A 283935-nucleotide genomic window follows, 5' to 3' on the forward strand; every position below is an offset into this window, starting at 1 on the left:
CCTGGAGAAGGAAATGGCAGCCCACTCCAGTACTATTGCCTGGAAGATCCCATGGATGGAGGAGCCTGGTAGTCTACAGTCCATGGGATCGCAAAGAGTCAGACACGACTGAGAAACTTCAGTTTATATATAAAATAGGTCAGAAAATCATGAAACAAATCATGTACGTGTGTTTAGACACCTCATTTGCAAGCAAGTTGTACGTACATGGAGCCATCACCCAGGGCCTCAGGCCCCTTCCTCCTGACATGGAGGTACATTCCTGCCTTTTCCCAGACCCTACACAGCCCTCAGCCGTCATCCAGAGAACAAACCAGCTGTTCCGACGTGAAGCTACTGCTGGCGTGCCCCAAGAAGACTGACCTTACACCCCCACAGCTGCTCGGGGAGGCTGCTGTGCAGTCCATCCCACCCCCCCCTCCCCCCGCCGTCCTTACCCACTGACCCCTCTCCCCCTCCCTCCCCTCCCCAACCTCCATTAACTCCTATCACCTACCTGTAGTCAATTTCCATGCCAGGCAAATTCTCACACATCCATGGAGTTTCTTTTCTCCCTTTTTCACTTAAGGAATCAAACTGGCCAAGGGTCAGTTATCTAAATCCTTAGGGAGCTTTATCAAATTACCACTTCCACCTTCTACTCACCCAGGAAGAACAGGAAGCAAGCATACAAAATTCCAAAGTCCCAGCTTCTCCAGCGCTCTCTGAGAAACAGTGGGCAGATGAGAGGATACATCTCCAGCTTGAGCTTATAAAAAAGAATATTTTTGGGAAACCTACTCTAAGTGCTTTCAATAAGCTTCAGTTTCGCTGGAAAACCCTGGCATTTGAGGGTGTCTTAAAAGTTACATTCAATTTATGCTTTCAAACAGTACTGTCTTCTTCCTCTTAATCTCTTCTTTCTTTTGTTCGTGTTATTTTTTTTTTAAACTGGGACAACTGAAAAAAGCTTGTAACAATGATCAGGGAAACCCAAAGTCACATATGTTTAAGTGAAATTTCAGCAATAGAGAGAAATCTTCAAAATACTTGAAAAGGCCAAGAATCTCATTTAGTTCTTCCATGAATTTTATCTATCTTCCCACCCTCTTTCTATTGGCCTATTCCTTCCCAAATAGTAGCATTCAAAAGAAATTACAAAATGGTTTCTTCTTTAATGTTCCTACTTGCTGGTTTAAAAAATATATCTCACATAAATTACAGGGCCTAAAAATCCAGTATCTATCGGATCCCATAATACTTATTTTGGAAGGAAACTAAGCACCCACTAGATTTCATATCTCCCCTACCTCTCTCAGATAAATAGACAGAGATAAACAGATAAATATAAATCTAGCAGCCTTAAGGTGAGATTTTCAGGTTAGATACATCCTGCTTCAGACATCATTTTGAATACTTTTTTCTTGTCCTAGAATATAAAGCTTTATAATTGGACATTATTCTACTCGGGTCACTATGTCTTCTACTCATCTTGTGATACAGGGGAAAAATAATTGGATTTTAGAATCAGAAGATGAATTGGAGCCTTGGGTCTACCCTCTCCTAGTTTTACTGTTATGAGTCATTTACTTTATCTGTTTGTACCTCAATTTTCTCAGTCACATAATGGGCATAATGATACCTACACTACCAAAGAAATCGTGAGGAACCAATAAAATAGCACGTGAAAATGTACCCCAGAGAATATTTGGACTTGTAGCAGTTAAAAGCTAAGTAACAAATCCCCCAGTTATAGCTACCACAGTGAATATTTCATGATGTTATACAGACATTGTCCTGGTGCCTGCCATTCATTTCAGAAAGTGACTCTTCTCAAGAAAGAGCTTGAAGAAAGAATCTCAAGTTGAAGGAAGGTTCGAGACTTTCTTCAAATAGCAAAACCTAATTTTAAAAATTCCTAATACAAAACCAATACCTCTAGTCCAAATAGGAAATAAATGAATACACTATAAGACAATCAAGAAATGAATTAGCAAAACTTTGTCAATATTAGAAAAAGAATCCAGATAAACCCAAAGAATATTATTCATGCAGCCTTTCTTAGTGAGGAAAAATAGAATTTTGACATCAGAAGACCCCACAGCTCCTTTAGACAGACAGAGATAATTTCTTACTGTTTATATTTTAAATTATGTAGTTTGTTCTGATTACCAAAGAAATATATGTTCATCATAGAAAACTTGGAAATTTTGGGGGGGGGGGGTGGAATTACTCAAAACTTTCTGAAAGTGTTGATCACTCAGTCGTGTCCAACTTTTCACAACCCCATGGACTATAGCCACCAGGATCCTCTGTCCATGGAATTCTCCAGGCAAGAATACTGGAGTGGACGGCCATTCCCTTCTCTGGGGGATCTTCGTGACCCAGGGATCGAACCTGGGTCTCCTGCATTGCAGGTAGATTCTTTACCATCTGAGCCACCAGGGAAGCAAAACTCAAAACTTTCTACCTAAAAATAATTGTTGTTTTCAATTTTTTTGCATATGCATTATTTTATTTTTATTTCACTTAGTAGTATAAGTATTTTATCAGATCACATAAAAATGTTCCTTGACTATAAAGTGGCAAATAGCTACACATTACTTCATCATAAAGATGTATGCTGTTGTACATACTTACGGTATAGCATGTTATTTCAGTAAGGCAACAGAAACATCAAACTACAGAGCTGAACAAAATAGAGATGTTTATTTTTCATAAACAGTCCTGGAGTTAAGGTAAGGCAGTTCCACAGTGTTAGAACCATACAGCCAAGTCTAGGATGAAAATCTGCTCCACTATCCCCACGCCATCACCTCATCTGTGGTGCAAGGTAGCCAATCCCTGTATCAGCATTCCAGCCCACAGAAAGAGGACAAGGGAAAAGAGGAAGGCAAGGCATCTATTAACACCTGTTCTGGGGACACCACCTAGAAATCATATATACAGCTTCTGCTCATACTGTATTGGCAGAACTCAATCATGTGGAAAGACCTAATTACAAGAGAAAGCTACCAGAATTCTAAGTATCTAAAAATTCTGTAACTATGAATTTATGGGGGAAAAGAAAAGATGTTGTGGTCCATTGGGTTTCTGCTGTTCCTTTAGAGTTCTGATGTCATAGTGTAGCCTAATCACTCTCAGCAATCCTTTTATCTCTTAACCTTCAGATTCTAATCTAACAGATACCTCCAGGTTTTGGAGTATAAAATATTGGTTTGGGTAATCTTACTGAATAGTCTAGTCAAGATTCTGGTGGCTGGGATGAGAAATATCAGGTAGACTATAAAATCTGGAGATTTCTCAGGATACTTTTTAACAAGGAGAATGTTATTTTAATAAGATTATTTTGAAATGTGTAAACATTACATATCCTGTAAACACACAAAAAACTACATAAATTATTATTTCCCAATTCCCATTTCAAAACATCAGTATTTCAACTTCAGATTTCTGTTCCTATGTAGCCACAGTCCTGCTCTTCCAAACAAACAAGCAGAAGGCACAACATTCTGGAGAATCATGCAGTGCCCATAAAACTCAGTGCATAAATTCACACAGAGGTGACAGAAGTCCACCAAAGGGCAGGTATTTCTACCACCAGTCCAGTGACTCCTCTCAGCTTTCTACTGACTTCTGTATCATATGGTAGGGTCAAATCTTTTGTAAAGTGGCACTCAGAATGTGTTGATTTCACTCTTTGGCACAACTTTTGAACTTGGCTTCCCAGATTTGAAGATCCTTAAAGCCATCCTGGATTGGGCTTCTTTAATCCTGGTCACTTCCTTCCACCCATCAATTCTGGCCCTTCCCTTTTTTCCAGAACAAAAGAAGAAATTCAGTCCTGAGCTTCCTGGCAGTTACTGTTCCTCAGCAAGTTGAGGACCCTTTTTCTCTACATCAGACATAATGTATACCTATCTCCTTTAATGTTTCTCTTTCCTCTCTTTTCTCTCTGAAACTTTCCCTTCCTCTTTTTCTTGCTGCACTCTCTTGTTATACCTAAGCCAGTTGAGTGGCTCCTGATGACCATTTACCCATTGCTGATCCCTTACCCAGGGCTCCTCAGCTAAACTTCAAAAATTTAACTAATGAAGTGACCTCTAATATATTGCTTAATTTGGGGGAACTACCCATTACACTTCAGTAGCCAGTGGAACAGTGTGGTGATTTCCATGATCCAGGGATGCAATGCCCATGCAAAACACACGATAAGCAATGCCTCCAAGTTCCTTATAGAAAATGCCTGATTTTAAAATATTACTAAACAATATATTGTAGAATGAACTGAAATATGGGCACTTAAAGGCTTATAGAGTCAGATCAGTAATTACAAAAACCAATTTCTCAGATTACTGGGAAAACTACCAACAAAGAAAATCTTGCTCCCCCTGAGGTGACTTTAGCACCTTTTATTATTGAAATTCCACTATTTATTGAAACAAAGAATATTCTTTGCTTTTGTTTTCAGTTTAGGATGTGTGAGAATAATAATAAGAGAATGTCCTGGAGGGTAAATGGTGGACATAATAACGTAAATAGACTTGGTTCTCAAATCCATCCCTATAGAAGAAGGGAGATAATGGAGCAGGGTAGCAACTGAGTATGGAATGTAGAGTATGAGGAAATAGATCATCAGCTTCATAGCACCCACATGAGCTTCAGTCTGGGGATTCCAAAGAACAGTGGCACTTCTCTGCATCTTCTGTATATGTCTCTTCAAGGAATTGATTAACAAAGAAGCAGAAGTCACATTAATGATGAATTGGAGAAATGAGCTCAAGACCAAAGGAGTCACCAAAGACAAGAGTCCCTCATTGATGTCAAATACTGTGCCATTTCTCACAGTCACAAATTCAAGAGAGGGTGCCAACTGTCTGAGCATAACATACAGGAGAGTGGTGAAGACAGAAAGGAGCATACAGACCAGCAGCAGCCGGAGCATCCTGGTGGACAGATTTCGTTTCAGCAGGAGAAACATTGAGTGTTGGTAGTTAGCAATCTTCACACAATACAAGACGTTGAGCAAGGTTACAAACCAAAGACTACTAGAGTCCAAAAACATCCAACATGACAGGAGAAAACAGGATAAGGAGACTGACCTTTCCACATTTGGAGAGACGATGACGACAACATTCAGTAGCAGTATAAAAAATCTGGTGATGCCCAAACTGAACAGGAGTGTGTCAGAAGAAGAGATCCTGTGGCTTTTGATGCAAGTCTTGTAACTGACCACTACAATGAAGAGATTCACAATGAGTCCTACAAAAGTTAAAATTTCAGAGACAACAATAGAAGAAAAAAAGACTATCCGAAGCATCTTTACTCATTGAGGACTCAGGAGATGCGGTGCTGATGCTGGGAGCAGGGAAAATATTGTAATGTACAAATAGGCACCAGTACCAAGCCAGGAAAGATATTTCCTATTTTAATTTATCCACTGTGGCAAATGAACCATCAGTGGTCTAACAGCCAGCTGCTTTTACTGAGATGCAAATCTTCCAAGGATTGCATTACTATTTCTTCATTCATATCCTGTTTTCCTTAGAAATGCCTAATTAAAACCACCAAAGTGAACCTGGGAGTCCACTTCTCCAAGAGAGGGAATGCTAGAGGGAAGAATTACAGCAGACTCCAAGGTTATCAAAATCAAATGATTGAATTCTGGTCCAGCATGTCTGGACTTCTCTTCATAGCAACCCCAGAATATGATGGGAATTCCCATGCCTCGCTCCTACACACACACACACACACACACACACACACACACACACACACAAAACCACGGGTGGCCACATCAAACAGGCAACACAGTGAGCAAGCAAGGAAACAATTAAAGGAAAGGTTGTATCAGAGCACACATTTCCACTTAGCTATCTACAAAATTGATTACTACATTGAAGTAATTACGTTGAAATAGTATACCTACCACATTTAAACAGAATAAACAATATAGTATAAGATACAAGAATTGCATCTTAATTATATCACCAGCTCCGGGAGTTGGTGATGCACAGGGAAGCCTGGCGTGCTACAGCCCATGGAGTCACAAAGAGTCAGACACAACTGAGCAACTGAGCTGAACTGATAAGAATTAACATTCTATACTTGAAAAGCAAGGTTTGTAGTTATAAATCAAAAACATACAATGTATTCACAAACACAAAAAACAAGAGAACTCAAGCATGATACAAAGAAAACCTTCAAACCACAAAAGGAAAAATAAAAAAGGAAAAGAAAGGAACAAAAAGAAATACATAATCAACTGGAAAACAAGGTTCAAAGCAGCAATGAATACACATTCATCAATTGTTTTTGTTCAGTCACTCAGGCATTTCAGACTCTTTGCCATCCTGTGGACTGCAGCACACCAAGCTTCCCTGTCCTTCACTATCTCTTGGAGTTTGCTCAAACTCATGTCCATTGAGTCAGTGATGCCATCCAACCATCTCATCCTCTGTTGCCCCCTTCTCCTCCTCCCCTTAATCTTTCATAGCATCAGGATCTTTTCCAATGAGTTGGCTCTGCACATCAGGTGGCTAAAGTATTGGAGTTTCAGCATCAGTCCCTCCAATGAATATTCAGGGTTGATTTCCTTTAGGATTGACTGGCTTGATCTCCTTGCTGTCCAAAGGATGCTCAAGAGTGTTCTCCAGTACCACAGTTCAAAAGCATCAATTCTTCAGCATTCAGCTTTCTTTACTGTCCAACTCTCACATCTATACATGACTACTAGAAAAATCATAGCTTTGACTATATGACCTCTGTCAGCAAAATGATGTCTCTGCTTTTGAAAACACTGTCTAGGTTTGTCACAGCTTTTCTTCCAAGGAGCAAGCATCTTTTTGTTTCCTCGCTGCAGTCGCCATCCCCGGTGATTTTGGAGCCCAAGGAAAAAAGTCTGTGACAGTTTTCATTTCCTCCCCATTTATTTGTCATGAAGTGATGGGACCAGATGCCCTGATCTTCATTTTTGAATGTTGATTTTTAAGACAGTTTTTTCACTCTCCTCTTTCACCTTCATCAAAAGGCTCTTTAGTTCCTCTTCACTTTTTGCCATTAAGGTGGTGTCATCAGCACATCTGAGGCTATTGATATTTCCCCCAGCAACCATGATTCCCACTTGAGCTTCATCCAGCCCAGCATTTCGCGTGATGTACTCTGCAATAAGTCAAATAAGCAGGGTGATAATATACAGCCTTGACATACTGCTTTCCCAATTTTGAACCAGTTTGTTATTCCATGTCCAGTTCTGATGTTTCTTGACCTGCATACAGGTTTCTCAGGAGGCAGGTGAGGTGATCTGGTATTCCCATCTCTTTAAGAATTTTCCATAATTGTCATGATCCACACAGTCAAAGGTTTTAGCATAGTCAGTGAAGCAGAAATAGATGTTTTTCTGAATTCCCTTGTTTTCTCTATGATCCAATGAATGCTTGCAACTTATCTCTAGTTCCTCTGCCTTTACTAAATCCAGCTTGTAAATCTGGATTTCTCAGTTCACATACTGCTGAAGCCTAGCTTAAAAGATTTTGAGCACAACCTAGCTAGCATGTGAAATGAGTGCAATTGTATGGTAGTTTGAACATTCTTTGGCATTGCCCTTCTTTGGGATTGGAATGAAAACTGATCTTTTCCAGTTATGTGGCCAATGCTGAGTTTCCAAATTTCCTAACATATTAAGTACAGCACTTTAACAGCATCCTCTTTTAGGACTGTAAATAGCTCATCTGGAATTCCATCACCTCCACTAGCATTGTTCATAGTAATGCCTCCTAAGGCCCACTTGACTTCCACTCCAGGATGTCTGGCTCCAGATGAGTGACCACACCATTGTGGTTATCCAGGTAATTAAGATCTTATTTGCATAGTTCTTCTTAATCTCTTCTGCTTCTGTTAGGTCCTTGCCGTTTCTGACCTTTATCATATCCACCCTTGCATGAAATGTTCCCTTGATATCTCCAATTTTCTTGAAGAGATGTCAGGTCTTTCCCATTCTATTGCTTTCCTCTATTTCATTTGCATTTCACCTAAGAAGTCTTTCTTATCTCTCCTTGATATTCTTTGGAACTCTGCATTTGGTTGGGTATATCCTTCTCTTTCTCCCTTGCCTTTTGCCTCTCTTCTTTTCTCAGCTAATTGTAAAGCTTCCTCAGACAATCACTTTGCCTTCTTGCATTTCTTTTTCTTTGGGATGGTTTTAGTCCCCATGTCCTGTACAGTGTTATGAACCTCCATCCATAGTTCTTCAGGCACTCTGTCTGCCTGATCTGATATCTTGAATCTATTCATCACCTCTATTGTGTAATCATAAGGTATTTGATTTAGGTCATACCTGAATGGCCTAGTAGTTTTCCCTACTTTGTTCAATTTAAGCCTGAATTTTGTAATAAGGAGCTCATGATCTGAGCCACACTCAGTTCCAGGTCTTATTTTTGCTTACTCTATAGAGCTTTCCCACCTTTGACTGCAAAGAATATAATCGATCTGATTTCAGTATTGACCAGCTGGCGATGTCCATGTGTAGAGTCACCTCTTGTGTTGTGGGAAGAGGGTATTTCCATGACCAGTGTGTTCTCTTGACAAAACTTTGTTAGCTTTTGCAAGGATCATACACCATGATCAAGCTGAATTCATCCCCGGGTCACAAGGATGATTAAACATATGGAAATCATTCAATGTGATACACCACATCAACAAAAGAAAACAAAAACTACACGACCACCTCAATAGATACAGAAAAGGTATTTGATAAAATTTAACATCCATTCATGATATAAAAACTCTTACCAAAGTGGATATCAAGGGAACTTATCTTAACATAATAAGAACTATTTATGACAAATACATAACCAACATAACACTCAAAAGTGAAAAGCTAAAAACCTTCCCACTAAATCCAGAACAAGAAAAGGATGCCCTCCCCTCACCACTTCTATTCAACATATTATTGGAAGTCCTAGTCACAGCAATCCAACAAGAAAAAGAAACAAAGGGTATCCAAATTGGAAGGGAAGAGGTAGATGTAGATGACATGATACTATATATAGAAAACCCTAAGGACTCCACACAGAAACTACTAGAATTGATCAACAAATTCAGAAAGGTAGCAGTATAGAAGATTAGTATACAGAAATCAATTGCATTTCTTTATACCAACAATGAAATATCAGAAAGGGAAAGTGAAAAAAATCCCTTTTAAAATCATATCTAAAAAACTACTTAATAAAACTAACAAATGAGGTGAAAGACTTATATGCTGTGAACTATAAAACACCAATAAAGGAAACTGAAGATGATACAAACACATGGAAAGTTACCCCACACTCTTGGATTGAAAGAATTAATAGTGTTAAAATGGCCACCCTACCCAAAGCAATCTACAGATTTAATGCAGTCCCTATCAAATTACCCATGATATTTTTTCATAGAACTAAAACAAATATTAAGATTTATACGTAACCACAGAAGACCCGGAGCTGCCAAAGCAACCCTGAGGGAAAAGGTAAAGGAGGGATAAATTAGTAGTTTGGGATTATCAGATGCACACTACTATGCATAAAATAAATAACAAGGACCTACTGTATAGCACAGGGAACTATATTCAATATCTTGTAATATAGTGGAAAAATCTGAAAGGAATATATATATATATATTTATGTGTATATCTTAACCACTTTCTATATACTGATAACTAACACAACATTGTAAATCAACTATACTTTAATTAAAAGAAAAAAGTAGTAAATGTTCCAAAAAAGAAGAGGAAACCCAGTGTCATGCAGTAATAGGCCACATTCAGAGGTTGATACACGAAGTGGTTGGGTTCTCAGTAGCAGGAGGCACGGAATTAAGATGCGATCATGTCCATTAGCAAGAGCAATGAGTAAGCTGGTTCTATCTGAAGTCATTTCTAAAAGGGTCACTATAGGCAATCTGTTAACAAAATCCCTTCTCCCCCTGCATAGAATTTGACCTTCAGTTAAATATGTTATGGAGGCCTCTTGCTTCCTTGAATGTGAGGGATAACTCCTAGGTATGTATCCCATGGCTCAACCTGGAAACTAAGGCTATGAAATTATTACAAGAGAAACTGATTCTTCGAGACATGAGGCTTTTATTTTAGGGCAGCTTCTATCCTTACCTAAATGTGGATCTCTTCTCCTTGTACCTGAACCGTATAACTGGCAGCAAGGACACTGCAAAAGAAGGTCTGACATTTCCCTGCTGCTGAACTGGATCGCTGAACTATACCCATCTGAGTACACTGGTGCCAGAGTGTCCTAGAACAGTCTTGTGAGTCTGATCATTTGTTTGTTTATTAGAGCCCAAGAAGACCCAGGGTGGATACAGTGCAGTCCTGAGTCCATACTTTGCTACTCAGTAGATCTGGAGGAAAAGTCTTGGGGCAAACAGTCAAAGCAAAAGGATGACTTGGTTTATTTGATGAAGACTGAAGAATGAGATCAGGCACAGATAAACAGGAATTAAAAACTTTGAATTATTTTCAAAAGAGTACCAGTGTTGCTTAGAAGAAATGTCTATTAATATTTCTTAGACTTTTCTGAGTGCTTATTATGTTCCTAGGCATTATAAATCTCAGTTCATCTTTAAAACAGTTCTAGGAGAGAAATCTGGTTACTCCTACTTCCAGATGAGGAAAATTTAGGTCAAAGGGAGTAAGTGACTGCCAAATGTCACAGAAAATCAGTGGCTAATTTGGAAGGTCTTCTGAGACTGAGCTCTGTCCAATATACTAGGCAGCCCCTCATTGGTTCATTCATTCAGTAAATTGTTATTATCAGCCAGTCACTTATACATTATGTGCTAAGGAAACAGGGAAGAATCACCCACAGCACGCCCTGCCTTCAAAGAGCATACAGAATAGTGGGAGAGACAGACAAATAGACAATTAGATCATGTATTAGGTGCTATAACAAGAAAAAACAAAGGGTACACTGGGAGTGCTCCAGAGGGGCCTTTACACAGCTTCGAGGATTCACAAAAGGCATTCTTAAGGAGACATATAAAGTAACTACTGAAGATGCAAAGGGGTTATCCAAGCAAAAGACTGGGATGAGCAATGGAGAGTCACTGCAGGACTTTAAGAGAAGAGCACTGTGATTGTGCATTCACTGTATGAAGCCCACAACCCAGTAATGCGGAAATGCTTTGCTGGAAGAGGATGAAACTGGAAAAGGAAACTAGTTAAATCATGCTGCAGGGGCTTCCCTGGTGGTCCAGTGGCTAAGACTCTGAGCTCCCAATGCAGCGGGCCTGGGCTCGATACCTGGTCAGGGAACTAGATCCCACACACTGTAACTAGGACCCAGTGAAGCTAAATAAATAAATAGATATTAAAATAAGTAAATAAATAAATAAATAAATCCTGCTGCAGTCACTCTTAAGGAATGAAAAGAATACAAACAGAGACTAGCAGGTATTTGAGAGAAAAATTTTTAGAGTACAACCAAACAGATTTAATAACCAAATGAATATCAAAACTGAAGGAAAAGGAAGAATCTGGGGTGATTTTCAAAATTCTAGTTCACTTGAAAAAACACAACACTTGTATCTTTTACACAAGAAACACAGGCAGAAATAGGATTAGACATGTAAGAGATTTTAGGTGGCAGGAAGCAAAGGAAGGTGAATATTCAGATAGCAATGGAGGTCTGATACCTATAAAGAGAGAGAGAAGAAAGAATTGGGTAAGAAGAGCTCTAGACTGCAGCACAGTTCCAAAAAAGGGTCACCCAAGCTGATAGAGAGTCCTTGGGCCAAAACTGCCTGCTGGAAGAGTCTCATGTCAGTGGAGCAGACCTACCTTAGTACTCTGGTCTCCATCACTGGCTGGGAGCAGTCTGCAGAAGTGTGGCCTCAGCAGCTGGAGACCTCAGTCAACTTTGCTCCCCAGGGCAAGAGGAGCGAGCAGCACTTTTTTTTTTTTTTTTAATTGGAGGCTAATCACTTTACAATACTGTAGCAGTACATTTTAATAGCTGTCAGAAAGAGAGAGCTAAAGATCACCTGGGCCAGAACCCTCTGGTAATGACAGGATCCCTTCATCATACCTGAAGCATCTGTTTCAGTGATGGAGAGATGGAATACTCATTTCTGCATCTTTATTGCCCACTACATGCAATGCTTCTGAGAATAATGATTGATCTAGTACACTGTTAAGTGCAGACAGAATGTTAAATAAATGTCTGTAGTATGAAAGAATGAAGTAGAAACAAGATAAGCCAGAGAGGTCAGAGAGTATCAAAAATGAGAAGTAGTTCCCTGAGACACAGGATATATAGGAGGCCCTGGTGGAAACCTGGTGGAAGGTTTCGTGAGGTACTGTTCATAAGTTACTGTTGACTCATGTGTTAAGGCCCCTCCACCATACACCAAAGAACAGATGTGCTTGGTGGAGACACGTGGCCTCAGGAACAAGCTCTAGCCTGTAACTGGACTCCAAATGCAAGGACAATTCTCGTTCTCATACTTTGACCCTAAGAACCTGGTCACAGTGGGGAAAAGATCTGCTCTGGTCCTTTGTGCATGAAACGGCCAGATGTAAGAGTCTTAGGGATCTAGCAACGGAAGTTAGCTTAATGAAAACAAGACAAACAAGATGGCCACTTCCAGGGTTTCTCAAAAATGGGAGTGAGGTGTTAGGTAATTCCCCCCTATGGCCTTGGACTGTCAGGAACTGGCAGATTAAGTATTTTCCCTGGTGGGTTCAGAAGACCATATCCTCTCCAAAAGAGCTAAACTTCCCTTCAGGGTGCCTCTAGCCACAAGTAAGACTCCTTTCCTCAGCAAATCACCCACTACTCAGACTCACGTCCCCACTCCCACCCCAGTCTTTGATTAAGGGCAGCCAATATATTGTTGAAGTCACATAACAAAGTCTGAGCTTTCCCAGGAGTCACCTCCAGATTTCTCTGAAAAAGGAAACGGGGGAGGGGTTGGGAATGCCACACCTAAGAATCTGATTTCATTCACTCTCAGGGAGGGAAACTCTGCACTCAGCCAACTGGACTACGACAACAGATTCCCTATTGGGGAATTCTACAGTTTCCATCCATACTCCAGGTTCCAGTGGAATGAACATGAGTAGTAGCCTGAGCAAGTTGACTGGACCCACACATCTGAATCTGTTAGATCGGGGTAGGATTTAACGAAACCTCAGTAGAAAAAGGAGGAGGAAACATCCCGGAGTTAGCCAAAGGCACCAAGAAACAACAGCCAAGACAAAATCTCTAATAAAATGTTATGTCCAATTAAAAGAGTAGAAAATCCCCACACCCAAGGCAGAAGGCAGGATCAGGAATTCCGGTAAGGGCTAAAGAACCAGAAAGTCAGGGCTAGGTGGAGAAGCTGTCAAAATGACAAGAAATAAGGACAAGTGTTCAAGAGTCGGAGAGGATAAACCCGAGTAGGGCTCAAGGTGAACAAAGCACATAGCAATTGAGACCGCAGTTTTTCCACAGTTAAACCTCCCTGTGCTGAAAAGAAGCACAGATTTTTTAATTACAGAAGTTCTCCTTTAAGAATCCTTCTATGTTAGTGAATTATGCATGAATATTAAATCATTATTTCCACTGACAATTTTTCTCTATATATTTTTAGCTTTTTTTTTCCCATTTGTTTCTCTCTGTTTGTCTACACCGTCTTGGAAAATCCCTTCTTCCTCCAAATTAAATTTTTATTAAGAAAAAAATCATTATTTCAAGTTTCCATAGATACCTTTTTGAAAGAGTACTTTATGTCAGAATTAGGAATTTTCCTAGCACCTCCAAGAGGCAAATATCAATTTGAAAGCAAACAATACAGACCAAAAGACATTTTATTTCTATAATTTTGAAAATGAATGTATAAATCAGAACAACCTGAAAACTCACTTTGGGCTACGTATGACAAAAGTGCTAAGAAATGTGTTAATTCTTCATGCTATGTCAGAATGTAACCTCTTTCATAAAACAAGACCAAAAACAATAATAATAGCAGTATTTATTGACTTACTCCATGTGTGGCTCTAGTTTTCATATGTTGATTCACTCATTCCTTTCAACAATCTATCAAGAAAATACTATTACTATTTCTATTTTATAAATTATTGTTTTTCAGTTGCTAAGTCATGTCCAACTCTTCACAACCTCAGGGACTGCAGCACGCCAGGCTTCCCTGTTCTTCACTGTCTTTCAGAATTTGCTCATACTCATCCATTGAGTCAGTGATGCCACTCAAACATCTTATCCTGTCACCCCCTTCTCTTCCTGCCCTCAATATTTCCCAGCATCAGGATCTTCTCCAATGAGTCAGCTCTTCAAATCAGGTGGGTCAAAGTACTGAAGCTTCAGCTTCAGCATCAGTCCTTCCAATGAATATTCAAGGTTGATTTCCTTTAGGATTGACTGGTTTGATCTTCTTGCAGTCCAAGGGACTCTCAAGAGTCTTCTCCAGCACCACAATTCACAGTTCGAAAGCATCAATTTTTCAGCGTTCAGCCTTCTTTACGGTTCAATTCTCACATCTGTACATGACTACTGGAAAAACCATAGCTTTGACTATACGAGGAAAGTGAAATAGAGAGAGGTTAAGAAACATCCCCAAGGTCACTCAGTTTGTTAAGGTCTGAGTCAGGATTTGAGCTCAGGCTATCTGGTCTACGTTTTTAGCCAAAAAACTTTATACCTGAGAGCCCTGTTAGTGATAGAAATCCAGATTTAGAGTTGCCATGTGTCCTAAATATGTTTACAAGTTTGAGATCTCAAGCAATAATATTCTCACTGACTTGTCAGCACTGCTCAGTGACAGGAAGGAAATCAAAGCCTATATAATTTTATTAAAATAAAAGTGATTACATTTAGAAAAACCGCTTATTTTTCACAAAACTCTGACATTTTAAAAACAGATGTACATCTTAGATAATTAAAAAAAAAAAAAAACTGCTTGGATATTTTGCCCAATCTAAAAAATTACAAATTACTTGAAAATTTGCTTTAGCAAAATGATAAAAGAAAGCAAAGGACTACTGAAATTAAAATGACTTAACCAGCAGACAGGATTGGAACCTAGTATCCAAGGGTCTTGACTTGCATTTCTCTGCTTGTCAGTACATAATGGATTTTTGGAAACAGGTCTCCTTTGGTAACTGCTGCTGCGGCACACTTCACTGTTACAGTAACAGCTTCCCCTCCTGCAGATTTCCTTCTTGTTCAGTCACTCAGTCATGTCTGACTCTTTGTGACCCCATGGACTGCAGCACGCCAGGCTTCTTTGTCCATCACCATCTCCCTGAGTTTTCTCAAACTCATGTCCATTGAGTCAGTGATGCCATCCAACTACCCCCTTCTCCTCTAATTCTGATATAATCCTGACACAATAAGCTGTGCTGAAATGACAGCACACATTGTCTTCTGAATCTCTAAAACCCTGTGAAGTCAGTATCACAGTCTGCATTTTAAAATGGGGAAAGACAGAATCAAACAGGTAATTAAAGTAACTCCCCTAAGGCCAAAAAAAGTTGGAAAACAGACTGAACCAGAATTCAAACCCGAGCCTGTGGGACTACAATGCTTTTGCTCTCTCCCCTCTAGTTCACTACATCACTGTCATATAAACTTGAAGTTAAAGCTAGTAATAAGCTCATGATGTTGAGTTGATACCTATTAAAATACAACCCCATGTCTACATATTCCAGACTATTTCCGCCTCTTCAAAGCAACCATACATGGAGAGGCCGTGAGACGTGTCCCCGAGAGGGACAGGATGAAGCAGTAATTACAGAACTGGTGCCACAGGAGGGTGAGGAAGAGCCCTGTGATCCTGGCTAAGGATTCCTAGGTCTAAGGACTCCTAGGTTCCCTCCCGCACCCCAAGGTGCTCTATCGATAAACAGATCCCTTGGATCCAGGCTTCAGACAACCAGGCTCACATCGGAGCATTGCCACAAACATCTGCTTCAGCTTGCTATTTCCCAGAATGAGAACATAGGAGTGACCAACAGGATATAACATTGCAATTTCTTCTCCAATCATCGAAATCATCTTAGTTGCTGGTAGGAAATAACTGGATGTTAAAACTGAAAAGGAAAGATAGTAGAGTAGGAAGAGAAAGAGGAAGGAGAGGATGACTCTGATGGCCCTCCTGTGGGCCTCGGTACTGGGATCTTTGGGGCTGGCACAATTTTTATGCATCTGCCTCATGTGCCTCCCAAGGGAGAGAATGAGCAGAAAGTAGGAGGTTAGAGATATGACTAGGGGAGGGAGGTTCCACAGAGTCCCAAGAACATGGATCAGTTTATATTCTTTTTCTTTCTTTCTAAAGAGCTCAGTCATATTCCCAGTTTCGTCAATTCCACCGAGAACAGAATACATCTTAAATTCCCGGATCAGAGAGATGGCGCTGCAACATGATAAGAGCAGGGAACTCAATAGCATCCATACTACTACCCTGGAAACTCTCCACTTGAGCCAAAGGAACGTAGGATGGGAGAAACTGGCCACTTTCAGGCAGTAGAAGACATTGAGACAGGTGGCAAGCCAAATGCTCAGATGGTTTGTAAATGTCCAGAAGACATCAATAATTTGCATGAGTATCCCTTCATCATGTAGTTTGGAAGAGAACACCAGTAAAACACTATCAATCAAGAGAATCCACAGCAAAACAATCCTGGAGACAGCCAGGTTAGTGATGATGAAATCAGACAAAGAGATCCTCTTGCTCTTGAACCAGCTGCTGCCATTGACCCACCCTATGAAACCATTCCCCAGCATTCCCAGCATGAACTGAACAGTGGTCAGAACCAGAAACCCCCACTTGCGGAGTCTCAGCATGTTAGCTGTTCAGCAGACCTGGCCTTTGTTCTTTCCATTGACAAACATTCTCCTGCTGATTTGAAATTCCTCTTGTTAATCACTTCTACCTGCTGCTTCTCTTATCTCTGCCCAGTTTGGTCTGTTGTAGACACAACACAGCAAACCTTCTGGCTCTTTCAGGTTAGTCTGTCCTCTTCAGAGGACGACTTGGTTTGTCACATTCCATCTATGATCTAAACTCAGAAGCTATTTGCCAAAATGCAAATAGAGTAGTGTCCAGTGTCACGCAGAGAAGGAAGAGATGAGTCACCAAGAAGATGGAGGATTTGGACTCCATTTCAAAGGTAGTAGGGCTCTGAGTGCAAAGTGGAGTGGAAACTCAGAGTGGAAAGGTGGGTCACCAGAAGGGTCACACAGAATCACTCACGAGGAACGACTCAGGGACACATACAAAAGGGGGAAATATCAGAATTTCACCATACGGCACTATCACAATCATCCTGGAGGGAGGTTTACATTCATAAAATAGGAAAAATTCAGAGTCAGTGGTCCTGGATCAGAATTAAACGGAGTGCCTCCTACTGCCTCTTTCCTTCTTTTCTTAGAGTATGCCTCACATGAAGGGGCTACAAGCTCATCTCTAGGGAGTCATGGCATCAGAAATTCTTAAGTACCTGAATATTTAAATGATAACAATAATGAATACAAGCTGCTCAAAGGATGGATTTTTTTCAGAGGGCCTGACCACTGTATTGACATGTCAGTAATAATTCAGGCTGACCAAAAAAACATACAGACACTCTCTGTGAACCAAAACAGTGCCTTACAAATTTCCCAGGACAGTGTGCTTCCATGTATATCTCATTAGCTGGTGACCAGAGTTCAATTTCTCAAATGACTTTGTTGAATATCATCATTATCACTGCCATCATTCCATCAGGTACCAGTGATATGAATTACGAGCCCACAGTTATAACTATTCTCATTTCTTAACATAAATAGTAGAACCATCATACTATAACTAAAACCACATCATTAGTAAAGGCTGCTTCCAAAATGTACATTGACCATGGTCTACCAAGTAACCACATGTATTTCCATTCTATTAAGCCTGAAGTTTGTTGGAGAAATCAATACTAGAGCTGTGATATTGTGGCAACCCAGGCTGCAGATACCTAGAAAGAATACTGAGATCACACACTTGCTCTCAACCATTCTTTTCAATAAAAGACCAAAGTAAGTAAGGTAAGTCAGGGCACTGGCAAAAATAATTTGCACAGACTAGGTCATTCCAGAAGAGTTTTAAAAAGGGATTATTTTTTAAATGAAGACAGAGTATTAGGGAAACTATAAACAGATAGTTTAGGACCCCAGGGCAGGAACAGAGGGCACTAGAATATGATACCACTCCCAGAGAGAGAGCTGTGTGTAGAGGGTACCTCCAGACCATTACCTGAGATTTTTTCAGCTGGGAGACCCTGAAGAGAATCAGCTGAGAGAATACAGGTCAGCAGACCAACAAGGCATTCTCAGATCATCTTCCACCCCTTCATTATTCTTGGCACTTTCTCCCCAAGGACTAAGACATCATGGTCCAAGTCTCTGCAATCATTCCTACTTCTGATACTACTCTGCATGACAACTGTGTGGATAAATGATAGCAGTACACTCAGACTGACATCAAGACAAATCTTAGACAATATCCATTTATACCAAAGTTCACTAATCTGAAGAACACAAAAGGAAATCAGCAGAGTTGAGTGTACACAGCAGAGAGATCAGCAATACATATAAAATGATAAGTGGTCTGCACTTATCTGCAGCCTTGCAGGGCTTTAAAGTCCTGACCTGTAGAATGCAGTGTCCAGTAATAAGTCTACTTCAGTTCAGTCGCTCAGTTGTGTCTGACTCTTTGCGACCCCATGGACTGCAGCATGCCAGGATTCCCTGTCCATCACCAACTGCCAGGGCTTACTCAAACTCACGTCCATCGAGTTGGTGATGCCATCCAACCATCTCATCCTCTGTCGTCCCCTTCTCCTCCCGCTTCAATCTTTCCCCCCATCAGGGTCTTTTCAGATGAGTCAGTTCTTCTCATCAGGTGGCCAAAGTATTGGAGTTTCAGCTTCAGTGTCAGTCCTTCCAATGAATATTCAGGACTGATTTCCTTTAGGATTGGCTGGTTGGATCTCCCTGCAGTCCAAGGGACTCTCAAGAGTCTTCTCCAACACCACAGTTCAAAAACATCAATTCTTCAGTGCTCAGCTTTCTTTACAGTCCAACTCTCACATCCATACATGATTACTGGAAAATCCACAGCTTTGACTAGCTTTGTTGCCAAAGTAATGTCTCTGCTTCTTAATATGCTGTCTAGGTTGGTCATAACTTTTCTTTCAAGGAGCAAGTGTTAAAAGATTTTATGGCTGCAGTCATTATCTGCAGTGATTTTGGAGCCCCCAAAAATAAAGTCTCTCACTGTTTCCATTGTTTCCCCATCTATTAGCCAGGAAGTGATGGGACCAGATGACATGAACTTAATTTTCTGAATGTTGAGTTTTAAGCCAACTTTTTCACTCTCCTCTTTCCCTTGCATCAAGAGGCTCTTTACTTCTTCTTTGCTTTCTGCCAAAAGCGTGGTATCATCTGCATATCTGAGGTTATTGATATTTCTCCCATCAATCTTGATTTCAGCTTGTACTTCGTACAGCCTGGCATTTCACATGATGTACTCTGCATATAAGTTAAACAAGCAGGGTGACAGCATACAGCCTTGACATACTCCTTTCCCAACTTGGAATCAGTCTTGTTCCATGTCCAGTTCTAACTGTTGCTTCCTGGCCTACATACAGATTTCTCAGGAGGCAGGTCAGGTGGTGTGGTATTCCCATCTCTTGATGAATTTTCTAGTTTGTTGTGATCCACACAAGGCTTTGGCATAGTCAATAAAGCAGTAGAAGATATTTTTCTGGAACTCTCTTGCTTTTTTGATGATCCAACAGATGTTGGCAATTTGATCTCTGGATCCTCTGCCTTTTTCAAAATCTAGCATGAACATCTGAAAGTTCACATACTGTTGAAGCCTGGCTTGGAGAATTTTGAGCATTACTTTAGTAGCATGTGAGATGAGTGCAATTGTACAGTAGTTTGAGCATTATTTGGAATTGCCTTTCTTTGGGATTGGAATGAAAACTGACCTTTTCCAGTCCTGTGGCCACTGCTGAGTTTTCCAAATTTGCTTGCATATTGAGTGCAGCACTTTCACAGCATCACCTTTTAGGATTTGAAATAGCTCAACTGGAATTCCATCACTTCCACTAGCTTTGTTCAGAGATGCTTTGTAAGGTCCACTTGACTTCACATTCCAGGATGTCTGGCTCTAAGTGAGTGACCACGCCATTGTGGTAATCTGGGTTATGAAGATTTTTTATATAGTTCTTCTGTGTATTCTTGCCACCTCTTAATATCTTCTGCTTCTCTTAGGTTCATACCATTTCTGTCCTTTATTGTGCCCTTCTCTGCATGAAACATTCCTTTGATATCTCTAATTTTCTTGGAGGTCTCTAGTCTTTCTGAGGGAACTGAGCTTGTGTGAAATACAGAAGTGCTTCATGTAAGTGCAAGAAACTCTCTTTTCCCAGATAACGGGTTGTCCAGGCAACCTAGATTGAACTCCGAGGGTTATTTCTGGACAACCTTCCTCTTTACAGTATACATTTCCTATAATAAGAGTGATCATATATCCCACTTGTTTAGGGCAATCATGATTATGTAACTGTCACTCCAAGTAACTATTAATAATGCCCCCTTTTGAAGTTTTACTCACTGAACATTCGGGCCCTAAGCTCAGTGCTCAGAACACAGTAGAACCTCAATAAATACATATTGAATAAATAAATTTCCCAGAAGCTTGATTACTGTCTTTATCTCAAGCTTCAGATTCATTTTCTAATACTGTTGGATTTCAGGAAAAATAATGGAAAATAGATGAACTAGAAGTTAAATCTTATTTCTGTACTGCCATTCACTCATCTGACATTTCTTGAGCATCTACTAATGAGACAGGCAGTGTACTAGGTACAGGAATTCATGGAATAGTAAGCAAGAGTGACATCTACAAAAAAATAATGTAACGATGTGACCAATGCTGTAAGAGATAGATACAAAATATACATGTTTGCACAGACACGGGAACAAATTTTCTCTGGAATAGTCACAGGCTTGAAAGAAGAGATGACATTTGAGATACATCTCTTAAAACAAATGGGAGTTCACCTGGCAGGCAAGGTAAAGAAAAGAAAATTCCATGCACTACAAAAATAGAAGTGATAATGGTGGTGATGATTTATTTGCCAACATATCCACAGACTAATATATAATACATATCAAATAATAATGGGCTTCCTCAATGGTTCAGTGGGTAAAGAATTTGCCTGCAATGCAGGAGACGTGGGTTCAATCCCTGGGTCAGGAAGACCCCTTGGAGGAGGAAATGGCAACCCACTCTAGTATTCTTGCCTGGAAAATCCCATGGACAGAGGAGCCTGGTTAGGCTACAGTCCAAACGGTCTCAAAGAGCTGGGCACAACTGAGCAACTATGCATGCACTCGTAAAATAATATACATAGCACTTAATTACATGCTACAAATTGTTTTAAGGTAACTGGAGTAAGTCATTTAATTTTCAACACATGAGGTGAGTTCTATTATTATCCTCATTTTTAAAGAGGAAAAAACTTAAGGCTGAGATTCTCATAGAGCTAGTAAGCAGGACAGCAAGGATTCTGACCCAGGCAGTCTGGCTTCAGAATCTATTGCCTTAACTAAAGACCTCAAAGACCACCTGTTGGTGACACCTCAATAAATATGAGAAAAAATAGGGCCTGGAGCAGTAATGTTAGTCAGGGACAAGATCTTCAAGCCCCTTTTTTTTACCTCACACTGCTTCATCTGCTCTGGTTCCTAATGATCCCTATAAACTCCCAAATCATGGGATGTATCTTAAACCAACAGGTGTTTCATTGAGAAACATCTGGGTCCCATTCTCTGCCTTTAATATTCCTCCTCATTTACCTGTATAACACATTTTATCAATTGATGATCTGATAATTGGAAAAATCCCAGAAGACAGCAACCTACAATACCTGCACCCTTGCCATAGAAATGCTTTAAGCTAATTGTGTGTGTGGTATCTGGCAAACTTCTTGATCTCTCTTTGATCCTCGGGTTGGAAATAAAGTGAGGAGGTAGCAGACAGTCAATATGAATGATTCATTTAAGGGCCTGGGTTCTGGAGTCAGGCCTAGATCTGAAATCTGAGAGCCACTGCTCTGCTCATGTTATATAATCTTAGGCAAATGAATCTTCGTAAACTTCAATGCGCTCATCTCTAGAACAGGGAGGCCTGTTCCATGGGGTCGCAAAGAGTCAGGTGTCCGACTTCATCACCAACTCCCGGAGTTTACTCAAAGTTATGCCCATCGAGTCGGTGATGCCATCCTGCCATCTAATCCTCTGTCGTCCCCTTCTCCTCCTGTCCCAAACCCCCCCCAGCAGCAGGGTGTTTTCCAGTGAGTCAACTCTTTGCATGAGGTGGCCAAAGTATTGGAGTTTCAGCTTCAGCATCAGTCCTTCCAATGAACACCCGCATACTAGTACCTAATTACTGTCTAATTACAGTAATTAGACAGTGAGTATAAAAATGTAAAATGCAGGCGTGTTTTTTTTAAAAACATTGAAATTTTTTTTGGGGGGGGGGGACCACACCACATGGCATGTGGGATCTTAGTTCCCCAACCAGGGATTTAACCCAGGCCCCATGCATTGGAAACACAGTCTTAACCTCTGAATGGCCAGGGAAATCCCTAGGAGTGTTTTTTAAACATTAGCTATTAACAGGGTCACTGTCCTATACACTAACCACACTTGGGCTTTCTTTCTGAAAACTGCTATTTGTTTAATGTAATATTTAATACATATAAAAATACATGAAACATATATGTAAGCTATAAAGCAAACAAAGCAAGTACCCATAATCCCACCATCCAACTCAAGCATCCACAGAGAGCCCTGCCACGGCACGTGTGAGCTGCTTCTGTCCGACCCGAGCCTTGCCCCAGTCTCCTGTGGAAACTCACCTCAAATTCTGTATTTATCACTCCTTCCCTTTTTGAATAGTTTTATCACATAGGTCCCTGTCTATTAAAAATACTGTATACTTGCTTGATTTTAACCTGTAAAAAAACATGCTATACAAATATCCTCTGCAACCTGATATGAATGCAGCATATGTTTATAAAATTATTCTTGTTACAAGATAACTGTACTTACCCAGGTGTATAATGATCCACTGTGGGGGCATTTATTTATCCATTCTGTGTGGATGAACCTTGGATTGTTCCCAGTTTTGTACTCTTACATGTTGTTGCTATGAGCACCTCTGGACTTGTTTCTTGGTCTACATGGCAAGACTTTTCTACAGAGTCTATCTTAAAGGTAGAATAACTAGGTGAAATTTCAACATTACAAGTTAATGTCAAAACGTTTTCTCAAAAAAGGCAAGTTATGTCCCTCAAAAGGTGTCAACTTACATTCCCCCACTAGTTTCCATGGTCTACAAGATCCTCCTTCACACTTCATTCTGTCAAATGTGTTGAAACTTGCTAGCACGGAGGTCTTAAAATGAAAGTTTATTGAAATTTCTGGTTTTGCATTTCCTTGATTATTAACGAGATTGACCAGTTTTTCATACATTAGGTGGATAATTTATATTTCCTGTTAAGTGCTTCTGTCTTTGACCATTTTTCTACTAAGCTCTCATTTTCTTGCTTTGTAGTTTTTCATATATTCCGGCTCATATTTTTTGCTCTCTAGGCCTTTCTATATTCCAGACTATTTCAGTTATATTATTTCAAATATCTTCTCTGCCAGTTTGTGACTTGTCCTTTTGCTTTCTTTGTGGTGACTTCTGATTTAAAAAGGTTATTTTTAAGTTAAATTTATCGCTTGTTTCTATGTTCAAGATTTATTTTAAAAAACCTAGCCATTGTCCTGTACTTTCTTCCAAAATCTTGTGTTTCCTTTCACTCTTTAAATAACCAAGAATTGACTTTTGTATAAGATGTAGAGATTAAATTTCATTTTTCTCCTATATGGATGATAAATTTTCCTAGCAACATTTATTGATACTTAATCTAGTGATCTATAATGTCACTTTCACCCTATCATTTCCCTATATGCATGGCCTGTTTCTGAGTTCTCTATTCTATACCACTGTTTATTTGCTTATTTCTGCATCCATGGTATACTTATTACTAAAAAACAAAAATAAAAAACAAAAACCTGTCTTAGCAACTGGCAGAGCAAGCCCCCATCTCACCCTTCCTCTTCTGGAGCATGCTGCCTGGTCTCAGACTTCTGCTCAAGAATACATCTTTACAATCAGCTCGTCCAGTTGCCCCCAGAACACTTCTGGGAATTTTTTGATCTGTAAAACATCAACTTGGGGACGATTGATATCTTTACATTTTGATGTGTCCAAAAAACATGGCATACCAGTTTGTCTTCTTTTCATGCATTTCAAAAGTTTTAGAACATCCTCCAAAGGGACCACACACTTGAGGACACCTTCCATCTTCTGATGCTCTTGTGTATAGGATCTTTTTGAAATTACATTTTCTTTGCTGTTTGCAATTGACTTTCATACACTGATCTTATTTCCAGCAACTCTTAATTACTCATCTATTGATTCCCTTGTACCTTCTATGGAATCCCAGCATTTGCAACTTTCTTTGCTATCTTAATACTTTTTTCATTTTCTCACTGCGCCGATACAACAGGATTAGTTCCTCATGAGAGCTCTCTTTACCAGCACTCACAAACAAGAGGTCATGTGAGCACACAGTAAGACGGCAGCCACCCCGAAGCCAGGAGCACAGGCCGCACAGGAAACCATGCTGGCACCCTGATCTTAGGACTCCCTGCCTCCGTAATGGTGAGAAGATAAACCTCTGTTGTTTATGTCACTTTGTCTATACTACTTTGTTATAGCAGCCTCAATTAAGACATTCAATGATGCAATAAAAACTATGTTAAACTCAGGATTCAGTTACTTTTCCTCTGGGAAATCTCACTCCAGATTATCTGGTCTGCTATACTGCGGGGGAAGTATGAGGGTAGTATTTCTGTTCTTAAGTGCTCCTTTATTTAACAGGGAGCTGTTAAACTAAGGGTCCTCATTAGGGACTTCAAGCAAAATTGCACAGTATTTATTTGAGGAGGGTGCTCAGATTGACTCTTTTAAACACTAACTGTTAAGGTTCTGTGTAGGTCTTATGTCCCAATCTCCTCCTCGAATTCAGAATGAGACGTTAAGTGAAAAGCCTGGAGGACTGTGTGAGCAGAAGTAAGATTTCACTTCTACTCACAGTGGAGAGTCATGCAAGAGAAAGGTGAGAGTAACGAGCTGATCACGTGTATGGAGATAAAAGGTTAAAAATGCGTGAATTCGTTAAGGGATAGGTTTAACTGCAAAGCACAAACAAGTAGCTACAAGGCAGATTTATTTGTGTCGCCAAAAGAAGTCCAGAGGTAGGCTGTCCGGGACGGGCATGGTGGCTCCACGGTCATCATGGATCCCAGCTTCCTCTGTCTTCCAGCTTGAAGACCACCTCACGCTCCAAGATGGCTACTGGAGACTCAGCCACCACGGCCACATTTTAGGCAAGAGTCAGATGACGGTGAAGAGAAGCACACAGGATGAGCCTCCCAGCAGACTTAGGTCACTGAAGGAACTTTCCTGGAAATGCCAACAAATGACTTCTGCTTACACACACCTCCCCTCCCGCCCCCCCAGCCCTGAGCAATTCTTAACTGCAAAGGAGAATAGGAGTGCAGTACTTTTGCTGTTCACACTGTCACCCCCCAAAAATATGGGTTCCATAAATGTAGAAGGAATAACAGATACTGGGCAGCAAATGCATGCTTCTTTTTTAAACAATGCGTCTTATTTTCTGTATTTTACGATGCTTTGATATCTTGGGGCCTGGCAGATCATGGGAGCCACTGCCCCCACCCCACCCCCAAAGGGTAGCTGATTCCTAGAAATAGCAGAGGAGTTGCCCACAAGCATGCCTTTGATATGCACATCAAGCAGCCCCGAGTTCACAGCCCTCACCAGGACACTCTTCCTCTACCTGAAATCCCCCCACGGCCAGGCAGGCACCTGACACCGAGGGACCACTGCCTACTGAAATGTATTTGAGCTGACTAACTCTAAACTTGTTTGGCTCCCCTATCCTGTCTCACCCGCTTTCCCCCAGGAAACCCCTGCCTCCCCCTTGCTCCTGCTGCCTCCTGACTTACCCTGGCACCTCCCCATGTGTACATGGTGTGGCCCATGTCCTCCCCTGAGAACTGCAAGGAAGGAACCCTTCTCTCAAAGACAGCTGCCTCTGTGTCTGTCATCACACCCTTCCCTGATTACAACCAACCCCGTATCGTAAAAACAAGGAGACAACTGGAAATCTTTCCCACAACATGGCTTTCCACAACAGAAAGCTGGAATCCTGGCCACATTTGAAGGGTACCTCACAAAAATCTGTTTACAATGTGTTTGGCAAGAAGAAAAAAATGTCACTCTTGCCTCAGTGTCGCTTCTGAGCACCAGACTCATTAACCTTCACCCTCCCAAATAAAAGCTAGAAAGTCTACAACTAAATAAAACTAAACTATCTTTCCTCTTCTCAAATCTGCTCCCACATCCATGTTCCTTGCTGTTGTTGTTCAGTAGCTAAGTCATGTCCAACTGTTTGTGACCCCATGGACTGCAGCATGTTAGGCTCCCTGCGTTTGCTCAAACTCATGCCCATGGAGTCAGTGATGCCATCCAACCATCTCATCCTCTGTCGCACTCCCCCGCCCCACAGCATGTTGGACACCTGATGACCTGGGGGCCTCATCTTCCAGTGTCTTGTGTTTTTTGCCTTTTCATACTGTCAGTGGGGTTCTCACGGCACAAATACTGGAGTGGCTAGCCATTCCCTCCTCCAGTGGACCACACTTTGTCAGAACTTTCCGCCATGATCTGTCCATCTTGGATGGCCCTACACAGCATGGCTCATAGCTTCAGTGAGTTATGCAAGCCCCTTCGCCACAACAAGGCTGTGATCCATGAAGGGGGATCTTCAAGGCCCCAGTGCCCACGTTCCTTAGTCTCAAATAAAAATGTCACCATCTCCACAGCTGCCCAAGCAGAAGCTTCAAAATTACCTTCTGACGTTTCTCATACCACCAACACATGTGTTCTGTCACTAGATCCTGGGTAGGAGTTGCGTGCTCTCTGTGTCCCCAGCTCAGGGCCTAGCACAGGATCTGGCACACAGTAGACACAAAGATGAATGAGTCCACGTGAATCCCATACAGCCGTCATGTCACCTCTCATCCCCACTCTACTAACCCTTCCCAGGCTTATTCAGTAGCTTCCTACTGACCTCTCCACTTTCCTCCTTCTAACCCTTCACCTGTCTCCACAGTTCTTGAAGGACAATTCTGATGAGATGTCCGTTGTAAAACCTTCTAGGGCTCCTACTGCCAAAGTTCTCTCCAAGCTTCCAACGCGCTGTGCAGTCTACCCTCAAAGCACTTTTCACATTTTACTTTTCAATGTTTCACAGACCTTTAAGTCTCTGGACCCCTGTTGGTGATGTTTCCTGACTATTCTCTTCTGGGCCCCGCAGGACTGTCTCTACTGGGACGAGTATCACACTCGACTACACAGCCTCCTGCTTTTGTCCTCCCCAACAATCCCCACCATCCTGCACCCTGAGTCCCTTCAACGCAGGAGCCCTGTTATATTCAGCCTTATGTCCTGGCTGCATGGATGCATGCATGTGACAGATGCCCACATGGCTTCTGAGTTTAAAAAGATACCCAGGTTAATGGAAAACAGCATAGAAGATTAACAACAAAGCAAAGAAAAAAGAATGACCAAAGTGGAACATGTGCTCAGTAATCCATGGGTGTTGATACTACAACCACAAAAAGGTCAAGTACAATACACTGAAACGCCCTCTAAGGATCCCATGAGACTCAGTGAGATGGACACGGTGATTGGAAGATAAATACACCTTATTTAAAATAACTGCAACAACAGTAATAACATCCAGTATGTACTGAGCACTTGATGCAGTTACTATGTGCATCAAGTAATAAGTTACATGTATTATTATTACATCATGTAATACATCATGTAATAAAAATATAATTATACCATGTAATAATAATATATCATACATATTAATAAGTTACACATATTAATAATATGTATATTAATAAATAAGTTAACATTTATAATAGTTAACTTAATAAATTATGTTAATTTATTAACCTAATAGGTTAATATTAATAAATAATGTTATTATTAATAATAAATGAGTTATACATGTTATTATTACATCATGTAAATAAGTTACACATATTATTTACTATGTTCTTCACAGCAGGGCCATAAAAGTAGGACTACTATTACCCCTGGTTTATTCATAGGAAAACAAAACAACAAAAATCATGGCATGGAAAGTTAAGAAACTCACCAGAGTTCACTCATCTGCTCTGACCAAAGCAGAGATTCAAATGCAGGCTCTCTGATTGCACAGCCTTCAGTGAACTATATGACAGACCAGTTTTTTCCCCAAATGACAGGTAGAGGAGAAAAACAAGAAAGTGTCAAGATGTACACCAATATGGACAAGCAGGACTCTGAGGTTCAAAGGATGGCAGAGAGCTAATGGATGAACAGTAAAGAGAGAATGAGAGGGGACATCAGTGATACTGGTGCCGGCCAAAAGTCTCACTCTCTAAAAAGTAAGCCTGACAAATTCTTGAACAATCTTCCAGACAATCTCAACACTCAGAAGGAAGGAAACAACTGGAGGAAACAATAAAAGGAGCAGACACCCTGAACTTACTTTAACCAGTAAGGAGACACTACTTGATAAAAAAGAAGAGGAATATGTAAAGATAACCTGGTAGGAAATTAACTGTGATTTATTTTCCTGTGGGAATCATTAAACTGAAAACGAGAACGAATACTGAAGAGGTGGCGGTATTTCTCCATTGCATAATTCTTCCCCCACCAAAGCCTAGAAGGTATGGGATCCTGGTGTGATTCAAACGCACCATGCACAAGGCTCCAGGCAGAAGTCAGCAGCGGGGTTCTGGTTACTCAAGGTCAACAGGAGTGGGAAAGAAGCGGTGCTGTGCTGTGCCTAGTTACTGTCATTTCTGACTCTTTGTGACCCCACGGACTGCAGTCCACCAGGCTCCTCTGTCCCTGGGATTCTCCAGGCAAGAATACCAGAGGGGTTGCCATGCCTTCCTCCAGGGGAATCTTCCCAACCCAGGGATCAAACCCAGGTCTTCTGCACTACAGATGGATTCTTTACCAACTGCACCACCAGGGAAGCCCAGGAATACTGGAGAGGGTAGCCTATCCCTTCTCCAGCGGATCTTCCCAACCTAGGAATCGAACCGGGGTCTCCTGCATTGCAGGTGGATTCTTTACCAGCTGAGCTACAGGGAAGCCCCGAAGGAGGCTGTGAGCAGAAAGCAAACTGCAAACCTCATGTATCCAAGTTCAAACCCCTGATGTGCCTCTTAGGAGCTGCACCACTTTGACGTGTGTCTTAAATCTCTCAATTTCAAGTTTCCTCACCTGTAAAATGGGGTTATACGACCTACTTCTTAGCGTCATAGTTAAATGAGTCAATAGTAAAAAGTACTTAGCCCAGGGCCTGGTGTGCAGCCACTAATGTGATTACTGTTACCTTGTAAGATATTTCTCTGTAACTCACTAACCTTGTGACGATCTCTTGTTTTCTATGATGATTTGCTTGCTGTTATTCCCGCCAATCTTCAGGGCATATAATGCAAACCCTGACAGCAAAACAAGTAAGGTGATCCTGCCCTCATTTGCATGTCAATGTCTCAGTGCAGTCTGAAGGAACAACACGAATTTACAAAGCCCTAAACCATCACTGCGCTGGGCTGGGCTGGACAAGGGTAAAAGGGCAGTCTGAGTAAAAGACAACCCTGCCCTCAAGAACTGCACATTATCTTTTAGGAACAATGAGAAATTACCATTAATTTCCCCAGCTACAAAGGTTAGGCTGAAACCCAGTTGGCAATGACAGGTAATCCCCAAAAGCCACGGAAACATGTCTTTGATGATTCTGGATGTCTTTGGACAAGTAAGCACCCAGCGATTTTTAAGAAAAGGATGACTCTCTGAGAACTGCACCTCGCAGCAAATAGTGGATCTCATATGTGATAGTCTTTAAAGTCAGCCCTTCCAGGCTATATATACTTAAAGAGGGGAATACAAGAAAAAAAAGATAACATGTCTAAGCATGAGATGGTACTAGCTTAATGTGAATGAGAGCAAGCCTGGCTTGGAAATAATGGAAAAGCTTTTTTGTCCCCAAAAAATGTAAACAGCTTTATTTCTTATTATAAAAGTAATACATACTCAATGCTTAAAAAAAGAATATACAAAAGTGTAAACTAAATCATATACAATCTTCCCATTCAGAAATCATCAGAACATTTTGTTTTTTCTCCTTCTAGACTTCTTGAGGTATGCATCTATTATCAATTACTTCTTTTTCAAATACGGGATATAGTTTCAAACCACACATGCTGTCTGACACTTTTTCTCCCACACTTCCATGTATCATACTCATCATTAAACTAACACAGAATCCCAAAATCAAAGTCACAGAGCAGTCTTCTATAGGTACATTCCCTGACATTGTAAGACCATGAAATAAGGAAAGGCAAGACACAAAACTAGAAGACCCCTATGGTCTGTGACTGCTATCGGATTCTCCGTCTCCTCTGAGACCAGCCTGGGGACAGAAGGAAGTTTCTCAGCAGCTGGGGCTGCCTGCAGGGGAGGGCAGAGTTGATGCTCCTGCAGCCCAGCAGCTTGTGGACCCCAGGTCTGTAGCACCACGTGCACGCTGAGGCCTCTGCCCTGAACACCTGACTCTGAAAGCCCCGCTGCCCACCTCAGAACCTCTCGAGTGAACTCCAGTGGGAGTCTGCAGAAGAGCCCCTCAGCTCACAGGATCCTGGCGGACACTGTCTCTGGCCCCTGCACCCAGACTCAGAATCACTTGGCAATTAAGCTGTTTTGTTCACCATGTCACTTTCCCAAAGCACAGATTCATCACCCAGTTTAAACAGGAATACTTCTATGCATGACCTCTTATAACTTTGAAGGAGCATAAAAGTAGCTTCGCTGAGGACAATAAAAAGTTGCCCCAAAAACAAATTTTATGTACTTTACAATTTTGCTTTAAGGAATGTGGGGTCAAGGAGTGGGTAGGTACTGCAACACCAGAGTGTTAATGTGGGAACCAAGAGGGCAGATGCAACATGCTGATTAATGGTCCCAGTTACAGGAAAAAAGAAAAGAAAAAGGTGGCTGAAAAAAAAATTAAATTTAAAGATGGTTGATACGAGGAAACAGTAATTTTCTCCCATATCTTGGCATGGAAAGGATAAACTAAGGAACTCCAATTTTCCCTAGCCAAACTGTGGTGTGAGTACAAAAAGCTGCTGAAGTGTGTAGAAGTTGCCTTAAAACAGCCAAGGGCCCATAAAATCACGTGTGAATGCGGTTCTTGTTTAAGTCCAGCAGGATGTACGCTACAGTGAGCACCACACTCAGAGGCGGGGGAGAGGACACACAGCCTGGGACACAAATAACCAGGCTGGGCTAGAGGCAGAGCTGGAGCCTGAGAACAGGGACGTCTACCGTGTGACCCGACAACCTGCCCAGCAGCGGCCAGCCTCTGTAACACAGCAGCGAACGAGCACACACTCCTGGGAGGGACTGATGCCAACTTCAACACGTACAGGACGCATTTAAAACAGAGTTTATTTCATTTAATCATTACTAGTAAATTGTTAGTGCTCTGTGTTAGAATCTTATAATGAAAGTGACTGTGTGTACACAAGTGTACACAGTATGGACAGCAGGAAACCATGTAGAAAAACTAAAGGGAAATGTCATACCTGGGGCGCTAACCTAGAGATGCATTGCCAGAGGGGGCTCCCTAAAAAGAGAGAGCTCCGGATGAGACTAAAAGGACAGAGAATAGGGACTTAGAAAGAAAGAAAATAGTGTGAAACCAGAACCCCTGTATCACCTCCTGGAGATGAACAATTTCATCCCCAGTAGCACTTTAGGTCTTTACTGCTGGTAAACTGTTTCATAAATGCTACTAGTGAAATTGTCCAAAAACGAAAGATGGGACTGAGGTAGCTTAGTCTTGAAGCTATTTAGGTTAGATACTGACTGCTGCTCAGCAAACCCCTTCACTTTGGGCTAAAAGCTCATTATCCTATTGGGATCATTCACATGTCAACATTTATTGCCTACTCTGTGCAAAGCACTGGTTAAACACATAAGTACACAAAGAAGATACAGCCCTTGCCTTCTGGTCTATAAACCAGATAAGGAAATCAGTTATCTGCAACCATGGGCTAAATGTCTGACATACAGCAATGCTCAAAAACACTGTGGTGGTTGACTCAATGCTATAATAGAAGTATGCACAAAAAAGGGGGGGTGGGGGTCAGGGGGCCTTCCCAAAGGACATTCATCCCTTTGCCATAACATGGATGAACCTAAAAGTTCACAATTTTGTACACAGAAACCTTCTCTTAAAGAATAAACAATCAGTGAATACCATTAACAGGCAGGAGCTATCAGAGTTCATGACACAAAAAGGGGAAGGGGAGTGAGAGTCAGGAAAATGTTATCACTCATTTTATAATGAAGAGTATTTTAATTCTTGTCCTTAGGAACTATAAACACTAGCATGATTTGGAAATGAGACTGTACCAAACACCGGCCAGAGAAGAATCGTCCAGTCTACGGCTTCTCTTTCATCTGGTCACTCAGAAATATAATATTATCTGTAAAGAAGCCAAAGCACAAATGTTATTTTCAGAACTCTTTCTCCACCTCACTTAATCATTCCCTTCTACCACATACATATTTTAGTGCTATTCACCAAAGAGACTTTAGACAATTCTCAAAACACTAGGTTCCTGCTGAGAAGGGGGCAACAGAGGATGAGATGGTTGGATGGTATCACCAACCCGACAGATATGCATTTGAGCAAGCTCCGGGAATCGGTGATGGACGGGAAAGCCTGGTGTGCTGCAGTTCATGGGGTCACAGAGTTGAATACAGCTGAGTGACTGAACTAACTGATGTTCTTGACAGGTATTTATGATGGGCATAATGGAGGTAACAGCTGGGCTTTGACGGTTTATCAGTAATTCAGACCTTGTGAGAAAAGGTGGGATACTTCTTGTCTTCCCTGAAGGTAGCAAAGGTCTTCTCAGTAGTAACTTTCTACAAAAGAGCTAGTCACACACTTTGATGCTTGCAACACTCAGACAGATGCCAGTAAACCAAGGAGCACATCCTCACACAGAAGAGGATCATGGCATCACATACCACATGCTGGAGGGAAGAGGGAAGGACGGGGTTCAATATGGCCCCATCAGGACAGAGATCTATTTGTGTTTTTTAAGTCTGAACACTCATACAGAACACACGGTATTTCTAAATTTCAAAACAAAATTAGTTTTACACATTTATTCTTGGGAAATTTTCTAGTAATCAATATTTCAGAGGGAGCATTTTTATCCAAAAACATCAGACACTGCTCCTAAAAGGTTGTCCAGAAACAATTAGTTGAGGACAAGCAAAGGAAAAGCAGTACCTTCTACAAAATACCAAAACACTGACATTCTTAAAACTTTAGAATTATCCCAAAAATGGTTACTATACAATAACTGAGTATTTCTTCATGACTATAGTCTTCTAAAACTAGAGTATTTTGGTATAGAATAGTTATTTCAGAAGAGATTATCCAAGTTGACATCACTATGTAAAAAGACGAGACTGCCACCTGCTGGTGGCTATTTTTAAATTACATTGATTTCTAGGAGAAAAAAATATATAGCCCATAAAACAGATGAGCCAAATTATACTCTATTCCCTTCCATCCTAAAGGCACTAAAGACCTATTCATTTTACTATTAGCCATAAACCTATGTTAATTGCTTAATCATCCATGCTGGTGAATAATAGTGACAAGAAAAAAATGGCAGATAATTTGAAATGTTTCTCTTTGACCTGGTTTATAAAACTTCACACAATTTAAATTTGAAATTTGTCCACACAAAAGGTTTACAGTAGAAGATCAAAGTATTAAATGCTTCATAAATATGTCAACTATTTTATTAGACAGCCTGATTTTCCATTGCTGAAATCACAGGCATAGTTTTATACCATACACAGATTTGGAAAAAAATTTTTGAACAGGTAGATACCTCTGCAAGAATAAGCCAAGGAAGAGGGCAGGCAGGAAGTGATTTACTCAAGACACTCAGGAAATATGAAAGCAAACTGGTCAGAAAGAACCTTAAGTTTAATAATGAGGGGAGGAAGATACCTATATTGGTTCTCAAGGTCAATATACTTTCAAGAAAGCAGTAAGAAAATATATGCTTATTATTTATAACAAATTATAATTTATCAATAACACATAGTAGTTAAGACATGAACTCTGGAACAAGTAAAAAGAGAAAAAGGAAAATCTGTCAGAAGACTTAAGTTGTCAGACTTTTAGCCTCCCAAATCTAAATTCTTTTTTTTTTTTAATGAGACTTAAGATATACATAAACCATGTAATATAACATATAGATTGCTGTTCATGAAGCAAGCAAAAAAATTTCAATACTATGACATCTAGTAAAAGGTAATTTAACAATGAGTTCTTAATACTAGCTCTGATAATAGCACTATAAAGAGGAATCCATACATTTCAAAGACACCTACTGAAATATTTATGGATGATACAATGTCTCAAGATTCACTCAAAATGATCCAGGTGGGGGAAAAGTGAGCTGGGGCATAGATGAAATAATATTTGCTATCTGCTGATAACTGTTGAAGCTGCATGATGGGAGTTTTTGTTTTTCACTCCTCTCTCCTTTTGTGTATGTTTAACATTTTCCATAATAAAAAATTAACTTTTAAATATCTAATTTTGGCATATCTCTGAAGTTCATAAATAGCTTTCACTCTCATCAACTTATTTAAGAAAATAGTTTCTTGAGTTTTATATCCATAAAAAACAAGAAAACAGAATGAATGTTTAATAACTTTTATTTTAGCAATTAATCCAAAAGACAAAAAATGCATCATCTATCTCATTAAGACACATTTTCAATAAAATGTTATAGCTTTGGTACTTACATATTACAATTGTTTTGGTCAATTATATTCTAAAAACAACTGTAATGATAACCTATTCAAGGAGAAGCCTAACATTTAGAGCCTCACTATCGCAAAGATTTTAAAATATTCTAAAATTTCTATTTATGCATGTACTTTTGTTACATTTAACAGAATAAAATAATAAAATATTTTTGACTATACATTATATTAAGATACACTTCTAGGGAGAAAATGGAATTGAAAAACAAATTCAGAGAAAAGGGAATCATAAACTTTCCAAATGTTGTAGAGCTTGTATCTTTTTAATGATGATGGATATCAAATTGTTATGGTATTTAGATCCCTTAATACCTTTAACAGCAACATAGTTTTATATTGAAAAAAACTCTTATTAATGTCAACCTAGACGTGTCCAAAGGGGTATATTGGTTTCAAAATTCTCGCAAAATTTTCAGAAAAGCTTAAACACTCTTCGTCTAGTGGATATCTTCTTAACCTCCTTTAAGCTCTGTGCATCCATTTTTCCATGTTGTTTTGTATTTTGTTTAATGAGAACAGGAGTTTAAAACAAAATCATCACGTTAAGTACCAAACAGGCTCTGAATGAATCTGTACAAATGTCTGGTGCCAATATTAGTGTAACTCTTCTTGGTACATGCTTTTCCATTTAGGTCGTGTCCTTCAAAGAGGCATCAACAGTGCAACAGATAATTCTAAAGTTACTTGTGAACTAAAACTGTGAGTACAGAGATCACTTTCTGAAAGAAGACATATATATATATATAGAAACTTGGAGCAGGCCCACAAACTCCACTCAGGATTCTCCTGGTGGGGTGCCTTACAATCTCATAAGCATCAGTACTAATAGCCTCAGGTAAGGCTGTAACATAGCCAAGCTTTCAAAGGGAAAAAAAAAAAAAAGAATAGCTATTATCACAAGAGCCTTACCTGCTATAATTGTTGTTGCTTGTCGTCTCACATTATTTTTATCCGTATATTCACCATAGTCTACTTTCCCTTCCACAAAAATTCGAGACCTGATACAAATAAAATTTACCAGTTTTAGTCTGGAGATTTCAATATGCTTTACAGCAGAGTCAGGTCAGAGAAGAGTTATACTCTTCAAGGATGAAATAGATAATCACACATACCACTTCTCAAAATTCAGAATTAAGAGTGCTAAAATAGTTTCCTGATGGTTAGGACTCTGCGCCTTCACTGCCTGATTCAGGAACTGAGATCCTGCAAGCCATGAGGCACAGCCAAAGAACAAGAGTACTGAAACATAAAGTACACGTGGACTTGCCTTGCCACACTGTAGAAAAAATGATGTTTTTGTCTTTTAGCTGCCTGTGGCCTTTATGAAGTTTAAGGAAAAAAGTTCCAAATTTTAAGTCAAAATTTTTTTAAAAAGCAACCTTAAGACAGTGAAAATGAAGAGCATCCTTTAAATCTCTATGACTGATTTCCAACATGTGATTTTTCTATCCCCTCTGACCCTGAATTATCTAACAGATTTGTCGGGTTTTTTTTCACTTATTTTTCAGTTCCTTTCTATAGTGAGGTTCATGAACTTACTCTCAAATGACTTTAGATTATTAAAATTCAAAACAAGTTTTCAGCTTAGTATTTCACCCAGAGTTAATTATTAAGACTACTCTGCACTCTCTAGAAGGCTGAACTAGAAGACAAATGTAATGCCGACTTTAAAGGGTAGAAAATGGCCACAGCGGCACCAATCTCAGAATCTAACAGCACTGATACTGTACAATATAGAAAGCAGACTAGTACAATGACTGGGTGCCAAAGGGAACAGTCACACAGACTCATCAACCAGTAAGTGAAATTGATACCTTTTCCTTGAAATGTCCCCTACGTGTTTTATGTGAGTATATATATATATATATATATATATATATATTTACATACTATACACACACAACAATGGAGGTACATATGAAGAAAAGGTATGCAGTTACTGAAAAAAATTGAAATTTTAATTATTGCTAAACTTATGTTTCATGAAATGTTTTATTTCTATAATAGTTAAACTATGACTATAGCTGCTGCTAAACACAAACAATCTTTTGTCCTTCTGTGGGTTTGGAAAAGATACTTCTTATACATAATCCAAACATTTCAAATCAGAATTGCTAAGCTCATATAAAATTATCAAATATGAATTAACTGCTCTGAATATCCCCAGAATACCTCACCACGTCAGGCTCCCAACCTCCTAGACCCTCTGTCAAGCCACCACGTGGATGCCAAGAGGAAGACACCCACCATCGGGGTCCCTGGCCATGGCGGCCTGGGAACTCCCACGAGCACTGCTGCACCTGCTCACAGGCACACAGTACCCTCTGCCTTCTCTCTCACCTCATCAGTGCTGTTCAAGTTCGCATCCTATTGTCCTGAGTTCTTAAAACGCTAAACCATGTTAAAACCTTTAAACTAGTCACATATGACTCTATGCATACAGTATTAAGCACTGATAAATACCTCTTGGGCTAACCCAAAGTAATGAGTGGTACTTTATAAACAGAAGAGCTACAGAGTCCATGAAAACACATTCCCAGTTTGTTTGTTTTTTTAAACATTCAACCTGTAAGATCCCTCCTTCTTCAACTTACCCCTTTTTCACATACTGATACGCCACATCTCTGAGGCCCGGTCGGAACACTGAAATTCTATGCCATGTTGTCTTTTGACTGACATCACCTAAGTCACAAGAATCACAAGGACAGGGAATGTGGTTACAAATGCAAAAGACAACTGCCAAAGGGCATCACGTCCAGCTCAGCCACGCCACCGTTTCTAAGAGACAGGACAGAGTTAGGGAAGATCCTTTCTGAAAGTATTCTTAAAGTATCTAATTAGACAAGTCACACTAAATAATGTCTATTTACTGCGGATAAAAGTAAAACCCAGTCTTTTATACTCACCCATTTGGTAGGTTTCATTTTCCCCTGATCGCCACATCTCATTTGTTGCTAGGGAAAATATTGTGACTGGGTTTTTTCCTTCTACCTGTCTCATGACAGGGTCCTGACCTACTCGACCAAGCAACTGCACACGATTCAGAGCTGAAAAGCAATTTGTAGATAACATAAGACTGACAGAAATGTCCAGAAGAGGAACAACTACAAACACTACTCCAACTTCAATCTCAGCATTAAACAAAACCCAAACACTAGAAGGTCAGAAAACAAGTGTGAGGAGCAAATAAAAAGAGGATCGAAGGGAAAAAAAGAGGACGGACAAGAAAGGAGAAAATATCTATAGAACCCCACAAAACAAGCATTAAGCTCTTTATCTAAATTCTTCTTTTCAATTCAGTCAGTTCAGTCACTCAGTCATGTCCAACTCTTTACGACCCCATGACTGCAGCACACCAGGCCTCCCTGTCCATCACCAACTCCCGAAGCTTGCTCAAATTCAAGTCCATCAAGTCGGTGATGCCATCCAACCATCTCATCCTCTGTCGTCCCCTTTGCCTTCTGCCTTCAATCTTTCCCAGCACCAGGGTCTTTTCAAATGAGTCAGTTCTTTGCATCAGGTAGCCAAAGTATTGGAGTTCAGCTTCAGCATCAGTCCTTCCAATGAACACTCAGGACTGATTTCCTTTAGGATGGACTGGTTGGATCTCCTTGCAGTCCAAGGAGACTCTCAAGAGCTTCTCCAACACCACAGTTCAAAAGCATCGCTTCATCTTTTAAGCACCTTTAAAAAACTTTTTTTAAACTGTTGTATGGTTAAAAGAATAAAACTGAGATCTGAAAATCTTTATAAATACAGGGACTATTTCTGTGAAACAACCATTTTTCACAAACATTCACTGCTTCAGCTAACTAGCACACAGCCTTGGATGTCTTAGGTAACCAAAAAGGACCCAAGGAATTTCTTTGGCAGGAAAGTGACGATAAGAGTGGGTAAAAAGTGATTGATAAGGAAAGAAGGACCAGGTTTACAGAAGGCCCCTGCAGCCTGATAGGAAGGCCAAGATCAGAGAGGCAGATATGAGCCAAAAGCATGATGGTTAACAGAGTATAACCCGATGAATGCACCTCTTCTGCAACATATCTGAGAACATGAGCAAATTGCTATGAAAACTGAAAATCAGCTACTACTTACACCTTTCGAGAACCAAACTGCTAGCTACTTCAGACTCATGTCTTACAAACTGCCGAAGCACCTAAAGTGGAACAAATGAGTAAAACAGCTTTAGTACAGGGGGAAGGCAAATGCAAACAGAAGACCAGTTCACACCTGGTCACCACCCAGTCAGCAGCCCCCAAGGCACACACCCACACACGAGAGGTGCACCCGTCACAGTGCCAGGCACGCGGGCACGCTCAGTGGCTTCGGCGGTGTCCAACTCTGTGCAAACCTGTGGACTGTAGCCCACCAGGCTCCTCTGTGCAGGGGATTCTCCAGGCAAGAATACTAGAGTGGGTTTCCACGCCCTCCTGCAGGGGATCTTTCCAACCCAGGGACTGAACCCACATCTCCTGCATCTCCTGCATTGCAGGGAGCTTCTTTACCACTGCACCACTGGGGAAGCCCCACAGAGCCAGGAGGACCACACACACACTTAGGAGCAGCCTCTGGCAGAAGCCCACAGGCAAGGAGAAGGCCCGAGGGAGCACACAGAGTCCGTTACAGGCCCCTCCTGCTGCTTCGGCGGCAACCTTCTGACACGGTGCTTCTGCGCTTGCACACAAAAAGGTAAACAACACGTGCTGGAAAAATCTGTGCTTCTGACAGCCCCCCCAAAAATCTAAGATAAGCAAATATGGTTCTTTGATTAAATACAAAAAGTAGGACTGTTCGAATCAGTCTGTCAGAGAAAGACAGTCACTGCCGTGTAACAGCAGCACTGTGATAACCAGAGCCATCGTTACTGAAAGGGCTTCTCGGGGGGCGCGGTGGTAAACACTCCGCCTGCCAATGCAAGAGACGAAGGTTCGACTCCTGGGTCGAGAAGATCCCTTGGAGAAGGAAATGGCAATACACTCCAGTGTCTTGCCTGGAAAATTCCATGGACAGAGGAGCTTGGCAAGCTATAGTCCACAGGAGTCCATCATTAGTGAATACTAGGTAAGTGCTTTGCCTCTTATCAATTAATCCTCAGAATAAACCTATAAACTATGTAAAATTACCACCACTTTACAGATGACAAAAATGAAGTTCAGAGATAGAGTAACTTGCCCAAAATCCTACAGGAAAGAAGTGGCAGTCACAACTAGAACCCAGGGCTCCCTGCCCCAAGGCTGCTGGCTTTCCCACTGCCCTTTGCTGCCTTTCCCACTGCCCTTTGCTGCCTCTGTTTAAGGGTTACTGCCAAGATTTGAGTACACATTACTGAGAACACCACTGGGTTCAGAGAGCTAACCACTGTATCAGAGAAACATGTGTCCAGAACTGGCACTGTTAACATACAGTAGGCATCTACCAATTGAAACAACAACCATTCCAGGGTACTTTTGGCTGTGGAATGCCAGCACTATGCTTGGGGGCAGAGGATGGGTAGAAAAATAAAAATATGAGTTACCACATGGTAAAGAATCAACCTAACTGGTTCTTGTGTCATGATTCTAGAAATGTACTGACCTGATGCTCAGATGAGCCAGAGCTCACATGATTTATGGAATAATAATCTGTCCCATTGGGGGCACACAAAAATCAAGACCTACCGGAGAAGCAAATATAGGGAATGAATTATTTAACTGGGATAATTTTTTAAAACTAAACTTTTAACTCTTTTATATATGGTATTAAATTTACCTTAATACTGTAGAATTGTGTATTAAGACACGAGTAACTTTTCCAGGTTTCACATTTCAACACATTAAAAAGTATATATTTTAAAAGTATGTGTAAGTTAAAATAGGGATCCGAGAATATAGAGCCAATTCTACAGCAGAGTGGAGGAGACCTGAACATGCTTCACACAGGAAATGATTCTTCCTTAACAAGATGGACGTTATGAGAAAAGTGTTACAAAGGAGAATCTATACAACTTGGTGCCCAAACGAGGTAAGTAAGGAAGAGTGTCTAGGCTGACTCAAGGCTGGATAGACTGACTGAAGAGATTAGGTGAGGAGTCTGACTGGGTGAAATGAGGAGTTCTGAACATAGTTCATCTGTAGAGTTGCTGAAACTTTACCTGCTCTCCTCAGCTGGGAGATGGCTTGTGGTGGGGAACCCAGACTGACAACAAAAGAAGCAGGTGGTCAGAAAACAAACCACGCGATTAAAAAAAAAAAAAAAGCTGAAACAATTCTCACTGATTTTAGATCAATAAGGACTTTAAATGCTCTCTAACTGATCTACATGCAAGTAACACTTTTTAAAAAGTAATTACTCTCATCACATATGTGAATAAACTAGAAACGTGGTGGTTTTGTGTTTTTTTTTTTTTTTTTTGCTTTAGTGAACATGATTTATTCAAGTGGTAAAGAATCTGCATGCCAATGCAGAAGATGCCAGAGACGCAGGTTCGATCCCTGGGTTGGGAAGATCCCCTGGAGCAGCAAATGGCCATCCACTCCAGTATTTTGCCTAGAGAAGCCCATAGACAGAGGAGCCTGGTGGGCTACAGTCTATGGGGTAGCAAAGAGTCAGACACGACTGAGCTGGCACCTACCACCAAAATCTGTCTCCAACCCTCATATCAGCTAAGTACACATAAGATAGGTGGGCTCAAAGGACTTGTGCCTCTGCAGGCAAAACCCTAAAGAAATGTGATCACTGTGGTTTATAGTAACACATCTCAACATTAACGTGAAGTGATTACCTGTACTACAGGTCTTCGAAACATGGCTTCTACTCTCTTTTCTTCCAATCTAATCTTTAGTCTTTTCCTGAAGAAAAAGAGATTATATCCTATAGCAAGAACACGAGTTCACTAAGTCCAAAATTCCTAAAGGCATTCAGGGCTTTTATGCAACCAACCTTGCGACCATAACATATCACGCCCCTGCACATTAGACAAGGATTCCCTCCCGCTCCCCAAAATCTCTCGTACCTCTTTTTTTGGTCCCTCTTAACTTCCTCTTCTTTTAACCCATACAAAAATTCTGATTCTACCCTCATTTCTATTCCACTGTTTTCTCAAATTCAATTAAAACGCAAGTTCCCTTCTGGCAGGAATTCCTGCCTCATTTCTTCACGGTTATACCCAATACTTCTAAAACAGCTCCTAAGACAAAGTAAGAGCTCAGCAAATACTAAAATGTTATCATGCGGCTGCAATCTGGAACATGCTGCCGCAAAAATTACTGCCTCCAATCTCGTTTGCAAAGAACAAGGCGATCCCTGGGCTTCCCCTCTCACCACTGAAATGTGCGGGCGCCCTTGCTCAAAGCTGACGCTCCCAAGCAACAACGTAAAGAGCCTAGGAGGTGCGACGAAAGCAGAGTCCTCCGCGCGAAAAGAGGAGGTCTACACGCCGACAAAGCAACTCCTCCCGGGCCGAGAACAGCCGTACGCACACCTAACGCAAGACTCTGGCCTTCCGCCCTTTCTCCCGCCCTCACCTGAGGCTCTGGCCCGCACAGCCTCCAGGCAGGGAATCGCTTCCGGGTGCTGCCAGGACTCAAGGCTCGCGAGAAGGAAGAACCGGAAAGTCCTCTGTGTGCATCGTGAAAATGTAGCCGGCCGGTGCTACGGGAAACACGCCCCCTTAACTCGGTAGTTCCGGGAGCCTCTTTCCAGACGGGAGCAATATATCAACACTGCCTATCGGCGAGCTAACCTGATTTTAACTTTTTAATGAAATGAAATTATTGTATTTGAAGAGTTTCCGGGGTCCGCCCAGGACTCGGCAAGGTGAGCGAAACAAAGGGTAGCTGCGCCTCTGGAAAAAACTAGAAAGGTTCAAGCCTCCAAAAGCAAGAAGAAAAAAACAGTAGCAACAAATAAAACTAAACAGAAAAAGGAATGGGGAAAGAGCCGAAAGTGCAAAATTTAAGGGTCACCAAAAAAAACGGGGGGGGGGGGTATCAAAATAAATATTAGTGCAATATTTTTAAGTCAGAATTAAGGAACAAATCCGTGAATAACATATAATTTGTATTAAATACAGTATATGAGCCAAGTAGATTCCTAAAGCACCAGGAAAAACGTGCGCGCCTATGTACAAGTTGTTATGTATTTGAACATTTTTTCCCCAGAACATTACAATACTTGAAGAAATACTGAATATTTAAAATTTCGGTGTATTAAAACTCACAGCACTGTTTTAACATAAGTATTTTTTAATACCAAAAACAGAATTATAATTTTACCTTCCTACCTTGAATGGAAGTAAAACAATCGATAATATTTTCAAAAGCCTTTGATTACCTTATTTTCAATTGCAAGAATTTCCATCTCTGATAATTTTTCTCGAGGAAGTGGCATTTTTAATTAACTTAAGCTTACTGATCTTGACTTTATTTAGAATTCATTGTGGATTTCATTAATTTTAATAATTTTAAAATGAGGCATTAGTCTTGAGTGCTGGGTTTCCCAGCCATCCCTTAAATTTTGTCTCACGCCCGCTAATCCTGGCCTTGGTGAGAGAAGGGAAAGGTCAACAGATTGTAGAATACAGGCTGGGGGGCCCCTCCCCAGGCCTCTCCATCATCTGGTCCTGTCACTGTCCAACTTCTAGAAAACGTACACCCATGTCATCCTAATCAGCAAATCTCCTCAGAACCCTACTTAAAACTCTTCAATAGCCCATTTTTGCCCTAAGAGGAAAAAATATCAACTATTTCATGTGATTTCCAACACATACCTTAACCCATTGTTAACAGTATGACTTCCTAGTTGGTATTTTCATGATGCTTACCTGTTTTATTTCCACCTTCAACATGTTTTGTCCTGGAAATATACCATGTTAATTGCCTTCAGGCCTTGCTCAGACATTAATCATCCTACATGCCTCCGTTTACTAGTGTAACTTGCTCTCTGATGATTTCATATTTAAAAATCCTACTTTTACTTGAGCTGTTGAGTCAAGTGAAAAAACAGATTCATCCTTTTCTTCAAAGCCAGTTTCCCTCTTTTAAGTGCCTTGTGTGTTTTAATGGTGCCACGATTCTGCCAGACCTGAATTTCAAATCACCTTTGAAACTTCTCCCTGATCACCCATATCTGCTAATCCACATCCAGTCACTTGGCCTTGAAAGTTCTTTATTAGGCCACAAATCACTCCCTCTTTCTTTCTGTTCACAAACACTTTGGAGAAAAATATGCAAAAGTTTATTTAAAAAAAAAAAGCAGAAAGCACCATGCAAATTGAAAGTCACATGCAAAACTTTATGAATAATATCTTAGTGGAGAATCTGGGCTAATCTGAATTCTCTCTCAGACAGGAATTCCCAATTCACATTCTCCTTTGTTGGCTGGAGAAAGTTGCAAGTGCTGTCTACTTTGACAAAATCATATTAAGATGTATGATATCATGGCAGAATGGAGTTAAAACATCTTCTGTTATCAAATAGATCCTCCTTCCCAACATGGCAGATACTTCAGCATTGTTTTGCTGTGTCTTCATCATCAGAAGTGTCCTTTCCTGTAATTTCAAAATTCTTTATGCAAATCATCCTTTCTTTGTTCTCCCAGTTCCCTTTCTTTACACCCTAAATCTTATCTTGAATTAAAATTTAAATGCCCATGAAGGTGCCTCCTCTTCCCCGTCGACTGTGAGCTCTTAGAGAACAGGGACCTTCTTGTGAATATCCAGTCAGCAGTTAGTCTTCAAACAAGAACAGACCACAGGCAAGAACAAATGAATAGAACACAGAAGGATACTCAAATAGGCCTGAAATTAGAAAACTTTAAAAAAATAATAATCTGGAAGAGTAGCTGAAAAAAATTTATTAAACACACTGCTTTTGCAAGAAATCTACAGTTTGCATTTTGACAAGGAATTCCTGAAACCTCTTCATGATGTACATAGACCTGCACCCACTCTTTAACATAATCGTAAGCTTTTTCTGTAGTTCATCCATGGACCCAGAAAGGAAGGACCTTCCCAATACTGAGAAGTAGTGAAAGCATCATGCCTTTAGTTAGCTACCATTACCACTGGTCTTAGTGGAATAATTCAGGGCTTTCATCCTTTGCAAAGCTAGCTGAGAAAGAGACAAGTCTACAGTATATGCCCAAGGCCACAAAGCTATCTTGTGGCCTTGCCTTTTTCTCTCCCCTAAATTAAAAGACAGTCTCAGCTGTAGGCATCAACTGGTAGAAACCATGGTTGGTAATGCTTTCTCACAGACAGGAAGCTTTGGACAATTCCAATGATGTACAAGAACACTTTTTATATGTTGTAATTGAGTTTTCGCTTTGCTTTTAAATCAGTTTTTCCTGGAGCCTCATAACTTAGAAAAAAAATTAAAGCACTTATTACCTAACCTGATCACTAGCATCTATTTTACAGTGATTCAAATCTACTTTAGCAATACCCTATAATTAACCATGGCTACTTTTTGTTAAATTTTAAAAACATCAACCTAACAATTTTTACGCAATTCAAGATTGACATAATGGTTCATACAGAAATTTTTTAAACCTAATTGTTCAGGCCAAAATATTGACATTTATCTTTCAGTGTTCATCTTTCTACAGCTTTTAGATAAACAGCTTCTATGAATTGGTAAGACACATTGGTGGTTTAGTCACTCAGTCGTGTCAATTCTTTGCAATGCTATGGGCTGTTGCCTGCAAGGCTCCCCTCTCCATGGGGTTTTCCAGGCAAGAATACTGAAGTGGGTTGCCATTTCATTCTCCAGAGGAACTTCCCAACCCAGGGATCGAACTCTGGACTCCTGTATTGCAGGCAGTCTCCTGCATTGCAGGCGGATTCTTTACTGACTGAGCCACCAGGGAAGCCTCAGGAAAGGCCAGTAGTATTTCTTTAGAAGGTTTCTTTAATTCAAGATGTTCTGTTGGTACCTGATTGTCAGTGTTCATGTTTAAGAAACAGAACTTCATGACAAGATGGAGCTTCTCACTGAGGCCAGGGGTCAACTTCCAACTGAAATGGAAGAGATTAAACCCTGAGCCCAGAGAAGACCCAGTCCGTGTCACGTTCAGTGTCTATGCAGCTGCTTGATCTTCTGGTGACTTCTGCTACTGTGGAGCACAGCAGAGAGAGAGAGGGAGGGAAACCAACAGTCTAGCATCAGATCCATTCAGGTGCTAGAGGAGGCTCTGAGGAACAACATAGAGAAGGGGTCACAGGCCCTAACAATAGTTGTCGGTGCCTTCCCTGGTGGCTTAGCTGGTAAAGAACCCGCCTGCAATGCAGGAACCCTGGGTTCAATCCCTGGGTTGGGAAGATCCCCTGGAGAAGAGAAAGGCTACCCACTCCAGTATTCTGGCCTGGAGAATTCCAAGGACTGTATAGTCCATGGGGTCACAGAGAGTTGGACACAACTGAGCGACTTTCACTTCACTTGAAGAAGACAGACGTAGCCACAGAACTCGCGGCTATATATTGCTTGTGCTAAGTCACTCAGTCGTGTCCAACTCTTTGCAACCCCTTGGACTTCAGCTCACCTGACTCCTCTGTCCATGGAATTTTCCAGGCAAGAATACTGGAGTGGGTCGCCATTTCCTCCTCCAGGGCTCAAACATCCCAACCCAGGGATCAAACACTGGTCTCCTGTGTCTCCTGCATTGGCAGGTGGATTATTTACCACTGTGCCACCTGGGAAGTCCAATACATTGCATACTCTTAATAATATACCTGTTTATAAATCACAAAGTGTGGTTGACCTTGCACTATTCTGCAAGGGACATGGCTGTTGTCCAGGAGGCAAGACATAAATTCAGTTTGAAAACCTAAATCAACTATATTCCAATGTTTTTAAAAAATAAATAAAAATAAAATACACAGTGTATACAGAAAAAAAAACCTGAATAAAGACTTAATTTTTTAAAATGTCGATGGGCAGTACAGAGCACTATATGTCATTTAATTGCAGGGAGGAAATTGCTACTCCAAAACACAAGAATGATGTGATGATTTGTTCACTGATTTATTCCATTTTTAAAACTTAACTTGCTTTTAAAAATTAAGGGAAAAGAAGAAAATAAGGCAGCCAAAAAGCCTACAAGCCACAAACCACTACTACAAGGAGTAACGTCATTAAAAGACACAACTAGGCGTTCTCAAATGCCTTTGTGACCAACATGATTTTGTGTCATAACCTGGCCATTATTAGCTGTGAAGGCTATGAAACCGAGCCTTAAAATCAAGACCTGTTAGCCCTAGCCTACTGTGGTTTCCAACATGAATTTCTCATTCTTTGTCAGTTACATATTTACAAAGAAGAGTGCTTTACTCCTATTTGGCTTTGGACAAGTTTAAAAAAAGAACTTTATTTACAAACGTTCTATTCCTTTACATATATATACAGAGCAAAGCATTTGGATAAAATAGGATAAAATCACAGGAAACAAAGCCAACTTTTGATAAAATCCAGTAGAAATTAGTAACACTCAGAAAAATCAAAACCAGTTTTAACAGTTACAAGAAAGTCAAAGCAAATAGGTTGAGGAACAACAAACCACATCAGATTTCCCTCAAACCCTCTAGCCAGTATTTTTGTTACATAAGTTAATGGCCAGTTCATAAATTTCAAGTCACATAGTGAAGCCACTTACTTTGTAAAAACAGTATCAGAGAAAGGGATTGTCTCCATTCAGAGAATACAGTAGGAAAACCACTCGCTCAAAGCGACTGAGAATTTTTTGAGGAATAAAATCATCTAGCCTGCAAAGTGTTGTTGAAATCCAAGCATACTTTCTTATAAAATACTACCTCAACTCAAAATTGACTTTCTTTCTGTGTGCCAGGAGAGTCCCTGGGACCCTTGGTTGGTAGGCAGGTGGGTAGGCAGCCTTGCAGTCCACAGGCTGCAGGGGCTGGGGGGCGTGGGGGGTGGCTGCTCCCAGTTCAGAGGCCCATGCTTTCCCACTGCGCATCAGCAAACCTGAGAAGTCAGAGCTGTTGACAGGCAGTGTTAGGAACGTAACGGGAGGAGACATGGCTGCTAATGGTAGCACCAGCCACCAGTACTGCTAGGAAGCCTTGGCGGCTGTAGGATATCGGCTGAAAATGCTAAACTAGGCTGGCTCTTGAAATCTTCAGCCTCCTGAGCCTGTTAGTTCCTCCCTTTATGAGAAAAGGTTGGCACAGCCGGTATCTATTTTGGGGATAAAGGGTAAGTTGATGGGAGAGACGTTCTTATGGGGAAGACTGCCTCGAGGTGAAGCTTCAAGACTTGGCACTCTTTCCTCCTACCAGACGTTTGGTGCTACTTGACCCGGTGGGGGTCTCAGAGACCCCGGGGACACTGTGGCCATCCTTGGGGGACTGGGCCTGCTGGGCTTCTTTCAGTTCCCTGACAATGAAAAAGGAAAAGTGTACATTCCTTGGTCCTAAATTAGAGATGATATTTATGATCAAAACCAGCAGAGATTTTTCTTTTTATTTCAGTATTTATAGAAACAAGCATGAATGAGGCACAGAATAGAAAATTAACTCTTGTGATTATCTTTAGAAATGGCCAGTACACACGTGCCTCAACATATTACAAGTTTGCCTTCCTGAATTCTACTCATTGGGGCATAAATAATCTTTAAAATTAAAGAGAAATAAGGAGACAACTCTACAGGGGTCAGCAAAGGACGGCCCATGGGTCAAATCTGGCCTGCCACCTGTTTTTGTAAATAAAGTCTTACGGGAATTCAGCCAGTGCCATTCATTTTTGTATGGTCTCTGATCACTTTCACATCACTCCAGCAGAGTTGAGTCATTGCAGCTAAGACCATATGGCCCACAAAGGATAAAATACTACCCTGGTCTTACAGAAGGGTGTGCCAGCCCCTGGTCTAGACAATTTCAAGAAGACGTCGGCCTCATCTCCATGATGAGTGCTCACTACTGGTAATGACCGATGACACACACCTGTGTGTCGACAACTGGCTTCACAGATATACACACCACACCTTAAGGATACTTATAGTCCTGTGACAGCATATATATTTGTATTTTATGTTAGCAGAAATAGAGCAAAAAAAAATTAGGATTATTAGGAAGTTGCTTACAAGGAAGGATTACTTGGCTAATGTCTTCATAGAGTTTACACAACTCATTGCCGAGAAATTATTTGGGGGGACTTTTCAAGCTAATCATTCTAAGATGGACTGTGTATCCAAAAGAAATTGGACTTAAGTATATTTTAGATAGTGGAAGTGACAGAGTCAAGGGATTAGATCTGATAGTGCCTGAAGAACTATGGATGGAGGTTCCTGACATTGTGCAGGAGGCAGTGATCAAGACCATCCCCAGAAAAAGAAATGCAAAAAGGCAAAATGGTTGTCTAAGGGGGCCTTACAAATAGCTATGAAAAGAAGAGAAGCTAAAGGCAAAGGAGAAAAGGAAAGATCTAGCCACTTGAATACAGAGTTCCAAAGAATAGCAAGGAGAAATAAGAAAGCCTTCCTCGGTGATCAATGCAAAGAAATAGAGGAAAACAATAGAATGATAAAGACTAGAGACAACTTCAAGAAAATTAGAGATACCAAGGGAACATTTCACGCAAAGATGGGTTTGATAAAGGACAGAAATGGTATGGTCCTAACTGAAGCAGAAGATATTAAGAAGAGGTGGCAAGAATATACAGACAAACTGTACAAAAAAGATCTTCATGGCCTAGATAATCAGAATCATGTGATCACTCACCTAGAGCCAGACATCCTAGGATGCAAACTCAAGTGGGCCTTAGAAAGCATCATTATGAGCAAAACTGGTAGAGATGATGGAATTCCAGTTGAGTTATTTCAAATCCTAAAAGATGATGCTGTGAAAGTCCTGCACTCAGTATGCCAGCAAATTTGGAAAACTCAGCAGTGGCCACAGGACTGGAAAAGGTCAGTTTTCACTCCAATCCCAAAGAAAGGCAATGCCAAAGAATGCTCAAACTATAGCACAATTGCACTCATCTCACACGCTAGCAAAGTAATGCTCACAATTCTCCAAGCCAGCTTCAATAGTACATGAACTGTGAACTTCCAGATGTTCAAGCTGAATTAGGAACCAGAGATCAAATTGCCAACATCCGTTGGATTATCAAAAAAGCAAGAGAGTTCCAGAAAAATATCTACTTCTGCTTTATTGACTATGCCAACACCTTTGACTGTGTGGCTCACAATAAACTGTGGAAAATTCTTCAAGAGATGGGAATACCAGACCATCTGACCTGCCTCCTGAGAAATCTGTATGCTGGTCAGGAAGCAGCAGTTAGAACTGGACATGGAACAACAGACTGGTTCCAAATCAGGAAAGAAGTACATCAAGGCTATATATTGTCACCCTGCTTATTTAACTTATATGCAGAGTACATCATGTGAAATGCTGGACTGGATGAAGCACAAGCTGGAATCAAGATTGCTGGGAGAAATACCAATAACCTCAGATATGCAGATGACACCACACTTATGGCAGAAAGCAAAGAAGAACTAAAGAGCCTCTTGATGAAAGTGAAAGAGGAGAGTGAAAAAGTTGGCTTAAAGATCCACATTCAGAAAACTAAGATCATGGCATCCAGTCCCATCACTTCATGGCAAATAGATGGGGAAAGAGTGGAAACAGTGGCAGACTTTATTTTGGGGGGCTCCAAAATCACTCCTGATCGTGAGTGCAGCCATGAAATTAAAAGACACTTGCTCCTAGAAAGAAAAGTTATGACCAACCTAGACAGCATACTAAAAAGCAGAGACGTTACTTTTCCAACAAAGGTCCATCTAATCAAAGCTATAGTTTTTCCAGTAGTCATGTGTGGATGTGAGAGTTGGACTATAAAGAAAGCTAAGCCCTGAAGAATTGATGCTTTTGAACTGTGGGGTTTGAGGAGACTCTTGAGAGTCCCTTGGATTGCAAGGAGATCCAACCTGTCCATCCCAAAGGAAATCAGTCCCGAATAGTCATTGTAAGGACCTATGCTAAAGCCGAAACTGCAATACTTTGGCCACATGATGCGAAGAACTGACTCATTGGAAAAGACCCTGATGCTGGGTCTTTTCATCTCCTTTTATATTTTCAACAATTCACTGGATGTAAAAATTACTTTAAAATGCCTTCAGTATCCTGCTCAACCATCACTGCCTGACCTTTATAATACCAGGTCCATGCTAATTAATTCCTACTTGTTAAGTGAAGGAATAGATTAATAAATGCATGCATGAATACAAGCTTACATGCATAAGAAATAGGATTGCTTCCTTGGGCTTAGAAAAATACCTCTTTCTTAAACATGGGCCAAAACAGAATTTTTTTTCTGTTTTTTTAATTTATTTATTTTTACTTGAAGGATAATTGCTCCACAATATTGCATTGGCTTCTGCCATACATTAACATGAATCAGCCATAGGCTCTGTAACAATCAAGACAGAATATCTGCCTGCCCCATGATTTAATGGACTTCTAATAGGTCTCTTCGCACCTTAGTTATGGTTATCTTACTTTGGATAGTCATTCACCAGTTACTTGAATACTGTTGTCACTTAGAATCCTAATTTTTCTTTACCAGTTGTATTTCCTTGCATTCATTTGCATTAACTGGAATTGTCTGTCTCAAGCTGTCTACTCACAGAGCATCCAGCCCCTTGTTACACAGGACCACTCTTTGTGGGCAGGAGCGTCACAGTCATAATGTTGGATTCCACTTGAATCCATAAAGAAGACACACCAGACCAGTTGTGTCACTGTGAGTACCACAGAAATAGGTTCTTCCTCAACTCCAGCATCCAAAAATCTACCTTTCCAGCGTGGCTGTCTTGAACTTTTCCAAGTTCAACTGGTGCTGAAGCTCTTCTGTTTTCCCCAGGGAGGGACAGAGGACTCGACTCTTGGCCAGAGCTGCTGCAGACGGTCTCTCTGCTGGATCAGGGTGGATCATACTCTGATGAGGTGGGTCCAAAAGGGAGGAAACAGAAGCTTCACTCTTGGGAAAATCTCCCCACCCAACCAACTCCAGCCCAGCTTCTGCTGGTGGGTTTTTTGAAACTCAATTCTCCTTTGTGCAAAGGGAAGAAATAAATGAAAACTTAGCTCCACCCAGGACAGAAATATCATCCTTACGTGATAGCATCCATCATCCATACCTTTGACTTTCTCAAGTATCATCTTTTAAAGCTGATTGAATGATGAACTAGTCTAATGCCTTAATTTTCAACAGAGGAAACTGAGGTCCTGAGATAAAGTGGCTTGTTCAAGTTATTGACAGGACCAAGACTAAAACCTGGGTCACCGAACTGCTAGTTCAGCTCACTACAACCTTCATGTGTCCATTTTTCACTTAAAACTAATTAAGGATATCCCACCATGACAGTACTCCTACAGCCTTTGTCTTCAGAGGAGATCTGTAGCCTAAGATGACTGGAATACAGTAGAAAATACCTAATTATATACAGCCATTCATGTCAAATAATGAAGAAAACACTGACCCTTCCATTTGAGGAGCAATGTTCAGAGTCTGCTCCACTACTTAGCATGTAGCCCTGAGCAGGTCACAAAACTTTGCTGAAACTGTCTTCCTTTACTGGCATTTGGAATAGCAATAGTCACCTTCTGGACTGTTGTGAGAATTAAATGAATTAGCATATACTTAGTCGTGTCCGACTCTGTGCGACCCCATAGACGGCAGCCCACCAGGCTCCCCCGTCCCTGGGATTCTCCAGGCAAGAACACTGGAATGGGTTGCCATTTCCTTCTCCAATGCACTTGAAAGTGAAAAGTGAAAGTGAAGTCGCTCAGTCATGTCTGACCCTTAGCGACCCCATGGACTGCAGCCTACCAGGCTCCTCCGTCCATGGGATTTTCCAGACAAGAGGACTGGAGTGGGGTGCCATTGCCTTTTCCCGCCTCAGTAAGTATAAGTATCAACTAACTCTAAGAACGATTTACACATAGAAATAGGTGGACATCTGTTTGCCATTACATTAAAAAAAAAAAGAGACATTTCCATCTTCTCTTCAGTTCACAAGAGACAGCACCTTGAGTAGTTGGTGGAATTCCTTGGAGAGCTCCTGAGGAAGATCTGGAAGGTTCCCCTCACGAATGTGATGCCACTTGGTGCCGTTGGCGGGCAACGACTCTGCTCCCGCAGCCACTGCGATGGTCAACCCCAAGGCAAATATGTCTGCTTTGGGGAGGTGCTGATAATTCTTCAGAACAGAAGACAGGAAGGCTGGTTAGTTTGCCAAGAGAAGCAAGTCTAGACCAAAACACAACTGGCAAGAGAGAGTTGCTTGAACGCACATGTGGGGACACAGTGGGGAGGTCGCATCTGCTGTGATTAGTAGTCTCTCTGGGGAAGACAGAGGACGGGCATCAATCCACCTGAGTAACACTGCCCTGGTAAAGGAACCCAAAGCTGATGCTCTGTGCTGACCTAGATGGGTGGGATGGAGAAGGAGGTGGGAGGACATATGTATACCCATGGCCGATTCATGTTGATGATGGCGGAAACCATCACAATATTGTACAGTAATTATCCTCCAATTAAAAATTAAATAAAATTTAAATATATATATATATACTGCCCTGAAGAGTCAGAGGCAGAATCTTAGTACTCTTTTGCTCTCTCAGGCTCAAAGAGGCTTGAAACTTAGATTGACTGATCATAGAGAGGAAAGACTCTTCTTTTCTTCCCCCGACTAGTGGCATTATAAATGTTGGGTTGGACCAATAAAGGCTTCCTTCCTGCTAGGAAATTCATAATGCTAAGAATTCTAAAAAATATTAGAAATAGCAAAGGACCTTTACAAAAAAACAGTAAAAATGTTGATTAGTCCATTGATTGAGCCACCCTCTTTGCAAACATTTCAATGGACTATTAAAAACCCTTTGTTCCCCAAATCTATACCTCTTGCAAAATCTCATTAGCCAGGAAGCGACTGTCCCCCTCTTCCACTTTGGGATTGCTTATTGATGCTACATGACCCAAGTCACCTAAGAAAAGAAAAAGGAAGTTGACTTCTTTCAAAGCAGGTTTTTCTTAAAACTGGAATAAATGGATTAGAGTCATCAGCATACATTTTGTAGGATTAGAGTATACCAATCAAGTTACAAAACAGACTCACCAATTTTATACATCACATCAGCAGAGAGAAACCAATCAGCTTCATTTTCAACCTCTTCCAGGACCACAGGAGAGTCACTTTGCATCTTATGACAAATGAAGATGTTACCTGAAAAGAAATACAGAACTGTCGTAAGGAATGATACCTAGACCTTTTCACCTCCGAGATTCTTTTCTATAAATGACATTTCAGTCACCCTCCTCTTCTGTATGCAGGTAACAAGACTACCAAGGTTTCTTTTCTTCCATGGAATCTCTCACACTACTTCCAAACAGCTCAGTGATTGACAATACCTATTTCAGTGGAACTTAAACCTCAAACCTCTTTGAAGAGGCTGGCGACCTCAATACAAAGAAATAATCAACAACACAGGATAGTAACAACATTTCCTTGCATTTCACATGAATGAATGCTTTAACTAGGCATTTCTGCTCAGTTTGATCTGTGCCAAGTTAGAAAGATTACCACTAGTTGTAAATCGTCAGGATGCAGCCAGGATGCAGTCTCTTATCTATGCGGTAAAATCAATACTTATTTTCATAGTTGGGCTTCACTATCTGGGGTCTTTTCTTTCCATCCTCTAGGCCCAATGGGAAAGCAGTTGAAGCTGTTTAACTGGAATGTGGGCCTGGGGAGAGGGACATGGAACCAATGAAAAGGATTCTGCCAGCTAACAGCATCTTTGACAGTCAAGCAGGTACAGATTCTGACAACAAAGGGGAAGGAATTAAACACGGCCAGAGGAGCAGACAGCTGTACTGACTGGGCTTCATGTCCAGGTGCACCATGCCGGAGTTGTGGATGTATCTGAGCCCAAGGGAAATCTGCAGAAGGATGTCCTTGAGTCTGGGCTCTGGGAAATGATTGCCAGACTTTGCGTTTTCAGTTATTGCAGCCTGCAAGCTCCCACCTAGGAAAAAACAACAGAATAGCCCCACCGAATGAGAGGAAAAGGTGTGACTCTTATATGTGAAAGCCTAGTATGTATTCAATACATTGCTCATGAATGAACTCAGTCAAACAAGTCTAAACTGCTTCAGTGTCGGCGTGAAACATAGTATCAGCTCCCTGTCTATACCACAATCATACTGGAAAGAATAATTAAGGGCCTTTAAAGAGGAAAAGAAAATGCCGTATCCTAGGTAGCCAATATGTGGCTCCATTGCCTTGAGTATGCCCCCAACTAACATTTAAAAAGCTTCACCTTGTTATCAACAGAAGATCAGTCAGGCCTAGTCAGTCAGCTACTGTGGTGTCGATGAATAATTCCATGTTGGTGTCAAGCTAGTGATTATAGGCCATTAGTAACTTTAATGTAATTGATTTCAAGTTTCCTTCCATTAAAATATATATCTCAAAATAAGAACATTTAATGATGGCTGACCCAAAGAAAATATAAAACCTCCATGTACACCTAAACCCTCTTTGAGCCAATGTGTTTGTATATCAACTCTATCACTGTTGTCAATAAAAAGATAAGCCCTGAGCTCATCTGACTACCTGACCTCAGATGCCCTGCCCTAGGTATTAGAATGCTTCTGAACCTTTTGATTCATTAATGAGCATTTGTCTGTAGCCTCCACAGTCAAGTTAGAGAATTCTGGGACCCCTGTCAGTTACAAGGCCTGTAAATCCCCACTTCAGGTGTGTATCAGAACAGTAGGGTCTGAGATGGTAACTGTACTTTTAAAGAAATCCATATTTAAAACTCTCTTATGTAAAACTGAATGTAAAGGTTGAACTTTCACATTCAAATAAATTCAGAAAGGAGAATTCAGCCCCTTTCAGAGACAAAAAAACAAAAACAAAAAAAAGGGCTAAAGGAGACGGGTTTTGTTTTTCCCTGGGAAACTTCTTAGGAAAGAATTTATGAACTGTAGATGACATTAGAAAGGAAAAATAAGTAAAGAGTGCATTGGGGTTATTATAAACAAAGCCACGTTGAGGCTAAGTTTGCAGGTGAGTTTATGAGATGTGACGGAGGAAAAGGGAGGTTGCATCAAGGCTCCTGGGTCTCCACTAGCCTGGCTATTCTTTTAGGATGGGCCCGCAGCTCTTTCATCCTTCCTGTCCCATGGTCTGGCATGTAATCATTATTTTCTGAACCGAATGTCTATCCTGGCAACAGAGGGAAAAGACTGAGTGAATGCCCCTATGCAATGTATGGAAAGAAATAAGCATCCTAGGTTACTTAGCATTCCTTTAATATGTTCCTTTAGATTAGAAGCAGAGAGATCTCTAATCCCCTGAGGAACGATGGGTATTTAGTAAGGGGAACTAGACTAGTGATAGCAACACTTTCAGTTACTTAGAATCTCTAGAGGTAGTGTTAAAGTTAGCCAAGTGATAAAACAGTAGAAGAGAAGTTACTGAAAAATACTTTCATATGACGGTATTAGAATATCCTTATTTTGCTAGAGCTAAAACTGATTGTCCACACACTCTTATAGAACAGCATAATGAACTGTTCTTTACTAAAGAATATTAACAAGAAGTATCCATTGACAGGGGGCTTCCCCAGTGACTCAGATGGTAAAGAATCTGCCTGCCATACAGAAGACCCGGGTTAGATCCCTGGATCAGGAAGATCCTCTGGAGAAAGGAATGGCTACCCACCCCAGTATTCTTGCCTGGAGAATTCCATGTACAGAGGAACCTGGCGGGCTACAGTCTATGGGGTCGCAAAGAGTCAGACATGACTGAGTGACTAACACGTTTCACTTCACTTTCATGCATTTACAGACAGCAATCCTGAGTGAACTGTAAACTTCATCCCTCCTAGTCTCACCTGGGTGCACTGAAGCCTTAGTTCCATAACCCGAGGTAGCCCCTGGCATTGGCTCCGTGCCTTAGGAGGTGCCCTAGGAGCAATACGGCCAGCTCCCGGGCAGTTCTTTTCAAACCATCTTTGTGAGATGGGTTGCTGAATTCTTTCCCTTAAATAAATGTACTTGCCCAACTTGGTAGGAGAAAAGATACTTCAGAAAATATATCCTTGTTTTCCTGTCTGCTCATAAGACCTAACAGATGCCAAAACAAAGAAATAGCAAATACCTTCTGACAGTGAAATGCAAAAAGCAGGCCAACAGTTCAACAGCACATCTTATTTATATATTTGCATTCTCACTATGTTACTTTGCTGCCAATGACACAAGCCTACTTTTCTGCTGGTAAAATTGTCCCTTATCTGGTAGGAAAATATAACCTGTATTCATGGTGTTCCAACTTCTGGAAGTCACATCACTTGAGCAAATGTGAGAACCAGTATTCTAGGGGATCATGTTCTGTAAAACTTCTATTCCAGAAGACGTCACAAGAAAACACTGCGTTTAGGGAGAGATTGGGCTTCCCAGGTGGTACTAGTGGTAAAGAACCTGCCTGCCAAAGCAGGAGATGTAAGACACATGGGTTTGATCCCTGAATCAGGAAGATCCCCTGGAGGAAGGCATGGCAACCCACTCCAGTGTTCTTGCCTGGAGAATCCCATGGACAGAGGAGCCTCTGGGACTACAGTCTACAGGGTCACAAGGAGTCGGGGATGACTGAAGCAACTGAGCACCCACATGCAGGGAGAGAGTAATTATCCAGCCCTGAGCCAGTCAGAATCCTGGTTGTTGCAGAATCAGCCAGCTACTGGAGACCTCTGATTTCTGAGGCTGGCCCAGAGGTGACCTTCTCAGGGACCTTGGCTAGGGTGGCAGAGAGGGCAGAAACTTGTGATGGTTCAGGGTTTACAGGGGACAGGAGGGAAATCAGATGACTGTTAGTCTCTCATAGTTAAAATCTACGTTATCTACATCATCTGATTTATAATTGAAGTTAAAACCGTAACCATGCATGTTCCAGCCTGACTGCTATGAGAGGCTGGGTAGAGGGGTTTGGGCAGATATGGGTGGCAAAGGGTGGGTATGGGGAAACAGGGCATAGGATGAGAGGTGAGACAGAGGGGGAGAGGGAGGATGTAGGAGCAGAAGGAAAGAAGCACCGGCTACCTAACACATACTCTGGATTTCTTGTCCTTTACTTAGACCCACTCCAATATTCCTGCCTGGAGAATCCCACGAACAGAGGAGCCTAGCAGTCCATGGGGTCGCAAGAGTGCGACACCATTTAGCAACTAAACAACCACCACCACCACCACCAGGAAAAGTCTCAACATGGATTATCCTCAACAACAAACAAGATTTGCATGCATTCGAAGTCACTCCGGTCGTGTCCAACTCTGTGCGACCCTATGCACTGCAGCCGGCCAGGCTTCTCTGTCCATGGGATTCTCCAGGCAAGACTACTGGAGTGGGTTGCTGAGCCTTCCTTCAGAGGGCCTTCCCAACCTAGGGATCAAACTTGAGTCTCTTACATCTACCTTCATTGGCCTGCGGGTCCTTTACCACTAGCACCACCAGGGAAGCCCCACGAAAGGGCATGCTTTATTTTCCATCATCAGTTCACATTTGAAAGGTTCAATGTATGTGAATTACATCTTGCTAAATCACAGTTACATTTGAGTTGGCAAGTATTGAATAAAGTTAGTTGAAGCACCACGATGAACAAATACTAATTTCCCATAATATCTTATATCTAGTCCACACTCACTGCCTGGCTTTCAACGCCCACTACAGGCTTCCCACACTTCACCCTGCTGGTCTGATTTCCTCCTACAGGGGTCACCTTAGTCCTGTTTAGTCTCCTTTGTATTTACTAGACAAGACACATGCCCAGTACCATGCTTCTAGCCTGTAGGCTGGGCTTCCCTCTGCTTCCATAAACTCAAGGAATCCTTCTGCAAGGTCCCGTTCAAGTCTTAGCTCCTTCGTGAGACTTTCTCAGGCTATGCTAATAACAAGTATTACCATGTTCTTACTATGTATTGGGACTTAATGATGTGCTAGCATTTGACATACACTGCTGCTAATTCTCAAATGACTCCTAAGTAAATATTAGTCTCTTTACTCAGTGAGATTAAATGATGTCTCAGTGATCCTGAGAGAAGTGAAGTGAAGTGAAAGTCACTCAGTCATGTCTGACTCTTTGCGACCCCATGGACTGCATAGTGCATAGAATTCTCCAGGCCAGAATACTGAAGTGGGTAGCCTTTCCCTTCTCCAGGGGATCTTCCCAACCCAGGGATTGAACCCAGGTCTCCCGCATTGCAGGCAGATTCTTTACCAGCTAAGCCACAAGGGAAGCCCAAAAATACTGGGGTAGGTAGCCTACCCCTTCTCCAGGAGATCTTCCCCACCCAGGAATCAAACTGGGGTCTCCTGCATTACAGGCCAACATTACCAACTGAGCTATGTGACAGAGCTGGGTTTTGAAGTCCAGTCTGCCGACTTTAAAGCCCAGGCCCATCCCACCACACCCAGCTACCTTTGCTCACATTCACCCTCTCTGGCCATTTTGTGTGCTCACTATAAGAGAGCAAATGGAATAAAGCTTCTGGAAGGTAAGGACTTACCTCACTCTACAGGATTTTGTACCCAAGAGCTTAATACAGTGTCAAGCCCGTAGAAGACATTCAAATGTTGAAAAGAATGAGATGATTTTGTAATAGATTGCTTCATCTTATTCTTTTTGAAAATTTGCGACTTTTACATTGCCCCAGTTAAAATTTTACATTGCCCACAGGTTAAAATTAGTTTTGCTTTATTGACTGATTTTTAAATTTGATATTATCTTTGTTAATAGGTAAATGTTATGGAAATAAAATCAATCTTATCTATAGAGAGAGGGAAGAAAAAAAGAATAGGGACTCTCAGGTTATGATAAGAGGAAATTAAGAGAAGATGATTTAAAAAAAAGGTCTCAACTACTCAATCACAAGTATAAGGAAAGGGTCCATTTTGTTTCAACCCAAAGAAACTATTAGAAAAAGGGATTTGGGGTGAGCTTATTAAAAAAAAAAAAAACTCATGAAGTTTACACGTAAGGCTATGAGAAAAGCAGGCTATAAGGAAATAACAAGGAAGATGCCAAGTTATTATTTCGTAGAATATGTGTACCACTGTCTATGCTTCTAGCATCTCATAATTCTATTTACTTACCTACATGTCAAAGTAAGCATGTATACAGTGTTGAAGCTTTATCACTGATCACTATCCTCAAAAGCCAGGCTATCTGGTGGTAACTAAACTTACCCAAAGATAGACTGCACCATTAAAACAAAAACTCAGGGTAGGTGTATATGTTGGGGGGATGCCATTATCCATTATTACTGGGGCTAAAATATGGATTGCAAAATGTGGCTGCATCCTAAAATGATGACAAGCTTCTATCCAATTGGTAGCACTTTCCTACTATACCACTAAACATTTTAATGAAAATGTATTTCCAAGAATAACAACACATAACTGCTATTATGTAACCCCTTAATCATAGACAAGAACTATTAAATCATGGATTAGAAATATGTTAATCCAAAGGACCACTCTTTGTGATTTAAGTAGTCCAGAAAAAAGTTTTATTGGTCACTGTGTATACATAGTCCCGAAGGACATAGGAGGATGTATCTGAAGTCACTAGATTTCAGTCCCAGCACTCCACCCCCATGCCCCTACTCTTGTGAGAACACTTAAAGCTCAAAGGTAAGAAGCAGCTAGAAACATGAACAATCCCCAAACACAGGAATCCACTTCAAAATTAATCAAAAGTTAGCTATATAAGTCTACCACTTCCTCCTCCAAAATAGTAGAGACTATGGTTTACATCTTTTAAAGCACTTAGTAAATGGTAAAAAGATGGTTTACCATTCAAACCACTAGTGTAAAAGTTTTCTAAGTAATTAAAGTGAGAAGGATGTGATAGCTCCTATGTACCAACTACACATCAGCTTTGAAAGAAACACCTAATGGCATAAGCCTGAAGTTCCTTTCCAGCTCAACTCATTTCCTCCAGCTCTCTTGCTTCCAAGCAGAACAGCAGTACAGACTTTTAGGTATGATTTGCTATACCTGCTATCAAGTACAAGAAGGAAGCAAAGATTTTTTTCCAAAGACTTAAAAGCTAATCCTCCCTCTCCATAGATATGAGCCCACATACCTACCATTGCAGTATTCATTTTGAATGATCATGTAGTCGTCTTCTGCCCACGCAGAGTAGTAACGAACCACATGGGGGTGGTGTCCCAGCACTGCATGGGCATAAACTTCATGCATAGCCAGATTCCTAAGAGATGGAAAAGCATTCAGGAAACTGAAAATAATACACATACAAATTTTTTAAAGACGAGATATGAGGCATTATTCACAATGGCAGAACATTTATTGAATGCTCACTGCTTGTTTACTTACTATCTTATCACATTTAATGTTTGTAACTCCTCTATATGATACAGTGACAAGGATGAAGCCTTTAAAAAGTTAAGTGGTTGGCCCAAAGTCGAGCTGGTGATCATGTATCTAAGACCAGAACCTTGGCTGTCCTGGGCCCAAGTCCATGGCTTTTTGATTGAACAGGATATATGTAGAGAGGAATCTTAGGTGTCCATTACCTCAGAAGCAGGCTTGTTTAGATTCTAATTTTCACAATCTAAAAACCCTGATTGGCTTAACAAGAAATGGACTTGATTGTGGATACTATGATGGGCCCACTACCATCCCTATGAAAGCTAAACAGTTGCTATGTGTGTGGTCAGTCGCTCGGTCGTGTACGACTCTGCAGCCCCGCCAGGCTCCTGTGTCCATGGTATTTTCCAGGCAAGATTACTGGAGTGGGTTGCCATTTCCTACTCCAGGGGATCTGCCAGACCCAGGGATGGAACCCGGGTCTCCCGCTTCTCCTGAATTGCAGGCAGATTCTTTACCCACTGAGCCGACAGAGAAGCCTTTACAGTCAATGCTAAACTCTGCTGGTATGATGTAGTCACAGGGACAGTCCCGAGGACAGATATCCATCATGGAATAGGAAAATCCAACACACAAAAAAAGATGCAAAATATGGTGCTTGATTGATTTCAGTATATAAATGAAGAATTCCAAAGACTAATTTCAGATTCAGCATTTTAGTGTTATATTTCCCAGCATTCACAAAAAGCAATGGCTAAATCTGAAAATATTTGTTTTCCTTGTGAAAAGGAAGAACTTTTGAACAATTAGTTCTAGGAATGAAATTTAAATTTTTGTCCGTGTTTCCTGGCTTAGAGTTTTTCAAACTTGACTATTGAATTTATTATTAATACAAAGTAGAGATAACCAGTGAGTTAACAATAACTTGGTAGTATTTCTGATGAACTAAACAGATGCCAGAAGATCCTTTCCTAAATCAATTCACTGAAAAAAAAAAAAAAAAAGTAGTAAGACCAGTAGTAAAAGCCATGAGAAATTTTTAAAAAAAAATCCAAACACGCAACACAATTCCAAATGCTCATGGTATGTTTCAGGAAATAACTTATCTCTGATCTTGAAAATTCAGAAAGGTTACAAATGTGAGACAGCTTTCAGTGGTAAGGTTGACTTTTAAAAGTAGCAAACGACATCAGCGCTCTTATTTAAAATGTTTTGACAAATCCAAGTCTATATTTCTAGTACATTTTAAAGGTACTCACTCATCTGATAATCCTCCCAAAGGTTTCGTGGAGCGTTTTATTGCATAAACGCATCCATCCAGCCTCTTAATGCACTTGTAGACTGTACCAAAGTCTCCAACACCAATTTTTTCTACCTCCAAGAATTCTTTTTCATAGCGGGAAGCCATGTTGGTTTCTCGTAAAACACATCTCTGAAATATTTTAGCAAAAAAAGTGAAATATTTTAGAATAAAATTTAGGCATATTATATCCCTCAATTTCCCTAAGTTTCCAAAAAGACTTTTGAGGCAAATCCATTGGATTCTGTCTGTGTCGATGTTCATGGTGGCAAGACCCAGCCCTCTCCCACCGCCCTGCCACAGTTGCCGACTACCTCCTCTGCGCTCCTTAGAGCCTTCCATACAGCTCTGCACCAACATTTCTCTTGGCTCACTTCTTGAATCTAACTCTGTATTATTTCCTCTGTCTGGGCATACTCTTCTTCCCTGTGTTTGTCCCTAGAGGCAAGAGTGCACGCATAGCCAGAGCCACTGTCCTCAGCGGAAAGGGGTGGTGGGCTCTTGGAGGAGGATGCCAGACAAACAGAAGCTCTCTTTGACTCTTGTTTACTTGTCTCACACTCTGGCTGCTAATGTTTCATCTTAAGCGCAATAAACATACTTTTTAGTTTGCTTCCCACAAAACCTTAGTCAAGAGAACAAAACTGTCGAATTGATTTATTTCAGAATGTGTGCTGAGTTACGGCAACCGCTCCCCCTACTGGCCAACCGTGACATCACTCATTGCTCTGCTAAGTAAGGAACTGGGCAAGTCACTCAACTCCTGTATCCGTTTTCTCATTTATCAGATGAGGATCAGAGCAACTATGCCTCGGGGTCCTTTCAAATACTGCGTGAGAATTACATATATTACAAATACATATAAATTCTCAATACACAGTAGCTCTGATGACAGAAATATCCATAGATTTATAAGAATCTCAGTCCAAACTGATTCATCTCTGTGAAATCACCTTTTCCCAGTATCTCCATTAGCAAGAACTTTTTCCCTCTAACTTTAAATGTTTAAAAAATCTTAACTCTTACCAGCTCTTCATTTTCAACATCCAGGCCCAATCAGTCTTCATAACAAGATCTATAATTTCCCTTGCCCTTACCAGTCTCACGGAGAAGGCAATGGTACTTCAGTGACAATCCCACTCCAGTACTCTTGCCTGGAGAATTCCATGGATGGAGGAGCCTGGTAGGCTGCGGTCCATGGGGTCCCTGAGTCGGACATGACTGAGCGACTTCACTTTCACTTTTCACTTTCATGCCTTGGAGAAGGAAATGGCAACCCACTCCAGTGTTCTTGCCTGGAGAATCCCAGGGACAGGGGAGCCTGGTGGGCTGCCATCTATGGGGTCTCATGGAGTCAGACACGGCTGAAGCTACTTGGCGGCAGCAGCAGCAATACCAGTCTTAAGCTCATGCAAGAGCTTGCTCCACCTCTGGACTTGCTCCAGCTGCCAGCCCTTTCTCTGTCTCCTCTATCAGTAAAATTATTTTTGTGAAATGATGCCATAGAATGAGACAGACCTAATTGTTTCCCATGAGGAATCCTCACCTCTGATCAGAGGCCTGGAGGCTCTGCTAGTGCTTACCTGCTCCCTTATATCCTCCATCTCAGACACCAAGTAGCAGCTTACTATCCATATCACCCTTCCCCATCCTCCCCCCTGCCCTGTACAGACACTGAACATTATACTGTCATGAAAACTTGCCTACGTCCAACATGCCATCTTGATGGCAATTTAATATTCTACTGATTTTATGCTCTAATTTAATTGACCATTCTTCTATTATTGGATATTTGGTACTCCCCCTATTTTTTTTTCTTTTTCTGCTCTTATAATTAAGGCTGCAACAAACATCTCTGGTGGTAATATTTACAGCATTATTTTCTTAGTTTTGATTATTAAATGAGGGATAATAGATCAAAGATTGCGAACATTATAAAATCAATAGATACTGACACATTTAAGAACTAAAATTTTTACACATAAACCTCTGGCTTCATGCTATTTTTCTGCTTTTTTTTTCTTTTTGGACCTTAAATATCTTGATGTTCCCTTTACTTCTGCTCCCCAGGAATACAGAACTTTTCCCCAGATCAAAGACAGAAGCAGTAGCCTTGAATTTAAGAATAGTCCAAGGTAATGATTCAGCAGTATAGATGTCAGACACTGTCTGATAAAGTAACAACTAGCTAAGAATATAGACCTTGATTACAGTCCAGATAAATTCAGCTGCAAAACATATTTACTACAAGTGTCAAGGATTGGGAAGGGAGGGAGGAAGGGGGAAAGACAAGGTATTCGAATGAAATGGCTGTGTTACAACAGCTGGGCCAAGGAGCAGCGCTCACCTTAGCAGGCAGCCCTTGTTCTCCCTTGCCTCCTCCTGGACTGGATTCCTCACTTGGGGGGAAAAAAAAAGATTATCAATGTATGATTAACACTTATGGACCGTGGTACTGTGCTAGGTTTGGGCACAATACAAGTAAATAAGACAATTATTTTCCCTCTTCATCTATATTTAGAAGCAGGAATCAACAGAAGTTTTTAATACAAGAACCTAGGACAGTATTAAAAACAAGATATGAAGGATACTCTAGACAGTACTATACACTCTATTTTGAAAGTAAAAGCCTTTCCGCAAAAAAAGAGGATATATAAGCTAAGATTCCAAGAATGAGGAGGAACCAGCTAAGAGAAAAGAAAAAGGGTTTCAGACAAATAGACAAGGTATGCTGAGATGTGGAGTCAAGAGAGCTTACAGAATATGTGAGAAACTCTAAGGGCTGTTCACGCCTGCAATATAATGTGTCCTGGGCAAAGCTTGCCTTCCCCAGAGCCTGGCCTGTCTTAGGTTCACAAGCTGACTGTAGGCATAGCAAAATGCACTCTAATCCTAGCTAAGATGTTTTCAATTACTTTTCAATAAGCTGAAGTCTCTGATGGATATTCTCTTTTGGCATGAGCAGATGAATTCTGGAATCTTTAAGCAAAATTTCAGATTCTAGATCAATTAGGTTTCTTTTCTGGACAAGTACAGGGTCAAAATGGCAAATGGAGGACATTATACTCACACAAAGAAATTGATGCAGGCAAACTTGTGACTTAAATTTAATACTACATTCTAATCTTTACAATAAAATAACAACAACACAATGAAAAAGAAGGGAAAATACCCCCTCAGAATTACTAAGTGATTTTACTAAAGTGTCATCACTTTCAGAGCCAGGAATTCAAATTAGCAGTCTTCCTGCTAGCTTCAGTGACAGATGAATCCATTCACTCTGCAGGTTTACAAAGCATCCTGAAGAGCTAAAAACCAGTGGAATACTCAATAACAAGAAGAGATCCAGGGTACTTGTGCTCGAGTCCTATTTACTTAAGATCCAAGAAACAGTATTGAGAAAAACCTGTTCTGGCTACAAGGTTGATTAATATGGCGTCACTGATTCCAAAATAACACAACACATTAAATGCTCTATAGACTTTAAGATTGTTAGCTCTACCTTTATTTTGCCGAGTACATCTGAGCACAAAAGACTGGCCTGTTTTAGAGGTGCTTCCATTCTATTAAAAAAAAAAAAAGGCAGCACTGAAGATAAGAAATGTCCTTGAGGGCTTCCCTGATGGTCTTGTGGTTATTATTCCTCACTTCATTAAAGGGAGCACAGGTTCTCCCATCCCTGGTCAGGGAACTAAGATCCCACATGCTGCCAAAGATGAATAAGTAAAAATAAAAACAAGTACCCGCTTCCCTCCCTCACATATGGCTAGGGTCACTTAAAGGGAAAAAAAAGCCCCTGAGTAATCTGCAAACTCCTTATTTAGGCAATTTCTGCCATTGAGTGACCTTTGTAGAATAGTGCAGTCAGCTCTCCATCTATTAGCACCTCCAAAAGCAACACTCTTTTTCTCTTCAGCCAATCTTTCATCACCCGCAGAGGAGTTCAAATTCTGGCTCTGTAGCTGTCATCGCCAGTCATGCCACTGAATTCAAAACAGCACTGTACTCTCTGAAATGAGAATGACACCTTCCCCAACTGCTAGCCTCATAGTAACCAGAGGGGACCCCTCGAGAGCAATTCCACGCCCGTTCGGCTTCCTAATAGAAGTCAGACTTCCTAATAGAAGTCTTCACTTACTCTGCTCTGTTATTTCAAAGAGAAGGCATTTTACTGTGCACTTTGTTAGGGAAAGGTGTTAGGATCTCTGTGATGAAGAAGGTTATAGCCAACACTGACATTTAGGAAGGAGGAGATATATAAACATGATGTTTATCATTTAAACATACATTGTTTATTGCTAGTCTTTAACACTCTCCTTTCCTTTCGACAATAGTTAAGACCAGTTCTCAAGAGTCATAGCAACAGGACACTTACAGATCGCCTCGGGTTTTCCTCTTGCCATTGGATATAAGGAATTGTTTTCTATAGGACTCCGGAGTGAAGGGATTAATGTTGACCAGAGCCAGTGAGGTCATCTCATCGATGAACGGGCCGGGTGTGAGCTTCAGATGCTTAGAGCTTCTGGGGAGAGGCTTCCCTGCTGAAGAAATCATTGACTGGCTCACCTGACCCTGAATGAGGATGACAAAAGACAAATCAGAATGAAGTTAATTTAAAAAAAAAATGGTTCTGTATCAGTTAGGTAGTTAACAATTCAACCAAAAAAAAAGTTATTGCTGAAAGGGATCTTCAAGGGTACCTGGTACAGTGCAAATTATTTGCATGGTAACTAGTCCTCTTGTGAAACATACAGATCCCCAGACTACCTCTAGATATTTTGATTCATGGGATCCACAAAGCAATCTGTACTTTTATTTTAATGTTTTTTTTATTGTGGTAAAAGTCACAGAATATAAAAAATACTATTTTAACCATACTTAACTGTATGTTACATTCAGTATGTTCAGTGGCAGTAAGTACATTCACATTGTTGAACAACTCTCAAGCAATCCGTTCTTGTGTCAACTTCCACTCCCTTCCCCTGGGCGATTCTGTTAGCCAGCTGTGAAACCACCAGTTGGAGTCCTACCTCCAGCTTTTTAAAGGTGACATTGAAGCTTAGACAAACGACGCCAAAACCCCCGGCACTTTGGTTCCCAGAGTGTGTACTTTAATTTCCCCTCAGTTTTTCATCCCAATATTTGTTTGTTGACTGCTAAGTAGCAGGTGAGCTTCCCTGCTCAACCGGTAAAGGATTTGCCTCTAATTCTGGAGACCTGGGTTCTTGCTGGGCTCGGTGCTGAAGGGTGAATTCCAGCTTTTAAAGAACACGAAGTCCACTAGTCCGCAGCTTAAAATCACTTTATAAGGGAAAGATTTCATAGACTAAGCATGGAAGAAGTTCCCAGTTCCACTTAAAATGTAGCACCAGCTGAGAGGAGCTCCATGAGATGGGGTAGAGAGGTTGAAAAGGAATAGTCTAAGCCCTTCAGATGCAAGGCTCTGCAGGGCTGTAACTAGCATACTAATCCACAGGAAAATGTGCAGGACTTACCACTCCAAGTGGGGTACAGTGAAAGAGCACCAGCCCAAAACACAACCAGAATTAAATCAAACCACAGAGGTTAAGAAATCAAAGAATTCTGATGAGACAGCAGAATGCTATTATGACCTAAGCACCAGGGGCCAGAGGAATGGCTATGTTATAGATTCAAGAGGACACTAGTAGACTCCAGGGCCAAGATATTACCTCACAGTATAATTACTGTGGGCTTCCCCGGTGGCTCAAATGGTAAAGAGTCTGCCTGCAGTGCAGGAGACCCGGGTTCAATCTCTGGTCAGGAAAATCCCCTGGAGAAGGGAGTGGCTACCCACCTCAGTATTCTTCCCTGGAGAATTCCATGGACAGAGGAGCCTGGCGGACTATGGTCCATGAGGTCACAAAGAGTAAGACACAACTGAGTGACTAACTATAACCATTGTATTGTGAGGCTCTTTCAGAAAGAATTCTACCATTTTGATTGTCTCTGCCCATGACTTTTGAGTGTAGAAGCTGAAGCTACATTACAACATGACTCACTACATAATGTAATTAAAGACGTGAGTCTACAAAGAATGTATCCTGAACTTATTAATAAATACTCATTAAATGATTGATAGAAGCAGAAATGAAGGAAGCAACATAGTAACCTAATGTTTTAAATGAAGAAAAAATTGACCCTCAATGAAGAGTTTTGATAAGGGTTTACATAGGTCTTAGAATTCAGAGGGTCAACAAACCTTGGGGCTATCATTATTCAAAGCCATCAATGACAAACAATTTTCCCATAAGTTTACTGTAAGGGTTGAGTATTGGTTCAAAAGAAATAAAACTATACAATATGATATTTCTCAATGGTCAATGTGATTCAGGAAGTGAATTTCGAATTATAGTAAATCATTTTCTGAAACAGTTTTTTTTTTAATGCTGATTAGCACAGAAAATAAAATATACCTGTCACATATGAAACAGTAGGGCACCAACTCCTGAAACAGTTCACATAATTCCAGTTGCTACAATTCAAGGACAACAAAAAGGGCCTAGAAACTTTTCAGCTAAAAGTAATGAAAAGTGTTCATATCAAGGCAGACAGTACCAGAATTCCTAGTCCGGAAATATGAAGGCTGATATATTTTGTGAACTCCACTTAAAATATAGAGAAAGACATTAATACACATTTTATTGCCAGAGTGATAGAATTATGAGTAATCCTTTTGAAATCTAAAAGAACACAGTTTGCAAGAAGATTTATGATGAAAATGAGTTCTGCCTGGAAATAAAACAGACTGAAAATATGGAAAGATGACCAGGTGCAAAGTAAAAGTGTGTCCCAGAGAGTGTAGCTAGTTCTATGTAAGTAGCAGCTCTTATAACAGGCGATTAAGAGAAAGAAAGGATATTTGGGGAATAGCTCCTTGACTTCTGAAGACGGTGAGAGAAGGTGGCAGCCTCCCATGAGGCACAACATCACAGGGAAAGACTTTGAAGGCCCAATACCAACTGTTAGCTTCCTGATGCTCGACTCCCTGCTACAGCATTCCTACACTAGTCAACTAGTGTTCCATGCATTTAGCCACAGGGAACTTACTACCTCCTAAGGAAACTCTTCTATATCTAGATAATTCTGCTAGGAAGTCCTTATGATGACCTGGCCATTTCACATAATTTCTGGTCCTATCCCTGTAGCAAGGCTGAATTAAGCCAATCCTACCTTGCTCTGCATTCCTGTCTTTAGTGCTGTGTGCTCAGTGATGTCCAACTCTGTGCGATCCCATGAACTGTAGCCCACAAGGCTCCTCTGTCCATATTTTCCAGGCAAGAACACTGGAGTGGGTTACCTTTCCCCTCTCCAGGGGATCTTCCCGACCGAGGGATCAAACCCACATCTGCTATATCTCCTGCACTGGCATGTGGATTCTTGACCACTGAGCCACCTGGGAAGCCCATCTTTAATACAACATCACCAATTACCATCACCCTGGCCTCTCTCCTCTGATCTTGATCCCAACTATATTTTTCATAAAGTGTGTACTTTTTCAGTTGCTTCCCAGTTTCCCTGCCAAGCTCTGTTCTCTTTCTGTCCCTTAAATCTTGGTATTTCTAGAGTTCCTAACTTGTACCACTCTTCTTAGTCTGGCAGACAGGTTACATAAACTTAAACACACCCATGGCTTCAACAGCTTCCTAAATGCCGGTGACATCCAAGTATAGCTCTCCAACTGAGGTTGTTTTCCTGCAGTGCAGAGCCATGTATCCAACAACTTACACCATCTCTTTCTCCAAACCTGTACCTCCTCTAATGTCAGCTACCCAATTCAAAGTACCATCTACTCAATCAGACAAGCAGGAAGCCTCACAGCCCCTGAGACCACTCCTTTCCCAGCAACCCCTCCATCAAGTCAGTTATCAATTCCTAAACATCTCTCAGCTTACCACAGTCCACCACTGTCCTAGTTCAGGCCTTTTTTGAGAAAAGGCCCTTCTCTTTTCTCAACAGATCTATTGTGAACACTGCCCTGCCTCATTGGTCTCTCCCACTCCATTCCATCCTTCACATGAAAGTCATGATTTCTCAAAAACGGCCTCTGGCCAAAACCACTTGATGGCTCTCTCAACACTTTCAGGGTAAAATCTTGATCTAGCTCCTACCTACCTACCTACTCTGGCCCCACTACCTGCCCTCTCACACACCCAGACCCCTGCTGCTCTGAATAACATGTAGTTTTCCAGGTGTGGCATGATCTTTTCCCTCCAGGACTTGGTAGATATTTTTCCCTTGGCCTTGGGTTCTCAATCCTTCTCTTCCTAGCAAACTCCAACTCATTCTGTAAGATTGCTCTCAAATATTGCTTTCTTTGGAAAGGTTTCCTGGCTATCTTGAGACTTAATGTCTCATTAGTTTTCACCACACTCTACCACTCTTTATGTTCACCTGCTCTGAACTTATTATTGCTTACTTTTGTATATTTTTCAATCTGTCTCCAAAAATGATGGAAATAAAAACAAAAATAAACAAATGGGGCCTAATTAAACTTAAAAGCCTTTGCACAGCAAAGGAAACCATAAACAAAACCAAAAGACAGCCCTCAGATACGGAGAAAACATTTGCAAATGACGCGGTCGACAAGGGATTTAGCCTCCAAAATTGACAGACAGCTCGTGAGGCTTAATATCACTAAAACAAACAATCCAATCAAAAACTGGGCAGAAGACCTGAATAGACATTTGTCAAAAAAAGACAAGCAGATGGCCAAGAGGCACATGAAAAGATGTTCAACATCACTAATTACTAGAGAAATGCAAGTCAAAACTACAATGAGCTATTGCCTCACACCATTTTGCAGGCACTTGTTGAGGCAGTGAAAGGCTTATCAGCAGAAGGTCTGCTAACATATCAAGGTGTTCAAAGTTTTCAGTGAATGGAAGAAAATATACATACCATGTCATTTCCTTGCCTGTGCACTCTTGCTCAGAACCATATGCTCTCAATCCACTCTCCCCCAATTGCCATGTGTTAAAACAATACCAACTATCATTAACCTTCTTGTACTTGCTTTAAGTTCATTTCTTTTCTGACCAGCCACTGAGAAACAATCTACCCAGAGAACTCTGATCACACTTGAATCACCTACCATGTGGTATCTGCAGACACATCTCCCCTCTTGGAGATTGCCATATGCTCCCAGACCACAGTGGGTTCTCAAAAAATAAATGGATGATTGATTGGTTATAGGGACCATTGAAAAACCCACAGATGGATGCATGAAGGTATGAAAGTAGTTTGTCTACCACTCAGACAAGAAGCCTGGTATTTCCTGGTAGATGTGGCGACCACCCTCGGCAGGTACAAAGGAGACCTGCTGACAGTGACTGCGCTGCCAGCAGAAGCAGAGATGTTATTACCATGATCTTAAGTGCCTCAAGCCGAGCCAGCAGAAAGCAGAGCTAATTCCAGGCCTAAGGCTCTTATGCCATGTCACCAGTCTAGACAGAGGTACCCCTGCCCAATCCTAGCTTTAATAGTATGAACGATGTAATAGGAGACCAAGCACAGCAAAAAAGAAAGGAAGATGCTTTCTCGGGACTTTTGCTTGTTTGCCATCCTCAGCTTATAAAGTAGTATCAACGTTACCTCTTGTTTACCTATAAGAGCCTGTTCATCACTAGACCAAGAAAGGGTGAGGACTTCTTTCTGAAAAGAGCATCAGCAAAGATATATATATATATATATATATATATATATATATATATATATATATGTTCAAACAGTGAAGTACACATATTAGGCAATAATAGTAAATAATCACAGAAAAATAGAGCCAGTTGGCGTAATGTAAAGAACAATAGAATAAGCTCCAAAGATTGTGTATCCAGTCCTTTTGCTGCCATTGGCTGAGTAACAGGCCAGTTTCTCTCCTAAGACCTTGGTTTTCTCATAGGTAGAATATAGACTGGGCTTCCCTGGTAGCTCAGTGGTAAAGAATCTACCTGCCAATGCAGGGGACATGGGTTCGATCCCTGGGTTGGGAAGATCCCCTGGAAAAACAAATGCAACCCACTCCATTATTCTTATCTGGAAACCCCATGGACAGAGGAGCCTCGTGGGGATCACAAGGGTTGGACATGCCTTAGCGACTAAACAATAACAGAGTACAGTCTGGCCTATAGACCTCTATTTTTTCCAGCTCCAGTATTCTTTCACTAGAAACGTTTTCCCCATCCGAGATTTATCTGGGGCCTACAGCAATGGTTTTGAGTAGACAGCTGGAAAGACACTTAATTCTGTTTTCTGGTAGCTTTCAACTCTTCTTCATTTTCACCAGCAAATACATAATTGAAGATATATACAGAGCATGAAGCACATCCGTGACACACCCAGACTGCACCCTCATTCTCTATCAGCTGAACTGAAGGAGCACAGGCCCAGGTGGCCTGGCTTCCGCTCCCCCCATAGCGGACTTACTTTGGGAGTGAAGGGGCTCCCACAGTGTGACGGCCTGCTCTTGTCTGGTGGGGCTGGTGGTGTTTCAGGGCATGCAAGAGAGTGTGACGCTGGAGTCCCGAGACCCTGGCCTGGACTTGCTTGGTCTCTTGCGTGAAATGCGCTGAGGTCACGTTTGTTACTAAGGGGCGTCCTGGGAGGTGTGAGCTTCGCCTCTGGATCCTGACCTCTAGGCCTCTCTGGGGTTTGACTCTGGGCCTCCTCGCCCTCCTGGGCTTGCTTCTGCACCCCGTTCTCATGCTCCTCTTCACAACAGGAGAAGCTTAACTTCTGCTTCAGTCCTTTATTCTCATCGTTGTCACCCATCTCAGCTGAAGAGCTTTACCACCTGGGCAAGAAGGCCTAGCAGAAGGAAACACAGCTACTGAAACAGGAGGAGAAAGAACGAAAGCTGACACATTCCCCAGTCCCAGCCCTGCTTTCCTTCGGCCAACTAACAGCTACACGGAGACACGCCATTGGTTTTCTCACTTAAGTACCATGCACCCATAAGATCTCAGCTTCTCCCTATTTCCATTCTGATTAAAGAAGGCTGCGGTAACTTTTTGAGCAATTAAATCCAATTTATGTATAAAACTCCCGCAGTCTCCCTGAACCCACGTGCTACCATCTACTAGAGAGACACCTGAATTCTTTGCTCTGGCATGGCTTTAAACATACACATCGGATCTGTAATTTTACTTAACAATAAAATGTTACAACAAATTTTTTAAAAATACATATTTGCTAATTAGGAACAAGCTCATTATTGGAAAGACATCATTTTTCACTCTTTTCTACCTACCAGCTAGAAATATGGCCCTCTTCTCTCCCCTACTCACCACCCACCCACTGGCTAATAGCAGTTCCTTAGAATTCAGTATCACCTGGATAGCATAATGATCATCAAACAGCAGCTAACATACCTTGGCTAGAGTTCATCTCTCTAATAGATACACACCTGAGATCTCTACCATATACACCTGTCCTAATTCAGGCATCTCCACACCCTCCTCTCACCCCTAGGTATGAGCAGTTAAAGCATTTAGAGAACCGGACACATTTTTATATTAAAAAAAAAAAAGGGAAGGTAGAAAGGCCAGCAACACAGAGACAGATAAATGTATTACTAGAAAATGGTGACTACTTGGGCCCCAAATGCCTTCCTTATTTTGTAAAATGTATTTCCTTACCGTTTAGATATCTTTTACATACATTATTCAATTTCTTTCTCAGAGTGGTCCCTATGGGGAGGGTAAAAGTAAAAAATGCTTTGAGGAGCAAAATAAGGCCACCAATATCATTTTATAGGAGAAACCATGTGAAAGGCAATCTGTGAAAAAGGAAAATGATGTAATGAGACCCTGGTGCCCTCAGGGGAGACTCTGGAGGGACTGGACATGAGGAGTTATTTGCATGATAGATGTGGACCCAAAGCGAGAGCTGGTGGGGATGATTTTGCTGTTAGTTTTTTTAATTTAGCTGTGCTGGTTCTCAGTCGTGGCAGCGAACTCTCAGCTGCAGCAAGTGGGATCTAGCCCCCTGACCAGGGATCAAACCCACGTCCCCTGCATTGACAGTGGCGATTTTTTAGCCACTGGACCCCCAGGGAAGTTCTGGGTTTGGTCTTGAATGAAACAAACTCACTGTCCCATCTCTTGATAGCCTTTGGTCACCCATTACTTGGCATCCACCTTCCACCTTCTCTCTCTTTACCAATCCCTCCACTCCTTTCTCCCCTCTCACTCCCTTCCCATTCCCCACCTGAACTCATGAGGAAGTTAATCCAAGAGAAGAGTAACTGGGGGCATATGAAAGTGTCTTTTTAGCTAAACGCCTTCTCATGTCCCAGCTTTTTAGGTGTGCACACCACCCAAGCCTTCATTTGTCCTTCCCAGTCCCTCCTGCCAAGCCGACTTTCCAGATCACTCAACAGGGTAGCTCCCTGCTCACCTTGGTCAGAGATTTGGCATCCCACACTTCCCTGGTGGCTCAGATGGTAAAGAATCTGCGTGCAATGCAGGAGACCTGGGTCCGATCCCTGGGTCTTCAGGAAGATCCCCTGGAGAAGGAAATAGCAACCTACTCCAGGGCTCTAGCCTGGGGAATCCCACGGACAGGAGAGCCCAGTGGGGTGCATGGGGTCACAAGGAGATGGACATGACTGAGCAACTAATGCTTTCACTTTTTCACAAAGAAGTTCCTGTTAACTGAGATTCTGGGCTTTGGAGTTGGGTTCTTGTTTACAAACCAGGAGGCCATATGATATAATTCCTTCACTACAGCCTTGGTGCTGATCAGTTTTCCCCTCTTGAGGTCATAACTAGTCATTCTCACCTCTTCAGGCCAGCTGGAGACTGCCTCTGCTCTTGGTGGGTTGAGACTAACCTGAAACAGTCTGGATCACAGGCCTGCAGGCAGAGCACAAGGCTGGGGTCTTTGTTTTCACCATCACCCTTGCCTTTCCTCTCTGCCTTGCTAGAATTCTCAATTACCTTTCTTTAGGACTGCACTGTTTGCCTAGGGCAGCAACTATGCCATCGTGATGACTTAGATCTTACATTATCAGCAGTAATTCTATCAGAAACTTGTGCCATTCACCTTCTGTGTATTAGCACTCTGCAGATGAATTTGCACTCAATATGCCAGCAAATTTGGAAAATTCAGCAGTGGCCACAGGACTGGAAAAGATCAGTGCATTCCAACCCCAAAGAAAGGCAATGCCAAAGAATGCTCACCCTACCACACAATTGTACTCATCTCACACATTAGTAAAGTAATGCTCAAAATTCTCCAAGCCAGGCTTCAACAGTATATAACCATGGAAATTCCAGATGGAATTTCCAAATGTGGAACTGTGAAATTCCAGATGTTCAAGCTGGTTTTAGAAAAGGCCGAGGAACCAGAGATCAAATTGCCAACATCTGTTGGACTATCGAAAAAGCAAGAAGGGTTCTAGAAAAACATCTATTTCTGCCTAATTGACTATACCAAAGCCTTTGACTGTGTGGATCACCACAAACTGTGGAAAATTCTGAAAGAGATGGGAATACCAGACCACCTGACCTGCCTCCTGAGAAATCTGTATGCAGGTCAGGAAGCAACAGTTAGAAATGGACATGGAACAACGGACTGGTTCCAAATAGGAAAATGAGTACGTCAAGGCTGTATATTGTCACCCTGCTTATTTAACTTATATGCAGAGTACATAATGAGAAACCCTGGGCTGGAGGAAGCACAAGCTGGGACCAAGATTGCTGGGAGAAATGTCAATAACCTCAGATAGGCAGATGACACCAACCTTATGGCAGAAAGTGAAGAGGAACTAAAAAGTCTCTTGATGAAAGTGAAAGAGGAGAGTGAAAAAGTTGGTTTAAAGCTCAACATTCAGAAAACTAAGATCATGGCATCTGGTCCCATCACTTCATGGCAAATAGATGGGGAAACAGTGGAAGCAGTGACAGACTTTATTTTGGGGGGCTCCAAAATCACTGCAGATGATGACTGCAGCCATGAAAAAGATACTTGCTCCTTGGAAGAAAAGTAATGACCAACCTAGAAAGCATATTAAAAAACAGAGACATTACTTTGCCAACAAAGGTCCGTCTAGTCACGGCTATGGTTTTTCCAGTAGTCATGTATGGATGTGAGAGTTGGGCTATAAAGAAAGCTGAGCGCCAAAGAATTGATGCTTTTGAACTGTGGTGTTGGAGAAGACTCTTGAGAGTCCCTTGGACTGCAAGGAGATCCAACCAGTCCATCCTAAAGGAAATCAGTCTTGAATATTCATTGAAAGGACTGATGCTGAAGCTGAAACTCCAATATTTTGGCCACCTGACGCAAAGAACTGACTCATTTGAAAAGACCCTGATGTTGGGAAAGATTGAAGGCGGGAAGAAAAGGGGACGACAGAGGATGAAATGGTTGGATGGCATCACCGACTCAATGGACATGAGTTTGAGTAGGCTCTGGGAGTTGGTGATGGACAGGGAGGCCTGGTGTGCTGCAGTCCATAGGACTGCAAAGAGTCGGACACGACTGAGTGACTCAATTGAACTGATGATTTTTGCTAAGGCTTCAGATATAACTAGTTATAATGCATGCATGCATGCATATTTGCTAAGTCACTTCAGTTGTGTCCGACTCTGTGGCCCTATGGACTGTGGCCCTCCAGGCTCCTCTGTCCATGGAATTTTCCAGGCAAGAATACAGGAGTAGGTTTCCACTTCCTTCTCCAGGAGCTCTTCCCAACTCAGGGATCAAACCCATGTCTGTTGCATCTCTTATATTGGCAGGCAGGTTCTTTACCACAAGTGCCGCCTGGAAAGCTCAACTAGTTATAATCCAAAAAAAAAATATTCCCAATCTGGAAAATAGAACAGTCAGGATTGGGCATTTGCTGACCTTGATGGCCCAAGGGTCCCTGGAGATGCACATCTTCTGTCTGGTCCACAGCCCTGCTGTTTTTGGTGTCATGCTTTACTCTTTTCTTTGTCCTTATCCTCTTTACATTGTGCAAGATTGCATCTTTGCTTAAGTTCGTGTTAATAGGCGCCCATCCCAGGCACAAAGCTTCCCATCACAGTTGAGATGAGATGTCAGAAGGGGAACCCAAGTAATCTGTAGCAATAAGAGGAAAAGGGTGGGGAAGGATTTTTCTCTTAAAGTGGAACACATTATGGGTGTTCCATAAGCTGTTTTTGAATGGACTTGGGAAAATAAAATTAATGTATCTCAGTTTTTGTTAAAAGTACTCAGTATTGGACTTTTTTTTTTTTTTAATTCAAACATTTCTCATATCGTTACAAGGATTTCTGCAGAGCAGGAAAGTCATGTCCCCAGGAGTGAGATGTACAAGGAGGAAGTCAACTTTGAATCTCAGGGCTGGGTTCCCCAAAACGTGTGCCTGGGGAAAGCTCTCCTTCTGCTGATGCTGCTGAGTGATTAGAAACCTCCCAGACTCAGAGCCCTGGCCAAACTTCAGTTCTGACATCTTTGAAGCAGTGATGGGAAGAACAGAAGCAGGAAAATCCAGCTAATTCCAGTCGGATTTGCAAGAGGTAGAAATTTACATTTACATTGAAAAGGCACAGCATTCCTTTTCAAAAGCAAAACTAAGGCCATGGAAAATATTTGAGAGTCTATTGCTCCAAGAAAGGACATGCAGACCTGATCTTCTCCTCAGTCAGGAGAGAGAAATGTAAAAAATGTTTGAACAAGCTAAAGTGAAGCTCCGCTGTATTATTTACTGAAGACTGAATTAAGATTGAGTCATTCCAGACTCTGAAAAAATACCAATGTTGAATCATGGTATATTTGATAGGACTGCCCCCACTGGGAACCACTGGGAGGTCTGGTTTACCAGGTAAGAATTGGGCGTTTTTACCGCCAGACTTTCTGGAAAGAGGAGAAAGCCGACCTTTATCCCTAGCATGTGCCCTATAGAGGCAACAGGGAGATGGTGAAGGACAGGGAAGCCTGGCATGCTGCAGTCCACCGGATCACAAAGAGTCAGACACGACGGAACGACTCAACAACAACAGAGGGAACAGTGCAGCAGTCCAGGTTTTCAGGAAAGGGACTCGTTACCAGGCAGAGGCATCACCGCCAGCTCACTGAGGAAATAGGAAGTCTAGGCAGTGATTATCTCGAAGGTCCCTCAGGCTTCAACCCCATTGTCTTCCTTGTCCTTATCTTGCTCAGTCTCTCATCACAACCGGAAATCTGAAATCCGGAAAAGTTGCTTCAACTCTGGTGGGGGTGGGGGAGGGGTGTTGGAGGCGGAAATTTGCAATAACTTAGAGAAAAGCAGAACACATTCATTACCGACATGTATTACTTAGCAATCTGGACAGTTCCTCTGCGACTGTGACCGAGAGCAGGTCCAAAGATGGTCCAAAGATGGGTGCACTTGTCCTGGTCCCGGACCCATCCCTGCAGGGGTCCCAGGTGTTCCTGCTTCTAAGAGTCCTCTTCCCAAGTGAAAAAGAAACTGAAAGTCAGACATATGCAACTCTTTGCAACCCCATGGACTATACAGTCCATGGAATTCTCCAGGCCAGAATACTGGAGTGGGTAGCCTTTCCCTTCTCCAGGGGATCTTCCCAACCCAGGGATCGAGCCCAGGTCTCCTGCACAGCAGGTGGATTCTTTACCAGCTGAACCACTAGGGAAGCCCAAGAAAACTGGAGTGGGTAGTCTATCCCTTCGCCAGGGGATCTTCCCGACTCAGGAACTGAACCAGGGTCATCCTTCATTGCAGGCGGATTCTTTACCAGCTGAGCTACCAGGGAAGCTCTCCCGTGACAAGGGTGGTCCGCAAAGCCAAGAGCCATGACGGGGACTTTATCCTGAGCTCCTCCCTCAACTAAGAGAGAGGGCACAGAGACAGCAGCTGTCAACCCCAGTCAATCTACTGATAATCACATCAATCATTAACAATACTTATATTTGGCCTCCACGTTTCGCCTTTGGAAGTGCTTGTACGTCTATGTCTAAAGAATAGCATTTGCAGCAGGACAGAATTCTAAGGAAAGGTTGTGGGCCAGTTAAGATAAAGCCTGGAAGTCATTTTAAAGCTGATGAGTCTATCGTGAATACTTTTCTTGTTCTGTTTTTTCTTGTGGGAATGTTTAAACACACCAAAAGTAGAGGAAATACTGTATAACGGGTCCTGCTGGACCAATAATCTAGGTTCAAAAAATTGGTGCAAATTTACCATCTTTGCAAGATGGCAATTTTACCATCTTGTTTCACTTACATTTGCACCTTTCTTAGGGGCGGGTGCTAGAATATTTTACAGCACGTCATGGATAACATGTCCTTTAACCCATGAATACTTTGGTGTCATTAGTAAAAATTCTTAGATTAATCTATTTATTTGAAATCTACTATAAAACTATGTAACAAATCAGATTCTAGTGAATTGCTCCTCTTGCCAGAGGTGCCTGTTTGCTAGAACTAGAGGATATTCATCAAAATGGCTATTAGAACAGAGATAAGCTACTTGTCTGCTCACAAGACAGTATTCTTCTTAGAACAGGAACAAAATTCTAACCTGAAATCCCAGTAATTTAGAGATGCTTGGTATACTGCCCATACTTTAAGGAGCAGAGAGTTTAAAGTGATACAGATTCATTAGACTGATCTTTACTCTATGGGCCACAGTTGGCAGAATTTATGTGGCATTTGACCATCCCCAGGATCTCTACAATTACAGCAGTATTGCCTAGGTGACCAAGTCCAAGGCCAGCCCTGCAGCCACAGAGATGAGGCGCTCTGTGGCTGTGTCTCTTTCTCACATACACGAACGCATATACAGTCACTGCTTTAAAGGGAAGAAATTATTAGGGATGAAAGACTCATTCTAACAAAGGTCCATCTAGTCAAAGCTATGGTTTTTCCAGTAGTCATGTATGGATGTGAGAGTTGGACTATAAAGAAAGCTGAGCACCGAAGAACTGATGCTTTTGAACATCAGTTGGAGAAGACTCTTGAGAGTTCCTTGGACTGCAAGGAGATCCAACCAGTCCATCCTAAGGGAGATCAGTCCTGAATATTCATTGGAAGGACTGATGCTGAAGCTGAAACTGCAATACTGTGGCCACCTGATGCAAAGAACTGACTCATTGGAAAAGACCCTGATGCTGGGAAAGATTGAAGGCAGGAGGAGAAGAGGATGACAGAGGATGAGATGGTTGGATGGCATCACCGACTCGATGGACATGAGTTTGAATAAGCTCCGGGAGTTGGTGATGGACAGGGAAGCCTGGCATGCCGCAGTCCATGGGGTCACAAAGAGTCGGACACGACTGAGCGGCTGAGCTGACTGAAGTTCTCTCTCTGTTGTGCCTCATTCTTGACTCATTCTCTCTCTCTACTCCAAGGGGTGGGCTCAGGAAGTCCCAAGAAATTTGCCCAAACATTCTCAGTCATTTCTTCATACTTCTGATCCAATGACAAGATCCCACTGAAGCTTTGCCTTCATAGAATGAGGCAAAGTGAACTTTTAATGATTTTTTTGAAGTGTGATTAAGAATTTAAGCTCTTCCACAGGAGGTAGCCAGCAGAAACTCTAAAGACAGAAACTTAAAAGTATTAGTTTCTCAGAAGAGAGCATGGGGAAGGGGGAATTGGAGGGGAAGGAAATTGCTGCTCATTATGCATCCTCCATGCAATTTAATTATTTAATCTTTGCCATAGATATCACTGCAGATGAAAGTAAAAGGCGCTTACTCCTTGGAAGGAAAGTTATGACCAACCTAGACAGCATATTAAAAAGCAGAGGCATTACTTTGTCCACAAATGTCTGTCTAGTCAAGGCTATGGTTTTTCCAGTGGTCATGTATGGATGTGAGAGTTGGACTATAAAGAAAGCTGAGCATTGAAGAATTGATGCTTTTGAACTGTGGTGTTGGAGAAGACTCTTGAGAGTCCCTTGGACTGCAAGGAGATCCAACCAGCCCACCCTAAAGGAAATCAGTCCTGGGTGTTCATTGGAAGGACTGATGTTGAAGCTGAAACTGCAATACTTTGGCCACCTGATGTGAAGAACTGACTCATTTGAAAAGACCCTGATGCTGGAAAAGATTGAAGGCAGGAGGAGAAGGGGATGACAGAGGATGAGATGGCTGGATGGCATCACTGACTCAATGGACATGAGTTTGGGTAAACTCCCAGAGCTGTTGATGGACAGGGAGGCCTGGCGTGCTGCGGTTCATGGGGTCGCAGAGTCGGACATGACTGAGCAACTGAACTGAACTGAACTGACAGATATCTACTTATGAAAATGTTTAAAATAATACCTAACAATTTCAGCAAGTAAATGAATATACATGTATACATAGGCATATATATATGTATATAGATAGATGAATTAAACCTGTCCAGAACATGCTTGAATCAGTTTGCCCACTCCTTTTCACCTCCTGACCTCTGAACTCTGGGGGTCCCTGAGCTCACTCCCCCACACTTTTCTGTGTCCACTCTCTTCCTTGGAATATCATTCTCAGCCCATAACTTTAAACCCTCTTGGTTAGCAGGTGACCTTGAAATTTATCTCTGCATCCCAGACCTCTCTGTTGAACATCAGACTTGCAGTTAGTTCATCAGATCTCTCTCTGATGGTCTAACAGGCATCCCAGTCTCAATGTGTCCAAAGCCAAATTAATAATCTTTCCAATTATACCCATTCCTCCCACATTTCTTCATTTCTTGGTAAATGGAACATCAGAAATCTGTGAGTGATCACTGAGTACTCTCTTTCTCTGCAACCATGCACCCAGTCTCTGAAAATTTCTTGCAGTTCTCTCAGCCTCCTCCTACTGAAGTAGCATCTTCTGCATCCCCCTGCCCCCTCTCCACGCAGCAGCCAAAGAGGGCTTTTTAAGAAGATCCTGCATTCAGATCCTCCAGGGCCACCCATTTCACTTAGAACATAGAGCCAGCCCCTGTATGAGGCCCCCAGAGCCGTAGGGTCCACCCCACAACGTCTGATTCCTGCCACCCGCCCCCACCTCCACATACGCTCTGGTCTCCTCACTGTCCCTCCACACACCAAAACCTTCCCCACATGTGTCACTCACCCCATCGCTTCCTCCAGGTGTCTGCTTACAGGTCACTTACCACTGAGGTCTTTCCCAACAACCCCATCACCCACTCTCTGGTCCCCTACCCTGTTTCATGTTTCTTCACAGCACTTACCACTGCATCATATATTATATATTCAACAGTTCATTAAAAAAGTTGTCTCCCCCATCCCATCCCTAATAGAATCTAAATTCCACAAGGACAGGACTTAACTCTTGCCTGATGCTGTTTTTCCATTACCTGGAATAAGGCTTGGCACACAGCACCCACGGTGACTCAAGGCCCACACTATGTGTTCTGAGTATCCATGTGATGGACAGTACTGTAGAATGAGTACCTTTTATGAGGTTTCAGATGTTTTATTTCCAATTCCATTGCAAATGTGAGAGGGCTAAAAAGGAGGGATGTGTTGATTTTAAACAATGTAGTAATTTTGAACATATATTCTATACTAATCCTTACACTGTTTTTGACTCAATTGGAACTCAGCCTCTGTAGTATGAGATTTACTGTGCTTTCACCTTGGGTCATGCCAAGGGCCTGCTGCACAGGTGATTCAGTGCAGACAGGGCTAACTTTTCCGCTGTGTGAGCTAACGTGTAACATAAACGGTCTCCTCCATTCACATTCTAAATCTCAGCCCATTACACCTCAGCTTGTCCCATGATCTGGACTCCTCTCTGAACCAGTAGCATTTGCCCCAGACAACTAATTATTCAGACCGAGGATGGCCTTCACCAATCTCTCTAATGTCAGAATAAAGTGGCTTAGTTATAGAAAGATGTTGACCCTTCTCCAGTATATATGTCCAGCTTGCCCTTGAACAGTGCAAGGGCTGGGGCTCCCCACTCTGCCAAGGTGAAAATCTGCTTGTAACTTAGACTCGGCTCTCTGTGCCTGAGATGACTCTGTATCCACCGTTCTCCACCGGCGCTTTCAACCAACCATTGATAGTATTTACTGTGAAAAAAGTCCACATATATGTGGACTCATGTGGTTCAAACCTGCATTATTTAGGGGTCAATTCTCATGCAGTTTGACCTGAAAACAATTCGTAGATTTTTGGAAACTAGATAAAACGATTTTGAATTTCACATGGAAAAAATGATTGTCAAAGAAATAGCTGATGACTTTTTTAAAAAAATGAGTAAAGAAAGAAGACTACCTCTCCTAGAAATAGAAATTTATATGTGAATTTATATATATGGTTTCCCAGATGGTTCGGTGGTAAAGGACCTGACTGCCAATTCAGGAGACACAAGAAATGCAGGTTTGATCCCTTGGTTGGGAAAATCCCCTGGAATAGGAAATGGCAAGCCACTCCAGTATTCTTGCCTGGAGAAGCCCATGGACAGAGGAGCCTGGCAGGCTACAGTCCACGGGGTCGCAAAGAGATGGACACAACTGAGGGACTGAGTACACAGCACATGCACATACATATACATATATTAATATTCTACATTAATAACATACATACAAGATTAATATTCTTGTTGCACAAAGAACCCATGCCAGTTGATAACAATTCTTCAGACAGTGTCTTCTGACACTACTCTGAAGAGGAACCACAAGTCACCAACATTTATTTCAAAACCATGATTAGATTCAGTCACAAAAGATTAACTTAAAATATGATGGCCATCTGACAACTGGCAAAAAAAAGAAAAGATTTTAAATGGCACTATCTAATTGGGATGAGAGGGAAGTGAGATTGAGGCCCTTGTACACTTGTGACTCAACAATTTGGCAGTACAATCAAAACATGGATGCACCTTAACCCGGTATTGCCACCTCTGGCAATCTGTCATAAGTCAGCAGCCTGAGTGACCGATTGTTCTTGCCCTGTTTGTCATCCCTCATTCCAGATTTCATTTTTTTCCTGATAGCTGCCTTGCCTGCTAGGCTGAAAGCGTGCTGGGAAGGGATGTCTGTTTTCTTCACAGCAGGACTTGGCATAGAATAGGTACCTAGTGTGAGTTCAGAGTGAAATTCAGCCACGGTAAAAAAGGGAAAAGCTTGATTGTCCAACAATGAGAATGGGTAAATAAATTTTCAGAAAGCATACAAGGGGAACCATTAAAATGATGTGCATAAAGTTTCTAATAGAATGGCAAATTGTTCACAGTTTGATAATAAGGGGAAAAAAAGAATACAAAATTAATATACAGTATGATTTCAACATGTAAACACTCAGCAAGAAAAAATCTAAATCTATCATTTATTTTAAGATATACCATTATTATACTGTTATTTTCACATATCACTGAGAATAAAGAAATGCCCACGATGCTGAGTCTAATATGATATTGTCTACATGGCTTTGACAAATAAACCTCCCATGTAGAGACGCCTGGGCAAGGGAGCTTGCTTGTCTCAACTTTGTCACTGGGTGCAGAGAAGAAAAAAAAAAAAAAATCTCACCTAAGAATTATAAGGTAGGGCTTGCATTAGCTTGCATTTTGAATTCACACTACCAGCGTGGTCCAAACCTCCAGCAGAGAATTTAACTCAGAGCAATTTAACTCAGAGCATCAACTCAGGTCGATGTTGCCTCAGATGGCTGCAAAAACAGACACACATCTCCCCTGTGAGACTTAGACCTCAGCAGGGCTGGCAGCATTTATAAGCCACCATAGCAATCCTTACAAGTGAAAAATTTTGCACCCTACAATTGATGAGATAAGACTAAACAAAATCTTAACAGGGGCCAACTCAGTGGTAAGATGATAGAGCAAAAATACTTTAATATATCTTATAGACATTGTATTTTTATATATTATAGATACATAATAAAGATATGTTTTATGTAATGTGTTTTACATAATGTAGACGTATTGGTATTGGGAAAAGTAAAATAATTTCATTTAAAATTTGAGATATGTGGGATTCTAGGGGAACTCATTAAAAAATTTAACATTGGGACTTCCCTGGTGGTCTAGTGACTAAGACTCCATGTTTCCACTGCAGAGGGTGTGGCTTCAGTCCCTGGTTAGGGAATGAAGATTTTGTATGCTGTGTGGCTGACTGCCAAAGAATTGATGCTTTCAAACTGTGGTGCTAGAGAAGACTCTTAAGAGTCCCTTGGACAGCAGGAGATCAAACCAGTCAATCCTAAAGGAAATTAACCCTGAATATTCATTGGAAGGACTGATGCTGAAGCTGAAGCTCCAATACTTGGCTACCTGATGTGGGAAGTCAACTTATTAGAGAAGATCCTGATGTTGGGAAAGATTAAGGGCAAAAGGAGAAGGATATGACAGAAGATAAAATGGGTGAATGGCATCACTGACTCAATGGACATGAGCTTGAGCAAACTCCAGGAGATAGTGAAGGACAAGGAAGACTGCTGTAATCCATGGAGTCATAAAGAGTCGGACATGACTTAGAGTCTGAACAATGACAACAATGCTACGTGGCGTCACCAGAAAATAAAATAAATTTAACATTATCCTCAGGTCTGTGAATGTGACAGATCTTTATTTCTTCTTGTCTTTAACACTAGTTTCTCAGCAGTTCTATTCCAATAGCTAAGTTCAATTAGTTCCCTTCCTATCATCTTGTGAAATTCAGTAGACACAGAAAAGATAAATCTGATGGTCAGGTACAGAGCCTCTTTCATACTGTGAATGTATTAAGCAGGGTGTCATCAGCATCATTAAGATTTTTGAGCTCTATGTGCAAGATATTAGATTAAGCCTGGTGGGAGGGGCAAGTTGTACAGAGGCTTAAGTCTCTATTTTCATTCATTTACTTAGTTGACAAATATTTGTTGAGCACCCATTATGCAGGGCTTCCCCGGTGGCTCAGTGGTAAAGAACCAATGCAGGAGATGCAGGTTGGATCCCTGGGTGGGGAAGATCCCCTGGAGAAGGAAATGGCAACCCACTCCAGTATTCTTGCCTGGGAAATCCCATGGACAGAGGAGCCTGGCAGACTACAGCCCATGGGGTCGCAAAAAGTCAGACGTGACTGAGCACTCACAGGTCTTAAGAAGGACATGATGGCTGGTGAGCTAGACCTCCTGCTTAAATGAAGATTGGAAAAGCTGCTAGATTTAGGGTGTGAACATTTTGGTCTTCTGTTTATACAGAAAATCAATTGGGATGGAGATTATGAGTTTATTTCCTAGTATATATACACAACTTGAGGGTATTAAAACTAGGGGATTCTGGGTGGGGTGAGTCCACACAAAATAACAGAATAAGGAAGTCCCTCCGGGGGAGAAAAGAAAGTCAGACTAAAACTGATGGCTTTGGGAATGGATTAAAGATATTCTATGAACCCCCATTTTCTATTTAGAAGTAACATTTTGAATGCCTCAACCCTTGGGGTAAATCTGGTGGTTATGTCATCAGAGGAGGTGGGAAAAATAGGAATAGTCATTAATATAATGAGAAAGAATGAGATGAGGAGAGAGACTTGTTCAGACACCCAGTTTCTCCACGCTTCAGGACAGCCTGGGGTTTTTGCTTGCCCTCAGGACCCAGTGGATTTGTTTACTAGTTGTTACCCAGGGGGTGTTGATGAAGGGTCATATTTATGAGCCAGAAGGGCAGTGATAACACGATCTAAACCCTCTTCCCAAGGAGATCATCAGTGATAACCCAAGGCTGCTGCTTTCAGCCCAAAATTCAGAACAAGACAGAATCCAGGCAGTATTCTACCCTGAAGAATAGGGACTGCTTTCTTCATGGCCATTATTTAGTTCAACCTCTCCGCCGCCCCCCGCACCTCCCCCTTTCCAAGGGCAAGTAAGGGACCATTCATCACTCTCTGTAGAGACTAAATCACTGCAATGGATGGCGCCCCAAGCAGGGTCCAGGAAGACCAGCGTCAGGCACTCTCCAGCCTATTCAAGGGCACACCGACAGGGTGATACACACACAACTGCTCCAGGCCGGACACCAAAGCCCACAGCTTCAGGGGATCAGGCCACATCCCAGGTGCAAACAACGCGGACAGCCGCGGCTCCCCTCTTCGGCTTCACTCGCAGCACGGCGGGAGCTCTGGCCGCACATCGGGGGTTATGTAACACCTATCTCTCACGGTCTGCATGTCCAGGGGACTTTCAAAATAATGGTGGAGAGTAGCAATTCACGGCGGTACGGTCATCCCACGGAATCCTAGGTGAGAAGACACAGGTAGACAGATGCAAGTGGCTGCGCGTCCCGGTCACCGCACTTTTCCCCATCTCGGAGCGCGCAGATGCATCCGTGAAATCTCAAACCCGGCACGCAATTCCGCGAAGCCGGGTAGAGAGGACCTCCTCGGGCGGGATCCGCACTCAGCCGAGCGGGGTGGGAGGGCGCTGGGCGCGGGGCGGGGCGGGGCGGCCGCGGCAGGTGCGGGCCTGGGGCGGCGGCAGCGCGGCGGGTGCGCGGAGGCCCGGGCGGCGGCGGCGACGGCGGCGGCCCGCAGCCCGCCCGGCGAGGGGAGTTCCCGCAGCCCGCCCCTGCGCCCGCCCCTCGCCGCCCGCGGCTCCTCCTCGCCGCCGCGCCGCGCCTCGCCTCGCCATGGTGGAGCGCGGAGACGCGGCGCCGCTACTGCGCTGGGCCGAGGGCCCCGCCGTCTCCCCGCCGCGGGCCCCGGTCCCGCAGGCTGGAGGCCGGGGCTGGGGCGGCGGTGGGGGCGGCTGGGCGGCCGCGGAGCCGCCGAGGAGGCGGGAGCCCGAGGAGCTGCGGCAACCGGGGCGCCTCGAGCTGGGCGACGTGGAGGAGGACCAGGTGGTGGCCGTGTTCGTGGTCACCTTCGATCCCCGCTCGGGTGAGAGCCGCCCCGGAACCGGGGCGAGGGTCGCCCCCCAACCGGGCCTCGGGGACGGCGGGGGAGGGGCTCGCTGCGCGCGCACCCGCACACCTGCACCCCTCTCCCCGCCGGCCGGGGGCCCCTCGGGGAGGGCAGGGGTGCCTCAGCGGGGTGGGGGCGTGGGGCTTTGTTCCCTGCGCCCCCGGGCCCCCTCTCCCGTTCCGTCCCGCCGCCTCCCGGCGGGTCCCCAGCTGGCGCCCCAGTCCCCACAGTCCTGCTTGCACTTCTCGGGTGATAGAGGATCCTGTTCGTGGCCACGGGCACGCTAGCTTTTGTTTTCTTTTCGGGCTCGGCTAATCGGTTTCTCCCGTGAAGAGGAGGAACGCCCCTCCACCCCTCCAGGTGAATTCCTTCGGAAACAGATCGTCCTAAGCCTCCACGTTCTCTGCTTCCCGCCCTCGCTCCCCATCCCTCTCCGCCTGGTAACTTTGTGAGCGCCCAAGTTCAGTCTCTCTGACGGCATGATTTTGAGGAATTAACGCCTGGAGCATTAAGGGATGGCACGGAGGGATTAAGCTGGAGACGGATTAAAAGAGAAACCTCCTCGGTAGGCTCTTTGCGGGTGTGTTCGGAGAGTTTAAGGGTGATCTCGCCTAATCCTTAGCCTAACCATCCGGTAAGGAAGTGTGCGTTTTACTGGTGAGCGAATTCCTGGGGTTCAAAAGTGAAGGCGTTAGCTTGTTCAGTCGCTAATACCTCCCTCGGAGAGCCTCAGGTGGTCGGGGAAGGGCTCTGCCCTCAGGAGTGGAGGGAGGAGAGCTCATGGGTCTGAAAAGTGTTAGCCGCTCAGTGGTGTAGGACTGTTCGCAACCCCACGGACCTGAGCCTGCCAGGCTCCTCTGCCCATGGAACTGGGGTTAAGAAAACCCAGATGTGCCTTTCTGTTCTCAGTCCACTGAAGTTGCTGGAATGTGGAGTGCCTAATTATGTGGACTGTCAGCTTTTTTCTCGAGTTCCCTAACTGGTCCTCCAAGGATGAGCTGTAGAAACCTTTCTGAAAAACTTGATAGGGTGCGATGGAGTGAAAGGAAAAGGAAAAGGGGTGAGGATCTTGGGAAGTCAGAAGATGGGCAGGCCCGGAAAGAAATAGGAACAGCTGTGGGAAGACTAGACCTTTCTGACTCCTGGCGATTCCTTGGCCCCTTCCCTGTGGTTTTCAAACTTTTTTGACTGTGACCCAACATATGAAATTCATTGTACATACCAATCAGTTTGCTCCATACATACATATGTAACTGAAATTAAAGTTTCATCAAATAGAACTAATCCCTTTTACATGTAGTACATACTGTCATTTTCTGTTTTTTGTTTTTTAATGCTCATCACATAGGCTGCTTAACTGACATATGGTTGGGACTCCCAGACAGGAAAACTGTTCTTTTTTGACCGAAGTAACCTTTATCGCTAGAGAAAAACATGCTATTTTGTAACTCATATTCCTGCAGTAAATAGATGTGCGCCTCAGATTCTTTCTGAAAAGCGTTTAAGAGTAACTAGAAGAAATGGAGAGGGAGCATTCACAGGGTCTGACTTAGCAGTGGTCACACTGGTGGTAGAGATGAGAGGGGAAGATGAGGAAAAAAAAGAAATTTCTGGGCTAACCACAGGTGGAGTTAATAATACTGAAAAGCACCTCAGCTGGGCCCCACCCCCTGCCTCGTTAGTCACAGCTGGTGAGCATGGTTTTGTGGGTATGTGTAAGTATTTGTGTGTGCAGACACACGTACATGAGTGTGTATTTGTAATGGCTTTCAGATTAAGATTAGTGTGGAAAGAAGGGATTTAACAGGCATTTGGACACTTGCTTTGTGTAGGCGTTTTACGATAATGGTGTTTCATTTAATTCTCACCACCATTCTAATTGGATGATCATTTATACCCCATTTATACATGAGCAAACAGAACAAAGATGATTACTTTGGAAATATTAACTAGCTGATAAATAGGTGGCTGTGACTCTGGTTGTCTTTAAAGTATATACAACATGACCTGAACATCTGCCCTGGTAACTTTTTGTCTTAACTGTGAGCAAAGAGGGGAAAGGATGGGAAGGAGCTGGGTGGGCAGGAGACAGAGTGTGTTTTTAATTATGATTGATGGTTTTGGTTTTGTTTTTTTGGAAAGCTGCTGTTTCTTGCCGATAATTCTCTTTCCTCATCTTCCTAGTTCCAAATTGCACTTTACTTTCTTTAAAAAGAAAAAAAAGAAGAAGAAAATCCTGATAGTATCTGTATTGAGTAAAAATTGTGTGATGAAGCACCTAGAAGTAAAAGATGGGATGAATGAATGCTCCTGGGGTTCCCGGGACCACAAAGGTCAACACTGGGGTGAGGGCCTCAGAGAGCCTGTGGTGTGTCCCTTGTGTGAGGGTTGGGGGAGTCTCGGTCTGAAGAGGTGACGCTTGGGCCCTCGGATGCCCGGGGAGTGGCAGACGTCACTGGGGCCAGGCTTCTGTCTCCCAGTTTTAGTTGAGTGTCTCAACCTTTATCCTGCTATGGAGGCAGGTCTGCTCTGTGTTGCGGTTTAGTCTTGGTCCACCAAGACTTTTGCCTTCCTAAACCTATGATACCCAAAGTAGTCAAGTGAATACTGGCTTCTTTACCCAAATCAGAACACATCACAGAAGTCCTTACATAGGAGGAACTGTCGTCTCTATGACTGCCCATCTGCGCCCCATGTCTCCCACTGTGTCCTCAGCGTCCTCCCCTCGGAGCTTCCTCCCTTGTCCCCAGACTTCCCCAGGCGCTTACTGCCCAGGCCGTGGGTATTTCATTCATCTTCCCTCCTGCTGCAGGTAACAGCACGTTGGTGGGTGTGCCTGCGAGAGTACGAGAGGGATGGGCAGGAGAGAATCCACCCCTGTGGGTCATCTGTCAGGGCCTGAGTGGTCTGTGTGCTGAAAGGGAATGAGAGGGAGGAGCGGACCCTGGTTACACGCGCGCGAACACACATACACACACACACTTGGACGGATGAGAGGGAGGAGGGGACTCTGGTTACACACACACTCTCTCTCTCTCTTGGACAGAGGATGCTCAGTGATTCTCAGACTGCTATATGGGAATAAGAGAGTATAGACTTTTGGATACAGGTTTGGGGCTGAGCATCTATAGGAAGAATCAGAGAAGAGGGGAGGGGCATAAAGACTGTTATTTTCATCGGAGCTTCGGTTTGATTACGGTTGTTGGGTCCGTAGATGATGTGAGGACCAGGGCTTCAGGTCAGGAGAGGTACAGGCCCCCTGTCTCTGACATGCACTCTAGCTGCCTCCTCTCTGTCTCTCTCACACACACTCACTCACTGACACACTCAGTCTTTATCTGGAGCAGGGAGTCCCTGGGATGGTGGTGGTGCCGGCCATCTGGGCTACAAAGCTGCTATTGAAAGCAGGCCCAGATGCTGACTCTGCGAGCTGGGTGGGAGAGATTGGCAGCCAGAATATTGCTTTTTTATTGTGTCCAACCCATCATTTAGAGCTTTGACTCTGTTCTTTGGGTCTCTAGGAACTAAATTTTCTTCCTCTGCCTAATTAAGGGAAAAGGTAATGTCATGCTTGGAAATCAGCCTCCCCCCTCCCCAACCCTCTCTATGAAGGTGACGTAGCAGTCTCGCCGTGCAACTGCGGGCTTGTGTAGGGGCCTGAGGCAGGTAGAGCTTTGAACCTATGGTGGATGATACCTGTGATTCAGCCTTGCTGGACTGTTTGTTTATAAGAGATCCACTTTCCACAGCTCCATTTTCCGCAGTTATTTTGTGGGTGTCTGGGGGAAGTTCCTGTGTGTGTGTCTGTGTGTGTGTGTGTGCGTGCGTGCGTGGATGGCTGAGGGGTAGCATACGTGCTGTGGTTTATAGGATGTCTTTTTCCTTGTTCTTCCTGATTAGGGATGCATTACCTGTTCCTCCCTCAACCTCTAGCCAGTGCCTCAGTTACATCTAAAACCCTTATTTAATTTAGTGCATCTAAATGCTTCAAATGACTATAGTATTTAAAATCACTCACATGCACAAGTTTTAACCTCCATACATTCTCCCTACAGTCAACAAAACACAAGCTATTTTCTTTTTAACAACGGCAACACGGAGGCCTAGGGAGACAGGGCCAGGTGTGGCGTCTGAGGTGTAACTTGGAGGGCTGCCCAGGTCATCTGACTCGTGCAAATAATAAATGGCTCCAGCCACTGGTGGGAAAGTGATAGAGGAGAATGACAGTGGAAAATTTGGAGTGTAGTTTTGAAACAGGAAGAGCAGTCCTAAGGATGGCCGGCTCATAGAGGCCAAGAGAAGGCTGGTCCTGATAGCCAAAGCAAGCAAGCCTCTTCTAGTGATGTAATTTGGCCATGGCCTTTCTCTCTACTTTCGATCAGAAGTCAGTGGATTACAACTGGTAGATTTCTTTAGTTCCCGTATTGGCAGACTCTTTCCCAGGCTGTTGGTGATTCACCTACTTGCGGTTTTCAGGGAGAAGTCAGTTGGTGACCATCTGCTGTGACTTCTGTTTCTTCTCTTGAAAGCTGATGGAGACTCGAGTAGGAGGGGAAGTCATAACACCCACCGTTTACCAAGTGCCCACCGTGGACCAGGAATTATCCGATCCCTTCAGCAGCATTCGCAGTCATGAGGCAGACAGAGGCACAGGGCCGTGAGGTCATCTTAAGTCACAGATCAGCGGTGGGGGCAGAGCCCAGAGGCAGGCTGGCTCTGCCTGCATCCAGTGTCTGTGGTCCTTCCCTCATCACACCACACCACTGCCTGCTGCAAAACAATACAGCGTCCGTGAAATGGAAAGTTTCTTCCATGTAAAATTAATGCATTGGAATTCAGCCATGGATGGGCATATGGCTGACTTGAAATCACCGGGATTAATTTCTTCCTGCCTCGGGTTTCTTTATGCTGACTCTTTCTTCCTTGGCTCTGATAGAATCTTATCCTAGGTGATGTTACGACAATTCAAAGCTACGTAAGACCCAGTCAAATGATATGGGCTGTTGACGTTCCTGGTGTTAGAATCCGAACCCTGTAAACTTCTGAGGTTTCGTCCATTTGGGGTTGGGGGCCTACTGCAGAAGTGGGGACCATGAGCACTCCTGGATTCTTGCCTTTTTTCATGAGACAGGATTCTTTTGTACCTCTGGACTGGAATGAGGACCAGGAATGTGTATGCTGATGGGTGGAAGCTGAAGGAAAGACTGAAAATCAAGGCACATTTCTTCTGAGAGGGGAGAATTGGTACAGAGCTCTCCGCTTGAGGTCAAAGGAACGGTAATAGGACCTTTGAGTCAGTCACTGATTATGAAATCAAGAGCTCGGGAGGAAATTGTTGGTTGGGGACTGCCCAGCAAGGAGGGAGACGAAGAGGAAGGAAAGTCATGTATTTCCCATTAGAAAGAGATTGTTTTGGTTCAAGACCATTGCTTTCTCCGCTTTCGGTTTTCTGAGATCAGCTTTCTCACAGACAGCAACAGTGGCAGCTGATGTCTCTTCTCTCTGGAGAAATGGTGGTTGATGAAGTCCAAATATGCTGGGGCGAGGGGTGGTCACTCCACATTTTGACCAAAAGAGAAGATAGAGGCAGCCCTGTTTGTAGGAGATAAGACAGAGTACATCTCACCTAGCACAGGAGCTTATGAAACGTGAGCCCTGGGAGGCCCCGGCCCACCAGGCCATGAGGTTCAGACCGTCTCTGCATCCAGAACCAGGCTCAGCACTGTCCTCTAGCTTCCCTGGGTTAAGTGAGCTGCCAACTCAGTAATCTGTTCGTGCAAGTTCCTTGGCCCCAGCCTAGCATCTGGCAGCAGGCTGCCAAGTTATGTTCCACCGATATTTATTGAATGACTGGCTGAAGGTACACAGAGCAGATTGCCACGTCTGTTCTTCATGCTGTTATGTCCATCCCTCCACAGAAGTTGTCTTAGCAGCTGGAGCCTAGGCAGGGCCCGTGGGTACCTGTGATGGGCCCAAGGCAAGGGGGGACTTGGGGATGGAAGGAGAGCAAGTTGGGAAATAAGGCACCTATTCATATCGATCGCCCCCTCTCTTTGATTGCTTACCCCTGGGATCAGCCCTTCTGTTCAATCCTGCCAGGCCTCACCTCCCTGGCTGGGTTCCTGAAGTGTGGTGAGGAGATTTGGAAAACCGAATGGCTTTGCACGTGAGAGCTGAGCCTGTGGTAGGTAGCATTCGGTGTGAGGTTTTTCTGGCCCTGCATGGCTCACCACAAGGATTGTTATTTTTGCAAAATCACTTTCCTTTAGACCTGTACAAGTTTCTTATATAAATGGGTTTCTAATTTTTGAGCATCGTATTTTCAATGGCCTTTAGCCATCATGCTGCTTCATCCCCCTAAATATAACACATTGTCTCAATTATTTTTTGTTTTTGCAAAGTCCTTTATGCTTAGCTTATGGTTTTCCCCACCTCTGTTATTTCAGTTATGATCCTTAATTCATAGGATACCTTTTTTAATTTTTCTTTTGTATTGGGCTATAGTTGATTTGCAGTGGTATTTCAGATGTACAGCAAAGTGCTTCTGTTATGCATATACATATATCCATTCTTTTTCAGATTCTTTCCTCATATAGGTAATTATAGAGTATTGAGTTCCCTGTGCTTACAGTAGGTCCTTGTTGATTGTTTTATACATAGTAGTTTGTATATGTTAATACCTTACTCCTAATTTATCTCTCCTCCTCACCTTTCCCCTTTGGTACCATAAATTTGTTTTCAAAGCCTGTGGGTCTGTCTCTGTTTTGTAAATAAGTTCATTTGTGTCATCTTCTTAGATTCCACATACAAATATATGGTATTTGTCTTTCTCTGACTTAATCCACTTGGTCTGATAATCTCTAGGTCCATTCATGTTGCAGCAAGTGGCATTATTTCATTCTTTTTTATGACTAATATTTAATTGTATATATTGATACATACCACATTCATCTGTCTGTAGACATTTAGGTTGTCTTGGCTATTGTAAATAGTAAATAGGGCTATAGTGAACATTGGGGTGCGTGCATCTTTTTGAAGTATAGTTTTCTCCAGATACGTGCCCAGAACTCGGATTGCTGGATCATATGTTAGGTATTTTTTTAAGGAACCTCTATACTGTTGTCCATGCTTCCCGTGTGGCTTAGCTGATAAAGAATCTGCCTGTAATGCGGGAGACCTGGTTCGATCCCTGGGTTGGGAAGATCCGCTGGAGAAGAGAAAGGCTACCCACTCCAGTATTCTGGCCTGGAGAATTCCATGGACTGTATAGTCTTCAGTCCATGGGGTCATAAAGAGTCAGACACGACTGAGTGACTTTCACACATACTGTTGTCCATAATGGATGTACAAGTTTACCTTCTTGTCAACAATGTAGAAGGGTTCCTTTTTCTCCACACCCTCTCCAGCATTTATTTGTAGACTTTTTGATGTTGGCTATTCTGACTGATGTGAGGTGGTGCCTCATTGTAGTTTTGATACGCATTTCTCTAATGATTAGTGATCTTGAGCATTTTTTTTGTATGCCTATTGGCTATCTGTAGGCCTTCTTTGGAGAAATGCATAGTTAGATCTTCCACCCACTTCTTTGGAGAAGGAAATGGAAACGCACTCTACAGTTCTTGCCTGGAAAATCCCATGGACAGAGGAGTCTGGCAGGCTCCAGTTCATGGGTAGCAGAGAGTCAGGCATGACTGAGCAACTGAACACCCACTTCTTGACTGGGCTGTTTGTTTTTTAATGTTGAGTTGCATGAGCTGTTTGTGTATTTTGGAGATTAATTCCTTGTCAGTCACTTTGTTTGCAAATATTTTCTCCCATTGTGTGGGTTCTCTTTGCATTTTGTTTATGATTCCTTTGCTGTGCAAAAGCTTTTTGGGTTTAATTAGGTTCCATTTGTTTATTTTTGTTTTTACTTTCATTACTCTCAGAGGTGGAGCCAAAAAGATATTACTGTGATTTATGTCAAAGAGTGTTCTGCCTATGTTTTCCTCTAAGATTTTTATAGTATCTGGCCTTACCTGTAGGTCTTTAATCAATTTTGAGTTTATTTTTGTGTATGGTTTTACAGAATGTTCTAACATGTAGCTGGCCAGATTTCCCAGCACCACTTATTGAAGAGACTGCTTTTTCTCCATTGTACCTTCTTGCCTTCTTGGTCCTAGATTAATTGACCATAGGTGTGTGGGTTTATTTCTGGGCTTCCTGTTCCATTGATCTATGTTTCTGTGTTTGTGCCAGTACCATACTGTTTTATTAGCGTAGCTTTGTGGTTTAAAGTCAGGGAGCCAGCTCCATTTGTCTTTCTCAGGATTGCTTTGGCTATTCAGGGCCTTCTGTATTTTCATACAAATTAAAAAAAAGTTTGTTCGTTGAAAAATGCCATTGGTAATTTGATAGGGATTATATTGAACCTATAGATTGCATTAGATAGTATAAGCATCCTGATAATGTTGATTCTTCCAGTCCAAGAACATGGCATATCTTTGCATCTGCTTGTGTTATCTTCAGTTTCTTTCATTAGCATCTTACAGTTTTTTAGAGTACAGATCTTTTCCCTCCATAGGTAGGTTTTATTCCTAGGTATTTTATTTTTTTGATGCAATTTAAGTGGAATTATTTCCTTATTTTCTCTTTCTAATCTTTTGTTGTTAGTCTATAGAAATGCAAGAGATTTCTGTGTTAATTTTATATCTTGTAACCTTACTGAATTTGTCAATGAACTCTAGAAGTTTTCTGGTATTACTAGCATCTTTAGGATCTTCCATGTATGGTACCATGTCATTTGAAAACAGTGACAGTTTAACTTCTTTTCCAGTTTGGATTCCTTTTATTTCTTTTTTTCCTCTTTGCCATGGCTAGGACTTCCAAAGCTATGTTGAATTAAAGTGGCAAGAGTAGACATCCATGTCTTGTTCCTGATCTTAGAGGAAATGCTTTCATGTTTTCACCGTTGAGTATGATGTTAGCTGTGGGTTTGTCATATATGGCCTTTATTATGTTGAGGTAGGTTCCCTCTGTGTCTACTTTCTGGAGAGAGTTTTTTTTTTTTTAATTCATAAACTGGTGTTGAATTTTGTCAAAAGCTTTTTCTGCATCTATTGAGATGATCATATGGTTTTTATTCTTAAGTTTGTTAATATGGTATATCAAACTAATTGTTTTGTGGATATTAAAAAATCCTTGCATCCTTGGGATAAATCCCACTTGGTCATGGTGTATGATCTTTTTAATGTATTGTTGGATTTGGTTTGCTAGTATTTTGTTGAAGGTTTTTGCATTTGTATTCATCAGTGATGTTGGCCTGTAATTTTCTTTTTTTGTGTTGGTTTTGTCTGGTTTTGGTATCAGGGTGATGGTGGCCTAATAGAATGAGTTTGGGAGTGTTCCTTTCTCCTTAGTTTTTTGGAAGAGTTTCATAAGGATAGGCGTTAACTCATCTCTAAATGTTTGATAGAATTCACCTGTGAAGTCATGTAGCCTTGGACTTCTGTAGTTGGAAGTTTTTAAATCACAGTTTCAATTTCAGTACTTGTGATTAGTCTGTTCATATTTGCTATTTTTTCCTGGTTTGTCCTTGGACGAACATCTCCTTGTGACTTTTTTTTTTTTTTGTCTTTGGATATAGAGTATCTTTTTTGATAGGTTCGTCTTTTTTTTGTTGATAGTTCAGCAGGTGGTTGTGATTTTGGTGTTTTTGTGAGAGGAGGTAAGCTCAAGTCCTTCTACTCTGTCATCTTGTCTTCCTCTCATATGTTGAATTTTTTTACACCTTAGGAAAATTTAAAAACCTGTATATCCCTCACTTAGGTATACCCTTCACTCCCCGTTTGTTGACATTTTGCTGTATTTGCTTTATCCTTGTAAAGTCAGTTCCACCATGTCAAATATGCATTTCTGAAAACTACTGTGCTAAGCAAATCCTGCAGTAAAAACCACAGTGCTTATGGGGAAGGTGGGATGAGGGGCACAACACTTAAAAACCTTGTGAGTAACACTTTAAAGATGGAACATAATAAAAAGTGGTAGGACGGCTGTACATATATTAAATAGTTAAGAAATACATCACTACTTTAAATATGGCACTCTACTTAAAAAAAAAGAAAGATGTGTGGTTTGCTTACAAAGGTGGCTGTTGGAAGGGTGGAGCTTGTGAGTTATTATGAAGCAGTGGAAAAGGGCTTTGTGAAATTGGATAGAAGGTTGTAACACTGGAGGAGTTAAATGTGGCTCAGAACACAATGGTGAACCCAGGTAGCAGGCAGGGGTTTGAGTGATGTGTTGGGATTCATCTTGTATATTTCTGCAGCTGGGTGCAGTTTTCTGTATGTACATTGTAATCCTTGAGATCAAAATCACGTATCAGCACACATCAAATTCTCTGTGATCAAACTGTTAATATGTTAGTTGCTTTGGAACAAATTCAGCCAGCATTATAGCAGAACTGAGGATGTGTAGATCTACTTTTTTTCTGAACTGTTTGAAAGTAACTTGCAGGCATCATGGCATTTCATTTCTAAATATTTAAGTATAAATCTCCTAAGAAAAAGGCCATTACCCTGCCTAACCACAATATCATTTCTACCCCCAGGATAATTAACCTAGGTTAGTTCATTTATTAGCTTTTTTAATTAATACATTTTATTTTTAACAGTTTTAGGTTTATAGGAAAATTAAGCAGAAAATACAGAATTTCCATATCATATACCTTCTTGCCTTACCCACCCACCTACATTACCTGTTATTGCCATCTTGCATTAGTGCGGCATATTTGTTGAACATATGTGTGTGCATATTGTTGAACCAATATTCATACATTATTATCAACTGAAGTTCATAGTTTCATTAGGATTCATTCTTTGTGTTGTACTTTCTATGGATTTTGAAAAATGCACAGTGTTAGGTTATCTACCATAACAGTATCATACAGAATAATTTTACTGCCCTAAAAATCCTCTGTGCTCTGGTTGTTCATCCCTGATTACCCCCAGATCTTTTTTTTTTTTTTACTGTATGTAGTTTTTCCTTTCCAAAATATTTAGGATTATACAGAGTATATCTTTTTCAGACTGGCTTCTTTCACTTAGAAATATGCTTTTAAGAAGTTCCCTCCATGCCTTTGTGTGGCTTGGTGGCTCATCTCCTTTTGTTGTTGAATAGTGTTTTGTTGATGGTTAAGAATCCGCCTGCAACGCGGGAGATCTGGGTTTGATTCCTGGGTTGGGAAGAACCCCTGGAGGAGGACATGGCAACCTACTCCAGTATTCTTGCCTGGAGAATCCCCATGGACAGAGGAGCCTGGCAGGCTAAGGTTCATGGGGTCGCAAAGAGTTGGACACGACTGAGTGACTAAGCACAGCGCAGTGTGTTTTATGTGGATAGCCCACAGTTTTTGAATCCATTCACCTTTTTGAAGGACATTTTGGTTGCTTCCAGTTGTTGGCAATTATAAGTAAAGCTGTTGTAAACATCAATGTACAGGCTTTTGTGTGGACATAAGTTTTCAACTCATTGGATAAACACAGAGGAGCATGGTTGCTGGCTTGTGTGGTACGCATGTATTTAATTTTGTAAACTAAACTGTCAAAACTGTCGTTCGAAGTGGCTGTACCATTGCGCCCCCACCAGCAGTGGACGAGGTTTCCTGTGGATCCGCATCCTCGTCAGTGTTTGCTGTTTTCAGCGTTTTGGATTTTGACCATTCTGTGTGTGCTTAGTCACTCAGTCGTGTCTGACTCTGCGACCCCATGGACTATAGCCCGCCAGGCTCCTCTGTCCTTGGGGATTCTCCAGGCAAGAATACCTGAGTGGACTGCCATTTCCTCCTCCAGGGGATCTTCCCAACCCAGGGATTGAACCCAGGTCTCCTGCATTGCAGGAAGATTCTTTACAGTCTGAGCCACCAGGAACGAAGCCCTTGGACTTTCACCGTTCTAATGTGTGTGTCATAGGATCTTCTTGTTTTAATTGGCAGTTCCTTGATGATGCGCTCTTGAGCAGGTTTTCACGCGTGTGTTTGCCATCTGCCTATCTTCTTTGGTGAGATGTCTATTTAGATCTTTTGTCCATTTTTTACATTGAGTTGTTTTCTTATTGTTGAGTTTTAAGAGTTCTTTGGTTATTTGGATTTAAGCCTTTATCACATATGTTTTTGCAGATATTTTGCCCCATCATTAGTTTGTCTTTTTATTCTCTTAATAGCATATTTCACAGAAGAGAAGTTTTTAATTTTAATGAAGGACAACTAGCCAATTTTTTTTTCATGGATGATGCTTTTGATGTTGTACCTAAAAATATTGCTAAACACAAAGTCACCTAGATTTTATCCAATATTCTAGAAGTTTTATAATTTTGCATTTTACATTTAAGCATACTGTTCACATTGAGTTAATTTTTATGTAAAGTGTAAGGTCTGTGTCTGGATTCATTTTTTGCATATGGATGTCCAGTTGTTCTAACACCACTTTTTGAAAGACTGTCTTTTTTCCCATTTTATGACCTTAGCTCCTTTGGCAAAGATCAGTTGATTGTATTCATGTGGGTATATTTTGGGGCTGTCTGTTCTCTTCCATTGATCTTTTTGGGCCAATACCACATTTCTGGATTCCTGTAGATTTATAGTCAGTCTTAGAATCAGGTAGTGTTAGTTCTCTTCAGTATCGTGTTGGCTAATTTCAGCCTTGTGCGTTTCCATGTAAACTTTAGAATTAACTTGTCAATATCCACAGACAGCTTACTGGGGTTTTCATTGAGATCACATTGAATCTATTAGCATTAGCAGATGTGAAATTCCCTGTGGACACATTATTCTCAATATATATCAACTGACACAAATTCAGGAAGCATAGTATCAGAACTTACTATATGCAGATATAAACTCTTTTCCTCAACCATTTGAAACTAAATGCAGACATGACTTCACTCCTTTCAGTATAAACATCCTGAGAAAAAGGACATTTTTCTACCTAACTTCAATATCTAGGACTTCCCTCGTGATTCATTGGATAAGACGTCACCTTCCAGTGCAGTGGGTACAGATTCGATCTCTGGTCGTGGAGCTAAGACCACACATGCCTTGTGACCAAAAAACCAAAAACATAAAACAGAAGCAATATTGTAACATATTCAATAAAGACTTTAAAAACAGTCCCACATTAGAAAACAAAAACTTTTTAAAAAACCAGGCTATCATTACCACTAGCTTTTTAAAATCATGCTTGTCCTCAGTAAAGCTGGGTTTTTGTTTTTGTTTTAATGTTCATCCTGTCATATGCTAAGCACTGTGCTCTGTTGGGACATAAAGATAAACAAGCAGAGTTCCTGCCTTTAAGAAGTCCAGTCTCCTGGGGAGACAGACATCTAAGACAGTGATTGTATTAGGCTGGGATGAGGGCCATAGTAGATTTATCTACTTTCCTTTCATTCAAGGAGTATGTCAGCAGAAATGTTCTTTCTGTGGGATAAAGAACCGTTCCCAGAGTGGTGTCCTGGAGTCCACACTCCATTCTATGATTCAGCCTGACCGTGATGGACCTTCCTTCCCAACCGAGAGGGGCTTGCACCCATCTAGCAGTGAAGGATGCAAATAGCAGAGTGTCATTCCCTTCATCTGATTCTTTCAATTTCTGTATGAGGGTTGGCCAGGCACAGAAGAATAAGAAAGAAGCTTTGAGAACTAGGCTGAGGAATTGGGGGCTTTACTCTTCAGATCAGCTGTATTAAGCTGTATAAGCTGTATTAATATATGTACTAACGTATATTAAGATATATGTTTGGCCATGAATACCAGAAGTGTATGTGCTCAGTCGCTCATTCATGTCTGACTTTTTGCGACCCCATGGACTGTAGCCCGCCAGATTTCTCTGTTCATAGGATTTCCCAGGGAAGAATACTGGAGTGGGTTGCCATTTCCTTCTCCAGGGGATCTCCCAACCCATGGATAGAACACATGTCTTCTGCATTGGCAGGCAGATTCTTTACCACTGAGCCACCAGGAAAGATGAATACCAGAGACCCAAATTAACAGTGACTTAATCAAGATAAAAGTTTAGCTTTCACTTAACAGATCATCAGTGGTCCAGGGCTGGAGTGCCGGCTCAGGTCCATGAGGTCATCCACGGACCTAGACTCATGCTGGCTATTGCTCCATCATCCCCTCTGTGATATGTGGGCTGATGCCCTCACCTATGTGATGCAAGATGGCTTGTCTCTACATCCATATGCCAGGCAATAGGATGGAAGAAGGGGGCAGGATACGCTTTTCTTTTAAGGCATGTTTTAGAAAGACACACCTCATTTCTGTCTAGATTCCATTAGCCAGAATTTACTTGTGTAGCCATTCCTATTTACAAGAAGGTGGAGAGAAACATAGTCATCATTTGGAAGACCATATGCCATGCTAAGAATAAGTTTTATTCCCTATAAGAAAGGTGGAGTGATATGTACTTAGAGTCAACTTGCAGCCCCTTAAATACTAGTATTTCTTTATTAAAAAAGAGCCTTCTATAAGATTGAACCCTTAAGATGCTACTTAAAAATAGGTTTATCAGCAGAATAATTTTGGAATTTTTTTTTTTTTTTTTTTTTCAATTACACAGTGTTTTTATTTTTATTCAAATATAAGCAAACAGCAAAATTAACACAACATTCAACTCCAGACTGGCTTTCTTTTTTAAACCAAAGAGTGATCAATTTAACAAGCACAGACTTTAGGATTTCTGATAACCTCTTACCCAGCCCTGCTGCTCATCTAGATGGCCAGGCTTTAACAGCAAAGCAACTTCTGTGGAGTTTTTTTCAGTACTGCTCTTTAAAGGAGCCACAGCGGGACAGACACACAGTAACCAGTCTGAGACATTGGGGGTTAGTGGACATGCCGGCCCCTGGTTGTTTTGGTGAGACAGAGCTGTGAAAACACATGCCAGTAGGTGCCTTCACACACAATTCTGTGCTCAGGCTCACAAAGAGGGAGGCAATCAATCTCTCTTTTGTTTTCAACCTCCCTTAAAGATTCTTTGAAACTCTGTTCTAATACTGCAGACCTGGTCTTTTTACCAGAATTTGTTTTCTTCTTTAAAGTCTGGGTTGTTGTTCTTGTATTAACATTTTGATAAACCTCATCACAGTACCAAAGAATCCCCCACCAAAACGGAGTTCAAATTTGATCAAAACATAAACCCCCTAACATTATACAATACAGGCAGAAGGAAAGAAAAGTCACCCTAAATCTAAATCTGACCGCTCAGGGCTTAGGCAGAGAGATGAGGGGAAATCTACATGCATCAATAAACTGAAACACTGTTTGGGAACTCTGGGATGGTGCCCATCTCCTCTACTTCCCAGACAGCTGCTCATAGAGCTTGGGCACATAGTCATCCCATTCAGCCTGGTAACATGTGCCAGCCACTGGGGTCCCAAGCTCATACTTTTTGCGGAAAGAGGCCACCTTGAATTTGCCACGGTGGTCTCCAGATCGGTTGCTGAGAATGGGCTCGTCACACTTCAGTGGTCCTTTCTGCTCGTAAACCAGCCAGACGTAGCGGTGCAGGCCTGTGCCCTTGGGAGGCCCAGAGCCCACATAATCAGAGAGAACTGTGCCACTGCCAATGTCGTTGCCCTTCATGTTGACCACCAGGAAATGGTGCCATTCCCTGTATTTGGGGTCCTTCCTGCTGGGAGCATCTGGATCTGTCAAGACCAAGGTGTACAATTTACCTGGATCAAGGCCATCCCATGTAACGCTGGTGGGCCGGTTCTTAACCTGAGTGGGTGTCAGCACTTTGCCCAGTTCGTCGACCTCCGCCCCGCCGTATTTGACCTGCAGCGGGTGCTGCGGCCGCTCATCCACTTCCTGCAGGCTCAAAGGCCCGGACCACTTGCCGAGGTCCACCGGCATCGTGGAGCCGAGCGGGTCAGACAGCAGAGAAAGCGGCTTGTGTACTCGCGCAGGGTCGGAGCACTGACTCACAGCAGTCTGCACACTGTACGGGAGTAGTTCCAGCCGCACTGCCGAGGAATACATCTAATTTTGGAATTTTAAGCATGGTATTGATCTCATAGATATTCATAATGCAGAATAACATTAAAGGCTCTGAGAAGTTCTGCAGTAAAAGAACATGTCTGTCTTTGTTTAACCTGAAAAATCCCTTTATATATATATATATATTTGCTGAAGCCCTAAGCTTTGGGAAACACTGCTTTGGGAATTATTGAAGTTTTTTCTTAGTTTGCAGCAATGCAAACATTTTTACAAGACTTTCACTTCCAGGGATTTTGTCAACAGAAATGTGTGCACATTGTGTCAGTCAAAATCAAGGTTTAGTCAAAGAAACAGAACCACTGGAGATAAATAAAGGGATTTATTGATCTTGTGCATTTGTGGGAGCTGGGTAGATAGTCTGTGTAAGGCTGCTGTCTTTGTATCTGATTGCGGAGCTGGAGGTCTCTTAAGTAAAGCAGAAGAAACTGGAAAAGGAGAATAAGCTGCAACTCATGAGAGTGGGTGGGAACGGCCAGTCTGTCATTGCCTCCAGTTCTAATGACGCGGTGTCCTGACCCGATGACGCTGATGCCCTTCACTGTGGAACTAAGCATGTACCTGGGGTGTGAGTCAGAAGCCGAAAGAGGGTCCAGGGGAGGGAGATGCATCAGCAGCAGACCTGGTGCCCCAGCCCCACCAGAGTGTGATGAGCCTGCACGATAAGCACCAGGTGTCAGCTTACCTGAAGCTCCCTCACTGACCTTCCCACACAAACATCATATGGCTTCACTTCCCCTTCCCCGTCTCAACTGCAAACGTACAAAGAAGGGAATTCTGAGAAATGTGTACTAGCCCAGCCGGGTCATGCGTTACAAAGCTACTGCATGTGCAGTCACCAGATGACAAGTATGGAATTGTTTACAGCAGTGCTGTTTATAATGGCTTCAAATAAGAAATAAGCTAAGTGTGCATCAACAGTTAAGTAGATACGTAAGTTGTGTCACTAGCATAGGATGGAAATAATAAATTAACAAAATATTGCTATATGCATCCCCATGGATGAATCTTGCAAAAAATATGGAGCAAAAAAAAGACATGAATACAAATGATGATTGCATTTATGTAAATTTCAAAAACAGCAAAGCTCATTTGTGGTGTTAGAAGTCAGTTAATAGTTAGCCTTGAGAGAGGGCTAGCGGCTCAGATGGGTTTCTGCTGTGCTGATAATGTCCTGCTTCTTGGTCTGGGTTCTGCTCACCCAGGTATGTTCACGTTGGAAAAACTCACTGTGCTACATAGTTCTGATCTGTGCACTTTTCTAAACTTATCCTTCAGGGCAATGTTTAGATGCATTAATGTTTTAACAAGTCATTGAGTGCTCATGGACCTGCTGGATTAGAGGAAGGGAATTAAGTTAGAGCAATTTGAACCCTTGTATGGAGTGGCATAGGGACGCAGAACAAGGCAGCAGATACTAGAAGAAGCAGATATGAGAGGACAGGGTCTCCTAGAGGGTCAGTGCAGGCTGTCCCTCTCTTCGGCTGGACATCTGTTGCCATCATGAACGGTTAGGACCCTGGGGACTTCCCTGGTGGTCCAATGGCCAAGACTGTGCTCCCAATGCAGGGGGCCCAGGTTCGATTCCTGGTTGGAGAACTAGATCCCACATGCTGCAACTAGAGAGCCTGCATGCCACATCAAAGATAGAAGATCCTGTATGCTGCAACTAAGACCTGGTGCAGCCAAATAAATAAATATTATTTTAAAAAAGAGTTGGGACCTTGTACACAGGAGGCTTATCAGCAGATGCAGCCACGTGGCACAGATCATAGATCTGGAGTAGATCGTGTAGATTTGGAGTGGGTCGCAGCACGTTTGTAAGTTTCCTGGGTTTCCGGAGGTACAACACAGGGTGGACGCCACTGGACTTAAGAGACAGGAGACATGGATGCTAAGAGGAAAGACAGGCATGTCGGGGGACCTTGGTGCTGGAAACCTTACCTTTCTCCCCATGCTTACCCTGGTTCAGCATGCAGCATGCTTTTTCTTGTCTTTAACCCTGACAAATAACATTGGTCTAGCCTTTCTGTTGTATTAAATCATAACTCCTTTTTCCATGCTTTTTGTTTTAGCTCATCATTGGGATTTATGATTCCTCTCTTGAAAACAAACTACTTGAAAGGGCCATAGGCTGTGAATATAGAATAGGCTGAGTCCCTGTGATGTCCACCCCGTTCAGAGCCTGGGTTGTATACAGTCGGACCTCTGATGCCCCAAACAGTTATCTGAAAAGCATTGTTGTCTGGGATTATTAATGGTATTTCTGTTGCCTGGGAAATTAGGGTTTGCCATGTTGATGAGCAGTTTGTTCTAAAATGAAATCTTTACAAGTATCTTAATATTTTTATTTGGAAAAACTTTGAATATGCTAGAAAACAGCAGGGCATATGCTGTCGTGTCCTCCCAAGCCTCTAGGAAACACTGGTCTTATGAAATTCTCTGATTCTCTCAATCTGATGGAAGCTTGTCATTGCTATATTCTAAAATCCTGTATTATACTCTGTCATGGAATTTAACATAACCTCCAGAACTGTAATCACCAGTCTCCTTGTTTATCTCTTTATCTAGCCCTGGAAGCTAATCTGTTTGAGTTCAGGGACTATGTCTTATTTGACTTCCAGCTCTAATGTCTGGCTCAGCAGAAACTCAGTAATTAGGGATAAGCGAATGAGCCCTTGAATTCTGGAAGCAAAGCACCGGTGTCTGGACCTTGGAGAAGAGCCTCATTTGAGGAGGGAGGAGAGCTAGGGAAGGCAGCAGGGCTCCACTGGCCAGAGAAGAAGGAAAAGAACCAAGAGAGTGTTCCATCATGGGAGTCAAGGGAAAAATGGGAGAGACTTTTGAGGAATTATCAAATGCCACAGTGAAACCAATGACAATTTGAATTGAAAAGAGTTTGGGGGACTTCCCGGTGGCTCAGCAGATAAGACTCTGCACTCCCAGTGCAGGGGGGGCTCAGGTTTTACCCCCGGCTGGGCAACTAGATCCCTTATGCTGTAACTAAAGATCCTGCATGCTGCACCTAAAACCTGGCGCGGCCAAATAAGTAAATTTTAAAAAAAATTTAAAAAAGAGTTTGGAGGTTTGTCAAAATCATTAGTGGCTATAGAAAAGCAAGATGGAAGCAGGATCTTGAGGGGTTAAGGAGAGTATGAGACCAGGAAATGGAGGTAGAGGGTCAAAACATGTACCTAGAAGTGAGGCTACAAAACAAAGGAGATCAGGAGATGGCAGAATGGCAGAAGCAAAGCCAGCAGCCTCGCTAGGAAGAACTGTGTTCATTCAAAGGCAGAGATCAGAGGTGTCTTCAGTGCCCATCTCCCGGCCCGCAGGATGACTCAGGCACTCTGCCAGCCTGTGGCCGGTGGAGGGATGAGGCTGCATTTTGGTGGCTGAGTCAGCAGTTCATTTACTTGGAAGCCACATGCACTCGGCCCTGCACTAAGCCCTTTGAATGATTTTTGTCTGTTTTAAACTTGTATCTTCCCTTTCCTGCAGGAAACATGGTGGAATGGTGCTTACCCCAAGATATTGACCTTGAAGGCGTGGAGTTCAAGTCTATGGCTAGTGGATCCCATAAAATTCAGTCTGATTTCATGTAAGTAGTGCTGATTGCCAGTCTCCTCTGCACTGTTTCCTCTCCTTCTCTGCTTTCCCCAGAGAATAAGAGCTGTCATCAGGGCATCTTTAGGAAGTGTGTATAAGTGCCCTGAAAATATATGTACCGTTTTGTGTTTTTATATCAGTTTTGTAATAAGAAGCTCCCAAGCTTTCGTTAGGTTATCATGACCCAACAACGTTAAGAACTCCTACCATAGAGGTTCTTGCCTTTTCTAAGAGATGATTGATTCTCGCTTGAGGTTTGGCTTTAATGATCTCGCTTGAGGTTTTGGTTCCATTTGGGTTAACTCAAGACATGTATGTGCTAAAACTTGAAATTTCAGCTTTAAGCAAGGCCAATTTGTAGTCCTGTGTGATTAAGATTCTTTTGAGGAACAACTGGAACATAAGGGTGACGGAGTAGCTTTCATCTTCTCATTGGGCTGAAACCGTGACAGGCACAAGTGTGAGAAAGGGGAAGGAAAACGAGTGACAGCTCTGGTCAAATGTTCTATTAAAAACATCAGAGACTCCGGAAGCGAGGAGAGAATCAACACAGTTTATGCTAATAAAACAGAGGTCACACATCAAGTCAGCTGTTATGCAGGAAAGAAGGGTCATGGTCACAGGCAGTTGATCTGGGGTCAAGGGCAGCTGAACAGCAGGCTTTGCGGAGAGCAAGTCCTGGCTCCAGCGGGACAACCCTTAGTGAGTTCCAGGGTTTTTTTGAGCCTTGATTGTCCCATCTGTACGGCTGAATGGCTTGGGCTCACTGTCCCCCTGAGATCCACCCCCACCCTCGAGATTTTAAAAAAGGTTTTTCTCAGGCTGAACTTTCTCATGTAGAGCCCTGGACACAGTTACATCTTCTATTTGGGATGCCTCTCAAGGGATTTCCAGATGCTCCTGGTGGTAAAGAACCTGCCTGCCAATGCAGGAGACATAAGAGATGTAGGTTCCATCCCTGGGTGGCGAAGATCCCCCGGAGGAGGGCATGCAACCCACTCCAGTATCCTTGCCTGGAGAATCCCCATGGACAGAGGAGCCTGGTGGGCTACAGTCCATGGAGTCGCAAAGAGTTGGACACTGAAGTGACTTTAGCACACCTGTCAAGGGAAAAGACCAAAATTCCTGATTTTGAGTTATACTACATATTGGGTTTCTTTTAGCTATTTCCGGAAGGGACCCTTCTTCGGCCTGGCCTGCTTCGCCAACATGCCGGTGGAAAGCGAGCTGGAGCGTGGCGCGCGGATGAAGTCCGTGGGCATCCTGTCTCCATCCTACACCCTGCTGTACCGGCACATGCACTTCCTGGAGAACCAAGTTCGGTGCGTGGGCCACGGGCCGGGAGGCGGCGGGGGCCGGCGGGTGATGGTGATGAGCCCTCGGGGTTAAAGGTCGTGCATCAATCAGCGCAGTAGGTGCCTGTCCGGGAACTTCCATGGCCAAGTTTCATGCCTCCGGCGGTGGTCTTTGTGTTTCAGCCTGCGTCCTGCGTACTGATCCTTCACTCTCGAGTGAAAGCTGGGGTCGATTTTGCTTTCAGTTTATTTTAACACTATCATCAGTTTTGTTTAATCAATTTGTTGACGTGTACAGTGATCTTTACTTCCCCTCAACCACAATTAGACCTCCCTTCCAGCTCCCACCCTCAACTCTTTTAAGACCTCATCATTTATTATTTGGAGTAATCGTTATCATGGGAGGGAATTAATAGGAAGGGAATTTTTAACATAAGCTGCAAAACTTACTATTTCATATTTTTCCCCATTATGTGGGTAACCTACTTTTATTTCAGATTTTTGAGGAAGAAATCTATCACTAATCCCTGAAGCACTGTCAAAATTTTAGCACATTTGCCTCTTTTCTGGTATGCATGTGTGTGTGTGCTTTAAAAAATTATTTATATACTTGGCACCATACACTGTACATACTTTTAACATCCCATCCTTTTAAAATATGTCATTATTTTAATTTTTTCATATAACTGTCTTTCTTGATCAGCATCTTTGAAAGAATATGAAATGTAGTTTGTGGGGAAGCTGTTTATTATTTAAAAATTAGTTAAAAGTACAAATGAACTTTTAAAATTCTCCCAAATCTTAGCACTTAGTAAGATGAAATATCCATTGTCAATATTCAGTGAATGTCATTCTAAAAAACATAGTTTTCCAAAAGTAGAATTGGTTTAATGTATTTGTATATATCAGAGGAAAAGAGTAAGTGAAACTGAAGAAATTGTCAAACTTTGAGTGTTTTTTTCACAGTAAGATGTATTATTTCTTGGAATATTCCTCCCAAGTTAAAGACAAAATACTCTGAAAAACATGAAGATACAGTATTATTCTTATTGAGAAATGGCATATATACAATAAAGTATACAAATCTTTGTGTAGGTGTCATTGGTGTTTTTAGGTTGTGTTTTAGGTGTAGACAGTCAGTTATGTTATACTTTTCCCCAGAACTCCTCCCCTAATTTTTTTCTTAACTTTATATATTGTGAGGTTTATTACATTTAGTTCTGTAATCATAATTCCCATGATTCTTAAGTCTCATTTATATGTTTACAACCACATCCCTGGCTTAACTGACTTACTGAGCTCCTGATACATTTCTTGGTTGGATTTTGTCATCAAGCACTTTTTTTTTGTCATAAAAGGATCGTGGGTGCTGCCTCCTCTGAAATCTTGCATGCTTAATGCTGTTGGTCTTTCCCCTTTACTCTTGGCTTGGGTATAAGATTCTTACATCTTTTCTTTTTTCTCAGGATGCTGTAAATATTGTTCTGCTGTCTTCTGATACTGGTTGTTTCAGAAAAGCCTCTGTTGTCTAGGTCCCTATAGATGCTTTATCTGTGATGTTTCTGAACTTTTTTTTTTTCTGGAATAGTTCTTCCTTTTTGATCCAGAGACATGACTTAATTTCAGGAACCTTTTCTTCTACCATGAAATACTCAACTTTTCTCTGCATCTTTCCTTCTTCTTCAGGAACACCAGTTATGCTCAGGTTTTCTTGCCATTGTCCTGCATATTTTTCATTTTGATGGCTTAAAAAAATTATGTATTCATCTTCGGCTGCACTGGGTCTCCTTTGCTGCGCGTGGGCTGTCTCTAGTTGCGGCGAGCAGGGGCTACTCTCTGGTTGGGGTCCGCGGCTTCTCACTGTAGTGGCTTCTCTTGTCGAGGAGCACGGGCTCGGGTGTGAGGGCTTCAGTCGTTGTGGCATGTGGGCTCAGAGGCTGTGGCTCGCAGGCTCTAGAGCGCAGGCTCTGTAGTCGTGGTCCACGGGCTTAGTTGCTCCACGGCATATGGGATCTTCCTGGAGCAGGGATCGAACCCGTGTCCCCTGCATTGGCAGGCGGATTCATAATGACTGGGCCACCAGGGAAATCCCTGCTGATTATTTTAATAGCGGTCGAGTGTTAGAGCTGTCCCATTAATCCATCCCTTATTCCCTGTGGTTGAGCAGTTGGCATGTTTCTAATTTTTTTTAACTGCTCCTTTACATTTTGGAGCTGTGATATATACTTTTCTGTATTTGAAATATTTCCTGAGTTTTGTGTCTCAGAAGTAATACTGAGGAAAAGAACATTTTTATTGGGATCTTGACACTTTAAAAAAATTATTACTCCTTTTGAAAAATTAATTTCCCAAGGAGGCAATACATTCTCCTGGTTCAAAAGCCCAAAATTATAAGGAGGTATTATGTTAGTTAGAGTCCTGGCTAAATGGTGGTAACAGAGGCCCTGAAATACACTGGTTCAGATAAGACAGAAGATTCTTCTCCATGAAAAGGTCTAGAAGTAGGCAGGTGATCAGTGTGGGCAGCCTACTGTTCCCACAATCATCCAGGGCCCACACTGCTCTCCTAGGAGAGATTTTCGCGTTCTCAGATGCCCTTCTCACCTGTTCAGAGCCGCTCACCACCACTGGATCTGCATTGCAGCCCACAGGTAGGAGGGAAAAGCCAGAAGTTCCATACATAACTTCTCATAACCCACGGTCAAGTCTTCAATCACAAAGACACAGCTGACAGCAAAGGGCACCGGGGAGGGTCGTCTCTGACTGGGGGGCCTTGTGACCAGTTAACACGGGGGGCTCCTCTTCTGTATAGGAAGAAGAGTGGTCTTAGGGGAAATTTTAGCAGCCTCTGCTTCAGTTTGCCCCCCTGGCAACCCAGGTATCTGTGTGCATTCCTCTTCCCACATACAGAGCACATTCCTTCCATCCTGAGACATCAGAGTCTCATCCAGTTAATGCTGGCAGTCTAAAATCTAAGGTTTCTGTGTGATATGAGGCAATCAGGACATGGTTCCTCTTACTCTGAAAAGCTGTGAAAGAACAGTCACATCCTCCACTCCCCACCTCCCAAATGCAACATAGAAGATAGAGCAGGAGCCGTAATACAAACTCCTGTTTGAAAAAGAATGAGAAATACGAGCGGTCATTAGATCATAACAGTAATGGAATTCTGCCCAGCAGGGATGGCAAAGACGTCCTGTAGTCACAGAGCAGGAGCTTCTGGCTACACTTTGTTTCTGCTCACTAGAATCCCCTTGTCCATTTTCCTCCATGGCTCCCCACTTTGCCTTCTAAGGGATTCTTTATCTGTTTCCCACTGTAACTGCTTTTAAATTGAGCTTTGGAGAACTTTGGAGAAAGCTGCATAGCTTAAGAACATGTTTCCTGCGGGTGTAGGTCTAGAAGTCTTGTGGTTTCTTTAAGGGACCAGAAAAGTCCCAGGCTTACACAAGGCCAAGCGTGCGGCAGTCCAGACCCCTCAGAAACTCAGCAGGCTTCTGGGCTGTTTGCTTCCAGTCAGTTCCAGGTCAAAATACCCACTGCCAAACATCTCTTCTGGGTCTAAGCTTTAAAGTCAGTGCACTGTGGAGTAGTTACTGCTCTTTGCTCGTGGCCAACGCATCTTTGCCTCATTTTGATGGCAACTGTCTTGAGACTGTAGCCTAAATCTGATCTTTATAAATGAACTGACACTCATGTCTGGCGGAGAATACTTAACTGGAGAATTTCTTGGAGGCTTTGAGAGAAAATCTTGGCCTCCTGCTTTTTGGGTCCAGAGCAATTGGTTTTTCCAGCCCCATTGGGTCCCAAATGTTTTGAGTCTCAACTAATTCATATTGTGGAACTCAGAATGTACACCCTTATGCTATATTTATTTCTGCTTGCACACTGACCAGTTCTTGCTTATTTTCATCTTAACTCTTGTACTAGCTCATTAAAAACATCGAGGAGCCATCAGTACCCTGTTTCTCACTGTTTGCCCTAAAGGCACAAGTTCAGATGACACATGGCTTGTCTTACAAGTTATTGACACTCTAGTGAAGTTTTTTTGCTGCAGTAATAACAAGGATTACCAGCTTGTCAGTCTGCAATGTTTATTTGCTTACCATTTTCCTTGCCAGCTGCTAAGCCAATGCACTGTTGTTGATCATGGAAACTCATATCTAAATATCATTTTCTATTTTAGCTGAGTCCAGGCTAAGTTGCTGTAAAAAAGAGACCCAAAATACAGAGACAGAAGTACAACTTTTATGGCATGATAATTCCAGAGAGAGGAAAGTGGTCTGGTGTGGCAGGCTTTGTTCCACTGGGTCATTTTGGGACCCAAGCCTTTCTGTTTTTTATCCTGCCATCTCCTAGAATATTGTCCTCACCCACATGGTAAAAACTGATTCACCATTAGCAGGTTGTGTTCCAGGCTGCCAGAGCGGGAACATTGCAGGAATCCTAGAAATTGAACACATAACTTCTGCCCACATTTCACTGGCAAGGTTTTAGTTACCAGCCCCACCTCGCAGCAAGACAGTCTAGGAAATGGGATTTTTAACTGGCTGGTCATGTGGTCAGCTAAAATCTGAAAGGTTCTCTTACTAAGGGAAGAAGAGAGTGGCAGTATCAACCACTGGCATTAAAAAGCAAAGTGTTCACTGAGTTCCCACATCCATCCAGTAATCCTGGTCATCGCTGCATCTTTCCTAAGCTCTTTGTTTATACATGTACAAATACAAATGTATGTTCTTATTTTCCCCCTTTCATACAAAAAGTAGCGTATTATACACGTTATCTGCACCTTGCCTTGTTCATTCAACCGCATATCTGGGAGATCTTTTCATATTCATACACAGAGACCTTCTTCACTGTTTCTCACAGTTGTATTACCAAAGAACCTTGCTTGCTTTATCAGGTCTCTTCAGTTCAGTTCAGTCAGTAAGTCGTGTCCAACTTTTTGTGACCCCATGGACTGCAGCACGCCAGGCTTCCCTATCCATCACCAACTTCCAGAGCTTGCTCAAACTCATGTCCATTGAGTCAGTGATGCCATCCAACCATCTCATCCTCTGTCGTCCCCTTCTCCACCTGCCTTCAATCTTTTCCAGCATCAGGGTCTTTTCCAATGAGTCAGTTCTTCCCATCAAGTAGCTAAAGTACTGGAGCTTCAGCATCAGTCCTTCCAATGAATCTTCAGGACTGATTTTCTTTAGGATGGACTGGTTTGATCTCCTTGCAGTCCAAGGGACTCTCAAGAGTCTTCTCCAACAGCACAGTACGGAAGTATCAATTCTTGACACTCAGGTTTCTTACTGATAGACATTTGGTTGTTCGCAGTCTTTTGCTGTGGTGCTGCTGCCCTGGATACCTATGAGCAAGTATCACTTCACACATGAGCAGTATATGTGTACATTGAGTTTTTAGAAATGAAATTAGTGATTCAAAGGGCATATGTATTTCTAATTTTAATAGATACTTTCAAATTTCTTTATACAGAGATTATACCATTTCACATGCCCAGCAGTAATGTAGGAGAATACTGTTTGCTCACAGCATTGCCCACACAAAAATACAACTTTTGGATTTTTGGCATTCTGATGCATAAAGCACAGTTGTTGTTGCTGTTCTCTAAGTCATGTTTGACTCTTTTGTGACCCCATGGACTGTAGCCCACCAGGCTCCTCTCTGTCCGTGGGATTTCCTAGGCAAGAGTACTGGAGTGGGTTGCCATTCCCTTCTCTAGGGTATCTTCCCAGACCAGGGATTGAACCCACATCTCCTGCATTGCAGGCAGATTCTTTGCCATCTGAGCCACCAGGGAAGCCTGTAAAACACATTATAAATTTACATTTTTCTTGGGAATGAGGACAAGCACCTTTATATGTGCTTGAGCCATTTACATTTCTTTTTCCATGAACTATTCCTAGCCTTTGCTACATTATTTTTTGGTCATTGGTCTTTTCTTATTAATTTACAGTTCTTTGTGTAGTATGGAGATTTATTCTTTGTGATATAAATGGAAAATATTTTTCCACTTTGTCATTTGTCTCTCTTAAAAAATTATTTGTTTATTTAGGCTGCGTTCTGTCTTTGTTGCTGCCTGGGCTTTTCTCTAGTTGCTGAGAGTGGGGGTTGCTGTCTAGCTGGGGTGCGCAGGCTTCTCACTGCAGCGGCTTCTCTTGTTGCAGAGAACAGGCTGGAGGGTGGGTGGCTTCGGCAGTTGCAGCTCCCGGACTCCAGAGCACGGGCTGCATATTTGTGGCACATGGGCTTTGGTCCATGGTATGTGGGATCTTCCCAGATCAGGGACCAAACCCATGTCTCCTGCAATGACAGGCGGATTCTTTATCACTGAGCCAGCAGGGAAGCCCACTGTCATTTGTCTTTTAACATTCCTTTTTGCTTGTTGTGCAGATTTTTCTTCATTTTCTTTTTTTCTTCACTGAACTCAATACTTTTTTATGGCTTATAGATTTTGAATCATAACTAGTAAGGTTTTCCAGCTTGGTGACTAAAGAGAGCTCAGGTAACACGAGAGAAGGACTTGCATGACAGTGTATGAGGAAAGGACACAGTGATAAAAGCCCAGGTGTACCCAGGGGTAATACATGATTGTAGCAATGACTTCCATAAAAATTAACTAACTTAAAAAAAAATTAACTAACTTGATTTTTTTAAAATACTGAATCTATGTTTTATATTTTATGTATGATACCCTAACCTTTTTTTGTTAGTATTTCATCCACAACTCTTGACGTCTCTATCTCACTAATTAGTCTTTTCTATGATTCTTTTTTATTAATCAGAATATATTGGAGAACTGTTTTATAATTTTAAAGGATTAGTCAGAAAAATGAAGAGGGCATGTTATAAAGGGGACTTAAACACATAACCACATTTTTGATCTTGTTTAGATCATGATAGGAACTACCAACTATAAAATAACATTTAGGGGACAGTTGATATAATTTGAAAGTGGACTGCGTATTAGTTTGTGTTAAAGGCATTATTATTTTGTTGGGTGAGATAATGGCATGGTAGTTACATTATTTTTTTAAAAGATTTTATTAGTAAGAGATGCATACTGATGTATTTATGGGTAAAATGTTATAAGGGATCTGCTTTAAAACATTTCAGGAAAAAGAGTGATGGGCATTGGGGAGGATAAAGTATAGCTGTAACAACCATATTGATCAAATATTGACTGTTGTTGAAACTAAGTGATGGATAATGGGGTCTATTATTCTCTTCTTTCTACTTTTTGTGTATGTTTGAAATTTTCCATATTGAAAAATTTAAAAAGACTAAATAGAAAACTAACATAGAGTTATTACAGAAAACTGAAAAATGGGCAAAGGCTAATGGGTTAAAAATGAACATGAAAAAAAAAAAAAAAAAAAGAACATGATCCCACCAACCAGACCTATCTGCTGTTAACATTTATATCCTCCTGGTCTTTTTCCCATGTGTAAATATGTCCATACACATTAATTTTTTAGAAAAGAAGATTGAGGTCACTCAGTGTCTAAATTTTCTAACTGAAAGATATTTAACCTTTTACTGTATCATGAACAATAGTCCTTATCATCATTCTGGTGGTTTCCAAGCATTTGGGGAAGATCCTCTGGAGAAGGAAATGGCAACCACTCCAATATTCTTGCCTGGAGAATCCCATGGACAGAGGAGCCTGGCAGGCTACAGTCCATGGGGTCCCAAAGAGCTGGACACGACTGAAATGACAGAACACAGCACACAAGCATTTCAATATATAGATGTATCACAATTTAACTGTTTCACTGTTTTATGTTCAAGATTTTTTTTTTTGATGTGGACCATTTCTATAGTCTTTATTGAATTTGTTACGATACTCTCTTTTATGTTTTGGTTTTTTTGGGAGTCATGTGGGATCTGAGTTCCCCGACCAGGGATGGAGCCCACACCCTCTGTACTGGCAGATGAAGTCTTAACCCCTGGACCACCAGGGAAGTCCCTGTTTCACTGTTTTTTGTAGCTTTTAGGTGGTTCTTATTTTTCACCGCCATGAACATGAATATCCTTACAAATAAATCATTGTTCGTATCCACATATAGATCCTTAGGCCTTGATCCTGGAAATGGAATCATTGGGTTGGAGGGTACATCCAGGGTATGCAGTTTTACACAAAGTTCAAGTGACCTTTCCGAAAGACAGTACTGCACCAGCGATAAACGGGAATGCCTGTTTTTCTGTACTTGCAAGGCCAGAAGACAGAGTGGTTCAGACTGGTCATGAGTGTCAGAAGTGAAGAAGTGGCATTGCTGTCCAGAGGTATCCCTGATGCTTACAGTGGGCGCGTGATGGCCCGGTGCGCTGGGGGAAGGCAGGGTTAGTCGCAGTGAGTGTCGGTGTGGCTGACACTTATGTCATATTAGTGAAGGGGCTGTGGGCTTAAGCAGCAACCCAGTGTCTCTGGTTCTTGAGAAGAATCCTTGATGTGACTCAGATCAGTAGCACACACTCTGCCAGTCACCCTCTCGTTTTACGTTGTCATGGCTCGTGGGCGGTTCCCGGAGATGCTTCTTGGCCTGTGCGTCTTCATCTCTGCTTTGTATGTATCACCCTCCTGAATCATCTTTGAAACCCAGCTTATTTTCTAAACTCTCAGGCTTGTTTCAGTACTTTTTGGTTTATCTTGGTGTTACGGTTTGATAATCATTCTTGCTCATTGCAAAATCTATATTGTGTTTAAATTTTGAGGCTTTCATAAAACGGCTGTATAACACGTATCCGGGAACTGCCAATTTATATTTATGTCTGTGTCCATACTCCATGTCCTTGCTTCATTCTGTTCCATCAGCCAGTGGTATCTTAGGCTGTCAGAGGACAGGATTCTGAAACTACCTTTTAGTGTAAGAGATTCTAACTTCGTAGTGAGCTTTTCTTTAGACTCTTGGTTCAAGTGTAGAATTTAATGGAGTCAAACAGGTAAGACCATTAATTGAGAAGCAAATCCGCAAACAATGAACCTAGAAAATATAGCCAAGATAATAGTATTAAAAACACAATAAAATGCTTCCCACTGTTCCTTTTAAGGAAATTAGGTCCTAATAAAAATACCCTTGAACTTAATTGTCTACATGCTATTTTGTAGTAATAAAGCTTTTGTCCCTTTGACATATCCTTGAGGGTTGTCTGAAGTCTGCCATCTTCTCAGAATAGCTGGACACAGCTTAGCCCTCATGGGTTTACTGTCTAGACTGTAAACATTTATAAGAGTGAAAGAAAGGATTATAGGGACTTTCCTGGTGGTCCGGTGGTTAAGATTCCACACTTCCAATGCAGGAGGCATGGGTTTGATCCCTGGCCGGGGAACTAGATCTGACATGCTGTGCAACCCAATAAAAGAAAACCAGAAGTGATTATAAGCACACACACCCTCAGAGTCATTTATTATTACATCACAGAGCTGCTTCCTTGTGCAGAGGTTAAAGTGTAGGAACCACCGAAGTAGAAAGCTGTCACTCAGAGAGGAGTTTATTTTAGTCATGTTTTTTGGGGTATACTTGGTGATTTTTTGTTGTTGTTTGTTTTTAAAATGTAAATTTGCCCGAAGGTCTCTTCCAGGGCTTGCCCTGAATCTTCCCCTGTTTCCCTACTGTTTCCAAGCCTTCCCTGTGCGCCTGGCTAGATGCTGCCCATGTGCTAGGGAGGAAGGAACCTGGGGTTCTGTGTGCTGTGCTCCGCCCTTCAGCCGTGTCTGACTCTTTGCAACCCCATGGACTGTAGCCCGCCAGGGTCCTCTGTCCATGGGATTTTCTAGGCAAGAATATTGGAGTGGGTTGCCATTTCCTCCTCTAGGGCATCTTCCCACCCATCTTCAAACCCATGTCTCCTGCATTGGCAGGCGGATTCTTTACCATTGTGCCACCTGGGAAGCCTGCCAGTTGTTCTATAAGAAGCTGAAATAGATCACAAACTGTCCTGGGCACTTTTTCTACTCAGCTCCATTTACACCTCACAATAATATTGCAGTGGTACTGCTATCTACAGGAAGAAAAGCAGATTTTGGTAAGTTCAGTACTGTCACTGAGTGCTCACAGGGAACAAGAGGCAGCTGTAGCGTTGGCAGCAGGAGCCGTTGGTCCCTCTGGAGCAGGGATGGGTGGGGGCAGCAGCGTACCTGCTGGACCGTGCAGATCTGGAATCTGAGCCTTGCGTGACGGCGTTTGGGCGAAGCCAGCAGTGACAGGCTGGGGGCATTGCCTTCCAGTTGTCATTGTGCCAGGGCCAGCTGTAATTAGGGGAGCCTCCCCTGGCTCAGAAAAACTGTAGTTTGATTCTCTTTCATTGCAGTATGATGGGAATTGTAGAGTTCTAAGGCCATTTAAATGGACTAAAAAAGTTTTAGTTTTTGTGTTTTTTTTTTTCAATTTTTCCTTCTGTTAGTGTCCTAAGGCTGCTGTAACAAAGTACCACAAACTAGGTGGTGACTGAGAACAACAGAAATGTATTGTCTCACAGTTCTGGAGGCTGGAAGTCTAAAATCCAGGTGTCAGCAGGCTTGGTTTCTGCCCAGGGCTCTGAGAGAGAATCTGGTGGTTGCTCCTCTCCTGGCTTCTGATGATCTTGGCTGTTCCTGGCTTGTAGATTTATCACTCCGATCCTTCACTTGCACACAATGTTCTCATGTGTGTCTGTGCGTCCAAATTCCCCCTCTTACAAAGATACCAGTTGGGACTTTGCTGGTGGTCCAGTAGTTAAGATGCCACACTTTCACTGAAGGGGGCACAGGTTTGATCGGTAGTTGGGGTGCTAAGATCCCATATGCAGCGCAGTGTGGCCAAAAAGTAAAAAACAAAGACACCACTCATACTAGATTATGACCTCATTTTAAATTCAGCCTCTGTCACACTTTCAGCAAACATAGTGCCAAAATGGTACCCATGGTCCTCCTGTGCTTGACCTGAAGGCAGGATTGGATTCTCTGTTGACCAAATGGTCCAGGGCCTTAGTGTAGCTTTCTTGGCTTTGGGATCAGTTGACAGAATTACCCACAGCCAAGTCTCTGCCACCTGTGCAGGATGGGGTGGGGGGAGAAAAGGTCCTGAGCTCTTTATTACTTGGTTCAAACATAAGCCCTTTGTGACCTCCAATAGTTGTTTTCCGTTATTTGAGACGTTGAAGAGTACGCTTCTTCTTATTCTTTCACAACAGCAAAGCAAGAAGACAAACTTGCTCTCTAAACAAAGAGCAGCTTTTAAGCAGGGAATGTGTGGTCTTCCAAGTTTCCCCTTCTCATCAGCAACAGCCATTCTCTGGGAAGCATCCTTTGCTCCAGAACAATGGACATTAGTTATAGTCTGTTAATTCCTCCTGTTTCCCACGAGAAGGAGCTTGTGTCCACAGCACTGTCGGGGAGTTTCAGAGCCTATCTTAGAGCTTTTGCTAAGGAACTTGTAACATCGAAGGAAGTGTCCTAGGCAACCTCTGGAAGGGAGGCTTTTAGTTTATCCAGGCTTTTGCCCTCCCCCACCCCAAGTATTGCTGCCCCTGGGGCCGGGGAGTGAGTGGCAGGGCTGCGGTCAGAGCTGTTCTCACTGTGCGTGTGTCTCGTGCAGACACCAGCTGGAGACCCCGGGTCATTACTCTCACCTGGCTGCCTTCTATGAGGACAAGAAGGGGGTGCTCCACGCCGGTCCGGGGAGAGGTGGCAGCCTGCCCCCCGTCTACTGGCTGCCTTCCATCCACCGATACATGTACCCCGAGATGAAGGTAGGTCAGCCAAAGTCTCACGCAGTCCCGGGCTCGGGTCTGGGGACAGTAGTTGCTGATTATTGTTTTCATGAATAAGGAAATTTGTGTCTTGGGCTAATGCCCAAAGTCTGCTTTTGATAGAATAGAATTGTAACCTCAGCATTTGGTTCTTATTTAAAACATAAGGCAAGTTATCTTAAACAATATGCTTTGTAATACTTCCATAATAGCGGTGCAAAGCCATATGGAGGGGCCCAGTTGTGGTGGACTCCTGGGGGCGACGAGTGGGTCTGATTCTTGTGATTGCTTCAGTTTTAAAGGCAGACATTTGAACTAAAAATGAAGTGTTTGAACAGTTGAGATATTTCTTAGTTACTGTATTTTTGATATTACTTTATTGTGTATTTTTTCTGAATTACTTTGTACTAGAATATGTTTATTTACCATTAAGAGAAGACCCAAGCAAGTGTTAGATGTTGGGAGGGTACAAAGAGCCTCCCCCTTTCCCTTCTCCACCAGCTCTGCCCTCCCCCTCCTCGTCCGCTTCCTCCTCCTCCATCCCCCTCTTCATTCCCCTCCTCCTTCATCCCTCTCCTCCTCCATCCCCGTCCTCAGCCACCTCTCCCTCCTCCATGCTCCTCCTCCTCCTGCAGCCTCCTCCTCCTCCATCCCCCTGCTCGTCCCCCTCCTCCATTTTCCATCCCCCTCCTCCATCCCCCTCCTCCTCTTCCTCCATCCCCCTCCTCATCTTCCTCCATCCCCCTCCATCCCCCTCCTCCTCCTCCATCCCCCTCCTCCTCTTCCTCCATCCCCCTCCTCCTCTCTCCATGCCCCTCCTCCATTGCCCTCTTCCATCCCCCTGCTCATCCCCCTCCTCCATCCCCCTCCCCCCTCCCCATCTTCCACCCCCTCTCTCCTCCTCCACCCCATCTTCCTCCTCCATCCCCTCTCCCTCCCCTACAGGTGGCCACAAGATACTTCAGTAGAAGTTTCAGGCTCCCTGGTAGAGAAATTATACCATGAGTTTGAGAGGACTCTGAGAAGGCATCTTGGAAGAGGCATTTGAGGTATTTAACCAGGGGAAAGTGAGGGATGCTCAGTCCAGGCTGAGGGAAGGCATGAGCCACAGTGGGGGCCGTGGCCCAGCACTCTGTCAGCACCTTCTGTGAGTTAGACCTTCTGCTGACTCTATCTACGTCTGTTGCAACTCTCTTTAAAGTGAATTTTTCTTTTTCAATCCATGCTTTAAAGGTTCAGTGACTTGCTTAAGGCCTTACAACTAGTAGGAGATAGAGCCAGGGTATAAACACAGGCCTGGTGCCAGGGCCAGTGCTCAGTCCCTCCCACTCCATTGCCTTGTGGGGATGTGCGTGAGAAATCACAGGGCGAGTTCATGGGCGTGAGAAGACTGGTTTGACTGTGATGAATGTCAGTGTCATCTGGCCAGGAGAAAAAAGTGGAAAAATAGGTTGCAGTCAGATTGGAAAGAACCTTAACTGTTAGACCATGGTATTTGAATCTGAAGAAGTACCAGTTAGGGTCTCGTTAGGAAAACACAAACTATGCCAGGTATTTCAAACTGATTCAATACAGAGAATCAGTAGTACAGGAATTGGAAAACCAAAGGCACAGAGAGGTAACGAAATAACCTAAACACTAGAAATACAGACAGTGGCTACCACCCTATGTTAGTTATCTGTTGCTGCATCAGAAGTTGCCCTCAAATTAATGGTTTAAAATGAAAGTGAAAGTCACTCAGTCGTGTCTGATTCTCTGTGACCCCATGGACTACAGTCCATGGAATTCTCCAGGCCAGAATACTGGACTGGGCAGCCTTTCCCTTCTCCAGGGGATCTTCCCAACCCAGGGATCGAACCCAGGTCTCCCACATCGCAGGCTTCTTTACCAGCTGAGCCACATCTCTCAGTTTCTGTGAGTCAGGGATCCAGGCTTTGCTGGGCCCTCTGCAAGACTGCAGTCAAGGTGTCCCTCATGACTGGGGGCTTATCTGACAGCTCAGCTTGGAGAATATCCACTTGTGAGTTCACATGGTTGTTGGGAGGGTTGAGTTCCTTGAGGGCTGTTGAACTGAGAGCCTTGCTGACTGTTTAGTGCCTCCAGCAATAAACAAACACGTTGGGGGTCTCCAACATGATGGCTCCCTTCATCAAAGCCAACCCGTGAAAAAGTCTGCTGGCAAGGTGAAGTCCCAATCCGTTGTAGTCATTGTGGAAGTCACAACGCTGTAGTGTTGCCATATCCTGGTGGTTAAAAGCGAGTTACTCAAGAGGAAAAGAGGATTGCATAGATAGGCAGTTGATAACCAATGAGTGGGGAGGGGTTGGTGGTGTACCTGGGCTTTTTGAGGCTGCCTGCCATGCATTCCCAGGGCTGGAGTAAGAAAGGGGAAAGTGACTGGAAGTGACATCTGAACTGCAGGAGCTCAGAGGAGGGGCTCTGCGGAGGTGGTTCTCAGACCGCTTAGGGAGGCACGGTGCACCTGGGCCTGGTCTGGGCAGGGATTGCCTAGGGCCGGGGATGCCAGGAATAGATGGAGTCTAGAATGGAGGTATCCTCAGCCCCTGGAGAGATACCAGCAGAAGCTGGACCCTGAAACTGGAAGCCTCCCCCCACCCTCCAGTCTCCAGTCACTGCCCCCCATTGGCAGAACCTAACGGGCAGCCACCAGGCATGAGAGTCCGGGAAAGGTAGTGTGAAGATTTTCCGGGCGTGTGCTGCGAGGCAATAACTAAGAAGCTGTCAGAGGATCATTAGGGCAATTCCGGGCCTGTATTGATGAAAACCTACTTTCTTTCTCTTCACTGCTAACTCTGACCCTCTTTTTCCTTCTGAGTTCAAGGCTGTCTCCAAACCCACAGAGAGGCGACCAGCATCTGACTTGGGTGCCCTAGATTCCTCTCCCCAAGATGCCAAGAAGGGGACCAAAGGGAGAAAAAGTGAAATCACCTCTGTTTTTTGCCTTATTGTGGGCAGCTCATTAGCAGACATGTTAAACCCTGGGAGATGCAGGGAAAAGGATACCTTAATAGGTTGCAGGTAGAAATGTGAACGTTCTTCTTTTAAAAAAAACAATTTGTTAGTGCTTTATTAAAAATCAAAATATGGCACCCTTTGATCTGATAGTCCCACTCCTAGATATCTGTCTTCTATCTGTAAACCACCAGAGTGTCATGATGTCTGTATGAGCATGTTTAATTCAATATTGTTCAGAGTGGTAGACAAATAGAACACTCTGTATGTTACACAGCCATTCAGAATAATGAATTAGAGCATAACTAGTTGACAAGGGATGCTCTACTAGGAAGTATTGTGAGAGAATAGCAAAGAGCTGAAAACTATATATGATGTTATCACTTTTGTAAAATAATCACTGCCTTGGGTATGTATAAACATGTAGATATATCCATATACACACGTGAACATATATACAATATGTATCCATGTCCACATACATACATGAACATGGAAAAAAAATATGGATGGGTGTGATGTGGGTAATTAACACATATTACCTTGGGGTGAGGTGGCTTTGGAGGGACAATGCTTATATATGTAAAAGAGGAAAAGACCAGGGGGAAAAATGACAGTACTAATTAACATGGTATATTTGATAGTCTGTTCAAATATATCACACATGTGTACATATGAAGAAATTGTTATGTAACCTCTCTATTGAAATATAACATTTGTCGCAACTGGTTGAAAGCTGTAAGTTTATGATAGGTCAATGAATTTTTTACAAAGTGAACAGATATATAAAGAAAATTGTAAAATAAACTTATAAAGTAGAGGTCAGATCTAAGCAGAGGGAAGGAAAAACCTGGAAGGTGAGAGGAAGGCAGGATGATGGAGACCTCTCTGAGCAGCCCAACAACAGCTAGTAAGTGCTCCCCCAGGGAAATAAGGGAGCGAGAGAGAGACAGAAGTCGGGGGACTGAGTCCCAGGAGTGGATGGATTTCCTAGGGGGATGAAGGTGAAAGGTGAGGGATGAAGTATGAATCTGAGGGACCTACCAGAGACAGTTAGAGAGTAAGAAGAGGATGGGGTGCCTGACATGAAAAGCTGGAGGGAAACCTAACAGTAGGAACTGTGCAAGTCCAGAAGAGAAGGTTCTCTGTAAAAGCTTCAAGGCCCCAGAGAAGGGAAACGCGTTGAGGTGAAAGCAAAGGAGAAGTGTGTGGTATCGTGCAGTCGGGGTGCAGCCTGGCACCGTGTCTCAGCAGAGAGAATGCCCCCTCGCTGGGCTGCTGCCCATTTGCCCTGGCAGAGGCCCTGCCCAGTGCCCCAGGCACTTGTGGTTCCCAGAAAGCAGCTTGTTCTCATACCTCAGGGCGTTTGTACACTCTCCTGCCGCCCCCTGCCCCTCTTTTAACACAGCTCTCATCAGGCTGGTGTTTAAGCGCTATGTGCCTGCTTCTTCCACTGGCTTGTAAACTACACACTTTGTCCTGGAAGTGACCTTCCGAAACATTCACAGAGCACTTGGCTTGAAGCCTGGTGTTTTGTCAGTGACAGTTATGTCGTGTGGCTTTCCCATGTGCCAAGTGTTGCACACGAATTTTCTCAAGTGGTTCTTCTAGCCGTATGAAGGATATGATGATATAGCCCCATTTTACAGGTAAAGAAAGTGAACCAGAAACGTGGCTGGCTTTCCTGAGGTCTCCCTGTCAGTAAAGGGCAGAGCAGAACCCTGGTCTCCGACTTCCCCTGGGTCAGACAGAGCTCATGCAGTTGCTCCAGGAATGTCTTGGCTCCTCTGCCCGCCTGGGAGGCAACCCTCAGGGTTGAGGTGTCCTGGCATCCAGCACTGAGAGGAGTTGGGGGTGGAGTTGGGACAAGGGGATGGAGTTAGGTATGGGGGTGGGGTTAGGTACAGGGGGTGGAGTTAGTTGCAGAGGGTGGGGTTAGGTGCAGAGGGTGGGGTTAGGTGTAGGTGGGTGGAGTTAGGTGCAGGGGGTGGAATTAAGTGCAGAGGGTGGGGTTAGGCACAGGTGGGTGGGGTTAGGTGTGAGGTTGGGGTTAGGCACAGAGGGGTGGGGTTAGGTGCAAGGGTGGGGTTAGGCACAGGGGGTTGGGTTAGGTGCAGAGGGTGGAGTTAAGTGCAGGGGGTGGGGTTAGGTGTGGAGGGTGGAGTTAGGCACAGGGGGTGGGGTTAGATGTGAGGGTGGGTTAGGTGCAGGGGGTGGGGTTAGGTGTGGAGGGTGGAGTTAGGTGCAGAGGGTGGGGTTAGGCACAGGTGGGTGGGGTTAGGTGCTAGGGTGGGGTTAGGCACAGGGGGTGGGGTTAGGTGTGGAGGGTGGAGTTAGGTGCAGGGGGTGGGGTTAGGTGCAGGGGGTGGGGTTAGGTGTGGAGGGTGGAGTTAGGTGCAGAGGGTGGGGTTAGATATAGGTGGGTGGGGTTAGGTGCAGGGTGGTGGAGTTAGGTGCAAGGGTGGAGTTAGGTGCAGGGGGTGGGGTTAGGTGCAGAGGGTGGAGTTAGGTACAGGGGGTGGGGTTAGGTGTGGAGGGTGGAGTTTGGTGCAGAGGGTGGGGTTAGGTGCAGGGAATGGGGTTAGGTGTGGAGGGTGGAGTTAGGTGCAGGTGGGTGGAGTTAGGTGCCAGGGGAGGAGTTAGGTGCTGAGGGTGGGGTTAGGTGTGGAGGGTGGAGTTAGGTACAGGGGGTGGGGTTAGGTGTGGAGGGTGGAGTTAGGTGCAGGGAGTGGGGTTAGGTGTGGAGGGTGTGGAGTTAGGTGCAGGTGGGTGGAGTTAGGTGCCGGGGGTGGTGTTAGGTGCTGAGGGTGGGGTTAGGTGCAGGGGGTGGGGTTAGGTGCCGGGGGCCCCTCTTCCAGCGGGGTAACCTGTAATCCGTTCCTACATGTCACCTGGCACAGGAGCTGGGTCCCTATACGTTGGGGTGTCACCTAGGACAGGTGACTCATTCTTTCCTTCCTCCCTTTGCTTAGTCACGTTGGGAGCTGAACCGTCTCGTCTCACTAAGGTGTCCGTCACCTGGGCGAGACTCAAATATTACAATCCAGCTTCTCTTCCTCTGCACCGCTTCCCCAGGTGAAGTAGTTAATGATCCTAAACTCTCACTTCGGTGCATCCGGAGAGCTGCTGAATGATAGAATTCTGGTTTAAAGATAGGACTTTCAAAGTGAAAAATACCGTTTTATGTAGAAGTAACCATCCCTTAGTGTATCTGTTTAGTTATACCTTGGGGGTTTGTTTTTGTTTTTTGGTGGGAGGGGTGGTTAGCACACACTTGTATTGAATATTTTTCACAATATTTCTAACAAGCTTTTCCTCTCTCCCCCTCACCCACCTCTGTTAATTTTTTCAGATCACACACCCAGCTGGCTGCATGTCTCAGTTTATTAAGTTCTTTGGCGAACAGATCCTCATCCTTTGGAAATTTGCCTTACTTCGAAAGCGCATTTTGATATTTTCTCCCCCTCCAGTGGGCGTTGTATGCTATAGAGGTAACTAGAAGCCAAGGTCAGGGACACTGCCCAAAGTCCCTGCGACAGAAACTGCTCCCATCCTTTCCATTGTTGACCAAGGTCAGAGGGATTGATCCGAATCAGGGGCTCACTGATTTGAAGCCCTGGAGGGCTGTGGTTGGATTGATAGCGTAGAATGTGGACTCTGGCAGTAGGAAAGATGGATCGGGTGGCAGATGAGCAGTCTGGAAAGAGACAAGGGCCTGGGTTAAAGCAGAGAGGATGGATTCCAGATATAAAGAGAGAAATCTGGCAGAGGCTGGTGTCAGATTGGGTTGTAAGGTTCTGATGTGTGTGAGGTCAGGGCGGAAGACTCTAGGATGCCGAGGATGATAGGGCCACCAGCTGGGGAACTGAGGAGAAACAGATAGGGAGCGGTGTGATAGAGTCCACTTGGACACTATATGTGTGTGCAGCTCTGAGACCTTCTCGAGGTGGATGCTAGGCAGTAATCTAGTTGGGTCAGGACCTTGGGGGACAGGCTGGGCTGTCTGTGCTGTTACTTGGCGAGAGTGTGAATCAGAAGGGATGTGTCAGCGTGGAAGATGCTGGCCCGGGAGGTGAGCCAGAGGAGGAGGAAGACAGAGGAGGCCGAGGGGCACAGTCAGGAGAAGGGAGGGGACCAGGAGAGGCACGGTTGCTGTGGGCAAGGGTTCTGAGAAGGGGAAGGTCACCATTACCACATCCTAAGCAAGATGTCCCAAGAGGAAGACTGACCCGTGTCTGAACAGAGCACTCTGATGATGCTGGCAGCTCAGAAGGCGGGGGGCAGACTGGGAGGCGGGGACCCCGGGCGCCCTCACCTCCGCTGTCCCGCCAGTGTACTGCTGCTGCTGCCTGGCCAATGTCTCCCTGCCTGGCATCGGGGGCACCGTGCCTGAGTCCAAGCCTTTCTTCTACGTGAACGTGGCCGACATCGAGACCCTGGAGGTAGAGGTGTCTTATGTGGCCTGTGAGTACGGGGCCCGCCCCATCCTGCCTGTGCTTCCCCGGCAACCCTCCGAGGGCCCTGGTTCCCTGTAGGGCCGCCCTGCGGAGGGTCCCCGCCTCCTGAACCCCGGCTCCCGCAGGCACCACGGAGAAGATTTTCGAGGAGAAGCGGGAGCTCTACGACGTCTACGTGGACAACCAGAACGTGAAGACGCACCACGACCACCTGCAGCCCCTGCTGAAGATCAACAGCGCCGACCGGGAGAAGTACCGGCGGCTCAACGAGCAGAGGTGGGGCTGGGGGAGGGCGAAGGGGAGCTGCCCGTCCCCACACCCGAGGGGCTCCGGTCCAGCCCCCCTACCTGCTGCCCCTTCCCTCTGGGCACACTTTTGCCCATCTGCCCAGGGGTCGGGGGTTGACGAAGCTCCCCAGCTATACTGATGGGTAGCAGGCATGCCTGGGCTGACTCCTTTCCGGTGGCCTCTAGAATCTGTGAAGCCCGAGGTAGCACCTTGGTATCACTGGTGACGTAAATGGCTTCATGGCCTCCCCCCAATTGTATGACAATCAGGAAAGGCTGTCCCTCGTCCTCGTTACCCAGGGCCAGGCCCAGCCTGGACTCCAAGCCCTGTGCTTCCGCTTCTCTCCCTGCCTTTGGCCGGGGCAGGGATGCGGGTGTTGCCCTGGGTTTTCAGCCTCCTTCCTGGGAGGTAGTGGCCCATGCAGATGCCCGCCCAGTGACCTAGCCCGGGGCCTGGGCTCCTTGTAGCTGTGCCAGAAGCTGATGGTCGTCTCCTTCCCAACAGGCAGATGCTGTTATACTCCCAGGAGGTGGAAGAAGATTATAACCCTTGCGAAGAGGACCTCTTTGTGCTGTAAGTCAGCCTAGTGGCGGTCATGGGCCTCCCTGAGGCTCCCTTAGCACTTGACGGCTTTAGCCTGGATCCCTCCTGTGTCGGGCTTTGCTGGTGGCTCAGCGGTGAAGAATCCAGTATCCTTGCCTGGGAAATCCCGTGGACAGAGGAGCCCGGCAGGCTCCCGTCCCCGGGCTCACAAAGAGTCAGACACGACTTAGTGACTAAACAACCACCACGTCCTTGTGTTACATGCTGCAGCGCAAGGATGCCCTTCATTGCCCTTAGAGCTGGGTTCCCAGTCAGCCTGAGCCCCGAAATGCTGTCAGGGGGACCCAGAAGGGTTCAAGAGCAGGGAAAGGTTATTAAGGGAAACGGGAGCCCCAGGAGTCGTCTTCCTATTGGTCATGTACACCCAGATGTCCACTGCATACAAGCTGTCTCTCAGGACGCAGGGCCTTGCCATCCATTGCTGCCTTTGAATAGAGCACTTCCTTATATGGAGTATTATGGGATTATCAGAAACTTAACTCTCACATGACATTTCTTCCACCACCAGAGCAGCTGGTGGTTGGGGTCTGAGCCATGGCCTCCTTAAGGCATTGATTTCATTCATAAGTAGCTGTCTGAAATAGTGCCAGGTGATAAGAACAGACGTGTAATTGAACCGGAAACAATTCTGCCAGCCACCTGCTTGGTCTTCCTACTTGGGATGGGGAATAGCTCTTGTAGTTAGAACTGTTTCTGCCTTTGATATTGGCTTTGAGCATCTGCCTGCAATGTAGGAGACCTGAGTTCAATTCCTGGGTCGGGAAGTTCCCCTGGAGAAGGAAATGGCAACCCACTCCAGTATTCTTGCCTGGAGATTCCCATGGACAGAGAAGCCTGGCGGGCTACAGTTCATGGGATCGCAAGAGTCGGACACAACTTAGCGCTATCTTTTGATGTTGCAACAAAGGTGCAGTACTTTGATTCTGATCAAGTGTACTTTCTAATGTGTACCTGCTGTTGAGATGTAAAAGTATCTGAAGCTGAGCAGAAAGCCAGCAGTCTCGTCAAGACTTTTGAATCTCTGTCTATTGAATCTGAAATCCCTGACTGCCCAAAGCTGCTTGGGGCACTGAGCACCTTGCTCTGTGGAATACAGATGAAAAGTCTAGACTGTTACATTATCAGACTATATCTGAATACGGCGCATATATTCATATAGTACTATAAGTCAGTGACACTCAGATATGCTCTGTGCAAATTAAAACAAAAAAAGCCATCAAAGTATTGATTTCTAACATAATTCCACAGTGGTAAGAGAACAGACTGTACGATTTCAATACCTTTAGACCATGAAATTTTTGCACCTTGTTTTATGTCCCTGGATATGTTCCAGTGTCTCCTGGTTTATAGTCTGTGGGAACTTGAAGTGAATTTGTATCCTACTGTCATGTGAAAATTGTGTAAATTTTAATTATGTTGAATTGGTTCTTAGCTTTTCTGGTCTACTATATTCTTGTACTTTTCTGTCTGTTCATTCTAGTCATTTTTGAGAGTTTGATACTGAAACTCCAACTAAAAATATTAATTTATCGGCTTAAAAAAATAGTCGTAATATATAGTAGAACTATATGTAAGTTCCACTTACATATAGTTACATATAGGACCTATATTTAAGTTCCACCATAGTGGAACTTTGTTCTGTGTTTTCTAGGTCTCCTATAAATGTTTATCATACTTTCATAATTTCAAAAAGAAAAAGCCATCTAAGGAACACACAATTATACACAGATGATGGTGCGCTGTGGAGATATCGGTCCGTCTGCCCGGCTCCCCCTTCTCCATCACTGCCTGCCCCCCGGGGCAGGCTTCTGACTCCCCAGTGCCTGCCCCAGTACCTCCGAGCTCCATCTTTTTTGCGTGGTTAGCTCAAGGGCTACAGAGTCATTTTGAGTCAGAGTCCTTCTCTGCATTGGGAAGCCTCACCTCCTGTCACTGGCTTTAATTACCCATCCAGGGCTTTGAAGGCAGATTTCAGTTTCTCACATTAAGTCTTGACCTCAGAACTGCATTATCAGGTTTTTTGCTTTGTTTTGTTTTTTTTAATCTTTCTCTTCCCTTTAGGACTAAGCAGAAAGAGAGGAACACAGTTCATGGGGCCTCTCTCTGCAGCTTTGTTTAAACCTCTAGTAACCTTCCTGTAGATTTCTGGCAGTCAGGCCATCACTCACTCAGAGATTTTGCTAATCATAGAATGGCTTAACACCAGTTCTCTGCTGACCTTAGAGGCACTTGAGTAACTCTTTTAACTTTTATCCTGTTTTCTTCTTTTAAAAGGCTTGTCTGACTCTTGAAACCATTTAAACATATAGCAAGCAAAACAGTATAGTTTCGGTTCCCCTGTGTCGATTACGTAAACTTTTGTGCCTTTTCTGCCCTCCCTTTTCCATGTCTTGTCTTGTGAATGCAGGTTTTTCCTTGAGCAAAACAACCGGATATTTCAGACTTTGTTGGAGGTGTCCGCCAGTCAAGACAAAACTCTGACGGCCGAGCACGCCCGGGGCATGGGTTTAGACCCCCAAGGAGACCGGAGCTTTCTTATGGACTTGCTGGAGGCCTACGGCATTGATGTCATGTTGGTCATTGACAACCCCTGTTGCCCATAGGAAGGATGAGCCGCTATCACTTGGGGACGGCCTGATTTCTGATTGACACAGGAGTATTTATACTTCCAACAAATGTAGTTTTTGCATCTTCTTTCTTCCCTTCTTCCCAAGAGGTAAGATCAGAGCGCCTTGATTTTGAAGGTTGCTGGAAGCTACTGCTTTCCTAGCTGCTGCTGGGTTCAGTCTTGGGAGTTATCAAAGCAGATTCTCTCATCTCCTCGTGATTGACTTGAGGTGAAGGGGGAAGGCCGCCTGTCACCAGGAGCTCTGGACACCCTGGCTGGACTGTTGGGAAAGTCTGTCTGGTCTCTGTCATTTGATGGATCAAGAATGAGACCACAGTCTGTCCAGCGTGGCCTTACATATCCATCTGCCCAAAGCAGAAGCTAGACCAGATGGCCTTCCAAGGTTTTTATCAGTTCTGGGAGTCTTGTCTTGTGATCAAATTTCCTTTCTGGTTTATTAGAGTAAATCTGTGTTTTCTCTGTTCACATAGAGACTTCAGAGTGGGACAAAGGATGTTTTTGTCACCAGGTATGAAGCTTCTCTAGACAGAGGACAGGGAGTGGTGGCTTCTAAGTCAGCTGAAAACTAAAATTGTAAAAATGAAGCCTGGAAACCTTTCCCTAAGTTAACGGTGGCCGCTCCACGTCATAGTTTTGTTTCTCTGAATTCCCTCCTGGGACAGGCTGGCACATTCCTCCAGGCTGATGTCAGCAAGAATGTGTACCAGTTAGAAGCCTTCATAAACAAACTTCTTTTTAGCAGAGACAACATTCCTCGAGCTAGGCAACTGGGACCAGAGAAGCACCAGACTCGTTAGAGGTGGCGTGCCTGCACCAGGGGCGCGGTTGGGAACCCCGTGTGTGAGATGAGTTTCTCTGCTGTGCTCTGGAGTGCTTGGACCTGGGATAGCTCCTGTTGGCCCTGCTTGTTCCGCTTGGCTGGGGTGTTCAGTGGACATCAGCCACGGTGAGACAACCATGGTTTGTTAGAGAAGCCTGCTCCTGTGAGTTGAGTAGAGGTCTTCTGGGCCAGTTCAGGATTTTGACTTGGGGTCCTGGGTTGTTTGTGACAAATAACTTCTTCCCCTTCACTGTTCCTACCTGACTGGATTACTGGAATAGCTGTCTGTGTATCTGTGTCCGGGACCAAGTTCTAGCCAGGCTAGTGTCAGAGAGAAATAACTTTCAAATGGATGGATTGTGTGTCTTGTCTCGAGACTAGCTTTGTAGGGCTTATTGCTTTATTCAAAACCATTCTCACTGCAGCTCCCTGATACAGAATTCAAGATTAAAGAAGTTCACATGTGGAAATGCAGACATTGACTAATCAAGGGTAGTGTCTTTTATGTAAATATATAAATAAGTTTGGGCATTGAAATGTAAACTGTACATTTTTCTTCTCTGTGGGTTTAGCCATCATTTCAGTAATATATTTGTTTACAGAAGAAAAAAAGAATCCGTTTAGAAGCTGAAGCTTCACTGCCTTTTTCCTTGAAGAGTGGCCATTTCCTCTTATTCCTGGAGAAGGAGCAGCCTTTGTAACTTGGGTCAAGTAATGGTTACTCTTAGTATTATTGGAAGGTTCAAGGCTTTCTAAGTTGGGATGGGCAGTCAGAAGTAGGGGTGGGGTAAAAGGAAAGGTCAGGTTCTCTTGGAGGACAGAGGCAGGCCCTCATTCTGTGGAATCAGGGAATTTGTTGGGCAAATACTCTTTGTAAGCCCTTCTGTTCTAGAGGGCTTCTGCATGCGAATGCTTTTATTTCTGTGCGATTGTAACTCCAGGCTTAGACGTGCTGATCTACAGGTAATCAGATGAAAATGAGGTTCCTGTATTTCTCTTTGAATGGCGGGCCCAGGGTTCCTCACCCCTTCTTGTAACTCCATGCACTTCTAGGCAACCATCCATCCGGCATCCCCTGGGCTGCGAGTGGCCCTGGGAGAAGGTGCACCCATGCGGCGGTGCCACATCTGAAGTCGAAAGCAGCCTGTATTCAGCTGACCCCAGAGCAGAACGCCTCTGCTCCCCCGACCCCCCACCTCCCCAACAGAGTCCTTTGAAGAGGATGATACCCTAGCGCTGGTCCTTCCCTGCATCGCCAGCTTCCTGGTGAGGCCAGGAATCTAGCGCAGCGCCCTCTGCTGGGCTGCATAGCACGCTGTTACCCTGTGTTACCTTCGTCACTGACGTCCCCTGACATCCCTGAGACGTGGATGGAGCCTCTAGGAGTTCACCTTTTGGAGGCTCCCTCCCCCGCCCCCCCCCCCCACCTCCACCTTCTTCCCCAATCTCTCCGGTGAGCAGCACGCCAGCATCACTTGCTGCCAGGTCTCTGCAAGGGGAATTTGTTGGCGAGGTACCAGGCAGGGCTCCCTGCACAAGGACAGCAGAAGCTAGGAGCCACCCAGACCTGCTTTTGTGTCACTATGGAAATACTTTCAGAGAAACCATCTGCTTTTGTTTGGAAGTCACTGGAGAATGTCCTTCTCTGTCCTCTGTAGAAACGGGGCTTATTATACTACTACTGTGACCTTCGGGAGCTGGCTGGGAACCTCAGGTGTGGGTTCATTGATTGATGGTGACCTTCTGTCCCTCTCAACTCTCAGACCTCCTCCTCCCACCCCTGTGCCAGCTGGCTTGGTCCTTCTGGGGAACTTTAAGCCTGATCTGACGCCAAGCTGTGCGTGTGTGTGTTCAGTTTAGTCATGTCCAACTCTTTGTGACCCTGTGGCGTGTAGCCCGCTAGGCTCCTGTGTCCATGGTATTTTTCAGGCAAGAATACTGGGGTGGGTTGCCATCCTTCCTCCAGGGGATCTTCCTGACCCAGGGATTGAACCCCTGTCTCTTGAGTCTCCTGCACTGGCAGGTGATTTTTTTACCCGCTGAACCAAGCTGTGAGCCACGCCCTAAGCTGGAAACATTGCTAACTTGAGAAGTGGGGGCCACCGGGTCATCCTTGGATGAAGTTAAAAGAAATTCTAGGTGGTCAGAGTCCTTGTGGGCCTAGAATCCAGGCTTGGAGTTTGCTGATGTCTAGTCGGATATGACAAAGTTCTGACAAAATGGATTTTTTTCACTTGTGCAGACTTGGCAGATGTTACTCTTCAGCCTTTGGGACAATGTCCAGTTGTCCTCTGGGTTAGGACTCTTCTAAAGGAGTCAGAAATGGTAGGGCTTATCTTTCTCCAGACCAGAAAGTATGGGGCAAATAACAGTTCAAAATTGGCTTTGGCTTTTGCTAAGCATGAAGCACCCACCCCTTAGGCCTGGCATAGGTCCCTTCTAAGGTAAGTGCCCATACAGTCCTCAGTAAGTTATGATTGCTGTGGATTAGAAGGCTGCCTCCGTCATTCATCATGGCATTGTGTCTTCCATTTGGCTGGAGAAGGGAAGCTGAATTCATTGATACATTGATAGAAATCATTTAGCCTAGGAATTTGCATTTGTAATTTGTCCCACGTGAAAAAACGGGAAATTTACGTATAGCACAGGGTGCAGATAATTCTCAATACCACATGTGAAGAGTCATTGATCAGTGTAACTACCTGTTTTAGCTAGAAGATAAAGGTAAAGATAAATGAAACCATAGCTGAACCACTTTTTCATTCTGGTGGTTATGAGGGCAAACTTGCTATTTGTCTTAATACACTGAAAATCCTTCAAACAGTAAAAAAGATGAGCTTACTCACCTTTAAACCAAGGCCTTTGGGGAAGCTTTTGCAAAGGGCAGTGATGTGAAGTTTTCGTTAACCTTTTAAAGGCAGTACAACAACCCTCCAGGAAGAAGGGGATCTCAGGAACTTGTTTTTGTTTTGAAATGAAACTACCCAAAGTGGCAAAGAATCCACTTGCATCTCTTGCTAATGCAAGAGACTAAGGGTTTAATCCCTGGGTCGGGAAGAAACCCTGGAGAAGGAAATGGCAACCCACTCTGGTATTGTTGCCTAGAAAATCCCATGGAGGATTTTCCCCAGAGGAGCCTGGTAAGCTACAGTCCATGGGGTTGCAAAGAGTCAGCCCTGACTCTGGACTGCTAAATCAAAGGAAAATAAACCACAGAACCCAGGGAATGAACTGAGGTGCTTTCTCCCATCCCAGGAGGATCATACTCAGAGGTACGGGAAGCAGGGGGTGCTGCTGAATAAGACAGTGTTCAGCTTGACAGTGAACTTGCCTTGGTGTGATGACAGTTCTCAACCAGGCAGGAAAGTTAGTAATATGGGGACCAGTGTGTGTCAAATGGGCTTTCATCTCCCTACTAGGCTCCTGGCTCTGTGCTTGGACTCTGAAAGGACCAGTCCTCGGTCTCTCCTCTGCACTCCTGCGGTACCTGTATGTGGTGCCCTGTGGTGAGGTTCCTGCATGGCTGGGGTCGCCTCAGCAGGCCAGCCCACCCCTCTCATTTCAGGAAAGCCCTTTCGTGATTCAGGTATAGGGGAAGAGGAGCTCAGGGCTCCTTTTTACTCTTAAGTCATGGATGCATTTTTAATATTCCATTTGTATTACTAATATACCTCTGTTCCCAGGAGCTACTGGAGGGCCGAGTGTGGTGGGAAAAGGCTAACTGTGAATTAATGTTTTTCTGATAAGAAGTCGAAGTTTATTTTTATATTGATATGACTATGTGATGTATTAAGGATGCACATGTTGAAATGGAAGGAAATGTCAAAACAATAATCCTGGAAGAAATGGGCATATTGCAATTTGGAAGCAGCTGAGACCCCCCTTTTTTTGTTTTTTATTTAAATGTTCTGGTGAGTGAATAAGGACTGTCCTATGAAATCTAACAGCCTTTTGAGGAGATAAAGTTTACAGTCCTATGGAGGATGACGTACAGTCACCAACCTTAATAAGACTCTTTTATGAAAGCGGGTGAGTGTGATCAGGCTGATTGCTACGCCTCTTAACTGGAGGGAGTCAGAGGTAGTTTTATATCACTTTAGCTCATTTTTTTGGAGCTGGAATACAGGGGCTGTTGGATGAAACTGCACATTTAGAAAGGAAATAATTTTCTAGTACTATACAGAGAACTGATGATGGAGAAGTAAAGCCCTGCTCTCATCTCTTTAGCATTTATTCTAGAAGCTCAGCACTGAATGGGCTTTTAGAGGTAATAGGATCTCAATTCAGGAAATGTATTTAATCACCATAAACAGATGGGTTTGAACCACCTCTCTTTGCTATAGAATGCCTCTTTACACTAACGGTACATCTATTTTGCTAAGGACAGTTGGGGGATGCGGAGGTAGGGTGTAGGGTTTTATGAACTAGCCAGAGATGATCCACAAAATGAAAAATCCACACACAGGTCACTGAGTTATCTGGTTGTCAACATATATCATTGACACTGGAGTGAAAACTCCTTCCTTTATCCAAATCAAAGATTTTCAGTCTAGCCCTCCAAGACCAGTGAGGAAAGCTGTAGATTCTGTGCTTTTGGGAAGACTGGGTAGGAGACTTGAGGGGTATGGGGTAGAGGAAAACAAAACTAACCAACCTCCTTTGTACACCTCAGGCTTGTTGGCTAAAATTTTTTTTTTTTTTAATCGGTCTGACGAGTAAGTCTTTTCTGAAAAACTTGGGAGAAGTTCTGTGTTTTCCAAGTGTAAGATCAGCATAGCCTCCCCGTCGCCTTAAATGTCAAACCCCTATTTTGATTAATATCCCAGTGTAAAAGTCATAGCAATAAGAGAAACGGAATCTAGTTTTGTTTCAAGTCTTTAGCTCCTAGGATGAAATTAGTAAGACAGTTGATACATCTCCCTGAATGTCCTGCATCTGGCTCTGCTGTTCTCTCTCATTGGTCGTAATCATGTAGAAGGCCTAAGGAAAGCTGGGGTTCATTCCAGCGGGTACATGTTTCTTGAACTGATTTTGTTCTGTGCTACAGATAACATCTGTGTATATCATATCTGTATATATCTGAACCAAGCTGTATGCAGAGAGGTTGATATAACTATATTTACAGAAAACTGTTTTTACGATTAAAATTCACATTTTAACAAGAACACGTGTGCTGCACTCCTTCGCCTGGCCCGAGAAAGGTGGTTTGTGATAGGAAGGAGTGGCAGCCACGGGCGTGAGCAGAACGTATGGTGCTGACCTCCCTTAGGGTGACGGCGGAGGACACTGCAGAGGCTGGAGCCTGTCCTCCTCGAGGCTGAGGTCTGGATACACACTCTCCAGGCAAGGGAAACCGAAATTGGGAGTAACCATCCCCATTCTGTCAAAAAAGTCAAGACTGCGTGCTCTCAGGCACATCAGACGACTTCTGGAGGAGGACCCCCACCCAGACCAAGGCCTTTTTGTTTCACATCTTCTTCCAACTAAAGTTTACTTTAAAACATTATATACTGAGATGCACATACACACACACGTCTTATTTTTACCCTTTTGGGCAGTTACTTATTTTAAGGCAGTATAGAGTGAATTCCTAACACTGTTATCTCTCTGTTCTAAGCCAGGTTCCTACCTTCTAAGTGACGCAACCACATATTACCTAGCTCCTTGGGTGGTGAGAACACAGCTGATCAGTCGTGTGTGTAAAGCACTGGTGCATAGTAATTACAACTGTGCATTCACACTGGCTGTGGGGTTAAGAAGACTTTATACTAAGCTATATTTAATATAACACATCTGCTCTGTTTTGAATAGAAATGCTGTTGGTTTTTCAGTGACCTTCGTCTGACATAAGGTTTGTACTAAATAGAAGGTGGGGGGGGGGAGTCAGGTTCTCATTGGACCCCTTTGCATTCAGGTCTGGCTGACTTGGGGGAGTCTGTCATAATTGTGTTAAACATTTTTTACGTGGACCTTATACGGAAGAACAATGGCAAGAAGGCAGTAGATGATAAGGCAACTGTGTTCTCAGTTAAAAGTTTGAATCAAGAAAACAAAATTTGAACTAGAACATATTTACATTTAAAAGTGAATCAAAACACTAATCTGAATTAAATATGCTTCCCCAATCCTATGGTCCATTATTTCTAAATAAACACATGCCTGCTGGTAGTCAAAAGATTCTGTGCTGGTCTTTGCACTCTATTATACAACCAGGACATGCCAGATTCTCTTGGCTCATGTAGAGACTGTATTTTCTCACACCACAGCACCCCTCCCCGGCACATTTGGATCCGTCTGCTTTTTGTTTCATTAGTTTTTGCAAAAGTACAGCTTTTAACGCCACTCTGAAGAACACAGTGGTAAACAGGTAAGCATTATTTTATGGGCTTTTAAAGCTGCTTGTCATGGTCTTTTCGTAGCTGCTTTGTAATCCTTTAAGCATGTGGTCTTCCCTCTCCACAAGGTCCATGGGTGCAAGTATATGCACTGTCCTAAAACTGATCTGCCTGAGAAGTCTGCCAATTCTTCTTCCCCTTTTCCCTTCCTTTTTTTTTTTAAAAAAAAGTGCCTTAGGTCTCATTCACCTTATTGCAGTGCATTGCCCTCTGGAGTATTTGCTATAACAATGTCATACAGTTCTTTGAGTTGCATAACAGAATCTTTCTATCCCATCTGCTTATTTATCTATTTACATCTATAATGTTAAACACTGTCTCAGCTATAAATAGCATGCCTTTGGGAGGAGACAAGATGGCAGTGTAGAAGGGCGTGAGGTCACCTCTTATGGAAACACCGAATCACAACTAACTGCAGAACAACCATCAACAACAGAACACATGCTGGAACCCACAAAAAAGATGTCCTACACCCACAGAGGCCACAATCAAGATAGAATCAAATCCCACATGAACCGGGTGGAGACCTACAAACTGGAAAATAATTATACCGCAGAAGTTTTCCCCCAAGAGTGAATGTTCTGAGCCCCACAAGGGCTCCCCAGCCTGCAGGTCTGGCAACAGGAGGAGGCGGCCCCAGAGAATCCAGCTTTGAAGGCCAGTGGGGTTTGACTGTAAGAATTCCACTCTTGGAGGGTACAGAGTCTCACATACATGAGGATTCAGGGGAAAAAAGCAGCGACCTCATAAGAGATTAGGCCAGACTTAACCTGCTAGGATTGGAGGGTCTCAGGCAGGGGGCAGCTATGGCTCACTGCAGGGACAAGGACACTGGTTGTGATAATTCTAGGGGAACACTTAATTGGTGTGAGCCCTCTTGGATGCCCCCATTTTCTCAACAAGACCTGGCCCCACCCAACAGCCCGTGCTAGGACACCTCAAGCCAACCAGCCAAAGGGCAGGAGCACAGCTCCACTCAGCCACAGACAGCCTGCTCAAAATCCTGAGAAAACAGCTGCCCAATAAAAACAGTCCCTGACATAGCCCTGCCCACCAGAGGGACAAGACCCAGCTCCACCCACCTGTGGGCAAGTACCAGCTTCTCTCACCAGGAAGCCTGCATAAGCCTCTTAGATAGCTGTACCTGGCAGGGGCAAACAGCAGAAGCAAGAACTACAACCCTACAGCCTACAGGATGGGAGCCACAATCACGGAAAGTCAGACAAAATGAGATACCCCAGAAGAACAACGAGGTGAAGTAGAGACTGGCAGTCTACCTGAAAGAGAATTCAGAGTAATGATATAGTAAAGATGAGCCGGGATCTCAGAAGAGGAAGGAGGCACAGATCAGGAAGACACAAGAAATATTTAACAAAGCCTTAGAAAATTTAAACAACAAAGATGAACAATAACTGAAATGAAAAATACACTAGAAGGAATCAATGGCAGAATAAATGAGCTGGAAGACGGAATGGTGGAAATCACTGCCATGGATCAGAATAATGAAGACAAGAATAAGCAGAAGTGAGGACAATTTAAGAGATCTCTGGAACGTTAAATGCAACAACATTCACATTGTAGGGGTCCCATAGGAGAAGAGAAAGGACCCAAGAAAATATTTAAAGATAATAGCTGAAAATTTCCCTAACATGGGAAAGGAAGCAGTCACTCATGTCTAGGAAGCACAGAGTGCCAGGCAGGATAAACCCAAGAAGGAACACGCCAAGACACATAGTAATCAAACTGACAAAAATTAAAGACAGAAAAATGAAAATCAACAAGGGAAATGTAACAACATACAAGGGAATTCCCATAAGGTTAGCAGCTGATTTCTCATCAGAAACTCTTCAGGCCAAAGGGAATGACACAACATATTTAAAGTGATGAGAGGGAACCTACGACCAGGAATACTCTTCTCAGCAAGGCTCTTTATTCAGATTTGACAGAGAAATTGCCTACAGACAAGCAAAAGCTAAGAGAATTCAGCACCACCAAACCAGCTTTGCAACAAATGCCAAAGGAACTTCTCTAGGCAGAAAAGGCCACAACTAGAAACAAGAAAATTACAAATGGAAAAGATTATCAGTAAAGGCAAACACAGTAAAGGTAGGAAATCATCTGTAAATGATTCAAATATTTCAAATATATCAAAACCAGAAATCGTGAGGAGAGCACAAATGCAGGATATTGGAAATGCTTTAGAAATTAAAAGACTACCAACTTAAAATATATTATTTATATACAGACTGCTGTATCAAAACCTCAAGGGAACGGCAAAAGGAAAACCTACAATAGATACCACACACAAAATAAGAAGGAAACCCAACTCAACACTAATGTTAGTCATCAAATCACAAGAGAACAGAACAGGAAGGGAAACCATAAAGTGCAAAGATAACCCATAAACTGGAAGAAAATACTTGCAGATGATGTGAACAACAAGAGATTAAGCTTCAAAATTTATAAACAGCTCATGTGACTCAAAAAATGGGGAGAAGACCTAAAAAATGACATGCAGATGACCAAGAAACACCTGAAAAGATGCTTAACATTGCTAATTATAGAGAAACACAAATCAAAACTGTAATGAGACATCACCTCACACCAGTGATAATGGCCATTATCAAAAAGTCTACAAATAATAAATGCTGAAGAGGGTGTGGAGAAAAGGGAGCCCCCTACACTGTCGATGGGAATGGAAATTGGTATAGTCACTGTGGAGAACAGTGTGGAGGGAGGTTCCTTAAGAAACTAGAGTTATCACATGATCCTACAATCCCATTCTTGGGTGTGTATCTGGAGAAAAACGTGGTTGGAAAGGATACATGCAGCCCAGTGTTCATTGCAGTGCTGTTTACCATAGCCAAGACACGGAAGCAACCTAAATGTCTGTGGACAGATGAATAGGTAAAAGATGTGGTACATACAGTAGATTATTACCCGTTAAAAAGAATGAAATAATACCAGTTGCAGCAACATGGATGACCTAGAGATTATCATATCAAGTGAAATAAGTCAGACAAAGACAAAGATCATATGAAATAACTTAAAATACAAACGAACTTATATACAAAACACATACCCACACACTGAGAGAACATACTTACTGTTACCAGCAAGGTGGGTGGGGAGGATAGAGTAGGAGTTTGGGCTTAACATGTGCACACTGCTCTATTTATCTATTTAAAAATAGATAACCAACAAGGACCTAATGTTGGTTGGGAACTCTGCTCAACACTCAGTAATAACCTAATGGAAAAAGAATTGAAAAAAAAAAAAACATACACATATATGCATAACTGAATCACTGTTATACACCTGAAAAAACTCTCTAATCAACAATACTACTATATAAAATAAAAAAACAAAAACTTGAATTAAACTGAAAAAACAAAGGTGTTTTTCAATAAATCAACTCAGGATAAAGAGTATTCTAATAAAATGTTAATTTTTAATTTTCAAAAATTTATAATATCAGTTGCATTTCAATAATTTATAACATTTATTCTCTTGTGAGTTAATTGACACGAACTAAAAAAAGTTATTTCCATTTATATTTTTTGTTGGCAAGATGATAGTTCCAATAAAAAAAGTTTCAAGCATAAAAACATTACATTATGATAGCATTCTTTGCAGAAAGGGGTATGGAAATACACATTAAGAAAAATCGGCATTTTTCAATGACTAAACAACTTACTAGTTTATTTTTGTAAATGGATGATGAGTGTCAAACTGTTATGTATCTCAATTACACTGAAAATGTTCAAAAGAGTAATGTAACAGTTTTATTTTAAAATATCAATATTTACATGACACTAGAAAGTATGTACTTTGGCAACTAACTTCCCATGAAAAATTTTGGCTGTCAACTTAAAACTGCGAAGGGTTACATGATTTTTCAAAATACTTTTAGGACGTACATGACCAGAATAACTATGTGTGTGGACCACTGCTTTACAGGACCGTCCCATTCAGGTCGGGGGACCTTTCCTAGTAGAACCACTTGGGCAGGGTGGCCGCCTTTTAAAACGTGCAGGTTCCTGGGCTCCGCCCTCCAGACCCAGTTACTAGATTCGGGATGGGCCCCAACTAAGTCAATTTCAACATGCACCCTAGGTGGTTCTCGTGCAAACCGACATTTCAGAAGCAGGACTGCAGGGTGGAGGGGTGGGGAAAGAGTATTTGACAGTATTTCAGCCATGGCTGAAGAGGGACACACGTCCCCCTACACTTTTTCCTTGGGCTGAGTCGGAGCTCACCAAGTCGCAGCACCCGTGGAAGGGCCTGGGAGCGGGCGGAGTGGCGGGAAAGCAGGTGGCTTGCTTCCCAGGAAGACCCAGGGCGGCCGCGGGACCCAGCGCAGAGGAGGATCCTGCTCCCCACCAGGGGGCGCTGTCGAGGTCGAGCCCGTCTCCGGCCACTGCGGGTAGGGATTTCCTGGAACTAGTCTTAGGAAAAGCGGTCTTCAGGAGGGACCGGGCCATCATCACAGCGGAGTCGAGCATGCGCTGCTGGGAAGCTGGCTGCAAAGCTGGGAAGCACAGAGGGGACGGGGGTGGGGGGAGGAGGGGGGGCTACTTGCCGTGAACCGGCCCTTGGGGTCCTCTGACGACACTGCGCGGGACAGGGGAGGCCTCGGTTCCCTTTTGGTCCCGGGGTGGCTAAAGTGCAGTCTCGGGCGCCCACCTGCCGCCCGCTCACTCGGCCGGGCGCTGCAGCAGCTGCTCCCTCCTGCGAGGGTCACAGAAGAACTGCAGTTTCCTGGGGAGCAGCTTCACCTCCACGGGCATCGCTTCATACTCCTCACTGTCGATGCTGAAGGCGCCCCCGGTGCCCTGCAGGGGGAGAAGACTCAGAACAGCTCGCGCCCACAGCTGGCTGGGATTCGTCACACTCTGAGCATCCGGGCAGGTTGTTAGGGAAAACCACACCCTCTCTGAGGATTTAGCTTCATGTTCTTTAAAAAGAGATTTCTGTGCCTGTGTCAGACACAGGGCTGGTTATGGAAATAGGGGGGCTTCCCTCATAGCTTGGTTGGTAAAGAACCTGCCTGCAATGCAGGAGACCTGGATTCAGTCCCTGGGTTGGGAAGATCCCCTGGAGAACAGAAAGCCTTCCCACTCCAGTATTCTGGCCTGGAGAATTCCATGGGCTGAAGAGTCCATGGGGTCGCAGAAAGTTGGACGTGATTGAGTGACTTCCACTTCAGCACCATGAAAAAGGTTTAAGTGGACTCTGCCTCCTCCCAGAGTATTTTGGGATTTGTGAAACAAGGTTATCATTTTCAAATGCTTATTGAAAGACAGGGTCCTGTCATATCTTTAAGGAATTCACGTAAGATGTGTATGTCCTTCTCGGCCCTAATCTTGCCCAAATGAAAAGTGAACGACACAGCCAGTTCTCTTAGGAAAGCCATTACAGCCACTCGATTATTTTCATGGTTGTTCTTTAGGACTTACTTACCTTTATACCTAAGGTATAGCACCACTAATATTACAAATTCTAGAAAACCCTTCCATAACTCATGCATTTAAGTCAACATTTGCTGTGTTGAAACTATGGTACCATCCACTGTGGGGACACCTTCTATTTTACCTACAGTCCTTTTTGACCACCTTAGTTTAACAGTCAAGTCTTCAGAGGCCATCTGTAGTTAACTTTTTTCCCCCACTTATAGGTTATTCCACATAGCTTGGCATTTCCCAGTACAGAAAAATCTACTGCCATCCTGAAAACGCTTCCAGATCATTTTTAAAAAACGTGAAGCTAGAATTCACTATGAACATTTGCAAACTGGAGAATTCTGTGGGTTGTTATAGTAACCATTCGCATAATTTACATTCAGAAAAATAAAAGTTCAGGAGACTGAAGGATCACTTTACAGAACCTTGGCCTGACAACACTGGAAGTCTTCAGGAGCCAAACTCTAAACCTGTGACTCAGAAGGGGCTTTTCTGCCATCTTTTTGGATCTCCCTTAATATAACCCAGAGCCCGGCACAGCACTCAGCATGTGTGAGGTACCTAAGGAAGGGTCTGTTAATAGGAAAGAGGGAGAAAAAGAGCAGAAAGGAAGACCACAGAGAGAAGACCCCCAGCTGTGGGGCAGCTCAGCTCACCTCTGGAAGAAGCAACGTGCAGCGGCTGGCTTGGAGACACTCGGTGCCCTCAACACGCAGCTCGGGATCTCTCACCTTTTTACTTCTGTTGGTACAGGAAAAAGCAACCTTGGAAACCAGTGCTGGCAACTGCATTCAACTGCCAGAACAAAGCAAGTTCTGCGTGTCTTTGGGTAAAATCAAATACATGGACTCACAGTCTCTTGAACCATGGGGGTTCTGTGAATAATTTTTCCCCCAGTGCTTCTTGCTTAGTGTTGAGATACAGTCCAGATTGAGAAGGCTTATTTACTGAACAGAACTGTGCATGAAGACTGATTTTTCTCTCAACTGATCTTTAAGTAGTTCCATGTATACCTAATTCTTGGGCTATTTAAAAATCCCAAGTTTAAAAATTGGAATGAAATGAAATACTTTAGAAAAAAGTACTAAACTTTTGATATTTGGTACTTCTTGTGAGTCTGTTACTTGAAAGAGAATTATTTTGTATTCTGATTTAAACTAGATGGATTTATATGAACAACCAACCTTAGCAGCTTTTGTATGATTCTCCGTATTGATATAAACAGTCTACTTAGAATACTGCAGCTTGACCTGACTACATGGCTTTGGAATAAAACTATTAGCCTCTCTCTACACACACACACACACACACACACACCCCTACCCACCCCCCTCCCCTGTATATACACCCTGCAGCTAGTCAGAGTCACTGGGAAATGGGTAAAAGCTAATCTATAAAAATCAGTCCATCTTCATCACTAATCACTGGAGAAGGGATAGGCTACCCACTCCAGTATTCTTGGGCTTTCCTGGTGGCTCAGCTGATAAAGAATCCACCTGCAATGCGGGAGATCTGGGTTCAAACCCTGGGTTGGGAAGATCCCCTGGAGAAGGGAAAGGCTATCCACTCCAGTATTCTGGCCTGGAGAATTCCATGGACTGTACAGTAATTCCATGGACTATATAGTCCAAGGGGTTGCAAAGAGTCGGACATGACTGAGTGACTTTCACATCACTTATCATTAATTAACAATAGTAATTCTTTTGATGAAACATCATCGGTTTTCTAAAGCAACTTTTCAGTGTTCTAATCAGATACTCAGAGGAAGCAGACACGGCTTGATTTCACTTCCTGTAGAGACCAAAAGGAAACCATGTTATTGCTGCTGCTGCAGATGATGACAGCAACCATGTGCACCATAATGACTTTGTCTAATTTAAGCAACATGATCAGTTTTTCTTTCTGGTTTTGGATGTCAGCATTATAAAGGAGATTCGAATATAGCTGGTCCCACAGGCTTGTGGGACACTGTGTAGCTTCTGGACCCTTCCTAGGAGAAGAAAGACTTTTTCCCTTTCTCCCTTTTACTATAGTTACAGCAAGTGAATCAAAGGCTGCAGAAGCAGCTATTCAGCATCTGAAGAATTGGTACCCAAGGCGAGAACAACACAAACTGAGCAAAGACATTGTGCGCCCGTGCTGGCAGAGAATGAGGTAGTCATGGAGACCCGGCCGCTGCAGCAGCAATGTCTAATCCTTACGTGGGCGCGAGAGGGAGCTCCGAGACAGAGTTCAGAAAAAATGGAGCAGATTCCAGTTGGCATGGTAACACACAGCCTTCTCAGTTGCTCTGAAGTCTGGCGGAAGGCCGAGAGCATCCTTAACCAATAAAACTCTGGCAGAGGTATGGCTTAACAAATCAGACAGGACTTGGGAGGGTCTTTTGTAGTGGAAAAGGGAAAAAAGTCTGGAAGATGTCCAAGGTACTCAATACCTTTTCATTAATGACCTGGGAAAAGGCAAGGTGAGCTGACGAATGGTAACCAGTGCTGTGAAGTACTTCATGCTTATAAAGACTTTGCCCACACAGTCCCTCATATGAGACTCAAAAATAACCCTGAGAGAGAGAGGCAATTATGTTATTCCACTCCAGGATCCAGGGAAAGTAAAGGATCATGAGGCCAGTGAGTGGCAAAGTCAAGATTTGTATCCAGTAGTTCTGACCCTGAGGCCAAAATTCTGGGCAGGATACCATGCTACACTGATTCCTGTCATTTCAGTCAAAAGACCAAGTCAGCTCCCAAACTCCGATCTTCCCAAAATGCAAGCGGAAGGCCAAACTAGGAGACGTGCACTACGCACGCCAACCCAAAAAACAAAAGGGTGCTACAGTTGCCAAACCACACAAGTCTTCAGTGAGATCTCTGCTTTGGACTTTGTGGGCGCTCGGATTGGTAAAGTCTGAGAATACAAACCACTTAAAGCCTCACGCCTACAAACCCCAGTCCACTTACCCTAGAGTGATGAAGTCCCCTTTGCTGACGGTGTTGGGTTCCATGCAGATGTTCATAAAGTCCTCTTTGCTCTGAAAAGTTAGGAAAACTAACATTAATGCTCTGAATTTTGGCCTATGGACCCTGTTGCCCTCTTAGCCTTGGAGGGTTATGGTTGGAGCTGTGTATTACAGAAGGGACTTGACTTTCAATGACTTAATCCTGAGTATATTTTCAGTCCTTCTTCTTTCTTTTCACATTAAGACCTTTACTGAAGCATAATTTATATACCATAAAATTCATCTCCATTGCTTTTTTTTTTTACTACATACATAAACTAGGTAAAAACTCGGGTTTAGAGGTTGGTCAAGTTCTGTCACTTGCTGATAATCACAGTTGTTACAGTCTCGAGGGCCCTCTCCCTGTAAGCCTCTCCCCCAGCAAGTCTCCATCTTCACTGCATGTCAGCATCACACCACACCAGCTTGATCAGCTTCTTGGTGTGAAGTATCTGGATTTTTTTTTTTTTTAACTCTCTGTATGCAGACTTAGTGAGTGACCAGAGTTGAAGAGCAGCAATCCATTTATGCCATGGAATGGAAATGTTTTTAATGCAAAAGTTGTGGGTTCGAGCCCTGGGTTGGGAAGATCCCTTGAAGGAGGAAATGCAACCCTCTCCAGTATTCTTGCCTGGGAAATCCAATGGACAGAGGAGCCTGGCGGGCTACAGTCCAAGGGATCGCAAAAAGAGTGGGACATGACTCAGTTACTAAACAACAACAAATGTTTTTAAAATGCTGCATTCCCAACCACAGAATGTTCTGGAAGAACTAAGCTACAAGGAAGTGGCATAAAAAAACAGACTTGGTTCTTTGGCCACCACTGAAATTTACTACCAGTTGGTAGCGAGCAATACAATCTGGCCCTCTATAAATCAATCCCAATCCTTCTGGGTCTGCTTCAAATAGAATTTCGTTCTTTTTGGAAAGGTTCAAAATTCATAGCCGCAGGGTCTTCCCCAGGCCTCTGCAAGCTGTCAGCCTTTGCCCAAGATTAAAGGGCTCAACCAAAGCACAACTTTACATCTCAACCAGGAATTACAAAATACAGAGGGATAACTCTGCTCTAAGGTCACCTCTTACTAAACGACTTATTGTCATCTTTGTACCATGAACTTTTGTAAGTGTTAGGGTCCCCTCAATGAACCAGAAACGCGAATATTTCTGCCTACAAAGAACTTACATTCTACCAGAGAAAGCGGAAGGGATGAGCAAAACACAACCATAATAAAGTAATAAATGATCACGTATATTAGAAGTATGCTAGAGTATATCAGTATAAAAATAGCAAGCTGGAGAGTATGTATATTAGCATAAATGGTATAGAGTATATCAGAAATATTATAAGTATGTTATAAAAGAGATAAAAGGTGATGTTGGTGGCATTTTTAAAGAGGAGCCCAGGTATGCCTCATTGACGAGGTAACCTCTAGGCAGACACCTGAAGAAGGTGCAGGAGCTGTGGAAACCCAGGGCAGTCTTCAAGAACTGTCACCAAGGTGGCTGTTAAGTTCAGACTCGGCCCCATTCTCAGAGCTTGTAGTTCAATAGATCTGGGGTGGGCCTCAAGAATCTTCATTGTGAAAAGGTCCCAAGCGATGCCACTGCTGCTGATCTAAGGCCCACACTTTGAGAACCACTGGTCTAGGGATGCGCAATCCACACAAAGGACACTGGCAGGGCCGGGGCCTTCGGTGGGAGCAGGTCTGACAACATGGAGCTGGCATGGCTGGAGCAGAGTGGGAAAAGGAGACAAGAGGAGGCTAAACCAGAGAGCATGGACGCTGGACCACCCTCCAGGGAAGCTGGCCGTTAGACTGGGCGAAGCAAAAAGCCACCAGAAGGTCTTAAGCATAGAAAGATGATGTGCTTTTTCTTAAAGGCTCTCCTGGCTACTGTGTTTAGAGGAGCAGGAAAGGTGCAGGGAGACCACTTAGGAACCTATTGTGATAACTGGGCTAAAATACGACCCTGGCTTGGAACAGCTGGCAGCGGAGGCTGTGACGTGCTGGCAATACTCATGAACAGAAGGTGCAGCCACTAGGATTTGCTCGGAGGTTTCAGGTGTGGACACGGAGTATCCAAAATGTTTGGCCTGAACAACTAAAAGAATGGAATTACAATCAGCTGCGCTGGAGGAAGAGTGAGAATAAGGCAGTTTTCAAGGGGTGGGAGGGAAGATCAGGAGCTCAGGACATGTCAAGACTGAAATGTATATTAGACATCAAAAGGGGTAAGTGGATATCTATACGAGTCTAGGATTTGACTTTTGTAAAGCGTGCAAGTGTGGAAATCAATGTATTGTAATACGACAGACTCAGTGAGAAAGCCTTATCTCAGTAGTGGCTGAAAAGGTACTTGATAAAATTATATAACCACTCGTGATAAGAACTCTTGGCAAACTAGGATAGGAATGGAAGATTCCTAAGATTAACTTCCTTAATCTGATAAAGGCTATCTATTAAAAAAAACACACAAACAAACATCAAATTCAAGAATGAAGCAGTAAAGCCTTTTTCTCTAAATCAGGAATGAGACAAGGACTCCTGCCAATACTTCTTCTGTTCAACCTAGTACTGAGGTCCTAGCCAATGTGATAAGGCAAAAGGTTATAAGGGTAAGTATTTGAAAGGAAAAAAATCATATCAACTGCACCATTTGCAGTTGGTATGACTGAATCTATTGAAAATCTAAAGGAATCCATAAACATGATAAGAATTGTAGGTTGCTGGTACAGCATCAATATAAAAAAATCAATTACATGACCATCTACTAAATCAGTTAAAAAATGACATTTTAAAAGACACTATTTACAACAACGTCAAAAATTAAGATAACCAGGAATCTACTCAGCAAGACAAAATGTTAAAGAAAGCTATAAAACTTTACTGAAAGACATTAAAAGCCTAAATAAATGAAGAGATATGCCATGTTTATATGACAGAAGAGTCAATGTTGTAGAAAATGTCATTTCTCCTCAAATTGATCTACAGGTTCAATGGAATCCTGATCGATTTTATAACAGATATTTATGTAGAACTTAAACATTCCAAGAGATTTATTGAAGTCAAAGAGCCAAGAATAGCCAAGAAACCCTTTAAGAAGAAAAACAGAGGGACTTACTCTAAAACTAATAATTAAGACAAGCAAATACTAGTACAAATATAGAAAAATAAAGCAACAGAGTAGACTTAGGAACATCCCCATGTATACAAATTCTTGATGTATGACAGGTTTACTGCAGATCAGTGAGAGGGGCGTAGGGATGGGGCACATTTCAATAAATGATGCTTGGACAACTGGCTTTCTATATGGAAGAAAGATAAAATTAGAGCTTCACCCTCTATCATTCACAAAATTCAATTAGAGGTGGGAGTATTTCTTTTTAACATATATATGAAATCTTTTGATGCAAATCATATTAACCTGGTTTTTCATTTAAATATACAACGAACATCTTTCCATGTCGGTAGAGAACATCATGTACCAAAATCTGTTGTAGTAGGAAGTAGTAACCCACTTCAGTATTCAAACTCCATGGACAGGGGAGCCTGGCAGGTACAATTTTTGGGGTTGCGCAGAGTTGGACATGACTGAGCAACTAAACACATCAAAATCTATTTAATCAGTTGCCTGATTAGTTTGTTTCATGTATTTTGCCATGATAAATACAGTGAACATAGCTCTACAAGAGATCCTAATTTTCAAACATTCCACACCCCTAAAGCTTCTTTCAGACTCTGAATGGACTTTTTTTTTAAATGATAAATGAACATTTTGAGCTATTACATGGCAGCTTCATTGTCTTTGAATATTTTATTGCATTCGCTTTTATTTTTACAAAGAGGTTTTGGAATAAAAGAAAATGAATGCGCTGCTGCCAGTGATAAGCAGCACAGGATCATATACTTTTGTAATTGGCACAAAGATAAAAAGCTTTCAGCATTCTGAATGCAGCTAATCTCGAGCCACAATCACCTAGTTGCTGAACTCAATCCATTCACTGGTATTCAATCATCAGAGCAAAGAACAAGGTTAAAGAACATGAACAAAACACTGGAAATACATATCATCAGAGACTGGGTATAAAGGAAATGCATAATTAGAAATCTTATCTTTCTTTTTAACAGAGTATTTTTTAACCTTAATACATTCACTTTCACCAACATTTCCAGAATCCCATTATGTAAGAAATAAGGGATTGTCTTCATATATCATCTGATTATTTTTGATGGATAAATTTTTAGAAATATGCTTAACAGGGCCAGTGGTATGCTTGGATTTCAGATGCTTCATATATGCTGCCACAATGCCATGGAGAAAGGGTGTTCCAAGCTCTCTCCCCTCCAGTAATACCTGACAGCCCATTTCCCCACCCACACTGAACAACAGCATGCTTTTTAATTTACAGCCATTCCACTGCAATGATGTAATTAGCCTCCAACTAATAAAAATAAATGGGAAAAAAAATAATTTACAGCCATTCAAATTTATTTTTTTAATTTGTATTTCTTTGATATTAAGTATTTTTTTCTTTACCTATGAAATTAAGACAGACATTATACCCACCTGATAGTATAGTTATGAGGATTACATGTGATGACACTATGTAAAATTCTTAGGACAGTGCTTATCATGTAGTAAATACCAGTGATTTTTTTTTTTTCATGTTTACTTCCTTTGTGAATTTCTGTTTTTGTCCTCTGCCTGTTGTTTATATGAATCCTTTGCCCATCTCTTATTGACTATCCTAACAGTTTTACTATAAAGGAAAGCTATTAACTCTGCATCTATCACATCCTAATATTTTCCCCAATTTTCATTAAAATTTTTATTTCTTTTGTATTAGAAGTATGCAAATGCATCAATGTGATTTTTGCCTCAGGTGCCAGGTTTAGTCTTGTCCTCCCAAGTTTATGTTGATAATCACTTAAGATTTCACTCCAGTACTTTCATAGTTTTTTTTTTTTTTTTACATTTAACCTTTTAATCCAACTGGAATCAATTTAGAAGGTGAAAAGAGCTATGTGATCCAAATGTTGTACAAAGACATGCACTAGTTTTACATTTAGAAAGTCACCCAACACTCTGCATATTAATACTGGAATCAAACTTCCCATTGCACTTCTCTCCCTTACTCACCATACTACATTCATACGTTCAATTCCATGTGCCAATTTTCAGACTGACCAGGTCAATTGTGAACATACTACTATGATTTACTTAAAAGCTAAACAAAGTATTGGTCCATAGTTAAGAATAACTTTCCTGATGGCATCTTCATTAACATAAACTACTGAGGTTTCCTCTAGACCAGGGGTCAGTAAACCTTTACTGTGGATGAGCAGAGAGTAAATGTTTTAGGCTTTGGGGGCCATTCAGTCTCTGTCACAATGACTCAGCTCTGCCACTGCCGCCCAAGCATGGCCACAAACAACACGGACACTGATGAACACAGCTCTGTTCCAGTGAAACTTTACTTACGGATGTTGAAACTTGAGTTCCGTATACTTTTCACCTATCACAAAATATCATTCCTTTTTTGACTTTATTCTAACCATTTAAAAACTTAAAATCAATTCCTGGCTTGCAGGCTGTAGTAAAACAGGTAGCAGACCAGTTTGCTAACCTCTGATTTATTTCAGAATATTTTTTAGCGTTATTGTCTATATCAGCACTCTCCAGGAGAACTCTCTGCACTGTGGAAATATTTTATATTTGTGCTTTCCAATATGGTAGCTAGTAGCCACATATGGCAGTTGACATGTAGCACGAGAAATGAGTTTTAAATTTTATTTTGTAATTAATTTAAACAGCTACCTGTGACTAGTGGCTACTATATTGGACAGTCCATGTCAACAGATTGGACTCAAAATATGCAAATAGATATCTGTGTGTGTGTGTGTGTGTATGTGTGTGTATATATATATATATATATATATGTATATTTTTTTTTTTTTTTCCTTCCCTGGAGATCTAAATCTATATATTTAATACAGTCACAAAAATAATAGATGTTTACTCAAGCAAAAGTTCTGCAACTTTTGATTCCTATGACAAACAGGAGTAGACTAACTCCACTCCTAAAGGCCCTTTGCCCTTAGTTCTCTCAAGGCAGAAAGCTTGGTGACAGATACTTGACCAGAGCCCCATAAGCTTTTAGGCTCTTCACTCAGCTGTTTCTTCTCATGCTATTATTCCTCAAAGGCACCCCACATCCTCTTGTTCCTGACCCCTCTCTCCCCCAACAGGGTAAAAATAAAAACACCAAGTTACTAGAAGAGTGTGCCGCCTTTGTAGCCTTTGTCACTTTTCCGAAATGCTTTTCTAATTAAAAAAAAAAGCACACTTACTGCCAGGTCAAGCTGACTGTTCCGGGTTGTTATGGACAGTTCAAGGGTGGACAGCTGCACTTCCTTCCAGACCTCTGGGTTCACCTCTTGCGGGGCTGTGTGAATGCATCCGACATAGGTCAGCTATCTCCCACCAACATTTCAGCACTGCCACCCACGGCCAGCTGCCAGCGGCTCAGATGGCCTCCCAAGCCAGTCTGTGGACTTCCAGGCTTAATTTTCTTTATCTCATACTTTTGATACACGGGATAAAGAGCCAGGTTCAAAATGGAATCTCTAGGCCTGAGACATCCCAACAAAAGCAGCTACAGTAACACAAAGGCTGGCGAGAGAAAGAGGGAGTCACTGGGAGTCAGGAACGACACGGGCTGTCCCCGTTCACGGGACGCTGCTGCTGCTGGTCTGAGCCTGGGCCTCCCCCACTCCGGGAGGGTTGGACACTCGTGTGGGGTCTGCCTCAGGCAGTCCTGAGCTACCCAGGGCTTTCCAGCCTCCAGATCCCAGGCTGCTCACCGCCCTGCGGTTGTGCCCAGTAGGACGCGAGCCTCCGTAATATCCTCCTGTACAAAGAGGGCCGGGGCGGGGTCTCTTCCGCTCCACTGGGAGGTTTCTCTGTAGGTCCCGTGTAGGAGATTGAGGCTTGATGAGTCTGAGGCCACTCCTTTCAATGAAGGGAAAAAATCATGCAACACAATTACAAACTCTTGGGGTTTCTCAATATGAGCAAGCATAGAATCACACCATAATAAATTTATCATTCATTTAGAGATGGTGACATAAACATGAGACTGATGAAATCTAGTTGCATCACAGACTTCCTTCACTCTGGGACGCATGTTCCACTCGGAGGCCACACTGCTTTGGCCTCGAAATCCAGCCCAGGGCTTCCTGGTTTCTGCTCTCAAAGGCCATCATTCTCACACCCCAGATCTGTCTTCTTCCTGGCATCCCGAGTCCAGTACCATCCTGGGTCTCATCAGTGTCCTCAAGGATTATTAAAATAATACCCTTGCCTCTCAACCCCTGACATTGCCTCCAACCTACCACAGCAACCCATTTCCACATCCTAGTCCGTATCGGTACCCAGAACTACTCCATCTTAGAAGTCTAAAGCCCTGGTATCCCACTCGCTAATCACTTCCCTCATTCTTCCAGTTGATATTTTTGTGCCCAGTGGCCCTCAGGGTGAACGACTCCCTTGTTCTCAAGTTTCCAAGTGGTGAATTACAAAAGAGTAACAATTAATTCTGACTTCTCTCACTCCATCTCTTACTCCTCCCAGGTCCAGAAAGACCCAACCTCTTCTCTTCTTTCTCTGGAAGTGATCAGAGTCCTGCAGAGTCACACATCCATTGATTCCTCATGCACTGGGCTTACTTAGCAGTCTCTGTCCTGATGGAGGTCTTTTAAGTGGAGAAATCCAATTTGGACTGTGAGGAAATCAGATTGTGACCATGTATCCACACTGTGTCCTTCACTCCTGCTGACATTGATAAAGCCGGTATATCAATTTTCATCTGCTTTGTTTCTGCATTTTGCTTTCATAACTTGGTTCAAAGTCAGAGGAGGAAGAGAGGGCTATGAACGGGGGGCCCCTGAAGACCCTAACCACACCTGGTTCTCGGAGAATCCCAGCTCGGGGCCACTCCATTTGTCCTCAGCACCAACCAGGTGAACAGGGGATTTTACATCATCCTTCTATCACTTTTGGCCCTCACTGTCTTCCTTCTCTAACAGGTTCCCTGAAAAGCCTCAGTTCTGGATCAATCTGTCACTAAGTGTCTGTACTTCTACATAGTGGCTCAATATTATCAGAGGGGGAGATAAGGCACTCCTGCTGAGTACTGACACAGGGAAAACAACCACCCAAGTGAGGATACCCACATCACAGCAAGTTCTTGGTCTAAGGTCTTTTATGTCACTTGATAATCTTTCTAAACCTTCCTATTTTCATCCTTCTTCCAAATTCCCCACCCACCTCGCTTTCAAAAGATCACCTTGCTTCCTACCATTCAGAGAGAATACAAGGACATCAGGGTGAACTGCCTCACCTCTTTACAAATGTGTTTTCATCCGGACCTCTGTTTTATTGCTCTCCTGTCTCAAGGGAAAAGGTGTCCCTCCCCCTGTCCGAGGCTAGTCCAGGGCTTTGATCCACTCCCTTCCTCTTGCTCACGGACTTGGCCGAGTCAGTCATGTTTTTTGTGCCCTTTCTCTCTTCTCCTCCCATTCGCTTTCACTTTTGCTTCAGGGAGTAAACACATGAACAGCTCTCTAATTTAAAACAACCAAAACACCAGAATGCTCCACTGACCCCTATTTCTCAGTACCTTCTGCTGTTTTTAATCTCCTCTCCTTCAAAGTAGAGTTTCTTAAAGGACTGGCTCTGCTGCCTCCAGTTTTTACCTCCAGTTTATTCCTGAACTGTCTTCAATTTGGCTTCGGCCCCCCACCTAAGATGTTACCAAACCTGCAGGGGTTGCCAGATTCAATGGGTCCTTACTTTCCTCTCTTTATTCTTGCTCTTTGCTGCTGCTGCTTAAAATCTCGCTGTCTTCCGGAAGTTCTCTTTTTCATTGGCTTCTATGTCAGTACTTCCTCCCAGACTCTCTCTGGACTTTCTGGGCATCATTTCTGGCTCTTTAAAATGATGGTTATTTGTGCCCACCTGTTCTCAACAGTAACTTTAACAAACCCATAGCTCAATGCCACTCATACACTTACGACCTTTAAAGCTATTTCTTCAGCCCAGATGTCTCTGAATTCCAGATCTAAGTCATAATTGTATGACTTCACTGGTCTGTACCACTGGTAATGTTAAACTCGCTATGTGCCAAACTGAGAATTTCACCTTTCTTCATGAACGTGATCCAACTCTAATATTATCAGCATTCATGGAAAACTCTAGTTACCAAACTCTAGCCCCTCAAACCAGAAATCTGGGAATACTCCATGCTCCTTCTGACCAAAGAGGATTGTACCTCTTTAGTCAATGCTCTGGGGTCAATGTTCACTATTACCACCTTGTCGAGACCTCATCTCTCCTCACCTGGATCGTGTTAACAATCTTCTATCTGATACCTTTGCCTGTAACTACCAATGTCCAGTCTCTTGTCCATTCTGCTGCCAAACAATTTCTTGCCAAAGTGAAAGCCTGCTCCTATCATTCCCCTGCTTAAGATCCAGTGACCCTCTAGTGCTTTAATGATAAAGGTCAGATCCCACGTCAAAACCTGCCGTAAGCCCACAAGCCATTCCACTACGCTGGCCATAATTAAAGACCATGTCACACCCCTGTGACTCCGCACATCCTGACCCCTGCACTTGGAATGCCCTTTATCTAGTCCTGTATATTTTTCAAAATTTGGCTGAAGTACTGTAACCTTCTCTGGGCTGACTCTACTGACCTTCAGTCAGAGGTAAATGCTCCTCCTCTCTGCTTCCATCTTATTCTTTCCTATTTCTCTCCTAGCATTTGCCAAACTGCTGGTTTACCAGGCCCTCACTCCTGGCATCTGAACACTTCTTGAGGGCATGATACCTATCTTATTTGACTCAGTATTCCAAATATACAGCAGGGCTTGCCACCCAATAGGTATGCAATCACTGTTTGCTGTAGAAATGATAGAAACAGTTTATATGGTCCCAGATTCTACAGCTTAAATACAGAGCTCCTCTATTTCTTCCTGAATACTCCATCAATGAAATTACTCCTCCAAGTAACAGCAGTCATGCATTTTACTCACACAGTTTGCCTTAAGCACAGAAAGTCCTTGCTCCCCACCCTCCCAAGTTCATCTTAGTAATCACATAGATTGGCTACCCCTAGTACTTTAATGGCTTTGTTAATGAATAACTGGATAGCTCTGGGTAAAGGGAGCTATGTCTTCCAATGGACATATATTACTTCTTTAATTCCAAACCCATTCGATACTCTGAATGTTAACATTAGATAGAACCAAACTCCTTACTACATTGAAACTTCATCTGCCAATTTTCAGATTCAAACTGTAAATATACTACCCTCATGTGCATAAAAGCGCAACATGGTATGTAGTACAAGATAACTATGACTTTTCTATTAGCGTTTTCTTTAACATACATTGTTGAGTTTTTCTCTATACCAATATTTTTCATCATATAACCTACAACAGCATAGCCTGATAGAACTTTCTCTTATGACGGCAACGGTCTCATACTTGTATTGTCCAATGCAGCAACCACTACACATATTTGGCTAGTTAAGCACGGTTTGAAGCACAAAGCATTGTTTGAAGCCTACTATATTATACACAAGCCTATATGATTAGGTGTATTCATATACAAATCTTCAGTTCATTTCTAGATACTAATACAGACACACTTGCAAGTAAGTAATGAGATACAGGTCACTGTGTTCAAGGTTTGTTTGGTAAGAGTGAGTGAACAAAGGGAAGTGAAATACTAAAATGAAATTAAATATGGGCTTGGTAATAGAGAATAAGTTGGCAGATGAGAAGTATCAAAACAACAATGCCATCTGCATTTGTGTGTAAGTAAATAGGCCCCATTTTAGGAGCATGCCATATACATCTATAGCAAGAAAGTTTTAAAAATTCCAAATACACACATCACAAAGGAATAACAAAATACCAGAGGTCAAATTTCAATACTGTAGCCTGCATTTACCTTAAGAGTGCTGAAAAAGTGGGCTGCTTTGGTTTTTAGAGGCCCAAGATACCAGTACCTGAGAAAGAGCAAGATAAAAATCTGATTAGAATATTAAAAAAAGCTATCAATGTGCTAGATACCATTCAGGACAGATAATACATTAGAATTACACCTCTACCAGGAGTGTCTGCTCTGGAGATTTGGAGATTGTGGTTTAGCATAAAAAAGTATTATAGTTAAGTTTTTAATCTGCATTTGAATACCACGTCAAACAACGTAATTAGTTATACAGCAGCTAAATCCTTGCAATTTATGAGATATATAATCAGAGTCTCCTTGAATCTCTAAATTCACAGGTATCACTGTAATATGTACTTTCCACCATGGAACACAGCTGAGTTCACATTCCGAATGAGTGGAGAGTGATAAAGCCACGATGAGATGTAGATGCGGGTGCTGATATATTACTCGTGAGCTAAATGGCTGCATGCTGTACACCGCGTTCTCTCTCAATACACAAACATACAATTAAAATCTGTAAATCAGCGTAATTTCACATTACTCATGTTATGCAGCTTCAACATGGCAAATGTGAAATCTGGGAGTAAAGAGGGTCTACTTCATATTGCTAAATTCCTAAAAGCTACTGAAGAGAAAAAGATGCCTGGTTGGATTTAGAAAAGTGGCATAAAGTAGACTTCTCTCTTAAAATGTCTTTCACTTCCCAGCTCATGTTAACCGCTCCCTATTCAATCCGAATCAATATGCATTCATTTAGCACTTACTATGTATACGGAGGAAACAGAAGCAATATAATCAGTACAAAATTCTTGCCTTTGAGGGCTTCTGAGAAGATAAGGCCCCCAAATATAACAGATAACGACAAATAAACATATTTCTATGACATGGTATAAACTGATCACTATTTACTGGTAAGGAGAGTCAAGAAGGTGCAAGAAATCATTACGGGCCTTAAATCACGGGAGCAGCCACACCTGCACAACACATGACAAGAATAAAGTGAGGGCGTGAGACCTAGAAACCTGGGCTGGATGCAGACACAAGAAAGAGGCAAGGATGTCATTCTAGGCAGGACAAGGAGTAACAGTACGGGAAACGCTTAGAGTAATTGCCAGAGCAAAAGCTTTAAACAAAGGCATGCTGCTGCTAAGTCGCTTCAGTTGTGTCCGACTGTGCAACCCCAAAGACGGCAGCCCACCAGGCTCCCCTGTCCCTGGGATTCTCCAGGCAAGAACACTGGAGTGGGTTGCCATTTCAAAGCAAAGACATAGAACTCGGTAATTAGGAGTGATGATGGATTAAGTTGGTCTTGAACACCAGAATATGGAGGTTAGTCATCCAATGAACAGAACAGAACGATTCTAACTATTATCCCAGTAAGCACCACAAGGCCATTAATGACGGCTTTGATCATCTCATGTTTCTGTTTCTGTTACTTTGTTTGAAAGCTTACTTGATGCTTTGCCTCTTTTCCAGGGTAGCCAGACAGAAACACATCCCAACCAAGGTAGTTTATTTCCAAACTGATTTAGAAATAAATAAGTAACTTTATTCTGAACTGATACTGTGCAAGGCCAGCTAGGAAATGGCTTCTTGCACCCCCCCCCCAGTTTCTCCCGTAACACACATGGTGACTCAGTGGATGGTTCTAGTCCAGGTACAACAACAGCCAGCATTTAAAAATTCCATGCTCAGAAATCAAACAGAATATGGGCCTGTGTGTGCTATTCCTCAAGGGCTGACCTATGCTTGTGCTCAATACACTTGGAAAGCAATGTAGGACTTCCCCAGCGGTCCAGTGGTTAGGACTCTGCACTTCTCCGGCAGGGGGGCGTGGGCTCCATCCCTGGTCAGGGAGCCCCACATGGTCAGGGAAGATCCCACATAGCACATTGTGTGGCCACAAAAAAAGAAAGAGCAATTTGCTCTTATTAGACTTTCTCAGGGGAAAGTGAGCAATTCCTCTTAGTAAACTGCTGGCATGTGAGATTACAGATAAGATACAAGATGACTTTCGGAATGAAGATAACCATGCACATTCGCAAACAAAAGAACGCAGTGTGTGATGTAACTCAGTGGTCTCTCTCCTTTGACAGTCCACTGTCAGGAACGTCATTAGCAAGAATAACCATGTGGGACAAATGAGAGGAATTTCTGTAAAGAAAATGTGCCGAGAATGCCTACAAAGTGAAAGCGAGCTTTCTTGATAAAAGCTGTGTGCGAGATCAATCATCACTCATTTACACTGTAAATGTGTTGTCAAGAAGAGGTAAAGAAAGAAAATAACGCCCACCAGCCAGGAGCGAACCTCACGCCCTGTCTCCTCCAGCCCCACCTCAGGAAGCCTTGCCCACGCGGCCTCTCGAGCCCTCTTTGCGAGCCGGCAGTTTTATGCTCCACAATGAATCCTCCAAAAATAAGCAGGTTGCCATGAAAAGCCACCAGCAGCCCTCTCATCGCCTCCTCTGCAGGCCTGTTTCTTCCACCTTCCAGCATTCCCAGGTCTCTGCCCTCCTCCCTCCTCTGAAGGAGGCGGCCTGGGGTCGGTGAATCCGCTCGGCCTTCAGAAAGAACACCTCTTGGGGGAAAGGGGGCCTTCCAACCAGGGTTGTCAGAGCTCCAGGAGGCTGCAGCCCCAGTGGTACCCTGCACTTGGTACCCAGCTAAGCAGGCAGTGGGAGGAGACGACACCAGTGCCCCTCTGGTCTAGCTGAGCCGCCTCCCCCCGCAACCCCTGGTCAAATACGATGTCTAGAAAGAGAGGTGGACACTGCTCATCCTGAGCTACCACTCAGCCAGCATGGAAGAAGCTGGGACTTCCCCCAGCCTCTCTGCACACAGAATGTAAACTTCACTTCTGCTATTCATACATAATTCAACCACCGGGCCCACTGCATGTATTCCGAGATCACTGTATACTGAAACCTCAAAGACAGGGACAGAGTAAGAAGGTGTTTAAAAACCACCACTGGTTAACCCAGCGCCCTTCTACCTGCTAACTGAGACGCCGGCATCTCGGAAGGATCCCCATCGAAGGCCGGTGAGTGCAAACACAGGCTGTTCCTTTTCACCCTGGAAGTTAAATACATGTCACTTAAATTTATGACAATAACTTGGAATCCTCTACAGGTAAGTAGCCAGCAAACATTCATGGCCTATGTTTCATCAAAACAAAATTCCAAAAGGGATGTTCCAAATTTAAGAAATGAACTCTTTTGAGTGCTCAGTAAAAGTATGAAATAAAATGAAACTAACGTTCATGTATTAGGCCTCATGAATCTGCTGGCAAGAAAACATGGTATCATACTTCAGACTGTAATCACTATGCTGATTCTTGGACCAATTAGTCAGGTCAGCCAGAACTTCTCTCACTTGTTCAAGGTAACTTAAACCTGTGTTCTCTATGGAGTGCCAAGAGTTGTCAAGCAAGATCATCAGAGTTCTGGTATGTACTCCAGAATGTTTCACCCGAGTCTCTGAAGATACAGCCAGGTATTTGTCCTAACAAACCAGGATGCAAAGTGATTCGGGTTTAATTCAGTGCTTTATGGCCAAATACTGCATATTATAATCACCGAATTCTAATAAATCAGTGAGTTTAGCAATAGCTATTATAGAAAATAAACATTAACAATGCCACTGCCTCTAAGAGTTTATACTCCATGCTGGGCTTTTTTCTAGATGAAAATATACACACCTGAATTTTGAAAGGGACATTCCCTTTCAGCTCAGAATTGCAGCAAAAGCCCAAAGGTACCCCCACATTCTAAGGAGAGCTGCCAACTGCTAGACACAGCTCCACAGAATTTGCTAACCGTGCACAGAACCAGGTCAGTTTCCAGCGTGCCATCAGTAGAACCAGTGTAAGCAGAAGATTAGGAACTAGAGGAGACTCTTGGCACTCTAAGTTGCTAGCCGAGAGAAAGTGTCTAAGTCTTCTTAGGAGAGGACGTCTGTCCCATTTTCACTCCTGTTCCCGCTATGCTGAAACAAGCAAGGGTCTTCTAGGAGAACTATACACAAATAGGACCAGCCTACAAGGAAAAGACACTGGCCTCTCACTCCTCGCTTGTCTATCCATTGAAGCACACTTGCTTTTCTGCTCTCTGTACCTGGTTGAGCAAGAGAAGAAACAGCAGAGCGAAGAGAGAAATACTAGAGCAAAGAGGTGATGGTAAGATTAAGTCATGATGGGCAAGGCAAGGATGTATTAGTCTCCTGGATGCCAAGTGCATGCTGTGGAAGATAGCAGGGCCTGAGTCTTTCTCACTCTATTAATCATTCATTTAATCATTTTTTCCATGAATCATTAAGGATATTTATAGTATACAGTAGGAACTAGCAATAAAAAATATCTGTCCTCAAAAAGCTCAAGGTATAATGAGGGGATAGAGAGACAGGCAATACGAACATGCAGTAGGTCCAAAGAATAGAGATGTGTACCAAGTATTTTGAAAGTACAGGGTAGGTGCAACTGTATGATGAGTGAGGGAACAGAGGAGACAGATGGTCAGGGAAAACATAAGTTCTAAGACAAACCATGTATTTTAAAGAATAAGGTAAAATCTGAACAGCCTGATGACTAGTTAGAAGGCTGAATCAGTAGAAACCTCTCACCAAACAAAAATCCAGGACCAGACAGTTTCACTGGTAAATTTCATCAAATATTCAAAGGAGAATTAACATGAATCCTTCTCCTATGCTCCCAAAAAACAGGATTTCTTCCAAACCGACCTTATGAGGCCAGCATTACCCTGATACCAACATCAGACAAGGACAACACAAGAAAATTAAAAGCCAATATTCCTGACAAATATAGATGCAAAAACCCAAAACAAAATATTAGCAAACCAAATTCAACCATACATTAAAGGGATCAGACACCATAATGAAGTAAGATTTATCCCATGGGCACAAGAATGGTTCAACATCTTAAAATCAGTCAATGGGATCTGACACATTGACACAAAGAAGGGTGAAAATCATATGTTCACCTCACTAGATGTAGAAAAAGTATGTGATAAAATTCAACATTAATAATTAATGATAAAAAGAAAACAAACCTCTCAATAAAGTGGCTATAAGGGGAACACACTTAAGTATGGGATAAAATTTAACAATGATTTATGATAAAAAAAAACTCTCAATAAAGTGGGTATAAAGGGAACACACTTCAACATAATAGAGGCCATATATGACAAGACCACAGTTAACATCCTATTCAACAGTAAACAGCTAAAACCCTTTTGTCTAAGATCTTGAACAGGAAAGACAAGGATGTCTACCCTCACCACTTTTATTCAACATAGTATTGGAAGTCTTAGCCAGAGCAATTAGGCAAGAACAAGAAATAAAGACATCCAAATTGGAAAAGAAGAAGAAAAATTGTCACTATTTGTATGTGACATGAGAGAAGTAACAAATAAATTCAGTAAAGTTGTAGGATACAAAATCAATACACAAAAACCTGTAACATTTCTATGCACTAATAACAAAACATCAGAAAGAGAAATAAAGAAAACAATCCTATTTACAACTGCATGAAAAAGAATAAAGTATCCAGGAATAAATTTAACCAAGGAGGTGAAATTTGAAAACTACGTGGCATTAATGAAAGAAACTGAAAGTGACACAAACAAATGAGAAGATACTCTGTGATCCTGGATTGAAAAAATTATTGATGTTCAAATGTCCATACTACCCAAAGCAATCTACAGAATCAATGTAATCCCTACCAAAATTCCAATGACATTTTCAAAGAAACAGAATAATCCTAAAATTTTCACGGAACCACACACACACACACACACACACACACACACACACACACACAAATGCAAAAAGCCAAAGCAATCCTGAGAAAGAAGAACAAAGCTGGAGCCATTACAATTTCTGGTTTCAAGCTATATTACAAAACTGTAATGATTAAAACTGCATGGCATTTGCATAAAACCAGACACAAAAATCAGTAGAACAGACAGCCCAGAAATAAACCCACACATATATAGTCAATTAACCTGTGACAAAGGAGCCAAGAATATACAATGAGGAAAGGACAATGTCTTCAGTAAATGACGCTAGGGAAACTGGCAGTCATATGCAAAAGAATGAAACTGGGCTATTGGCTTATACCATATACAAAGATTAACTCAAAATGGATTAAGACCTGAAATAGAAGACCTGAAACAATAAATTCCTATAAGAGAATGTAGAGGGTAAGCTTATTGACGTAAGTCTTGGCAATGATTTCTGAATCTGACACCAAAAGCAAAAGCAACAAAGGCAAAAATAAATAAGTGGGGTTACATCACACTAAAAAGCATCCGTATAGCAAAGGAAATAAATCATCAACAAAATGAAAAGGTAACCAAATGACTGAGAGAAAATGTTTGCAAATCATATATCTGATAAGGGGTTAACATCCAAAATATTTAAAGAACTCATACAACTCAATAGAAAAAAAGAAGCAATCCAATTGAAAAACGGGCAAAGCATAGGAACAGACATACTGATGGCCAATAGGATGCCCAGTATCATTAATCAGAAGAGGCAAATCAAACACAGTGAGGTAACACCTCACATCTATTGGAAAGGCTATTATCAAAAAGATAACAAAACAAATGCTATTAAGAACGTGAAGGAAAGGGAACCTTTGTGAATGCTGATGGGAATGTAAATTTGTGCATCCACTATGGAAAACAGTAGGGAAGTTCCTCAAAGAATTAAAAATAGAACTATCATGTGACCAAGCAAATCCACTTCTAGGTATTCATCCAAAAACAAAACACCAACTCAAAAGATATACATACCCCATGCTTACTGCAGCATCATTAACAATAGCCAAGACACACAAGCAACTTAAGTGTCCATTGACAGATGAATGGATAAACTGTGGTACGTGCGCACACACACACATGCAGACACGCTCATTATTATTATTCAGTCAGAAAATAAGGAATGAAATCTTGCCATGTGGGATAACATGGATGGACCCTGAGGGCATTAGGCTAAATGAAATAAGTCAGAGGAAGAAAAATACTGTATGATCTCTCTTACATGTGGAATCATAAAAAAAAAAAAAAAAAAAAAAAAAATCCTAACAACTACAAAAAAAAAAACAAGCTCATAGATGATACAGAAAATAGACTGGTGGTTCACACAGGCAGGAAGTAGTGGGTAGAAAGTTTTTTTTAATACAATGTATCTATATTTTTTGATTCAGCATATATACATGTGTATATCTGTATATACATCTATATCTATATGAATCCTGGATTATTTTATCTATTCATTATAATTTTTGCAGATATACGTAGGAGGTTCTCAACAGTGACCCAAACACCATATAGGATTGAAAGAAAATGAACAAGGCTGAATCATACAGTATTGGGACTAGGGAAGATGCATGCTAATTAAAAACAGAGAAAGAAACCAGGTCCCTCAACTGAGGAAGAATACTAGATTACAATATAATAAGTGCATACCATAGTGATTTCACCAGTCCTTCTCCTAAAAGGAATAATAATAATAAAAAAGAAAGAACCTGGATTAGGGAGGTTGGAGAGAAGAGGAGAGAGAAAGGAAAGAAACAAGAGGAGAAAGAGTGTTCCAGCCTAAGGGAGAGAAACAACACTACGTGAACAGTATGCTGTATCCATGGGAACGTTTCCCAAATGTCTTTTAAGATCTTAAATGTTACATCTGATGATGATGATTTTGATGTCAGAAGATTCCATGTTGAAATAGGCTGGGAAATAGCAAATGCATTTGGCTTGAAACAAGTTATGTAGACTGCAGTTCTTCTTAGAGTCTTTCATATGTTAATGTACATTATAAATTTCCAAAAGGAGAAATAAAATATACAGTTTTCTTGAATCATTTGTGCAGCCCTCTCTAGAAAGACATCCTGCATAAGTATAATATATTCCATGGGGAAATGCTATTCTAAAGCATGTAGAGAGGCAAGCAGTTCTGAGATAAATATTCAAGATTTCCTGACTGGTGCTCTAAAACCACTTTCCCTTTCTTCACGTAGGGGAAGAATTTGGGGACTATTCTGTTAAGACTAACTGAAAAGCCTTGTAACCTTAAGGTTGCACAGACCTGAGGCGCTGTTCTAGCAAGTGGTATAAAGGGCTCTGGACAATAGGAAAGGAGTGTGAAGTGTCTAGAGCAACAGACGGGTACAGAGCCTTCAGGATTAGAAGAGGTCTGAGGGTCAGTAGCGAAGAGAGTGGTCCCAGTTAGAGATCACATGAGTCCAGGAAAAACAAGCAAGGTCAGATGCATAGAGTGGAAGCCAACAGACAAAGCATCACTGTATATGAGGTCAGTGAAGGTCTGGCTGATAGATTATGAGATGGAGAGGTCACAGGACAAGAATGGATACAGAAAGATGGTGCAGAGCCAGACCTTAGCAGCAGAAGAGACATACTGCACCAAGTCAGAGGCTCCCCTGGACAGACTGACTCCCTGGGCGGAATGGCTTTGTGCTCTGCAGAGGAAAGTAACTGGGAGAGCAGGCTGGAACAGAACAGTGAAAAGAAAACCATCCTGGTCAACCAGACAGCTGCCTGATCTAGGAATCTTAGGGATTTTAGATGAAGAAAAAAGAAGCAAGGCAAAGAAAGTGAAAGTGGCTCAGTCGTGTCCCACCCCATGGACTATACAGTCCACGGAACTCCCCAGGCCAGAATACTGGAGTGGGTAGCCTTTCCCTTCTCCCAACCCAGGGATGGAACCGGGGTCTGCCGCACTGCAGGTGGATTCTTTACCCACTGAGCCATCAGGGAAGCCCAGGGTAGAAGGAGCTCTAAAGCAGCCCTGAGCATCATCACATGAGAAGGATCTGAGCTGCGGCTTTCACAGAAGGAAGCCACATGATAAGCCAGGAACGACAGAGTGGGGAGGGTGGGGAGCTTCTCACTTCTTACCACCTGCCCCACCCTCCTCATTTGGTTCTGGGTTGGCAGAGTCTGAGTCCAACCAAAAGACCAGAAATAAAGAACCAAAAAGAATTCCAAAAAACTTTCCAGTAGTTACTTTAAAGTCCATTTCAAGGCACTGTAGATATATCTATGTGGGATAGGAAAACAGTGATCCCCCCTGGACAAAGCACTGAAGGAAAAAGCAATGGCCCATAAGACAGAAAACCCTCATTTTGTCACCAGCACAGCTAGTCTATGATGAGATAACCCTTTATTTCTTAATCTGTCCCATGAAAACACTAATAAACATCTTGCCTCTCTCACTGAGTTAGAGGCCCTATGATGTGAATTCACACTCTACAATGAAAATACAAAGCACTATTAGAGCTTCTAAGGGCCATTTCTTTTATCTTTGGAGAATCTTCCATTATATGTTTAACTGTGTTTCAATTTGTATTTTAAAAGAAGAGGAATCTGGTATCAGGCTTCATCTATAATGCTTTCCAGCATTTTGAAGGCAATTTCCAGAAAGAAAGAAAAAAGAAAAAGACAAATTCAGCCTAGCTGGGTGCCTCAGAAACCAACCACAGTAGGGGCTACTATACTTTGTTTTCTAGGAATTGATTTTAAAAGTTTTCTGCTTCCTGAGGTGTGTTACCAATACGTGGTAAATTTGACTCTGGTTTTATCAATTCACAGAATTGGTATATTTGAAAGAAAAAGACAAAGGAGATAAGACATTTAAATGCAAGCACAGTCAAGAATTTCCAGTTAAATCCTAATTATTTCAGAATGTATAATTTCTCACACATAAATGAGAAGCAATAACTCACTCAGTTATTAAGTAACTCACTCAGTTATTAAGACCCTGATTCATTCCTGTGATAGTAACAATATTTTAGAATAATATCTTCATAGATGCTGATCTGTAGTTTCCTTTTCTAGCCTAACATTTCTGTACCTTTTGTGAAAACAATTAAGCTTTATTAGATGCTAAAGACTCAACTGCAACTTAAATCACTTTTACCCTGACCAGCAAGGTCATGGTGGAGAGGCAGATGTCACTGCATAAAGAACAAGGAAAATAAAAGGAAGACAGACTGCAAGCTCACGGGTTCATCAACTGTAAACAAGCACATAAACAGGCTATACAACAAGAGTGACATTTTAGGATTGAAGCTTGGAATCGTGACACAGTGTGGAGCCTTCTACAGAAGAAGATACTTGGAAACTTGCATGAATATAAAATGTGCATAACCTTTGGAGGACAACCTGAATACAGCTGGCACATTTTTAAGGCCAAATCTGAGCGAAGTATGAGGGATTCACTTGTTTACAGGATTATTTGGCTCTGTTTACAGGATTATTTGGTGGTGGGGGGGGAATGGGGAGAAATATAGATGACAAAGGAACAGATACTTAACTGCTATCAAGCGAGAGTATCTTTTCCTTTTCAATTTCCAGGAATTGAACCCTTTTTAGAAAATTCTGATCAAGAATCTGGAATAGCTGTTGGGGCTTCTTCCCTCCAAAATTTTACCTTTGGTAAGATGTCAAACCAAAAAACATTTTATATGTGCAATGAACACTATTTTTACCTCACACTCAGCTTCACCATGCCAACATTTTCTCATATTAGCTTTATCTGTGTGTGTACAGTTTGTAGAATTGTTAAATCATTTGCAAATAAACTGCAGACTTCATGACATTTCACTCAAAAAATTTCAGCATGCATCTAAGAACAAGGACATATACAGACATAACCATAACACCATGGCACCATATATCATCCACATTAAAATATCTCTGGTATCTTTTATAGCTGACTCTAATTTTTCATTTTTCTAATCCAAGATCTCATATCTTAATTATGATAATTCTTTAGTTTTCCTTAACTGCTCAAGACTAAATCTTCTAGAAGAAGATTTCATGACACTGATATTTTTGAAGAAGCCAAATCAGTGGTTGCTTCTAGAATGTCCTACAACTTGGATTTGATTGTTTTCTCAGGATCTAGAGTCAATCAGATTAAGATTAATGTTTTGGGCAAGACACTACATAGGACACTGTGTCTTTCTCAATGTATCATATCAGGAGGCAGACAAGTTCATCTATCCCATTACTGGTGATGCTGTTTGATCACTTGGATAAGGTGATGTATACTAGATCTCTCTATGATAAAGGTGTTTTTTCCCTTTGTAATGATTAAGTACAGTAATTTGGCATAATTTGAGACTGTGAGGATATTTGTTTCTCAACGACCTTTCATTCAATGTATGCAGCATCCACTGATGATCTCTGCTTGAATTACTTCATTACTTTCATTAGTGACTGCCAAATGGTAATTCTCTAATTCTGTCATAACTTACACAATTTGGTGATTCTTCTATAATACGACTGTAGATTCAGGATTCATCATTTTTATTTATTCATTATTTATTTTATTCATCATTTCCACTAGCATTACTCTTTTGGAAGTTCAAACTGCCCCCAAAATGGCTAGTAGGATACCATCAAATAGCTGATAAAAGAAGAGAAAGGAAAGGCAAAAGAGAAAAGGAAAGATATACCCATTTGAATGCAGAGTTTGAAAGAACCACCAAGGAGAGATAAGAAAGCCTTCCCCAGGGATCAATGCAAAAAAATAGAGGAAAAGAACAAAATAGGAAAGACTAGAGATCTCTTCAAGAAAATTAGAGATACCAAAGAACATTTCATGCAAAGATGGGCACAAAAAAGGACAGGAAAGGTATGGACCTAACAGAAGCAGAAGATATCAAGAGGTGGCAAGAATACACAGAAGAACTATACAAAAAAAGATCTTAAAGACCCAGATAACCATGATGTGATCTGTCACCTAGAGCCTGGAGTACAAAGTCAGGTGGGCCTTAGGAAGCATTACTACGAACAAAGCTAGTGGAGGTAATGGAATTCCAGCTGAGCCTTTTCAAATCCTAAAAGCTGATGCTGTGAAAGTACTGCACTCAGTATGCCAGCAAAGCCACTGCTGTTTTCCAAGTTTGGCCACAACAGTGGCCATAGGCCTGAAAAAGGTCAGTTTTCATTCCAATCCAAAAGAAAGGCAATGCCAAAGAATGTTCAAATTACCACACAACTGCACTCATCTCACACACTAGCAAAAAGTTAAGTAAAGTTGCTCAGTCGTATCCAATTCTTTGCGACCCCATGGACTGTAGCCCACCAGGCTCCTCTGTCCATGGGATTTTCCAGGCAAGAGTACTGGAGCGGGTTGCCATTTCCTTCTCCAGGGGATCTTCCCGACTCAGGGATCAAGCCCGGGTCTCCAGCACTGAGACAGAAGCTGTACCGTCTGAGCCACCAGGGGAGCCCAAAGCAAAGTAATGGTAAAAACTCTCCAAGCCAGGCTTCACCAGTACATGAGCCAGGAACGTCGAGAGGGTCAGGCTGGATTTAGAAAAGGCAGAGGAGCCAGAGATCAAAGTGCCAACATCCCCTGAATCACAGAAAAAGCAAAGAGAATTCCAGGAAAACATCTGTTTCTGCTTCACTGACTACGCTAAAGCCTCTGACTGTGTGAATCACAACAAACTGTGGAAAATTCTTAAAGAGATGGGATCGCCAGACCAGCTTACCTGAGAAACCTGCCTGCAGATCAAGAAGTAACAATTAGAACCAAACATGGATCAATGGACTGGTTCTGAACTGAGGAAGGAGTATATTAAGGCTGTATACTGTCACCCTGCTTATTTAACTTACTTATATGCAGGGTACATCATGAGAAATGCTGGACTGGATGAAGCACAAGCTGGAATCAAGATTGCTGGGAGAAATATCAATAACCTCAGACATGTAGATGACACCACCCTTATGGCAGAAAGCAAAGAGGAACTAAAGAGCCTCTTGATAAAAGAGAGTGAAAAAGCTGGCTTAAATCTCAACATTCAAAAAACAAAAATCATGGCACCCAATCCCATCATTTCATGGCAAATAGATGGGGAAACAATGGAAACAGTGACAGACTTTATTTTCTTGGGCTCCAAAATCACTGCAGATGGTGTCTGCAGCCATGAAATTAAAATATATTTGCTCCTTGGAAAAAAACTTTGACAAACCTCAACAGCATATTAAAAAGCAGACATTACTTTGCCGACAAAGGTCCATAGAGTCAAAGCTGTAACTTTTCCAGTAGTTAAGTATGGATGCAAGATTTGGACCATAATGAAGGCTGAGCACTTAAGAATTGATGCTTTTGAACTGTGGTGTTGGAGAAGACTCTTGAGAGTCTTGAACTCTCAAGACCCTTCAGCTGAAAGATCAAACCAGTCAGTACTAAAGGAAACCAATCCTAAATATTCATTGGAAGGACTGATGCTAAAGCTCCAGTACTTTGGCCACATGATACGGTAAGCCAACTCATTGGAAAAGACCTTGATGCTGAGAAAGATCAAAGGCAGGAGCAGAAGGGGACGACAGTGAACAAAATGGTTGGATGGCATTACCAACTCAATGGACATGAGTTTGAGCAAGCTCTGGGAGATAGTGAAGGACCCAGAAGCCTAGCATGCTGCAGTCCATGGGGTCACAAAGAGTCAGACACAACTGAGTGACTGAATAACAATGAAGGATACCATCAGGCTGGCTCCTATGTCATTCCAGTGTTGTCCCCATGAGTTTTTGAATAGTTCTTTGCCTTGTTCTTGCCCTGCCACTGAAAGACATCTCTGCATAGAGTACGGGTAAGTTTTATTAGGGAAAGTACTTAGAGACCTAAATCTGGGTGCCAGGTATGCTCACTGCTGTTTGGTGTCACTGTCTTAAGCCCCTTCAGTGGGCAAGGCCAGCAAATGTATTTCTAGAATAATTTATGAGTTCACCTACAAATCACTAAGAAAATGTTAGGCCACCCAAAAGAAGATATAGGAAGCAACAGAAAACATTGTTCCCACCCTAAAGCTGAGAAAAAGCCTGATAATCTACAGAATCATAATTTTTCTTCAGCTCTTCAGAGAGCTGAGAATACGAGAAAACAAAATAACCTGAATTCCCAACAGAAGGCCCTCCAGAGGACAGACGGGTCATGAGAAGGGTTCTGCCCAAGGCAGAACATGAGATTAGGAGACAGCCACTATACAAATGCAAAAGATGAAACCAGAGTGCTTTTATTAGCTCTTTCAGTACTCAAAACCACAATGTGAGATAAAAAATTACTTGTGGGTCAAACATAATCAGCAAAGGAACTAAAAATCATGATACAACTATACTGAGAGGTGATACAGAGGACTTCTGATAGTAAGAGAGGCCAAGAGATAAGGCCTAAAACTGATAAACCAATACATGGCGTCATGCACTTAAACTGAACTGTGTATGCGTCCTCAGTCGCTCTACCATGTCTGACTCTCTGTGATCCTGTGGACCATGGCCCACCAGGCTTCTCTGTCCACAAAATTCTTCAGGCAAGAATACTGGAGTGGGCTCCCATTTCCTTCTCCAGGGATCTTGCCAACACAGGGATTGAACCCATGCCTCCTGGATTGGCAGGCAGGTTCTTTACCACTGCACCACCTGGGACGCCTCCTACACTGAATTATACACGGGAAAATGGTTATGATGCAAATTTCAAGTTTTGTGGGGGTTTTTTAAACTACAATTTTAAAAAACAGCATCATAGGTATACTAATTAATGATAACAACTAGAACAACCAGGTAAAATTATTTCCTCTGTGGGGTTATACTTCAGATAGGAAAGGGTAAGAAGAGGAATTGGTCTCATTCTAACATTATTTGAACTATTACATTTTATTTTTTTAAATAGGTATTAGCTTGTAATTTTTTCAAATCCTGATGAAAAGACTTCCTTACCTTGATCTGTAAGACATCAAGTGGAACTGTCTCTCCTTTCACAATGGCAAGTGTGGCATCGGTAATATGTCTAAAAGATAACAAGAGGAAAATGATCATGTTGTGAAAAATAAACAACAGTCCCCCCAAGACACACACACAAAACCATTCCTGCCCAGAGTACTAACAGTTGAATCAGGGAAAAGACATACTCCTTTGAAATACCCCCAAGAAAGTAGAGTGAAGGAGTGTAAAAGAATTGCTGATACAAATAGAATGGAAGGCTCCGATACAGACTCAAAGAGAAGGCTTCAGCAAAGAGAAGTTTATCCGAATTTATTTATTTATATCATTTATTTACTTCAATCATTTATTTACTTCACACTTAACAGAGGGTCTACATTGTGTCCAACTCTTATCATTGGAAATTATGATAAAAAATAAATAACATAACATCTTGCATTCATTGTAACAAAGTCAAGCACTTCAAAAACCATATACCTTTTACTCTGATAACCTGAAGGATAACTAAAGGACAGGACTAGTTGGCTCAGTGGTAATGAATTCGATCCCCTGATCCAGGAAGATTCCAAATGCCGCAGAGCAACTGAGCCCATGTGCCCCAACTACCAAGCCTGTGCTCTAGAACCAGGGAGCCGCAACTGCTGAGCTCACATGCCGCAAGTGCCAAAGCCCATGTGCCCCAGAGCCCGCGCTGCACAACAAGAGAAGTCACCGCAATGAGAAGTCCATGTACTGCAACTAGAGAGTAGCCCCTACTTGTTGCAATTAGAGAAAAGTCCACACAGCAACAGAGACACAGCACAGCCATAAAAAAAAAATAAATAAGGAACATTATTTTAAAAAAGAAAAAAAAGCTACTAAGTATCACTGGTGTGGGGATTACATTCAAAAGAAGAAAATAAAAAATAAAGGACAGGATTTGTTGAAGTTATTTTAGAAAAATATAATAAATCCTCAAAATATACACGTTAATGCTTGGATGACATTCTGGGTTCCCTAGTAAGCAAGCTGAAACTTAAGAAACAACCTCATTTACTTTCTCAAATTTCTCTTTATCCCATTTTCCCCTTCAAGACAGATGCTATGTGGGAAGCAGGTAGAAGTCTAGAAAATGAAATTCAATTTAGGAGATAGCAAGATGCATGATCACCAGTTCAGATTAATTCGATATGAATATATTAATTTCAAAGGAAGCTATCAGAAAGAATGCTAAAGTTCCATGCTTGCTCTGAGTGGTACCTAGCACATTAAGAGGTTTAAGAAGTGCTTTTGAGAGGCTGACCTTTAAAAAAATGTTCCAACTGAAAAATGCCTTTCCATATTAATTTTTTTCAAAATTGCTTAGCAGAAGATGGTTAATATGCAACCTTAAATTTGTCATCCTCTGGCAATAATTGAAAGTTCTAAATAAAGCAGCCCTGTAGCATGGAATAGCTATTTTTTAGGATTATTTATCTGCAACATTCCGAATTCAAAATTCCTTTTTCTTCTGTAGTAATTATGGTACAACAAATCTTGACAGCAATGCAAAAAGCAAAGCCCTGTTCTTTTAAATAGCCCCAGGCACCTGCCATGTTAAGAGGGTCTACAAAATTCTGAACCCAGGGCAGACCGACTTAATTACCTAAGAGCCCTGGGGCATGCTTATAAATTAAGTTTTAAAAATCTTCAAATTATAAATAGAAGCAGCAACAACATTTGTTTAACTACAGGGAAAATCAGCTCTCAAGACACTGAGGGCTATCTAAGGCCTTGAGGGAGGGCACCCAGCCTAGACCCTGGCTTTGGATAGGTGAAAGGTTCTCCCAGGAACGCCATCTGCCTCTGCATTGCTGACATATTCGGTGATGCTGGCAAGCAGTTCGAATAATCTACACTGACAGGCAGAAAGACCAGCTATCACAAGTGATCAAGACCCGAACCAGACAGGATTTGTCTCCGACAAGCAGAAACGTTTAACTCACTGGTTGTCGTATTTATTGCCCCTCAGAAATTCTAGACTGGTGGAAAATATACAGCAAAATGAAATGCCACGTTCGGCTGCAGGAAGACTGGTGAAGGGCTGGATACTCCCAATTAGATGAAGACTTGAGGCATGAGGGACGTTTTAATAAAGACCTGGTATTAGTATATGTCTACATGTATGCCTAATCTGTGATATATGGACCAAGGCTTTTATCTAAAACAAAGAACTGAATTGTTAAAAGATATAAGATGACTCCTAAAATGAAACAGCAATAATAAATCCATAAAACCAGTCTATTCAAAATCCCCAAGCAGAACTGGACAGCCAGATGCAAAAGAATGAAACTGCACCACTAGCTTACGCTACACATAAAGATAAACTCAAAATGGACTAAAGACCTGAATGTAATAAGACCTGAAACCATAAAACTCCTAAAAGAAAACAAAGGGTAAGCTCCTTAACGTAAGACTTGGTGATGATTTCTGAACCTGATACCAAGAGCAACAAAAGCAAAAATAAAAAAGTGGGACTACATCATACTAAAAACCTTCTGGAGAGCAAAGGAAATAAGCAACAAAATGAAAAGGCAACCTGATGAATGGGAGAAAGTATTTGCAAGTCATGTATTTCTAAATGGTTAATATCCAAAACATATAAATATCTCATACAACTCAACAGAGGGAAAAAAAATTCACTTGAAAAATGAGCAGATGATTGGAGCAGACATTTTTCCAAAGACATGCAGATGGCCACAGGTACATGAAAAGATGGCCCAGAATCATGAAACTTCAGGGAAAAGCAAACTGAAACACATAGAAATATCCCCTCATACCTGTGAGAATGGCTATTATCAAAAAGATAAGAGATAACAAGTGTTATAGAGGATGTGGAGAAAAGGGCACCCTTCTTCACAGTTGGTGGGAATGTTAAATTGGTACAGCCACTGTGGAAAACAGTATGGAGATTCCTCAAAGAATTAAAAACAGAACTTTCATACAATTCAGCAATGCCACTTCTAGCTATTTATCCAAAGAAAACAAAAACACTAACTCACAAGATATATGCACCATATTTGTTGCAGCATTATTTACAATAGCTAAGATATGGAAACAAGCTAAGTGTCCACTGACAGGTGAATGGATAAAGAATCTGTGATACATGTATATGTTCGTGCGCACATAGTATTCAACAATAAAAAAGAATGAAATTATGCCATTTGCAACAACATGGATGAACCTGGAGGGTGCTGTGCTAAGTGAAGTCAGACAGAGAAAGACAAATACTATATGATCTCACTTATATGTGGGTGGCATCTTAAAAAAAAAAAGTTCATAAATGACACAGGACAGATTGGTGTTTGTCAGAGGTGGGGTGTGGGAGGTGGGCAAAATAGGTGAAGGGAGTCAAAAGTTACAAAATAAGTTAAGTCCTGGGGATGGAAGGTATAGCATGGCAACGAATGCTAATACTGTGCTGTATGTTTGAAAGTTTTAAAGACAGCATATCTTAAAAGCTCTCATTGTAAGGGAAAAAATTCTGTAACTATTGTCTGGTGGCAGATGTCAACTACACTTACCCTGGTGGTAAACACATATTGAATCATTGTGTTGTACATCTGAAACTAATATAAGGTTGTATGTCCATTATACTTTAATTTAAAAGAAAAATCCCAAAGCAGAAACAAAAAAAATAATCCAAAAGAGAAAGTCACCTGCGTATTGTTATTGTCACTGATTTTGGAAGGTTATAAACAGAAATGCCTTGAGAATATTTCAATTCATTCATTCAATAAACACTATTTATTGACCTCTCCAATGTGTCACAAAGCCTTAAAGATCAGGCATTTAAAATGGATGGCCAACGAGGACCTACTGGACAGCATAGAACTCTGTGAAATGTTATGTGACAGCCTGGACAGGAAGTAGTTTGGAGAAGGGATACATGGATATGTATGGCCGAGTCCCTTCACTATTCACCTAAAATTATCACAACATTGTTAATCGGCTATATCCTAATACAAAATAAAGAGTTCAAAAAATAAATAAAGATCAGGCAACCGACAATGAGAACCTGAAAATGACTTGTCCAAGATTTTATTTTTAATCAAAGTTACGACTCAAATTCAAGATTCCCATCTTCTTGAAAGACTCGATTTTTGTTTACACAATGCTTTCAAAAGAAAAGTGCAACGGTAACAATTTGCCTGGCTCCTGAAGACAAGGGTAGACTCGCAGCAATTTAATTTAGATGTCAGGGCTGCACTGCTTTCTGTCTACTTTCTCCGTACTGTTTTCTACTTTGGGCATTCCCTAAAGGAGGTAACTATATTTGGCTGTTTTAGCTACTTATATTATCAAGGTAATGGAGCCAAGGCTGCTGGCTCGGTCTCCACGGGGGATTTGCTATTTGTCATCATGCATACTTAACGCAAACAAATGAGCACTGCGAATCTGTCTTCACCAGAGAATCTTACAACACAAAAACACACAAATAGTATGTTGGATCAGCAGAGCTATCTTAAGAGACAAAAGGACATCAGTATTCATAGCCATACCTCACCTGGCGACTTAATATTAGATCACCAGGGTCCCACCACCCAACAGAGAAACTTCCCCATCAACCAAAAGCTTGAACTCTGATCTCCTCCTCCTTGATCTGAAGTTTCAGGCTAGCGAAACTCAGAAGGAAAACTGTATCACACATGCGGATCTGCCATTCCCAGGCTCTCTCACCCACAAATGCTACCATCCCACATTGACAACCTACTGGACTTTGTTTCCACTTTTGGCAAAGAGTGTCTGACTCAAACTACTGGTCTGGCCCAGTGGGATGAATCCGATGGGAATCTTACTGAAGGTAGCCTGGGGGGAAGAAAATGAGAGGGAAGTTTTATTGTTATGGTCAGAAAATGAGATTGAACAAAGAGGCACAGACGTGTCCATAAAACAAAGTAAGTGACCCTGGCCCTGCCTCCCTGTCTTCCTTCCCACGCCCCTAGACCAGCCATCAAGGTAATCCTGAGGAAGCAGTTTCTAGAACAAGGCAGTTCATGAAAACAACAAAACTTCAAATTTAGAAGAAATACTTCAATACTCACTAATAGCAATGGGTTGAAAGAAATTTGGTTAAAAAAATGAGTGTCTTGGATATTACATAGCTGCATGACTGTGACAGACTGTATTACGTTGCCACACTATTTGACAAAGTTGCAGATAAAATTCAATTTAAAATGTCTAACACTGGTATAGTGACTGAGGACAGGTGAAACTGCCTTGTAAACTATTCTAAGTATCAAACAAGGCTATGAGAATATGCAAGGTCAAGTAGCAGAAGAACGGCATAGCAGAGGACTCAATTAAATGCTGCAAATACTAACAGATACTGTAAGGTTCTAAAGACTATTTTGAGCTCAATCTATTATAACCAAGGGACTGCAAAGGATCTTCTTCCTTGTGGTTACTTTCTTTTCTCTGTTGTATTTCTTATTTAAAATACTTTATTGTAGAAAAGTGGATAAAATAATCTCAAAACACCCATGTAACTAAGACCCAGATTTGGCAAATATTACGTTTTGCCCTATTTGCTTCAGTTTTAAGAGAGAAATTGATGCAGATGCAGGTCAAGTCCCTTCTTCCTCTCTTCCTCTTTCCTTTCCCCAAAGGAAACCAACCATCCATTATCACAGACTTTGTACAGTTCCTCTCCATCCACGTTATTATCCTTTGACTACAAAGTTGATGTGTCCATCAACAGTATCTTTGTTCTCTGAATTTTAAAACTTTGTAGAAATGCATTAACATGCTTTGGCGACCTAACTTTCTTATTGAATATTTTTTAGATTTATCACGTAGATGTTTGTAAGCCTAGTTCATTCATTTTAACTGTTGTGTGGTTTCCAACATATGAATATACCATGGTTTATTAATGAAGGAATCCTTTGAGAAAAAGATTTTATAGGGAAATTTTATAGTTTAAACAACTCTTGGTTAAAAAAAAAAAAAAAAAAATCATTGGATATTCTAGGTTCCCAAAGCAGGAAAGTCCACCACGGGTTAATAGAAGTGTTCTATGACAGGCAGATTTTACTTTCTAAAATCCAAGGAAGCAAAACTTGTTCCCACCTTAAAACATAAAATAGGGAGGAGGGAGGGAGGGAGGGAGTGAGGAATAAAGAAAGAGGAGGAAAGTAAAAGCCAAAATGCAATTATTCTTAAAGCTCACCTCATCTGCTCTTCGAAGAACTCCAGTAATAACCTAAAAATGTTTTTAAAAATTATTATAAACACCTTGTAGTTCCTTTATCATAAAATAATTGGATTCAATTTTCATGGACCACAAACTTGTTCCTGTTTTCTTCCTAGAAACTATGTCAAAAGATGTATTGGTTCTTAAAACACAAACCATTCTCCAATAGGAGCAGAGCTAAATTAGGTTTTATTCTTCACCTGGCATCAACAGGACTATAAAGACTAAGACAAAATAATTATAAAACCTCCACATTATATTAGCAAAATTACGTTTTAAGTTCAATAAGATGGGTCACTCAGAAGCCTGCTCTCAAATGTTTCTTATCGATGAATACAAAGACAAGGGGAATTGTGTTCCCTCTATAAAAAGACATTTTTAATTTGAATTTTTGCATAATTTACTTTTCACTTTTAAACTATAATGCACAAGTCTTGTAAAAACTGTAAAAAATACCTGAAGAAAGAATACTTCCTCATTAACCCACCAGACATCATTAGTGAGTTGTTTACATTTCTCTCCAATTCTTTTTTTTTTAAATTGGGGCATAGTTTTATGAGTAGATCATACCAGATACACAATTTGGTATCTTTCTTAAAAACATTTTGTAAAGTCAAGGCTGACGCCAATCTTCTCCCCCATCTCCTGCCTCCCTGAGTTTTGCGATTAAATGGGGCTCTGATGTGGCCCACTTCATTCTTTGTTGGCATGCTATCTGTTTTCTTCACACTTCATTAAAAAGCCATAAAAACAATTACAAGATCATTAGCACAGCCTCTTAAAAAGCAGCTTACTAAGGCTCACATGGTTGCTAAATTAAACACAGGACAATGCCCTGCCTGCTGGCAGCTCTTGATCCATAAACACCAAGGAAACCACCAGGCAGAGGCAAAAGGCGAGAAATGAGGTTCGGATGCAACTTTTACACAGGATGGGGTGACTGAGTGGGAGGGGCCCCCGCACTGGGCTCTTCAGGGGCTTCCAATACATAATGAAGGTTCTAGTCTACTGCCCTGGAAGAGAAGAGCATTCCCAGGGCAATATACTTACTGTCCCAGGCAAGCAATATGGAAAAGGGATTGCAGAACAAAGGCAGTACACACACTAGAACATGGAAACCTCTGCCTCTAAAGGTACCATTAGGAGATAACATTACCTAAGATGGAATGTTGTGAGAATGGACAGATGCATTCTTTTAAAAAGGGAATCATTATTTAAGTTTTACAAGAAACCTTCCCATAATTAAAACTATGATACCATAATAAACAGGGCTACTGCAGAAGAGTCGTAAAAATGTAAAAAGCATTTCACACCCAGAACCATTTTGTACCCTGTTTTATTTCACTTTATCCACCTTCAATTTGATAGAACAGAAACCTTTCTATGTGCTGGGTTCAGAATTTATACAAAGCAATGAAATAAAAGTCCATAAGGAAAAATGTAATGTTATGCTTGCTTCCCAGAGAAACAATGCTATAAGAAATCATTTCCTTACATGATAATCACTTTATGCCCCCACTCTAAGATCTCATTTCTATTTTCCTCATTTTCAAAGTGGCTTCAGACAGAAAAGCAGCCACACCTCTTGTAGCGTCCCGTCTCCTCCAGCGACAATGATCACATCTGTGTTTTCCATCAGTTCCAGGAGTTTCTTGGCTTGGCCCTCATAATCTGTCTGCAATACAAAGGAAGCCTTTGATAAATGTATCATCCTAGAGCCACAAGCCCAAAGGTCTAAAAATGTAGAAGTTTCTTTACAGTTTTGCACTGAATCTTTTCTTAAATCCTACATAATTGATGCATATGAAAAACTAAATAGCTGCTAAAGCAACTAGATATGGTTTTTATAGTTTTATATGTTTAGAGCTGGAAGGGACCTCAGAAACCATCTAGTCAGCTCCTTGCTTTTAAAATAAAACTCAAACTCAAACTGATGTGTCTCAGTTACAGTTAGCCAGTCAGGGGACTCATTTCCAGGCCCGTGCAAATTCTATTACTTCATTTACCCAATGACTTTCATCTGAAAGCAAGAGGTCAAATGTATATGCAAATAAGGAGAAACAAATATAATGAAAAAAGCACAGATTTGAGAGCCCAAGAGACCCAGATTAAACCCCAACTCTATTTTTTAGCTGAGTGGCTTTAAACCCTCAAGATCTTAATTTCCTTATCAATGAAATCACGTGTACTGGAAGAAAGGGTAAGAGATTTCCCGTAATACTGTTGGAAAGCAGTATGAAAAGCAAACAGTGAGATGCCTGTTCTTAACTGGTACTGTGCTAGCTCATGGCTTCCCCGGTGGCTCAGCTGGTAAAGAACCCGCCTGCCAATGCAACAGACACAGATCCAATCTCTGGGTCGGGAAGATCTCCTAGAGAAGGAAATGGCAATCTGCTCCAGTACTCCTGCCTGGAAAGTTCCATGGACAGAGGAGCCTGGTGGGCTACAGTCCATGGGGTTGCAAAGAGTTGGACATGACAGAGTGACTAAAACCAAATATTGGATTTTAACAGATGTAAAGGTAATGCCATTAATAATAAGGAAACACTATCTCCTGTGGACACTTTACAAGACAAACTAATAGGCAAAAAATTAAGAGACTGAGGTTTCAGATGGGCTAAAGCACCTGGGCCTCTGTCAACACAGAAAAAAAAAATGAAGTCCCTACACTAACATCATCTCATCTCATGATGAATGGTTCTACTTCTATCCTGAAAAATCTAATGACTGGCTTTGCAGTTATACATTTGCAAATACATCCTTTTTTCACAGTTAACAGCTTATTAGAAAGGATCCAGATGAACAAATGAAGAGGTACAAGGGGTGAACTGTGTGGGGAGGGGCGTCCCATGTCCTCTCTAGGACACCACTTCTCAGATCTCCACAGGTTCACCAGCCCAGAAGCTCTCTGAGCCCTGTCCCTTCGGGTTTTTACATTGGTTTCATTACATACCCACGGTTGATTAAATCGTTGCCCTCTGGTGATTGAGCTCGATCAATCCAAATATTTCATTAAAAAAAAAAAGGAATATATATTGATCCTAATTTAAAAGGAGGCTTTGTAAACATCCCAAAATAGGTGACCACTGGTAATCTGCAAGGGTTCTCCAAGAACAAGGCGTCTCAGACTATTCTCATCTTTGACAGATTACTAGATAAACGATACGGGAATGCAAACAGACATTCTATCTGGTCCTCAGCAAGGCACCTGGCAAGCTGTTTGATCATATCCTTGGGAACAAGGTGGAGATAAGTGGGAACAATACACTAGAATACAACTGGGTGAACTGATTACCAAGTGAATGTCTATGCTCAAAGTAACACGCCCCCAGTAGAGGAACATCAAATTGTAGGTAGATTCCTGGTCGCATTTCTTTAGGAATCTCCTTTCAGACTTTTTCTGCATAACACTTGATCAACAGAGAGAGGAAAGGTCATTTACTGAATATGTAAGTGATACAAGCCTGACAATCTTGCCCTTCCGACTTCTCCAGCCTCATCCTCTCTGCCAGTCTCTCCTTGCTCATCCTCCTCCAACTACACTGGCCTTCTCACTCTGCCTCAAACACCCACAAATACTCCACAGAGCCTCTGAACATGCAGTATGCTGGCCCTGGATCCTCTCCCTCGCCCACCCTGCATGACGCTCTGATTTCCTCCAGGTCCCTTTCAAAGGGCATCTTATAAGACCAGCCTTCCTTGGCTTCCTGAACTAAGCTAACACCCCCGTTACTTTTTTTATCCCTCTTGACTTTTCCTCTTGGCACTCACCACCACCTGACAAATCCTAAGTTTATTTATATATGTTTATCATGTGCATCCCTTCTTTTCACACTTTAGAATTTCTCTGAGGACAGACAGGGAAAATGTTTTGTTCAGACTCTACCCTCAATACCTAGAACAGAGTTTACTTTATACGAGGTGCTGTTGTTGCTCAGTTGCTAAGTAGTGTCTGACTCTGTGACCCCATGGACTGTAGCCCACCGGGTTCTTCTGTCCACGGGATCTCCCAGGCAAGAATACTGGAGTGGGTTGCCATTCTCTTTTCCCGACCCAGGGATCAAACCCACATCTGCTGAATTGGCACGTGGATTCTTTACCACTGAGGCACCTGGGGTACTCAAATATTTGCAAGAAAAAAGTGAAAAATAGGAAAGTACATGAATGAAAGAATCAAAATTTCAAAAGACATTGACACATTTAACAGACCATAATTTAAAAGATTACATTAATAGGGATGATATATTTGAGGCTCTAACCTTAAGAGGAAAATTCTAAATGCACCAAACAGAAAGGACAAAGAGTGGCCTAAGGATGCAGAAAACTCAAATTTTATACCTTTCATAAAAATTAACTCAAAATGGATCACAGATCTAAATGCAAATAAAAATCTAGAAAATTTCTAGAAAATAACATATTAGAGGATCTAGGTGATCCTGGGTTTGGTGATGAGTCTTTAAATAAATCACCGAAAGCAAACCTAAAAGAAAAAATTGGTAAGTTGGACTTTCTTAAAATTAAAAAGATAAGTAAAAATTATACCAGGCAAAAACTAACCAAAGTAAGCCAGTATGGTTACTAATAACACTAAATAAAATAGACCACAGTAAAAGACAATGTTAATGCTAAAGGGTCACTCTATGATGGGTTCAAAACGCAAGAAAAATGAAATAACTTGAAATGTGAATTCATCTACTGACACAGTCTTAAAATATAAGAGAGCAAAAGTGGATAAAACTGCATTGAGAAATAGACAAATCTATCCAGGGGGATATTTCTAACACCTCTTTCTGAATAATCTATAGTTAAAACAGAAGAAAACAGTAAGGATGTATAAATTTTGAGCTACACAATTAACAGACTTGACTTACTGGGCATATATTGAACATGGTGCCCAGTAACTGATACCTCTTGTTCTTCTCAGAAATACATAAAACATTTATGAAAACAAACCACATGCTAGGCCATAAAACAAATTTCAATAAACTTGAAAATATTGGAATTATATAGACTATATTCTTGGACTATAGCACAATTAAATCAGAAATCATTAACAAACAGATGTGGGAAAATTTTATATTTGAAAATTTTAAAACATGCCTAAATAACTCACAGGTCAAACAAAAATCATGATGTAAATTAGAAAATATTTAGAAATGAATGATAATGAAAATAAATCAAAACTTCTAGGATGTAGCTGAATCAGCAGACACTAGGAAAGAAGGGTGAAAATCAATGAAATAAAGATTCAAGTTAAAATGTCAGAACAGCAGAAGCAAAAAAAAAAAATCCAAAGAAAGTAGAATGAAGGAAACAGACTAAAAATTAATGAAACAAACATAAATAAAGGGATCAACAGGCCAAAAAATGCTTCTTGGCAAGGATTAAATTGACACAGCTCTCATATGACTGGGAGGCAAAAAAAAGATGGTATGGATAAACAATAAAATATAGACCATGACAATGATTTATTTCAGATGGTACAGAAATTTAAAAGAAGATTTTATGAACAATTTGATTCTATTAATTTGAAAACTTAGATGAAATGCACAAATTCCTTTAAAAATTTTAACCTTACCAATATTAAATTAATAGAACATCTTGATGTACTTCTACAGGCACTAAAGAAATTTAATACATACATACAAAAAAATTTCCCTTCAAAGAAAGCTCCAAGCAGGCCCAGGTGGTTCTACTTTTGAGTTCAACCAAACATTCCAGGGATAAACAGTATTAGTCTTAAGTGACCATTCCCAACTCTCTTATACGTAGTCTGCAGTATACATGACAGGTTCTAAAATAAACATCAGTGTTCTTCCCCTCTCTCCCATTCTGGAAGACCATGTCTCAGACATGGTGGAGTTCAGCACTGCATGGTCAATTGGACTAAATGACCATTTAATCTCTAAGATTTAATGAAAGTGTGTAATATGAAAAATCAGTAAACCACAGACTTAAAAAACAGGTAACACAGTGATTTTTACCAAATACATACACCTGTGTACACACCGTACATACAGCACTTAAAGTCAACAAAGTGGAGCCTTGAGGCATTTTCTGAAATACACAATTCCCTTTCATTTATTTTTGACCCCCTTTCTTCATGTCGAAATCTCAAAAATTCTAAAGTTTTACCACTTAAAACTCCTCACCAGAGATAACTCCTCACCAGAAAGAAAATGTTTACCTGTCTGCCAAGAAATTAATTACTCAAACTTGAAGTTTTTTTTTTGGAGTCAGAGGAATTCTTACAGCTATGACAACTTTTCATCTTCTAAGAGACAAGCGTTCCAAGTCCTATCTTTCAGAGGAAAGGAACCCAGTTCATATCTTCATTTAATCCTATTCTGAAAATGAAAAGCTGAGAGTGGTTGGGAAAAACAATATAATTATATTAATTATCAGAAGAAGAACACAATGGTGATTTCTCTGTTCTTACCTCCTTACATGATAAACAATTCCCGCTAAGAAGTCAAGAGAACAGGATATGTTATAAGGAGGGGTGGCTTGGATAAAATCAACACTCTAGAGCAATTCTCACCTTAACGATAGTAACATCCATGCCAGATAAGTGTAAAATCGGGGCAGCATTTTTTTCAAATAGAGTCCTGGCTTTGCTGTAAATGAAGGAAAAAAATACAAATATTTTAACAGGAGTGATCAGGAGGGAAAATAAAGAGCCCAACCATCTTCTCTAGAATAGGACAAGAAACAGCCTACAGAACACAGGTTTCCTCTATTTGTTCAACACAGGAAGACTAATGATGAGTAATAAGTTTCTCTGGGTAGAAACACGGACTCTCTCACTCTAGGGCCTCCAGGAGCTTGCCCCTATCCATATGGGATGCTTACAGTTCACATTCTAGCTCCTCCAGAGGAAAAGGGTACACTAGATATGGCTCCAGTCTAGCAACAATGTCTGATTTATTCAACAAGCACTACCGACCTTCTACTGTGTGCTAGACACATCTAGGAGCTGGACAAACAACAACAGGCAGACAAACATACGTGTAATTCAGGTATAATGTAACAAGCCCTTGAGGAGCTTCTTTATAGTCCGCTGCTGGACTGAGAATGTATTTAACATTTTTCATGTGGCCAGAGAGAACAGACTGAACCAAACAGAATATTGCTTAATTCTGACTCAGTGAACACAACCTTTGAAGGAAAGAGATATTATTTTTAACAATTTCAAATACTAGGGGTATCTCCATTTCTTGAGTTTAAGCCTGTAGTGAAATCTCTGGAGAAACAGCAAAATTCTTTTCCACAGAGGCAGAATTTCTGCTGGGAAAAAGGGAAAAGCTCTAAATTACCTAATCTTAATATGGGATAATTGGCAGCTTGTCTAAAACTCCAAGGGGCTTCCCTTGTGGCTCAACTGGTAAAGAATCCGCCTGCAATGTGGGAGACCTCGGTTCGATCCCTGGGTTGGGAAGATCCCCTGGAGAAGGGAAAGGCTACCCACTCCAGTATTCTGGCCTGGAGAATTCCCTGGACTGCACAGTTCATGGGGTCACAAAGAGCTGGACACGACAAAGCGACTCTCACTTTCACTTTTTAAAACTCCCAGTCACGTGCTTTTCAGGGTAACCCTGGCACACGGTCCACACCTCTCGTGGGGACGTTCATATTCTGTGATGAATAGTGGTTCCCAAGACAGTCTTCAGCACTAGATTGGAAGCCTTGCAAAAACACACACCAAACCTTATTAATCCTTGAGTCCTGTGGCCTTTAGCATTATGACTGGTATACTTAGAAGGTTATTTAGTAAGCACCTGGTACATTAATACACTTATGAATGAATGAATAATCCATTCCAAATGTGGACAGGTGTATTGTGAGGAAAAGGAAGTGAGACAATTGTGGTATCTTATAACAATAGAAATAAAGCGCTCTTAGAGTTTGTGTGTTTTAAAAGTATACACAGCATTCTAGTAGTGACCCTTGTCCAATTCAGGTCAAGATTCAAAAACAAAAGCCTAGAAATCAAGGGATGCAGAAGCTGCAGAAAGTTTCCAGCCTTACAGTCTCAAGGTTGAATAAAGGTTAAACCTATCAATCAGCTGACTTGTCTTTTACCCAAATATTTTCAACTATCGTATCACAAAACAGAAACAAAAACTAGCACTTTCAAAACAATCAACACCAAACATCTAACTTTTACATTCACACTTACCCAGTCCTCTATCAAAAAGATTATTTTTCTTATCAGTGAGGCATGTTTTGAATTTCTTAAGAATATTTTATACTAGAAAGAGATGCAAAAGTAGTGAATGAGGAACATGTATAAAGTTATGCACAGACCAAAGTCAACATTCTTTAAAAAGAAGCAACTACCAAATGGAATACAGAACATAAAACGTTTCTGATTAAGAATGAAAACAGAAATTGAGAAACTTGAGTAAATTTTCACAAGAGCCAAAAGAACAGCTTGAACCAAGGGCCCACCTAGGCAGGTAATAAGCAAACCAAACAAACCTATCCTCCCTCTTCTGCGGCTCTGAATGCTTATTAGAATGAATGCTGCTGCTGCTAAGTTGCTTCAGTCGTGTCCAATTCTGTGCGACCCCATAGACGGCAGCCCACCAGGCTCCCCCGTCCCTGGGATTTTCCAGGCAAGAACACTCGAGTGGGTTGCCATTTCCTTCTGCAATATTTGAATGAATGGGAAAGGCTAAATGGAAACCCCTCCTTCCCAGACCACCTTTTCTGGGGCTTACACCAACAAGAAAGGCTGAGCTGGTGATACTGTAAACACTTCTCCTTGCAGGACTGCTCTCATTAACGGGCTGATAAGAAAGGGTCAGGTGGAAGTGGTCCAGATCTATCTCTGGGAGGCAGAACTCTGGAGAAGTCTCAAGTGGCTGTATTAATCACTTATAACACACCTGGGGGCTCCTCTGAGTTAGCTTAAGAAATAAGATTTGCAAAAATACAATGAGGTATCACCTCACACACAGTCAAATGGCATCATCAAAGAAATCTACAAACAATAAATTCTGGAGAGTGTGTGGAGAGAAGGGAACCCTCTTACACTGTTGGTGGGGATGTAAATTGGTTCAGCCACCATGGAGAACAGTATGGAGGTTCCTTAAAAAACTGAAAACAGAGGTACCATATGATACAGCAATCCCACACCTGGGCATAACATATATTTGGAAAAGATGAAACTCTAATTTGAAAGGATACATACATGCACCCCAATGTTCACAGCAGCACAATTTACAATAGCTAAAACATGGAAGCAACCTAAGTGTCCATCGACAGATGAATGGATAAAGATGTGGTGTGCATACACATGCATATGCATGCATACACACACACACACACACACAGTGGAATATTACTCAACCATAAAAAGAATGAAATATTGTCATTTGCAACAACATGGATGGACCTAGAGATCATCACACTAAGTGAAATAAGTCAGAAAGAACAAGACAAATATTATATAATATTACATGTGGAATCTAAAAAATAAATTTATACATGTGGAATCTAAAAAATAAATTTATTTTAAAAACAGATATGAACTCACAAACATAGAAAACAAGCTTATGGCTACCAAAGTGGGGAGGGATAAATTAGGAGTATGGGATTAACAGATACACACTATTATATATAAATGAGATAAACAAAGAAGATTTACCAGTTTATTGGGTTTTTTTTTTTTTTCCTGGCCAAGCAGCATGTGGGATCTTAGTTCCCTGACCAGGGACTGAAGCCAAGCCTCCTACATTGGAAGCATGGCATCTTAATCACTGGATGGCCAGGGAAGTCCCAACAAAGATTTACTGTATAGCACAAGGAACTATATTCAATGTATTATAATAATCAATAATGGAAAAGAATCTGAAAAAAAAATATGTATATATAACTGAATCATTCTGCTGTACAGCTGAACCTAATACAATACTGTAAATCAACTGTAATTTTAAAAAAAGAAAAAATATCTGAACATTTGGGCCTTTATTCACGTATTTATGTGATGCTACAGGTACAGAAAATCTCTAAGATGAAAGTGAAGACTTTTTTTTCCTTCTAATGTTCCATATAAAAGATTGAAAAACAAGTGTTAAAAAAAAAAAAAAAACACAAGTGTTACCAGTAAGAAATGTATTATTTATAATATAATTAAGGGTGAGATAGCACCAGAGCCAAATAAAAACTTTCTATACTACAGCAATTTCCAGGTTCATGCACACACAAAAAATAATTACTCCTTAATGTATTATGTATTAATGCTAAACACAGTTATCTTATTTCCTAAAGCTCTAATGTAGTTTTAAACCAGTACTACATAATGAAATAGCTACATGATAAATTATATATTATGTGTCAGGGCAGAGCCAAGATGACAAAAATAGTACAATTAAGTAGCAAAAGCTATTTCAGAGTGACTGCTTCCTAGAAGCATGCAGGGATTCACCTTGTCAAAGTGGACCATGACTTTAGAAAAATTTTCCTTACTCTCATCTTCAGATAAAGGTATCATACTTTTCAACACTAACTTCACCTTTAAAATCACAAATACATTTCCATGTAAAAGTGTAAACAGAACCTAAAACTGCTTTTTAAAGTGTCTTCACTGTTTAAAAATGCAAATATCTCTTAGATGTAAAAATTCAAAATGACTGATTATAGCTTAAACAATTGCCATATAGATCATCAAAATTGGCAACTTACTAACTTACTAGGTCTGGAAAGGAATAGGACCTGGAACAGTTATATTAATGCGGACAGAAGGAGAGGTCCAAGGGTGGACAGCCAAGTAAAGAACCTTTTGAACTCAGCCTACAGGTCAGTAAGGGCTTCCCTGGTGGCTCAGTGGTTAAAACACCCGTCTGCCAATGTAGAAGACGCAGGAGGCTCGAGTTCGATCCCTGGGTTGGGAAGATCTGTAGGAGGAAATGGCAACCCACTCCAGTAGCCACGCCTGAAAAATCCCATGGACAGAGGATCCTGGTGGGTTACAGTCCGTGGGGTTGCAAAGAGTTGGACATGACACAGTGACTAACACTACAGGTCTGAAACAACAAGAACAGCAGCTTATATTTCTTTAATCGAATGCTAATTATGAAATGGAAGGAATGCAAAACACTTTAGAGGCGTTATCTCATTTAATCCTAAAGGATTACATGGTAATTTTTATAAGGTATGTGCCATTATTTTCCCATTTTACAGATGAGTATAAATTGAGGAGTAAAGAAACTAAAAAGCAACACCCACAGCATCACAGAGCAGAAGAGAGGATACAGACCTGGTCCTCCAGACTCTCAAACTCACATCCAGGTCCCTGCTGGCTTCTCCCAAAAGCCACCAGCGACTATTTAGCTGTCTTGGGTATTTTGATTATGTTCTGTTGGTATTTTTGTTTAGTGCTGGATTTAAGCTAGAATGAGGGAAGTCCCTGGAGGTCCAGTGGGTAAGAATCCACATTGCAGTGCCAGGGAAAGTGAAAGTGAAAGCCGCTCAGTTGTGTCTGACTCTGTGACCCCATGGACGATACAGCCCATGGAATTCTCCAGCCCAGAATACTGGAGTAATGCTGGGGGCACAGGTTCAATCCCTGGTTGGGGAACTAAGATCCCACGAGCCACAACTAAGACCCTATGCAGCCAAGTAAATAAATATATATAAATAAATATTGAATAAGAACAATCACAAGGGCTTATGATAAGCATGTTTAGGGGGACAGGAAGTGGCTCCAACAAAGGTGGGCAAATCTGATTCAATTAGGTAGTGCAATGGAGCCGATTTAGGCAATCTGGAGGTAAGTATCTTAAATTGCTGAATTCAAAAGAAATAAGGCATGGCTGGTCCTCATATCTGTGAAGCCACACTTACTACCTCCCTAGAAAAGACAAGAGAAACTTATTTCAGGACTCCTGCTTTTCTTTCCAGACGTCAAACGTCCCACTTAAGAGCCACTCCCAACTATGCTTTTGTTGTTTTTCTCATTATCTTAATTCCATTTGATTTTGACCTTATAGAATCCAATCTAATACAGATTTATTAATTTTCCGATCCTCAAACAGGACAAAAAGTATTATTCTGGTCCTCAGAAAGAAGAAAAGGTATCACTCCCCCCCCCCAACCAATTCTTTCTATTTTAAAAAATAATAATTTTAGGACTTCTCTGGTGGTAGAGTGGACGGGAATCTGCCTGCCGACGCAGGGGACATGGGTTCGATCCCTGGTCCGGGAAGATTCCACACGCCGCTGAGCAGCTAAGCCCATGAACCACAGCTAAGGAGCCTGAGTGTCGCAACTACTGAAGCCCATACCCCCTTGAGCCTGTGCTCTGCAACACGAGAGGCCACTACAGTGACAAGCCCAAGCGATGCAACAGTGAGTAGCCCCTGCTCGCTGCAACCAGAGAAGGCCTCCATGCACAGCAGCAAAGACCCAGCACAGCCATAAATAAATAAAAACATTTTAAACGTAATCCTAATTTTAAATTTTAAATGATTTCTTCTAGAAACTATCAAAAGTCCTTTCCAACTGAATGACAGTTGTTCCCAACTAATAATATAAGAGAAAAAGTTTTTTATTTTGCTTACGGGACTTTAAAAAAAATTAAGACTGGAGCCTGCCAGGCTCCGCTGTCCATGGCATTTTCCAGGCAAGAGTACTGGAGTGGGATGCCATTTCCTTTTCTAGAGGATCTTCCCAATCTGGAGATCAAACCCAGGTCTCCCACATTGCAGGCAGACGCTTTACCCTCTGAGCCACCAGGGAAGCCCAAGTTCACAGTAAAAAACAGCGGACAATACAGAGTTCTCACATAACTCCCTCCCTGATCCCCTACACACACACACCACACACACTCTCTCCCTCCCTTTCAATATCCTGCACCAATATCGTACATTTGTTATAATAAATGAACACATGACTATCAACCAAGGTCCCAACTAGTCTTCACATGTTAATTCTCACAATTGCGTCACATGAGCCCTCCAGGACTGTCAGAACAGTGACACAGCAAAGGATATGTCAGCACTCCTATCTCTAACCACATTCCCCCACCACCACACGTCACTTCCTTAGTCAGGAAGACCGAGTGTCCTCCCAGCTGACCTCCAAGACCCAACTCTACATTCACTGCTCTGGGGAAGAACGTTTCTGACCTCACAAGGCCACAGTACTCCTGGCCATCTCTGAACATCTCACATCACAGCAGCAGCAGCTGTTCCCAAAGGGGGCTAGGACCAAGCAGATAAGACTGATTTGAATGTGCTAATTCTGCAATAATTATTAAAATTCAATTAGACAAGTTGGCTAAGCATCAGTTAGCTTTACAGTTATATCCCCTTAAACCATGATTTCTACAATACAATTGAATCTTATGGCTACGAGAGTAATGAACCTAGTGCTTCCAGTTCCACAGACTCCAACCAGCTGCCTGACACTGTGACTCTTTGCCCCTAGAAAAACTGAATTTGTAACAAATCACAGACTGAACTACCCTTTGCAAGCTGCAGGGTTGAGAAACACAGTTGCCTTCTTCACTTGTGCATTGGGAGGAATAAGTTGATTGCCAAACACCTAAAAAGGAACAAAGAAAAGTTTTCAGTAAGTGTCCTTTTATTGAGTTAGTGAACACATATATTCTTTCACTCCAAAAGAATTTATTTCTGGCCTCTACCCTGAGGAAGCCAATGTTCTTCTAAGATTTCATATTGACAACCCCACCATAAAGCTGCATGAATCTAAAAAGAGTGACACCAACGAATTTACTTATAAAACAGAAACAGATTTACAGGCTCAGAGAAGGAATTTAAGGTCGCCAAGGGGGAGGAATGGGGGGAAAGGCTAGTTAGGGAATTGGGGATTGACACGTACTCATTGTTATAATTAAAACGGATAACCAACAAAGCTACTGTAACAGCACAGGGAACTCTGCTCGATGTCATGTGTCAGCCTGAATGGAAGAAGGGTTTGGGGGAGAATCAGTTCAGTCACTCAGTTGTGGCCGACTCTTTGCAACCCCATGGACCGCAGCACACCAGGCTTCCCTGTCCATCACCAACTGCCGGAGCTTGCTCAAACTCAAGTCCATCAAGTCGGTGAAGCCATCCTCTGTTGGATGAGGAGAAGGGGTTCTCTTGCCTTCAGTCTTTCCCAGCATCAGGGTCTTCTCCAATGAGTCAGCTCTTCATATAAGGTGGCCAAAGTATTGGAGTTTCAGCTTCAACATCAGTCCTTCCAATTCGGGACTGATCTCCTTTAGGATGGACTGGTTGGATCTCCCTGCAGTCCAAGGGACTCTCAAGAGTCTTCTCCAACACCACAGTTCAAAAGCATTGACTTGTAAATCCATGGCTGATTCATGTCAATGTATGACAAAAACCACTATAATATTATAAAGTAATTAGCCTCCAACTAATAAAAATAAATGAAGAAAAAAAAAAAAAAGCATTGATTCTTCAGTGCTCAGCTTTCTTTCTAGTCCAACTCTCACATCCATACATGACTACTGGAAAAACCATAGCCTTGACTAGATGGACCTTCGTTGGCAAAGTAATGTCTCTGCTTTTTAATATGCTGTCTATGTTGGTCATAACTTTCCATCCAAGCAGCAAGTGTCTTTTAATTTTATGGCTGCACTCACCATCTGCAGTGATTTTTGGAACCCCCCAAAAATAAATTATCTCACTGTTCTCATTGTTTCCCCATCTATTTGCCAAGAAGTGATGGGACTGGATGCCATGATCTTAGTTTTCTGAACACTGAGTTTTAAGCTAACTTTTCACTCTCTTCTTTCACTTTCATCAAGAGGCTCTTTAGTTCTTCTTCACTTTCTGCCATAAGGGTGGTGTCATCCGCGTATTTGAGGTTATTAATATTTCTCCCGGCAATCTTGATTCCAGCCTGTGCTTTATCCAGCCCGGCATTTCTCATGATGTACTCTGCATATAATTTAAATAAGCAGGGTGACAACATACAGCCTTGACGTACTCCTTTTCCTATTTGGAACCAGTCTGTTGTTCTATGTCCAGTTCTAACTGTTGCTTCTTGACCTGCATAAAGATGTCTCAAGAGGCAAGTCAGGTGGTCTGGTATTTCCACCTCTTTAAGAATTTTCCATTTTGGGGGAGAATAGATACATGTATATTTATGGCTGGGTCCCTCTGCTATTCACCTGAAACTATTGCATTTTTAATCTGCTATACTTCAATACAAAATAAAAGGTTTTTTAAAAAAGTGGACCATTATTTAATAAAATATTATCAAATAATGAATTAGATAATTAAATATAATTAAATATGAATTATAATAAAATACCTACTTCATTCACTTACTACAGGTAAGTAACTTTTCTTTTCTCTATAAGATATGGTGAGGTTTATTACAACCAATAAGTCTGTCACAAGGGAAGTTTGTCTTTAGTTTTCAGAATATAATCATTTTTCCTTTTAAGTGAAATGCAAGTCACTCAGTCACGTCCAATTCTTTGTGACCCCATGGACTATTCAGTCCATGGAATTCTCCAGGCCAGAATACTGGAGTGGGTAGCCTTTCCCTTCTCCAGGGATTCTTCCCAACCATCTAAAGCTTATTAATGAAAAAATCTTTGTGTTACCAATTAACCTTCATATCTTTATACACATAAAAAATAAATCTCATACTCTAGCTGCCTCCTTTCTTTGCAACCCTGAATGATAACTCAGTAGCATCAACTGGTACAGGAAAATAAATATAATTAATGTTTACTAATTGGAAGGACTAATGCTGAAGCTGAAACTCCAATACTTTGGCCACCTGATACAAAGAGCTGACTCATTTGAAAAGACCCTGATGCTGGGAAAGATTGAGGGCAGGAGGAGGAGGGGACGACAGAGGATGAGATGGTTGGATGGCATCACCGATTCAATGGACATGAGTTTGAGCAATCTCTGGGAGATAGTGATGAACAGGGAAGCCTGGCATGCTGTGGTTCATAGGGTCGCAAAGAGTCGGACACGACTGAGCGACTGAACTCAACTGAAGTGCCTAATATTTGCCACTTCCACACATATTGTTCTTAGTTCTCAGAAACCAAGTAGGAATTAAATATTCCCATGTCTATAGATGAGAAAGCCAAGATTCAGAAAAATTAAGTCAAAGTGTTAATAAATTACAAGTTCACAATTTATATCCATCTAACTTCAAAATCCAAACTTCCACTCTATCAGTTCTAAAGAGAAGATAATGGATGAGACAAGAGTTCAAACTCACAGAGGATAAGATGTAAGGGGTTACGATGGGGACTAAACAGAGCTGCCACTGCTCCATCAGGATGGGAGAAGAGGGTCAACAAAAAGAAGGCGCACAGAGAAATCCTAAACAGGGCAAAATTTTGAGTCTTAACTGGTCGGGAAGCAGGTCTGGGCCAAGAAGGTAGAATTCAAGTACAGAAGTACAAAGCAAAGAAGAAAAATGAAAGTTATACCAAGTATCTTATTAAGTAACTGATTCTGACTCTACCACCTCCCTGACAGCCCACTGGAGATCCTTTCTCATTATTGTCTATTACTTGCTCTAAACACAAAAATAAACCTCTATTGCTGAATACTTCAGAAGGACATATTGTTTTCTTTGTAAAAAGTTTCTGGTACATCATAATTTCTACTGTTTTCACTCTGAGTTAGACTTTAACATTGTAATTTGTTCTTCTTCTGTCCATACTATTTCTGGAATTTGGCCAGAAATGACTTATTTAACCGGCCAGATTACAGATCTATAATTCTAGATTATTCTTCTTGGTCCTGGGTTTATAGCCTCTAGAAGCCTTAGCTACCTGCAATTCAGGACTAGGGTTTATAGTAGATTAAGGAGTTTACATGAGACTATAATGAAGTGAGCTTAAAAAAAAATCCTATTCTTTTCAAGAATTTAGACTGAAAGGGGATGGACACAGGAAAAGTAACTAGAAGGAGTAGACTGTAAGGATGAATTCACTTGCTTTTTTCAGAAGAGAGGAGCTAAATGGGTGTTGGGAAGCGGAGAATTAGAACAGTGGGAAGAGGGAAACGTGCGAGGGAAGAAACAAGGGAAGGACCAGGGCCATGAAACAGGAGGAGGAGAAGGGGACTCAGAGCAGAGGTGAAGGCATTAATACTTCACACAAGAAAGGGAGTGCCGCATCCACTCTGTCCAAGAGCAAAAGGCTTCCCCGTGCACAATTTTCTAGTTACTAATGGAAAATTAGCTTGGGGTGAAGATCACCTCAAATTTAATACTAAAGTTTATTTGAATTGATCTCCAAAACAACCCAGAGCCATGAGATGAAACAACAAAGCAATCAAATTCCTAAAACACAGATTTAGAACAGTTAGGGAATCCCGAAAGAGAGAAATTTGTTCACACTGTCTATTGTCATTGTAATCCATGAAGACACTTCAGAACGTTTTCTGCCTCCTACTTCTACTAAACGCATCATGCCTTTGTCATTTTTTAATTTCATGTTTCTTTTTTGGTATTTTTGACATCATAAGCTTAAGTGACATAACAAAAAGGCAACTTAACCATGCAAATTCATCTGCAAGTTATAAAGTGCATATTTGGAGGGGAGGGAAAAAAGAAATGTGATCTTAAACTTGAAAGGATGAACAATTCAACTCTAACTAGATAGATGAATATTTAAGTGCAATACCCTGAGACTGGGAATAACAATGCACAGGCTATGACTCAGCTGGGCTAAAGAGACCGGCTTTAAAAGTACGAATCAACAGTTTTAAGAAGATTTGACTTTGAGAGGTAACAACTGCTCTGAACTGATATCCTCGGGGCTTATTCGGCTTAGGCATGAATCGGGCTTTAGCCAAAGCTTCCAGGCCACCTGCAGACATGAACAAATTCCCAGAACCCAACCAGTCCAGTTCTGTGTTCTTTGGACTAGTCCAGAAGTAAACAAGTCTGAAGGGGTGGGCGTTGGAACTGCTCTTCGCCAGATGGTTAACTTCCTCGAGTTCTATTCAGAGTTGGCTGGCAGCCTGATTCATCCCCTGATAGTGGGGGAAAAAACAGCCAAGCTGCACTGATGCAAGGTGCTGGGCAAGTCCCCTGGAACAGCCTGAGATTTCTGCACAGTGGAGATAAGGCGGGTTTTAATTGTTTCATATTAAACAGCATTACCTGAGCTTCTTGACAGGCTGCTCTCCTTAGTAGGTTATCACTATCAAAGTAAACAAAAGAGAAGGAACGTTAGCTTTAATAAGTAGGTTCAAATCCAAACAAGTCATCACTTTTTAAAGTACATATAACTCTTTAAAATAGTCAAGTGAACGTTTCTTAAGAACTGTAACAAATCATGGGCACATCTGAAAGGTACTTTCTCCAAATGAAATCCATGTTAGTGAATCCATGTTAGGTGTTCCCACACAACAGCAGGCAGAATAATCCTCACTCCCTTTATGATGTTCACATCCTAATTCCCAGAATCTGAAAAGGTTACCGTATGTGGCAACAGGGTTTCTACAGACATGATTAAGTTAGGGTCTGGAGATGGGAGAGAATTCTGGATGACGCAGGTGGGCCCAATGGAATTGCAAGGGTCCTCAAAAGCAGAGAAACTTCAGTAACAAATATGACCAGGAAAGGATGGTCAGAAAGACACAACCTCGCTGGCTTTGAAGATGGAAGGTAGCTTTAAGTCAAGGAGTGTGAGTACCCAGGCAGGAGAGGGGCTCTCCCCAGAGCCTCCAGGAGGAACGCTGTCCTTGCCAACACCTTGAAGTTAAATCCAGGGAGCCCTGTGTTGGATCTCTACTCCACAAACAAGGCTTCTGCTCAGTCGTGTCTGACTCTTTTTGACCCCATGGGCTATAGCCTGTCAGACTCCTCTGTCCATGGGATTCTTCAGGCAAGAATACTGGAGTGGGTTGCCATTCCCTTCTCCAGGGGATCTTCCCAACCCAGGGATCACAGCCCCATCTCCTGCATCGGCAGGCAGATTCTCTACCACAGAGCTACCTGGGAAGCCACAAAACTGTAAGATAATAAATTTGTGTGGTATTAAATCTCTAAGTTTGTGGTAATTTGTTAGGGCAGCAACAGAAAAACGAATGCACATACCCTGCGTTTTTCTTATTCAGTAGAAATTATTCAGGTCATTTGCCAGAAATAAATTTGAAATATAGCTGCTTCTGCTAGTGTTTTCTCTAAATCTCTTATTTTTTATATCACAGTCAGATACACAATTATGTCATAAATGGATAATTCTGGCGTGAGGCAAAATTTTAGCTTGCAAAAACAAAACGTTCTATCAGAATATGTTCAACTATTCAGCATAAAGCTTTCTAAAATGTGTTTGGGCCACTTATACCCTAAGACCACTTTAAATAGCTGACTGCCTACCATGCTCCAGAATCTTCTCCTTGTAAGAGTCCATTCTAACACGGGTTGCTAGCATCATTCATATAGTAACTTCAACCTGGCTAACAACAGTTAAGAAAACAAATACCCAGAAAACATGAGCAGTAAACAATTTAGAGAGAAGAATTAAAAGGAGAAAGGGTTATTTTACTTAAATTTTCTGTCTAGACCTTTCTCATAACATCAAAGACCTTGAATTTTGCATCTTTACAGTACAGTAAGTCCCCTACATGCAAACAAGTTACATTTTGAGGGTGCATTCCTAAGTCCAGTTTGTCCATAAGTCCAACCAAGCTACCCTAGGTACCCAACTAACACAAGCGGGTATATAGCACTGCACTGTAATAGGTTTATAATACTTTTCCCACAAATAGTACATATTAATTAAAATTAAACTTTTGCTTTTTGCTATAGTTGCAGTCAAAGGCTATGGAGTTTTCTTCCAGAGCCAGGCTGCAGGACAAGCCCGATTTCACAGAGCCATCAGCTTCCAGGAGAAAGCACTCCCTAAGAGGAAGCATCCCTGCTGCCCACCTGAAACCTAAGGGCAGTAGCAACGTCCCATTACAATTACAGTGACACCAGTACCTCAAACCCTGATAGCTCAGTGGGTAAAGAATCCGCCTGCAACGCAGGAGGCCCCAGTTCGATCCCTGGGTTTAGAAGATCCCCTGGAGAAGGGAAAGGCTACCCACTCCAGTATTCTGGCCTAGAGAATTCCATACAGTCCATGGGGTCACAAAGAGGCGGACACGACTCAGCAACTTTCACTTTCAGTACCTGAAAAGCACATATGGCTCTACAGCAAAGATTTCAGGGGGACCGATCCCTTGTGACGTCTACCCCACAAGGCGCCTTTACAGCCAGGCTCAGCCCCCTTGCTGGAGCGACACTGCTCCCCACCAGCCCAGGGCAAAAGGAGGCCTAAAGCTCATCTCCCTCCCCACCCAAGAGTCACAAATGCTTTGCTCTTTCCAAGCCTCTCCATCAACTGCTCTCAGTGAATTACTCTAACGTCAACAGAACATGCATGCAAGATGAGGCAGATTCAGGGTGCAATCTAGTAAAATATTTAAAAATAGTTACATGTCAATAACCCTTTGTAATAACCCTGCACACTCATGCCCTTCTGTACAATGATGAGGCAAAACACAGAGCCCTCTGTATCCATTGGATCATAAAATACAACTAGGTTCCTTGTAGTCACCTGAGCATTCTCAGCGGATTTAACCCTCAGTCTAGTTTCCAGACTGCCCAAGTTTCCGCTGCCAGTCTCACAGGACTGTCTTCCTCCTCCTCCTTGCCTCAATGTGTTTTTCCTAGTAGACAGAATGACCTATGCCTTGTCTTATCCTACAGAGACAGCCTGTGGATTACTCCATACAAACACATGCTTCTATAAAAGCTGATTGCCTATCTCTATATATCTGTCTGTTTCCCCCAGCCAGCTCCTTCTTCTACGAGGGACAGGCCTCTGAAGGCACCAGTACCCTCTGGGTCATTAGTAGACACCACCTTCCTTACTGCATTTCAGCCACGCTCATGCCTGTGGACCCAGCTGAAAAGGGAAGACCCCCAAACAGATACAGGAATATGGGTAGCATCTTGGATCATTTTTTCTCAATTATTTTTTTTGCTAGAAGTAAAATTCTGATGGTTAACTTGTGAAGAAGTGTATTATTAAAGATCTCAGCTCTCTTGAGCTTACTAATAACTGCTTGATGTATCAGCGCCCTATTGAAAATCAAAAGGTATTTTGATAGTTAACATCCTGGATTACAACGAGCTAAATGGAGTATGTGCACTGCCAACGCCACCTGTGAGAAAGACAGAATATGTACCAATTTAGACATTACAAAAGAAATCCTCATTATAATCACACTTAGCTTTTTAAATATCAAAAAATGGTATCAATTACCTTGATCACGTTCTCTGAACCAAGTTGTATCTAAAACTCAAACCTATCCTCAAAAGAAAAGATATTTCTCCTATTGACATAGTCTGAAGGTCTACAGCAAGTTCTGAAAACTATTTCTAAAAAAGAAATTTCAAGGATGTTTTCTGTAATGGCAGCATTGCTGCAATAAAAAAGAAAATAACTTAAAATCCACAGAGCAACTACTGTGTGCCAGATACTATGGCAGTTGTTTTCATAAACCTTTAGCCTTTGTAACAACCTTGCAGGGCTTCCCTGGGGGCTCAGCTGGTAAAGAATCCACCTGCAATGCAGGAGACCTGGGTTCAATCCTGGGGTTGGGAAGATTCCCTGGAGGAGGGCATGGCAACTCATATCCAGTATTCTGACCTGGAGAATCCCCACGGACAGAGGAGCCTGGCAGGCTGCACTCCATGGGGTTGCAAAGAGTCAGACACAACTGAGGGAATCAGCACCCAACCACCTTGCAAGGCAGGCGGTACATTCCCATCTTACAGATGAGGAAGTCCAGGCTCAGAGAAAGAAAACTGACTTGCCCAAGAGCACGTGTTGCTAAGTGGGAGAGCGGGCTTTCAAATGACTTAATGCTGCTACTTCTTAATTCCAGACCATACTGAATGGGCAATACTTCTTTGGATGCATACTTTATAGCACATTTATTAAGCTAACACATCGCTTCTTAGTCCCAGCTAACATAACTCTTAGAATTTATATTCATATAGTTTTTTTTTTAATATATAAATTCAAGTGCAATAAAGCTCCTGAAAGGAACTGGTGAAACAAACTGATTTAACACAAAAGTGCCAGGTACAGCACCACAAACAAGACTTGGTCCTGACCTGAAGAAGCTTGGGATCTAGGAGCAAAGAACAGCACTTGGTAAATGTCAGTGATATAGTAAAAGACATGTTTCTTGATAGATAACATGCCAGGCACAGTGCTGGGTATCTATGACATACAGGTGCATAACGACATTCCCCATCCTTGTGAAGTCTACAGTTTGAAGAGGGAAGAAAGACAATTTGCTAGGCAATCATCAAATGATATGACTTCTACGTGCTCCACAAAAGAAGTGTCTAACAGAGGTATCTAACCTCGTCTTGAGGGAATTAGAGAAGACTTTTACATGGACAGTGAAGTTGAGATCTAGCAGAGAAACAGAAAGTAGCCAGGCAAAGACAGGGAGGAGAATGCAGGCAAAGGAAAGAGCATGGGAAAAAGCCCGCAAGTGCAAGGTCACAACCAAGGCCAGAACCGGAAGCAGCTCAGGACAGCTGCAGCAGCAGAGCAGGGAGGAGCCAGGACAGGCGGCCTCCAGGAGCCTGCCCGAACCTATTTAAGGGATGTGGGCTTTACCCTAGGGGCCATAAGAAGCCATCGCAGGGCTTTAAGAAGGAAACTGACATGACCAGGCTGACAGCGTAGAAGGATCATTCTGGCTGCAGTGTCAAGAAGGCAAGGGTCAAAGATAAGACCAAATCCAGGGAGACCAGGGAGGATTCTTTAGGAAAGCAGGTCAGTGAGGATAAGGCCTAGAACCAGGTAGGTGGTAGTGGGGATGGAGAGAACACAGATTTAGCAGGTCAGTGAGGATAAGGACTAGAACCAGGTAGGTGGTAGTGGGGATGCAGAGAACACAGATTCAGCAGGTCAGTGAGGATAAGGACTAGAACCAGGTAGGTGGTAGTGGGGATGGAGAGAACACAGATTCAGCAGGTCAGTGCGGATAAGGACTAGAACCAGGTAGGTGGTAGTGGGGATGGAGAGAACACAGATTCAGCAGGTCAGTGAGGATAAGGACTAGAACCAGGTAGGTGGTAGTGGGGATGGAGAGAACACAGATTCAGCAGGTCAGTGAGGATAAGGACTAGAACCAGGTAGGTGGTAGTGGGGATGCAGAGAACACAGATTCAGCAGGTCAGTGAGGATAAGGACTAGAACCAGGTAGGTGGTAGTGGGGATGGAGAGAACACAACCAGGTAGGTAGTAGTGGGGATGGAGAGAACACAGATTCAGCAGGTCAGTGAGGATAAGGACTAGAACCAGGTAGGTAGTAGTGGGGATGGAGAGAACACAGATTCAGCAGGTCAGTGCGGATAAGGACTAGAACCAGGTAGGTGGTAGTGGGGATGGAGAGAACACAGATTCAGCAGAGGTTGAGGAGTGAACTTTAGGGCTGGCTCGTGGGTAGGGAGGGGTCAGAGACCCCTTGACCTTCCAGCAGAAGGCGTCACTTTCACAGAGATGGAAGGCAACACGAAGGACTGGTTGAGGAGGGAGGAAGCTATGTTTGATCTGGATCGGTTGATCTGAGACAACGGTGAGAGCCCAGGGGGGAGGATCCAGGCGACAGCTAGAAATACACGCCTGGAATTCCAGACAGAGCTCCTGACTAAAGATGAACATGGCTGGACTTCCCTGGGGGGTCCAGGGGTTAAGAATCCGCCTGCCAATGCAGGGGACGCCGGTTCGATCCCTGGTCTGGGAAGACTCCACATGCCGTGACAACGAAGCCATGCGTCGTAATTACTGAGCCTGTGCGCCCTAGAGTCTGTGCAACAAGAGGAGCCGCTGTAACAAGAAGGCCTTGCGTGGCAACTAGAGAGAAGCCCCTGCTGCCGCAGCCAGAGGAGGCTTGTGAGCAGCGACAAAGACCCAGTGCAGCCTAAATAAAAAAATTTAAAAAAAAAAAAAAGACACACGCGTAGTATCAGGAGGGATGAGAGGGCAGAAGTTCATCCCTAGGAGCAGGTGAAAGCCAGAGAAGCAGGAAGAGAGCGCCTGCGCGTCAGGACCCTGGGCAGAGAGCAGCAAGTGACTCAGAGAAGGGGAGGCCGCCTCATCTCAAAGCCAAAGCAAAAAAGTGGGGGATAAGGCTAGCGCCCTTCCTGTATCCCCATCACGCTCTCAATGCTGCCCCTACTCTTGGCAAATGGCATGCTCTGCTGTTCCTAAAAGACACAAAGGACTTCACTTTTCCCCTCCAGGGATGTGATCATTTCCTCCCCTCTCCTTTAAAAACAAAAAAAAAAAATCGAAGACCAAACAATACCACCCTGGTCCTTACCCCACCACACACAAAGCGGCTTGTCTTATCTTTCTTCCTTAATGATAACTGTCCAGAAGTCATGGATAATTCACCATTTTCTTTCCCACAGCACAGAGCACAGATTGCTATACGCAATCTAAGATACTCAAGAAATAACTATTTAATAAATAAGTGGCAAATGTTTGAACAGCAGAGATTGACTCATTGTGCTCAGACAGGCAGACTTTGTTCTGGAGGAGACACCGAAAGTTATTCTCTGCAGGAGAATCTGGTGTTCTTGAAGAGGATGCTGTTTCAGGGTCACGATCACCGAATGGCAAGAGGAGGGCTCACTGTGGGGCAGGACAGGAGAGAAGGGGAAACTCCAGACATAAGAGTGAAAAGGTGAAGTGAAAGTCGCTCAGGCACGTCCAAGTCTCTGATCCCATGGACTATACAATCATATATAGTCAATACAGACACATAGTCAATACAGACGTACTGCACTCAATATGCCAGTAAATTCGGAAAAGTCAGCAGTGGCCACAGGACTGGAAAAGGTCAGTTTTCATTCCAATCCCAAAGAAAGGCAAGGCCAAAGTATGCTCAAACTACCACATAATTGCACTCATTTCACAAGCTAGAAAAGCAATGCTCAAAATTCTCCAAGCCAGGCTTCAACAGTACGTAAACCATGAACTTCCAGATGTTCAAGCTGGATTTAGAAAAGGCAGAGGAACCAGAGATCAAATTGCCAACATCTGTTGGATCATCGAAAAAGCAAGAGAGTTCCAGAAAAACATCTAATTCTGCTTTATTGACTATGCCAAAGCCTTTGACTGTGTGGATCACAACAAACTGTGGAAAATTCTGAAAGAGATGGGAATACCAGACCATCTGACCTGCCTCTTGAGAGATCTGTATGCAGGTCAAGAAGCAACAGTTAGAAGCAAAAATGGAAAGACAGACTGGTTCCAAATCAGGAAAGGAGTATGTCAAGGCTGTATATTGTCACCCTGCTTATTTAACTTATATGCAGAGTACATCATGAGAGATGCTGGATTAGATGAAGCACAAGCTGGAAACAAGATTGCCAGGAGAAATATCAATAACCTCAGATATGCAGATGACACCACCCTTACGGCAGAAAGTGAAGAAGAAATAAAGAGTCTCTTGGTGAAAGTGAAAGAGAAGAGTGAAAAAGTTGGCTTAAAACCCAGCATCCAGAAAACTAAAATCATGGCATCCAGTCCCATCACTTCATGGCAAATAGATGGGAAAACAATGGAAACAGTGACAGACTTTATTTTGGGGGGTTTTAAAATCACTGCAGATGGTGAATGCAGCCATGAAATTAAAATACACTTGCTCCTTGGAAGAAAAGTTATGACCAACCTAGACAACATGTTAAAAAGTAGAGACATTACTTTGCCAACAAAGGTCCATCTATAAAGCTATGGTTTTTCCAGTAGTCATGTATGGATATGAGAGTTGGACTACAAAGAAAGGCTGAGCGCCGAAGAGTTGATGCTTTTGAACTGTGGGGTTGGAAAAGACTCTTGAGAGTCCCCTGGACTACAAGGAGATCCAACCAGTCCATCCTAAAGGAAATCAGTCCTGAACATTCATTGGAATGATGGATGTTGAAGCTGAAACTCCAATACTTTGGCCACCTGATGCAAAGAACTGACTCTTCTGAAAAGACCCTGATGCTGGGAAAGACTGAAGGAAATGACAGAGGATGAGATGGTTGGATGGATCACTGACTTGATGGACATGAGTTTGGGTAAGCTCCAGGATTTGGTGATGGACAGGGAAGCTTGGCATGCTGCCATCCATGGGGTCACAAAGAGTCAGACATAACTAAGCAACTGAACTGGACTATACAGTCCATGGAATTCTCCAGGCCAGAATACTGGAGTGGGTAGTTGTTCCCTGCTCCAGGGGATCTTCCCAATCCAGGAATGGAACCCAGGTCTCCCATACTGCAGGTGGATTCTTTACCAGCTGAGCCACCAAGGAAGTTTAAGAATACTGGAGTGGGTAGCCTTGACTGGATCAAGAAGACCCAAGGGGGTTGGTGGATGTGGGTGTGTGTGTTTGTGGGAGAGGGTCATGGAGCTAGAACCCTCTAGAAGGGCTAAATCAGGAACTCAGAAATTCCAGACTGCTAATAGGTCAAGAATTTGAATGTGAACCAAAACATAGCTACCAGGAAAAAAACAAGTATTGTATATAAATTCCAAGCCCACACTCCTTCCACTACAGCATGCTGTCTCCCGAGAGCATTGAAGTTTAACACAATTTAAAAGAGGTGCTGCAAAATGTAGTCATATCAAAAAGGGTCCCTGAAGATCTGTTCAGTACTAAAATGTGGGTTCTTATACAGAAAGAAATTAGAAGCTTCTGGATTAGAAAATGAAGGAAAAATCTGCTGATGTCACCCTGCCTGAGGCTTTAAAAGAATTTGAACGTGCCTGCTACTGCAGGAAATGGGATGCTCTCAATTTATTCTGAGCCATAAATGTTTTATTTATTACTTTAGGACTGCAAAGTAAGATAAGCTGTTACTTCAATAACAACTTTACATGGAGAGAAAAATTACATTGATCCATCCTATTCCCCCCCCCCCCAAAACACTTCTCACTATAGTCCAGAGGCAAACTGTACAGCAATTTCTATCACCAGCTTTCCCCTTGAGGCATGCAAGAGAGTTTCTGCTTTACACAAAACTGATTTCAAGTTCAAGCCCCTACTCTTTTCAACCCCATGGACTGTAGTCCGCCAGGCTCCTCTGTCCTTGGAATTTTCCAGGAAATAATACTGCAATGGGTTGCTGTTTCCTGCTCTAGAGGATCTTCCCAACCCAGGGATTGAACTCTCGTCATCCAAGCCCAAATCCCATTTCCTGACAATTGGCATTTTTAAGGTTGGGAGAGTCCTTAGAAATTATCTAATCTAATGCTTTTCAACCTCCCCCAACATAGCCTGATCCCCATCAATCAAATGACATGGCATTCCATTAATAACCAAGTTCACTACAGCAGTGATCCTCATCTGGGCAAAGAGACACACACATACCACCCCCCTCCACACACACACACACACAACACATATAATTCTAATCCCTAAACCCCACAAGATTCTGGAAGGTTCACTCCAGCAGGGACTCCTTCAACAGTGCCATCTCCTTCGAGCTCCTGAAAAATGACTGACCTAGTCTGCGAAACTTCTGGTCTGGGGATCCGCCCACTGTCAGGCAGAAGTTACTCAAAAACATGACACTAGAACTTAAGCCTTCTCATTCTCAACAATGGTGGTTCTTCTCTCGACACTCTGCATCTACTCTGTTCTCTAAGGCCAAGCCCAAATAACACAAAAAGCAGTCAACACCGCTCCATCCACTGTCTTAACTACTCACAGGTATATGCCGCCACTATGCTCACCTCAATTCACAATGGATCCCTAGAGTGCTTACTTTATGTCCTGCAAACGGGCTTAGGAAAAAGCCCAACTAAATCTAACCCCACTCTATTGATTAACTCAAGAACACTTATTAGCCAGACAAAGACCCAATCTCTGTGCTCAGTGGGAAGGCCCTGTCTATAGTGATGGCCAGAGGCTGCATGAAGCTCTGGGTAAACTAGGGCTTATTATTTCTTACTCTCTGAAATATAGAACTCCAAAGCCAACTTCCTCTGAGCTTACTCATTCCCGGTTGTTTCAGTCTATGCTCACGTGTACTTCCCTGGTAGCTCAGCTGGTAAAGAATCTGTCTATGATGCAGGAGACCCGGGTTCAATTCCTGGGCTGGGAAGATCCCCTGGAGAAGGGATAAGCTACCCATTCCTGTATTCTTGGGCTTCCCTGGTGGCTCAGATGGTAAAGAATCCACCTGCAATGTGGGAGATCTGGGTGCGATCCCTGGGTTGGGAAGACTCCCCAGAGAAGGGAATGGCTACCCATTCCAGTATTCTTGCCTGGAGAATTCCGAGGACAGAGAAGCCTGGTGGGCTACAGCCCATGGGGTTGCAAAGAGTCGGAGACAACTGAGCGACTTTCATTTTCAATGTGTACTTAAGTGGACCACTTGTAATATTTCAAGTAACTTCTTATTCCTCAGGTTTACTCCACAAAACATTTCCTCTCTAATTCAGGACGGGAAATGACTTAATGAAAAATAGCATCCCCTGAGGGCTCCGCTCACACAGTAAGTGAATCATTTGGGTCTGTTCTGTAGAAATTCCCATCGACCAGAGAGATGGAATTGTGTTCTGCAGGTTATTTCTTCATTCCATTGACCAAGAGAAGCAAACGTGGAGGAAACCTAAATCTTCCTTTCTCATCTTAGAACGTGAAATTATTCTATTTTCACCCTCTTATTTGAGCCTTGGCTTTCCAGAAAATACCAACTGTTCCAACTCTGCTGTCCACTTACTCACTGAGGCTGAGGTCTGAAGACCATCTCCAGCTGGCTGCTAGGTTGTGCTCAAGTGTGGGCCTTGGCTGCCACTGAAGGGAGTCTTGGAGCTGCTACCGCTAGTCAGTTTTTTTTTTTTTATGATTTCTACCCCTACCTAATTCTCACAAAAATTCTGACTTTCTCTTGCGGTTCATTTACTTCTTTTGCTTTCTGTTGTTTTTCCATCCATCCACTTCCACCCAACATGCCAACTTAAACATTCTGTGCCACACAGTTTCCTTCATAAACCAAAATACTAGTTCTTTCTATCAACCATTACATATTTATGTATATAATTACACACACACACACACACACACACACACACAGAGTGTCGACTATGTCCAAGGTAGCCTCAGCCATCTGCATAGAAAGAGAAAAGACAGAAAATGGATGGCATGGAAATTGACAGGTGTTCAGGAAGAAGGGCTTCCCAGGCGGCTCAGTGGTCAAGAGTCCACCTGCTGATACAGGAAACATGGGTTCGATCCCTAGACTGGGAAGATTCCCTGGAGGAGGAAATGGCAACCCACTCCAGTATGCTTGCTTGGGAAATCCCATGGACAAAGAAGCTGGGCAAGCTACAGTCCATGGGGGTCACAAAGAGTCATACAACATAGTGACTACACAACAACCTTTAGGAAGAAAGCACAGGAAGGGAGAATTCCTTTCTATTTCCCCCACCTCCCTCAACAACATATCCTGTGTAAGTCGCACACACAAAGTGGTTATTTACTCTGGGCTCCAGGATTCAGGACAGATGTGGACAACTTCTGACCTGTAAACACACAAACTCGCAGCTACTGTAGTCAGTATTTGTGCTGGTCCAGGACAGATAGTATATGAGATGCCAGTGACCACCTGGAGAGGGGTCAATTTTAGCATCACCTATGATTATTCTCTCTGCAGTGCTTGGAGCAGCTGAAACCACTGATATAAATATCCCTAAAAATTATGTAAAATTAAAACCAAATATAACATAAATATCTCTCTGTCATTTCAGCTCAGTGCCCCCGCCCCATCCCACTTCACCTTCTACCAGTAAATATATAGAAAATACATGGAAAGGAGGCAAAATAAACAACATAGACTTTAAAAAAAATATATGTTTTCTAAATAATATGATAAGAGTTAAAAGAAACGGGGAAATAATTAAACTTCATTGCACTGAAAAAAAAAAAAGTCCCCCTGTTCTCTATCAAATCTGGGCTGACAGGCATGTTATTTAATCGCCCATAAATGAACTTCTTTAAACAGCACCTACTAAAAAAATAAATAAATAAACAACACCTATTGATACCTCAAATTTCAGCATCAGATTGTGCTCAGAGAAAGAGAAAGAGAGAGGAACTTTGAGATGACTAAAAAGCAAAACAAACTGCTTCCTTCAAACTGCAACAAAATCTAGAATGAGGAAAAGTCATGAGGGAGAAGGGCCTCGCTACCTTCTACTGCTGCTCAACCAGCCGGGCTCTGGACCACTGACTGCAAAGTCAGAGGCTAATCTGAATGGATGTCCAAGTAAAACGTCTGCTTTGTCAGAAACCCCAGAGATACTGAGAAATAAAGCACCAGCAGTTACTGGAACCATAATCTGTACCAAAAGAAACAGCATGGATCTGGTCAAGTGTGGCTCCTGCATAATTTCCCCCTGGAATCTGACATTCCCTCTTGGACATCCCGTCAAGGTCTCAAACTCAACACATCTAAAAGTGAATATAAATATAACAGCCTCCTTAAACCAATTCTCCCAGGCGACCTTCCTCTTTTTGTATCACCAATTATCCTAGTTGTGGTTCAGTCACTCAGTCGTGTCCGACACTTTGCGATCCCATGAACTGCGGCACACCAGGCTTCCCTGTCCTTCACAATCTCCCACAGCTTGCACAAACTCATGTCAACTATCCTAGACTTGAAGCTAAAAAAGATTTCTCCTAACTTCCTCTCCTTTAACCAAACAACCAATCATCTTGTAATTATCACAGTTAGCATTTATCAAAGTGCAGCACATGACATGCATTACGTCATTTTTTCTTTTTTTTTAAATTCCTTTTGGCTGTGCCACGGGGCATTTGGGATCTTGATTCCCTAACCAGGGATCGAACCCACATCCCCTGTGTTGGAAGGGCGGAGTCTTAACCACTGGACTGCCAGGGAAGAAATCTCTGCATCATCTCATTGACTCCTTACAGGTAACCTGCTAAACAGACCTCACTGTTCCCATTCACCAGTGAGGAAAAGGAGGCTCAGAGCTTAAGCAACTTGACATGGCCAGTAAGTAGCAAAATCCAGACCAAACAGAAGTCTGCTGGCATGGCATCCCGCACTCAATCATTGCTCACAGTGCCACAACTTCATTTCTGCCCTTTTATTTTCCCCTCCTAATGCCAGCACTCTGGCCTCTGCTCTCATGTGAAGTACTGAAATGCCACTCCCCCGCCCCCGCAGTCTACAGGTTTTTCTCCCTCCTAGGCAGCAGAAATAAACTTGCCCTGCCTTTTTGTTCCAGACATCCTCCTCTCCTTGAGCTCCAAATACTATACACTGCCTAGAGTCAAAGCCTTCCACCACCTGGCTTTCCCCTTGTTCAACAGAAGAAAAAAGAAAAAGTGAGGTCAAATTCTTTGCCAGTCTCCAAGAACACACCATACACTTTCATTTCCTGCCTATGCTCAGGTCATGAATCTCAACCAGAACATCGTTCCATCCATTCTGCAAGGCCCCACTTGAGACATCTTTGCTACAACACTTTCTCCAATGAGGAAAGAAGAGAGCCTGCTTTGTTCCAAGCCTGATTCTAAGAAAATCTGTGTGATAGCCCAGTGAGATGGATCAACCATGATCCATCTTTGCTTACAGGCCAAGAACTGAGGCACCTTATCCAGGGTCACAGATGGGTAAGAGTAAGTCAACATTCAGATCCATCCAGCGGCCCCCTCTTCACCAGGTTACTCCAGGGAACGCTCGCAAGAGATTTCTCAGCCTTCTCACGGATGGGTCAGGCTGATCACATGTGAACCCACTGATCAATTTAACATCCTCCAAAGCAGGACAATCAGACACCATGTACTTCCTGATGGGATACAGTAAGATCCACAACACGCCTATGAAGCGCTCTCGCCACAACAACTAAACCTGATTGGAATCACACCTTCAGAACAGTGCTCCTCAGACTTCACTGCGCAGGCAAGGGACGCTGGGGATCCGGTTAAAATGTGGGTTCTGACTCAGCAGGTCTGGGCTGGACCCTGGGGTTCTGCATTTGTAATATGCTCCCAGGAGTGACTTGTTCCACTGGACCATGGCTCATGCTTTGAAGATCAAAGATCTAGAAGTCGGAACAGGGGACTTCCCTGGCAGTCTCGTGGTTAAGATGTCGCTTTCCAAAGCAGGGGGCTCAGGTTCGATCCCTGGTTGGGGAGCTAACATCCCACATACCTTGCAGTCGAAAAACCAAAACAAAAAAATAGAAGTAATATGGTGACAAATTCAATAAAGACTTAAAAAAAAAAGAAAGCAGCAGCAGGGAACTAATCACCAGTGTACAAGGCACAGGCGAGACAGAAACAAGTTAAACAACTCACGTCTGGGACTGGAACAAAGGGAGGGAGGAGCCACTTGCCTCAGGTGCAAAATTTAAGGGAACACCAAAAACATAGGAATGGAGATAAACACTTTAATACATTATTTTTTAAAAAAATCAAAATGATGAACACAATATCAGAGTTTTAAATACAGAGTCCGTATTACTGATTCTTATTTTTGCTTCAGGCTCCAATATGACTCTGCCCACCACTGAACCATGTAAGTTAACTGTCAAATCTAGAGGATGAAAAATTCTACAGGGCAAATGCAGACATGCCTGGTTTCTAAAACAAATAAATGCTATGAAAGGAGGAGGGGGTGAGAGTTTATGAGGCTTAAAAGATAAGACATCACGTACACTGTGTGGAACTCATTTTGATACTGATTTGAACAAAACCATAAAGCAGAAATGGGCATCAACAGGCAAAATGTAAACACAAACTGAATATTAGATGACATAAAGGATGTGGGGGGGCTCCCCTGGTAGCTCAGTGGTAAAGAACCCGCCTGCCAGTGGGGCAGACTCGGGTTCGATCCCTGGGTTGGGACGATCCCCTGGAGGAGGGTACGGCAGCCCACTCCAGTATTCTTGCTTGGGACACCCCATGGACAGGGGAGCCTGGCAGGTGACAGTCCACGGGGCTGCAGAGAGGGGGACACAACTCAGAGACTAAACTTAAGTAGCAACAGCAGAGAATGTTTAATTCTGTTAGGCCCATGTTAATGGCACTGTGATTTTTAAGAATTCTTTAACTATTAAAGGTACTAACGTGTTTATGGGTATAGTTATAAGTTATATCTGGAATTTGCTTTCAAATATTCCAGAAAAAAAAAAGAAAAAAAAAACAGAGGAAGACAGAGGAAATGAGATCATAAAATGCTGGTATTTGTTGAAGCTGAGTGCTGATATATGGGGACTCATCATACTCTTTGAATTTTTATATGTTCTAAATTTCCATAATAAAAAATGTTCAAGTAATCTTTTCCCTTAGGCACCCCAACCAACTGACTTTGTAGCACTCGAACAGGACGCAGCACACAGTGCCTTATTCATCCAAAGTAAAAGGTGCTGATCTTTTTGAAGTGTGCCAGAAAGTGCGATGATCTCGTTTAAGGTCACAATAATGTTGTGAGATACCACGAGGATGCGGAAAAGTGAAGTGGAGCAAGCTTGAGGAATTTGCCCAAAGTCACACATCAGCAAGTGACAAAGGCCAGGGCTCGAACCCAAACCCAGCTGACCTGGAAGGAAGCTCGACTTAAAGCACAATGTTCTATCATCATCTTATGCCATGTGGGGCTCAAGGCCTGGGAAAATCTGTTTGCAATTTGTCACCTAAGACAAAGGGGCCACTGGGAGAGGTGACGAGGAGGACCTGGTTTTGAATCAGGGTCCTGACACTAGTTATGCTCAGTCGTGTCCGACTCTTTGCAACCCCATGGACTGTAGCCCACCAGGCTCCTCAGTCCATGGGCATTCCCCAGGCAAGAGTACTGGAGTGGGTTGCCATGCCCTCCTCCAGGGGATCTTCCCAACCCAGGGATCGAACCCAGGCCTCCTGCATTGCAGGTGGATTCTTTACCTTCTGAGCCACCAGGGAAGCCTTTACTAGCTGTGTGACCCTGGGCAAATGACTTCATCTTGCTGTTCCTCAGCTTCTTCATCTGCCTAGGGCTATTAATCTCACACTAGCCTGAGATTAACAACCATCTCATAAAGTTGTTAGGAAGATAAAATGAGCTAATAAATGTGAAGTGCTTAGAACAGTGTCTGACACGTGACAAGCTCTGATGAAGTATTAGTGATCCTCATGATTAACACTACTACGTTCTCAATAAAGCTGAACAACACTGAACACACCCCTTGGGCCAACTTATAACCATTTAGTTTTACTTGCAATTTTTTAGTTTTACTTCTAAGCAATTGTTTTGACCACAGAATTGAAAGGTGGGCTCTTATCAATGCTTATAGTAATCAAGATTAATGTATCATAATCAAGATTAACGTTCCTATGTTCAGATGGAAAAAATTCCAGTATTAAAAACTTCGGGACACATGGCCCAGGACCAGTGCTACAGTATCACGTCTGCTTTGCAAGTTTCATGTGGAGGGATGCACAATGTTCGTGGGATTGAAAATTCTCCGAGAAGATACCAGGAAGTCTGGCTGAGTGGCTATATGCTCCAGAAATAAACAGGAGGAAGTCCCGGGTCACAGGCTAAGGTGGGTGGCCAAACTGGTGCCAGAAGCACAGAGCCAAACGACAAAGCTGAGAACCGGGAGCCAGAACTAAGCAAGAACAGAGCTTCTGTCACCTGCCAAGCCATGAGGACTAGTTGATAAGCTGTGGCAAGCCTCACCAGCCAGAATCTTGAGGAGAGAGACCAGAGGCAGGATGAGCAAGGACACGGTCCCCGAAGATGAAAGGATCTGAGCTCAAACCAGATGGACAAGGATTCAGACACGGCTCACGGCTTTTTAACTACTTACGCCCTGCCTCTTTTGTGGTTATTTTCTGTCACTCTTGAAATTACACTTTTCTAAGCTGTCTTGTTACACATGAAAGGTGAAATAAATAAAAGGCTGAGATCTCATTACACCATCTGGCCGATCTTCGTCTTCTTTCCCCACTGGCTGGCTCTCAAATCACTCATTGCCCAGTTACCAGCAGTAATTCGTTTTAACTCCCAAAGTGAGTGAGTACCTATTACATCAAATTAATTCAGAGTTACTGGCATGTATTGAACCCTGATATCAATCAAGCACTATGCTAAGAGCTTTTCAGTTACCTCAAGCCTTCAGTGATCCAATAAGGTACTGTTATTATCCCCACTTTACAGATGAACCTGAGGCTCAGAGAGCCCAAGGTCAGACTGTTAGAAGTGCCTCCTTTCTTATGCTACTGTCTGTTAGCAGGATCCTTGCCACTGAAAGGGCTCCAAATGAGGGAAAGACCACTGCAGGTAACTTCTGACATGATGAACTGAACAACCTGGAACACAACCTCCCCCAGGGAACCCAGAAAGCTTGGGGAGAGAAGCTGAAGAGGAATGAGCAACACTCAAATTCTCTTTACTTTCAGCAAAGAGGGTCATTTCCTCCTCTTCAATTGCTCTTTCCAGAGTCCTGAAAGCAGCCCCTGCTGCTCCTGTCAACTACTGCAACCTGCTGTGGGGGAAAGTATGCAGAGGAGAATATCACAGGGTTTTTTTTTTCCCTTGAAACTGAGGGAAAAGGAGAAAAAAAAGAAGATAAATTCCCACAGAAGAAAAAACTATAAATAGAGCAACATGAAATAACACCCACAAATAAGTAATAACTGTGCCCAAAGACAAAGACAGCAGTCCAAAATCAGATGGATAAAAATAACATATGTCATTTTTTCCAAAGCTGTCATACACACACATACACAAACTTTTCCTTACAAATGAAAATGAAAACCGCTTAGCCGTGTCAGAGTCTTTGCGACCCCATGGACTATTAACAGTCCAAGGAATTCTCCAGGCCAGAATACTAGAGTGGGTAGCCTTTCACTTCTCCAGGGGATATTCCCAACCCAGGGATCAAACCCAGGTCTCCCACATTGCAGGAGGATTCTTTACCAGCTGAGCCACCGGGGAAGCCCACCTATCAAACCAGGGTCGTTATTTAATCATAAAGTCAACAATGAAACACAGTCAATTATTCTTACTGGTATGTGAATCCCATATCAAGAGACACCAGTTTCCTTCCAAAAGAAAGGAAGTCAAATATATATAACATAACAATTTGCTTGCTTTTAAAAATGAGGAATGCAAAATATTATAGTCGCTAAGAACAAAAAACTTAAAATTCTATAAGTATAAAATAATTATTTTATGTTTATCTTCTAGACTACTACTCAGCCAAAAAAAGAAAGAAAGAAATGAACAACATGGATGAATCTCAAAGCCATTATGCTAAAAGGAAGAAGCTTAACAATAAAAGAATAAAGTTTATATGATATCTCTCATATAAAGTTCTAGAAGTAAAAAAAGATTAGTCTATGGTGGGGAAAAGAAATTAGAATAATGACTGCCTCGGGATGTGGCGGGACAGGGAATGATGGTGAAGGAACGTAAGGCGAGCACCTGGATAGATGACAGCATTCTGTCTTACTAGGAGTCTGGGTTATACAGGTGTCTGCATCTGACAAAACTCAGCGAAAGCAGGCTTAAATCTGTATATTTCACTGTATATTTCACTGTATGTAAATTTCATTGTAAAGGGAAAAAACAGTATAAGCAAACGCTAAACCCTAATTACTGAGCCACATGGTTGGGTATTCAGGTAGAAGTACATCGATGTTGACAAATTACTTGGAAATGCATCAGAAAGAAAGATAGAGAGGACGGACAGATGGATAGCGAAGTGACAAGGCAAATACAGTGAAGTCTAGAATCCAAGAAATAGGTAGGCAGGTGTTTATTGTAAAATGCTTTCAAGTTTGCTGTACGTTTGAAGATTTTCACAGAATGGAAGAAAAATAAATGTCCTCATCTGTAAGTTACAAACAGGTAAGGAAGCTTAAAAGGGGCAGGGGAGGGGGGCGCGACTGACTTCCCTGATGCAGTGGTTAAGAATCTGCCTACTAAGGGAGGGGCCATGGGTTCAGTCCCTGGTCCAGGAAGATCCCACATGCTGCGGGGCAACTCCTGAGCCTGCCTGCCTTGAGCCCGCGCTCTGCAACGAGAGAAGCCACCACAATGAAAAGCAGCCCCGCTCGCAGCAACTGCAGAAAGCAACAAAGACCCTGAGCAGCCATAATAAATGAATAAAACTTTCATAAAAGGGGGAAGGGGGACACGGAGGCAAAGTAAAAGGCCAAGAGAAAGGGCAGGAGCAGTGAGTGAAAGGGAGGAGGGGAGTCAGGCCAGAACACGAACAGAGGCCACAGAGAGCCACTGAGAGCATGAAGGAGCAACCGAGAGCGCCCAGAAGGTTCTGAAATGAGGGCCACGTTCCCTGGGCTGTGTGTCCAGTGCGCACCTCCCCTCTACTAAATGCTGAGAAGTGCATTCTGTCTATTTAATAAAGGAGCTTGATTCCATCTGAGCAATGAAAAATGAAACGGGAACATAATACAACAGTTCTAGTAAAGCTGCATAAAAAAGGCATTCAAAAGGTAGCATCATTTAATCAATGCAACAGAATTTATATACTGAAGTGAGCATCGCTGTTCAAGGTGGTCAACAGGAAAGAAAGCACATGGGATTTATTATAGAGCATGATTAGCCTGGGTTCAAATCTCAATTTCACCAATAAGCAGAGAGACGATTTTAGACAAGTTATTAAAATAAGCAGAGAGACGATTTTAGGCAAGTTATTAATTTCTCTGAGTCTCAATGTCTTCATTACATATGGAAGTAACATTCTCTCTCCCACAGGTCTAGCTTGAGGATTACAAGGAGACCATGTACGTACATGGGAACAACAAGCCCTGCACCCGCAGCCCAGCTGGCATGGGGTAATTACACACGTTGTTTTCTTTTATTCTTATTCAATAATGCCACCCTTGCTTTACACAGCCTGGTGACACGTTTTTTGAGCTGCTGTCCAAGTGAAGAAGAGCAGAAGTGTTCCAGGTAGAGGGGTGAACACAAGCAAAAAGGGACAGTGAGTCACACAACAGAGAGGTCTTTTTCTAGAGACTTCTGGAACACAGAGGTTGAGTGTAAGTGCTGTGGAGGGAAGATGAAAAGCAATCAGAAAAAGGCTGGAGAGGAAGACAGGGCAGGATCACGCAGGCTCTTTTATGCCATGCTAAGGGGTTGGGTCTTTTTGTTGCAGGCCGTGGAGAGCTATTTACAGGTTGTCAGTAGAACAGTGACATGATCAGAGTTTTCTTTCAGAAAGAATATTCTGCTTGTCGACTGCATGGTACAACTCCAGGGATGCGCCTCACATAGGATGTCAAGGGAAGTAAGACATGAACTAGAAAATACTATGACTCCAAAATCTAAGTATCCCACCTGAACACCCTGCTGTGGTTACGATCACCTAAGAAGTCCATGGAATGAGGACAGGACCTAGGGACAATGGCATCTAGGGGACAAGCAGAGCAAAAAGACACCCTAAAGGTGGAACACCCTGGTGCAGGGGTTAGGGCTCAACTGCAAGGGGCACAGGTTCGATCTGTGGTTGGGAAACTGAGAGAACTAAGATCCACCATGCCACGCGGCATATCAAACAATAGGAAAAAAAAAAAAAGATGCCCTAAAGGTAACTGAAGAGAATCAAATGTGGCAGATACCGACTGAAAAGCATCTACTTTATTTAACAACTAAGAGGCTATTAATGACCTCGTCAAGAACAGGGTCAATCAAATGACAGGATAGAAAACCAAGTTTTACTAAGCTTATTCTAAAAAGAGGGAGAGGCATGCAAGTGTGAGGCAAGCTGTCAGGAGCGGTGTAAATGGGAGAAAGAGGGCGGTAAATAAATGGGAACACACGGCTGAAATGACACATCTCAGCTCTGAACAGTTTGACAAATGGGGGGAAAGAAGTAGGAAGGATGGGATTCAAGATACAAGTGAGGACTGCTGATATCATGTTTAAAATAGGTAACTCATGGGAATCTACTGCACAGCAAAGGGAACTTGACTCAGCACTCTGTGGGGACCTAAAGGGAAGGAAATCTAAAAAGCAGGGGATATATGTATACACAGAGCTGACTCACTTTGTTGTACAGCCCAAACTAACACATTGTAAAGCAACTATACTCTAATACAAATTTTAAAAGGTACAAGCAAGGAAGAGGATAACCAACAAAGGAGGAAGAACTGGATCTATATGAGGGTTGGAGGGGCTGGCCCTGGGCAGGATACAACTTTACAACAAGACAAAAAGAACAGACATGTGCATACAGAGGTAACTGCTGATGTTCTTTCTCTATGAAGTAGGAGTTCAGGTTGTCTAGGAACGAGCATAAAGAAGGTGAAACAGGAAACTGAGGAAATTCATGACTATTTCAAAATAAATTTGTGAAGACGGAAGAGTAACCTGACTATGGCTTGAATGTATCATTTTCTTCAGGAGGATATTCAAAAGCCTGGGTTTGTGAATTCAGAAGTAGCCCATCAAAACAGTTGAGATTTTGCTCTCTGAGAACTCAGACCTTCTCTCTTTTGTTTTTTTCTTCCTCGATAAATAAAATATATGTCAAGTACTTTCTATGTGTTGGCCTTGGGGATGACATTGAGAAAGACAAACAGGGCCCCTGACTGCAGAGTCTTATGATAGAAGAAACAAACAGAACAAAAAAACTACAACAGTAACGAGTATTACATGGAGCTGGACCATAAAGAAGGCTGAGCGCTGAAGAATTGATGCTTTTGAATTGTGGTGCCGGAGAAGATTCTTGAGAGTTCCTTGGATAGCAAGGAGATCAAATCAGTCAATCCTAAAGGAAATCAGTCCTGAATATTCACTGGAAGCATTGATAATGAAGCTGAAGCTCCAATACTTTGGCTACTTGATGCAAAGAGCTGACTCACTGGAAGAGATCCCGATGCTGGGAAAGATCAAAGGCAAAAGAGAGTGGCAGAGGAAGAGATAGTTAGATCGCATCACCAACTCAAAGGATGTGAATCTGAGCAAAGTCTGGGAGGTAGCGAAAGATGCTGCAGTCCATGGGGTTGCAAAGAAACACAACTAAGCGACTGAACAACAACAATTACACAGTAGTTCCTGGTACTATGGAGAGAATGATGAGAAGAGTGCCTAGTCTGGAGGGGGCAGGGAAGAAGTAACATTTGAGACCTGGGAAATAGTAGTTGGCTGGGGAAGAAGGGAAGGGAAGAGTGTTCCAGGAGGGGACACTCCTGGAGGCCCTCCCAGGGACCCTAAAAGAAATGGGACATGGCATTTTGGAAGACCTGAATTGGGTTGGCCAAAAAGTTTGAGTTTGTCAGTAACATCCTAAAATGCATATGGAATCTCAAGGGGCCCTGAATAGCCAAGAGAATTTTGAAAAAGAGGAGGAAAGTTAAAGGTCTAATACTAATTTCAAAATATATTACAAAGCTACAGTAATTAAGACAGTATGGTACTGGCAGTGTTGTGCAAAGCAGCTTAGAAGCAGGCAAGAGTAGATGCAAGGAGAACAGTCAGAAGGCATTTAGTAAGAATCCAGGCCAGAGATGATGGTAGTAAAGACAAAGGTGGTGACAGTGAGGAAGGACAAAAGAAAACTGAACAAAGTTTATATAAAAGAAGCAAAGTCACTTAGAATGCCATAACCTGAATGTGGGAAATAAGACAGAAGGATGAATGGAGAATGATGTTCAACTTTTCAGTTTGGGAAACTACATGGATGATGAGTGGTACCAATCACTGAAAAGGAACAGGCTTGCCAGGAAAGCTTTTATTTTTAGTCTGTTGAGTTTGGAGGCACCTGGGAATTATCCAAGGAGACAAGTTGTAAGCAGCTGAATACATGCAGAGGTCTGGAGCTCAGAAGAAGAGGTCTTTAAGGAAATATGAACCTGGGGTTTGTCCATCTATAGCTGACAGTGACACCACTGCCAAGTGGATGTGACTGTATAAGGAAAGGGTATAAAGTGAGCATAGGACCTAGGGCAGAGTCCTGTGTGTGTGTGTGTGTGAAAGTCACTCAGTAGTGGTCAAATCTTTGCAACCCCATGGACTGTGGCCCGCCATGTTCCTCTGTCCATGGAATTCCTCAGGCAAGAATACTGAGTGGGTTGTAATTCCCTTCTCCAGGGCATCTTGCCAACCCAGGGATTAAACCTGGATCTCTTGTGTTCCAGGCAAGATTCTTTACCATCTGACCACAAGGGAAGCCCTTAGGACAGAGTCCCAGAGAACTATTAATGCTTCTCTAATGTCTGAGTAGAAGGGAGAAGTGAAAAGTGAGAATAAACAGCTAGAAAAGTAGGAAGAAAACAGGACTCTGGCAGTCAGAAGTCAAGGAAGAAAAATGTTTCAAGAAGAATCAACTGTGTCTAAAGCTGAGCAGTCAAAAAGGATGAGGAATAAAATTGGCAAGACTAATTCTAATGAAGACCAGACAGGATGTAGTATGGGCAGGAGGTAGGGAAGCAGAGGGAATCTATTCAAAAAGTTTAACTTAGAAGAGGAGGAGGAAATGAGATTGTGAAAAGGCCAGGGAGAACATATGAAAAATGGTGTTGAGAAGCTGTATAATACGTTGGATAGAGGAACCAAGGACAGAAGAAAGTGAAGAAGGCAGGGATGAGTGACAGATTGGGAAGAAAATGGAGGGCCCAAGGGACAAGAAGTTGATAACACTGAAAAAGGGGAGAAAAGAAAGAAAATTGGTATAACAGAAGGCTGACATGAAAGATTCAGATGCCGAAGTTCCGTATTTCAAGAGAGGAACAGGGACAAGTGATAATAAGGTTCAGCATTCAACCAATGAGAATGGATGTTGAAAGAGGCAAAGGCTTACAGTGACAGGAATAGATGAAGTCAGGGAAAGGAAAGACAAGGTGCTATTGGATGGGTCATTCACATAAAACACTCAGGGCATTCAGAAAGATAACAAGACTTAAAGAGAAAAGGATATTGATAAGGCAGGCTTTGAAGTCTGAGTCTAGTGCAACAGATGAGACTCCAGAAATCTGGTAGGTTTATGGTTTTTATGGTTTTATGATACAGTCAGGTATTATGAGCGTCAAAGGAGAAGAGTTTTTTTTATAAGATGATGAAAGAGTAATGGTTTGGAATAGGTACTGAGAAGCTAAGAGAATGCCAACACATTTGAAGGTAAGAGTAGCTCCTACTCAAGAGAGTTCAGGAGAAGATTTTCTCAGGGAAAAAAAAACTAGATTAGTATAAAAAATTGTGTTAGGACTGTTACGTGAAAAGTTGGGGGATATATAGATTTTTTTTAAAAAGGACAACAGAAGGAGACTACCTCAATACAATAAAGAACATGTATTAAAGCCCATAGCTGACATCATATTCAACAGTGAAGGTCGAAAGCTTTTCCTTAAAGATCAGGAACAAGGCAAGGATGCCTGCTCTTACCACGTCTACTGCATATGGTTCCGGGAATCTTAGCTAGAGCAATTAGGCAAGAAAAAGAAATAAAAGGCATCCAAATTGGAGAGGATGAAGTAAAATCAGGTTTGCAGATGACATCATCTTATACGTAGAAAATACTGGAGATGACACACACACACAAAATCAGAATAAACAAATTCAGCAAAGTTGCAGAATACAAAAATCAGTCATGTTTTCTTATGCTAACATCAAACAAACAAACAGATAAACAAATGGCCAGCAAACATGAAAAAATGTTCAACATCAACATTAGAGAATTGCAAATCAAAACCACAAAAGGCCGTATCACACCCATTAGGATGGCCAGTAATGGCGGGGGGAGGGGGGGATGCGGGGGCGGCGTGAAAACAGAAAATAATAAGTGTTGATAAAGATGTGGAGAAGCTGGACCCTTGGGCAGCTGGGACTGTAAAATGGTACAGCCACTACAGAAAACAGTATGGAGCTTCCTCAAAAAATTAAAAACAGAAATACCATTAATCCAGCAATCCCACTTCTGGATATATATCCAAACAAACTGAAAACAAGATGTTGCAGCCATATCTGAACACCCAAGTCCAATGGACTAGCACTATGCAACAGCCAAGAGGAGGAAGCAACCCAAATGTCCATTAGTGGATAAGTGGATAAGAAATGTGGTCTAAACATACAATTCAGCCTTAAAAAGGACAGGAATCCTACCATATGCTACATCAATCAACCTTAAGGACACCATGCTAAGTGAAATAAGCCAGTTACAAAAGACAAATACTGCATGATTCCACTCACATGAAGTATCTAAAGCAGTCAAACTTACAGAAAGTGGGATGGTGGTTGCAAGGGGAAGGAAGGAGGAAAGAGACAGTTCTGTTCAATGGGCACAGAGTTTCAGTTTTGCAAGATGAAAGAGTTCTAGAGATCTGTTGTATGACAAAATGAATATACTGCATGCTACTGAGCATACACTTAAAAATGGTCACAGTGGTAAATTTTTTGCTAGTGATTTTTATCACAATATTTTAAAAGGGGCGGGGGTGCTAAGTCACACCACAGCATGCAGGAGAGAAGTTGAGAAAAGCAAGCTACGCAGAACAATGGAGGTCTGCATTCTAAGCAGTGACCCTGAAGGTCAAAGGTAGAGACAGCAAAATGAAGCCTTCAGACTCCTGCTACACTTCCGTTCAAGCTGTTTCAGATCCAACTGAGAATGAGGCCTCTGACTCAGTGCTAGAGACTTAATGGGGCCTTTTTAAAAGTCTCAAGACTATACTATGAGAAGTAACTATGGTACCTTAAAGACATCCTGAACAGAGGACATAGTTATTTCCTCAGACCTTCACCCCACAGTAGCAACAGCCATAACCCTCAGCGAGGGGGAGGTTCTCCCACACTGAGCCAGCTGGGGCCTGGAGTGGGTGCTCCTCCAAAGGAAATCCTAGTTCCTACCTTGGCTGGAGCTGTAAGGAGCCTTCCCTCGAGGGCTCAAATGTAGCTTGAAAAGGGAGGAAAAGCCAAATAATTATATGCTCCAGACACAATTTGTTAAAACCTTTCCTCTGCCTTTTTTAAAATATATTAAAATTTTAAGATTCTTGGGTCTGTTCTTCATATGTTAGCTAATGGAGCTCATATGCTCAGCCTTGAAGATACTTAAAAGGAGGTGGGAATGGTTCATCTTCTCCATACCCGCAGAAAGTAGATACCACGTTTATCATAAATTATCTTTGATGGGTGAATTGAGGATGCTCACAAAAGGACCAGCGTGAGTCTGCTTTTCCATTGTAAAGCCTGCTCACTGTGTTCCATTCAACAAACCGGTCAATTAGGACACCTGGATTTTAGAGAAGGTGGCTATATATTTAAGAAGTAGCCCTGAATCCCCCAAAGACTGCAGTGTGACTGGGTCTCTTAATAATCTGTATAACTTTTATTTTAAAAAATTGTTTATTTAAATCTTATTAGCATGTTAAACCAGAAGAGAAGCTTGGCACTTTCTTCTCCCTGCAAACCTAAAGGGTAATAAAACCCAGGACTCCCTGGAATCCCTTACTCAAACAAAAGGTAGCAAAGTCTTAGTTTCATTTAAATGAACCTAGGCTAACGAGTTAGACAGAAAAGTCCAAGTCAGACACTGGAGGGAGCGGACTCAGTGTCTGGCAATGGTCACCGACACAGATCAAGAGACTAGAGTGAGAAAAGGAGGACTAAAACCCCAAGGATATGTGTGAGTTCCAACCCTCTACCATTGCTCGGAAGGTCACTTGCCTCTCTCCTGAGAGGCCCTCAGTTTCCCCCTGCTCTGATCTTGCTGCGGTATTCTGTGTCCGCTGAAGCATAAGTGTCAATAGTTCTACACAGTTTCCACCTCTCAGGACCGGTTACAAGGAACCGTCGTCTCTGTTTGAAGTTTTAATATCTGCCTTCCTTTTACACCACGACGTTTCAGAGACAAGCACGGCTGAACAAGACTTTATCCGCAGGCCCCTGTGGGCTGTTCCGTGTTGCCCGTGAAGGTGGGGTGGGGTGGGGTGGGGTGAGGCGCTGTCAGAGGCTTACCAGTGTTTTCCATAGACCCAGTGGCCTCCCCATGTCAGCAGACAGATCCCAGCTGTCGTTTTCTTCCAATGATTTCGAAGTGTTTTAAAGAACACAGTCATCTTCTCTTAGGGATTTGCTAGATCAGTAGAGGCAGAAAATAAAAATATAATTATCCAGGGAATCATGTGGGCCCTACGCTTTCATCCTCTCCATGTCTTCCTTCCTTCCTCCTTTTCCTTCCTAGACACTTCATCTTCTTACCTGCCCACCTACATTTCCTTTCTTTCTTCAATTCTTTCCACCTAAACTATATTTTTTCTTCGTTTTTTCCCATTTATTTTTATTAGTTGGAGGCTAATTACTTTACAATATTATAGTGGTTTTTGCCATACATTGACATGAATCAGCCATGGATTTAATACTTTTTCTTCTTTCATCACTTTTTCTTAGAAGGAAAAGGAAAGGAATTCTAGGAGTCCTGTCTTTGCTTTCTTTTTACAGTCACTATACCTGTTTAAAAGTATCTGTTTATCCATTATATATAAAGTGCTTATCATCAAACTAGTAATCAAATCAGTGATGTAAAAGGGTTATTCAAAACAGAAAACAACCTGGCCCTCAATAAAAGAACATTCAGAGAAAACTCAATGAAGAGGAAATGTACATAACTGTAAAAATGCTCAACTTCCAAGGTAATCAAAGACACGCAAATTACAAAGAACTATCTCCATTCACCTATAAAATGAACAAAATTCTAAAATGATTGTATTCACCGATGACAAAATGAGACAGACACTCACAAACTACTATAAGGAAGGTAAATTAGCATAACTTTGTGGCAACCCACTCCAGTATGCTTGCCTAGAAACTTCCACGGACAGAGGAGCCTGGTGGGCTGTAATGAATGGAGTTGGAGAGAGTCGGACATAACTAAGCCAATGAGCATGCACACTCAAAAACAAACTCATGTCAGTGTATGGCAAAAACCACCACAGTATTGTAAAGTAATTCAGTTCAGTTTACTCAGTCATGTCCGGCTCTTTGCGACCCCATGAACCACAGCATGCCAGGCCTCTCTCTCCATCACCAGCTCCCAGAGTCCACCCAAACCCACATCCAATGAGTCGGTGATGCCATCCAACCATCTCATCCTCTGTTGTCCCCTTCTCCTCCTGCCCTCAATCTTTCCCAGCATCAGGGTCTTTTCAAATGAGTCAGCTCTTCGCATGAGGTGGCCAAAGTATTGGAGTTTCAGCTTCAGCATCAGTCCTTCCAATGAACACCCAAGACTGATCTCCTTTAGGATGGACTGGTTGGATCTCCTTGCAGTCCAAGGGACTCTCAAGAGTCTTCTCCAACACCATAGTTCAAAAGAGTCAATTCTTCAGCACTCAGCTTTCTTTATAGTCCAACTCTCACATCCATACATGACTACTGGAAAAACCATAGCCTTGACTAGACAGACCTTTGTGGACAAAGTAATGTCTCTGCTTTTTAATATGCTGTCTAGGTTGGTCATAACTTTCCTTCCAAGGAGTAAGCGTCTTTTAATTTCATAGCTGCAACCACCGCCAATTAAAAAATAAATAAATAAAAACAAAAAAGTGAAAAAAAAAGTGACCATATATACTTCTGTTTTTCTTCACCACACTTATCATGTGATTGTCCGTATGTGTTAGTTTACTATCCCACTGGAACGTAAACTCCATGAGCAAGGACTTTGCCTGCTCTGGTTCACTGCAGAATCCCCATGTCCAAAATAAGATCTGGCGCATAACAGCCATTTGATAAATAACTGTGGAATGAGATGGGGTTCAAGACATGGCACATTGTAAGGATGGATATCTTACTCAGAAAAGGTCTGGAAAATAGCAGAAGCAGGAAGGTCACTCTGACCATCTCCCCACATTGCTGTTTCTTAAACAGATCATAAAACCCTCCAGTGAGAGGCGCTTGCTTTGTCGACAAAGACTCCTTAACACACAGGCCTCTCTAAGGTTTCCATCTGGACAATTACCTCATACTCTTTACCCTATCACGCTTCTCCACGATGGTCTATTCAACCCCCTGGGTCCTCATTTCCTTACGAAGGCTCTCATGTCATGTAAAACTTACACTAGATAACTTGCATGCTTTGCTCCTGTTAATCTGTCTCTGTCGATTTAATTTCCAGACCCAGGTAGAGACCCTATGAGGGTCAAGGAACACTTCTCCCCCACCTACATTAAATTTTTTTTCACTAAGAATTTTTGATGTAGAAAAAACTAAAAAATATAATTTTAAGTAAAATTAACAGGATTTAAAAGTCTTATGTAATTGCCATTTACAATTATGTTCAAACACAAATATAAATGAAAAAAACAGAAATAAACACACGAGACTTTGTAGTAATTCCCTCTTGTGAGATAACAGGTGATATTTATGTTTTAAATTACAATGTATTTTTTAAATTTTCTGAAGATAAATTATTTCTAGACAGAACCTTTTTAACTGAGGTAAATAGACCAATGCTGATGGGCGTGGGAGCAGCACGGGAACAGCTGCTTTTGCTGATTCTAGTTCTTTAGCAGGACTAGTGGTAAAGAGCCTGCCTGCCAATGCAGGAGATGTAAAACATGTGGGTTCGATCCCTGGGTCAGGAAGATCCTTTGGAGGAGGGAATGCAACCCACTCCAGTACTCCTGCCTGGAGAATCCCATGGGCAGAGGAGCCTGGCAGGCTACAGTTCACAGGTTTGCAAAAAGTTGGACACGATTGAAGTGACTTAGCACAAGTTAGTTCTTTTATTACTCCATTTAACCACAGGGACTCTCTACTTGACCAGAAACTTGAATCAGGCTCTGAGTTCTGCTGGACTAGGACTTACCTTGGGCTTCCCTCTAGGCCCTTTTAGAATCCAATTTGAGCAAGACTCCTACTAACGTAGTTTAGTGAAAATCTCCCGTCCACACCACTGGAATCTGACCACCCTGGATATCTTATCACCCTGGTCTGCCTTCAGCAAGAATTCTCTGGGTCACCTAGTAAGAGTCCCCTTTACCCCTGACATTTCTTTAGCAATTTTCCATCCACTGATGCCACCCTGCTCCTTGGCTATGAATGCCCATTTGTCCTCACTGGAGTCAGGGTTGAGTCCAAGCTCTTCCCCTCAGTCCAAGACCATGCCTGCAGTGGTTTCTCCATCCACCCAGATGCCTCTCCCCACCCTGGAGTGAAGTCTGTCTTACCAGTCTTTAACAAGTGTCACTACTTAATTTTTTCTTTACCGCCAACACTGGTTAAAATTCCTAAGACCAGACACATCCTTATCACCAGTCACGTATGAAACTGGTGCCAGGGAACCCACCTTCCTGTGAATCAGGGCCGCAGTGCAGGATGGCACATAAAGGAAGCCGAAAGCACATGTGATAATTAGATGCCTCTCCATCTGGCCCGAGAGCGCTCATTCATTCAACGTGCTAGGCTCTGGGCTGGCTGCTAGGCAGAGAAGCACAAGTCTCTATTCTCAAGTGCTGGCAACTGTGAAAGCCACAAGTACAAAACAATTACATAACTTATGGTTGTAACACAGGGGGAAGGCTGTTGAGGGCTAAGTCATGGCTCTGTGAGAAGCCACGAGAATGACCTAATGTGGACTGGAGGTGACAGGGTGGTCCATGATTGGGGAAGTCTTCCCAGAAGGTATCACACGTACCCTGGTCTTGAACAATGAGGAGAAACACCAAAAAAGCAGCTAAGGAGACTTCTGCGCACAAAGGCATCAATGACAGAAAGCTATGATCAGAGAAACACCAAGTGTGTCGTCAGGTGTAGATAGGAAACAGGATCAGTATGTAAGGTGAGAACAAGGCCTCTCAAACTCTAGTGTAAATCTTGTTAAAATTCAAAGAACTTGTTTAAAATCCGGATTCCTGGGCATGACCCTGAGATTCTGACTTATTCTGGTCGGGCCGTCAGTGAAACAGACCAGTACCTGTCAAGCTCCTCAGCACAAAAGCCTATGTCCCCCATTTCTTGACCTTCCCCCAGTTCCAAAGGGCAGGTTCAAACAGCTGCTAATCAGGGAAGGGAGGGGGATACAGAGACAAGGGAGGAGAAATTAAAAAAACAAAAACAAGACAATAGTGCAGCCTTGCAGGGCAAAGTCCTGGTTCTGCCTCAAGTGATAAACAGGATTCCTGGCACTCTTCCCCAGAAGTAAAACCCCCAACAAATGGAAGACGTTAATTACTTGATGAAGCATTCTTCATCCCAGAGAAGGTCACAGTGTGATAACTTTGAGAATCACAGAAGTGCATCAGAAACCCACCTGAGGCCAGATTAAAGGAGAGCAGGCCCTGCACAGCTGATCCTTATTAACAACCCTGCTGGTAGACCATTCCTATAAAACTCCTCACCAAGTCCCCCAGAGTTGAGACACACAGGTTTTGAGGGCACAATCCCGCTGTGTCCCCCTTTGCCTGGCAAAGCGATAAAGCTATGCTTTTCTTCTTCACCCAAAACTCTGCCTCCCAGATTCGATTGGGTACCTGCGCAGAGGCCATTTTCAGCATCATCACGTTCATTATTAACCAGTACTCCCGTGCTGCTCATGGAGGCCAGCACCACACTCTGACAAAAAGTAGTTTGAAGATAGATGGGGAAGGTCCAGGAGGTTTGGAAAACATAAGGCAGGACCTCGAATCCATGCTAAAGACTTTGGAAATTATATTGACGATAACAAAAAACCCTGAAGGGATTTAAGTAAGTGAGGGACAGGATCACATTTGGACTGTAGAAAAGATCACTTTGTAGCAAAACGGAAAATGGGATGGAATAAGCTGAGCTCAAAGCTACAAAGAGACAGCAGGAAGTTATTACAATCTTTAGACACATAAATGAAAGAACAAAGGGGGATGAACTTGGCAGCACTGAGTCATCAATTAGGGCTTCCCTGATATCTCACACCATAAAGAATCTGCCTAAATGCAGGACACGTGGGTTCAATTCCTGGGTTGGGAAGATTCCTTGGCGAAGGGAATGGAAACCCACTCCAGTATTCTTGCCTGGAAAAATCCCACGACAGAGGAGCCCCATGGGGTCGAAGAGTCAGGCACAACTGAGCAACTAACACGTTCACCCGTGATCAACTGATTATAGATGGTGAGAGAAGAGGTACCAAGCCAGGTTTGTACCTGGGCAGCTTATTGAATAACGATTTCAATCACGAGATCTGGGAAGTAGGTTCATGAAGAAAGGTGTTATATGTGGTGTAGGAGATGCTGAGTTTGAGATTCCCATAGGGGATCCAATGGAAATGATCAATGGGTATGTGCACTTAGCAGTTAGAAGCCAGGAGAAATTGGATAGACGATATAGATTTGGGATTCAGTGGGAAGGAGGTCAAGATGGAGTGCAGATAAAATACCCAGGGCAAGGACAGAAATTAGAGAACAATTGAAGAGTTTTAAGTCTGTTTTAAGGCCACCCATGACCCACTGGAACTGCCTTGCGTCACAAATGAATGGGTCTATGCATTATAAAACTAGTGCAGAAACATGCAAGCAGCCTAGAGCAGTGGAAAGAACACTGGTCTAAGACTGCGGCTTAGATTCAAGTCCTACTTTTGTCACTTATTGGTAGTGAGAGCCTGGGTAAGTCATTTAACCCGTCTCATGTTTTCGTGAATAAATGAGGATTAGTTCAGTTCAGTCTCTCAGTCGTGTTCTTTGCGACCCGAAAATGAGGATTCACCTGCCTCTGATCAACTCATTTGGCTGTAAAGTTACCATTGTACCAGGTGTGGCTGCACTTTGTAAATATCTCCTTATTTAGGTCATCATCACAATATGCAACATATGAGCTACCAATGTATATGCTTTCTAGGTACCCAACAGAATTCTTATTCCCCAATCACAGTAAAATATATATATATATATATTTTATAAAAATAAATTTTATTTTATAAAAAAATAAAAGTTGGCGTATAATAGCCATTGGAGAAATAATGGTTGCACGGTTCATCCGAAATGCATGTTTGCTTTTCCCCTAAGAACTCCCAAATTCCAATTGTATTCGACCCCCCTTACAAACGGTGGGGCTTTCCTTAGACGTTGAACCCTCACAGAGCAGGTTCTAACAAACAGAACCTAGTAACGCAGGTAAAATGAATGAATCAACCGACAGAGAACAGTAGCCCTATTTTGCAAATAAGTTAGGTGAATCGCTCTCTTCTCCCCACCCCACCCCTCACCTTACCCTCGTCCCCAAGAAAAGGAAAGGGTCGCACAAGTTAGCGACAGCTCTGGGGCCAGAGCCCAGGACATGTGCCTCCCGCAGTGGCAACAGGACCCCGCCATCCGATGCTCGGAGCTCTCCCAGTGCCGCTCCGCCCGGCCCTCGCTCCCACACCCTCCGTCCGCAGCCGCGTTCCGACAGCGGCCACCCAGGCCCGGCCCCCGGGGCCCCGCCCCACACCCCCGAGTCCAGCGCGCCAGCGCTTGCACGGTCCCCGAAACCCGCTCCCGGCTCCCAGCGCCAGCACCGCCGCACTCACCACGGCTGGTCCCGCTCGCCGCCTTGCCTTTCCTGTGTGCTCCCTTAAGAGTCCCCCGTTCTTTGAAGGGAAACAGCTACCGCCGCCCTCGGGTTCCGCGGCGGGTTCCTGCCTGGCGCGCAAGGAGGGCGCGGTCTGCAGGGGCCGCCGCCGCCAGGGGACTGTCTTCGGGTTTTGATCAAACATTTATTTGATCTCCATCCTTGTGGCTCGGACGGTAAAGCGTCTGCCTACAATGCGGGAGACCTGGGGTTCAGTCCCTCTGTCGGGAAGATCTCCTGGAGAAGGAAATGGCAACCCACTCCAGTATTCTTGCCTGGAGAATCCCGTGGACCCGAGGAGCCTGGCGGGCTACAGTCCATGGGGTCGCGAAGAGTCCGACACGACTTAGCCACTAAACATGTACACAAGAAAACGAAAACAGGTGATCGAGAGTGGGTGGAGAGAACTATTCTAAGTTAGGCCTCTCCTAGTAAGGGGCAATTAACCTGAGACCGGAAGGCGAGAAGGAGCAGGTCAAGCAAGGTCCTCTTATCTAGAGGAAAGGAGCCTGAGGGAGGGAACAATCAGGGCAAAAGCGGTAACGTCTGAGGCAGTTTACCAAGTCAGGGACCAGAGTGGGTGAAGCAGAGAGAACTAAGGAGTAGGTGACAGGGGTGAAGGCGGAAAGGTGGGCGAGACAGGCCAAGGGAGTAAGGAGCTCCGCCGGCGTTATAGGCAACGGGATGGGAAGACCAGGAGGGTCAAGGGAATGACGTGATCTGATTTGCATTTTAAACACCTCTGGCCACAATGTTCTGTTCAGTCACTCAGTCGTGTCCTACTCTTTGGGACCCCATGGACTGCAGCACACCAGGCCTCCCTGTCCATCACCAACTCCCGGAGTTTACTCAAACAGATGTCCGTTGAGTCGGTGATGCCATCCAATCATCTCATCCTCTGTCATCCCCTTCTCCTCCTGCCTTCAATCTTTCCCAGCATCAGATCCAAATGAGTCAGTTCTTCGCATCAGGTGGCCAAGGTATTGGAGTTTCAGCTTCAGCATCAGTCCTCCTTCTAATGCATATTCAGGACTGATTTCCTTTAGGATGGACTGGTTGGATCTCCTTGCAGCCCGAGGGACTCTCAAGAGTCTTCTCCAACACCACAGTTCCAAAGCATCCACAATGTAGTGAATAGATCCTAGGGAGTAGGAGAGGGCAGAGAAGTCAGGTCACAGGCAGACCACCAGAGGGCAGTTCTAATTCTCTGTCCTCGCACCTGTAGGGTGGAGACCATGCCAGTCAATCAAGAATATTTTCTTTCCTTCTCCCATTCATTACTGGTCAACCAACAGTTGCAGAGTGTTGGGCATGCGCTAGGCACAGGGGATGCACGCCTGCACATCACCCCTCCCCATGGTCCCTGCCCTCACAGAGTTTGCAGTCTAGTTTCCCCACTTAGTGCATAAAGACACACATCCTTCCTATCGCCCCTATATGAATGATTTAAGAGAAATGAGACAGGCCGATAAGATTATGGTGCAGTAAAGCTTACTTGCCAAGTTCTAATCCTCAAGGGGCCATATTAACAGTAGGCTGAACTTCCTAGACCATCCACCTGTAAATTAGGAGACTAGATCATCATTAAAAACAATCCTGCCTAGCTGTAAAATGTTGTGATATTTTAGGTATGACAGTTATTTTCAACTCTCCTTTTCCAACCATCTAAAACATCTGCATTTGAAAATAAGTTGTTGAACTGCTTGCCTGCAGGTTAGAAAAATTTGGAACTTCATGCTGCATGGTCCAACGGGCAGATTAAGCTTCAGGGCTCCAGCAGAACAGTGTTTCCCCTTGGTGAGAAAAGTTCAGCTTAAATGAGTTTTTCCATAAATTTCCAATAAAAAGTGAAGAAACGTAGAATAAAGCTTTTTCTTAAAGTATATATCTATACCCTATATGGAGAAGTATACTTTGTATACTTTCTTTATACATACACTTTTTCTGTTGTTCTAGAGCTGATTTTATCTTTGTTTTGGATCACACAGCGACAGGACGCTCTATACTCATGTAATTAGGACCGACAAGCAACAGAATCCAGGCTGGCTGGGACATCCTCGTCCCGAGTGGGTGTGATCTGACCACATTGAATGTGCTCGTGTGCGTGCTGGCCTGGGAGCGCCCAGTGACGACAGCTGTGGCAGCTGTCGTGCATCTGTGCAAACGGTGTATCGAGTTTCACAGCAGTGAGAAGAGTCCTCCTTCTGTGGTCTGTGACTTATTGCCACAATTGGATGAGACCATGGCACTGCCCAGGCTGCGGATGGGCACTTAGTGTGATCGAGAAGAAAGCAGAAAAGCCTGGTCATTTCAGTTCAGTCACTCAGTGGTGTCCAACGCTACAACCCCATGGGCTGCAGCAGGCCAGGCTTCCCTGTCCTTCACCAACTCCCAGAGCTTACTCAAACTCATGTCCATCCAGTCAGTAATGCCATCCAACCATCTCATCCTCTGTCGTCCCCTTCTCCTCCTGCCTTCAATCTTTCCCAGCATCAGGGTCTTTTCCAATGAGTCAGCTCTTTGCATCAGGTAGCCAAAGTATTGGAGTTTCGGCTTCAGCATCAGTCCTTCCAGTGAATATTCAGGACTGATTTCCTTTAGGATGGACTGGTTGGATCTCCTTGCAGTCCAAGGGAATCTCAAGAGTCTTCTCTAACACCACATTTCAAACCACAGTTCAGTGCTCAGCTTTCTTTACAGTCCAAATCTCACACCCATACATGACTACTGGAAAAACCATAGCTTTGACTAGATGGACTTTTGTTGGCAAAGTAATGTCTCTGCTTTTTAATAAGCTGTCTAGGTTGGTCACAACTTTTCTTCCAAGGAACAGTCATCTTTTAATTTCATGGCTGCACTCACCATCTGCAGTGATTTTGGGGCCCAAAAGAATAAAGTCTATCACTGTTTCCATTGTTTCCCCAACTATTTGCCATGAAGTGATGGGACCGGATGCCATGATCTTCGTTTTCTGAATGTTGAGTTTTAAGCCAACATTTTCACTCTTCTCTTTCACTTTCATCAAGTGTTCTTCTTCATTTTCTGCCTTGAGGGTGGTGTCATCTGCATATTTGAGGTTATTGATATGTCTCCTGGAAATCTTGATTCTAGCTTGTGCTTCATCCAGTTCAGCATTTCTCATGATGTACTCTGCATATAAGTTAAATAAGCAGGGTGACAATATACAGCCTTGATTTGGAACCAGTCTGTTGTTCCATGTCCGGTTCTAACTGTTGCTTCCTGATCTGCATACAGATTTCTCAGGAGGCAGGTCAGGTGGTGTGGTATTCCCATCTCTTGAAGAATTTTCCACAGTTTGTTGTGATCCACACAGTCAAAGGCTTCGGCATAGTCAATAAAGCAGAAGTAGATGTTTTTCTGGAACTCTCTTGCTTTTTTGATGATTCAGCAGATGTTGGCAATTTGATCTCTGGTCAGATTCAACCCCAAATAAGAGACCTCTGACGGTTATTCTAGCCTCAGGGCTCCTCGTGGGGTCAGCTAAGGCGGTCAGGCTGTGTCAAAGCTCAGCTACACCCTCTGCCTCACCCTGCTTCCTTCTCTCCACCCTCTCCCCTCCCCCGCTTTTTTTTTTTTTTGCAGGTATTGATTCCATTAGTCAAGGACTGAAGACTGGTCCTCTCTCAATAGGGAGAGTCCTGGAACATCTCCTCTGCTGGGCCATGATGAGAATTTCAGGTTCTAGAGAGGGACACTCAGGTCTGACACCACAGCCCTTAGATGCGGGGCACCAGCCCTGAGGTTCGATGGCACTTTCATGCCTTAGATGAGGCCAAAGAACTCCCCGGAGGAGCACAGTCAGAGACAAGGGCATGGCTTATACTCTTCTGCTGCTGCGTTCTTTGTTCAGTATTGCTAACAGTTGAGTGAGGTTCCCAAAGAGCAGAAAATCAATTCCCAGTTGTCAGGTGGAATTTTCCTGGGCCTCCAACCCATGCCTGGAGAACATTCTGCATGGTCAAAGATAGGGATGTGTATCTCCTTCACACAACATGCTGCCATAAATGGTACTTGTTACAAATTGAAACTGGGCTTCCCTGGTGGTTCAGTGGTGAAGAATGCTACCCGCCAATGCTGGAGACATAGGAGACATGAGTTTCAATCCCTGGGTTGGGAAGATCCCCTGTAGAAGGAAATGGCAATCCAGTATTCTTGCCTGGAGAATCCCATGGACAGAGGGGCCATGGGCTGCAGTCCGGGGTGGCAAAGGGTCAGACATGACTGAGCATATATTGAAATAAACTACACATTGAAAGTGTGAATTCAGTTGCCTATTAAATGAAGCTGTGTTTCCCTGAGAGCATTAGAAGTATGTACTGTCATTTTTGTTCAGTCTCTCAGCTGTGTCCGACTCTTTGCCTGGAATGCAGCATGCCAGGCTTCCCCATCCTTCACTATCTCCCAGAGTTTGCTCAAACTCACGTCCACTGAATTGATTATGCCATCCAACCATCTTATCCTCTGTTGCCCCCTTATCCTCCTGCCCTCAAACTTTCCCATCATCAGGGTGATTTCCAATGAGTCAGCACTTAGCATCTGGTGGCCAAAGTATTGGAGCTTCAGCTTCAGCATCAGTCCTTCCAATGAATATTCAGTTGATTTCCTTTAGGATTGACTGGTCTGACCTCCTTGCAGTCCAAGGGACTCTCAAGAGTCTTCTCCAACACCACAGTTTGAAAGCATCAATTCTTCTGCACTCAGCCTTCTTTCTGGTCCAACTCTCACATCCATACATGACTGATGGAAAAACCGTAAGTTTGACTATACGGACCTTTGTGGGCAAAGTGATGTCTCTGCTTTTTAGTACACTGTCTAGGTTTTTCATAGCCTTTCCTCCAAGAAGCAAGCATCTGTTAATTTCATGGCTGCAGCCACTATCCATAGTGATTTTGGAACCCAAGAAAATATAAAGTCTGTCACTGTTTCCATTTTTTCCCCATCTATCTGCCATGGTGTGATGGGACTGGATGCCATGATCTTTGTTTTTTCAACGGTGAGTTTTAAGTCAGCTTTTTCACTCTTCTCTTAGACCTTCATCAAAAGACTCTTCAGTTCCTCTTCACTTTCTGCCATTAGGGTGGTATCATCTGCATATCTGAGGTTGTTGATATTTCTCCCAGAAATTTTGATACTAGCTTGTGCTTCATCCAGCCAGGGAATTTCACATGTTGTAATCTGCATGTAAGTTACATAAGCAGCGTGACAGTATACAGCCTTGAAGTATTCCTTTCCCAATTTGAACCAGTCCAGTGTTCCATGTCTTGTTCTAACTGTTGCTTCTTGACCTGAATACAGGTTTCTCAGGAGGCAGGTAAGGTGGTCTGGTATTTCTATCTTTTCCCTGAGAGGATGGAAGTATGCACAGACTGATAGCCAACAGCCTCGAGTATTGGAAGAGTCTTACTCATGTTTCAGTATCTGTAGTATTTAAGAAACTAAAAACAGAGCTAGCATATGATCTAGCAATCCCACTCCCGGGCATACATCCAGAGAAAAACATGGTTTGAAAGGGTAATCCGCCCCAATGTTCATTGCTGCACTAGCCAAGACATGGAAGCAATTTAAATGTCCACTGACAGAGGAATGGATAAAAAAGATGTGATACACATAGACAATAGAATATTACTCAGCCATAAAAAGAATGAAATAATGCCATTTGCAGCAACATGGATGCTAGGGATCATCATACTGTCAGACCAAGAAACATAAATATCTCTTACATGCAGAATCTAAAAGAACGACGCAAATGAACTTATTTGCAAAACACAAACTTAGAGAACAAAGTTGTGGTTACCAAGGGGAAGGGTGCATGGGGAGAGATAGTTAGGGAGTTTAGCCTGGACATGAACATGTGTGTACATGTTTAAAATAGATAGCAAGAACCTACTATATAGCACAGGGAACTCCGCTCAGTATTCCCTAACAACCTAAATGGGAAAAGAATTTGGAAAAAGAATAGATACAAGTATGTGTATAACTGAAGCACTTTGCTGTACATCTGAAACTAACAACATTGTTAATCAACTAACAATAAAAAAAATACACATTTAAAAAAAATTTTGTTTTCCTAACACAATGACAGACCATTTGGAAACCCACTAGCTTCCCATTAGTCCAAAACCAATCCTGAGATGACTTTCTCTTGGCACAAAATCTGTTATTAAGAATGTTTGAGGGAGATGACCTCTGTTCAGACATAGCGTAAGAGGAAGCAGGAAAGCCTTGCTTACTCACAAATCCCCGGGGATTTAAGTGCTTACGTGCCCAGTCGAATCGCTCCCTACTGTGGAAAAGAGTGAGAGAACAGGAGACTCAATCAAGGGGGAGAGACTCAAGGTTTAAGGTGGCTTCACGTTTTAACTACTCGCTGACAAGATATACAGATATGCACGCATGTGCATATACAGAATGTTCTCATACTTTCAACCTCCTTCCCGGCTGTCTACGTTAACTGCATAAAGCTGGAACAGCAAGGGTAGGATGTTAAACTCTGCCTGTTGAAGACCTGGAGAGGGGACTCTGTGGCCTCACCTCTCATTAGCTCTTCGGCTTCCCTGTCCGTGGGTCAGCATGGCTAAACCTGATGGTAGGCCCTGTGGCAGGCATGGTATGTGGAGTGGCACGGGGCAGCGGCCATGGTAAGCCTACAGGAATAGGACGTTCGTGGTGTCCGAGCGTCTGAAACTTACAGATGCAAAAGAAACAGCCAGGAAGAAAAGAAGATCGGTAGAATAAATATCCCCAAGATAAGTGCGGCCTTTTTCACCACTGATTCCTGGCTCCATTTGGAATTACGCTGTACTATCTAATGCAGTGTAGACTTTCTTTCTTTATCTGTCATCCATTTCCCCGTTTGTCTTTCCTAATAAGAACCAATTTTTGCTCAGGTATCCGCCTTTCACACTCACAGTCCCTGCCAGCCTATGACAACTTTGCAGGTGACTAGATGAATCCATCCCTGTTGCTGGGAGTTGCTTTATATCTCTTCGAGGTACTCATCGTAATTCCTCTTCCATTGCTAGTACTTCAGTTAGAAATCGATCGTGTAACTCAATTTAGACCAGAGAGTCTAAGGAGTCTGCTGAGAGATCTCAGGAAAGGCTTCGTTCTCCTTAAAGGGGGACATTCAAGAAAGACATGGTGATGACCCTTAAAAATATTATGCTAAGTGAAATAAGCCAGTGGCAGAAGACCATGTATTGTATGGTTTTTACTTCTATGAAACAATCAGAATTGGCAAATACATAGAGATAGAAAGTGCATTCGAGGTTGCCTGAGGCTAGAGTTGATTAGGGAGAAATAGAAAATGACTGTCAATGGGTATGAGATGCCTTTTGGGGGTAGGGATGAACTGTTCTAGAATTGGCTGTGGTGACAGTTGCACAGTTTTATGCATATACTAGAAACTTCAGATAAAAGAAAGGTGTGAGGTGCGAATTACAGCACAGCAATGTTGTTTCCAAAAATGAAAGGGACAGTCCGTCCCTCTTTCCCCATAGACAGGGTCATGTGTGTGCATGCGTACTTAGTCACTTCAGTTGTGTCTGACTGCAACCCTATGGACCGTAGCCCGCCAGGCTCCTCTGTGCAAGGGATTTTCCAGGCAAGAATACTAGAGTGGGTTGCCATGCCCTCCTTGAGGGCACCTTCCCATTCCAGGGGTCAAACCCCCGTCTCTTATGTCTCCTGCATTGGCAGGCAGGTTCTTTATCACCAGCACCACCTGGGAAACCCCAGATAGGGTCATATGTGTACATAATACCTGAAGTTGCTACAACTATGGTTCAGCCATGAAGGGAGCCAGCCCCAGGGCAAAGCCAACTCACAGAGGGTGAACAGGAAGTGATTGAAAGAACTTGGGTACTTGGTGACATCATTGAAGTAAATGGTTGAACTATGCCTGGAGTTTGCTCAAGCCTGTATATCCTATAATGTGAAATAATAAATTCCATTATTGTCTAAGTCAGAGTCAGGGTTTTCTGTTCCTTGAAGCCAAGAGCACTGACCTGATAAAGTGCAAGTCATTGGATCTCAGTGAGTAGCAGACACAGTGAGGACATTTTAAAAAAGATAATGTTGAAATGTTAAGGGGAAAACAGATGAAAATAGATGGCAGAAAGGAGCTAGTTGACATCAGTTGGTATGTTTAACCTTTTCTTGTTCCTAAAATAATTCACCACTTCCCTGGTGGTTCAGTGGCTAAAACTCCACGCTCCCAATGCAGGGGGCCCAAGTTCGATCCCTGGTCAGGGAACCAGATCCCACATGCCACAACTAAGAGTTTGAATGCTGCAACTAAAGATCCCTCGTATTGCAACCTGGTGCAGCCAAAATATATAAACAAAGACTTTTTAAAAAATCAAATCATTCTCTAACCATTCTCCTGGATCTGAGCCATACTCATTGGCTAGAGATTCATTAACATGAAAACAGAGTTAAACGTTAGAAAATTTATCACCATGAATAGTCTTATATGAAGCCTCTCAGATGGAATCTGCTTGTGGGAATAGATGCTCCTCCACCAGAATTACTATTATAGAAAATTATGTACAGATTCTTTCAACATTCGTTTGGGTTTATTTATATACTTTATGCACACAGATCCTTCTTTAGACTGCGTTGTTTCTACTAAGAAAAGTATGAGGTGGAGTTCTCCTGGTATTTAGGCTTAAAATCTCTTTCTTGTTGTGACCTTTATTATCCACTGTTAGTAGTAACTAACAGATTGGAAACATGTAAATGAGGCCTTTCAGGAAACCAGCAGGTTCCTAGGAGAGAGACTATTTTCCACACTTAACATGGATTTTACAAGCACCCTCTGCCATGCCCATACTCACCCATGAGCTCTACGGGCCTTGTCTCTTCCTGAGTGTGACTTCTCTGGTGAATGTGTCTCCTTGTCCTTGGCCATGTCCTCCTCCTGCAACATCTGGGCCCTGGCTGGCACTTTCCAGTTGCTTGTTTAATATAGGAGTAACAGGGAAAAGGCAATGGCAACCCACTCCAGTATTCTTGCCTGGAAAATCCCATGCACAGAGGGGCCTGGCGGGCTATAGTCTATGGGGTTGCAAAGAGTCAGACTTGACTGAGCAACTAATACACACACACACACACACAATAGGGAATGAAGATAGGGCTCAATTGATTACATCAAGCAAGGCCTCCAATACTGTTTTGCAAAACCCAGTTTCCCAGAGGAACCCAATTCTAAGTATTCTGGAACAAGATATTTGGGATGTTCCTGGTGGTCCAGTGACTAAGACTCCAAGCTCCCGATGCAGGGAGCCCTGGTTCAATCCTGGGTCAGGGAACTAGACCTCATGTGCGGCAACTAAGAGTTTACATGCCACAGCTAAAGATCCCACATGCCACAATGAGGACAGAAGATCCCGAGTACCACAACTAAGAAAGACCTGGTGCAGTCAAATAAATAAATAAACATAAACAAACAAACCACAAAAAACCTCTTGTATGACATATAGTTGAATCTCAGTCATAGTCTTGAAAACCCTCTATCAAATGGTCAGAAATTGATCTGTATATATTTCCCAGGAATTTCCTGTGGTTTCATTTTTATAATAATCTTTTAAAATTCACCCATAATCAAATAAGTAAATTATTTTTCTCTATCAGAATGTGCCAAGATCTTTCCAACTTCAAGGTCTTACTGAGGCTGGCACATTCACTTATCATCTAATTCACTCATCTTCCTCCTCTTGACTAAGTGGTCACTTCACCCCAGACACCTTCCCTGGGTCATTCATTTAAATTAGGTTCCTCCCATTACACTCACCCAGAGCTCCCTTGTCCTTCATGGAATTCATCATAATCTGAGTGTTTTACAATTGTATCTGTAATACGATACAATTTTGTAATTGTATTAGTGCCAGGCCCCTCCCCCACCTGATATTCTAAATTCTATGAGAACAGTGACAATGTTACTATTTTTCCTACAGAATACCCATAGTTTCCTCTTGGGCTACAAAATCACCCTGGATGGTGACTGCAGCCATGAAATTAAAAGACACTTGCTCCTCAGAAGAAAAGTTATGACAAACCTAGACAGCGTGTTAAAAATTAGAGGCATCACTTTGCCAAAAAAGGTTCATATAGTCAAAGCTATAGCTTTTCCAGTAGTCATGTACAGATATGAAGTTGGACCATAAATAAAGCTGAGCACCAAAGAATTGATAGTTTGGAACTCTGGTGCTGGAGAAGACTCTTGAGAGTCCCTTGGACAGCAAGGAGATCCAACCAGTCAATCCTAAAGGAAACCAATCCTGAATATTCATTGGAAAGACTGATGTTGAAGTTGAAGCTCCAATACTTTGACCACCTGATGTGACGAGCTGACTCATTGGAAAAGACCCTGATGCCGGGAAAGATTGAGTGCAAGAGGGGAAGGGGCAACAGAGGATGAGATGGTTGGATGGCATCACTGACTCAATGGACATGAGTCTGAGCAAACTCAGGGAGATAGTGAAGGACAGGGAAGACTGGTGTGCTGCGGTCCATGGGGTCACAAAGAGTCTGACACGACTTAGCAACCGAACGACATCAATTGTATACAATACTATATATGTCTTAGACACATTTTGTTAAATGTATCTTTATTTTTTCATGTTTTTAGTACTCTTGTAAATGATACTGTTTAAATTTCAATATCGAATTATTTTTTCTAACATATAGGATATATAGAAATATTTTTAAAATATTCAGCTTAGATGCATCAACTCTTTTCCCCAAATCTCTTCAAAGCTAATTGAAATGTTCCAGTTACAGAATTATTTATTCCAGTTACAAATGCTCCTGAAGCACAAAGCCCTGATAATACAGTGAATATTAATTTGATCGGATTGTTTTGCTAACATCAAACTGATTAGCACTGAGGAAACCAGAATAGGTGTGAGTGGTAACTTTGAAACCCACTGTACGCTGAGATGGACGGGTTAAAATGGGCTACCAGACTATGAGTCAGTTGTTTCTCAATGAAGCTGGGAAACAAAAAAGTGAAAGGTGGAAAAGAGAGTAAGCGAAAAGATGGGTAGCTAGAGTGGGAAAAGGAAACAGCAGTTCCTCTGCCTGGGGGTAGGGGCTGGATCAGATTCTCTCTTCATCTTCTGAGTTCTATACTTCTTTGCGCAATTTTAACTCTTGATCTCAGCCTCACTGTCCAAAATTGCTCAGTACCCCAAGCTGCAGGGCGATAAGCACGAATACAAAACCCTGGTACTAATTGTGCATGTAATTGCTGAGATTAAGTTCTGAGACTTAAAATTCTCTGACGTTAAGTCTAAAGCTCTGAATTTATGCATGATTTCCGCATAGTCTCTTATCTTGAACCTTAAGAAGGATGCTTTAATCCTTCCAGCTTTAAGCCAGGGCATGAAGTTTTTTTCCCTAGTCCGTTGCTTTGGTAGCGCAGACAGCCTGAATGGTACACCACTAGGTGGCGCTGAAGATCTGGCTGTAGCAGGAGAATCGGGGCTCCCCAAGGCACACAAGTTACTATTTTCCTCTGGGTGTACTGCCTGGCCGGAGGCTGCTATTTTCTTTATTGTCAGAGATCTTAGGGATGTCTTGACTTGAAGCTGACGCACACAGTCGCCCTGCAGTGCTTAGCAGTTTGTAAAGGGGATCTTGGTCTTGGCGGTAGTATTTCCAGAGCTTTATCACAGATCATAATGCCTGGATCTTTCTGCCTCTTCCTTGCACCTTCCATTAGTTCCCAAGTCTGGGATCAATCCTGTGTTTCCTCTACTGTTCCTTCAAGCATTTATTGTATGCTCTTGTGTGTCATCCCTATAGCTAGGAGTGATGTGGTGTGAGATACAAGACTTGAGCTTTTTTTTTTTCCCTTAGTCTGCTATCAGCACCAGGCCCAGGTACTGCGCTTGGGCTTACACTTTAGGCCCTACACTTAGGGGACAGAGTTGCTAGGTGTGTTTCCAGGAGGCAGAAGAAGGGTAATATCGTGGTTCTTATATTTACATACAGCCCATAAATCCCTGCCTCCTCCAACACACACCACCTGCATGAAAACAAGGAAAGAAGACGTATCACTTCTCTGACCACCCTACCCCCCGCCCCCACACCAAGCTGCCCTTTGCACCTTCTTTTTCTCTTTCCTGGAGCTCTTGATATTTAATTAACTCTCATACAATGCAGTCTTTGGGCTTTCAATTTTAAATAAAATGCCAGCTGGGAATACATCCATAATGGAATATTTTTCAACAATAAAAAAGAGCTATCAATGAAAAGTCGTGGAGCAACTTTAAATACAATACTAAGTGAAAAAAGGCAATCTGAAAGGCTACACGCTGTCTGAGTCCTACTCTATGACATCTGGAAAGGCAAAGCTAGAGAGACAGTGAAAAGATCAGGGGTTGCTGCGGCTGAGGGGAGATAGGAGATGAATGGGGGTGCTCAGGGGACTTGTAGGGCAGTGAAACCATTCTGTACAACACTGGATATATGTCACTAGCGTTTGTCAAAGCCCATGGAATGTACAAAGAATGAACCCTAACAAAAACTATGGGTTTAGCTCATAATAATCTACTAATATTGGCTCATCAATTGTAACAAATGACTGCAAGAATTTAATAATAGTGGAAACTGCAGAGGCGGTTGAGAGCTTCTAGGGGAACTCTGTACTTTCTGTTCAATATTTCTGTAAACCTGAAGCTGCTTAAAAATCAAATCAGTTAATTAAAAAAAAAAAACCTGTTGGGAAAGACTTCATATTTACATAGGGCTTTAAAGTTTCTCAATCAATCCATTTGATTTTCACAAGAGCATCACCCCAAGATGAAAGGGACTGGTACTGTCCTGAGTTTACAGATTTAGGCATTGGGGTCAAAGAAACTGAGTGACTTCTCAAGTTCATACTACAGGACAAGGACTGGAATTCAGGTCTTCTTATCCATCCAGTGCTCTTTATTCTAGACACTTGCAAATAAGGAATTTGGTGACAGTCTTCTGCACTCTCTAATGATTATTCTTTTTTCTCCCAAGGTTCTCACTGAGCCCTATTTTATAGATATACACTATAAATTATAACTCAAGCCTTCACCCCATGGCTATGTGACACTATTTAATACATTTTCAGGTATAAAAGAGCATCTTTAATGCACTTTTTTTTCTCCCAGCTCTACCATTAACTCTCTCCTCCAGAGTCTTAGAAACTGCTTCCTTTCCACTTTTAGGATAAGTCATTAGAGCAAGAATGAAAGCAGAGAGACCAGCTAGAAAAGTCTGGTGTTTTTATAGACTATTGCACCGAGGGTGTGGGTTTTTCCTTCATACAGACACACAACAGCTTGGCACGGGATCTCAGCCTTTCTAGGAGGCGCAGTCTAGCATGAGATGGCTCAGAGCAAGTCCTCAACAGCGACACCTTGTGGTAAAGAGAGTCAACTGCAGCAGAAATCAGATGAGATGACTTCTCTCCTCCTGGGTATGGAGATCTTACTGGCTCTTCTTGAGTCTGTTTAAGCCTCCAGAATCCCTGAGAGGGGAGTGAAAATTCTCAAGAGTCACCTGCATTCATTTAAGTCATCCTTTAGACACTTGGGCAATGAATTAGTAAAACAAGAGAGACGTGACCACGTTTGTACCCCCAAGGTTGCACAGCCATTGCACTAAGGAATGAAATCTGGAAGGACCCCTTTTCAAAAGGACCAAACTAGAGTAGGACTGTCCATAAAATGACCGGGGCAAAGACGTAAAACACAGGCATCACATTCATGATTCTTACGTGATGGCTGTCCCTGGCTCACTACGCACCGTCCGGCCTCAGGAACATGCATGAAACAGGAATAAATACAGATGTGGTCAGAAAGGGGAAAGACCAGTTTGGAAAGTCAAGCGGTCATTGGTGAAATGTCTCTGGAAATTTTTTATAATTTTCCTATAAGAAATGAAGACTGTGGTTTGGGAAACTACAGTAAAAACGATTTAGTTCCCCATTTTCTACCCACAGACGGTTGGTTGGTGGGGGACCGTGGTGAGCATGAGAGGTGCAGCCCCTGTCTTTATGGGTCTCACATTCTGAAGGGAAAGACAGACGTGTTAACAGGAACACAGACCCAGCGGAAAAGACAGGCATCGTGCTGCTAATTTTTTTCACGCTTGTCCAGCCTGCCTGACCCCTGATGTTGCTATTCCTCGGAGCTTATCCCGGGGCCCTCGTTATGGGTTGAGTTGTGTCCCCAGAAGGTGCACTGAAGCCCTGATCTCCAGCTCCTCCGAATGTAAGCCTATTTGGAAGCGAGTTTTGCAGACAGAATTAGTTAAGATGAGGTCATATTGCAATAGCAATGGCCCCTGGTCTAATGGCACTCATGTCCTTCTAAGAAGAGGAGAGGAAGACACACAGGAACTGGAGGGCCCCCTGAAGACACACACACACACGTGAGCAGAGGGTGTCATGTGACCACAGAAGCAGATAGGTATTGGAGAGATGTATCTAAAAGCCAAGAAAGATTGCCAGCGAACACCGGAAGCTGCTGCTGCTGCTGCTGCTGCGCCGCTTCAGTCGTGTCCGACTCTGTGCGACCCCATAGACGGCAGCCCACCAGGCTCCCCCGTCCCTGGGATTCTCCAGGCAAGAACACTGGAGTGGGCTGCCATTTCCTTCTCCAATGCATGAAAGTGAAAAGTGAAAGTGAAGTCGCTCAGTCGCGGCCGACTCTCAGCAACCCCATGGACCGCAGCCCACCAGGCTCCTCCATCTGTGGGCTTTCCAGGCAAGAGGACTGGAGTGGGGTGTCATGTGAGGGGCAAAGAAGGGCTCTGCCCTGCAGGTTTCAGAGGCAGGACGCCCCAGATCACATCTTGATTTCTGACTTCTAGTCCCCAGAATTGTGAAGGAATAACTTTGTTGCTTAAATCCTCCCAGTTTGTGGAACTTGAAAAACTAACACAGCCCCCAGGGACTTCCCTGATGGTCTAGTGGCTAAGACTCCAAGCTCCCAAGGCAGGAGACAAGGGTTTGATGCTTGGTCAGGGAACTAGATCCCACATGCTGCAATTAAAGATCTTGCATGCCATGAATAAGACCCATTGCAGCCAAATAAATAATTTTTTTTTAAAAAGAAACTAATACAGCTCCCATTTTGCTTCATCCTTACCCCGAGTGTCCTTATTCATTTCCATAGTTTTAAATTTTTTTCATTAATTTTTATTTTATTGTGTTAGTTTCTACTACTGTACAGCAAAGTGAATCAAGTATACTTATTCATATATCCCCTCTTTTTTGGATTTCCTTCCCATTTAGATCACCATGGAGCACTAAATATGGTTCCCTGGGCTACACAGGATGTTCTGATTAGTCATCTATTTTATACATAGTATCCATAGTGCATATATGTCAATCCCAATCTCCCAATTCATCCCACTTCTCTTTTCTGTATTTTAAAAACCATCAGTTGCTGATGATTCCCAAGTTTATACACGAAAGCTGTATCACGGGAACAGTGATTTCAGCTCCATCCCCATGGCAAAGAATAAAAGCCTTATTTCTTCCATTTCCTCCATTTCCACAAACCAGATTTTGTTTTTCATTAACCCAGAGAAGATATTGTTGGGAGAAAAGGGAAGTGGTAACAGTAGCCACAAGGCAAAGACAAAAGCAGCAGACCCTGGCTCTTGAGTGTCCAAAGGCACAGGTTTAAGAAATGGAGTTTTGCAAAGGCAACTTCTGTTCATGCTTTGGCTTTCCACGCTGACTTAACAATTTAACCCTGAGGTCAAAGGAGACTCTATATAACCCCAGCCTCCCCTTTTAACTCCCAGCCTGAATCACTGTCCTCTGGACACATTTGTTTGAGTGTCTCACAAACGTCTCAAACAAGCAAGTTCAAAACGGAACTTTCCCCTCTAACCGGTTTCTCCCCATCTCCATGGGCACCCTGCTAATCTAAGCTCTTATAGTCCCATCGTGGGCTTCTTTATAGTCCCATAGTAGTCTGATGGCAAACCCTGCTTTTACCGTGGCCTCCATAGATTCTAATTCTTACATAGTGGGAATCGTGTCGTAGCTATTCTGGTTAAAATTAAAAAAAAAAAACCAAACAACTTCCTAATGTCTTTAAAGTAATGTAAATCCTTATGAGGGCCACAAGGCCCTGTGAAATCTTGTCCCTTCCTACTTTTCTAATTTTGCCCATATTCCTCTCCACACTGCCCTGAGCACTCCAGTCACCCTGACCTTGTTCATTCTCAAACACACCGAACTCTGTTCCACATGACTGCGTGCCCCGGTGGAGGGGATGGTGTACGGGAAGACACGGATGCAGCTAGCTGTTTCTTAGCCTTTAGCTCTTAACTTACAATCATCTTCTCAAACGGCAGAATTCAAGAAAAACCACAACCCTCTTAGGTTCAGGGCTTTTCTGATTCCCTTATATTTTAACAGACTCAAACTTGGAAAACTTATGCCTTAGAAAAGTACTCTGTAAAATGCTTTGCCTATGTTCTATGGAATATTCTGCAATTGCCTTTTCATAAGCAGCAGAATAAATTATAACCTCCAGCTTTCAGTTAACAAGAATATACTAGACCAGTATTTCCTAGTAATCCTATGTCATTTGTGCATGTGTGCTCAACTGTGTCTCTCTGTGACCCCCATGGACTGTAGCCCACAAGGTTCCTCTGTCCATGGGATTCACCAGGCAAGAATGCTGGAGTGGGTTGCCATTCCCTTCTCCAGGGGATTTTCCTGACCCAGGGATCAAACCTACATTTCCTGTGTCTCCTGCATCAGAAGACAAATTCTTTACCACAGAGTCACCTATATTCAGGGGTAATTGTTTGATTCAGTAATTGTATTACTATTATCTAGAAAGGGAAATATATTAAAATGGTTTATGGGTAAAAGTCCCCGTTTTTACTTAATATTTATCAAGTTTAATTAACTGTACTTAGTTTTTATTCGAAGGCTTACATTTATGTATTAACAATTTTAGTTTTTAAAGATCAAAATCTGAATGAATTGCATACAAAAATAAATAAAAACATCTTCTCAAAGAAGCCTTTCCTAGCCCCCAAGTCTACAATAGGTACTCACGCTTCTCTCTCATTATATCCTGTTTTCTCCTTTGAGTGCTTCCTATAACCTGTTATTATGTCACTCACTAGTTTTCTTGTTTATTGTCTATTCTACCTGTTCACCTCCTGCCCAGACTATAGGCTTCTTGGGGACAGGGACCCTCTGTCTTGTTCATCAGACTGTGTTCAGTGTGGGCACTGTTACAGACTGAATTGTGTTCTTCCAGCTTCATATGTTGAAACGCTACCCCTCAGAGGTAACTGAATTTGGAGACAGGGACTTGTCTTGGCTCAGGCTGCTATAATAAAATGCTCCAGGCTGCTGCTGCTGCTGCTAAGTCACTTCAGTTGTGTCCGACTCTGTGCGACCCCATGGACTGCAGCCTACCAGGCTCCTCCATCCATGGGATTTTCCAGACAAGAGGACTGGAGTGGGCTGCCACTGCCTTCTCTGTGCTACAGACTGGGTGGCTTATAAACAACAGAAATTCATTTCTCAGCTCAGGACGCCAGCACAGTTGGTTCTGATGAGAGCCCTCGTCAGGGTTGCAGATTGGTGACTCCCTGTTGTATCGTCACATGGCACAGAGAGAATTCTCTGGTCTCTCCTTATAAGGGCACTAATCCCATGGGGACTCTATCAGAATGACCCAATGACCTCCCAAATGTTCCACCTCTAAGCAGCATCACAACGGGAGTTAGATCTCAACACATGAATTTTGGAGAGAATACAAACATTCAGTCCCTAACAGGTCTTGAAGGAAGCAATTAAGGCTAAGTGAGGCCATAAGGATGGGTTCCTAAATCCAATACAATTACTGTCCTTTTAAGAAGAGATCAGGAGATACATACACACACAAAGGAAAGGCCATGTGACCATAAAGCAAGAAAGTGACCATCTGCAAGCCAAGGAGAGAGGCCTTAAGTGAAACCAAATCTGCCAGCATCTTGACTTCTGATTTGCAGCCTCCAGAACTGTGAGAAGATGTTTTCTGGTTAAGCCACACTTTGTGGTACTCTGTTATGACAGCTCTAGCAAACTAATATAGACACACACTAAACACTCAAAGGGATAAGTGAATAAAATTTCACAATTGTGGTTAACTACTAGGAAGGACAAACAAAGGTCGCCGAGAACAAACAGTAACATCCCTGACCTAGGCTGGGATTACCTGGAGGGCTGGTCTGAGGAAGGGGTGCTGAGGTGGGGACCTGAAGGGCTGGTGGCTGTTAGCCAGGTAGACGGAAACAGCATGTGCCCTGGGGTCCAGAGGAGCACAAGGTGCTTTAGAATCTGAAAGGTGGAGCTCAGAGAACAAGGAGAGCAGTTCTAGAAGAGGCTGGTAAGGCAGGACAGAACCAGACAGGCAGAGCCTTTCAGGGGGCATGGAGGAGTTTGGAGTGAGGGTAAAAATCATGTTAAGGAGAGAAATGACAGGATCAGATTTGTGTAGCAACCAGATCAGTCTGGCTGCTCTATGGAGACTTAGTAAGATGGGGTGGGGTGGGATGCAGAGAGACCAGGAGTCCACAGGAGGCAAAGTAGAAACAGTGGCATGAACTAGGGTGATGGAAGCAGAGGTGAGCAGGCAATTCCAAAGATACTGAGAAAGATGTGCAGAAAACAAAAAGACCAGGTTCTTGCTCTCAAAAACCTTACTTTTTCTGAGGACAGAAAGCCATGCAGAAGGTAGGAATGGCAGTAATAAAGGAGGGAATAAATAAGAAGAGGAAGGAATAGAACCTGGTCTAACGGGATCCTGAAAGTATTAAAAATGGAGTTCCGAGAGGAGATACTGTAAGAGGGGGAGAATCAAGATTGTCCTGCCTAACAGTGCTGGTCTGATTATCTCACAAAATCCCCCTTGTAACACAGAAGCCCCAACATGCATCAGTTCATTACTGGAAATAATCATATTTTGCATTAATAGTTTTGGCTTTTAGCCCATCTTCATGCCATTTTAGATCTGATTTTTTACACTTGGCAGATTGCACTCTTGGTTGCCTTTTAATTATTGGCTTCCTGTTCTTTATCTTCAGCCTCTGACTAGCAACCTTATTATAACTGCCCAAGACTCAGAACTGAACAGGGCACAATAAAAATTTGCCATAATGAAAATGCTTAAATTAAATAAAAACCTCCTAACAAATAGCAGAGCATGCTGGAATGGATTGTGTGAGTCACCAGCTGTATGAATGATTTATTTTAGAAGTTATATCAGCTGAAGAAGATCATATTTTGATCTCAACATTCAATACTTAGGCTTGTCCTAATACACCCGTCACAGAGCCTCTGAATGAAATAGCCACATGCAGAGATTATTAATCTATAAATAACACTTTAATGGTCCATTGGTATTTATGACTACTGTTTTTAAAAATATTTGCTAGTGGCTTTCATGGTTGTTGCATATTTCTTTTCAGTGTCCCATATCTGTTTGTAACTCTGTGTGTGTATGTTGCAAACTCACAAAAATAGCCATATTGTGGTATAGATGCCAGAATCTGCTTCTCTTTCTTAAAGAAGAATAAGAAAAAATTCTTAGAAAACATTGAAGAAAATCCCGATTTTGTGACTTGAGAATGCAGAATGGTTTTATGAATAGAAAACTAGAGTGTGCAGTCATATCTGACTCTTTATGGCCCCATGGACTGGAGCCCGCAAAGCTCCCCTGTCCGTGGAACTTTCAAGGCAAGGATACTGGTGTGGGTTGCCACTTCCCCTCCTCCAGGGGCTCTTTTCAACTTAAAGATTGAACCCACGAACCCACGTCTCTTGCATGTCCTGCATTGGCAGGTAGACTCTTTACCACTGGTGCTACTTGGGAACCTATACAAAGCAATCACATATCATCAGGTGCTTCACAAAAGAGGAGATCTGAATGGCTAATAATAACATAAAGTCATATCCGACCTCCTCAGTAATCAGAGAAATGCAAATGGAAATAAAAATGAGATGCCTTAACAAAACGGCTATAATTGACAGGACTGATTGATGAAGCGCTAACAGAGACCTGGAGCAATGGGAGCACTCATACATCCCTGGTGGGAGGACAATGGGCACAACCATATTGGAAAACTGTTTGACCGTGTCTAGAAAGGATGAACATGGACATACACCATGACTCTGCTTATAAGAACGAACATCATTGTATTAATTTCCCATTGCTGCCATAATGAATGGCCACAAGCGTAGTGGAACAAAACAACATTTTCTATCTTGTGGTTCTGCCATTCAGAAGTTCAAAATGGAGGCTCCTAGGTTAAAATCAAGGTGTTGGCAAGGCTGTGTTCTTCCTGGGGATTCTAGGGAAGAATCCTTTTCCTTGATCATTTCAGCTTCAAGAGGCCGCCCACAGGCTTTGGCTAATGGTCAAAGAGCTAGCAAGAGTGGGTGGGTCTCACAATGAATCACTCTGATCGCCTTTTCTGCCCCTGCCCATTTCCACATTGTAAGGACACTCGTGATTACACTGGACCCAGCCAAATCATCCAGGATAATCTTCCTATCTTAAGGTCAGTTGTACTTCCTAATTCCATTTGCTACCCTAACTCCACTTTGCCATAAGATGTAACATTTCCGTAGGTTCTGGGGATCAGGATGTATGACCGAGTTACTTGGTTCTATAGCAGAGGTGGGCACAACATTGCACATCAACTATACTTCAGTTAAAAATAAGTGAAAATAAATAGTATATCTTGGAGGTGTTATTTTATAAAAGGACATAGATATCGTTATAGACCATTAATCTGTCTAGCACAAGGACTAACATAAATGCATGCACACATATTACTGCTTAGAGCAGTAGTGTCTTTATTGGTCGAAAGGTGGTAACAACCTAAATGTCTATCAGTGGTAGAATAGATTGTTATATATTATATATTGTAGTATATTCATAAAACAGAATCCTCTACAGTAATGAACTACATGAGTTGCAGCTTCATACTACAGCTTAAATGGACCTCACACATATGTTGAGCCAGAAGCCAGACGCAAAGCACGTATGGCAGGATTTTATTTATATAAAGTTTAAAAACAGGCAAACGTGTCAATTATACCTCAGTAAAGCTGGGGGGTGGTTGCAGAAAACTTAGGCAAATGTGGTGCTTGGAGTCTAGGTAGTGGCTACTTTTAGGGAGGAAGAAGAGAGGTGATGGGGGCTTCCCAGGTGGCACTAGTGGGAAAGAACTTGCCTGCCAATGCAGGAGACTTAAGAGGCTCGGGTTTGATCCCTGGGTCAGGAAGATCCCCTGGACAAGGAAATGGCAACCCACTCCAGTATTCTTGTCTGAAGAATCCCATGGATAGGGGAGCCTGGTGGGCTATGATCCATTAGGTTGCAAAGAGTCAGACGAGACTGAAGCAACTTAGCACACATGCATGCACAAGAAAGGTGATGACAGGAGGAGAACTAGGGCTTCTGCATGCGCCTAGGTTATGTTCTATCTCTTGACCTGCGTGGTTACATGGTTGTGTTCATTTTATGAAACTTCAGTGAGCTATATGTGTTAGATTTGGGCACTTTTCATATCTGTGACACGCTTCAATAAAGAGGTTTTTACAATGACATGCCTATGTTACCCTTCCTTATTAAATCTTTTATACCTACTGGTCTCACGCCATGGGGCAGCCCTATGGAGAAGCCCATACGACTGAAGTTAGAGGCATAGCTTCCGAGGCCCATGAACAGCCACACAAGTGAGATTTGAAGAGACGCTTTGAGCCTTCAGATGAGGCTGCAGCCCAGACTGACACCCTGAGCACAGCCTGTGAGACCCTGAGCCAGAGACGCCAGCTAAACCACTCCCAGATGCCACAGGATCTGACCCACAGGAGTCATGAGACAACAGATGCTTGCTCTTTTAAATCACTAAGTATTGCGGGTGATTTGTTACCCAGAAATAGGTCACTAATATGGGAACCACCTACTGCTGCTTCGCATCAGCAGAGATTGGTAGGAGAGGCTTGGCCAGTGCAGGAAAGCATTTCTGATTGGAAAGTCAGCTCGTAAAATTCCATGGAATCCCCCATGGAATACAGGGACAGGCACAGTGTGTTAACCCAGGTTAACAGGTTAACACTTAACAGTTAACCCAGGTTAACTGAGCAGAGAGCATACAGAGGACAGAAAACAGAGATGGTGTGTCCTAATGGCTGAGACATCCCGTAACAAACATGTGGTAGAGAGACCGAGCTTCTGTTAGCTGATATTCCTACATGCTCCAGATGTGTGGTCCAGGGCATAGATTCCTTTCCTGCAGGACTTCAGATGAGCCCTTCTTTTCCTCCAAGTATGGCAACCACTGGTTCCCAGATCCTTCTCAACCCCTAGGATGGTTACCCGAGCAGCTGTGCTGAGAAATGCTTCCAGGCAATGGAAACAAGGGAGTCCTGTGAAGTCACATCTCCCTGACCTGCTCCAGGCCTGGCCACTAAGTCAAGTGACCAAGCTCTGCCACTGGCTGCATGTCTTCTCAGCTGTCCCCTCCAAGACCCACTGCGCAGGAGTGTGCCTCCTCCTCCAGGGAGCCTTGCCGAGAGACTCTGTGGTCATCCGTCACCAAGTGCGGTCACACGCTTTCCCAAGGGTGTCTCCAAACTCTCTACTACGTATCACAGTGCCCCAGTGAGCTCGTGAAATTTTGAAGAAACAGAACTTGTCTCACACATCCTCTGTAGCATCACACATGAAGGCAGGTTGGTCATACATGCCCTTGAACTCCTGTGGGGAGGCACAGAGATACATGTGTGCAGAGATATGTATATTTCTACATTCACGGAGATGTGCCAAGAATATGTAGCATTCTTATTTCCTATAACTGATCTGCTCTTTATCATCAGCCTCCATCCCACTGGGTAACTATGAAGAGGAACAAAATTAAAACTTGATCCACCTACAGTTTCACAGTTTATTCTGCATACAATGGTCTGGGTTGTTTGTTTCTTTGATTCAATCACTCAGACTATTTGTAGGGTGAAGCTCAGTGGTTCAGAATTCCTTCAATCCTAGTTCCTTTCAGGGATGCGGTGTGGAAAGGTAGAGAGTCTTTTCAGGGCCATATGGTAGCAGAGATGGGGAAGGCTTCAATGCATCGTTTACTCAGAAATATTTATCAAGTATCCTACTATGTCCCAAGACTATGTTCCAGGTGCTACATAGACAGTGCTGGACAAAGTCCCTGCCCTCTGGCCTCATGGACCTTACAATCTGTGGGATGTACAACAGACAATAAATAGACTCGTGATACATAATATGTCAGGGGCAATAGCTGATATGGAGGCTAGAGAGACAGGTTAAGGGAAACAGAGAGTGATCAGCAGGCTCTTCTTTCCCATGGAGTGGCCAAGGGAGGCCCGACTAAGAAGAAGACATTTGAAGCTAAGTCCTGAAGAAGGTGCAGGACCGATTCCTGCAAGGAAGGGGTGGGGCCTTCCAGGTAGGCAGAATGACGAGGGCAAAGCCTGGAGGCATGAGCAGGTATGACATGCGGGAAGAAGAGGAGGGACTAGAGGAAGCGAGGGTGAGAGGCAGCCAGATTGTGGAGGACCTGGTAGACCGTGGGGAGTTTTGCTCTTACTGTGAGATGAGAAGCCTTTGGAGGATTTTGAGCAGAGCATTTTAAAAGTCCCATTACAGCTGCTGGTGGGGAAGAGACTATAGGAGAGCAAGAATGGGCAAAGAGAGGTGGGTTGGGAGGCAACTGCAAAAATCCTGGTGAAAGATGACAGGCACCAATGGCATGAGAGATAAACAAGTCAAGGATGCTGTTGGTTGAGCAACTGGCAAACTGGCATTTCCATGTGGAAGAAGAGAAGGCTGAAGGGGAGGTTTCCGGAGGGGAGAGGAAAGCATGGACTTCAATTTGGAGATCTTTATTGTTCCAGTCGTCATGTATGGATGTGAGAGTTGGACTATAAAGAAAGCTGAGTGCCCAAGAATTGATGCTTTTGAATTGTGGTGTTGGAGAAGACTCTTGAGAGTCCCTTGGACTGCAAGGAGATCCAACCAGTCCATCCTAAAGGAAATCAGTCCTGAATATTCATTGGAAGGACTGATGCTAAAGCTGAAACTCCAATACTTTGGCTACCTCATGTGAAGAGCTGACTCATTTGAAAAGATCCTGATGCTGGGAAAGATTGAGGGCAGGAGGAGAAGGGGACAACAGAGGATGAGATGGTTGGATGGCATCATCGACTCAATGGACATGAGTTTGGGTGGACTCTGGGAGTTAGTGATGGACAGGGAGGCCTGGCATGCTGCAGTCCATGGGATCACAAAGAGTCACAAATGAGTGACTGAACTGAACTGATTGTTCAAGGGCAAGTCCTGAGGAAAGAGCTGGCTCTGAAGGCCTGAGTTCAGGGAAAAGCTAGGCCTGGAGACATATGACAGAGATTTGGGGTGCATGGAAGTGCTGTGACACTGGAAGATATCAGTAGGGGAGCTGAGTATGGAAAGGAATTTTAGAGCTTGAAGATAAGCAGGATCTGCAAAGGGGGCTGAGAACGAGGACAGGTCCTGGCTGCTTGCCCTGGTCTCAACGTCTCTGTCCAGGGGCAGTGTCTTCTGGCCACCCCAAGCTTTTAGGTGCTTCCAGCACCCTCTGCATCCTGCCCTGCACCCCCCGCCCCACCCTCCCACAGACAGGGAGGAACTTTCAGATCCTCCACTCTTGCTGAGCTGGCCAAGGGGACCCAGAAGTGCTGCCTCAGGGTCCTTCATCACAGCCACTCCCTCGGCCAGTACCTTCTGACTGCTATTCTGTCATCTCGGACAGGTGGGCCTTCAATTGGGAACAGGTGATCTCCTCCGAGGTGTTTCCAGAGAGAGACTGGTGGCGCAAGACCACCCTTCACTTTAATCTTCTCAGCTTGCCCATAACTACCTATTTCCCTCCTCAGACACTTGGACACACACACCGGACACACACATCTTCTTCTCTTTCCACAAATCCTAGCTTTTAAGACCAAGCTCTTGACTAAGGGGCCAAGGTGGTGAGATTTGATGCCCAAAGGTAATCACTGCCTCTAAGTTCCACCCATCTCCTCCTTTCCTGGGGCAGTACATCCCCTGACTCAGACTGGGAGGGAGGCTGCTGCAAGTAATACAATTTAAAAGAAAAATGAAAACAAGTCATTTTAACATTTTAAAAAGAGGATTCTGTTCTCAACCCAACCATCTACCTGCAGATAACAATTCTCCCTTTCCCTTTCATTCCCTACACACCAGAAAGAGGAGGATCTATTGTTAAATTTTTCTTTTTTTATTTTTACTTTTTGGCCATGCTATGCTGCATGTGGGATCCTAGTTCCCCAATCAGGGATCGAACCCATGCCCCTTCATTGGAAGCACAGAGTCTTAATCACTGGACCGCCAGGGAAGTCCTGAGGGAGATCTAAATGTGAATGGAAAGCTTTTAATGAGGCAGGGTTGAATCAGCAAGCAGAGACTCGGAGCTGGGAAGTCAGGGTGGTCCACCTCCCTGGTCTTCTCCAGGCTGGGAATGATTTGGGAGGGGCAGGGGCATGCTTTTAACATGCAAGTTCCCTGCCCCTGGGGTCAAGTTCCGAGCTCTGCAGAACTTAGTTCTGTGGCCAGTGAGGGAAGCTACAGGAGTTGCTATTGAACCCAGAGAAGATTTAGCACATTGATTTCTCCCCCCCGTTTTATTTTTTTCTAGACACTATGGTTTGTGATTGAGTGGGGAGGTTGGGGAGGACAGCCAAGGCTTTTAAAGGTGCCAATACCCCAGCAGGAAATAAGGAATAGTGGCTGCTAAAAGAGCCTGGATTCTCCGTTCGGCAATCCTGTGCCTCATTTTTCTTCTCCTCTTTCTGCTTTCATGGGTGACCCTGCCTGTCAGCAGAGTGATTAAAAGCTTTGGTGAAGCGCAGAGCAGGCTGGGAGGAGGACTCAGAGGGGAAGTCGGGGGCCGGTCCTGAGTCTGGCTGGTGATCCCTCACTGAGCCCCCCAGCACCCGGCCCCCGGGGCCTGTCTCCCTTCCTTCACCTGCTCTTTCACGCTGACCCCCGGCAAACATTCACCGAGCGTCTGCTGTGTACCAGGCACTCTGCCTGCAATTGTGGCAGCACAGACACTGTCCTGCCCTCAGGGGGCTCACAGACTAGGAAGGCAGATAACAGTAAAGAAAGGGGAAGAATAAATACGCGCCTACAGGTTAACGATAAACACCAGCAGGGAAAACAACGGCACTCCATGGAAGAGAATCACCGCATAGATGGAGGTAAGGGAAGGTTTCTCTGGGAGGTGACATTTAAGTGAGGACCAGGAAAAGGACACAGAATGGAGGTGAGCCGCAGGACATGCCCACGAGGACAGTGTATCAGGGAAACCAAGAAGTGATGAGGAAAAGAGCTCAGGCTGACCCCTCAGGTCTGGGACAGATTTAGGAGCTGCTTTCTACATTTTTTTTTTTTGTTGTTAAGCTTATTCACTTAGTAGCATCAGCCTATAAGCTTTCTTCTGTCGAAGAAAATACAATGCCTGAATGTTTCCTGCCCTGGACAGAACCATGTGAAGCTGCATAGTGGTACAAGTCCTCTATTTTTGGAAAAAAGAATAAATCTCTCTAAATTAAAAGAGAGACTTCCCCAGTGGTTAAGTGGCTCAGGTTCCATGTTCCCAACACAGACAGTCTGGGCTCAATCCCTGGTCAGAGAACTAGACCTTGAGTGCTGCAACTAAAAGATCCCATGTACTACAACTGAGACCTGGGACAGCCAAATAAATGTATATTTTTGATTAATTAATTAAAAGAATTTGTGAATGATACTATAATTAGGATCTAAAATATTTCTTAAAAGAAGCAGAGATAGTTATGAAATTAACTCTTTACATTTTTACTCAGGGAAAGCCTCAGATCCTTTGATGGAAAATTGGAAATCAAGCATGCCCCCAAATCTTCCTTATACAGTAGTAATATTCCCACTGGTTACCAACGAAGATCATTAAAGGCAAGTTGTATGTTGGTGACTATGGTTACAAATATTCTTCCCTGTGTTTTCTCCTTATTATCCATCCTCCATGCCCATTTACTCGGCAAACATTTACCAAACACCTACTAAATGCTGGGGACCATTCTTGACGCCACCTGGGAGAAGAATACAAAACAAAGTCCCTCTTCTCACAAAGCTTATCTTTTACTAGGGAAAGTGAAAATGTTAGTCACTCAGTCGTGTCCGACTCTTTACTATCCCATGGACCGTAACCCGCCAGGCTCTTTTGTCCATGGGCTTCTCCAGGCAAGAATACTGGAGTGGGTAGCCATTCCCTTCTCCAGGGGATTTTCCCGACCCAGGGATAGAACCCAGATGTCCTTCATTGCAGGCAGATTCTTTACCGTCTGAGCCGGGATAAGCCCCTTTTGCTGGGGGGAAGACAGTTAATACATAAACAAATTAACATGCAAGGAGTCTGTTAGCCTGATGATAAAAAGACAAAGCGAGCACACAAAGGTGATAGTGATTCCTGGGGGGTCAGAGTTCCTACTTTGTATGTATGTTAGAGATGATATTTGAGCAGAGACCCGAAGGACTGGAGGGAGAGTATTCCAGGCAGAAGAAACAGAATCTGCAAAGGTTCTGGGTGGTGGGACATCTGATGTGTTCTAAAGACAAGAAGCCAGTGCAGCTGAAGTGGAGTAAGAGATATCTTAGTCTGCATATTCCCTGAGACAAGGACTTGGGCGGAAGCAGTTTCTTCTGGAAATGGTCTGAGGAAGCACTAAGAGAGTGCCAGGGAGAGAAAGAAGGAAGGAAAGCTAACACTGAGGCATTAATAAGTGGGTTCCTGGGACTACCCTGATGGTCCAGTGGCTAAGACTCTGAGCTCCCAATGCAGGGGGCCCAGGTTCCATCCCTGGTCAGGAAACTAGATCCCACAAGAAAAGATCCTGCATATTGCAACAAAGATCAAAGATCCCACATGCCTCAACTAAGACCTGGTGCAGCCAAATAAGTAAAAATAAATATTTTCTTAAAAAAAATAAGTAGGTTACCATTGTGAGCTACTGAGGCTCAGTCCTACTAGGGACCTCTGAGAGAATGCATGAAACATGTCTCAGAACTGCCCCAGTGACCAGTCAGGAAACTGAGTATTCTCCAACCCCTGCCTCACTGCTGAAGATGGCTTCTGGAAGCTTCCCTGGAGGCCACAGAATACATCCAGGCGGGTGCACAAAGGCCACTGGGGTGCAGAGCAGGGTCTATGGGCGACCTTGGGGACAAGCCAGGGGTGTGGGCAGGGTACAGGCCCTGTCTGCTGGTGGGAGCGTGGGAGGAGATGAGATCAGAGAGGAGGTGTGGCCCAGATTAGGTGGGCCAGTAAGGCCTTGTTAAGAACTTTGGACTTCATTTTCAGCAAGACAGCAAGCATTTGGAGAATTTAAGCAAGATGATCTGTTTCCATTTCTAAATAAAAATATGATGATGGCTGTGTGGTAGAGGAGTAAGGCTGGAAGCAAGGAGACCAATTAGGAGACCTTTGCAATAACATAGGCAAGGAATCATGGCTGTGTGACCCAGGCTGGTAGCAGTCAAATGGCAAGAGGCAGCTGATTTCTCTATGTATTTAGAAGGAAGAGCACACAGAATTTTCCAAACAACCAGATATGGGGCAGGAGAGGAAGAGAGAAGTTAGGACTAACTCTAAAAACCGGAGAAGAGAGGAGAGGTTGGTTGAGATGGGGTGCGGTTAGGGAGGAGCCCTCTGGGACCTGCTCTCTTTGGAATGTCTCCAAGTGGAGAGGTGGGCCAGACAGCAGGATATGTACACCCAGAACTTAACTCCTGCCCACTTGACCCTCAGTTCTGGCCACTGCCCCCTGGCCAGCCTAGTGTCTTCTCTGTCTTGGCGTGACACTGCCCGACGTCTTTAAATCTGAGCACTGCCTTCCTTACTCCACAAGTCTGAGCAGGTTCAATGTCTCCTTGGTTCTCTTTACTACTCCCCTCCCTACTCCTAAAGCAAAGGATGATCGGGCAATGAGAATGTGTCCTGTGGGCCAGGCGCCCTCCTTCCCTCCCTCTCCACCCTGCCCGATGGCGTGTTCCCCGTGTTCCCCGGCACGCTGCTGGCCCCTCCCCCCTCCCCCGTGCTGAGCATGGACTCCGGGGGGGGGGGGAGGGGAGGGGGGAGGGGAGGGGAGGAGTGGGTCGCCTCAATAACTCCTTCCTGCCAACTCAGGGTCACGCCCAGAACCCCCGCTGCAGGTCGGAGCTGAGCTCCAGTCCCGCTTCTTTGCCTCCCAGGGCTGCGACCGGAGCCCATTCCAGGCCGCGTGGGTGCCCTCACCCAGGCCCCAGGCCCCGGCGGCCAAGCCCCTCCAGGTGGACTTGATCCCCGTCCTCGCCGCGGCCCAGGAGTCCGCCGCGGCCGCGCCCCCGGCCCCCCGCCTCTACTGTGGACACAGCGGCTCTGAAGCAGCCCCCACGCCCTCCCCGGCGCCCCCTCCACCGCCCCCGGCCGTTGTTGGCGCCTGTCTCTGCCGCCATCGCCCTCCTTGCCCCAACCTCCACGGTGCCGGGTCACTGTGGCCCCGATCACATGTGCCGGGAGAAGATGACAAAAGAGCCGGGGGCCCTCCGTCTGCGCCCTGTGCCCCAAGGAGTTCAAGAATGGCTACACCCTCCGAAGGCACGAGGCCACACACACCAGAGCCAAAGCCGGCCGGGTCCCCCTTGGGTGCTATTAAGATGCCCACCACCATGGTGCCCCTGGGGCTTCCTGGTGCCTCAGACGGTAAAGCGTCTGCCTGCAGTGCTGGAGACCCGGGTTCCATCCCTGGGTTGGGAAGATCCTCTGGAGAAGGGAATGACTGCCCACTGCTGTACTCTTGCCTGGAAAATACCATGGACGGAGGAGCCTGGTGGGCTACAGTCCATGGGTTTGCGAAGAGTCGGACATGACTGAGCGACTTTAGTTTCACTTTTTTTCATGATGGCCCTGAGCCTCTTGAGCGTGCCCCAACTGAGCGCTAGAGCTAGCCGGCGGGAGAGTGGGGGAAGGCGGGTGCCGGCGGCGCAGCAGCAAAAACGAGAGGCCCTCACGAGTGCCCGGTGTGCCCGGTGTGCCCGCAGCGCTCCAGGCGCCAAGGGCCGCAGGAGCTACCACGTGCGCTCACATGAGGACGCTGTGCACCAGCCCTCCAACTGTTCGCACGGTGGCAAGAGCTTCTCCCGGCCGGATCGCCTCCACGGTCACATCAGATAAGTGCACTCGCTAGAACTGCCCTTCGAACGTGAGAAACACAAGACGGCTTTTGCTGTGAAGGATCGTCTGCGGGCCCACACAGTAGGACATGAGCAGAAGGTCCCATGTCATGCGTGTGGCAAGATGTTGAGCTCGGCTTCTATTTCAGACCACCTGAAGATGCACAGCAGGGCCCCCACCCTGTCTGTGAGCTCTGCCACAAAGGCTTCCCCCATTGCAGCAAACCTGCAAATCCACGCGGTGCAGGACCCTGGACTCTGGGCCCCGCGGGCTGACCGCATCCTTGCAGTGTGCCCTGCAAGACCCCTGCCAAGCTGGCCAGCCACATGCAGACCCATCTAGGGGGGTGTGCCCTGTCCCGGGAGATGCCCCCCAGCTACAGCCCATCTGCTGAGGGGGACCCCGGGCACCCACTAGGTACAGGTGAGGTCTGTCCAATGGCCACGGCAGCAGCAGTGGCAGCCCCACCCACAGCTGTGGGCTCCTTGTTGGGGGTCCTGGGGGTGCCTGTGAGCTCTCAGCCACTTCCCTCCCAGCCCTGGTGAGCTCCAAGTTGGTGGGGCGGGGAGGGGGTGGGGGCGGTGAGCATGGAGGAAAGTCCCTCCATACCATCTCCTCCTCCCCTCTCTTTCCCCCCCAGCTCCTCACTACTTCCCCCACCAACCAAGGAGCCTCCCGAAGGAAAGAAGGAAGACATGTTTTCTTAGGGGAATTCTCCAGGTTTTCACCATTTGTTTCTTCTGCTCCTCTCTCCTCCCTATCAGATCTGACCCCACCTGTTCAGCACACACCTGTTCCCTTGGTTGTGTTGAAGTCCCCTGGGCGGTGGGCAGGGGGGAACAGAGGACAGGAGTGGCCTCTGCCCTCACCCCTCTCCTCTATGTGACCCCCTGCCCTGCCCTTCCAGGGATCTGTGAGCATTCCCCCTCGATGGTCCTTCTTGCTCTCCCTCCCAGGGGAGTTGGTGCTGTTTTTTTTTTTTTCTTCCAGGGGGAGGGAGGAGAGGAAGGGGGGAAATCAAAGATTCTGTCCCAGAGATGGGGAAAGGTGAGACTTAAGAAGGGGCAGAAGCAGGGAAAGCAAAGGTTGTACTTTCATCGGGTGGGGTTGTTTGGGGTCAAGCCCTGAACATCATCCTGCTTAAGAATCTGTCGGGAAAACAAGTCAACGGGGGCAAAAGGGGGAGACACTAGAGCCAGAGGCAGGACAAGAGATGGGATCCTAGGGGCCAGGGCAAATGGAGGTATCCAGGGACGAGAGGTGCTTTCTGGGGGTGGGGGAATGCAGCCAGTGTCTCCCCTTTCTGTCTTCCACCCCAGTTCCAGTCCTGGACTTATCTTTTCATCCCTCTCCCCCACAGCAGAAGCTGTGGCCCTGGCCATGTCATCGTGTTCCAGTGTCCCCTGCATATTCCTCACCCTTCACCCCCTCCTTTTGTGCGGACCCCATAAATTTTAAATAAAAACCTGGGGGAATAAATGTGTCCTATGCTTGCAGAATGACCATTTGAATGCCTTCTCCATCTTCTGCTGTTGTTCAGTTGCTTAGTTGTGTCTGACTCTGTGACCCCATGGACAGTTACACACCAGCCTTCCCTGTCCTTCACCATCTCCTGGAGTTTGCTGAGACCCATGTCCATTGAGTCGGTGATGCCATCCAACCATCTCATCCTCTGTCACCCCTTTCTCCTTATCAATTCCTTTCTAGCACCTCCTAATTGAAGGCAGAAATGCTTAAGTTGCAACACAGTGTAGAAGAACCCACCCCTGGACTTCCTTGGTGGTCCAGAGGCTAAGACTCTGAGCTCCCAATGTAGGGGGCCCAGGTTCCATCCCTGCTCAGGGAGCTAGATCCTGAGACCCCCACATGCCACAATAAAAGACCTCACATGCCCCAGTAGAGATCGAGGATCCTGTGTGCTGCAAATAAGACCTGGCACAGCCAAATAAATAAATAAAAACAGCTATTAAAAGAAAAAGAGAGTTTGTAAAAACTGATGTTGGAGAAAACTCTTGAGAGTCCCTTGGACTAAAGGAGATCAGTCCTGAGTGTTCATTGGAAGGACTGATGTTGAAGCTTAAACTCCAATACTTTGGCCACCTGATGTGAAGAGCTGACTCATCTGAAAAGACCCTAATGCTGGGAAAGATTGAGGGCAGGAGGAGAAGGACACGACAGGGAATGAGATGGTTGGATGGCATCACCAACTCAGTGGACATGAGTTTGGGTGAACTTCAGGAGGTGGTGATGGACAGGGAGGCCTGGCGTGCTGCGGTCCATGGGGTCGCAAAGAGTTGGACATGACTGAGCGACTGAACTGAACTGATGTGCTTTTTAAAAAAAACCCAAAAACAAAAAAAAAACCCTACCTCCAAGGCCTTTCTTTGCTCCTTGTCCTGCTCACCAAGCAAGCCCCTGAGGATTGAGTGTCTCATGTGCCCTGTGATGGGGAAGAGAGATTTGGGATCAGTGCAAACAAGTTACTTTCCCCCTAGAAAGACATACCAATGCTAGCTTGTAAAGTAAATAATCTCAATCTCAGTATCTCAACACACTGCAAGTTAACTTCTCACCCACATCGCAGTCCACGCTGAGTCTGGCATCTCTGCTGATGGCCCTATTCCACGTGGTGACTCAGGCTCCCAGATCGTGTACTGCAGAGTCCCTCCCTTCCAGCACTTGGGATACTCTATGGCCAGGTCTGGGAGTGGCAGATGTCACTTCTGTCCACGATCCATTGGCTGGAACTCAATCTCCTGGTTCCACCTAAGAGCAAGTGAGGAGGCTGGGGCATCCAGTCTCCCACGTGCCCAGGAAGAAGCAACAGGATTGGCGAGCCTCTCTCCAGTCCCTGACACAAAAGGCTTATCCCTCCTAGTGATGAATACTGGTACTTTGGTTTTGTCCTTGCTTTTGTTTATCACTGTCATGTCCAACTCTTTGTAACCCTATGAACTATAGCCTGCCAGGCTCCTTTGTCCTTGGGATTTCCCAGGTAAGAATACTGGAGTGGGATGCCATTTCCTTCTCCAGGGGATCTTCCCAACCCAGGGATCGAACCCCCGTTGCAGGTGGATTCTTTACCACCAAGCCACTGGGGAAGCCCTATTCTCTCATGACAGTTACAGTGGGACTCAACTCTGCCACACGTGATTGCTCCCAAAAGACTGAGTTTCTGAATCAGCAAAGTTGAGGACTAAACCATGCAGACCCAAAGCACAGTCAACCCTGGAAGTGCCTTCAGCCACATCTCGTTTGGAACAACACTCTCCAGCTGAGTCATCACAAAAGCCCAAGAACCTCTGTTTAACATGTCAATGAAGTATGTCCTCAATTTACTTATTTCTAGGATCTCTGCCTTATTCCCTAGCAGGCCCTGGAATGCTACCCATGGTGAGGGAAGGAGCTGAGGAAAGTGATTCAAAAGGAAAGAGGCAGGGACTTCCCTGGTGGTCCAGTGGTTAAGAATTCACCCGTCCATTCAGGGGACATGAGTTCGATCCTTAGTCTGGGAAGATTCCACATTCTGTGAGCAACTAAGCCCGAGCACCACAACTACTGAGCCCACGTGCCATGAGTACTGAAGCAGGCATACCTAGAGGCTGTGCTCCGCAACAAGAGAAGCCTGAGCACCCCAATTAGAGCGCAGTCCCGGCTCACCACAGCTAAAGGGTGGGGCACAGCAGTGAGGACCCAGCACAGCCAAAAATAAATAGTTAATTGGGAGAAAGAGGAAAGAGGCCTCAGAGAAAGGTCCATCTAGTCAAGGCTATGGGCTTTCCAGTAGTCATGTATGGATGTGAGAGTTGGACCATAAAGACGGCTGAGCGCAGAAGAATTGATGCTTTTGAACTGTGGTGTTGGAGGAGACTCTTGAGAGTCCCTTGGACTGCAAGGAGATCCAACCAGTCCATCCTAAGGGAAATCAGTCCTGAATATTCATTGGAAGGACCGATGTTGAAGCTGAAACTCCAGTACTTTGGCCACCTGATGCAAAGAGCTGACTCATTGGAAAAGACCCTGATGCTGGGAAAGATTGAAGGCAGGAGGAGGAGGGAATGACAGGGGATGAGATGGTTGGATGGCATCACTGACTCAATGGGCATGAGTTTGAGTAAACTCTGGGAGTTGGTGATAGACAGGGAGGTCTGGCTGCTGCAGTCCATGGGGTCGCAAAGAGTCGGACATGACTAAGCAACTGAACTGGACTGAACTCAGAGAAAGTTTGGAAAGGTGAAGGCAGGAAGGAAACTAAACAGTGAAGATAAAAACCTGTACTGAGAAAGAGGAAGGGAAGTCAGAGGGGAAAAGTCAGCTCTGGAGAAAAGGGGCGGCAGCAGCGGCGGCGGAGGGGTGTTGTGAACCACTAAAAAGAGAGAACTCCACAGAGGGTAGAGGTGCCGGAGCCGGGAAATGCGGGCGGAAGGAGGGAAGGGCGCCTTTAAGAACCCCCAGGGGCCAGCAGCCAGGGAACAGAGTGGAGCTCTTACTACGGTGCAGTTTGGCTCATTGGGCTCCAGGAGGGGCAAAGATGGGAAGAAAGGACCAGAGGAAAGGCAGAGACACGCAAGGAGGAGTGGTAAATCTACCACTGCAGCAAAGAAGTCAGCCCCCTTGTGCTTGGCCTGCTGGGTTTTCACCTCCTGCAGACACACTCAAAGCTCCCACCTCTCAGTCGCAGTTTGAAATAAGCACACTTGCCCACCAAGAGACCAAAGGAATGGGCGCCTTCCACCCATCCAAGCTGCCCGCACTGGGGCTGGGGGTGGGGGTGGGGGGGATGGGAGGCCTTTACCTGGAGCACGTGGTCGCACCTGGTCTCTTCTTGCCAGGGGTGCAGGCTGACCTCCTGGACTTCCTCCTGCTCCGCGGGAGAATTTCAGGGCTGGGGCCTGAGGCCAAGAAGTGTGGAGCTGTGACAAGGGTGTGGGGGTGCAGGGGGCGGGTAATTACCGTAGTCAAGGGGGCTACCGCTCCAGGCGCAGCAACAGCGGCGGAATCAGCCACAAAGGATCAAACTGGCCCCTCTTTCTGAGATTCTTTGAACGTTGGCCTCTGCCTTCTGATCCATAATACCTTTCAGCTTTTAGCAGCTAGAGCATGCACAGAAGAGGTGGGGATCAATGCCAGGTGCAAGTGGGCACGGCAGGTCGTGGAGGTTCCCCACTCAGGACAGTTTCTCACAGCTGGGCCTTCCCTCATCTGGCCAGTTCACTATCTCACTACATCAGATCTGTTTCTTTTTTTTTCCTCTTTCTCCTTTTGTTTTCTCTTTTCTGTTTCCTCTCTCTTCCTTTTCTTTGTTCTAGGCCACACCTGAGATTTCTGGTGGATGTTACTGAATCTACAGGGCACATCCTTGGAGAACACCCCAAGGCCACCTCAAATGAAGGTTTCTTTCCTCAGGCATCTTGGGGAACTTTCTTCCATTTCCACTAAGCTGCCTCACCGCCAAACTCCACCCAGGCCTGCCAGTTAAAACGCACGAGTGACTTTACGGCTGTTTAAGCAATGGAAAGGAACAACTGAGATACACACCATAGTCTTAAAGTAATAGAGTTGAGGCTACAAGCCGCATAGAAATCCCACCTAATCGCTTCAGTTACATTTGAATAGTATTGGAAAGGATGCCATCTTATTTCAATTATCTCCACACAGATTAATGCCCTTTCTAGGAATCCTTTATCATCTCTTGGGTCCTTTTGGTGAGATTCACTGGATCTGGGAGGGCTTCCCCGGTGGCTCAGTAGTAAAGGATCCACCTGCAATGCAGAAGATGCAGGAGACTCAGGTTTGATCCCTGGGTTGGGAAGATCCCCTGGAGGAGGGCGTGGCAACCCACTCCAGTATTCTTGCCTGGAGAATCCCATGGACAGAGGAGCCTGGCAGGCTATAGTCCATAGGGTTGCAAAAGAGTCAGATTTGACTGAAGCGACTGAGCACACACACATTGGCTCTGGGAAAGGAGATTACTGGCTGCTCCTTCTCCTGCCTGCCTCTCCAAGGCTTCAAAACCAAGGCCTGTAGGTTCTCCAGGCTGCCTGGGACTACCACACACGCTGTGTCCCATTCTTACAGCTCTGTTCTGTTTAGTTCTCCCTCTCTTTCCTCAGGTCCTTGCTCCCAGCATCCCTAGCCCTCCCTTCGCTCTGATTCAGCTCACATAAGTGACTCTTTAGCCTGCACTCTGGAACACCTGCACTAGAAAATCCCCTCACTTTGCCAGAGCTCCAGCCCCAGTCTTGGCAATCGTAGCCTACCCTGGATATTCCACTTTATCCTGACCGATACCGATCAGCAGGCTCCAGAGCTGGCAAGTCTCAGCTGGGTTCTGGCTTAGAAATAAACAATCTTTTTTCTTCCTTTTGAATTTTTTATTTTGTGTTGGGGTATAGCCGATTAGGGCTTCTCAGCTGGCGCTAGTGCTAAAAAACCTGCCTGCTAATGCAGGAGACATAAAGAGACCCGGGTTCAATCCCCGGATTGGGAAGATCCCTTGGAGGAGGAGGAGGCAACCCACTCCAGTCTTCTTGCCTGGAGAATCCCATGGACAGAAGAGCCTGGTGGACTACAATCCAGGGGGTCCCAAGAGTTGGCCACAACTTAACGACTTACACTACTATAACTTTGGTGCTTTTCTCCTCCATCTTCACTCTGTTTCCTAAGATCCTCTGCTTTCCTACCCACCAGTTTGTATTCCACACAAACACCACAGATGAGCATGCACATTCTCTTCACTTTATATTTACCACTTGCCTTCATATCTATTCCTGTCAGTTTCTCCTGAAGAAGACACCACCCTGATCAGTTCACCTTCCATCGTGTGTCTAGTTGGCAAACACAGACACATCTGTACAAATATACACATAACAAGATGTTTAATCCTGCTCTTCCTGGGGCCTGCTTGTTCAACGGAATCCCCAAAGATGAGGAATAATGAGAGAGGTGCCATGCCTCTTACATCCTCACAGGCGTCAGATCACTTGCAAGACACCTTGTGAGATTAAGAAGCCAGTGCTGACTTAGTCCATTACCTGCCTCCATCCTATGAAAGAGAACCAAGGAGTGACCATTCCTTTGGAGAAATTTTTAATGTTTTGCCCTCTTTTCAAATCAGGCCTTGCTAGGGTCCCTCAGAGAGCCTGGCATATTTCGGGGACATGTTGGAAATTAGTATGTAATGTGTGCCAAAAAAAAAAGGCAGGACTTCCTTGGTGGTCCAGCAGTTAAGACTCTATGCTTCCACTGTAAGGGGTGCGGGTTGGATCTCTGGTCAGGAAACTAAGATCCCAGGTGCTTCACAGTGCAGCCAAAAAGTAATAAAAAATAAATACAAGGCAAAAGGCTTGAGGTGGTGAGGAAAGAGAAGTGCCTTAGAAGCAATGTGAAAAAGTGAAAGTTGCTCAGTCATGTCCAACTCTTTGCAACTCCATGGATTGTAACCTGCAAGGCTCCTCTCTCCATGGGATTCTCCAGGCAAGTATATTAGAGTGGGTAGCCATTCACTTCGGATAAGGCAATGGCAACCCACTCCAGTACTCTTGCCTGGAGAATGCCAGGGAAAGCCTGGTGGGCTGCTGTCTATGGGGTCGCACAGAGTCGAACACGACTGAAGCGACTTAGCAGCAGTAGCAGCAGCAATCATTCATTTCTCCAGGGAATTTTCCTGACCCAGAGATTGAACCTGGGTCTCCCACATTGCAGGCAGATTCTTTACCATCTGAACCACCAGGGAAGCCCTAGAAGCAATGTGCATTTGCACAAGTAACTATAGAGCAGTGACTTTCCTGGCCTACCAAATGTGTCACAGGCTGGAAGGACGTGATCTTGTGCCATCTTCCTAGGGACCTGGCTCATGAGGTTTCTACCTGGGAGGAAGAACTGACCCAGCAGAGGGGCAGATCCTTGAAGCTGAGAGCCTGAGTGCTGGAGGATTAAGTGGCCATGGGGCAACCCATGGCCAGATTCACTGGAACAGCATTGGGAGGTTTTAGTGGGGGATGTCAGAGAAACCAGGAAACAAAACCTTGAGTAGAGTCAGCTTTCTAATCCAGAAACTCATGTGTGCATAGGAACCATTTCAGGGCTTTGTTAAAATGCAGGTTCCCAGGCGTTGTCCTGCCAGGGCAGGATCAGAGATTCATTTTAAAAAGCCTTCCTAGCGACTCTGATGCCTATCAACATTTAAGACATTGTTTTAAATTATTAGTGATCATATTGCCACTCATTACTTAACCTCATCTTTTGTTTTACCCTAGACTTGAGTGGAACTAGTTTACCCTGAATCTTTTAAAGTTTTAACATTGGAAGGCCTTGGGTTTTAGCAACTTCACCAAATGTCAAACCTGCTAATATTTCTCTTGTATGGAAATTACCTGCCTCTAATTACCCGCCTCCTAGTTTACCTCCTAGAACACAAATTTGTCCTTTTTTTTTTTTTTTTTTTTTTTTGTGGTCCTTCTCTTTGGTGACAGAAACCAGCAATATGACCAGTTAGATTGTAGATTCCCAGTGATTTTTTTTCCCCATCAGAACCACTGCCCCAGTCAATCTCAAACACCTCTGATGTTTATTTGCTCAACTCTTTACAAGCCAAGATCATACTCTCAGAACTAGAGACAAGTCTGCTTCTGATACCTCTGCTTTAAGAGCTTGGGGTTTAAAAAGCTAAGCCAGCCCAGCCCATTTAATGGGAATTTAACAACATTTTTGAATAGATACAGTGATTTCTTCACTCCTCCAGAGCTGATCAGGTGGAAACAGGTGTGACTAGAATAGTAGAAAACGGGAGGGAGGGAACTCAGGGAGCCAAGGGCTTAATCAGGGGCTCCGGTCAGGGACCTTTCAGATCGTTTTCCTCTTGAGATTCTGCCATTTGTTTTCCTCTATTAAATGCATGCTTGGCTTTGGCTTACTCTTTCAGCCTGTGAGAAAATGAGAATGTTGTGGAATCCGGAGTCGCAAAACACACCTCGGAGGACCTTCAAGACAGTGGAGTAGGGCTTATTATGCCAGCGGGTCCAAGGGGAATCATTTCCCAACAAGGACTCTTTGGGAAGAGGCCCAGTTTTGTACCCCCGCTATGTGACTGGTTATATGTTAGCAACCTCTTTGTTGTATGTGACTGAGTTTTACAACAAATAGGTGCTAGGAAGACAAACAATGAAGGTTAAAGCGGGGGCGGTGGGTGGGGTGGGACAGTGATTATACATCAAGGAGGGATGTCGCCATGGTCAATCTAACAGGGGCAGCCTGACCTCAGCTACAATCTCTGTCCGTCATCTGTAGGGAGGGAAGTCTCCAGGAGACCTGGTTTCCATTAGCAGCAATTTCCTCACTCTTGAGCAAGGTTCAGGCCCAGTTCACATCCTGTCTTTAAGATGGATGACAGGCTTCAAGATGGAGTCTCTCTTGCTTTTCTCACACTGGCTCCAACAAGGACATTTAGGGGCTTGGTTTTGTCTTCTAGCATCTCGGTAATTCTCCCAGCGTTGATTCCTCCTCCAGTTTGCTTCACGTACCTGTCAGGAGGTTCTTTCAAGCTGGTGAGAAAAGCCTGGACCAGGGCAGACCGTAAGTGGGCGGTACTGCCATCAGACTCATTCCACAGACAACTTGTACACTGACGCAGCTTACAATAGACACCTGTAACTGCACCAAAAAAAGAGGGCAGAAAGGGAGCAAGTACATTTGTTTGACATTGTCAGAGACCCAGAGAGGGTGTGAGTTGGGGTCAGCATGGGATGGAGCAGCGGGAGGGTGGCAGGGTGGGATCTAACTGAAAAGAGGAAAGGGTCAACTTTTCTTAGTTTGAGGGTAGGAAGTGAGGACATATCCAAGCCCAGAAAATTTCTTGGGTATACGAGTGGAAAGTTGGAGGATTTCATATCTGGGATGAGGTTATTTCAGGGGTCAAGAGGAAAAGTGAGTATAGGCTTGAACAACTGGTTCTCCAGTTTAAAGAGTGTGTTAGAGTTCTCCAGAGAACCAGAACCAACAAGATGTACATATATCCTAGAGTGAGAGTTATTTTAAAGAATTGACTCACATGATTATAGAGGCAGGCAAGTCCAAACTCTTCAGGGCAGGCTGGTAGGCAAAAGACCCGGGGAAGGGTTGATGCTGCTGCTCAAGTCAAAAGGTGGCATAAGGCAGAATTCCCTCTTCTTTCTCTTAAAACCTTCAACTGATTGGATGAGGCCCACCTATATCATAGAGGGTAATTTGCTTCACACAGAGTCTACTGATTTCAATGTTAATCTCATGTAAAAAAAAAAAAATACCTTCAAAGCAACATCCAGACTGATGTTTGACCAAATATCTGAATCCTGTGACAGTTCTATCCAACTTGACACATAAAATGAACCATCACAAATAGTATTAATGATCTCATTTATAGCCATAGCAAAACCATGAGGAAATGTAGATAAAGAGAAGACTATCAAATGTGGAGAGAATCCTCTGGATTCTAGGAGGCTCCTATTTTTAGTAGGTGTTCTGTGGACCCTGGGGTTTCTGATGGAGCCAGAGCTGATGATGACAGCATGGAAGAGTTACGGGGGAAACATCCACCCACCCCACCTTCAAGGAGAGCCACCATCAGCATAGAAACATAGATCCTATGAAAGCAAACCTATATGCAAATTCTGATCTCAAAGCCCCAGTCAGCAACTGCTGGGGACCCACACTGGCCCCAGGGCACAGATGCTTTCAAGATAATAAATTATAGGGCTTGCCTTTTCATTCTTTCTCCTTTCTCGATGGGTCAAAGCCATATATACTTATTTCACTGAGATCAGTGTGGTTATTTATTTTCAAGGCTGCCATTTCTCAACAGAATTTTCAGCTGAACTTCTTTTCCCCACTCACAAGCCTGAGGTCTTTTCAAATCCATCCTGTCTTTGGCAAGAATCCTTGGAGAGTAGCCTTGGAGATATACCTAGTTGTAAGCCACCTGCTCTGGATTGAGGGTAGCTCTATTCTGGTCATAGGCTTTGTGATCTGGACAAAGGAGTTGAGTGCATGCCTGTCAGATTGTCAGGCGATACTAAATTTGGTGGACCAGCTGAATTCTAGCAGAAAATCATGCAAAATAAGGTCGAGCAATTGGGGAGAAACTGGACCACAGGAAAGACAATTGGATGAAATTCAAAAGGACTACATGGGCCTAGAATTCTAACTCTAGGAATGTGACTAGCTATGGGACCTTGTAATACAGAGACCAAGCCTCAGATATAAGAGCTGTGCAACACTCAAGAGTTTCGGAGACAAAGGGACCTTTAGAATAAGCCACCCACCCCCTCTCCACCACCACTTTATATGCATCAGATAAAAAGGTTTCTTCCAACTTTAAGAGGTTATGGTCCTCCAAGCTGATATCCTCTGAGTTTCCAGATTCAGTTTCTCATCCTCTCCATCAGAACTCCTTGCCCCTGCCACTCTAATTCGTAGGACCATGCTCAGCATCCTATGATACTTCCTCCATATGCCTCCAGTTGCTTGTTGTTGTTCAGTCCCCAAGTCATGTCCAACTCCCTCAACCCCATGGACTGCAGAACGCCAGGCTTCCCTGTCCTTCACCATGTCCTGGAGTTTCCCAGGTTCATGTCCATTGCATCAGTGATGCCATCCAACAATCACATCCTCTGCCGTCCTCTTCTCCTTCTGCCTTCAATCTTTCCCTGCATCAGGGTCTTTTCCAATGAGTCAGCTGTTTGCATCAGAGGGCCAAAATGTTGCTTACCTTCCTGATTCCCAGGCTAGATTATCAGCACCTTGACAATGGGATCATGTCTTATGTATCTCTGCATTTCCAAGGTCTGTCATAGTGCCTGGCACATAATTAATGATCAATAAATCTTGGCTGAATAATAATAAAAAGAAACTCTACATTTGCTCATGCATCCTGGTTATCATATATTCTTATCCCCAATGTTCTCCTTTATACAGCCAAATTCGGTGTCTCTCTTAATATTGCAAAGGTCAAAAATTGAACACAGTTCCCCACATTTTTGACCAGCAAAACATATAGGGAGAAAAACACACAATGTACCTGGAATTTTCCTTCTGATAAGAGAAACTGAAGAATGCACTGGCTTATTCTTAAAGTTACATCACATTAAGCTGAAATACCAAGATATTTTCACATGGATTTCTGCCATGCTGCAGCTCTCACATTCTGCATATGTGCAATTGATCTTGAACCCCAAATGGAGGACTTTATATTTTGTTGGTTTGGGCTTAAGGTTAAATTTAACCAAAATCACTTTAAATTTGATGCTATCAGTGACTACATTAGCAGTCTTTCCTGACTTCAGGTCACTGGTAGATCTGACATGCAGATCTTTTCTGTTTTTATCTCCCAGTGTGACAAAAATGTTGAAAGGGTTGGGACTCGACAAAAGCTCCTGTGGTAACCACCCCCTTCCATGCTAATCTAGAATCACTCATAAAATTCATGAGTAATCAACCATAAGCTGATAAATACACTCCAAAATACTGCCAGACATCTCCTATTTCTCTGTCTTATCCACAAAGATCTTAAGGATAACATTTTTAAAAGATTTTCTAAAGTACATACACACTTTATCAGCAGTAACTCCTGAAATTTTCCAGCCAAGTAATCCATTAAAATAAATATAGCATGGCTTGTATGGTACAACTTCCTAGCATGTGTATGCTGGCTCTGGTGCTAAGTCTCCCAACCCTTGCCCCTTGTAAGTATATCTAATTTAGAGGGGCTCAGTGCTAAAGAATCTGCCTACCAATGCAGGAGATGCAGGTTTGTTCCCTGTGTCGAGAAGATCCCTTGGAGAAGGAAATGGTACCCCACTCCAGCATTCTTCCCTGGGAAATCCCATGGACAGAGGAGCCTGGAAGGCCACAGAACATGGGGTTACAAAAGAGTCGGACACGACTTGGTGACTAAAAACAACAATTTAGACTACGGCCTGGCGTTAATATTGAGCTGACTTCCCATGGTTGGTATCCCATCTCAAGGCACATCCAGGCTTTCATGATTCCTCACAAATTACCCACTGTGACTATGAGATCAGAGGACAAGTTCTTTACACATCCTATGAAACAAACTTAGACTTGAAAACAAGCTGTAGAGTGTGTAGCTTTAACAAGTGTGGGGAACTAGTCTTCACGTTTAAGTGGCAAAGGTCTTCAGACAAAGAGATTGATTTTTATTCCTTCTGATTGTAGCCTGAGTGGCAGGATGAGGCAATGGGACAGATTTCTCTCACCCTGAACTCCTTCAACTATTACATCCACCCACCTGGTAAGAAGCAGCTCTTCCTCATCTTAGGACACATCTTATGTTTTCCCCAGTGAATATGAACAATCTACACATGTTGGTATTCTTCTGGTCTTTTCTTTTTAGCTATAGCTGATTTACAACACTGTGTTAGTTTTAGGCTTCTGATACCGTGATGCTGAACATCTGAAGGCCATGAATGGTACCACAGTATCAAGAGGCCAGGAATTTAGAAGATCTTCCAGGAAAAAAGATGTCAGAATTTGAGATGGAGGCCACAGGGCAGGCTTACTCCTCCCCTGGTGAGACCTCAGGCTGCTCTGTTACCTCTTGGTTCAAGATGCCCGAACCAAGAGGTAACAGGAAACCATCTTGATGGGAGAATGAGTTTTCCTCTTACCCCTACCATCCTTGTTCAGATTATAAGCTTTGAAATGAGGTGGGTGACGTCCATGTTTTTGTTTCCATAATATGTCAAAGAATGAGATCAATAAAATACCTTTATCTTTAGGATAGGCCAGGCTTTGTTTTTCCACCTGACTGGAACTCCAAAAAACCATAAACTTTCAAAAAGGGACCCAGTAACAAACTCTTATGGTACAGTATTAAAGCTTAGGTTTTTAAAAGGTAGCTTAGAGATAGAGCAGTCAAATTGCCTTCTGTATAGATAAGGAAACTGAAGTCCAGAGAGGTTCAATGACTTGCTGAAGGTCATGTGGTTACAAAGGATGGAGTTGGCCCTTGAACCCAGAGCTTTGCAGTTTAGGGCCCCCTTTAGGTTAACTGGCCATTGCCCTTTTGCACACAAGATGTGGTTTCTCTATTACTCTTTATTGTGCTCTTCCAATTTGAGGATGTTTTTCTTCCTAGACAAGAGTGGAAGAGACCAGAGTTTGAACAGTTCTGGCTGCTGCTAATATCATGCCCCATTTTCTGAGAATGGGAATGTGGAAGATGATAAATTTAGAGACAGAGAAGCCAGTAATGGGAACAGGGTTGGCAAGGACTGGTTAGGTACAGGTGTAACACCCAGAGACCAGGGAGGTTGTGGCTGACCACAGATGGAGGCAGGCAGCAATGGAGTGCTACTGCTGAAAAGCACGCCAAAGTGATCCTGGGATGTATTTATAGAAGGGTGACATGCAACACCCAGGAAGCAATCATTAGGCTACAATCTACATTAGTCAGATCTCTACTGAAAATGATGCCCATTTTGTCACGCTTTGAATGTGAGAGCCCTGGATGGGGGGGTGGGATATAAAGGGACAGGAAATCATTACTTAGGGTAGAAGTGAAGGAATCCGGGCTGCTGAAAGCAACCACTGCTTCTGTCCCACCTACTGCCTCTAGCAAGTAGGAGGAAAGAGAGGGAAGGGGGAGGGGAGTCATCCCAGCCAGAAATTTCCCTCCCAACTGCTGGCCTCTCAGCATGGAATTTTAGAGGCTGATTCTGTCTCCTCTCCTTCCAGTCAAGGTTAAGATCCCCTGCCGGAGGTCTCTCTCTGCACACTTGAAGGCCTAGCATCATCAGCTCTCATTGACTTCTTTATCCACACAGCGCTCGTACCATGTTAAGTTACTATTTCCACATGCTGGTTGGAGGGGCTTCGAGAGCAAAGTGGTTGAGGAGATTCAGGCTCATCACTGGAACCTCACACTGACCACAGCAGCCTGTGGCCTCTGCCTGATTTCTGACTTGTTTTCCACCTGTATGTAAAAGATTTTCTTTCTTAAAAAAATTTCTTTAAAAGAAATTTTTCTTTTTTAATAGAAGTAGAGTTGATTTACAATGGTGTGTTAGTTTGGTGTACAGCAAAGCAATTCAGTTACACACATACATTCTTTTTCAGTCTTTTCCATTATAGGTTATCAAAAGATACTGAATATAGCTCCCTGGGCTCTACAGTAGATCATTGTTGTTTATCTATTTTATATACAGTGGTGTGTATTCCTTCTCAGTCTTCAGCAAATCATTGTGGGCATCTACATCACTACTAACTTTCCTGCCTACGTGAACTGCTTTACATAACGGCACATTGAGTGTGATGATACAGACATATCAACCTCAAAGCTTCAGTGTTTACTTCCTGAAGTTAAAGACGCAGAATTCATCTGGTTTTAGACGTACCTTATGCCGTAATCCCATATTTTAGAGAAAGGTGGTGATGTCTTTAAAACAATTTTCTGTCATGTCGTCTTTGCCCTTCTATGGAGATGTTAAGCTTCATTTAATCTCTCCTGAAAAATAAGGGATAAAAGAAAAAGAAAGGCACACACAGGAGAAAGACCCTTGTCGGTATCATGAACTAGGTTCCTGCAGGCCAAAGACTGCAAGTAGAAAGTCCTTGTGCTGGCTTTCTTCATCTCTTCCCAAAAGAAATTTCCAGAAAAATAAATAAATAAAAGGGCAGAGTATCCCACCTGAGGCCGGAAAACTTGAGAAGCCGAGTCCCCAGAGGCTGATGCCGTGGGCCAGATGGTCCTTGCTTACCCACAGGAGCATGGGCTCTGCTTGCTCTTTCTGGGCCCAGGGCTCAGGTGCCCTCTCTTTAAAAAAGTGACAGGGGCCAAGGAAGTGGGGAGTGTAGCAGAAAGTAGCCTAGTCCTCGGGCACATGCCACCTGACTCACAGAGGACCAGGTATGTCAACAGAAAGAGGTCATGAACGGTTGGGGACACCGGCCTTGTGATCAGACTGACCTGGGATTGAATATCAACTCTGTCAATCCCTTCTCCCAGCACAGGGTGAGCCTCAACTGTGTCCAAGGACAAACCGACACACCTTCCAGAAACTTGCTGGTCTATAGGATTAAACCACGTCTGGTGTTTTTCACTTAATGCTCGTACACCTTTCTATACCTACACGCTGAGATTGAACTTTATTGCTTTCTTGGCTATGTGGCATTCCACTCTATGGCCATGTTCACTATTGCCACTTCCCAAGAATGAATGTCAATGTGTTTGTGATTTTTGCTATGGAAAAAAATACTGTAGTGACTATCCTTCTATGAACATCTACACATGAATACAGCTGGAGGAAAATTCCCAGAAAGTGAATAGCTGCAAATGCCTTTATAATTTTGATGTTGTCAAATTGGCCTTTAAAAGTGCTTCCACTGGTGTACCCACCCACTGGGTGATGTACCCACCCAATGATGCCCAAGGAGGCTTCTTTCTGAAGGTGGAACAATGGGCATGAGGGTGAAAGAACTAACAATGTCCTTTATTATTCTTTGACTCTCTAACAAAGCATCACTGGTACTGTGTCTGGGGTCCTTGGGCGCTGACTCCACTGAAGACGAGAGCCCAGTTGTGCTTTTCCATCTGCCAGAATCCCGACTTATTTTTGGTAACTTGGTGACACTCTCCCTTCATGTCCAGGGGATTCCCAGCTTCCCTCCACAATGACCTATTTGTGGCTGAATATTTAGCTGTTCCTCCAATCCTGATGTCTGGTCTACAACCTATTTTGAGGTTTGATAGGTTGTTTTCCAGCAAAAACTGTGGGTGCAAACACCAAAATATAATCTTACACCCGTTATCTGTCTGGGAAGGGTTCGTGGATAAACCATGTTTTTATTTTTATTATTTAATTTTCAAACTTTTATTATGGGAAATTGCAGTTATATACAAAGGTAGAGAAGTAGTGTGATGAGCCCCTATATACCTACCACTCAGCTACAATGATTGATTCATGACCCATCTTGTTTATCCAAACCCCTACCAATTCCCCACCTCCTACATTATTTTGAAGCAAATCTCAGACATCTTATCATTTCATTCTTAACTGTTTCAATGTTCACCCCTAAAATGTAAGAACTTTAAAAATATTCGTATAACCATTACACCTAAAATAATTAACATACTTTTAAAATATACACAGATAACTCAGTCAGTGTTCAGATTTCCAAATGCCTTATAAGATGATTTAAACAGGATTTTTAAATGTTAGAAAAGCAAATATTGAGGACCAGGAGATTTGAGTTCAAGTCTTAGCTCTGTCCCTGTTTCCTTGGGAGACTTTAGATAATTCTCCTGACTCCCTTTGCCTCTGTTTCTTGGACTTTGAGGGCTGGAAAAGACAAATCTGAGCACTTTCAGATGATGCTAGTGATTTGAGGAAACAGAAAAAAATGGCAATAATTAAAAGTAGAGTCAAGTTTGAATTTCCATATAATAGTGACCAGATCAATAAATGTCTGCTAAATTCAATAAAATTTACAAAATCTGTCTCCTTTTATCCCCGTGAAAAAGATATGTTAGGGTCAGGGGAGCCCTATCTTTTCCTCTTGGCAGACAAGTGCTTTTCAAAATGAAGTAGATATCAGAGGTTCCTTTCATTTTAAAGCACATAATCTTAATATAGTGTTTGTTTAAAACCCACAGATACCCTTTAAAATATCATGTTCTTAGGAGCCTGGAAACAGGTCAAGAAGGAAAGGAAGAAAGAAGATAGACTTGTCATTGGTTCTGGGAGTCAAGCGATGCCTTTGGGAACTCTATTATCCAGTGAGATAATACATGCATGAATAAATTATAAAGTGCCATAAATCTGTGATTAGAAAAATGAGGGTCTCCAGATGGTCTTAAATCACTCCTAGCATTTTCCCCCTTGAATTTCTACAACCAGCAATCAGGTTTCTCTTCTAGAGAAAAACTCTCTTTAAAACCCAAGACGATAAAGGAGAAGGAAAGGGAAAGAGACAAAGACACATATTAACAGGGAACTGAAAACGGTGCTAAAAACTCCTGAAAATCTTTTTTTAAAAAAGACCATTGCACACACCTTTTCCTCACTCTGTGTATGTGCGGGGGCACAGCAGGTGATGGTGATCATGGTGTGAAAGGAGGGAAGGAGAAAGGAAGAATCTGCATTTCTCATCGTGGTTTGAAGGCAGAATGGAGAACTTCCTGAGCAGGTGGCTTGCAGCTGTCAGGAAACCTGTGTGTCTCTATCTTCTCAACAAGAGGGATCCTTTAGCAGTAAAACAGCTTGGGAAGGCTGAGGGGCGGGCACCTTTTCCCTCTTTTGAAGACAGCAGTGCTTAGGGTTTGCAGAGGCTGAATTTCTGCTATTTGAACATCTACACGGCACAGTCTCTGCCTTTCATCTGAACAACCAGTGCCTACACCTGGAGGTGTGATACCTGTTTCCCCTAAGCGTAGAGAAGACCCTGACCAGCTATCCTGCTGCTGGAGGGTGAAGAGTCTGCCACTCCCTGTCAGGTCAGGGAGGGAGAGATTACATATGGGTGGGGTGGTGGTGGGGGAACTGGAGAGCTGAGCTTTGGAGGACGCAGCTGGATTCGGTGTCTAGCTGCAGGACCACCTTGGCTGCTCAGGACTGGTCAGAGCAACACGATGAAGATGCACAGTCACCTTGGCAACCAGCTCACAGGCAAAGCTGTTACTTGGCAATCCCCCAGACCTCTCCCCCTCCCCACCCCGCCAGCTACACTCTGTTTCTCTCACTGCAGCGCACACACAACTCTTTCTCCATTTTGTTATGCCTCAAACGTCACAGGACTCTTGGTGTGTGAGGAAGCGAGGGAAGAGATCCAAGACATAGGGAAAGAGAAATAATTTTCTAAGCATAGGTGGGAAGGACCCCTGTGGTTTGAATGACCTCCTCTTGCCAGTGACTGGAGATAAAGGGATGGAGATTGAGGTCAGGGAGAAGAGAGGGGGCGATGAGTAGCAAAGTGGGACGACCGGGCAGTTTATTTGCTCATTGTTCCCAGAAACCATGAAAACTGAGCAAAGTTAGAGGTGAGAGTTTATTCCCACTTCTATTTTCCTTTCTTCCCCCGCCCTGCCTCTTTCCTAAGGGCCTATTTTGGAAACTAAGACTTCCCTGGTGGTTCAGTGGTAAAGAATCTACCTGCCAATGCAAGAGATGTGGGTTCAGTTCCTGTGTTGGGAAGACCCCCTGGAGAAAGAAATGGCTACGCACTCCAGGATTCTTGCCTGGGAAATCCCATGGACAGAGGAGCCTGGAGGGCTACAGTCCATGGGGTCGCAAAGAGTTGGACAGGACTCACTAGCTAAACAACAACATCGTGGACACGTGCAGTAAAGACTTGTGCCCATATGGTTCCTATCCAGTGGGTGCTGGCCTCTTCTCTTTCGTTCATTCATTCAACACACACTGAGCACATGACTATGGGCTAGCATCATGCTGGGCTCTGGGGCTGCAGAATTAAAGATAGATATTATCTCTGTTCTCTTAGAATTCACAGTGTTTAGCAGAGGGGGCTGACTGAGGAAAAAACAAATAGGCAGACTAATAAAAGAACTGAAAATTAGAATAAAAGTCTGGTGATGGAAAACAAGAACCAACACAAATCAAAGACTTGTGGTTAAGGCTAAGAGGAAAGGGCTTACTTTTTGCTCCATTGTCTTTATTTTTCAAATATTTTATTTGAGCCTGGCATTTTTTTTTTTTTTTTTTTTTTTTTGGCCTGCTCCACATAGCCTTTGGGATCTTAGTTTCCTGACAAGGGATCAAACCCACAGCCCCTGCAGCAGAAGTGCAGAGTCTTAACCACTGGACTGCCAGAGAAGTCCCTTTCAAATATTTCATTTTTGAAGTATTTTTAGGCAGAAGAGTTGAGCTCTTACACACACATACACACACTGGACTTCCCTAATAGCTCAGTTGGTAAAGAATCTGCCTGCAATGCAGGAGACCCCAGTTTGATTTCTGAGTCAGGAAGATCCACTGGAGAAGGGATAGGCTACACACTCCAGTATTCTGGCCTGGAGAATTCCATGGACTATATAGGCCATGGGATCACAAAGAATTGGACACGACTGAGTGACTTTCACTTCACTTTGGACATCTACAAACACCTGATACCATCACCCCAAATAAGATAACAGATGTATTCACCACCTTCCAGAATTTCCTTGTGTCCCTTTTGTATGTGTGATAAGAATACTTATTGTGAAATCTATCCTCTTAATAGCTGTATTTTGAAGTGCACAATTCTGCATCATTAACCACAGGTACTTTGTCCTAGAGCAGATCTCTAGAAGTGATTCATCCAGCAAAACTGAAACTTTGTACCCACTGAACAACTCATCTCCCCCACCCTCCAGGCCCTGGCAACCACTACTGTATCACCTCCTTCTATGACTTGATTTTCAATAAAATGGAATCATGCGACATTTGTCCTGTGATTGTGTAGATGTGTGCTCAGTCATGTCTGACTCTTTGTGACCCCATGGACTGTAGCCCGCCAGGCTCCTCTGCCCATGGAATTCTCCAGGCAAGAATACTGGAGTGGGTTGCCACTTCCTACTCCAGGGGATCTTCCCAACCCAGGGATTGAACCCATGTCTCTTGTGTCTCTTGCATTGGCAGTAGGATTCTTTACCACTAGTGCCACTTGGGAAGCCCATCCTGTGACTGCTTGTTCATTTAACACAATATCCTCCAGGCCAATCCATGCTATTGCAAATGGTAAGATTTATTTTTCTTTTTTTTAAGACTGAATAATGTTCCTTAGTAAACACATATCACATTTACTTTAATCCATTCATCTGTTGATGGACTCTTAGTTGGTTTCCACACTGTGGCTGTTGTGAAGTGCTGCAGTGAACATGGAAGTATAGACATTAAATCTTTGCGGAAGCAGCAAAAGCAGTGCTAAGATTAGATGGTCAAGGAAGGCCTTTATGAAAAAGTGTCATGTAAGCCAAGACCCTAAAGGTGATTGGGAGTGAGGGAAAGAGGTAGAGATTGTGCCCAGCAGGGGAACTCCATGGGGCACTGGAGAGACAGGGCACCTGGATATTGCTGGAGGAACAGGAATTAGATCAGCATGGCTTCAGATAAGTCTGTAACTTAGGCAGATGGGCATCAATTAGAAAGGTCAGATGAATTAGGGCCTCAGAGGCCATGGAAGGCATTTGGATATTATATTCTTAGTTCTACAGCAGGCCACTGAATGGGTTTCAGCTTGAGAGTGGTCTAATCAGATGTACATTTTAATTTCAGTAGGACTTCCAGGTACAGACCAGACAGGTGGGCGTCAGAGAGGAGGGACATGGACCCCTAGGTAGGTTATTGTAATCATCCAGGTGAGAGATGATGGGGCCAGGTGAAAGAATACACGGTGCATTCATGAAACAGGACTCAGGTTTTAAGTCCTTTTGAGCTTTGTTTGTTTATCCTTTTAGAAGGAAAAATACAGTACACGAGAAAACAAAGCAGTGAAGAGGCAGGCTCTGTAGTCATATCCTGACACCCACTTCCTGTGGAACATTTGCAAGTTGCCCAAACTCATGTACAGAAAAAAAGAGTGCTTATAAAGACTGCATGAGACAATTAATCTAAAGCAATTAGTATGATGCAAGATATACAGGGGGCTTCCCTTGTGGCTCAGCTGGTAAAGAATCTGCCTGCAATGTGGGAGACCTGGGTTCAATCCCTGGGTTGTTGGGACGATCCCCTGGAGAAAGGAAAGGCTACCCACTCCAGTATTCTGGCCTGGAGAATTCCATGGACTGTATAGAGTTGGACATGACTGAGCGACTTTCACTTTCAAAATATACAGAAAATGCTCAAAAATTGGAAGCTAATGTGATTGGTCAATGAGAATGCCAAAGCAAGCAGCCTAGTTTTTGATCAGGTAAAATTATCAGGGGGTGAGCATAGGGAGTGCTTTCTTTTGACTCAATTAAAATTTGAATCTGTAACAAAATAGGAAGACAATCTGTACTTATGGGAAGAATCCAAAGGGAGTTAATAATGCAGGATGTTTTAGGAATTTGGAGATACAAGCCACATGGCAGAGAAAGTACATAATGGTCACCAAGAACATAAGTTTTGGGTGAGCAATATTCCA

At 43.1% G+C, this 283935-nt stretch overlaps 7 protein-coding genes and 1 pseudogene across 16 annotated transcripts; 2 read left to right on the plus strand and 6 right to left on the minus strand.

Moving 5' to 3' along the window:
* Positions 1–2670: 2670 nt before the first annotated feature.
* TAS2R4 (taste 2 receptor member 4) lies at positions 2671–5302 on the minus strand. Its single transcript, XM_020894835.2, has one exon. The coding sequence runs from the start codon at positions 5297–5299 to the stop codon at positions 4409–4411; it is 891 nt and encodes a 296-aa protein (XP_020750494.1). The 5' UTR covers positions 5300–5302; the 3' UTR covers positions 2671–4408.
* An 8663-nt stretch (positions 5303–13965) lies between these two features.
* TAS2R3 (taste 2 receptor member 3) lies at positions 13966–17038 on the minus strand. Its single transcript, XM_020894836.2, has one exon. It carries the CDS (start codon positions 16810–16812, stop codon positions 15862–15864), a length of 951 nt encoding a protein of 316 aa, XP_020750495.1. The 5' UTR covers positions 16813–17038; the 3' UTR covers positions 13966–15861.
* A 14676-nt stretch (positions 17039–31714) lies between these two features.
* Positions 31715–42758, minus strand: SSBP1 (single stranded DNA binding protein 1). Of its 6 annotated transcripts, none has more exons than XM_020894842.2 (7): positions 42455–42702; positions 41916–41982; positions 39251–39311; positions 38062–38202; positions 37750–37837; positions 36065–36153; positions 31715–32775 (listed from the first exon to the last, which is right to left on the minus strand). In XM_020894842.2, the coding sequence occupies exons 2-7, from the start codon at positions 41937–41939 to the stop codon at positions 32732–32734; spliced, it is 447 nt and encodes a 148-aa protein (XP_020750501.1). In that variant the 5' UTR covers positions 41940–41982; positions 42455–42702; the 3' UTR covers positions 31715–32731. The 6 variants fall into 6 exon arrangements, with proteins under 6 accessions (XP_020750501.1, XP_070320645.1, XP_070320600.1 ...); XM_070464544.1 differs by lacking the exon at positions 31715–32775 and adding an exon at positions 35027–35795 and having other exon boundaries at positions 42658–42758; XM_070464499.1 differs by lacking the exon at positions 31715–32775 and adding an exon at positions 35027–35795 and having other exon boundaries at positions 42455–42704.
* A 5637-nt stretch (positions 42759–48395) lies between these two features.
* On the minus strand, positions 48396–68641 carry WEE2 (WEE2 oocyte meiosis inhibiting kinase). Its single transcript, XM_020894839.2, has 11 exons — positions 68341–68641; positions 67221–67417; positions 65193–65244; positions 62805–62977; positions 61305–61426; positions 55029–55175; positions 54266–54373; positions 54049–54134; positions 53177–53347; positions 51941–52083; positions 48396–48522 (listed from the first exon to the last, which is right to left on the minus strand). Exons 2-11 carry the CDS (start codon positions 67397–67399, stop codon positions 48396–48398), a joined length of 1308 nt encoding a protein of 435 aa, XP_020750498.1. The 5' UTR covers positions 67400–67417; positions 68341–68641.
* A 19021-nt stretch (positions 68642–87662) lies between these two features.
* On the plus strand, positions 87663–140852 carry DENND11 (DENN domain containing 11). Of its 4 annotated transcripts, none has more exons than XM_070464757.1 (9): positions 87663–88021; positions 108216–108315; positions 109487–109645; positions 121204–121357; positions 127683–127821; positions 128663–128794; positions 128913–129063; positions 129580–129648; positions 132086–140852. In XM_070464757.1, the coding sequence occupies exons 2-9, from the start codon at positions 108221–108223 to the stop codon at positions 132279–132281; spliced, it is 1095 nt and encodes a 364-aa protein (XP_070320858.1). In that variant the 5' UTR covers positions 87663–88021; positions 108216–108220; the 3' UTR covers positions 132282–140852. The 4 variants fall into 4 exon arrangements, with proteins under 4 accessions (XP_070320858.1, XP_070320810.1, XP_070320825.1 ...); XM_070464709.1 differs by lacking the exon at positions 87663–88021 and adding an exon at positions 88277–88657; XM_070464768.1 differs by lacking the exon at positions 87663–88021 and adding an exon at positions 88970–89246.
* Positions 103325–104693, minus strand: LOC139034218 (phosphatidylethanolamine-binding protein 1). Its single transcript, XM_070464666.1, has one exon. It carries the CDS (start codon positions 104571–104573, stop codon positions 104010–104012), a length of 564 nt encoding a protein of 187 aa, XP_070320767.1. The 5' UTR covers positions 104574–104693; the 3' UTR covers positions 103325–104009.
* A 2148-nt stretch (positions 140853–143000) lies between the features above and the next one.
* On the minus strand, positions 143001–231550 carry AGK (acylglycerol kinase). 2 transcript variants are annotated; one of them, XM_070464780.1, is made up of 17 exons: positions 231479–231550; positions 224962–225079; positions 198106–198145; positions 193454–193533; positions 186524–186599; positions 181565–181657; positions 179959–179991; positions 178504–178598; positions 173769–173838; positions 161993–162072; positions 158998–159055; positions 154843–154990; positions 154330–154424; positions 147939–148009; positions 145641–145725; positions 144209–144357; positions 143001–144053 (listed from the first exon to the last, which is right to left on the minus strand). In XM_070464780.1, exons 2-16 carry the CDS (start codon positions 225060–225062, stop codon positions 144220–144222), a joined length of 1263 nt encoding a protein of 420 aa, XP_070320881.1. In that variant the 5' UTR covers positions 225063–225079; positions 231479–231550; the 3' UTR covers positions 143001–144053; positions 144209–144219. The 2 variants fall into 2 exon arrangements, with proteins under 2 accessions (XP_070320881.1, XP_020750505.1); XM_020894846.2 differs by having other exon boundaries at positions 143001–144357.
* Positions 231551–255036: 23486 nt separating this feature from the next.
* On the plus strand, positions 255037–262216 carry LOC110138094 (myc-associated zinc finger protein-like; annotated as a pseudogene).
* The last annotated feature ends 21719 nt before the right edge of the window (positions 262217–283935 follow it).

This window comes from Odocoileus virginianus, chromosome 1 (genome assembly GCF_023699985.2).
Source record: "Odocoileus virginianus isolate 20LAN1187 ecotype Illinois chromosome 1, Ovbor_1.2, whole genome shotgun sequence".
NCBI classification, from domain to species: domain Eukaryota; kingdom Metazoa; phylum Chordata; class Mammalia; order Artiodactyla; family Cervidae; genus Odocoileus; species Odocoileus virginianus.

What these genes read in the sequence shown, in the direction of transcription:
- TAS2R4 (XM_020894835.2), bottom strand. Translation starts at nt 5,299, where the DNA reads ATGCTTCGGATAGTCTTTTTTTCTTCTATTGTTGTCTCTGAAATTTTA.
- TAS2R3 (XM_020894836.2), bottom strand. Translation starts at nt 16,812, where the DNA reads ATGCTGAGACTCCGCAAGTGGGGGTTTCTGGTTCTGACCACTGTTCAG.
- SSBP1 (XM_070464544.1), bottom strand. Translation starts at nt 41,939, where the DNA reads ATGTTTCGAAGACCTGTAGTACAG. An exon ending in CAGTTTGGTTCTCGAAAGGT is followed by an intron (nt 38,203 to 39,250) that starts GTAAGTAGTAGC and finishes ATTGCTTTTCAG; the next exon opens with CTCTGAATCGTGTGCAGTTG. An exon ending in TATCAGTATGTGAAAAAGGG is followed by an intron (nt 36,154 to 37,749) that starts GTAAGTTGAAGA and finishes TATTTGTATCAG; the next exon opens with GTCTCGAATTTTTGTGGAAG.
- WEE2 (XM_020894839.2), bottom strand. Translation starts at nt 67,399, where the DNA reads ATGATTTCTTCAGCAGGGAAGCCTCTCCCCAGAAGCTCTAAGCATCTG. An exon ending in GCACCTGGACATGAAGCCCA is followed by an intron (nt 54,374 to 55,028) that starts GTCAGTACAGCT and finishes ATTTCTTTTCAG; the next exon opens with GTAACATCTTCATTTGTCAT. An exon ending in CTAATGAGATTTTGCAAGAG is followed by an intron (nt 53,348 to 54,048) that starts GTATAGATTTGG and finishes TCTGTTCTGAAG; the next exon opens with AATTATCAGCACCTCCCCAA.
- DENND11 (XM_070464709.1), top strand. Translation starts at nt 88,408, where the DNA reads ATGGTGGAGCGCGGAGACGCGGCGCCGCTACTGCGCTGGGCCGAGGGC. An exon ending in TTCCTGGAGAACCAAGTTCG is followed by an intron (nt 109,646 to 121,203) that starts GTGCGTGGGCCA and finishes TGTCTCGTGCAG; the next exon opens with ACACCAGCTGGAGACCCCGG. An exon ending in GGGCGTTGTATGCTATAGAG is followed by an intron (nt 127,822 to 128,662) that starts GTAACTAGAAGC and finishes CTGTCCCGCCAG; the next exon opens with TGTACTGCTGCTGCTGCCTG.
- LOC139034218 (XM_070464666.1), bottom strand. Translation starts at nt 104,573, where the DNA reads ATGCCGGTGGACCTCGGCAAGTGGTCCGGGCCTTTGAGCCTGCAGGAA.
- AGK (XM_070464780.1), bottom strand. Translation starts at nt 225,062, where the DNA reads ATGACTGTGTTCTTTAAAACACTTCGAAATCATTGGAAGAAAACGACA. An exon ending in GAGACGGGACGCTACAAGAG is followed by an intron (nt 179,992 to 181,564) that starts GTGTGGCTGCTT and finishes AAACATTTTTAG; the next exon opens with GTTATTACTGGAGTTCTTCG. An exon ending in GGGGACTTCATCACTCTAGG is followed by an intron (nt 145,726 to 147,938) that starts GTAAGTGGACTG and finishes CTGTACCAACAG; the next exon opens with AAGTAAAAAGGTGAGAGATC.